Source organism: Podarcis erhardii (genome assembly GCF_964252035.2).
Source record: "Podarcis erhardii genome assembly, chromosome: 3".
Classification (NCBI taxonomy): Eukaryota; Metazoa; Chordata; class Lepidosauria; order Squamata; family Lacertidae; genus Podarcis; species Podarcis erhardii.
Window position 1 is genome coordinate 95720269 of NC_138507.1, and position 288358 is coordinate 96008626.

Consider the following 288358-nt stretch of genomic DNA (forward strand, 5'->3'; position numbering starts at 1 on the left):
GTATTGTAGGTAGCTGGGCTAGGAATATTACTATCTGCATTCATGCCAGGGTGACAATACTGGGCAAAATTGACCACTGTCTGATTTAGTTTTCATGCATTAAAAAACTCCCATGGCACTTTAAAGTTTAGCAAATTTATTTAGGGATAAGGCAGCATTTGCCAGTCTAGTGCTCCAGGTGTTTTGGACTACAAGTCACACCAGTCCAAGCATTTAAAAGCCACCAGGCAAGCTTTTGCAAACTAGGGTCCAGTTTGTCAGATGGACGAATTGTGTCAACAATGATTCTTCAAGCTTGTGAGAGTTGTTCTGGAATACATTTTATATCCTTGCAGGCATCCACATTATGCAAATTTTCTTACCTTGCCAGCATCTTGGTAAAGACTCAAAAGGTCACAAAGTTTCTCATTTACTTAGAATGGGAGAAGGCTGTTCTGCAATGGATGCGATTTTGCCATGACTTGTATTACCAGGAAATGTGTAAACGATGGGACCTTGAAACTGCCATGGTGCCATATATTGATTCATATATCAGTTGTCACCATAAACCATAATTATAACGAAAGGTAGAGGTTGAATAATGGGCAGGAAGAGTAGTTTTGTTTTATACCATGGTGCCCCAAAGATGCTTTTGCTGACATTTTAAAATGTTGTGTGTTTGTGACAATGACTTGGCTTGTCCCTCTATTGCTCAGGTGTCAGTCATAATATAATGTCCATCATAATTTTGTCCAGCTCACAGTTAAAACTGGTCTAGGGTGAACCTACCCTGGTTTGATTTGGGTAAACTGAGCTATTCCACAATCCCCAAATTGGAAAAGTTGTTTTTTTCTCCCCTGAACCTGTTTCCAAAATTCAGGCACTGTTGTTCTCCTGGTAGCATAATCAGTAGTGAGATGAGGGCCAAATAAGAGAATAAAAGCATTTTAAATAAATAACTGAATTGCCAGTGAAGAACTAATACTGCTCTTTAATCAGAAGGAAGTGGAAGTGACACTAAGGGCCCTTTTCCATTCTTCTTCTTTTAAGCTATTTAATTGCCTCAGTTGTGGTTTAACAACTCCTAGCTGAGCAGTTAGAGGAAGGATTCCAGCCTTCAACTTGCAAAGCGTTAGTTGTAGTAAGATATGCCTGGAGGTAGACATGGGCATGAATTTCTGAAATAAATAGCATCCATATCCATTGCTTTTAAGTGCACTCTTTCCTACAAAATTACATTAGTGAAAAATGGGTATAGTGTAGTCATCTCCTAAGTCTGTCTCATAAAAATCGCAGGCATATTTTTGCACATGGAAAGGATTATTAAAATTGCCCTGTTTGGGAGGAAGAAAAGAAAAGAGATTGAATAAAGGCTACACAATAGATGAGTGAGTGGATTAGAGTGAATTGGAAGTACTCTTTTTAACCTTAATATATGCAGAGTATCATCAGCAACTGAAAACTCCAGCAGCTTCAGTGATGGCTTGCTTGGCATAGGTTATGTTTATCTTGGGGTCAGAGATATTTAAAAGAAACCAAGAAAGAAAGATTAATCTGATAAAGGCATTGCCAGTTCTAATCGGACTGATGGGAAAATGTGGTAGAAAGATAAGTAACAACACAGGGTGAATTATCATGAAAAGATGAACTACCTTGAAGCTGGAGCAATCAAAGAGATAGCCCTCACATCTAAAAATTACTATGGTGTCCCTTATTCATCAACACCTTTGTGCGAGTGTCTTCTGTTCAGCCCCCTGAACAAAGAACAAAAGCACTCCGATTTATTTGGCAAAATTAACTTGCTTGGGTTGAGTCCCTCACTTACCAGAATTAAAGGACCTTTGCTTCCCGTTGCAGGACATAAATACAAAACTTTCAAAAGTTTGAATTTGATCAGCTACTCAAAGGTAGTAGCCAAATATGCTTGGGAAAAAAATGCCTGACATATTTGATTTGTACTGCTGTCATTTAGAATATGATGTATGTGTTGCACCTGCCCCTGAGAGCTTGATTTCTCTGTTCTTTGTGTCTGAGCTGATGTTATCTGATGTTGCCTGATAACTGTGGAAGTTTGTAAAATAATATGGCTGAGTCTACCCTAGCATTTAAGAATTTGCCTGTGTGTGGACAACTTCTGTGAGGGCTCTTCACCCCAGTTCTATGTACTAGGAATACCTAAGAAGCAGACCAGGGGAACAAGAAAATTCTATATTGACGCTAAACTGGTGACATAAACCCCGAATGCCCTCTGTACCCGTGATAAAAAAAAGACAAGGACCAGCAATAGAGAAAGAGAAAGAGTTACTATAGGAGTAACAACAGGAACTGAGAACCATGTGAGGAGCCGGGTGGACAACATGACTACTTCCCATGATAGCACTGACATTTTCATATATTTAGGAAAGGGGTGCATATATATTCACCTCATGGTGCTTTGCCAATGTGAGTATTACATCACATTATCAACTGATCATTTCAATCACAGGGAGATGATAATGCATTATTAACAGAGTAAGCATTTTTTATTCATTTATTTTCTCCACAGACAAAAGGGCTACATCTCTTACCTGAGTAAGTAAATTGATCTAATTCTTCAGATCGTTGAGCTTATTCCACCAGTTACTTTGATCTGCAATCTTGCTAACAAACGGACTAGAAATACCTACAATTAAGAATTTCTCAAGATGGAGATTTGTCTCTATGGATGTCCTTCACACACAAAATGTGGCATGATGTAACTTGCTGGTTGCTTAGAACCATTATTTCAGAATTCCAAAACTAGGTTGTATATGAGGATTGTCTGCAGATAGTACATGGCAATCATAAGTAATTGCTTTGCTTCACATTTTCAAAACAAAAAAAAACCCCCTTTATTTCAAGTGTTTAAAAATTCATAGACTGGGTTGGTAGAGAAATTACACTACTGCTCCGGCTCTGGAATAGGCTTGGCCAAACTTTGCAAACAGAGGAATCGATGGTAGCACGGTTAAGAAGTCCTAGAGAAAACAAAAAGAGAAAATTAAATTGGAGCATTTCATGTTATATTGACTGCAGCCCAGACTGAATGGAACTTTCTCCCTGATAATCTCCCAGTGCGTGACAGTGTAACAATACTACACTTTCTCATACCACTTGCTGGCTGCACCTGAACATCCTCACATGAATGCGTGCATAAAAAGTTAAACGTACACAGGTCTAAAAAGTGCAGTTGATTGACTCCAACAAGCCCCAAAGGCTGTGTAATATGAGCCTACATAGGTTGGATTTTTCACATGGGCATTCTATTCAAACTTATTATGACTGCATGTAAACATCTGGTGGAATAGACATGCTGGGTGGATGGAGCAGGAAGGCAGGATTCTGTTTCCACCTTGTTCGTGGGAAGAAGATGGGCAATCTAGTCTGGCTTTTTTTTATGGCGTGTGTTTGTGTTTTATATATCATGGTTGGTTTGTTTTTCACTTCAATTCAGTTTAAAGAGATCTACAGGACAAACACTGCATGAATAAATTGTCCATAGAATCATAGAATCACAGAGATGGAAGGGAACATGAGAGTCATCTAGTCCAACCCCCTGGAAAGCAGGAATCTTTTGCCCAATGTGGAGCTCAAACCCTGGGGGTCTCATGCTATGCCGACTGAGCGCTCTCTCTCTCTCTCTCTCTCTCTCTCTCTCTCTCTCTCTCACACACACACACACACACACACACAAACACACACACACATTTGAATTTTCCAGTATCTTAGTTTAACATGTAGATTATACAGTTATATATTATACACTTTATTTTTAAAAGGAAACACACATTCAGCTCATTATAACAGTCCGACACATACACATTGCAGATTGAAGAGAAAATGTAGAATGAACCAAAATAATGTTCCTCGTCACCTAACAGTTTCAGTGTTATCAATTACTTACGGTTGATTTAATTTGAATCTTTAATTGTCTGTATTTATCAAACAATATAGTTTCAGTTACATCTTGTAAATATTTATAGTATCCACATACTCTCTCTTTTTAACATTTCTTAATAAAAATCAGGATCCAATGATCTGTCACATTCCTGAGTACACCAGTGAGCACTTAAGGGAGGGAACCAAAACTCTTTCCTGGCTCTTTTACCTCAAATGTGATTAAAATTCCAGCTTTGAATCAGTCCGTAGACTTGGCAGTGCTTCAGACTAGAACTTCTGGCTCTTGCCCTCCGGCAAAATATTGAATTTTGGCTCTGATTCTGTATGGGCTATCTATGTTCATGTTATATCACACCCTCCCAGATTGTCTTGTATTTAATGTGCTGTTTTGCATATCAAGTGATGGGGGGTGGACAGGGGCTACGTGGGCGATAGCCAGAGAGGCAGAATAATGTCCATTCAATAAACAGATTAGCACCCCTTTGGCTTCTGATTCTTTACCATATATTTACCATGAGAGCTAGAAACTTCTTCTTTTTAAAATACAGATGTTCAGGGGACGGGAGGGGAGTTGTGCCAGATTACAATAATGTGACAGACCCAGAGAATATACACATTTCTCTTTATCCTGTACTCAATGAAAACAACACTTGTCAGCCGCTCTGTGTTCCTGATAAGAATCATGGGCTCTATTGAGGGTATGAGAGGAACATCCCATCATAATTAACTTATTAGGAAATCAGAATAAAATATGAGCAGGAAAACAGCTGTCAGCATTCCTCTCAGAGTGTACCTCTGCTCCTACCACTCTCGTCTGCATAAAACAAGGTCCAGTCATTTCTGATCCCCAAAATAAGCACTGATTGGAGAGAGCAGACGGCTTTTGCTATTAGGATGAGTTGCCAGACAATAACAACCGACTGCCAGAATTAGCTCCTCGGGACAATTTAGGTGCCTTTGAAGTGAATGGCTTTTTGAGCTGGAACTAAGCCCACGCCCGGCTTCAAATCCAAGTCAAAATGACAAAAAGGAAGTCCACTGTGCCATTCATTCCCTCAGCGTAAGATTACTTTATGTTGGCAGCTGTACTGCTTATCTTGTTTAAAGGCTATTGCGCTACACACTCACAGCCGAGTATTCAAACAACTGGATCTGATCATGGAGACAGAAGTTGCTGATTATATATTCCTACTGTTCTTCTGAATGGTGACATTGTTCTGTTCCTTTTGTTCTTTTTGGTAATTGTAGTGGCAGTAGTGATCAGTAGCAGGAAAAGAAGGAATTCTAACAGGGCTGGCCCTACCATTAGGTAGAGCAGAATGGGAAACCTGTGGTCCTCTAGATCAGGGTTTTCCAAATTTGGGTCTCCAGCTGTTTTTGGACTACAACTCCCATCATCCTAAGCTAGCAGCACCAGTGGTCAGGGATGATGGGAGTTGTAGTCCAAAAACAGCTGGAGACCCAAGTTTGGAAAACATTGGTCTAGATGTTGTTGGACTCCAGTTTTCATCAACCCTAGCCAGCAGAGTCAGTGGTTGGCTCCTCACCCCTAAGGCTGAGAGAGGTGGCCTTTTCTACCACTGGACTAGATTACCAACTCTACAATTTATGATTTTAGGTGTCATGAAAGGGAGGTAAATTGTTCTAATTTTATTATTATTTTTACTGCCATGAAGGGGGAGAGGTGCTTGTCGACTTTTCTGCCTCGTATGCCAAAATAATTTAATCAGCTTTGGATACTATGCACTTTGACTTGGAAAGGCACACCATTTATTCTCTTCCTCAAGAAGCAAAATATTTTGGTCAAGCCCTGAGGAAGAGTCAGTGCCAATAGAGCTAGCAATGTCAGCAGTAGTAGCTTTCACAACAGAATACTCAGGCCTAGGCCCACTTAATATTTCAGTTGGTGATATTAATTAAACAACATGCATAGTTTGTAACATGACATGAACCCACCATACTATTTTCCCATGGTTAGTAAGTATCTGCAGCGTTCTCCGCGGAAATGAAATGTAAAACCCTGGGGCATACAATGCAATCTGACAACAGTCACTCTGCGTACCTTTCTTGATTTATTCCAGGAAAAAAGTCATCCACTAGTCTAAAGCTCTAACCTTTTTCTTTTCTTTTTTTCAGTTTCACATTTTTTGGGGAAAAGATTAGAAAGTACATAAAAGGAAAATCATCAAAAGAAAAAAAACAAAAACAGAGTGGAGCCATTTCAAAATGTTACATTATTGCAAAACATTCATCGTATCATTTTTTTTTCAAGACAACCATATTTCTAAACATGGGGTGACAAGGAAGTTGGTATTTCTGAATCAGTAGCATATGAGATAAAGTCTCACCAGACTGTGCAAAAGCGTTCAGGATTTCCCACATCCTTGGACTCTCAAGCTTTTCCTTGAGGTAAGCCTAACAGCAAGAGACGACGAGAGAAAGTTTCCCCCTTATACTGTGGTGTACCTGTATTATATCCAGGAATGCACTTGCCTGTGCTATTTAAAATATTGCTATAATAGAAGGCCTAATAAATTACAGCCTGAATAAACATGCCCAAAGAAACCCAAAGCTGAATGATAAAATTCTGAATCCTTTTTTTGAGCATTTTCATTTTCTGATCCCATTATCTTCCAAGGGATTATAGTCTACTACAGTTATACTGACAAGATTTAACTAGACCTAGGGACCTTTTCAATGTATTGACAATTTGACTGCCATGTGGGCTAATTATCCCATACACACAATTCAACAGAATGCAGCAAAGAAAATGATGACAGGGAACAACAGTTTATAGACTATTGCCCCAATCCAACAAATACAATCTGATGCTCCAATCCAGGTAGGTGACCTCAATTCATGAAGGCAGGTTTATGATTGAATATTCCAATTTTGGATGGGGAATCATGAATGCAAACAAGTGCTGCATTAACAGTTCTCCCGCCTGATCCAGCAGCGAAAATTCACTTGCTTTGTAAGTAAGCTGTTCTCCCCCCAACTCTCTTTTTGGCATATTCTCCTCCCTGTTGCTCTCATACGCCTTCAGCTTGACGAAAGACAGTGTGTGTATATTCATTCAAGGAATGACAGTGGTCTATTCAACCTGGCATGTCTCCATGCCAAGACAAAAATGTGATGGCTTTTTTATTTGCAAGATGTTGTTTGCAGATGATGCAGCCTTGGCAGCACTCCCCAAGGAAGCTGTATAGTGACCCATCAACCATTCTGCCCAAGCCTGCCTGAGTTCAGCCTCACCATCAGCCTGGCAAACACCAACATCTTGGGTCAGGAGTCGCCAGCGCTCCACGTATCAGCACTGGTGACCAGGTAGACAATTTTGTCTACCTGGGCTCCACCATTACCAGCAACCTTTCCATTGAGACTGCTGTAACTCTCCAACAGTTCGACCTTATCCCCAATGATGCACTCTTGAGACAGATGGATGCCAATAGTCACACTCACTCACTCACAGTTTGGGAGGAGTAGGCGGAGGCTGGATTTAGCACCTCCCAAACTGCTCTCCTGTCTTCCTGTTAAAGAGATGATCAGTGCAATTAAGATTTAAGGCTATATATGTGCATAAAGGTAAAGGGTAAAGGGACCCCTGACTGTTAGGTCTAGTCGTGGCCGACTCTGGGGTTGGGGCGCTCATCTTGCTTTATTGGCTGAGGGAGCCGGCGTACAGCTTCCGGGTCATGTGGCCAGCATGACTAAGCCACTTCTGGCAAACCAGAGCAGCGCACGGAAACGCCGTTTACCTTCCCGCCGGAGCGGTACCTATTTATCTACTTGCACTTTGACGTGCTTTCGAACTGCTAGGTTGGTAGGAGCAGGGACCGATATCTTACCTATATCTTGATTTAAACTAGGGAGTTCAATATATAATATCTATTTCAATAATATCTGAGGTTTGCAATTGAGTGGATGCATGCATAGATGGGTTTAATAGCAGGACCCATGTTTTTGAAAAATGAACTTTTGTACATGCATTATTTCATTACATTTGTGTCAAAATTTAGCAAATGGTACACATATTGAATGAGCAGGTGATTTATACACACAAAAGCTGCATATACATGAACTGAAGACATTTAACATATTTAAAAAATAATAATATGGCATCATATTTGTGTGGGAACAGGGCTTAGCAATCTATTTAAAGAAAAACCAGTCAGTTACAATCAATTCATGTATCATTGTGAGAAACAGCATAAAAATGTAAGTGCCATATACTTTAGAGAAAAAAGAAGCAAAACATTAGATAGAAGGCAATACCTCCTAACTAAAGGGCCACTTGTAACAATATATAGTTATTTAGTCTATGGGGGGTTTTTTTGGAAAGTGCTTTGGGGTTTTATTACAATCAAGCGGTATATAAATCTTGTGAGATAAATAATGATTTCATAAAGTGGTTAAGGAGAGTTTGTATAAATTGTACAGACCAGTTTCTTAGTGATGAATTTTGTCATAATGTCACCTTGCCATACTCCTTTTAGTGAGGAACAGTAGCAAGCTTTCTTGCTAACCCAGCAAGATAGCAGACTGGTAAAGAAAAAGCGATTTATACGTGTTGTATGTGTGATATTATGCCACCAGACATTATACCACCTGATGGCGATGTGGAGTCCTGTTTTTCTCTTACCTGTTTTCCCGGTTTAAATTTACAATTTAAACTGAAACACTTCTTTGACGTGCCTAGATCCAGCCTTAGATAGGATTCTCAGTTTTAATAAATAATAATAATAATAATAATTTTTTACCCCGCCCTTCCCAATTCAGAAAACCGGGCTCAGGGCAGCTAACAATAAATTTAAAACACTTAATTGTAATACAACATAGAAGCAGCATAAAATACAGTATAAAAGCATGAATAACAATAAAGTTCAAAGTTCAAAAATCAATTTGGGGGAAATCCATCCAATAAACATTAGATAGTCACCAGGGCTAGCTGGCTGAATTAGCTCCGTCTTACAGGAAAGGAGGTTAAATCCTGCAAGTCTAAAATAACAAACCTTCAAGCTTGCGGGGGGTGGGGAAATGATGCATGTCACTTCAAATAAAAGTTTGTACAATCCTTATTTTATTCGTGAAATAATTATAGATCATTTCTACATTTATCATTGGGACGCTGTTATTTAAAACCATGCAATTGGTAGACTTTGTTTTCTACTCGCCTGCCATATTCTTAGATGCTAATAGGAAGATGTGTATTCTTTTAAGAGACGATCCTTTGCTATCCTAACAACGTTTTTATTTTGAATAAACCACCCGGGAGCACTTCATGGCACAGATATTTGAGAAAGACACAGTAGGAAGTTCTGTTTACAAATCAATGGTACAAATATGGCTCCCTCCATTTAACTCTAGGGGTCCTCGCCCAAGTTTTCCCTGCAATCCTAATGCCTGTAATGGCAAAATTAGAGCTTTGAACTGAGAAGCCGCAAGACATTCTGTGACCTTTTAATGGCCATGCAGTGCTATTTAACAGAGAGAGGGAGAGAAGCAAACACGGCAATCTGCTATTAGGGCAAAATGTTGATCTAGCAAAGAGGGGCTTCCCGCCTAAATATATTAGTACTGGTTAACACTTTCAACTAGTACAAGGGCTTCTGACATGACAAAATGAGTATAACAGCCCCTTCTGTCAATACAACACAAATGTCATTTCAAGTGCTCAAAACCACTAAGCTACCCTAAAAAGATTGATTTATCTGCTCCAATGTTTCTTTGGGGCAAACTTTCCTCACAACTGAAACCAATTAGTGGGCCTGGCACTTGTAGTGCAGAATGTAGGTCAGCGTCAAGTAATAAAAAAGTATTGACTTTTCTCTGTCTGTAAGCAGCATGAAAGGGGTGCCATGGCCTTGTCGTATATGAAAAGAGCTCCATTAATTTCACTTATTTCAACAAGGGCTGTCAAATACTAATGCTTCTATTGCACTTTTCACACAAAATACATTGACACCACTCCTGGCCTCAGTGAAATAAGGTTTAAAATATTTCAGCTAGTGAAAGAGGCTACACTATAATTTTCAATTCCCACTAGTACATTTAGACACCTTAAGTAGCATTGCTCACAAAAACTATTGAGAGAGATTAGATGGGATATTAATCATGACTAACAATTACTTCCTGTGGCCAAAGGAATCTAATTCTTATGTATAACCCTATTAAAATAATAATCCAGAATGTTGGGTGTTTATTTTTTACAGAGCAGGCAAACACTGTCAGTTGTGGGTTTTGTGTCAACAAACACCCACAAATCACAGGTAAACCACCTGCAATGTCGCACTACAATCCTGCTAGCCACTTGGTTTCCTTGCTTGGAATTTTCACGGTGCATTTTGTTCCCTGAAAAGTAGCCTTGTTTTTATGAAGACTATAGTTAGATTCACAATTACTTATAGCCATATAAACTCTGATGCGAGCTGAAAAACTCTCTGCTTGCAAATGCTCCCTCACTGAAGAGACTGTGATCTGCACACATAAAGGAATTAATTTCCTCTATCATATATGAGCAAGATATCTATGTGCACACCTGAGAACAAATGGGCATGTGGATTGAGGTAACAGTATCTGATACCATATGAGACAGAACCACTCAAGTGCCAGATTACCAAACAGGCAGAATAGGTAAAGGTCTATGACCCTGAAGCCTTTTAGGGGCCCCACAATAAAATATAAAAGTAATATTGATTTGATCTTAAAAGAAAATTACAATCAAGTTTTCTTAGTTCAACGTTATCCCACTAAAATAAAAAACATATTAGGGGATAATTTGCAAGAGGACCCCTGAGATTTCAACTACCTAGGGGCACTTTAACCACTTTCCATTTGTTAACACAAATTGCTAATTCCACGATCTTTTTGGGGGGAGGGGGGAGATTTCTTAACATGCTATCTTGGAAATATACCACTTCCTTGCTGTTTTGACCTTTACTCCATATATTTAGAATGTTTGGATAAGGATTTCCTTATATTGGACAGTGATTTTAGTAATTTAGTGATTTTTAGCAGCAAGACTGAGATTTATTTTAGCCTCACTGAAGTCAATGAGAATACACTATTTTAATTCAAGTAGTTCAACTTAATTGCTTTATAGATGGGAATCTGTGTAACCTAAGAATTTGGAGGTGGTAAAAGGCCTCCCATTGTTATTAACAGAGTATGGATTTGATATCCCGCTTTATCACTACCCGAAGGAGTCTCAAAGCGGCTAACATTCTCCTTTCCCTTCCTCCCCCACAACAAACACTCTGTGAGGTGAGTGGGGCTGAGAGACTTCAGAGAAGTGTGACTGGCCCAAGGTCACCCAGCAGCTGCATGTGGAGGAGCAGAGACGCGAACCCGGTTCACCAGACTACGAGTCCACCGCTCTTAACCACTACACCACACTGGCTCTAGTAGAAATCACCAAGTGAAGTCCTTACCAACCAACCAACCAACCAACCAAAGAAAGGATTGTTCTTATCATTCTGCAAACTGCCAAATAGAACATAGATTCATGAATGAAAACACCCACTAGTTACCAATGTCTTGTCCAGTTATAACAAACACATAGTTATAACATAGTCTACCAATTCATTTGCACCTTAGCTAAATGAAATCTTGGGAAAAGTTTTTTCTGCATAGGGATTTAATGTATTTCATTTGACCTTGAGGGTTGCCTCTGAACAGTCTGTACATGACGCTATGCCAAACCATATGAAATAAACCATGGCTAAGTGTGAACTGTAAAACAAAAAGAAACTTTGGCTGCAGTTTATGATGTAGCAGGGCAAACTATGAGCATGTGTTCAGATGTGGCATTAAGCCAAGCCATGGCTTAACTCTAGGTAGCACGGCAGCAGCAAGATCTAGAGAAGAGTGAAGCTCCTGTGATTTTATTGTGTGTGTCCATACTTGGCCATGGTTTGACTTAGCATTACATGGTAACCAGGCCAATATGTCAAACCCAATGGCTAATTGCCTCCTTAAAATGCAAGCAAAGCTGATTTTTAAAAAAACCCCTCTGACTTAAAAAGGCTAGCTGACTAAAATGGAGGGCAATTTTCAACTTGCTTTAATGACTTTATAAGTATGCTTTGAATCAACTTATCATTCATTTTTAAAATACAAAATGATACTGGCTAGTCATCATGAAACAATGTTATGTCCTTCTGCATGATACTTTCATCATACTATTTTCTCTGTTTGATAGTCTATTTGGTTATTGACAGAGAGCATATGATAATATGCTGTACAAATATCAGGAAATTATTCGCACAGTGGGAAGCCTGCTAACAACATTATTTTAATATCTTATCTTTCAGACAGAGGCAGAAAACATATTAATTGCAGCTTAATATATGCAACAAACATTTCATTATAATTTTACTTAAATTTTGACCAAGCCTCTTAAGAAATAGTATATTATACATACTTCTCTCAGTGTTGTAAATCGAGGCACTAGAATCAAACAGTCTTGTGAGAAATTATAAAAGACTTGTAATTACTGCTTCTGAGTTTGAATAATTACTTATCTGATTGTCTCTTTACAAGTGGCCCAAATTAAGACTCTTAGAGCATTGTTAGTCTGTCCCTTGAGATGTCCCAAAGAGAAACAGTAAAGTTTACCTTGGAGCTTACCTCCACAAGCATTTTTGGGAGAAGGGGTTGGTTCGGCTTCAGATACACATCAAACCCACACAATGCAAATGAAAACCATCCCCTGCTGCATTGGTCATATGCACACTTGCAATGCAGAATGGGATGAGATCCATATTTTAAAATAGAGTGATGTTGGCATAAAATTCTCCCCAGGATAACTGTTGTTGCAGCTTTTACAAGTACTAGTTCTGATGGCACTTGCTTCTGATGCTCACAGGATGACCAGGGAGGTAAGGAGAAGCACATCCAAATAATTGCCTGCCATACATATATGAACCAGAAGCTGCCACAACAAGCACGGCAGAGGTGGAACAATCAAAATAGCAGCCATGATGGGCTTAATTCCTCACTTTTAAAGAGCCACCACTTTCTGTCCTCTTTAAAAGGAAGCATTCATTTATCACTACATTTATATGCCTCCCTTTTCTTCCAAGGAGCTCAAGGTGGTTCTCCTCCCGCAAATGTCATCCTCACAACAACCCTGTGAGGTAGGGCAGGCTAAGGGATGGTGACTGACCCAAGGTAAGTAAGCTTCATGGCTGAGTGGGGATTCAAACCCTGGCCTCCCAGGTCATAATCCAACCCTAACACTATAGTACACACCTGCACACAACTGGGACAGCTTGAAACAGGCAGTCAATAGGAGGTCCACTGGGGGTTAGAGGTTGTGAAGTACAGAACAGTTGAGCAGAGAACTGATCCCAGGTGAGTCAAATGAAAGCAAGCAGCGTGTTATTTATTACATGATATCAGAGAGGCTCAACACGCAGAAGTCAAACCTTGCAGCTTTCTCCATCATGAATTTGTGACAAGTCTGGAAACTAACGGGGGAAAGTCCACTTCTACCATATAACAGTCATTTTGGGGCATACCATATTTTTCGCCCTATAGGACGCACCGTCCCATAAGGCGCACCTAGTTTTTTGGGGGGGAAATAAAGGGAAAAAAATTATTTCCCCCCAGGCGCAGGGCTGGGGCGGGGGAGGCCCAAGCTTCCCCCAACCCCAGTCCCCAAACAGGCAGCTCTCTGCAAGCCGTGGGAGCCCAGCGCTGGCTCCCGCTGCTTGCTGAGAGGTCCGCGAAGCCTGGATGCGCTGAGCTCAGCAAGGGCAGGCTTCAGCATGCAGGCAACTCTCCGCAAGCAGCGGGAGCGCTCCTGCTGCTTGCGGAGAGGTCCTCGAAGCCTGGACGTGCTGATCTCAGCGCGCGCAGGCTTCGGCATGCAGGCAACTCTCCGCAAGCAGCGGGAGCGCTCCTGCTGCTTGCGGAGAGGTCCGCGAAGCCTGGAGAGCAAGAGGGGTCGGTGCGCACCGACCCCTCTCGCTCTCCAGGCTTCAGCGAAAGCCTGCATTCGTCCCATAGGACGCACACACATTTCCCCTTCATTTTTGGAGGGGAAAAAGTGCATCCTATAGGGTGAAAAATACGGTAACTCCAAGTGGAATCCTGGAGGCTTGCTTCTACGCGCGCGCACACACACACACACACACACACACACACACACAATATCAAGATTAATAATCTAAGAGCCTTCTGCTGGATCAATGCCCATCCAGTCCAACTTCTCACAGCGGCCAACCAGATGCCTATGGGAAGCATGCAAGCAGGAGCTTAGCATGGCAGTACTCTCTCCTGCTGTGGTTTCCAGCAACTGTTATTCAGAAGTGTGCACCCCAAAGAGTGGAGACAGAAGATGCTCACCATAGTTAATAATCCATGATAGTCTTATCCATGAATTTGTCTAATCCTCTTTTAAAGCCACCCTAGTTGGTGGCCATCACTACTTTTGGAAGCAGCAAATTCCATAGTTTAACAAGAAGTGCTTTCTTTTGTCTGTCCTGAGTCTTCCAGCATTCAGCTTCGCTGGATGTCCAAGAATTCCAGTGTTGGGAGAGAGGGAGAAAAACTTTCCCCTACCCACTTCCTCAACCCCATGCATAATTTTATTGTTTCTTACTTGCCTTTTCCTTAATTAAGCTTAAAAGGCCTAAATGTTATGGGCCTTTTAAGCTATGCCCTTTCCTCCATAGTTGCTCCACCCCCTTGATCAATGTGGTTACATTTCCAACTGTAAAACATATTTTTGGAGGTGAGGCAACCAGAACTATACATATTACTCCAACTGCACCACCACCTCAGATTTGTATATTTGGCAGTTTTATCTTCAATTCCTTTCCTAATTATCTCTAGTGTGAAATTTATCTTTTTCACAGCTGCTGCACAATATGAAATATCGACTTGTTACTGTTTGGGAAGATTGTGATGCGCAAGGTAAAGCATTCAAAAGTAAAGCTCTACTGAATTCAATGGGATGTATTCCTATGCAAGTGTGTATGGGATTGCAACCCAAATCTACGCTGCTCCTCCCCAAAAAATTCTGGAGCAATTTCTGGCATTGCCAATTTTTTATATCATACAGTTGCTTGATTAAAAAAGAGTAAGATAGATTGCACTCAGGTTTATTCAGTAATAGTGGAAAGTGTCCAACACAGTAAATGTAGAGCTGGTTCACACATGCATCACTTGATTTATCACTGCTTGGCTACCCAACTCTGACTGATGGCTATATGTGTGAACTGTCTTATCTGAATAATGGACCAATATTCCTATGTATCCATCTTCTAATTTGCATCGGTCCAACGTACCTTAGAAACAGCCACCCCTCCCCATTATGTGATCAACCCAGGGCACTTCCTAAACCATGAAATCTACTTTTGAATCAGCTGCCAAGGATGTAGAGAGAGCCATTCTTGGTCACAGTCAGTGCTTTTTTCTGGGGGGATGCAGGGGTACACATACCCCTAAACATTTTGTGAATCTAAGTTTAGCCTCACCGAGGGGCAGTATTTCAATATGAGTAGGAAAATGAGAGTACCCCTAGAAAAAAAGCATTGGTCATAGTTATACAACACCTCTTCCTTAGTGATTCTTCCATTCTAACCTAAGCACGTTGTTGTTGTTGTTGTTTAGTCATGTCCAACTCTTTGTGACCCCATGGACCAGAGCATGCCAGGCACTCCTGTCTTCCACAACCTAAGAACAAGCCTACATATTTATGTTAGATTTGGCAGGGCAAGAGTTAAGGTTATAGTGGATGAAGAGATGTCTGAATGAATTTTGTTTTGCGTTGGTAGGATATTATAATATGTTTTCACATTCTCTTTTATATTTAGTGTTACTTTCCAAGAGCCTGTAAAATAGGGTGGGGTATACATTTCCGTGAAAATGTGGCCATAAGTTTCAAAACATTGCATTTCACCCATTTCTCTTATATCATACACCAGAGGAAATGGCACTAGCTGCCTTATTTTGTTTTGGACATATCTAATATCTATATTTGAACCAAAATTGCCAAAGATAATATTCTATTTTTGGAACTAATGCAGTCTTTATTACAGCTAAATTAAATTAAGACAGTGATGTGAATTTCCTCACAAGCTATTTCATACTTGGATACCCTTGAACTTTACTGAATCAGAGCTAAAAAACAAACGTGCAGATGAAATTGTTGGATTGGTATTTGGAACTTATTGGCTATTGTAATTCAAGCCTTAGTTTAGTGCAGGGCAATTTCCAAAAGTATTCCTTATAAAGGGAATAGATGGTCAAAAGCTTCATCTTCATCCATTCACGATTAATAAATGTCATTTGTCAAATATGAACATTTGCAAATGACTAATAAATATTTTTATGAAAAAACAAGTCTACCTGAAGTGGGATTATGCTTAATATATTCTGTGCACAAATAAAATATATATCATTTAAACTATTTCCTCAAAAGTGAAGAAATGCAATATAAATATGCAGGTACATGTATTTTTAAATCCTTCAATCATGCACATTCCACTATCATACAACTAGCAGAACTAAACAAAGGGTGTATAACAAGCAATACACTTTGTTATTAGTTCAAATCGTTAGTTGAATCCCACGAAGCTCTCTGTGATGTCACCAATGCAGTATAATCATTGACAAAATCAAGGGGGTACTACAGCGAACAGGAAAATAAGGGCATGGGAAAATAAGGGCAAAGGAGGAGGGGGGAAGTGGAATTTAGAATAACAGGATCAAAATACTGCAAATGTGCTAACACGTCCTGAAATCCATGAAACAGGAGATAGTTCTTGACATGTAAAGTAACAAGCAGAGAAATGAGGGAAATATATTTAGTTTCAGCCCTGTGTTATTTAAGTAATACTTTGAAGGAATGAATTTGACAGTGTATTTGTCAATACTCATGCAGAACTTCTAAAGAATCATCATATAGCAGAATACCATTAGAGCCTGTAAATTAGCAAGAACTTGGGATTTTAACAATTGTGCACCTTTCTACCTTAAGGAAATAAGAGGCACCGTGAAAATTCCCAACGTGATCCCAAGGGCTTGGGATTCAAGCTGAAATGTTTCTATTCTTGGGCTACTAATATATTTTGAACTTCCATTGCCAGGAGGTTTGACATTTGCAGAAACAACAAATTACACCCAATTTTGCTGAATGATATACAGAGGAATACAATCCGAATCATTCATTTAATTTAAAACCTCTAGTGAGATTTAAGACATCCATCCGCACACACTGTATCTCATGTGATTATGCCAGTATACATCAAACCCCAGTAATAACGATTCATATCCATATATGTGTATATGCTTTATTGCTACCTTTAGCGGGATTAAAAGCAGTATATCAAATTTTACAGTTGTGCTCCTTTTATTAGCTTCTTACCACTTGATCAGCTGATAGAAGCAATAATGAACACGCACACACACACACAAACACACATATCCACACAGACTGGAGTCTGCATTTGCGTGTTCTATCTTAAGAATGTAATATTTCAAAAAACAGCCTAAGCTTTGGGGAAAAAACCAATTACAGAAACAGCATTAAAAATGCCAAGCACCGGGCAGAAGCAATTCTGGATCAGTTTAAAAAAGTGATTGATGAAACTCTAATCTGAGCTGAAGGAACAGTTTCACGACAAGCTGTGACCATTCCACACACTTCATTAGCTGCCATAATTAGCCTGGTGTTTCAATTTGTTAGAACTGGTGGGGACAATTTTACTCAGAATACAAACATCAAAAAGCAGGGTCTCTCCGACTTCAGAAGTGGCTGATGAGAGGCTTTCTAGTCTTTCTGTTAACGAAAAGATTAATTACAGCTGATGGGAGGCTGTACTCTGATTGTCACTCTGTCTATGTACATTACTTTTAGCATTAGAAGAAAGACATGGTTGACACTGCGCTGCTCAATCAAGCAGCTTCACATCAGGGCACCAAGTCTGTTTTAATATGCATGGTCTTGTATTGTTTGATTGACTTGTTCTCTACTTCTCCAAGTCCTGAGCTCTGTCACCAACTAGATTGTACCAACAGAACAGCAGGTTATACAGTGGCTTGCAGGGCAGGTATAATACTCAGGACATCATTATTCCATTACAGTACACACACACACACACACACACACACACACACACACCCCGTTCCTTATTAATATATCACAAAGCTTCACTTTACTTGTCCTGCTCTGCGTAAAATGACAAAAATATAATCTCCCGTCCTGGAAAAATATAGTATTTTTTACAGAGCGGGGCAAGCAAATTATGCTAGGATAATCCTTTCTCACGTAGCACAAAGCCATCTTCACAGATACAAACGTTCATTAACTGACTCGATTTTGCACGCCTTTGCATTCTGGAAAGTCACAAAGACTCGACAGAAATTTGGGTACTTTATTCTGACCGTTCCAATTTGATCGCTTGTCTGGCTTTTTGTGGAGCCTGAACCTAAAAGGTACCATCTAAGTTGAAGTCTGGAGCTAGTATTAACTCAGCCTTGGTGATGAGCTACCCTTTCTGCATAGCTTGGAAGCACCAGCCACTTCAGTGAACCTGCCTTTAACCAGCAGGGTTAAAGAATATATGCAATTGCAATTTTCTACCTATTATTTAGAGCAAACAATAGTAGTAACTGCTACTAGCCCTGCAATCCAGACCACAACACACCCAGTCATGTCTCCCTTCTCTGTTGCTGGGCCCAGAATGTGGACCTTCTTCGAGGGTTCATCTTGTCCCTTCTTGCTGGCCTTCTGACTTAGCATTAAAACTTTCCTGTTTAGGATGACATTGGTCTCCAGCAGATAGATGTTAGTGCTTGCCAGCCATAATTATTTATGATCTCCCTCTTTGTCTTTTTACTTTGTTTTTATTCTGCCTTTTGTTTTTATTATAGTTCATGGTGCCTCTTACTGTGGTTATTTTTAAAATGTTTTATCGCTGGTCTTTGTTGGCGCCTGTTCTTTTTGTATATCGCTTTTATATTGCATCTTGCTACTTCTGTAAGCTGTAAATTACAAATCCTTCATTCATTGACAATCACATATTTGAAGCTATTAGATCAAATTAATTTTAGCACAGTGCACTTTTTGTAGCATTCAAAGAAATAGTGATGGATATCTTTCTACCTACAACAAGCACAACTGCATAGTAGTTCATGGGCAGCTACCTTGGGGCAAAACTGGCTGGAGACCATAGCTAGAAGGATGGGCCAAAGTTTTGCTGGCTAAAACCGCATTTCCCCCCTAAGCCACTATAGGTTTTCCTCTTTCTGGTTAACTTGTATCCTGATTGTTCACAGATGACAACAAGCTTTAGCACATTTTGGTGAAACCAGCAGCACCCAAAGAACAAATCTGAATAACTTTGGGAAGAGGTGAGAAAGAGTTTGCAGTCTCTCTTTTGGGAGGTCTCCCAAAAATTTCTTGTTTGTTAACAGAGCATCAGTCTTGTTCACTATACATAAATTCTGCTATCCTGTAATCTCAGTAAAGAATTGTGTGGAAAATCTGCAGACTCTTTGACTTAACTTAGCAGTTATTAAAAGGTAGATTTTCTTCCCCTGCCGAAACAAGCTATTTGCCTGATTAAACATAGAAGATAGGTAACACAAGACATTTATCATGCAACAGATGAACGACACAGGATTGCTAGTTAGACAGTTTAATAAGACAGTTTAATAATTTTTCTCTTCAGACTATATTTATTCTTCAAAGTCCAATAACATTATTAAAGCATGGCATTTTCCCACTGAGAAATTATAGAACTAAAAATAAGGTTTTACAAAATAGAGAACTGGTTGCTTGACAATCCCTATTCAAATACATTAGAAAGTGCTGACAGTGCCTTTTCTCATGTAAATAACTTCACTGAATGGCTCAAAAGAATTTTAGTCACTACTAGAAATCATTCCTTCTGAATTATTTTCTCTGAGCCACCTTCAAAGGAGTATTGTTACAAGGATCTTGTTGCCCGTTCACACAGACAGGAATCCAAAGGTGCCACTGCACATGTGAAAGGCACTTCTGCTTTTATCGGCATGTGTGTACTTATTTTATTTCAGAATGAATTAATTGCCCTATGTTCAAGGTTTCTCCAAGCAGTGTAATAAAATGTGTATGATGTTTGTTGATTCTTACTTGCAGCTTTATAACTCCACTGTGCCACATCCCATTCCAATACAAAGGGTCTCCCAACCCTCTTGAAATGCTTTTCAGTGGCTCAGGGAACAATAATTGTAGAGTTTTAGAGTTGGAAGAGGGGACGCGGGTGGCGCTGTGGGTTAAACCACAGAGCCTAGGACTTGCCGATCAGAAGGTCGGCGGTTCGAATCCCTGCGACGGGGTGAGCTCCCGTTGCTCGGTCCCTGCTCCTGCCCACCTAGCAGTTCAAAAGCACAAAGTGCAAGTAGATAAATAGGTACCGCTCCAGCGGGAAGGTAAATGGCGTTTCCGTGCGCTGCTCTGGTTCGCCAGAAGCGGCTTAGTCATGCTGGCCACATGACCCGGAAGCTGTACGCCGGCTCCCTCGGCCAATAAAGCGAGATGAGCGCCGCAACCCCAGAGTCAGTCACGACTGGACCTAATGATCAGGGGTCCCTTTACCTTTTTAGAGTTGGAAGAGATCCTGAGTATCATCTAGTCCAATCCCCTGCAATGCAGGCATATGCAGCTCTCCCATACGAGGATTTAACCTACAACCACCTGTTTCTGTGATTTTTCCAACTCTACAGTATCTTTTCCAAAGTGAGGTGACAAAAACTGTACACAGTATTCCAAATGCAGTTGCACCACAGATTTGTATAACAGCATTATGATACTGGCAGTTTGATTTTCCATTTCTTTCTTAATGATCCCTACCATGGAAGCTGCAGTCTTCACAGCTGATGCACACTGAGTCTGCAACTTTATCAGACTAGCCACTATGACCCCTAGGTCTTGTTCCTTCTAAGTGACCACCAGTTTAGACCCCATGAGCATATGTGTGAAATTGAGATTCCACCCTGCCAACATGCATCACTTTATACTTGTTTATACTGAATTGCATCTGCCATTTTACCACCCAATGACTCAGTTTGGAGAAGTCCCTTTGGACCGCTTCACAATCCCTTTTTAACAACCCTGAACAGTTAAGGATCATCTGCAAACTTGGCCACGTCACTCCTTACTCTAAATTGCTTATGAACAAGTTGAAACACACAGGTCCCAATACCGATCCTTGGGGAACTTCCATTTCTGCAGCCCTCCATTGGGAGAATTGTCCATTTATCTCTGCTCTCTATTTCCCGTTACTTAACCAGTTCCTGATCCACAAGAGGATCATTAAAAACAACTAAACACTGATAGAAATAAAATATCTATCTATCTATCTATCTATCTATCTATCTATCTATCTATCTATCTGCATAAACAATCTACTAAAACCATCCAAATAATTACAATTAAAAACAGCATGGCATCAGTCCTTTCTTTAAAAGCAGTTAGTTCCCAAAGCCTATTGAGACAGGACTTACCCTCGCAGAAGCCATGCTGGTTCTGCTTCACCCAGGCTTGTTCTTCTATATGCTTGGCGGTTTTATCTTTATAATATTTTCCGCCAGTTTTCCCAAGACATTACGAAAACAGATAAATGTTATTTTAGTTTGGCGCTGACAATACCAAGGTAAAACCAGTTGTGCATAGCTAAATATTTTTCTTTTCAGCCTATGCAAGGAACTTGGTATCTGATTAATGCAACTGGCAACTCAGAAGAGGTTTCCCCTTTCTTGATACCTAATTAATTGCCAATGTTAATGAAATGAAACCATTTTAAACAAACAGCTAGACTGGCTGTTTTGCAGCATGCTTGGATCATCAATTCACATATACAGACTTCTTCCTGAAATTGCAGTAGGATGGACTGTTGAGCTTGAAAAGCATATTTTATCCCAATCAGTGTGCAAAAGTAAAATTATCCATAACTAAGCCATGTTTCTCTGCCGTACAGTTTAGCTGTAATGATCCCCACACACTGCACTCACACATCAATTATGATAATCATAATCACGGTCGTTAAGCTGAATGTTCATTATTATCAGGATGCTGGTGACAGCAGATTCAATCATCGGGTGCAATGGGCAGGCAGTCACAGTCCCACCCAAGTTTCTGCAGACAGCGTTGTGCCACATTAAGCCTATGATGTGTTCCACATCCCACTCCATTTCAAAAGCTGCAGACGGTAAAGGTCAACTTTATGTTCTATGCAATATGCTTAGGTTCTCTAAATCAATTCTTTGGAGTACTGGCTATTTTTATGCTTTGTAGATAATAAAATTCTATTTAGGGCCAAATATGCATGCGCAAATAAGGAAAGAGGCACGTATCTGTGTTGTAAGTCACCTATAATAAGGCAAACAGCAGAAAGCTCTACAAAGAATGCCACTTCCTTGTTTGCAAAACAAGGACATACCAAAAATTACTGCCATTAAAAGCCAGATGTCTTAAAACGCATACGAAAACTAATTCCACTTCAGATTAAAGGCTGTAGGCTATAATTTCTGCTTCAGTGAATATTGAGAGAGTGCAAGTGTTCTGACAACTGAAAGATTAGTTAGTATATCTGATCGCTTGTCTGTCCAGTTTCATAGGATCTATCAGTGTTGATTAAATTCATGGCATCTAGTGGTTTCTGAATCCTGAAACTTCGCAGTTGTAAAGGCAGTATTAGTCATTTGAACCAAGCTTTGACCCAAGGAAAATACTTTCGTCAAGCGTAATGTCTGAACAAAGCACATTATTTTACCTTAAATCTTTCAGATATATAGATATATAAAGTTGTTGGTTCATCTAAGTTTTAAGTTGATTTATGGTGATTTTTGTAATCTACCATGTAATAATTCTGCTAGTGCCTTGGAAATATGAATATATGACCTTTGCCAGTGGTCTGCTATCAACTTTGCTGCATGGACACAGCAATACTATCCCCTCCATCTGAACTATGCCAAAATAGGCAACAAATACTGAACCTAGAACTGCCACCACCTTAGCAGCAACCACTAGTATGGTCGTACCGCTAGTTGCTCTCTGCATGTGCACCAGGTACTCAACTGGTGATAGAGAAATAAAAGCCTCCATTGCCTCCATTTTTAAAGACATTGTGGCTCTATGTTCATTTTGGTTCAATAGACAAAGTTGCGAACATGGATTTGGTAGATCATTTCTATCCTAAATCAGACCTGTGACTAAGGCTCACGTCCTACTTTAAAATTTCTGCTGGGGTTCACAAAGAAGCTCACAATGCTATATTTAAAAAATTGAAAAAGAAATATAAGGCTATAGCTTTTAACTTAATCACAATTTCCCATTATGTCAGAACCACAGGCGTGGGGAATTTTTGGCCTATCAGATGTTGCCCATCATCCCTAGCCATTTACCATGCTTGCTGGAGCTGATGGGAGTTGTAGTTCAGCAACATCCAGAGGGCCAAAGGTTCCCTGCTCCTTGTTTAAACAAACAACAGTTCTCCAAGTCTGGACAAAATGGGGAACCACGGCTAGCTTAAGCACAAAAGTGGCTTTCAATTTTCTCATTGTAGGTGGAAATAAGGGAGAGGAGGAAGTACAATTCTCAGCATGGCAGGAAACCATGGTATCTGTTACATCTGAACTGAACCAAAGTGTGCTTAATCTCTTCTTAGGCTACAATTATTATTTATTTATTTTTTTCAAATTTTTTAATTAATTTTTAAAAAAATTTTTTAAACAAACAAACAAATACACAAACAAACATAAATCTCAGCCTATTTAAACTAATCTTAGTAACATTGTTAAGTGACTTCCCCGTATCCCCCTGGTTGAATTTCAATGTACCGTATTTTTCGCGCCATAGGGCGCACCCGCCCATAAGGCGCACCTAGGTTTTTTTTGGGGGGGGGGAATAAAGAAAAAAAATATTCCCCCCCCCAAAGGCATGAGGCTGGGGCGGGGGAAACCTGAGCTTCCCCCGACCCCAGCCCCCAGAACAGGCTGCTCTCCGCAAGCCGTGGGAGCCCTCCCGCGGCTTGCGCAGAGCTACCCGAAGCCCCGGCACGACTGCTGAGCGCACTGGGGCTTTGGGATAAGAAGCAGCGCTGCGCAAGCCGGGGGAGCCCTCCCGCGGCTTGCGCAGAGCTACCCGAAGCCCCGGCGCGACTGCTCAGCGCGCTGAGACTTCGGGATAAGAGGCAGCGCTGCACAAGCCGGGGGAGCCCGGGGGGAACTCCCGCAGGCTCCCACGGCTTGCAGATAGTTTCCTGAAGCCTGGAGAGGGAGAGGGGTCGGTGCACACCGACCCCTCTCGCTCTCCAGGCTTCAGCAAAAGCCTGCATTCGCCCCATAGGACGCACACACATTTCCCCTTCATTTTTGGAGGGGAAAAAGTGCGTCCTATAGGGCGAAAAATACGGTATATCATTTTAACAGTTTTCCAAAACCAATGTTCTTATAAAATTAACTTAATCCTTTGGCTACAATTATTATTGTGTTGGTTCTCAAATTATGGTTTGACACTGTAGGAATGAGTCCTGTGTCTGTGTGTGTGTGCATGCCCCTTTCCTCTCTCCTGGTCCCACAAGCTCCTCTTCAATTAGTTATTTCCTAATATGATCAAGCATAGTTTGCTTTTATGTCAAACTGACAAAACATGGGTTACACATGCCCTCCAAACCAAGACTGCAAAACAGCTTCAGCTTCAAACCATGTTTTGCAATGTTAGTTTGGAGGGCAAGTACAAAACAGTTTTACCAGTGAAACATCAAAATATGGTTTGTTCAAGCCAAATTACAACTGAAGTACAGCATATGCATGGTGGGGAGGGAGCGCGTAACCGCTGCTCTTTCCTACAGCATCAAACCATGATTTAGCATGGCATCTGAATGAAGCCACTATCAATTAGGTAACAAAAGCTGCAGTTCAGTTCACATTAAGGTTGCTTAAGTCACATTGATTTCTATGGGATTTGAGCTGCAGAACTGCAGCCCAAATACGTGTTTTGCTGCTATAGATTAATGCAGCTATGAACTAGAGTGGGTCAAAAGGTCAGTATCTTGGGCAGCAATTATTTGAATTTTATCATCTGACACTGTAAACTGTTAGCGTATCTAGTAGGCTGTAATCCCCACCTCAGGATGCTACAGACAAAATCATGTGCCAAGGTAGCAGAACCCAAGTGTGCAGAGCAATTTCTATGTAGTCTCTTTTAACTTGAGTCTACAGGGAGCTTACATAAAATCAGAATTTTTTTGCTTCCCCAAACTGACAAGAACTCAGAAAAGCAGCCGAGAAGCAATTGTTCAATTGTTTTCTTTCCATTTCATGCTTTGTGACTGATGATCTATATTAGTTCCGTTTTTAAACTTTTGACATCCTATCCCATATTGAATTCCTTCCACTGAACAGCTATTTATACAATGTTAAAAGTTTTGAGAAACATCGAGGCCTTTAGCAAGAAATCCTGAAATGAGATTTTAGCAAATCAGACAATTCTGGAAATGACTGAAAACAGCAATACATTTCCAGTCATATTTAGTCATGAAAAGAGAAAGTAACAGAAAAACTATTTTCTTCTCTTGTTGTTATTGAAAGATTCCACCATTATTTTCTCCTTCTTTGCAATACAAACAGGGGGGGGGGAGGTCACCCTTATTTTATGTGATCCTCACAGGGAAAGGAAGCAAATTTAGGTCCCCAAACAGAGGTGTGAGTTCGCCATTTTTTCAGTTGTGTGTGTTGAACTTTGCTGCCATTTGAGGAGGTGGGTTCTTCTAACCCTGAATATAATCACGAACAACACACAAAAAAACCCTAATATCTCCACCTCTTCTTCCTTGCTCACCTAGGCCAGAAAGAAACACAACCATAATTCTCCTCTTCATCTGACCCCCAACTTCTTGTCGACTTAATCACACTGATCCTTTATATAATAGTATGGCAATGTTATCAACAACTGTGATTGTCCTATGCCTGTTTTCTTTAATGTATTAACAAAATATGTTTGAAACTCTTAATAGAAATACAAAAACACACAACAAAAACCAGGGTAACGTTGTTGCATATAATTTGGGGAACTGGACTTTTATCCAATAATCACTTATGCTGTGTGTGCACGCATTGAGTCCCTTCTCTTGCTAGACTTCCCTGTTCATTTCAATGCAGTGAAATGTTAATCCTTTTGGTACAATCTCAAGAACTGGCATAAAGCGTTGGAGCACCCTCATCTTTGAATGTTCTTCAGTGCAGAAAACGGAAACTACCTGTCTCACAAAATGCAGCCCTAAGAATAATACTTTTTAAAATACATTATTGGTAAGTGAAAGTTTTAATTTCATTATGCCAAACCACCGTGTGTGTGTGTGTGTGTGTGTGTGTGTGTGTGTTGTGATGTTCTTAATTATTGTGTACAATTCCTGCACTTATTATGTTCCTTATTGCCTTGAGGAGGAGGAGGAAGAGTAATTTTTAAGCATCAGATTTCAATAATTAGGGCAATATTTCTATAGCTTCATATTTACCTGATTTTTAAAAAAGTAAAAGCTTATTCTTTTTAACAATTTCCATTTTTTCCTTTTTCTTTGATATACAGCAGAGGAGTTTCGGTTCATATTTTATTCTCATGAAAGCACTGTATAGTTTCCCAATTCAGTGAGCTTTTATGTCATTTCAGTAGAAATTGATTTAGTGGAGTGGATCTGATTGATTTTGATATTTTTAAGAAGTCTACAAAGCTGTAACTTTGCTTTGGTTTCCCAACATAACTCACCTTATTTGTTATCCATTTCTCTGGGTGTTCTTCCCGGAAGTGTTTGAGCCCGTAACTCGATTGACCATATTTACTAGCTGTTTGGATTGATGGGACATACTTATCAACTCTGTGGCCTGAAAATGGCAAAAACCTGAAAGGTGAAACACATATATGTTTATTTAATATATTTTTTCATTCTACTAGTACAGGTCATATAAATCACAAGGGAACTGTACAATGTGGAAAGCATTTGTTTCAGTGCACAACCATTTTATACAGCCATAGTCTATCATTGCTGTTACATAGTTAATGAATGCCCCCCTTTACCTCTCCCCTATGCCTTTCATTTTGCATAGTACAGCTGAAAGTAAATTACACAGGAGCTGCTTTATAAAAACTTCACCATCTCAACAGAAATGATGGCAGTACAGGCAATGACCGATTTGTGCAGGGATTACACTCCTGACTCCCACGTGTGCCAGTAGAGTGCGCATAAGCCTGCTCTGCCCCACCCCCATTCTGCTCCCTTTTATGGCCGCTTCCGGGTCACCACGATGTGTATAAATCAGTCATTGCCTGTACAGCCTATTCTGGGGCCAAATAATTCTTCAACAACCAAAAGAGAGACCGGGATTAAAATATCACCCTTTGCAAACTTAGGGACAGCTTCAGGTATTTCGTTTTCTAAAGCTTCAGATCAATCACTAGAGAGAGCTGATTTGGCTATGCGCCATGTGCTTCAGTTACTTCTGGTTTGGGCTACTGCACTATGCTGGTCATGAGCCAGCCCTTGGAAAGTGTTCCCAACTTCAGCTGGTTCAAAATGCTGCTGCCGAAATTCTGATGATGATGATGACTACAGTGGTACCTTGGGCTCTTCAACTCCCGAAACCATTCAAAAACCAAGGCACGGCTTCCGATTGGCTGCAGGAGCTTCCTGCACTCAATCAGAAGCTGTAGAAGTCGCAGAAGACATTTGGCTTCCAAATAATGTTCGCAGAATGGACACATACTTCCAGGTTTGTGGCGTTTGGGAGCTGATTTGTTTGACAACTAAGCCGTTTGGGAACCAAGGTGCCATTGTATTATGAATCCTGCACACTGTTCCTGAGTGCATCAGAGGCAGAATGGAGGTGGGGAGGGTGAGCTGGCTGAGAAGGGATGCAACGCAGTGGCTTAGGATGCAGAAGGTCACAGGTTCAATCCCTGGCACTGCTGGATAGGACTCCTGCCTGAAACCTTGGAAAGCCAGTCAGTGTAGACAATACTGATCCAAAGCAACAGGCCCCCACGCATCTCCCCATTTCCTTCACTAGGAACTAGGTCCTGGTGGGGATTTCTCCTGTACCTCATCTACGGGTTCTGGAGACATGAACAGAATTCATTTTGTATCAAACTCCAATAAAGCAACAGTGGTAAGCAATGTAACTACCCCTTGTCTTCAGGTGCGGAGGTGCAGGAAAGCAATTTGACATCAAGAGAAGTTCTTGCTAAGGGGAAAAAGTTGGTTGTTTGCTCATTAGGTGAGGCATCAAATAGGATACCATAATACTGTAGTGAGAATAGAAGCCAACTCCCAGGGGCTGTGGGGGCTTTGGCCCCCACAATAAAATATTTGAGGGGGAAGGGGCCCCACAAAGTTGATGGGCATTTCCATTCAAATAGTATATGTGGGATTGTGTCATGTGATCAATTACGCATTGTGTCATGTGATCGGTTATGCGGGGCAGGGCTTACCTGGGCCTCCAAAATAATTTATTTAAGTTGGCACCCCTGGTAGTAAGAAAGGGTAATTACGGTGCTCCCTGAGAGTAAAGTCATTTATGAAAAAAACTCTGTGGATCATACCCTAAATTATTAGATCACTGTCTATACTACGAGGCAAAATGTTATTGTGCCCAGATATCAGAAGGCTAAATCAAGTTTTCATTTCCCCCAGATGTTATACTGAACAGTGTAAAATGAAAAAAGAAGAGGCCCTTTAAAAAAGATAGGAAACATTTATTTTCTTTTTCTTTTTGAAAAGCTTCCAATAGAAAGTTTTTAATGGTTGCATACTACTTTTTGTGATGCCATCTGAAAAAAACCCTGATTTTCTTATTTTAACTGCTGAATTCTATTTTTAAATCCTTTACTGAAAGGATTTAATATTTCATCAACAGTAAATTATATCAATAAACCTTCCTTGTGGGGAAACAAATTGGTCTTTATTAGCATCTGGCCAGTCAAATTGCCCATAAAGAATTCAAAACCAAGGGCTCTTGAAAATTAACAAAACAAAAGCACAGAAGTAGCAGAGCTTTAAATTATACAAAGCTACAGAAGCATGTATATACTCATGGGGCAGGTGGCTTTCATATAAGACAGATTATAGCACTTCTAGGGCTAATTTGCACATGGGATGGGCATCACACACAAAAAAAATTAATGTGGCCCCAATGTCCCTGAGTATACATAGGAGTTGCTGGAAGCCGGCTGCTCCACTTACAGTTTTTATCACTTCTGAATTGCATTTTAATAGTACATTTTTCTTTTGTTCAGACATGAAAGAAAATTGGCTCTCTCCAGGGATTGGATGATGACTGAAAGACAAGGCTAGTAGCAAAGGAATTTGCCCACGAATGCATGGAATTTAGGGTGGTCTTAATGCTCAGAACAAGGTGTATGTAAAAATAACTTTCTATAATAAGGAATACATTGTTAAGTGCTGTAAAACATCAAAGACAATATGCCTGGTTTATAATAGAAATATATGCAGATTCCTTTGTTTATAGGATTCTTTCATTTGGCATTTATTAGTAGAAATTCTTAATTTTATAACCCAGGAAAGCCTTGCATCTTGATAATAAAAGACATTGCGAATAACCCCAATTCAAAACACAAATGTTTACAGAAAGTGAAGGATTTCATGATCTAATTATATATTGTGACTTGCATTAAAATATGTAATGAAATGGCTTGCATCTTGGCAGATGTACTAGTGTCTTAATATTGGATTGCCAGAGCAAAATAGCACAGGAACTGTATTTAAACCTTGAGATAAAGTCATTAACCCAAACTAGGCTTTAGACGACCATAAAGAATTCAGACCTTCCTGTAGAGGATTTGTGACTAACCTCAAGTTCTCAAGGTAGGACACAGTGAGCTCCTGTCATTTTAGAAACAAAACGGCTTGAAAATTGCAACACAAGAGAAATCAAATATAAACAATTCTGGTGATGGTGTACAGCGTCTGGTGATGGTGTACAGCAGTGTGTTTTGTGGTCATAATAAGATGGACCTCAAGGAAACAAGCTAAGATGGAAGGTTTTAGGGTTTACTTAGTGGCCCTCAAAGAGAGAAGTTCAGTTTTGTGTGAGAGAGCAAGTGAGACTCCAGCATTATACCTCCTGCTCCACCAGTGCTCTCTTTCCAGTGCAAGACTGGAAGACTGAACTTGGTGGATGTACAAGCCAAGGCCTGAGTACCACCAGCTGATCCAAAAAGTCAATCCTTGTCCATCGGGCCCTATAAAGCCAGAGTCACAAAGCTTGCTGGTTAGTTTGACAACTTGTCTCATTGTGTGAGGATTCTGCCTAACGGTCAGTCCCCTAGTTTGGCCCATGAACCACCACCTGCTTTGGACTGCCTCTCTGCTTCTGACCCACTTGGATTGACAGCCAAATTCTCCTGGGTCCCAGAACCCAACTGTTTGGAACAGCCCTTCTCAACCTTCGGTCTCCAACATGTTGTTGGGCTATAACTCCCATCATTCCTAGCCAGCATGGCCAGTGGTCAGGGATGATGGGAGTTGTAGTCCAATGACAGCTGGAGACCCAAGTTAAGAAAGGCTGGTTTAGAAGCTAAGACCTAGCATTCTGATAAATAATTTCTTTGTCTGGATTAATGGCACTCATTTACTGATGGGACCATTGTCCTCACCTGAAGGATGTTCCTTAGGGGGCATGAGGACAACACCAAGGCCCACCCACTACTGGCCAATATATACATATGTACAATGAATGAGCACATTAACAGTCCAGAGTGAAGCATGCACTGTGCAATGTTATGTGTTTCCTCTGCTACTTGGCTTGTATGCCTGTTAGGTTTATTACATGCAGTCATTTGAGTATCAGGTATTCTTCGACACTTGGCCAGAAGGCAAACTGTCACCCCAAGGGGTAGAAGAATCAAATGTTCTTGCTGAGCACCCTGGTAGGCTGCTAAGTATGGCCCATGGACCTGTATTCATTCCATGGGTTGAAAGTTTTGCAACCAATGCTAGAAGGAACTGTGTTGAGCCCTGCAAATCTTTTAAGAAGAGCACAAGATAAGAGCACATTAATGAAATGGTACTGCATGAGCTGCAGCAACACATGCACTAAACTATAAAAAGTGTCTGATTTATGAAAGCATGTATTAAACGTTATTTAATTCCCATCCCTTCCAAGACAACAGGTCTAAGTCAATAGTTGTTTTCAGTCAACTCCCCTGTGCTAGATATAATTTTATGTGTAACAACTGAAGGCTAAAAAAAGAAAAGAGAACATGAGTTAGGTTGTGCTTAAAGTGCCTCTCAAGAAGTCATATCTTTAAGAATTATTATTTAAAAACTTTACATAGTCTTACACTGGCTATATTTCCGTTACAAGGGTTGTTTTTTGCGCTGCCTGCATTATGTTTTCTGATATAACACGAATAATCATTGGGCTGTTTTGGTTTTAATCCCAGTCTGCAGTAGAAGTAAAAGCAGCAGACAAATGCTAGCCCACTTCTCGTATAAAGCAAAAGTAATGAGACCTCTTCTTTGCGGACACATTCTAGAACTTCTTAATTATATACAGACTTATTATCTATATCCCCAGTGTTATAAAGTACCAGAACTTCATTAGAAAAATTAAGCTGGAAAAATGAAGGCACCACTTTGTAAATTTCCACTGGAAATTAGCTAGAAGAGGCAGAGGAATACTGGATCAAAAGAGGGTAATCATGCTTAACTGTGCCCTAGAGCACCCGCATGTATAATACGATTTGCACAGTAACTACCTCTCCTATTACTGCTTGTTTGGAGTATTCTGTGTTAATGGGGTTAGCTAATTTAGTATTTTAACTTAAAAAGGCTCTGCTGATTAATAAATGTTGCACACTGTGCTAGTAATTAAAATAAATGGAAGAGTTACAAATAGAAGTTGAATTGTTAAGAAAACATTATCTGAAAATATATGATAATCCCTGTTTATCATAATACAATAATAGTCCAGAAAATATGCAAATTGCTAAAGTTGCAAAGCATCTGACAAACTAGACATAACTTGAAAAAAGTTTTAGATGTGTTAGATTTGCAAGGAATAACATTCAGTGCCTGTTTTAATAACTGCCCGTGCTCTTCAAACTTGTAAATGAACATTCCAAACCTCAGACACCCTGATTAAGTGAGGGCAACACATAACCAGAAGCTAGTTTCCATAAATGCATCTTTTGCTATATTGGGCACAGTGCAGGTAAAGGGGTTCAGTGCATATGATTCCCAGAACTGGATGTATATAGTTCCCTACACTGGGTTAGAAGTCACTGGCACAGTGATTTGACAACACTGATCTCCTGTTCTGGAGGGCTGGTGGATGAAATCCAGGTCAAGAAAGCCCCATGGGTAGATTTAGGTTTCCTACACCTTGAGATCGACCGTATTATCAAAAGTAACAGTGTCAATAATATTTTGAGTTGCTGAGCACACACATGAATCTGTATGTGGGTAGGTCACCTATCAAGCAATTTGGGCGCTGTAAAACCTTACAATTCTTCCATTACCATATAGTCATAAAAGAGAGAATGATGCAAAGTTAAATTCCCGCACTTCCAAGCCTGGTACTTTGCCTGCACAGCTCCTGTTTAAGTTTATGTTTATTTCAGTTTAGTAAATGAAACTTGCATCTGTGCTTGCAAAACTGTTGTTGGAAGTCTTGGCCATCCATGCTGACGTGAGTATATGAAGGGTCTATTAAACGCCCTCAGCCCAATCTTATCAGATAATCTTTACATTCAGAGTTTAGTCTGTTAAAGGAAAACATTCCAGTTTTCAAGTACTTTTCAAATAGGCAAGTTGTCTTGGCCTACAAGCATACCAAGTTTCACTGTTCCAGGTGGTGTGGAATTACCTTAATTATTTCTCAGATGCAGCCACAGTAAGGAAGCTATTATTGAACTATGCTGGAGTGGGGTTGGGCAGGTACTGCCTGCTGTGAAAGCTTGCACGTATTTGGTGAAGAAGTACGAAGCAGTGGAGTTCTCTTCTGGCCAGGAGTGTCTGATTTGCTTGACTAAGATCAGGGCTGTTCAGTGGCTTGTCATCTGAAGCGGCTAACCTAACTACTTAAGTGGGATTATTACAGAATAATAGCCCAATCCACAAATCAATCAAGATGAAATGGACTTGGTTTTAAACCGATTTAGCCCCATTGACCTCAACTCAGCTAAACAAGCTTAAATCCAAGTATTTCAGCTTTCCTGGGTGAATAGATCAGGGCCTAAGACATTTGAAAATCTTGGTCCACGAAATATGATGCTTAGATAGACTTATGCTTAAAGGTTGCTTTTCAACTTTTCAGAATCAACAGCTTTTTTGAGTCTATCGAGCAACGGTAAAAGATATAAAAAAAAGAGGCACAGTGAAGCGAGAACAGGAGGGGAAAGCAAGCAACTTACACTTCATCATGTACACGGTTTCTCCACTCTTCTTGTTTAATTTTTTCTCTGGCAAGCTCCAGTGAAACGTTTGAAGCTGCCACCTGCACAGACGGTTCCAAAGGCTTATAGCGTTGCTGCAACACTTCAACAGGATCACGAAATGGGCCCTGAAAGGTACAGGAGAAGACATGCGTTCTGCACTGGGGCTGTTCCTCTTTGCTTTGATTTTTATTAGCAGCCTAGCACTGATGTCTCTGCATCTAAGAGTAGGCTTGTTTCTTTCTCGAATCTTGGTGAAAAGCTAAATTTAATAGTTTTGGGTCCTTACCTAATCTTGTGATAATTTTCTATAGATTAATAAGTGAGCTTTTATCAGGCTGTAATTATATGAATATAATTACACATTTGCTGAGTTATCACAAACAGTGGAAGAAGTGATGAATCATTTCTGAACTATACCATTCTAGACTTAGCAGGGGCTTGTATGATTGAATATGCCTCCAAATTATAGCAAACACACACAATCATGTGAGGGAGAAGAGCCTTTTCTATGTTAGTTTCCTATGTGGATAAATAAATTGGGTGCTGTGTGGGCAGAATTTGCTATATGATCTGCCATCAACAGCTTGAAGTGCTCCAGACATAGAAATGTTGACAAGCTAACCCTATGTTTGTGGGAACCCAGACCATAGATATTTGGCAAAGGAAAAATCTATCCAGTGTTTTTTAAAAGGGTTACCCCACCTCTTGCCTTTAGGTAGTAAGTATGAACATACCGTAAATATCATTAGCACTGTAACTCAATACAATTTACAGGCAGCTGACTATTGCTGAGTTGCCAATTACAGCTTGTTTTCCTTTTTACCACTGTTGTTCTAACACTGAAGTAGTGAAACAATCTCACCCAAGAAAAGGAGGTGGGTGCAACAATCCTAATCATGCCTCTTGTTCTGAAGGATCTCTTTCTTTAAATAGGTTATCACTAACAAGCCACAGCTGGAGTTACTGCAAGAACTGAGTGAAGACTGCAGGGCTAATAAAAAGAAATGATTCACGCCTCATTTATGTTCACTTATGTTTTACATTAATAGAAACCAATAATAGGAACCAGTTACCATAAAAGTCACGGACCGTAAATAACACAAATGGCAAATAAGTATCATCTAGTACTTTTCACAGCTGGACAGAAGGATTGCTATATTTGAAAGTTGTTAATGGATTTTTATTGGAACTTTACTTTTTAAAGGCACAGCGCCCCAATTGCCAGGTCTCCTGAAAAGAAGGAAGCAAGTGATCGTAGCAGTTATTCATTGTGCCAGAACCCCCCTCCTTCACTTCCAGAAGGGTTACGCCAATAATAAATTTATTTTATTGGGACCACTACAGAGCTTTTAAAGGTGTGAAAAAGAAATTAAAAAGTTTATTAGGTTTCACAGGAGCAATGAGTGCAATCAAGTAATTGACTCAAAATAATGCACATTATTTGCTTATGTTATCTAGAAATTTGCAGTTAAAAACATAAAATGGGGAAAAGAATTAACCATGATCTTATCTAGGTGACGATAGTCCTTAAAGCACAGAATGGGGATTCAGTGTAAACAGGAAAATAGAAGACCTATGTTGTTTTCCATTTCAAAGTTCTCACTTAATTCCTACCATCTTGCACCCCTGCTATGTTTTGCTGTTGTGGGCACAAGCCAACATAGATAAGACCATGCTTTACTGCAGAGGCATTTAAGTGCATGCGGAATTGCATTCTGTCATCAAAATACAGCCATCTCCTTATGAGTCAGGGATCTGATGTGCACAAACCTGTAAGTTCTTTCCCCTTAATATTATGAAAAAGGGAAGCTCTATACACAGAAAAAGAATGCAGGGTGGTCTCCACTGGAATGAATGGGGAAGTCCATGCTTACAGTAGGTTTTGATGTGTAAATGCTGCATACAATTTACATGATGTAAAAGTTGCATACAGTGGCATTCCACTTTAAAGCAATTTGCCCCTACACATGCATTGGATGGAAAGGATGGGACTTTGGGATCATAGCTGATAGCATGATGATGTCAACCCTACAGCTGTGAAATCTCACTTTGGGGGTCATTAAAAAAAACCAACAGCTAATATCATAATGCCATTACTCCAAGCTATGATATAACCATATGTGGAGTGCTGTGTACAGTTGTGGTTGCCTCACCTCAAAACAGATAAGGTAAAGTTTCAGAAAAGAGTAACCAAAATTATCAATAAAGTTCTAAATGATTTTTCATGATGTGGAGAAAGTAGGTAGAGAAAGGTTTTTCTCCACCTCTCATAAAACTACCAATTGGGAACCATTGACCTAGAGGATAAGACAATCAATGGCTACTTGCTATTGGTCACTGTATGAACAAGATTTTGGAATATGGTTTCATCCAGAAAGGCTCCAATTATGGTTTGAAGGGCCAATTTAGGTAACTCAACCTGAGGTCTAACAACAGTATCTGATTCATACAACTTCTTGCACACCAGATGAGTGCACTATCCTGAATGGTTCACTGCATTTATGGATGATAACTCAAATGAGGCAAGAACCTTAGCATCTGATCCTATCCTGTTTGCCTTGTATAGCAGGCTATAAGGGGGAAAGGAGAGAAAAAATAAAGCAATGTAGATGTTCTTAATTTCCTTTGTGACAACTAATTTCACTTTTCTTTGTTTCCAGCGTTCTGTAATTCTAGTTAATTCTGACAGAATATATATCAGAGATCTGACAGAATATATATCAACAGTATGAATATATGTGTGTGTGTGTTACACACACACAATATTTTCCCATATACTGCCTGAGAAAGCCAACAGATAGTTAAATGTTTAGTCTGAAAATTTGACATGAATACAAACTCTTGTTTTAACACTCTCCTTGAGCACATTTTGGTATCTTAACACTCACATGGGGCCTAATGTGTAAGGTACACAAGTTTAATGTCAAATGCTGCTGTCACTGAGTACTAAGTCACAAGGATGGCTAGCAATTATAAATCCCTCATTGTTACACCACCAGACCACTTTAAGAACAGTGCATTCTGTTGGATTTTCATTCCAGCTGTTTCATCAGCTCAGACCAATGTCCTTTCCCAAACATACACCTCTAAATTGTGTTGTCCAGGGATTTAGCCGTGTGACTCCCATTAACATCAATGAGAGTCGCACAGTTAAATCCATGCACTGTACTTTGAAAATTTACTCCACAGTGTACATCCCAGGGCACTGAAAGGATTAAAGTATTATACAGTAAATTCCCTCTTCAATGTGCAGGGAAATAAGTAGAAGTCTTCTCTTTGTTCTGAAAGGCTTTCTTGTGTAAGTTTCTTTGTCTGTGTCTAAACTGGGGGGGAAATGCTCCAAAGTAGCCTAAACAAGAGAAACTTAGCAAATCAACACGTAGTATAACTGTATTTTGGCAAATTGGAGGCTAGTGGAGATACTCCATCTACTCTAGGGAAGAGACTAATTGATTTTAAATGGCCATTAACTGTTATAACCAATTTCAGTGAGTTCAAGTTTGCAGCAGGAAGTAGTTACAGAAACAGTAAGATTTCCACTTTGATTTTAAAATATTAAGGAGATCTTTACACAATATAGGGAAATATGTACGCCTTAGAAATGTATGTTGCCTGTTCATTCTTCTACCCCTGGTAAATTGATCTTTTAGTCAGTGGAAATTCACACTGCAACTCAGTTGGATCAGCAGCAAATGACATTCTAAGTGAACATTGGGTGAGTGGGAGGAAAAAAGGAAAGATGAAATTGTCATCACTTCTGTTATTTTGATTCGGAGATTGAAAATGGTACTGGGCAAAAACAATTTGAAACACTGATGGGACTCCTTCTAGGTACTGGAGATAACTCAACGTTTTGTGAAACCTTCACAGGGCATGCAGAGCTCAGGGTATGAAGGGACTGTCTTATTCTCTTCTGTGCTATGGAATGCCCCACCGAAGAATGTACAGTGGTACCTTGGTTTCCGAATGGCTTGGCTCCTGAACAAATCGGCTCCCGCAAACCCAGAAGTGAGTGTTCCAGTTTGCAAACGTTTTTCAGAAGCCGAACGTCCGATGTGAGTGCAGGAAGCTCCTGCAGCCAATCGGAAGCTGTGCCTTGGTTTTTGAACAGTTTCAGGAGTCGAACGGACTCCTGGAACAGATTAAGTTCAAGAACCAAGATTCCACTGTACTCACAGCGATCTCTGTGAGCAGGGACAGGGATAGTCCATTCTCTTCAATGCTTGGGAAAGTTCTGTGGTTTAAGTATGTGGAACTTTCTCCCACAATGAAATGAATGTAAAGTTCCATTCCCATTAAGGGTGATTAAACCAGATCTCCTGAATAAAACAACAATTGCAGCCTGAGAGCTATTATATACAGTGGTACCTCAGGTTAAGAACTTAATTCGTTCTGGAGGTCCGTTCTTTACCTGAAACTGTTCTTAACCTGAGGTAGCGCTTTAGCTAATGGGGCCTCCCGCTGCCGTGCCACCGCTGCGCCATTTTCTGTTCTCAGGTTAGTGGAGCCTGTGACCTGAAGTGTCTGTAACCTGAAGTGTCTGTAACCCGAGATACCACTGTACAGGGTATGGCTAACATCTTTCATTTTATGTGGCCATTTAAAACACATGGTCTCTCATAAAGATGGAAACAACCTTTCAGTCATTTCATGAATGTTTGTCCTAGAATAATGGTCAAGAACAATGAAATCAATGAGATTAAACATACTTAACACTCTGTAGCTGTGGCTGTTATTGGGAGTTATTGATACACAATACCTGAGGTTTTTGTCTCCCAATAGGAGGAAGAGCTGGCTCTCGTTGGAAGCCAAACAAATCAGAATAAGCATTCCAGTGGAGATCAACAGCATCCTTTTTGACCTTTTTCTTCTTGGGCCTCAAAGGTTTTGCTTTCCTTAATTCCAATTCCATTGGATCTGGTGATTTCCTGTAGGGCGAGTTGTATATTCCTGCAATCTAAAGACATACCACCATTTATGTGCATTGCTTCAAAATTTCTCTAGTTTAGATAGCAAATCAAACAATGTATCATTTATTTATATTATTATAAGTTAGTTATTACATCCTTCAGAAGACAAGCTCACCAAGAAATCTGAAGATGATGGAAGTATAATACATATTATACATACTTCTTTTAATATTTCTTTTATTGTTCATCTATTGTACACTGCACTCATATTTTACATGATGGTGGTATATAATTACTGTTATAAATAAATAAATCACTTGGGGGTTTTATGTATGTGTATGTAGAGTTTTGTTTGATTTTCACATTTCTTCCTGCAGAGAACCTTTCCCATGTTATTTGCCATAGAACACCTGTAAAGCTCATCGAAATGCGTTGTAGATTCAAACAAGACATTCTTGGGTGATATCCAATGTTAGAATAGACCCTCTGAAATCGATGGACATAATTGACTCAGGTTTCATTGAGTAAGAGTACTAGCCTGAATTTGACTTAGTTGGATATCACTCATTGGTACACAAACTGTTGTATGCTCTGAATTATTGACACAGAACCACAAATATATCCTGAATGCTGGATGCCGTCCCAGGAACTGCATGCACAGCACTGCTTCTGTACATTCAGTTTTCAATACAGTGGGGGATGCTGCTTCCATGTGGTTCTTCATATGGCACTACAAGCACACCCAAAAACCTGCATCTACACATGCCACCTCAATGGGTTGGGAGAGCTGTGGGATGTGTAAGTCATCTAATCAGCGCAAAGAAAATTTTTTAAAAGGATTATTGATATGTTGTTCCAAAAGAGCCATTTTAGAACAAGCGTATCGGCCTGTTGAAACAAGATTTATGCAGGTAGCATAATTATCTTTTTAACTGTTAAGCACTGTTGAATAAGAGAAATGAAGAAAGCGTTAGAACTGAGCTGAAGCAGATGTAGAGTCAATGTTTATATTGTTGCATCTGCTGCGATTTCTGGCTCCTAGGGAAACTTAAGAGTCCAGCTTCTCATAATGTATTAACCTCTTGGGAGTGAGAGGATTGAGTGCTCCTCAATTAGCAGTAATGCATTTTTCATTAGTGTGTCCCACAGGAAAATCCAAACTCTTAGTGTCAAAAAGTTAAGCAAGCTTTTATTTATCTATATCTATATATTGCTGTTCAAATGTATAGAAGACTCCTATATGCAGAGAGATAATTGGCCCGGAAGATTGGCTGTTTATTGAATGGTAAGGACATAAATTTGTTAGCTTTTAATTAAGGGGGAAATGCTCCAACTTTTGGATCATTTTGTCCTTTCCTGCCTCTTTTTGAGTCCTATGATATCCTTTTTGCGATTGGCTGACCAGAACTCTATGCTACATTCTAAAAATAGTTGTAGATTTGTATATAGTCACTATAATTCTGGCCATTTTATTTTCAATCTATTTCCTAATAACCTAGATATAGCAAGGAATTTGCCTTCTTTACCGCTGCCACAAACTGCACTGATGCTTTCATTGAACTGTCTATAATGACATAAAGTACTTTCTTCTTGGATTAGTCATTACCAGTTGACACACCATCAATGTATATACTAAATCAGGAGTATTTTGTCTCAATGTGCATCGGTTTGCTTACACTCAACCTAATTTCCCATTTTATTGTCCATTCATGAAGTTTAGAGAAGTCCTTTTGGAGCCCTTCTTGGGTTTCCACCATCATTTGGCAGTTGTGGATATCTCATTGTTCACACTTGACTCCAGATAATGAACTAATAATTTAAACAGTGCCAGTCCCACTACAGATTCTTCTGTTTACATGGCACCACTGTGAAAAACTGTCTATTTAATCCTAGTCTGTCTATTTAATCTATTTTCTGTTCTTTAACTAACTGCCAATCCTTCAAAGTGCCAATCCTCATATATAATGACTGTTAACGTTGCTCAGCAGACTCTGGTTAGTGGCATTGTCAAAAGGTATTTAGAAGACTGAGTAAAAGTGTCAATCGGACAATTTCTATCACTAAATGCTAAGTGAAATTCTCAAAGAACTCCAGAAGGCTTATGAGGCAGGGATTTCCTTTGCAAAAGCCATGCTCATTCTTCATCAGCAAAGCTTGTTCTTCTATATTTAAGAAACCTAGCTTTATATTTCTATTTCTGTACATTCATTTCCAAGTTCTATCCTGTCACCACCTGAATATCATGAAACACTTAGGTCATCATCCCTGAGAAATCCCTGGGAAAAATCACCCCAAACAAGTTACTTCCCTACTCATATCTTCTACCTGTGCAAAACTGATTAAATAATTGTTTAGCGGTGATCTTATTGTGCAGTTCATATTCTGCCCAGAAAAGTTGGGGTTTGGGTTAAAAATAAGTATATTTTTTAAAAAGCAACAAGAATACAGGATGATAATAGGCAAACTGGTTTCTTCTAAGTGATCCTTGGCTTTAATCTGTATTTACTTTCACCTCCCACACAGCTACAAAGGTATATACAGTAGTAGTGGTATGGTGTCTTGCCAACACTGGTGTTAATGTTTTGAGACATGACCAGCCAAAATATGGCAGCCTTTGCTCACGTTTAATTCAATGGGAGAGTTATTCTGCTGAAACCAGTAAGACTTAAAAGTACTCAACAGTAGCTGAATGTTACCCTTGTTTATACTGCATTAGCAGAGCAATCATCATGCTCCATCCTCAGCTCCTATTCTGCAGAACAGTAAACTGAATAGTTTTATCTGAACATATAAAAACATGTATAAATGAACAGACCTATGAGTTCCTCTGTAAATATCCCCCCTTTGGTTTAACCTATGGTGACAATACATAACCAGTTTCCTTGCCATCCGCCCATCTCTGCTCCACAACCCCATCCATCCATATAGAAAAAGAGTTGGGCATAAACTGACTGGCGTTTATGCTCTCAAAAACCCCAGGGTCATTCCCAACATCCTGTTCGTTCATTTTCATCACCCAGTATAACCAGTTAGAAAGTCATCAGTGTTACTTTAGCAGGGTATCCAACGCTAAAGTGTGCTTTCCAGCTTTATTTCTAAATAGTACTATAGGTTATTCCCAACCCCAACCCCCTTTCAAATCACATCTAGTCTATGGAGAGCATGACACATTTTTCTGTATCCATGTTCTTCGCAAGCGTTTCTCGCAAGGGCCTCTGTCAAAGCTGGCTTTCTGGGACTTCATTTTCAGGAACAATTTTCTGAAGTGACAAACACTATAGGGAAATCTGTGCTAACTGTTAAAAAACCTACAACTGAGTTATTTGCAGTACTGTCATGCTAACTTCCAACTCAATAAGACCAAAGAAACCTCTGGGGGAGACTCTGCTAATAGCTTCTTACTGACCTCCTTGCAATACGCCCTTCTGCTGAATAGTGGCCCAGTGGTGAATATGGCAAATGAGGTGTGAAAGCTCTGTGTGTGTGTGTGTGTGTGTGTGTGTGTGTGTGTGTGTGTGTGTGTGTGTTTTAAGGCTATGATTCTGACTCGCTGTAAAAAGGAAAACTGAGCTCCACAAACTCTCTCTGCTCTCTTGCCCAGGAATTCTTTTCTTCATCAGGCCTTCCACCAGGGAAACCCATGCATGACCCAGAAGTATTATTAATTTTGCCAGATCCCAAGCATAGGAGTGCATGTGCCATTTGTTACCCAGCCACCCTTAGCATTACATTAATATTTTGAATCATTTTCATTTCTAACAATGTATCATTTTGCTTTCTTCATATAATTTTTAATCTTGGTAATTGAGAATGGCATGCAGAGGGCAAAGAGAAAGGTTTTGCTAGGAAGGATCAAGCTCGTGAATTATATAAATCACATTATTATTATTTTTTTAAAAAAACCTGGTATTTTTTTCTACATTGAGCAGTCACCCACAATTTTCTTTTGATAATAATCCAGTGTCATCACTTAAGGTGAATTGCTACTGTTGCATTTTTTTTTACAGATTCCTGCTGTCAGATACACCATCTACAAATGGTATCAGGCACCCACCTAAAACAGTTTTCCAAACTACAAGTAATCCCTTTCCAATGCTTTTCAAATCAATCCCCAAATTAAAATGCTCCCTGTAGATTAACTCCTGCCAATAGCTCTGCAGTTGCATTCTGGACCCTTATTTTCTCAACTATGTTCAAGCGTAGTTGCACATTGCTGTTGTTGTTTAGTCGTGTCTGACTCTTCGTGACCCCATGGACCAGAGCACGCCAGGCAGTCCTGTCTTCAACTGCCTCCCGCAGTTTGGTCAGACTCATGTTTGTAGTTGCACATACAATGCACTGATAAAATCTAGTTGAGAACTTACCAAGGCATGTATAATGGTGGTTAGACCTCACAAATCCAGGAAGGGTGCAGTTGGTATATATAGTGAATTTGGAAGAAAGCATTCCAAGACAGAGTTCAACCTGAGATTCAAGATCAGTGTTGGGCACACAGGTAGCCCCCAAAGGCAAACAATATTACTCTGTCCAAAATGGGTAAGTCGTCAACGACATTGCATGACAGCCTGATCCCTAGATCCTTCCCTTGCAAAGCACTAGCGTGTTCCTTAAAACTTTTTGTGTGCATGTAATGTATTCTACTTTCATTGTTAAACACACAGAGAGACGGAGAAACAGAGAGCGCATTTCTTGAAAAAAGAAACCATAAATGTAGAAGCATGAAGGAGAGGTGTGAAAGAAATATTTGCTGGAAACGGAATTGCTGAATCAACACTGACCAATGCACTTCATCATAATTATCAGGGCATACTATTGCCAGGGGATTTATAAAAATCCCACTCAGCAAATAATTGCCCTGCTGTTAGGAGATAGTCAAGAGTGTTAACACACTGTCACAGTCCAGCATTTAGTAAGATATTCAACATTCAATTACTCTTGTGGGGAACTGAAAAGAAACATGATATTTTTCCAGGTACTGCAGTTAATGCTTCCTTAAGAATTCCAGTGAACATTCCTGGTAATGTCCAGACGGAGGGGAGAGCTCTGGTGGCCTCTCTCTCTGTCAAGAATGATTTGGAAATTTAAATACGCATACACATACTTTGAAAATATTGCAAAAATAAAGAAGTGAATGATTCCATACAGTGTAATCTCTTTGTTAAAAATAATACCAATTTCTTTTAACTACAATCAGATGTATATATGCATTTTGAAACGGCATAACCAAAGATCTATTATAGATTAGCCTCAAAGAAAAAAGTTCATACTTCACTGTAGAATTTCTAAATATTATTCAAAGATTTAAAGAACCCACAAAGGAGAGCCTTTTGTTAAGATTTTGCCTTCTAGAACTTCAGTGTAGCTGTGAGTTGCAAGGAAGGCTGACACCTGCATCAGATTTCTAAATCACACACTCAATTCACGTACTTGGACCTAAGTCCCAAGTGAGTTGTCTTAGAATTGTGGTGTGTCAACATCTTAAATTCAAAAGGTTTGGCTTAACTGGATTGGGGTGTAGATGGAAAACGGATTTCTTATGTGCAAGAATCTTGCAGTGTGAAAAGTCCTCTTGAATTTAATAATAATTTTGCTTGAACAAGAGGCAGGAAACGCTAACCTACAGTATCAGTTATGTTTTACTTATCCATTGATGAAATTCTGTAACTGAGGTCCAGCATTATTCCTAAAGTACCTCCATTTTAGCTAGGCCATTTATATATCTCCATTTGTTTAATAACTAATTTAGCAGTGTTCATTTTAAATCATTAAACTAAGCCTTTAATATGACTCATTCACTGGAACTCCTTACTCTGGGATTTCCCCTTACTTTATGGACTCACCACTTGTTCTTTCTCCCAAAAGAGAATGACAGTGCTTTCAAGACACCAAGTTTTATGGGAGCTTGATGCTAACAGGACAATCGGGTAGTATTCAATCAAAGCAGATTGGACCAGGCCTTTGGACAGCTCTAAGAGTTGTCAAGACAACTGCAGAAGTTGTTGTCTCTAAAGGGACTTATAGCCAACTGAAGCCTCATGTAGGCTAACTAGAGTCGGTTTGTGGTAGGTGCCATCTCTCTGAAAGAGCTGGCTGGGTGGTCCTCTTATTTTGCAGATAGTGGTGTTCCACGGAGCTCAGCCATTAATATCTTAGGACCAAGTTATCTCAAGGAGTACCCCTCTGTGTATTGTTGGTCCTTTGATTTAAGAATCCTGCAAAGATCAGGCTTTCTCAATGATGGCACCCCAACTGTGGAAATATCCTTCCCCCATAATGTGGCTGGTGCTGACATTTACAGTTTTTAGTGCCAGCTGGAAACCTATTTTTTTCACCAAGACTTTGGGGATAGTGTGTGATGCATGCAGGCATCCAGAGAGACCTGGATTGTCTAAAATGGGACAGATGACGTGAGCTGCCTATTGTCATGCTAGTGTTAATAGGGAATTTTAAAATCTGACTTTATGCTGTATTTATGGTATATTTTTATTATTGTGATCCACCCGGGAATTGTTTGGGGATGAGAGGTAGGAAATAAATTTTACAAACAAAATAAATAAATCATCTGAAAAAGACTTATGGCGGCAGGGTTGTGTCATCTGGCCAGGTAAAGGTAAAGGGACCCCTGACCATTAGGTCTAGTCGTGGATGACTCTGGGGTTGCGGTGCTCATCTCGCTTTACTGGCTGAGGGAGCCGGCGTACAGCTTCCGGGTCATGAGGCCAGCGAAGCTGCTTCTGGCGAACCAGAGCTGCTTCTGGCGAACCAGAGCAGCACACAGAAATGCCGTTTACCTTCCGCCACAGCGGTCCCTATTTATCTACTTGCACTTTGACATGCTTTCGAACTGCTAGGTTGTCAGGAGCAGGGACCGAACAATGGGAGCTCACCCCTGCGCAGGGATTCAAACCGCCGACCTTCTGATCGGCAAGCCCTAGGATCTGTGGTTTAGCCCACAGTGCTAGCCATGTCCCCCCCCCCCCAAAGCAAGTGTTTCTTCCCTGGAAGACATTGCCCGAAAACTGCACTTCAACATACTCTGATCATGACACAAAATCAAGATTTTGAGCAATCTTTAATGTAAAGTATTATGTTTTAAATGGATCTTCTCCATGCAGTAGACTTCTTTCCTTTATCTTATATCTGACTATGATGAAAGTATTTTTTTTTTCTACGTTCTGTTTGGCTATTATTAAAAACTAACTCACTGCACACAATATGGACAGCTAAAGCCAGATCAGGGACCGCTACTCGCCATTTTCTCTCAAATCCTCCAGCGAATTTATTTATCTGAAGGAAATATGCTATAGCACAAGATTTACAGCTATCTTCAAAATTGGTAAGATTTTGCTTCATACCATAAAACTGTACCACCAAGTTGCATTTCAAGGACAATGTCATCATTATTTTTATTGAGTTGTTTAAAAAGCAGAAAACAGTGTGGGCACATCATCTTTGTCTGCAGATCCCGAAAAGCCACAGCAGCCAACACTTCTACAACGGACTACTTAGCTCTTTTTGAATCAATAATATAAGCCTGAGGCATTACATGCCGAGCCAAAATAGAAATAAACACATGCAAATTAATAATACTGCAAATATCATTGCTTTACAAACCAAAACACCAGAGACAGCAGGTCAAGCTGCAATAGAAGCCATTTACCATGGCATACTAACTAAAAAAATTAATTTTATAATTCCACTACTGATTTTAATGCTGCTACCATTTGTTGTTTTAGCCAAATTACTGATGAATGCAAGCTCTGTCATAGCAAGTCGCTTTTAAGAGGAGGAAGAGGATGTTAGTAGCTATTTTGGTGCAATAATATGAGAGGCAGAAAACAGGTATATTTATAGTTCTTGTCACTTGAAGATTCAAAATCTTCCAAAACACAGGAACAATATATATAATAATTTGGTTGGCTTTCACTGTTTCGGCACATTCTTCTTTTTCTTGCTGAAGTTGAGCAACAAAATTACATTTTAAAAATACATACACAAGGAGACACACATTGCTTATGTTCATATTTTAAGCCACTCTGGGAAGGGTTACAACGTAGAATTGTTATTATAAAAATTAACCACTGTCAATTGTAGTGTGTCTTACAAATATTAAATGATGATAAAAGTTTCCTGCTCTGCTCTTATTGATTTGTCTTACAGATAGAAAAGATGTTCAGCCCAAAAAACTAAAATGATGTTGTTCAGTCTTTGTAAAAGCTTTGTGCTGGCACTACAAACCTGAGAAAGAATAACACGAAGAAAAGCAGGCACCATTTAAAGAAATAAAATAAGGATTCCATGGCTTTCTCTGAAAAACAAACTCAAAATTCCCTCTTTAAAATCTCAGTCTCAACAGAAATGTTATGAATACGAAAATTGGATAGATCTTAACACTATCTCAGTGTATTTCTAACTGTAGTACGCAGTTGGATCTCTTCCACAAGGCAACCAGTAGGTGGAGCAGATAACATAATTTATGACTTGAAAACACTGGCATAGATTCTATGGCAAGTTTCTTCATAATTATAGGGATGATGAAGAAAGAATTTTCTTCAAACAAAGGAAGGCTTAGATGTGTTAGGTGTTACTTGACTAGTTATTGAAACCACCAATAAACGAAGAACGTTGATTAAAAGCTCAATATTTCATAAGGATAAAGTTTTAGAGCTTGTCATTTATTTCTCCAGGCATTGTCTTCTAGCAACCTCAGTTTTAATCAAAATACAATTCCAATTCTATTTTTAACTTCTTTGTATGCTAAGTTTATACCAGCATTAGACACCGTGAGAAGGTAATATATAAGGATGCAACAAATCTGTATATTTTAATGTGTGTGTGTGTGTATAATTTGCATATTTGCATTAACCTGCTGCATATCAAATCACAGGGAATGTAAGATATACCGCAATTCTGCAATGACATTGGCGCATTTTGGGGCTGGGACCTGAAGTGCTAGTTCTTAAATTGTTAAGCAATATTTCAATAAGTGCATTACACTTCAGAGACAAGTGTGATTTTCACATGTTGCTACATATTGCACCATTTGATTAGCATGTTTGTAGATTGTCTTGAAATTATGAGGATGAGAAATCTTAAATTTCCAAATTAACCATAAATACCCCATAAATCTTCATTGAGATGCGGTTTGTCCACTCTTTGAAATATTTGGATGTATTTATATATCTAAATTAAAGTTTTAAACAATGAAAAGTCCTTTCCCAGAGAGATTTTTTTCTTTCAAGGAGCAGATGAATAATTCATTTTTAATAATATTGATTTACTAATTAGTCCTTTCTTCTGTTTCTTCACAAACAAGCCTTGATTTCACTAAATTTACAATTAAAATAACTAATTTCCACTAATCAGTTCACTTTCCCATAATTAATTGCTATGCAGCTTAGGTAAACAAACTCCAACATTGCTTATTCATGATTGATGTGACACAAAAGAAGGGAGCTAAATTTTCTATGGCAAAATCTTATGCTGTTGTCTTCGATCCCTCATTGGAAGAATGACACTTGTTAAGCAAAAAGTGAGCATGACTAAATAAAAAGTCTAATCATCAATAACAGATACCCATTTAAGACTGAAACAATTGTGCTTGCATTTCCAGTATGGATGTTCATATAAATAAGCACTTATCGCAGGCAGGAAAAGACTTATTTGCACTGATGAACTTAAGCAGGGATTAAAGAGGGGAACATCTGTCATACCAAATAGCTCTTCAGAATTCCAGCAAATCTTCTAAGAAGAGTAAATAGATCTGCTGGAATATATTCAAGAGTACTGTCTACAAGAAGGTAATCAAGGTAAATTTGCTGACCCAAGAAGATCACTCTGGAAAGTTGTTGGTTTTTTTTTTAAACAGATAATCTATTCTTAATCACCTATTTTGAAACATAGTGGAGTAATGTAATTCTGATCAAAGCATTAGCTCAATTAAAACAGGAAAAATATGAAACCCCTCCTCAGCTTAATAACTGGTTAGTCCTTGACAAGTGAAACAACCACAACAATAAGCCAGTCAAAATGAGTTTTTAAAGTGAGGTTATGCCCTTTGTGTTGTGTTATCACAATGGCAGATCAAACTGCTGACTTGGACTCTTTCTGCCAGCCGCGCTGATGCCGCCTCTATGAAGCTGCTGTCGTGTCATGCAGCAGTCATGGTACCTGCTCTCGCCTATAGAAATGCACTAAATTGAACTCGAAGTAGTGTCTTTGTGATATCTTTTCAACAAGTCATGTCCCATTCAGCCTGCTAGTTTATCTCTGTCAAGCTAGGGGCCTCAGTGGTTTGCATGAGCTGTCAGGGACAGGTACACCAACCTGCACAGTGCTAAGGAGGTAATGCATCTTTTGGGCGAGGTAATCCTTTTTCCTTTTTTCTATTTCGAGGGCTTTTTTCTGTTCCTCTTTCTCCTTCATCTCTGCAAACTCTTCCAGTTCTTTCCTGCATGAAAACATTTAAATGATTACTGGGCCAATGTAAAAAGGCATCAGTGCTTTAAAAAGTCTTTCCCAGCCCACCTTCCCTAGTGATATGCTGGCATCGTCCACTGTTTACTGAAATCGACAACATCAGGATTGGCTACATTCAGCAATGCCTGGCTAGTACTGTTAGAACAAAGGAATTCAAGAGACATTCAGCCAATGCACTAAGATTCTCACCCATTCTGGGAGATCCAGCTTCATATAAACAAGATTTAAAGATTCATAGGTAAACTATTATGTATCCTTGTATCTATGTTTTTAGAACAAAATCAGCTTACAAATTGTTTAGAAATGACTGGTTTTAGTTTTAATAATAACATTAAAATAATTATTTGTACCCCATCCATCTGACTGGGTTGCCCCAGCCACTTTGGGAGGCTTCCAACAGAATATAAAAACAACCAAGATACATCAGACATCAAAAGCTTCCCAATACAGAGCTGTGAAACTTAAGCTTCCCTAAACACGGCATGATATTTTAATGTTGGGGCAGGAGTTAAAGATAAAGGAATAAACTTCTCCATATAGTACCGGAGCATGAAGGAAACGTGTAGTTGGTTATGCGAGTTAGATGCCACATGAAAATTTGTAGCCTCCCTAGAATAGATACTTATGGATGACTGTGTAGTGCCATGCTTAGTTAGACCAATGGTCTTTCTAAGTTCAACATTCTGCTTACTAACAGAGCTCAGTAAGCATGGGGAGGTTGTAAATAAGGAACTATCCTGTGTTTTTGCTGTTGAATAAGCATTTGTCTACCTTTCTGAGTCACAAGGTTACAGGTATAAAGAGACTGACAGAGAGGGTCCTATAGAGATTGCTCATTACTGGATATTTATTGGGAGAGGGGCCATGCACCAGTGGTATATCTCAGGTGACAGAAGTGGAAACCCCTCCCCAATGGACCTGGGACCAGGAGTGTACTAGCAAATTCAGAAATGCAGGGTCCCTGCATAATAGTCACAGCTATACCCCCTCACAACCAGACCTCCTCACAGTCATGTCCCTTTCCAAGTTTATACAACCTTGTAAGATTATACAGCAATAATAATTAGGGAGGCATTGCAACAATTAGTGCAGTTCTCTATGTGTTGCCTTTCAGCTAGATCTACTATTTTCTGTGCATGTACATGGGTATATGATTTGGAGTGCTCCAATATATTATTTTGGAGTGAATTGAGTTGTGTTTTCCCTGAAGTTCCATTGTCTGTAGCAGAACTTTAACATCAGTTTTTTGAAACTGAAGCAGCTTGTGTTTTTATATGGAATACACAGAACAACTCATCGATGTTGTTCTTGCGCATCTGACTCCAGAGTGTCCCTACAAGTCAATCCTCAGTGGTTGACTCACCTCCTTCAACTCGGATTGGCTCAAATCAACAGAAAGGGTGAAAATACTTTTTGGCTAAAATCTCCCCTTTTATGCTGACTGGTTGGCTCCAGGATGCTGGAGGCAAGGACACTGGGGGGACCCTGCTTCAGAAATAGTAATGTGTATTTGACCTCCACACAACCCCAGACCATTATCCTTCTGCCTTGGACTTCTGCTTCTAGTCTGAGTAGATAGTGTTGGGTTACATGAACAAATGGTCTGATTCAGTATTAAGACACAGAAGATTAAGTAATTAGTTAAGAGAACTCTTGCAGGAATTTTCTACCCTGTGAATTTGTTTCTACGGGACCGCCTCTCCTGGTATGCCCCACAGAGGAACTTACGGTCTTCAAATAAAAACACCTTGAAGGTCCCAAGCCACAGAGAGGTTAGGCTGGCCTCAACCAGAGCCAGGGCTTTTTCGGCTGCGGCTCCAACCTGGTGGAACGCTCTGTCACAAGAGACAAGGGCCCTGCAGGACTTGACATCTTTCCGCAGGGCCTGCAAGACAGAGCTGTTCCACCTGGCCTTTTGTTAGGGCGCAGCCTGACTCCCTCCTTTGGCAATCTTTTCAAGACTTTAGCTTATGGTTGCCATTAATTTTGTTTTTAACTCATTTTTATAATGTTTTATAATGTTGTATTGTTTTAGTGTTGTTAGCCGCCCTGAGCCCGGCTTCGGCTGGGGAGGGCGGGATATAAATAAAATTTATTATTATTATTATTATTATTCTAATAAATTACTAATCCTATTGCCAATTATTGAACCCTTAAAACATTTCATAGATAAAATGTGATTGCATAATATATTTATAACAACGCATTACAGTATCACCCTCACTAACATATACCCAGAGTAGAAGTTAGCTTGATTAACATTTGTTGTTATTGGTATTAAGAAACACTAATTCAAATTAACCTTGTGTGTGAAAGACATAAATTTTGTTCAGCGATGTATGTAGATTTAATAAATGTTAATTAGGTAAGTTCTGACCTTTTTCTGGGCATCTTATGTAAAATACAGCATTGAAAATAATTCAGTTCCTGTAGGGTAAATATTTATAATACTTCAACATATTCCATATCAATTAAATATCAGGGAGTGCAATCCACAGCACAGTAAAGTTAATAGCAAAACTCCCATTGATTTTAATGGCACTGGTTTGGATGCATGTAATTAAATATTACAATTAATTCAAAGAGCCCCGTGTAGATACAAAGGGCACATGCAGGGCACTTTTGCATGCATTCAAGGGGTACACCGGTTGCCTACCCTATAAATGGAAAGCTTCAATACATATGAAAAAATCCCCAATACATATGTGAAGGACCGTGCACGTGTTCTCAAAGAGGAGCTGGTTGCACTTAGACACACCCAGGCAATGTCCTGACCCAGGATGTTGGTCTTTGTCAGGCTGATGGCAAAGCCGAATCCCATACAGGTTTGGGCAAATTGGTTGGTGAGACTCTAGAGCTTCCTTGGAGTGCACAATCAAGGCTGCCTCATCTGCAAAGAACCTCTCTCAGATATGGACCCACCACACTTTTGTCTTGGTGTGCAGACGTCTCAGGTTAAATAGTCCCCCACCACTCCTTGAATGGATGTAGACACCGTCTTCAGTCGAGCTGAAGACATAGGAGAGCAACAAGGAGAAGAATATGCCAAAGAGGCTCCATGTTCTTAATGCCAGGCTCAGTCAGGGATCTGCTGCTCTCTTTTGCCAAACACATAACTGTGTTGTAGGTAGTTCCACTTTGCTTTGATGCTGTCTCTGGGGCAGTTCAGTAGAGCTTCTTTGACAGAATCGGAGAAGGATCTTGCTCATCACTAGTGAGTGATCTGTGTCACAGTTGGCACTGTGGTAGCTCCATGTGACATGATCACAGTTCAGTGCCAATCACCTGGTGACAATCAAGTGCAGCCAGTGCCCGTGCCAGTGCCCCAATCTTGGACATCTCCATGACACTTGCTGTTTTGCCTTGGTAGAGAAGAACCTGTTCATGGTTCAGAGGCTGTGATATGAACACAGATCTAGCAGCTGTTGTCCATTCTTGTTCATGCTGCCAATACTAAAGGGGCCTATGAAGTTGCCCCACGTGTGATGATCATCTCCAACTCTAGCATTGAAATCTCCCAGGTGTTCGCAGGCTGGGACCCTCCCGAGAGCCTGGTCTAGTGGGAGTGTAGACATTCAATATGTTAACTGGACTGGAGGTGGTTGAAAGGTGAGGGAAAGCAAGCATTCTGAGCCCTTGGTCAGCGGTTCTATTGCGGACAGAAGAGGGTTCCACACTGTGAAGCCTATACCGTGAGTATGTGGTTCTTCTGGATGCCCTCCTTGCCAGAAAAAGGTGTCATTCATCTCTTGGAGGCTGTCATTTGAAGTTTGGTCTCCTGTAGAGCAGCAAGGTCAATGCTGATCATTTTTAGCCCATAGTCAATGATGGCCCACAAGACACCATTCAACTACCTTAGAGACTCCACTCCAGATTTGTGTAGGGTTCATTCCTTAGCTTTTTCTTCTCCTGAAGATGTCCATGTGGTGTGGAACCACTTTTATCAGCAGTTTCCTTATCCAAAATTGGAGTTTCATCTAATTTGCTATGGGCCCTCAAGCTTCCCAGCTAGGACATGAACTGAAAACTAGGTTTCTTCAGGCTTCCTACCCCTAGAATTCACCTCCAGAGTTATAAGTTCTTACAAGTTCTCTCTTTTACATCATCAGTTACTTACTACAGTACTGTGGTCTTGGCACAGTGGGAGTCTCCTGAAATAAAGGCTAAACGCAAGAAGCACTTTAAAGGTTTGCTTTGAAAAATAATCAGAGTTAAACCTGTGTGAAGTGTAGGACTGTGAATTTCATTGCATTACAGAGCTATTCAGAAAACTATGATGATCATGCAACAATCAGTTGACTCTGTCCATCACAAAACCAGAGCATTTTCACTCCATTACAATTATAGATATTTTCAGTTTCTCGCTATCTATAAATATGTAGATATGGAACATTTTGATGTTGTTTGTAATGCTACTGCATTTTATTACAATGGATGTATTTCCCCCCTTTTTTATGATGTAACCCATGCTGAGATTGCTTGTTGATGAATGACAGGATACAAAACAAATAAATAATATTTTCAGTATAATGGGTCATAACTTTTTAAAACATGCAATCTGGCAATATTTTTACCATAGATATAGAAAACTCTGTTACAAAAATCTATATGCTATGTCATTTTTTACTTTTCCATCAAAATATTAATCCATAACATGTAGAGTAAAATATTAAGTAAATCACACATGTTTTTCTTTCAAATGTACAAGGCAAAAGTAGAACAAAACAGAAATAAATTAAAGATAGGAGAAGATGTATTATTCTGTTTCAATCCCTGGAATGTTTTCTTTTTTCTTTTTGTTGCCTTTTACTGTTAAAGGCTTCTAATACAATATTTCATACAAGGTTACTTATGAAACATACTGACGTTTAAAAATCACCATGCTATGCTTTTGCAGCAGTGTAATTTTTTTCCAACATAAGATTAAATTGCAAAATAAATGAATTACTTAGAGTGGCATGGCCCCCATTTTGCCACACTTCTCTTGAAAATTGCTTATTAATATGAAAAAAGAAGTTGGAAAATAGCCTGTTTTACTTTATGCATAGTGTTTGGAGGCCTCCAAGCCTGGAGACCTGGACTTGCTGTACATTTTAGATTGTATTGGCAAGCGGGTACACTGACCTTTTTGACCTGCATCTCAAGGCTATTATTAATCGCTAAGTAACCTGGTAAAGCCAAACAAATTTGTTTCCATTGAAAGGATCTCTATCTGTGTCTGAGAATTTGTGCCGTACCAAACCAACCTCATTAACTGTGTCCACTTTTGACAAAGAACTAGGACTTGGAGAGACTGGTGACCTTTCTTTGTCCTCAAGGAACAGATCTCAGAGCCGAGAAATGTGAGTAAATAAGCATTTTTACAATAACATTAATAAAAATATATAAACATACATTCTCAGATTTTTAAAAGCAATTACACCTGTCAACATTGGTACATATGTTTCCTATTTAGTAATTACACTTTTTTTGTTGCAGATTTGTCTGGTCAGCCTCAGTATCTATGAACCACAGAGAATAAAATGCCTACGAATGAATATTTACAAGTTCTTCATTTCCATCCAACTTCTTGTCAACAATGGTAAAAGCTAGAATTGTCCAAAAACGAGTAAGTGCTGGACAACACAGAAGAAAAGCATTTATATACAAATATATATTCAATTTAATTAATTGAAACAATTTTGTTTCATCAATGAAACATCAATGAAACAATGAAACAATAAAACAATTTTGTTTCATCAATGAAAGTTGACTATTATTATTTTGAATGGATGATTCACTATTCACTATAGTAATTTGGTAAAATTAAATTACATTTGTCAAAAAATGCAGAACTTGGCAGCAAATAATTTTCTTATGAACAATCACTGCAGCATAAAGGCTATATCAGTAACAAGTATTTCCTTTCTTCTTTAATCTCCAATGCTAGTCCAATAACCGCCCTGGGAGTTATAGGATGGTATTCAACTATATTTTACTCAGACTAGACCCACTGCAATTAATGGACCTAGTTTAGTCATTTTCAATCATTTCAATAGGTCTACTCTAAGTAAAACTTAGTTGAATATTACTCACAGAATTGAAGAGCAGATATAATTCTTTTTTACGTGAACAGGCAGCCTACATTTTTAGAGCTCATTTTCTTCACAATATATATCAATGCTAAACTGGCAACACAGAAAAAGCTAAGATGGTATCTTTTGTTGAACTTGTAAGATGGTATTTTTTGTTGAACTTGTATCTTATATAATATTTAAGGGAAACACTATAATTTATGTATATGAATGAATTATACGTATAAAAACATGATGTGGTTGTTAGACCCTAGTTCAACACTAGGTGGCTAGTGATCTAGAACAATGAATAGGTGGAAAGAGAGAGTTCTAAGCTCTCTAGCATACACCTATAGAAGGAAAAACAGGGTTTGAGTTGGGATGAGTGCAGGAATGTGATGAATGAGCACATTTTTAAGAACAATAGTTACAACAACAGGATTTCTTCCTCAAATGGGTTCACACAGAGTCCTACGTATAAGTAAGCAGTGATTCAAAGAGGCATATAAGTAGGAATCTAAGACTGAATAGGGAACCTAAAAACAAGGAACTATTTTAACAAAGAATTATATGTTATTTATGCCCTACTATAACAGTGCTTCTAGAGTGGTACCAATTCCCAAGCAGAAGGCACCCCAACTGTCTGCAGATTCTTAAGGGAAGTCCAATGATATCAGAAAATAAATGTATGTTCCCAGGTAGCAAGATTTGATAGGAATTAAGCATCATCCTGAACTGGTGCAAGCAAATTAGACGGCAGTGAATATTCTAATTCAGTGCATCTAGTACAGTGGTACGTACCTTGGGTTAAGTACTTAATTCATTCTGGAGATCCGTTCTTAACCTGAAACTGTACTTAACCTGAAGCACCACTTTAGCTAATGGGGCCTCCCGCTGCCACCACCACATGATTTCTGTTCTCATCCTGAAGCAAAGTTCTTAACCCGAGGTACTATTTCTGGGTTAGTGGAGTCTGTAACCTGAAGCGTCTGTAACCTGAAGCGTTTGTAACCCGAGGTACCACTGTATATGTTTCTGCAGTGGGTCTCTCATGGGCAGACATGCTTGGGAATCAAAGGTGAGGGAAGGAAAAAAAGGGAGACAGTCTCTACCAAAGGTTAGGCCCTGAAGGAAAATACTGAAGGAACAAAATGATCACTCCAGGTGAAAGCACATGCACATTTTCCTTTACTTTTCCTGAAAACTTTTAAATTAAATTGTTAAAAAAATACAAAAAAATTAATAAGAACCCCAAACCACTTAAAAATATAGCCATTAACATGCCCTGCATAATAAAAACAATAAAGGGAACCCTTTGAAAGAGAAACAATTACAAAGAAAATTAAACATAATGCTGATGAAATCATACAACATTAGCCCCACTGAGCAAGAAGTCCTTGTGTGGGCTTCCATTAGTGGGACCCTTTAACTGAATCTTTCCCCTAGACTTCAGTACAGTGGTACCTCTGGTTACAAATGTTTCTGGTTACAAACACTTCAGGTTACAAGCTCTGCTAACCCGGAAGTAGCTGCTCCCGGTTGCGAACTTTGCTCCAGGGTGCGAACGGAAATCGCGCGCCAAAGACACGCGCACAGCGGGAGGCCCCATTAGCGAAAGCGCGCCTCAGGATAAGAACGGTTTCAGCTTAAGAACGGACCTCCGGAACGAATTAAGTTCATAACCAGAGGTACCAGTGTATCATCCTCTTGAAATCACAATGCAGCAAAAATCAGTTGAATCTGAAGGGGGAATCAGGGCCCCATAATTTGACCATTCAGATTAAGGATGTTACATATTTTTTTGTCAACCCAAATAAACGAATATTCCTTTATCCTATGAGTTATCATTCATAATTGCTAAATTAATTGATTGAATTATGTAAATCTACATATGAATAAAAATTGGTTAGAAGAACGTGGCATACATTTTGGTTTCAGATGGCACCATCTTAGAAAAGCCCTTCAGCATGAGGATGAACTAGGAATTCCTCTTCTAAAATGTTGTCTGTCATGTAATCCTATATAAACTTGGCTTGGCTCTTCTTATGTTCCTACCCTATGCATAGGATATTAGTGAAGTTACAAAGAAAAATGAATATGTGAACCTGTGCCTGACATTCTGCCCCCAAATGCCCTACAAAATGGTAAAAGTCAGCAAAAGCGAGAATGAAGGCCTAATAAAGCTTTGGGAAAGTTGGAGAAAAAGGAATAGAATCTTTTTATGGTAAAATGCCACAATAATTTAAATCCTTTCACTAGTTAAATGCATTCATATTTTAGAAGTAATGCACTTAGGAACACTTGTCATCATGATTCAACTAAGATTATATGCAACAAATGTCTGAGACTGTGAATTTTTCACTTTTGGTTAGGTATTAAAAATAAAACTCATTCATGTGCCAAGGTAACTTATTGTTATTCTGAGTTTTCATTTATGCAGTGTGCAGTGGTGTTGGTTCCAGCTATGAGATGCAAATTTGGTTGACAGTGCTCCTTCTGTTTCTATAAATGTTAAAAATACATATATAATGTTTTCCTAGCACTTTAGTAGATGTCTTTAAATGATGATTACAGCCGTATTCAGACCGTAATGGTGATGCACTCAACACTAAGATCTTGCAGATTTATACTGACATACTTTCATTGAACTTTATCAAACTATTGCATTTTGTTTTGCATTTTAATAAGAAGTTTGTGATCTTGTGACTGTATAACTATAAATATGTAGCATTAAGGAAAGGAAAGGGCATTTCAGACAAATCAAAATAGTGTATAATTTGTATAGGAAAGGGTAGAGAGAACAGTCAAGATAGGGCATATTCACAGTAAAACATTAATAAAAACAAAATAAAACTGTGGTTTACTCTGATGGAGTCATCATATCAGGAGGGATACAGTATCAGACTAGTCTGTTGATCTCATGACCACATTTCCAACTCTCTATTCCAGGCATAGGAAAACTCCGGCCCTCCAGATATTTGGGACTACAATTCCCACCATCCCTGACCACTGGTCCTGTTAGCTAGGGATGATGGGAATTGTAGTCCCAAACATCTGGAGGGCTGGCGTTTCCCTATGCCTGCTCTATTCTTTAGATCTACTAGAAAGGTAAAAATGATAGAGGTTTACATATTTCATGCCAAGATAATCTATTGCTGGTCTTTATGATTTGGGATCTAAGTCATTGCTTCTTCCTTTCCTATAAAATTATTGCTGCGTTCAAATGAAGTATCCTAGCTTGTAGGCAAATCTAAGCTTTGTTCTGGGTTTAGCAATCCTGGTTTCACCAAAACGAATCACAATCCCCAACGCAGCCATGATGTTAAGCCAAGTATTGCACTTTGTTTTTCCCAAGCAGTGGTAGGGAAGCGTGAAATGGACACAACACACTCTTGCATGGTAAACTATGGTTTATGATTACCATGATTTCTCCACGTGGCCAGTGAAGTGTAAAATTTGTTTCTGGCTATCAATTGGTTATTTGATTGTACCAATAATCTTCAGTAAAAGTTTTTTTACAACACATGTAGTAAGCATTTATTTATGTAAAAGTATTTTTATTTTATTTTTTATATATAAATATTTATTAAAATTTTTGAATACAAATGCACAAATAATAAGCAACCTTGCTTATATCATAACGTGGTTTCATCGCTTCTTTGGACTCCCTCACGTCTCCCGCTCCCATTTACATCGTAAAAAGGTTTTTCCAAGCAAATTATCAACTTGTTTACGATCTTATATCCACTCATTTAAATATAATCTAGCAATTCTCCAAAAAATTTATGTTTTCTTTAATCTCACTTATCATCAAATTCAAATCTAATTTAGTGGTGGCCAATTTTTTATAATCTAGCATCTATGTAAAAGTATTTTTAAAAAGATACCAATACACTTACATCAGCTCTCTGAGCCTCAAAGTCGATAAAAGAGCTTTCAACATGAATTGGCACTACATCAATTTCTGGGGATCACAGTCAGTAGTGCATCAGCAATGATTCCTCTGATTACTGCCTTCCTGCCCCAATATTTACTTTCACTAGCAGAGCTAAGCTAAGTAGAGAGGAGATGAGACACAGGAGTCTACGAAAAACCACCAAGAAGTTATATGTACATTTAAGATGAGGGAGGGAGTTGAGTTACAATTAAATGAGGCTTCAGGAGTTTTACTGCAGAAAGATACAGTAGTTTTCTACTTACTCACTCTGAGAACCTCCCAAAATGTAACAAGGAGAGCGTGTATAAGCTTTGTGAGAAATAACACTATAGTAGGGTTGCCATGTTTCAAAATATGGGCCAGAATTGTTGAGCTTGTTTGGCAAAATTGCCAAAAGGACCACACACACAAAAATTGAGCTATTTTTAAGGAAAATCGCCAAAAACAACACTACCAACATAGGTTGCCACATGTCCGGATTTTTCTGGACATTTCAGCAATTTCCGTCAGACACTGCTTCCAACTGCAGTATTCCAGCTATGCCTGGGAATTTCTGGATGTATGGCAACACTATACTATGGCCATATTCTTTTTAAGTCAGGTGTGAAGAACCCTTGGCCCTCAGGATGTTGCTGAACTACAACTCCCATCAGCCCCCATAAAAAGTTAGAATTACTTAACCCAGTGTGTGTAACTTTACACTTGATTGCACTGAATCACATTTAATGCCCATTCACCCAGTTTAGAGAGCTAGCTCCTTGCAAACTGTTCCTATTCTTACACTTTCCCTTCTTCACTTAATGCCTTTTCCCTTTTAGAAGGGTCCAGTGAAGTCTCATAGTCCAAACCCTATAAAAAAACTAAAGCCAAGCCAGAAAAAAACAGATAACATGTCCTGGGGACAAACAAAAATGTGTGGGTACAACTAGCCACAGAACTGAAAGTGTGGGGTCCTCCAGATGTTTTGGACTACAATTCCCAACACCCCTGACTACTGACCATGCTGTCTGGGGCTGCTGGCAATTGTAGATCACAACATCGGGAGGGCACCACATTGGCTATCCCTGTTAACCATATCAGTCAATTAGTCACCAGTAAATTCAGTTTGTCTCTAGAAAGAATAATTATAACACAATGATTAAAAAGCAAGATAAGGTACTGTTTTAATGGCCCACTACATTCCCCCCATCTAAAATCCCACCTAACATTTCATGCGTATGAAAGAAGAGTTACAAGTCTCTTAACATGAACAGAGCAAACACCCCTCTCCTCTGGTGTTTCTCTCCCAGATAATTTTACTTCCAATCTTGGTGCCTGGCCCTTTATCCTGAACCGCAGATACCCTGTCAGATGCCTACAACTGCATAGAGCAGGAGTGATATAATTTAATCAGTTACAACCCAAGAATTGTGTTTTCAAAAATCTCATTTATTAATATATCATCTTTAGGTAATCATATTTACCCTCCTAATTTATGGAATATTTATAATGCTATATGTGTCCTTGAAATAGGGACAGTATACTATGAAAAAGTGGCCCAGCTACTGGAGTTCATAAATTTTGTTCAGCTTTCGATGAGTTCAAAGAATTGCCATGTAAGAAAAGCCTTACAGAGGGAATTTATCTGATTATGGCAGTAATAATTACCCAGCTGTTTATTGCAGATAGAGAAATAATTCATGTAGGCAATAGGCCGTGGTGGCAATGACACTCCACATTTAGTAAATATGCAAACTGTTCACTTCTAATTAACCAAGCTAGAGGATGCCCTTATTAAATGTATAAACTAAAAGTGCCTTCCTGACAAGTGATGAATTGTTACATTGCACAAACTCTTGCCACAGAATTATTGGAGTGAACTTGGGGCTTAACTTCATTAAGAGATCTTGTGGGATAGTTAAATGAGGATGGACAGCATAACAAGGCCAGCCTGACAGCCAATGATATGTTAGAGCTTAATGAAATTGCACCTTTCCCTTCTTTTCTACTTACTTTACAGTTAAGATCCCACTTTAGATAAAATAGGAGACTGTGAAATCTGTTGCAGTTGAGACTATATAAAAGTGTGTGATACACACTGCGGCTCAGGTTTTAACAGCAGAATCAATCTACAGAAGATACTAAAGTCCATAAGTAACCTTAATAAAGGTAGTTCAGCAGCCAAAATGTCCCATAATTACTTTATCACTGCTCTGGAACAGCTTTAAGTTTCATCCCGGCTCTACAGTGAATTGTTCAATTAAAAAAAGGGGTACAATGAAATTAGTTGCCAAGTTTTTGAAGAAACAGATTCAAATTTCGCCAACACTTTAATTTTTGCCTGGAAGGTAATGGGCAGCCATATCAATGTAATATGCTGCCATTTTCCTAATCCTGTTAAGAGGTAGGACACCATCTTCTCCCCAAAGGAAATCTCCAAACAGTGCTCAAAAGTAGTCACAGAGAGTTTGCACAATTAACTGATGTTCATGTTAAGAAAGACTAATTATGGTATCAGATCTTGATCAGATACAGAGAATTCCCATGTGTATTTTGGACTTGGTAACTGTCAAGGAAAAGCTAGATTCTGCTAGCGGCAGACCTTGGTGTCTCAACTTTCAGTGGTGCCCTGTTTGACACCAAAATCTGGTGGGTGGGTGGGTGTCCCCTCAACCTCTCGCCTTCCGTTGGATGTCATAGTTGCGGTGCCTCAGAAGCTCCGTGTCCAGTGCAGCTGCACCAGTTGTGTTCCCCTAGATCCGCCTTTGATCCTACTCAGCAAATTGTTTCCCTATTATACATGGGAATTCACCCATCCTATGAATCACACACACACAGTTTCAAATTACTTGCTTTCAGCAGAACATTTTTCTGTTCCAACTCCTCTTGCTCCATTAAAACTGCCTAGTCCTAAGAGCCGACAGGTTTCCTTTGGGTAGTCTAGTGAACTACTCATACTGTTTGTGCTCAGTTTCCAGAGTCCTCTTGAGGAACAGAATAGGGTGTGGAGACTTTTTGGCTCCACGGGACAGATCCTTATTAGGATCTGCATCAAGGGGCCAAATCTGGCAGATGGGCAGGACCCCCGCCTGTCAATCACATGATATCATTATGTCCTATGAAGGGGGGGGGGACAGGCTTTTGCAATAACTTTCTTGTGAGTTACCCTGAATTTACTTACTAATAAAGATAGGATATAAATGGTCAAAATAAAATAAAGACATCTACAAGGACATTGGGCAATATTTGTTTACAATGCTGCGATATGCTGGTCAGACCTACTGAAACACTCGGTTTTGTTCCCAAGCTGGACAAACCAACTGTCCTTACTGGAGGCATTATTAAACATTTGGTGGAATACTAAATCTGAGTAGTTAAGTTCCCGTTTGGATTTGAAATGAACATTTAACCCAGGCTCTTGGGTTTAAAAATGGGCTATTTTTATACCGATTATAGCTCTACAACATCTCCTAAATTTGAGACGGGACAGTGATCTGTCTCTGTCCAAACCTGTCCAAACTACTTCCTTTAGGATCAGAAAACTGAAGAACAATGCATTTATTACACAGGCAAACACAGGTTCCCAACACCATCTTTGCCAGATTCCTATAAAGGCTGGGGCTGCGTTTGTAGCACAGAAACAGCTGGTGGGATTAAGATGCTTGGCTCCCCCTATTCCATTGATTCTCCCCTGAAGATGTACCCTCCAGCTCTTTATCCCCCAATTGTGCTTATTCGAATCTCAGAGCTTGGCTGAGAAATGTAGGGTTAAAATGGCCAGGGTGGATTTGGAAGGAATAATGGCTTAGGCGCCCTATCCTGCCTAACTCTTTCTTACTTTAGTGTTACAAGGCAAACACGGGGATCCCACATTTGTCTCATAGCTTGCAGTTCAAGCCAAAGGGTCGCCAGTTAAACCTATTTCAAATGAAGCTTAAAGCCATAAGCAATAGCAAAGGGCTTGTGGATAACAGTTCTAATGAATTCAATCTATTCCTGAAATTAGCTCATTTTCTCAGTTGATTGCATCCCACCTTTAATGCTGCAAAACATTAAGTAACAGATAAAGTCAATGTATATCTGAAACTAAAATTAGAAGAGAAACTTGGTGTATTGTAAGTTTCACCATTAACAGCATTATGATTTTTATTAACGCTGCCAATCTGTATCCCTGAGGCTAGTTTTTAATTTCATGATATCATTTTCTTGTTCATAACCTAGGGCAGTTTTTGCATATGGGGCTATAGGTTATAAGTGGACACATCTAGAAAATGCATACTCAGTCTTTAAATTAATCAAACCAATTTATCTTTGTAAGAGGAAGGCTGTGAAAACATAATCTTACATATGTGTTATATAAACATAATGACAAAAGGGGCTATCCAGACACATATGGTGGTATTCAGCTAAGCTTTACTCCATGTAGATTCACTAACATTAATAAGCACAACTAGGGTAGATATATTAATTTCAATGGGTTGCCTCTGAGTAAAGCTTAGCTGAATACCACTCATAGAAGATTTTTGTTTCCAAGTACTGCTTGATGGGGTGTTGTTGTTTTGTTTTTATGTTATGTACTTTGTTTTTATACTATAAACCACCCTGTAATCTTTGTATGAAGGGTAATATACAAATTAAATTTTTAAAAAATTCTGCTGCATTTTTACTACAGTATTTGTGTTTACAAGAATAACAAAAATGTGCACAAATGCCTTTTTTTTTGTAAATTTACAAGATCTAAGGATTGATGCATCTTCACTGGAGCTGTAACACAAATTATTTCTCCCACAGAAGATTATGATTTCCCTTTCTGAGTTGCTAAAAATGAAATAATCTGTCAAACAGGGCTGAAGCGATGGGAGAAGACCCATGATGGCAAAAATCACATCAAGTGAAATTGTCGTTTGTGAGCAATTCTCAGACTAGGGAACCTGCGGCCTTGAGGATGTTTGTGGATACCAACTCCCATCAGCCCCATTTAGAATGCCCAATGGTCAGGCATGATGGAAGCTGTTGTTGCTGGCATCAGTCTGTCTCTGGGACAAGTTGTATTCCAGCCACATCTGGAGGATCCCAGGTTCCCCACACCTATTTTAAAGGGATAGTGACACTCTCTTGGTGTCTTTTTTTAAAAAAATAATATTTATTAAAGTTTTGAAAGTTACAGAAAGAAAAAAGAAAAAGAATTAAACATAACAAAACCATACAATACAGAAACAAAAATATTACATATACATAACAAAAATAAAACAAAAACAATTTAAAAAAGAAAAAAGAAACACAACCAATACTTTCAATGTTATTAACTTTCTTTTACTTGTTTCAGCGACCTCCTCACACCTCCCTTTTTTTGTATTCCACTTCGATTAATTGTTTCAGCAAATCCTTTCCATCTTCCTCAAATTTCTGTCCTATCATTTAACTTAACAAATTCTAACATTATTTTTTTCCCCTTTAATCCAATTACAATCTATTATACTTAATTCTTTATAACATTTCTGCTAAAGCCATGTAACTTCATTCCAACATCTTTCTAACATTCCTTAATTTTACAATATTTCTGTAGATAATCTTTAAATTTCTTCCAATCTTCTTCCACCAACTCTTCTCCCTCACTCTCTTGGTGTCTTGACCTACAGACCGTAAGGAAGCAGTGAGGTCCAAGGGACAGAATGTTCACTGCACCACTGAGTGATGGAGTTGAGTCTAACTCAAGGCTGGATGACTCTATAAACACGCTCAGTGCACATGGTGGACAGTGGACAGGTGGATATTCTCTTCTTAACCATCTCCAGCTCCTTGACCCCTGAGAGCCATTATCTGGTGCAGGCACTGGAAAACTATCATGGCCTAGCAGCATGTGCCTTGTCTCAGCACCCATCCACCAGAATTAGGGCCCACATACATGTTGCAACTGCAGTCTTAAGCCTCTAGCACTACTTCATTATTATACAGACTTGTTAATATAGAAAGTCCAGAGTATTTTTCTCCTGAGCAGATGGAAAGAGATACATTCTGTGTTGTATGCATTTCAGCTTTGGGCTCACTCCAGTGGATTCAGTAGAATCATAGCTGCATGCATACTGGTATAAACAAGATCATAATTTGCACCACATGCTTAGGTAAGAGAAAGAAGAAGACTACTTTATATATTGGATAATGGAGGCAATTCTTTCCATGAAGAAATAATTTAATTAGCACCATAAACTATTTAGAAATATATAAAAAAAGAAATTTAAAGTTTCACTACTCAGTATTTTTATCTTTACCTGACCAGCTCATTATTCAAAGCAATAGCTTCCAGGTACTTCTTCAGCGCATAATAATTATGGATATACTTTCGCACGTAATAGCCTCGCCATCTTTTCTGAATCTAGTGGAGAAAAAGCACATATATTTGCTTCAATACTTTTTTTGCAAGAGAGATCACGTTGTCAATTTATATTAAAAATCTAGTTTTATGAGAGATGATATTGCTTTAGCATCAAGCATGCATGTATACATAATTACAGGTATGAGGAAAAAGTAATATATTGAAATAGTACTTATTGATCAAGGAATGCTAAAGTGAACATGAGCTTACAATGGTTGTGCAAGATATTTTGCATATACCAACGAATTTTGAGGCTATTTAGAATGAAATCCATTCACCTGTTTTTCAAAGCAGTACCAAAAGAAATAAGTATTATATTCAAGTCAAAGCAGTTAGCCATGTTTAAGTTAATTACAGAGTATCATATAAATTAACATCTAGATTCTCTACATTTCAAATTTCACTAAAGCTATTACCTTAAGAATTGGTCTGTATTTTATCACATAGAAGGCTATCTGTCTCTGTCTGTTTAGAACTTTAAAGGCTCTTTCCCTACAACTAAGGAATGCTAGGTGGAGATGCTTGGCCACAAAACACGTGATTCTGAATGCCGAGGGAAGTGATTGCTGAGCCATATTCACAAGGAAGGAGGTGCTGCTGTATTATCTCCCAGAGGGTTAAACTTTCCTGCCTGGTGGGATGGGGCAATGCAGGAAAGATAAGCTGTGGCTATTTCAAAAGACAGCTCTGATGGATCAAACAAAAGATCCATTTCATCCAGCATACCGTTTCCACAATGGCCAGCCAAGGAGAAGCCCACGAGCAAAACATGAGGGCAACAGACATCTTCCACTCAGTTGCCCAGCATCAGGTATTCAGAGGCACACTGACTCCAATACGGGAAGTAGTACACAGCCATCATGACTCCTAGCCACTGATGGCATATCATTCATAAATTTGTCTAGACTCTTTTATCGCCTGAGGTCTTGCGAAGAGTTCCAGAGCCTGTGTACAGCCTTCCCACAGCCCAGCAAGCAAAGCAGAGGGCTTAAAAACACTTTCCAGGGTGGGAAAACGCTTTGCGGAAAGAGCTTTTAAGTCCTCCACCCTTCTCTTCAGCTCTGGGTTGGCCATGTGAGGGCTGTGGAGGCTCCCATGAGATCTCAGACAGCCCTGCAAAATCTTGCAATAGCCTCCAAAGCCTGGTAAAAAACTGTCTCTTGCCCGCTTTCTATTTATTTATTTATTTGTTGGCAATCCACCTGAAGTAAAATCAGTGTATTGTGACTGGCACTCTTAAACATAAACTATACAGAGGGGTGAAAAACTTTGCACAGCAGTGGGTTTGATGTATCAAAGTGAACTCTGAAGCATTCTAGGAGGTTGTAAAAGTATTCTAGAAGGCTGACTCCAAACTGGGTGGTAGGCCAAGAAAGAAGCGGCTAACATTCGTAGTGGTGTCAGATAAGACTTAAAATACACATACAGTAATGGCTCTGAATTGCCTTTAGCTATGCAGAAAACATTTTGAATTATGGTGCTGGAGAAGACTCTTGAGAGTCCCATGGACTGCAAGAAGATCAAACCTCTCTATTCTTAAGGAAATCAGCCCTGAGTGCTCACTGGAAGGACAGATCGTGAAGCTGAGACTCCAATACTTTGGCCACCTCATGAGAAGAGAAGACTCCCTGGAAAAGACCCTGATGTTGGGGAAAGATGGAGGGCACAAGGAGAAGGGGATGACAGAGGATGAGATGGTTGGACAGTGTTGTCGAAGCTACCAGCATGAGTTTGACCAAACTGCGGGAGGCAGTGGAAGACAGAAGTGCCTGACATGCTCTGGTCCATGGGGTCACAAAGAGTCGGACACGACTAAACAACTAAACAACATGCAGAAAACAAGCAGATAGCTCTTTATTACACAGCAGTAAAAAAATGAAATATTATTATAAAATCAGGTGATTTTATGCTTTATGTGCCAATCATACTCTGGCTGGACTCCTGCTGTGCTTCACTGGTCCTCCCTTTCAGGTCTAAGTCTTGAACAGGACATAGAGCAGGCCTGAACAAATAGTGATCCACAAAGATGGATGTGTCATCAGAAGTGCTTGACAAACCCTCTGTTCTGGCAGCCCCAGGCAGGAAGCAAACTCGGGAGGTTAACTGAACTTATTATGGAATGCTATACAGCACAAGACTCGCAAACCACATTTAGCTTTATGGGTCAACTGTTGTTGAAATCTTAAGCGGTCAGCATGCATCTTTTGAGACACCTGTGTATGCAACACCCTAAACATTTTTAATCCTTACATCTCATTGGATGTTTTCCAGTACTAGTACTATCCCAAATGGCACACCCATTGTCATTAATAGCTTTTCCAGTACAGCCATAGTTTTATATACTCTGCATTCCCTATTATCTATTGTCTGAGTCCTAGCCATTTTAGTCTCTCCATATGCCAGAACTTTTTTCTGGTGTTTCCCAACATAGTGCAGGACACACAACTACCTACCTGACTTTGCTGAATTGGTTTAAAAATGTAATACTTCCACCACCGTATCTTACAATTCCAAGGTGAATATTTACACACTCCTACAAAAGGCGAGTGTGTATGCCCTTCAAAGTAATTAGCAAGTTTCAATGGTGATTGGTACCAAACAATTATTGTCATTGATCAGTACCAAACAGATAATTTTAAACAAAGTCATTGTGTGCTCAGCAGATTACAGCTTGTTAACGGGCAAGTTCTAAATGACCTCTTAAGCTAGTCAAATCAATGATGCATATTCCTCATTAAGTAACATCAAAATGTAAGTGGTCTTATAAATAATGTTTATTTTAAGCACTAAAACAAATGGCAAAACCTTGATATATCAAAAGCCATCTGCTCACACAAAGATTGTTCCTTTAAAAAACATGGATTACTTTTGTTGTTGAAAATTCACAGCAACCCTTAAATCTTCCAAATGAAAAGGATGAATATATAACAACCCACTATACTAAAAGTAAATCTGATTCATGGAAAATTATGCATTATAATAATTGCTTTCTTTGTGCTTTTTCTTGTTCTAAAGGTGAGAGTTTGACAGTAGTGGGTTAGATATAATTAAGGGACAGCTTTAAAGAATGCACAGTGACACAAAAGCCATTACACCAACCAGGTGTTTTGCCTTTCTGCCCGAATCTAATTTTAAAACTGTTTTTCAAAACGGAAGATATGCTGCACTGGTACAATGAAGCCATATCAGGCTACCCAAGGCTTTTATTTTTTTATTTTTTTACTTACACACACACACACACACAGCATTTTTTCCCTCCCCTTTCACCTGAAGGCATTAGCCTATGGGCAAGATTCAGCAATTTAGCAGCATGGGGCTGCATAAGGAAAAGGAAAACACTGATAGGCTGGATACAGCGTACAACTTTTTATTTCCTGTCTTTACACCAGCAGATTAATTTTCAGGTATTATGCTCCAGTTTTATGCCAATATTTATGCCAATGATTTTACAGGGCTTATGGTGATATAAATGCAAGCATCACGACAATTATGGTGGCCCTCCTCTGCTGAAAACCAAGCACAATCACACTTAAATTAAAGAAACATTGCTAAATGCATTAAAATTGGGAGGTTTAATGGTTGAATCAAGATACGTTGTTATGAAAACGGAAGACTGCCTCCCATTTGTAGAAGTGAGTCAAATGCAGAAGAGGCTTCCATTCAGCAAACGGGATGTTGCCACATCAGGAAGGAGGGAAGGCAATTTCCACAGATCTCCTCTCCCTTCTGCAACCTCCAGTGCCATCTCCCATTCTGTTCCAAAGGGTCTCTCAACTCCCTGAAACATATTTCAACCACGGGGGTATGGGGAATCGGCAAAAATTGCCTAGCCTCTTCTGCAGGTGAGAGCATCCAGTTTGCGGAGTTCCACTCCATGCAACTTTAGATCCAATCCTATGGATTTCAGAGTCTGGAATGTTGAGACCTAGGTATCCCCCACCCCTTAGCTTGACACTAGGCTTCCTACAGAGTATCTATACCGTCACTGATCTAGATTACCCAGAATGTCATCTCAGGTAATCCAGATACATGGTTTCTAAGGGATGGGCAGAAGAAGTCATACTTTGATTTTCATCCTTAGTACTCTGCACAAGTAAGCTGAGGCTGACAGAAGGCGTGCATGTGAAATACAGGAAGAATGTCTGCAAAAGAGGGACTGGGTGCATGTGTGTACTTCCACATGGTCAGGGCCAGTGTGGTTATGGTGTGATACAAGACAGACATGGGTTCAAATCCAGTCATGACTCTGAACCAGTCATTCTCACTTAATCTAACCTACCTCATAGGACTGTTGTGAAGATAAAGGGGAAATGAAAAGAATCATCTAGACCGCCCTAAGAGGAAAGGTGGAGAAAATGCACTCAATCATAGACTTCAACACAACAATGCAGGGCTGCACATGCACTTCCTCGGAAACAGCACTGGTCGGTATTGGGGGGGGGGGGCTGCACCAGTTATCTGTCCCCACCTCTTGAACAATGATCAGTGTGATATCGAATAATATTATTCAATTTTTTAAAAACAACCACAGATTTTTTAAATCTTGTAAGGGCAATGCACATACACCCAAGCTGCGGGAAGACACTTTGCACAACTGAAAATTATACATGCATCAACCATTACCATGGATGAAAACTGCCTGTGTACATGTTTGATCCTAGCAGAACTAGGGCAGAAATTAAACAGGTTTCACTTCTGGTCTGAGTCACATGATACAGCAATGTAAGCTGAAGGTAAGCAGGTCTGGGTCTGAGTAGTCTGAATGGAATGTTACCAGTGAACTCTGTGTAAGCTGCTTTGAGTCCATGACAGAAGAAAATTGGTGGGTGGGTGTACACATATATAAATGAATAATATTTTAATAGCTACGACAAAGCGCCCCAACATTTGGAATAGAGAAGAATTCACACATCCATATCTTAAATCAAACAGAAATTTTCAAAAATGCAACTTAGATTACTTAGTGTAACTTTAAATTTGTAACTATGTACCATTTCCTCACTTTACCATCAGCATATCAATCAAGTGTATATTATTCTGGGTTGCTCATTTTATTAAAAGCAAATTCAGAGCACAATTGACTTTTCATTTGTTTAACAAGTGAAGAAATATTTACCCTGACAGCCATTTCATTGTAGAAATTCATCTTCATAATAAAATATGCTGTCTGTGAATCAAGGAGGGGTGGGGGGAAAGATGGCATACATTTCAGTTACACAAAGACAGTACTCCTATTTTTACATATAAAAGATAAGAATCTTTATACATAATACATAATAAGAGTTCTAGGCTTAGAGAGAATAAAATCAAACTTTGTATTGAAGAGATAGGCTTCCTAATACATAATGCAGGCTTAACCAGAAAAATCTATGGTAGTCAAACTAGCAGCTAATGGAGATATATGATCATAAAATGCTCTCCGCTGAGTTTGATAATCAATGGTGCTCTACTGAGAGTAGAATAACAAAGCAGAAATATTCACAAGTGCTGGTGACACGTAGTATTGTATGATTTATTCACTGGGGTTCTTTTAACCAAAACTCACAGAAACATAAAAGGAATTCATATTTCAAGACGTCTGGTTTAATGAAAAATTCAAAGAAATGCTGTCTTCAGTCGAAATCGTTCAAGGATATGGATGCAGTGATGGAGCAAAATTGTGCCTTCCAACCATCTGTACTAAATGTTATGTACTTAGTTGCCTCCTGAGTAATTCTTGGGAATTTTGTTTCATTTAATATTCATTCCAACATCATAAAATCATAAATACAATGATAACATGTTACAGTGAATCCCCTGATATAGAAAACATTTCCTGGTTCCCTTCCAATAAAGGCGAATCCCACTCTGAGTGAAAGAATCCCCTGTTATAGCAAACACTCACTTGGCAGGATAGGTTATTTTAATGGATACATCACTTTACACTAAGCTTTCACATCTGTTCCGCCCTCTAATTACAAATGCAAAATGAACATAATTCACAACTGCATCATAAAAAGTAAAATAAGTACTTTCAAGGCAGAAGATGTCCTTTATTCAGCATAAGTTGCAGACTTGGAGGGGAGGGGGACTACAAATCAGAGGGAAAAGTGATATGTAGTTTCCTTTTCTCTCACTACTCCCCTCACCCTCCCTGGCAAAGAAGAATTCACCGTAAAAGGGTTTCACTGTAATTAGTGTTATTTGAATTGCCTAGTCTGATCCAAAGCAAATTGTCTGTGGAGAGCAGCAGGACCGGATTATTTATCAACAGTCTGGGCAATTAAGAAACAGTTGGCTGCAATATGTTATTTACAAATGAACACAATGATGCTACTTCATTTTAAAATTCGCTTTCTTCATTACATTAGGCCAGGCATAATTCCTTTCATTTAATTAAAGGAGGTCTTAAAATGCTGGCTTTAATATTATATTACTTCCTTTCTAATATAGCAAAAAATTATCACAGGGAAGGGAGAGCTTTTTAAAAACCAAAAAAACTGAAAATCTGTTGTTTTAAAGCCTTGGAACAGCTTATTAGGTCACTCTCCTTTTGAGAACTCCTGAGTAGGACTACTCTCAATGAGGCTTGCGTTAAGCACCAAATTTAAAAGGCACTGAATGCAAGCTCTGCTTGCAGAGGAACAACTGGAAAGGTGTGTGCGCACCAAGGCTCCCAGTTGTCCCTTCCTAACTGTGGCTTTATCTGCCCCACACTTGATGTCTCAGATGTGGGGCAGGTGGCCAGTTGTGGGGAAATGTCTTTGCAAGTCAAATTAGGCCCCTTGGCAGGCCTAATCTGGCTTGCAAATCAGAGGTTCCCCATGCCAACTTTAGTAGGAGTGCAGCCCCATCTGGTAGAGATAAGGCCAATGAAGCCAAGGATATTCCCTCTCTTCCCTTGAATTCAGATATTTAATACTCTATTCTTTTTTCTAAGAGCAACAGAACCTGTGAGTCTACAACCAGCCTAGAAAAGTTAACAAGACCTGCCGGTAATTTATTTCCCCCTCTTTAATCCTGAAACATTTATACCCGATCAACAGCATGTGAATTTAAAAGCTTGCAAGTACTTGGCGCCAAACTGAAGAGATTTCACCTACTTTGTATTTGTGTACAGTCTTATGGAAAGCTTACAATAATTTTTAATTACAAATTTAGTTTTTACCTCCACCATTTCTCTGAATTTTTGTCTTCCTTGATAACCCCGCCACCATTTCTGAATAAAAACCATCATTTTGTTCAGATACCTGAAATAAAATACCTTGGTAAGATTTTTTCCCCCTGGAAATAGTGAAAAGTTGAACCATTTTTTAAAAATCCAGTGCATGCAGCAGTCTAGCTTGACAATTAAAATTTGGAGACTTTTTATATCAATATGCATCCTAAATTTGCGGTGGCAGCTTAAATCTTGATTCTTTCATCCAAATTTTTGGAATACATGGTATCAATTTGAAATTAAAAGCACTAAAGTCTTGCCTGAATCATGGACCCTTTCCAATGTAACTTCTTATGGAGCCACAAAAGGAATAGGGAAGAGGATGTGAAGCGTTAACAGTTTTAAGTCAGTGTCAGCTTCTGACAAGGATAAGCTGGCAAAAATATAATCATCTCTGGCTGCTTTCCACTTTTGGCTTGTCTGAACTTTGAGCCTTAGAAGAATAGTACCAAATGTCACTAGGCTGGTTTGGACATAACATTGTTGGCTTAATAAACCATAGTTTATCCAAGTGGGAGCAAGCGATGGGCCCACACTCTTCCTCTTCCTTCCTCTCCATCCTTCTTCCACTTGTACACCAGCTTCTGCACCAGATCCCTGTTACATCCAAAACAAAGAACTGCTTGGTCTGTTTTCAGATCTTGGTTAACAGCCACATTAAGCCACAGTTTCCTGTTCCAGACATAATGGTAATCTTTGGTTTGACTGAAGCTGGCATGCAGGAAGAGAACGGGGGGGGGGGGTGGATGACAGTGGAAAGCACCACCCCAGTGGTTGTTCTTGACTTAATAATTTACTGTCTATAAAGTCAGGAACTTTATAGTCTGTACTAGACCATTTCATATGCTCCTCTGCAAGGTGGAAACATTCAAATAATGAAAAAAATGGCACAGTTCTCTACACATATTCCTCAATCCACAAGCCTGCTGCACAGGGTATAAAAAGGCTTGCAAACCCACATGCTTCTCTACACAAAGCCCCAACTATTAGTGATTGCCAGATTGTAACCTGGAAAACTTCTTAGCTTTTAAGTCTGCAGCTACATTTGGAGATGGTGGTTTCTACCATCTCTTACGAGCTGTTTCTAATATCTTCACCCAGCCTGCTATAATGAGAAGTATGTCCTCACAACAATCAGGGAGGAGCAGATTAGAGGAAACAAGAAGGCAGGAGAAACTGCAGCTGCCAGATTCAGCAACAGATTTTTAAGTAAAGGGGACATTTCCAGGATGCAGTCTGGTACTACCATGAGCTCCACACTGCATCCCACAGATACAACAGAGATGATCACAGAATTGTAGAGTTGGATGGGATTACAAGGGTCAACTAGTCCAACTTCTGCAATGCAGGAATCTTTTGCCCAATGTGAGGCTTGAACTCATGACTCTGAGATTAAGGGTCTCTACCAACTGAACTATATGTGCAGTCTTTTGTTAATTTAGATACTTTGCAAACGTCTAGAGAAGCCAAGTTTAAAAAACTTATCTCTTGAGAGACATCTTGTCAAGTGAATGCCACATGACTGACATTCACAAATAAATGACTAAAGGGATTTAAATTATTTCCTCCAGCTTATTTAGCCTAGCAATTTTAAATAAAATAAACAAGAAAATAAGAAGAAAATTTCAAAATAGCCGAAAGCTATTAATTTTTCTCATTTGAAAAACAAGGGGGTTCCATGTGCAAAACAAGTTCTTAACTTCAGCGAGACTTGGCAAAGTGGTAAATAACATGCAGATTTAGGGTGTAACCTAAAGTCATTTTGCCAATAAATAAACACTTATGTTATCAGTTGGGGTGACTTCCAAGTATGCATGTCTACAATTTGGATGCAGATCAAATTACCGGATATACGCTCGGACTTTGCATCCTCGAAACCAACTCTGAATTTTCACAGCAGCATAATATTCTGTTTTTCTATATTCATCTACGCATCTGAAAACACAAGAAATTGTTTTTCACAATTTGCATTTTGGTCAGCCATACAATTAAGTGACATATAAATAAGCAAATGATTCAAGAACAGAATAAACAAACAATATATTATCTGAGTAAGAGCACATTCTTTTATTAAACCTAGTAAAACAATTTTGTCTTATAACTGATAGGAAGTAAATAAAGAGTGGTGTCCAACAACCTTGCAGTCTTTCCTGATGGAGAAATGATTGCTGCCTCACAGAAAACAATGTTAGTGTAGCTGTAATTATGGTGTATTATGTTAACTCAAAAACAAAAAAAGCAGAAAAGACAGGAATTGGGGTAGGGTTATTCCCTGAAATCATAAATATTTTTAAAATTACTCTAATGCCAATCATGATTGAATCCATATTGGACAAGATGGGGTGGGTGGGACTGTGTGTGTGTATGTTATGTTAGCCCTGCAAAGTAGCATGGTGTTGCTGTAACTTTTTTTGCTGGGAAAGGAAAGAGTTTGAATAGCATATGACAACCTAGGAAAGTTATCAACCTGGTGGATTGCTTTGGGTTTTGTTTTGTTTTTGAGGGAAATGCAGTGGAGTGGTAGACTCTGAAGTTGACTGTGGTAGCAGTGCAATTAATTAAGAGGGAAAGAAAACAGTGTGGGAACAGAGAGTTTCAGTGGTGAGTGGAAAGATGTCTGGATGCCACATCTACAACTCATAATCAACCCAAGGGTAGTCCTGGATTACAAGTTTCTGAGATGCCAGGTCTACCTGGGGCTTGTCTATTTATTTCTTTGAGAGATACCCATGCCTCTTGATATCCTGGGTAGGGGGGAACATTTTATTTATTTGTTTGTTTTTTAAACATTTATATCCCACTTTTCTCCCATCATTGAAATCAAGGCACAACATAGATGTGGTTCCAAGGAAGTCGCTCACTGGAGGCACTGACCAGCCCTGGACCTGCTTAGTTTTGCCAGGATGGCCACTTATTACCTTCAAACCATAACTTGGCATCTTTCTAGGACCAGGAAGCCTCAAGCACTGTAAGAGTATTCCACTAGCGTAGTGGCGTGAGCCCCCTTGACTGGACTTAACCATCCAGGGGTCCTTTACCTTCACCTTTTTTACCATGCTAGTTTGGATAGCCAGGTGCAATGTGGATAGGTCTCCCACACCTTTAACAATAGGGAGAGATTTCAACAAGCCTGAGCTGCCCCTCCCAAAATCTTGGAAGCAGTTGCTAAAGGTGCAGCAGCAAACCAAACCCCTCACTTTTCTTTTGCCCACCCCATGCCCCCGCTCCCCCTCCCAGAAATGAAGGGGGGGAGGTCTCCCCTTTCGATTTTTTTTTTGCGCAATCCACTTGTTCACCTGTGGATTTTATGCTACTGGGGGCAGAGGAAGAGAGGGAAAGAGCAGCTTCTGCTGCTGCTCCGAGGTCAAAACAAAAGAAGAAATTATCTCTTTTCCCCCCCTTCCCCCCCCCCCCGCAGCAAACCTGGGAACTTTCCGGGGGGGGAGGGGGTGGCTGCTCCGTGGGCAGGCTGGGGAGTGCGGCGCGAGCGTGAGGGCGAGAGGAAGCTTTACCTGTTCCTAGAGTAATACTCCCCCTTGAAGAGCGGCAGCCTCTCTTGCAGCCTGGCCAGAGTGGCCATCTTCTCCCCTCCCCACCAGCTCCCATTGATGGTGTACAAGGAGTCGGCATGGCAACCGGGACGTACCACCCGAGACAGAGCGGGGGGTGGGGGTGGGGGAAAGGGACCAGAGGGTAGGCGCGTTAAGCCTGACGGCGGGGAGGGCGTAGAGGAAGGCAGGACGAAGCGGGTCAAGCGGTGGTCGCGGCGAGGACGAAGACGCCCCGCTGCTGCTGCTGCTGCTGCTGCCGCCGCCGCTCCTACAGCTGCTGCTGCTTCGGCGACCCCCGCCAAGGGAGGAATGGTCGGGCCCGGTTTCCTCCCAGCGCCGCGGCTGCTTCCGGGATTCCATCATGGGGGACTGAGGAAGCGCAGCAGCCCCAGAGCTGGCCCGGTGGACGGCCACCTTCCCCCGAGTCTCTGCGAAGCGGCACCCGCCTCCCCAGGGAGCGGCCGACGGCGGGCGCCGGGTACATGTTCCGGGGGGCTGAGCCCAACCCGAGCAGACCTCCGGCCGCCAGGAAGAGCTGGTGAGGGGCAGGGCTGGGGCAGGAGGAAGGGGTGGAGGGTGAGGCCTGGCTCTAGGGTGGGGGCGGCTTGTGGGCGGGGGGCAGGCGGCCCTGTCAGCTGAACGGGGGTGGCTGACTGGGGGGCTGCTCCGCTCCGCTGCTGGCCTTTGAGCAGCATCTCCGCGTTCAGAAACAGGCAGGTGAAGAAGCTGCAGCATGGACGCCCCCGTAGTGACCTGCTGGCTGCAGGGGGTGTTCGCTGAAGGTTAGCAACCCCTGGCTGTGAAACGTGTGCTAACGGGGTGCAGGGTTTGGATTGGAAAAGAAATGGAGCGGCTCCCAAACTTTCCTCCCCACGAACCACTTGAACATTGCTGAGGGTCTGGATGGAGGACGTAATGCACACACAACACACCCACAGTTTCCTACTTGCTGTAATAATTGTTAATGCCTTGTGCTGGGCGCTATATGATTTTTAATTGTGTTTTTATTGCTTCCTTTATGGCTTGTGTGTTGCATTTTGTTTCAGGACACAGTAGAATTCAAACTGAAATAAATAAATTGGCATATGACAATGGCAAATGCAATTGAAGAACTCTAAAGAGGCAATAAAATCAAATCAGTATGTTTAACGCAATGGATGTGCTATCTCCAGTCTTCAACAGCAAAGCAACAGGCACACAACGTGGGCTATCCAGATGAAGCTCGCAGATCGCTGGTGGTCTGCAGGCTACAGTTGGGAAAGTGATGCTCTAGCACACAGTCTCCATAAAGTGCAATGGTAGTGAGAATAAGGAGGCAAGCCATCTAGAGCAGACTGGGGTATTGACACTTAGGCTATCAAGAAGATATTAATGGAGCTACAGAGTGACTTTTTCATTTTCCTATATAGCTGAGTTGGCCAGAATGTTGTCCACAACTGGGATGATGATTCCCAGGATGATACTTGTAAAGATGTAACTTCTGAGAACTGCACTGCGAACTGAGAATTACTGCTTTTGTATTAATTTCCTGAAGGGTACAAAAATAAAGTTTAAAAAGTAGTATGAAGTAATAATATACATACAATCACTATAAAAATATGAAACAGCACAGAAATTCATGTCATATTTGTCAATAGCTGAGAATGCTTGTAAGCCACTGAAAGAAAGCTTGCTTTCATGTAGTCCATGGTAAATAGAACCAAGGAGTGAGAGCTTATGGCCTAGTATTGTGGAGGCAGAAATATGCAAAAGGGGGGAGGGAGGGAAGCAGCAGGTACAGTATATGGAGCCAACAATGACAGTATGATGTTTACATGAAGAAGCACTTGCTTCTGGAATGAAGTGGCTAATAAATATTGGTCATTGCCATATGCCAATTTAACCTTAGCCCCCTCCCGTCTAAACAGCTAATATGAAAATGAATGGACATTTGTACCTGTTGGAAGAGGATAAAGCCACCTCCATCCTCTAGCAAGCTGTCTCTCACATCAGTGATATAGGAAATAATAGTGCTTCCTTTTCTCATGGCTATAAGGGTTGAGGGCACAGATGTTAAGGACAGGGACACATTTTAAACAGCTTAAATGGTGAGTAAAGTTTATAAAACATGCATGGCGTAGAGAAAATGAATACAGTTGTCTTCCTCTCTCATAACACTTGAACTAGTAGACATGCAGTGAAGCTTACTGTTGAAAGATTCAGGACAGATAAAATAGAGTACCTCTTCATTCAGCACATAGTTAACTATGGAACTTACTCGCACAGGAGGAGGTATTCACTACCAATTTGAAGTTTTAAAATAGGAAGCAATAGAGGACAAAGCTATCAATGGCTACTAGCCACAATGGCAATGTTTTACCTCCACTGTCAGAGGTATCATGCCACAAGCACTTGCCAATAAAGAAGAGAGAGCTTTCTGTTTGGCTCTCAATAAACATACAAGCAACATCACTTGATGACTAAGAATGCCCATGCACACATTTTGAAAGTCAAGTTCATTTGACCAAAGTGAGATTGGCTTCTCATTGTTATGATCAAGTTGTGTAAACATGCACAGGATTGAACTTTCCATAAACAAAGGCTTGTGATAATGGGCAAAATAGTATTGAGATATGTAAAGTAAAGTAACTGTCTATTATGTTTTGAGTAGTGGAGTAATACATATTTGTAACTTGAGAACTAAACATGTTCTAGAGAGGGGTTGGCAAGGTTTACCTTGCCTGGGCCAGTTCACTCCAGTGGAGATCCCTCTGTGGGCTGGATTGTGTGCACGTGTGAGCGCCCGTGATTTCCAGCTTTGGCGTCTGCTTAGATGCGATTTCCGGCGTCGGCATCTGCACAGACGCGATTTTCAGCTTCGGCGCAGACGTGATTTCCAGAGCTGTGGAAGCAAGTCCCCACGCTGCGTTGCACTGGTTTAGTGCAGTGCGCGGGGACTCACAGAGCAGGCAGCTCGGTTCGGGGGGTGACTCGTGGGCCGGTTAAACGACCCCTGGGGACTACAGCTTGTCTACCCCTGTTCTAGAGATCAGGTAGCTGAAGGAGTAAAATAGGACAAGTTTAGCCATAGACCCGGTGGATAATCCTAGTGAAACACAGGATAACATCTCCTGGATCCCAGCACCTTTTATGAGTTACTAGTTATTGGATCAAGTAGGAAAGCTCATGAAAATAAACTCAATATGTATTCTGTCATTTATAATGCTTAAACCCATATCTCCCCTCTGGTACTTTTAGACACATTTAGGAGGTGGTCACAATTTAGCTACGTTGTTAACATGTCTATTTTTTGCATTTCATTTGCATCTGATCTCTGTTTATAATCCCACCATGGGTATGTATACTTGCAACCGAGAATTATATTTCATGCATCTGATGAAATTGACTATGCCATAATAAATATGTTAGTCCTTAAGATGCTACAAACTCATTTTAAACAGGGTTATCTTAAAAAAAAGACACTAATTGATATTAAAACATAATTACAGTAAGCAAATCTACCATTTTTTTCCATGTATAAGATGCCCCAATGTATAAGACGACCCCTAATTTTTTTGATCCAAAATTAAGATACACTATCTGTGTATAAGACGAACCCTTATTTTAAACTTTACAAATTTAGAAACAAATATAGTCTTATACACACAAAAATACAGTATTTACTTTTAAAAAAATCTCTGGCTGTTATTTGTCCTGGATTGCCAGTCTTCAGTTCTATGCACAGTAACCCCACCAGATTCAGGAAGATATAAGCGTACGTACTGTATTGGCCTGAATATAAGCTGACTCGAATATAAGCCACACCTTTAAAATTGGAGGAGAAAAAAAGAAAAAATACCTGAATATAAGCCGTTCCATTCCTCTTCTCTTGGCTGCATAGGGGGGAGGGACACATTGCATTACCAGCGGCCTTTCCCCTTCCAGCTCTCTCCCTTCTTGGCCTGGGGGAAGAGGATGGGGACTACAGGTGGGGCAGACGCCCGCTTTGCTGTGCTCCTGTTTGCCCCGCGCTTCTGGCTGCATACTGTAAGGTCGCAAATATAAGCCACACTTAAACTTTTCACATTCGGAATTTGGGGGGAAAGTGAGGCTTTTACTCCGGCCAATACGGTAACTGGGTTTAAGATTACAACCTTAAACAGCGTTACAGTGTGATTGCTTCAAACTATATTGCTTCTAGTAGTGCGTAGAGAGGTCAGCATTTAGTAAACTTTATTGTTATAGCTGAATGTAAAGGTCACTGCAGGCAAACTACAATTTCTTTAGCTTAATGTCTTCTTTGAAACAAGAAGTAGATTTTATCACTAGCTGAGGGGCGTTGCTGTAATTGTCTTTGCTATGCGATGTAAAACACTGAATGTGAGATATTAAATGCTTGAGAGAAGTTCAGTAGGTACAACTCATACTGTCATAAGACTTAAATATTTGTTTTGCTAATATTACAAGTTGCAATTTTTGAATGCTGCTTGCATGGGTTTAATTTTCTGTTTAAATATATTATAATTTCTGAAATAAGGCGAATAGATACCTACTTAAGGTGGCTTAGTGGGAAAATACAGTAGAGATTAACTTGCTTTGTTCTACATTTTAGGAAAAGAGCAAGTAAAGGAACTGAAAACTTAGTCTCTGGTGAATGTTTACACGTATCTTCATAACTACTTTCAGTAACAGTTTCTTCAAATATCACCCTCCTTTTCAAAACTGCATCCTTATGATGTTTTTCTTTTGACTGCACAATGCTAGTGTGGTATATGTTTCTCCTTCTTGAACAGAGGGTGAAGGCAATCTAAGTGGTTCCTGTACCTACAATAAAATGTTTTCAGGGGGGCACCTTAAAATACTTTCTTCAGAGATAGACTGGAAAGAACAATATGGGATGGAATAATTTGCTTCTTGTCCTATCTTTAAGATCCATGTGCCTCACTTTAAAATAAAATGCTGCAATTACATTCAGATTCTTGGAGGTATATACAGTGGTACCTCGGGTTAAGTACTTAATTCGTTCCGGAGGTCCGTTCTTAACCTGAAACTGTTCTTAACCTGAAGCACCACTTTAGCTAATGGGGCCTCCTGCTGCCGCCGCACTGCCGGAGCACGATTTCTGTTCTCATCCTGAAGCAAAGTTCTTAACCCGAGGTACTATTTCTGGGTTAGCGGAGTCTGTAACCTGAAGCATATGTAACCCGAGGTACCACTGTATTAGAACTGATGAATAAGGCTATACTTCAGGTATTGCATTACCTGAAAATATTTTTCAATTTTCAATTAATACAGATTTTCCATCATAAATAACTAAATTCAGTACGCTGATATTTCTAAATTGTAACCCAACCATACTGCTCTTCAGTTTTTCTTGGTTACACCACTCAGATACTGAGCAGTAATTCTGAGAAACATTAGACTATTGGCTTAGATGTTAGCCACTGTTTCTTGATGCCAAAAAAGCTTTTCCTCAATTGGGCAACTTGTGCAGCAGACAGTATCCTGAATCTCTTCCCACCTAACTTACTAAAGTTTCTATGGGGGTTGAAATGCTGGTAATTTGTCCAGTCCTCAAATTTTAGGTTGCTTTTGCAGGTTCATTGTGAATAAATATTGTGCTAATTCATGTTGCCTGATTTCTCCCTCTTTCAATTCTCCCCTTGTGTGAGTAGGACAAACAAACCAGGGGAAGCCACCATTGAGATTGGCTTCTTGTGCTTTCTGAACCTGGGATCCTGATTAGTTGCTCCCTATTATACCAGGTCCTGCCAACCTAGCAGTTCGAAAGCACGTCAAAGTGCAAGCAGATAAATAGGTACCGCTCCGGCGGGAAGGTAAACGGTGTTTCCGTGCGCTGTTCTGGTTTCGTAAGAAGGGGCTTAGTCATGCTGGCCACATGACGCGGAAGCTGTACGCTGGCTCCCTCAGCCAATAAAGCGAGATGAGCGCCGCAACCCCAGAGTCGGCCACGACTGGACCTAATGGTCAGGGCTCGCTTTACCTTTATTATACCAGGATTGCAGGTTCAGACAGCACAGGAAGCCAACCTTAATTGTGGCTTCCCTGTGATTTACTGTGAATAAACAATGTACTGATGCATATTGCTTGATTGTTTCTCCTGCTTGCACCAGGGGAGGATTAAAGCAGAAATAAATGGACCACATGTATCAACATACTGTTTATTGTGAATGTATGTATCAACATACATTCACAATAAACCAGCAAGGAAGCTGCATTTAAGCTTGACTTCCTCTGCTTTTTACTATGTTTTTAACATTCATGTTTTGTAATGTGTTTCTAATGTACATTGCCTTGAGATATTTTGATAAAGGGTGGTATATAATTTGAATTATTATTATTATTATTATTATTATTATTATTATTATTATTATTATCCTATCTATCCTGCAACAAACTAGGATCCTGGCTTCCAACATCATGGGAAGTCAAGCTTCATTGTGGGTAACCAGGTCGTTTCTTATTCACACCAGGGAAGGAGCCAAGAAGGTATCATTGGGATGTGCACATGAGCTTTGTTTTCATAACAAACCACAATAATGCAGTCATTGAAAAAGTGGGAAAATCAGCATAGCTTTGATTTCCAAGCTCTTTAGGTCAAAATAGGTGCAGCTGTCTCCTTCCAGATGTGTCACTTCAGAATTTCAGTCATTCTCATAGTGAGTCATGAAGTAGAAAGTTTTCCTCCTTAGATTCCAATTAGTCAGTAAGCAAATTTAATCAATATATTGGCAGTATAGGTGGCACTTATGTGTGCTTGTTTAAATGATTGTACCTGCATACCACAGTCAGTGAGCCCACGTTGAAGGAAAACTAGAATAAGGATATTCCCTTTATTTAGAACAGCACACACAGGACTTAAAAATCCTGTTTCATGGATCAACTGCATGGGAAATGGCAGCAATTACAGACAGAAATTAAATGTTTAACTGTCCCTAGGCACTAGGACGGGTGAAATGAAAGATGGCACAACAAGATAATTTCCACATCTTGGTTTTGGATCCTGTTTCTCTATGTAAGTTTGATAAGTGGCACTTGAATGTGAAATGAAAGCTATGCCTTTTAGGTGGTAGTGGTTCTAGTAGAATTAATTTGAATTGTTTTTTCAGGCAGTTCAGCAAGACTATGGAGGAACTAGTTCATGATCTGGTCTCGGCACTGGAGGAGAGTTCGGAGCAAGCAAGAGGAGGCTTCGCGGATACAGGAGACCATTCTCGCAGTGTCTCTTGTCTTCTAAAACGCCAGGCCCGAAAGCGAAGGGGGAGGAAAAGACGTTCATATAACACCCATCACCCCTGGGAGACAGGCCACTGTTTAAGTGAAGGCTCTGATTCCAGCCTTGAGGAACCAAACAAGGATTATAGAGAAAACCATGCCAATAACAAGAAAGACCATAGCGACTCTGATGACCAGTTGTTACTTGCAAAACGCAGGCCGACGTCAAATTTAAATAACCTCAGGGGCAAAAGGCCTCTATGGCATGAACCTGATTTAGCAGTTGACAATCTAGGAAATAGGACTCTGCGTAGGAGGCGAAAGGTGAAGCGAATGGCAGTGGATCTACCTTCAGAAGTAACAAACACGCTGACCTTACCGCAGCAGCAGGATAACATTAAGGATCAGGAAATGGACAATGACAACAGATCTTGCCAACATCAAGAACTAACCAAGAGCAAAGTTAAAAAAAGGAAACTAGCAGCAAGTCGGCAAGGACCAGACATTTTGGATGAAGGAGTGGTCATTGAGAATGATGAAATCAACCAGACAAGCAAGGATAAGATGGAATACGAGGAGCAAAAGGGCTCAGATGAAAACATGAGTGACAGGTTACTTTTAACATTTCATTCAATTGCAAGTTTTTTATTTTCAATTTGGCATTTGATACATGTTTATCGCTTAGTATTTTTTCTGTGTTTCATGATGAAAACATAATGTAGCATACTACGAAAGTGTGTACAGTTTAAAATAGTTTCAAGACTTCCTGCTACTGTACTATATTAGAGCTCTTATTGTCAGAATTCTAATTATGGAATAGTTTTACTGTCTTCCAAGTGTTTTTATTCATACCGCCATATGCATAACTGTTGCATTTCATCTAAAAATATATGGGTGCTCTGAAGGTCAAGGGCAGTGCAGACTCATAAGTAAATCAGAGTTCAGGGACAGTTGCTCTCAAACAAGTGTGTGCATAGGGTTGCTAGCCTTACTAACTTCAGTCATTATGATATTTTTTTTACTGTGTTTCATGAGTTGTGAACACTCATATTTTCAGTAGTTAGAATGAGCAAATAATAATTACAGGAAAAATATGCAAATTTAGATAAGTAATGTACATTGTAAAAATTGTACACGGGTAAAAAATAATTTTTTCCTTTTGCAGAACACTTTTTTGCACAATTTTGATTTTGTTAGTTTTAAACACAACGTCAAATAGGACGTTTTGCGAAATCAGATAAACATTTAGAATCTAGGGTAGTATTTTAAAACTAATTTTATCCCTTGGTGCCACAAGGTCTGGGGAAACATGTTGAAATGTTCTTCCCTACTAATTTCCACTTACACAACATTGGATGGCAAGTTCTAGGTCTTGTGTTTTGTTTTTGTGGTGGTTTATTTTGCACTCCTACTCTGTCCCCTTTGTAAGCACTAACTCCATTTTGTATTCATGGTTACGCTTGGTTAAGACAAAATGAGTAATCTTAGTACCCATCCATACAGGTAGCCACTCTGCTCCTAGGTGAAGATACTGTAGGGTGCTGTTTTTCCCTTTCTTCTAGGAGGCCATAAGTAGTCCAAGAAGCCTACATTTTCAGGAGCTTTTGTATTTGCTGAAATTTCAGTAAACCAATTGTTTGGTGATGAGGCAGGGAATGGGGTTTAGTACATTATTGGTGCTCAATAAATATGAATTACAGTCTGGAGAACAGAGAGTCATGCAATGGTCAAATATTGTCAAGGAAGTAGGTTTATAATTTGTCTACACTTAATGGTAGCTGACCTCCCTTAGGGACAAGGCGCTGGGTGGCATGATAAAATCTAAATATTATAATTTACCATTTGTATTTTACATTTTCGTTTCATATTTCTTGTTAACCTGCCTATTGCCTCCAGCATCAGTATCAGTACCAGTTGTTGAAGAACACAAGCAGGAAAGTGCCTTTGCCCTTAAATCCTGCTAGTGGGCTTCCCATAGGCCCACCATATGACCACTGTGAGAATGAACGAACAAGGACTAGATGGGTCTAGGTCTCAACCTGCAGGACTCTCTATATGTTCTCAGTATATTAGCACTTGATATACATTATAGCCCCCTTCCCTTCAACTGCTAGTTTGCCCTGCTTAATGTTTATACAGAGAGCACAGACCTCTCCGATTCAATGTATTTAATGGAGAAAGTATTACCAAATTCTGCTAGATGTTGCAGTGTTAACTGAATGTTTTTGAAGCAGGGCTTTCTCATTGAGTAGCTGGTTTTATTTATTTGTTAAGAGATTTCTATACTCTTAGAGTGGTTTACATAAAAATAATATAAAACACAATAAGCAACAATGTTAAATTAATAAATAACATAAATAGCAGTATCATAAATATAACTTAGCCCATCAGCTTCTAAAAGCTTGACAAAAAAGGTGCGTTTTTGCCTGGCATCTAAAAGACTAAAAAGTTGGGACAAGCCTCACTTCATTGGAGAGGTTATTCCACAGACACAGAGCCACCACCTAAAAGACTTTTCCTCAGCACCCCCCCCCCCACTATTCACCCCCCACTATTCGCCAGAAGAACCTCTTTGATCTTAGTGTACACCCATGTTAATATGGCAGAAGGTGTGCCGCCTTCTGTCTGGGTCCCAGACCATTCATGGTTCTAAATGTCAGCATAAGAACTTTGAATTGGGCCTCGAAGATGACTGTCAAACCAATGCAGCTGTTTTAGAATAGGAGTTATATGCAATCAGCATGCTGCCTCCATTAATTCCCTGGCTACCACATTCTTCATTACTTCTGCATCATCTTTAAAGGCAGCCCCATGCAAAGCACATTACAGTAGCCTATCCTGGAAGTTACCAGAGCATGGATAACTGTAGCTAGTCTAACCCTGTTTAGAAAAATGTCAGCATTCCTAGCCACTGAGTACACCTGGGTCTAAAATGACAGTGATGGTTATAAGAGCACCACCAACTCTTTAAAAACAAAACAAAAACCAGAAAAACCCTACAAACCTGCTTTTTCAAGGAGAGGGCAGCCCCATCCAGATCTGGATGATCGCCAAATTCCATATCTGGGATCCATTCAACTACAGTATCTTTGTCTTATCTAGATTCGGCTATAGGTTAACATCTGCTGCCTCAATTACACACAGAAAGCAGACAGTCAGTTCCACTGTTACAACATGGGTCATGTGATCCCATCGCCCTATGCTTAACAAGGAAAACTGTTGTATTTGCCTCCATGAAGCTTTTAAATGCTCAAGGACAACCACAAATAGGGAACATTGCAATGGTCAGTCCTCGAGGATTATGAAAGTGGCGTGGGGTTAGTCCTTTTCTGCATATGAGTGAAGTCATTAGACTGGAAGAAACCACGATTCATAGCTGCCACCTAATTGCAAGTTGGAAATGTTTGAAAACTGCCTTCACAGCAAATTTTTACATGGCTTCTTCCATGATGCTCATACACATCTGTGCATAAACATTTTTTAACATGGATAGACAAGACGTTTGAATGACGCATATGAAACAGCTGTCAGCTGGAAGTTAACGGGAAGTTAACATTTCTTTTTGCCATTAGAATCCCATTGATCCCGGGGGTGGGGGTGGGGTCTTCAGAGTGACATTTACTTTATTTTAATAGGTTGTTGTAGTGTAAACGTTTGTTCTCCCTCTAAATAATAGAATTCTGGTGAATCTCTTTATGCAGTGCATCTTTCAGAATATTTGTAAATGTTGAAAAAAGTCTTGCCCCTTGTGTTTCATGTGTTGAAGAACAAATCAGAATGGTTTTGCCTGAGATCCCACCACCACCGCTTTTATTTTATTTTTTAACTGAGCAGCGGTATTTGGGATCAAGCTGAATTGCACAGCATAAGAAAGGAGCAGTGAGCATTTGATGGAAACAGATAATAAAATGCATCAATTGTGTCAGCACCTCATTGCAGTCACATCTGGCTTACTGTCAGGGTCCCATTAGATTCCTGTGGTTTTATGTGCCAAAAATAATGTTCTGTAGTTAATGGAACTGGGATATTTGCAGTTTGATTTTTTTTTTTATTAAAAAAAACCATCTTATTTTCTTTTAGATTTTGTGAAGGCTTAAGTTTCATCTGAGTGCAATCTTGTCTCTTTAAAATTTTATGACTGAGATATCAATTGCACTTTTGATCTGTTTCTTTCTCTCTGTTATTACAGTGAATCCAGCAGCCTGAGCAGTAGTGATGCTGGTTTGTTTACCAATGATGAGGGAAGACAAGGTACTGAAACAGTGCAATTTTTTTGTTTTTGAAATTGGATCAGATTCAGTTCTGTAAAACACTGAATGTTATTTCACAATTGGTTGGTTTATATTCCAGTATTTTTAATCTTCATGTAGGAAGTTTGGGGTTTAGTTCTTGCAGATTTTAAAAACGTAAAACTATTTATCAATTTAATAGTGCAATCTCTCTAATTTTAGACATTAATCTTGTGAATGAACTGTGACTTTCTTAACACATTTTGTGGAAACGTGACTTTTTTGAGGCATCTTATAACAATTGTTATGTACTGCTTTCTTATTCTCTTAGGCTTTCTTATTCTTGCTACGGCAGCATACACAGTTCAGGATAAGGGTTATTTCCTCTTAACCCTTAATCATTAGAAAATGGAGTGTATCAGTTCAATTTTGGGGTCAGATGCTGGAAAGCTATGCAAATAAAGTAACTGGTGAAAACCATGACACCACTTGCAAGCAAAAAATAAATAAATCATGCCTTGATTGAGAACTTTCCTTTTCCAGCAAAACAATACAGTTGCACATAAGTCAGCTCTAAGTTGCTTGGATGTAAAGTGTTTTTGGGTTATTCTCATCAGCACATTCAGCAAATACCTTTCTGTGAAAAGGAAAAAGTGATCATCTGAAGGTCCTGGATTGAAAATTGCTATTATGTCTTGCCACCTGTTGATTAGGATTCAGGCTGTTTGCTAATATTTGCATATGCAGTAGGGACCCATAGTTTTGTGTTGTACTCAAAGTAGACCCATTGAAATCAATTGGCTTAAGTTAGTTAGTCCATTGATTTCAAATGACTTGGTTGGATGCAACCTTTGGTGACCCCAAACGTTGAATTAGTAGTGTATACTGCATTAAGTGATAGCTATAGTTGTTTATTTAAATAAAAAAACAGATTTAGAAAACTCAGGTTTGTAAAGGCCTTCTATAAAATTCTAATATACAGGAAAGTGAGTAGTTTATTATGAACATAGTTAAATACTACATAATAAGTTTTGCTCAGAGTAGACCCATTGAAATCAATGAACATAGATAAGTTGCATACCACTCAGTTTGTTTTGTTGTTTGTGCTCCTTTTTTCACAATAAATGGAAGGAGCAAGTTGTTGGCTAAACATCTATAGAACATGAAGAGTAATTAAAGAATTTAAACACCATTTTGTGGGGTACTACAGTCTGTAGCTTGTTATGTGTATGGCTTTCCAGTTTTCTGAATCAACCCAATAGAGAGAATTGCCTACCCACAGAGCAGTAGAAAGGAAAACATAATTTTGTTGCTATATGTAGTGCAGAATGGGGCTGAAACACCACATGGAAATTCATGCCTGTTCAAGGTTGAGGAATACCTAAAGCATAGTGGTGGAAGACAAAGGTTCTGTATTTCTACAGTGTTGTTGGGGTACATTTGATCCTACCCCCCCCCCCCCCGTTTACAGATGCTTAAACAGGGTTTGAATATCCCTAATGGGGAAACTTCCTGCTCTGCTCTTCTGTTACATATCTGGTTGACCAAGTGTACCCTTCTATCAGTAATTCACTGTTTAACCTTCAATAGTACATGGAGGGGCAACGGATTTGGAGTGCTCCAAATCACACTGTTTCAGCCAGCCATTCCCTATGTTTTCCATTTCCCCACTTCTCTGTTTTTCTTGTGTCCCCCTCCCCCAACAGCAAGCAGGATACGATCACAATAGCTCTTTCCCCTATTGTGGTTTCTAGACTGCTTTGGACCCCTCCTCCTTTTAAAATCTTTTTTTATCTAAATGGTTTTCTTTCTTTTTGGTACTTCCACACCAGCTGATACCTCCCTCTCGTGTGTAAGGTGCTGTTTGTTCTACATAAGAAACAACACTTGGAGAATGAGTTTGCTGTTGGTGTATAGACTGTTGTACACTACTGTTCTCTCTTCTGGTGATTTGTTAAAGGCTAGGGTCATGGGCATCTTTACCTAGAATTAAGTCTGGAGGACTAAGTCTTGGAATCACTGCAGACAATCTCAAGGGCAAGGCTGGGTCAGACTAAGGTAAATACTACAGTTTAATTCTGACCTTTGCTCAGAATAGGATTGGGGCTTTGGGTTGCCATTGCTAGCATGTATTAGTCTTAGTCTAAACATTACAGTATTCATTAGTATACTCTGTTGCTCTGGATTATCTACCTAACCGTCAAATTATTTGGATTACACTCCTTATTTGAAAGGCAGCGTGAACAATTTTCAAGCATGAGAATATTTCCAACTTATGAAACAATGCTATCAGCGGATTTCTGCTAATCATTCTTAAAAGTTTGTGTAATAAATACCTAGTTCAGCCTCCATCAAAATGGTGCCCTCCAGGTGTTTTGGACTACAGCCCCCATGAGGCCCAGCTGGTACCAGCTGAAGCAAATGGGAATTGTAGTCCAACACATCTGGAGAGCACCAGATGGGAAGGCTAGTCTAGTACCAACAATTTGCTGATTGCTGTGCCATCTCCTTTATTTGGTGCCTAAGTATTTAACAGTTCAAAACTGTTCATAATGCAGGACAATTCATCCTCAGCTTGCTTGACTTCCTTGAGATATCAAATGCAAGCACTGATATCTTTATCTATGTGAAACCTACCTTACACCATGGCTTAGATTTAAAGGAAGAGGATCAGAGTGCACCTGAATTACTGTTCTCTTCTCTTGGTGTGCTTGAGCAAAGCTTGTGGAGGTATCTTGCCTGGGCAGCTGCGTCCCTCCTCTTGTATGCATCCTTCTCACGTGTTGTTTGCATGTTTCCTTCCATCACCTAAGTTCACAGTCACAGTCACATATATATTTGTTTCCATTTGATTGATTTTCTCAAACGTTAATAAACATTTTTTTTAAAAAAAGAGCATCACAAGACTTTCAAGTTCTATAGGACATCCCTTTAATCACAATAGACAGGCTTACACTCCTTTCTATCACAGTGACCTGAGGAAAACCTGTTGCCATCATCCAGGTAACTTAGCCACTCTACAGTAGGCTGCAGATCCATAATGTCTTTTCTGACATCACAAACGAGTTGTGCTTCAGCAGCCATCATTCCTATACAGAAAGTAAAGCATGACTCTGGATAAAATCAAAGTGACATGAGCATAGATGCATACAAGAGTTTCAGATGTTGATTTAGCAAAGTGCATAATTTTGTTTTACTTTTGATTTTTTTAGTTTCTAAGAGTCATTAAAATATCCCTGGACTCTTGATGTTTCCTGTGGTACTGTCATCTTTCATTTAAAAACAACTTTTTCAAAACTTATTTCTTAATGAACTTAATCAGATTAATTTGATTTGGTCACATCTGTTCATGATTGTTTCCCCCATTTATATACTATACAAATCATGAAATTAAGCTAATTATATACCATTATCAACTGCAAAGAACTGTTTTCACAGTTTTATTCTCTTTAATTCCCTGCAGGAGATTAAGGCTTGTTTTTGTTAGTGTTGGGAATGCAGTAACTTAAATGGATTTCCCTGCCGTTATCACCAAAAGATTAGCTAGTTTATTATTTTTCACATTTCTGAATTGGTTCTAAAACATTGCATTTTATACCCTTTTATTGGTGTCAGTACTTGTCATGCTAGTAAATGCCATGTTCTAAGCACTACAGTAACAACTATAGCAGGCTTCCTCAACCTCGGCCCTCCAGATGTTTTGAGACTACAATTCCCATCATCCCTGACCACTGAGGAAGCCTGAACTATAGCATAGCAATAAAGGAGATCCTGATTCTCATTAGGATTGGGCTTCTTTGGATAATAAACCTCAATCTCTTTTTTCTTAATGTAAGGTGTTTGTTATCACAGGTGACGATGAGCAGAGTGACTGGTTCCATGAAAGTGAACCTGGAGGTGCCTGTGGGATCACTGGGATCATTCCCTGGTGGGAAAAAGAAGACTCTGCAGAACTGGAAAAAGAGTTGCCTGATCCAGTCTTTGAAAGTATCTTAACAGGCAGTTTCCCTCTGATGTCCCACTCAGGCAAGAGAGGTCAGCAACGTTTTAAGTGATCAAATTATACATTTTGAAATTGTTACCCTTAAGAGATGACACTGGATCGTTAAGGGCACTAGGGGTTGTGTCAGAATGTCTTACCTGTGTGTTTGTTTTTATGCACCCTAAAGCTTTAAAGATTAATTTCTAGCTGGAGAATTGTAATTGCTGGAAAAGTGGCCATTCCCGCTGAGTAGCTTCTTTGTAATTCTCAGGATAACTCACAAATGTATCGTTTTAAAGGCATTTTGGTGATCATAAAAATTATCTATGGCTTTATGCATGCTAGCTTTTCCAAGATTCGTAGGTGGTGCGAACTACATTGCTCATGTTCTGTCTCTATTTTTCCTCATCATGGTGTTCCATGATAGTTTTGCAGATTTTGATGCTCTCCGTAATGGGGGAAAACTAAAAACACTCCAAACAATACAATTAAGAGTATGATCTTTTCATATTTTGGAGTTACTTTTCTGTGTGTATCTGTTGGATGCCATCATTTGCATCCTGCCCTTTACCTGCAAAATACATACATTTTAATAAAATAAAAAATTGTAGTGACTTATTCAGTACTCTGTGAGTGTAAAGGATAGCAGGTGTAATACCAACAAACAGCCATTAAAATATCTCAGACAAGAAGAGAGGATCTTCATTTCTTGGATTCTCCCTTAACAATTGCAAATGTATTAGTGTTGTGCACGTTTAAGCTGAGCTGAAATTTTGTTTTGTAGATTTCCAGACAAGGTTTAGTCACCTTCATGGAATGCCAGCAAGGAACATCAAAAAGGCTGCTGGGAATCTGACCACAATGGTAGGCTGGTTCCCATCATTTACAATGAACTGCATTTCCTCAATAAATTGCAACATTTTAAAAATAACTACTGGTTGTGCATATGTGAAAATCATTTTCTTACAGGGTGCAAATCAAGGGGTGAGACTTCGTTCTTCTGCCATTTTTAATAGTTGGGCTCTCCTTTCAGAACGGTATCAGTTTGTTGAACACAACTTGAAGGTCAAACTGACAGCATTAAGTATAGTCTAGAGAAGCTCTCTGTGTTAAACTGATCTGCTTATCTTTTAATTCTGGAAACACTTCCTTAAATATTTTACCTCAAAGTCATTATTGATATAATATGTAGAAATTGGTTTAAGAAGTTTATACAGTGCCTGGATTACTAGATCAATAGATAAATTTAGAGCAACTTGATATCCTGTAGTGCCATTGTTAATAAAATAACTCTGTTGTACTGGGATCTGAGAATCCTTCTCAGAAGGTGGTAATGTAAGCCAGAAACAGAATACATGACATTTAACCTTACCACATTCATTTGAAATTTTAGGATATAACTAATACCTGATAATCCTGGATCTCTACCTGCTTGCTTGCTTAATAAATGTACAAATGTGTAAAAAAAGAAAAGAAGGGAACTATGGAGACCATTGTGGATAGCAAAGAGAAATCTTAAAATTCTTTGTTCAGAAATAGCAGTTCTAAGCTGAATAATCTGCTTTAAAACCTTGGCCTGTGAACTTTGCCTTTAGAGGTAATGAATCAGATGAATGGTATCTAGTTGCTGGTTTCAGATCTCCCAATTTTTGTTTTTGGTTCACTGCTTGCTTGAGCATATCTGGGATTTGTAGCCCATTTTCTAGGCTTATTGCAATCTCACTCTGGTATTTTATAGAAGCTATTACAACTGATAGGTTAACTTCATGGTATTGATGATACATGGCTTAACCATGCTAAAAACCGCCTTCCCCCTCTAAATTGTAAAAAGATGATTAAGTTTCAATTGATGGAGATATACTGTATCTCTGTGTGTACATATAATGAGAGTTGTTTTCTGGCGCAATATCTCAGTTGTTAGAAACCCCTGTGGATGTTATAAAATTGTGCTTTAGAGAGAGAAATATTTTGGTGTTAAACAATTCCCAGAAAGCTGGGTATGTTTGTGTTGCGAAATGCTTGTCGAAGACACCAGCCATGGTGTCTTTTTGTTTTTTGCTTTTACTGCTGATTCGGTTTGTGAATGTAAATATTTTTGTGTTGGTGTTGTGCTTTTATTATTCTCTCTGAAAAATTTGTAGAGAAAAGATTTACTTGTCAATTATCTTCATATCAAATACAGACTTTACAGAGGAAAGCCAATCACATAGAATACTCTTCTTGGTGTGTGTGCGTGTAAATGTATTTGTTGCTTGATGTTACAAGTGTTTGGATTGCTGCAAATACAATAATTACCCTACTTTTCTGTGTATAAGACTAGGTTTTTTTACTTTAAAATAAGGTTAAAAATCTGGGGGCGTCTTATACACGGATAGTGCATATGCCCATTTTCTAAATTTGGGGTCCCCAAAAGTAGGAGGCATCTTATACACGGAAAAATATGGCATATAGGAAAGATGAAATGGATACACCTATATTATTGGGCAATAATACACAACAGTATTGGGTACCATATTCCTGATTCACGTGCAGCCTGACAGTCCATTCCCTCACCCACCTCCTTGCATTCACACATTTGCCTTGGCCTGTCAAGAGAGAACACATATGCTTATTTGTTATCAATGAGGAATTTTCAAAAGCAATCTCTAAATTGCTGAAATCCAATGACAAAAAAAGGAAGGGAAAAAATGGAATACCTATGACATCTGGTAATGCAGAACAAGAAGTAATTACTACTATTAGAATGTTACACTGAAAGCAAAAGTGCTTTTAGAGAGATTAATTTCCAGAGCAAAGGAGAATACTGCAAAAGCAACTCATTGAACAGAATTGGGATGATGACCTAATTCTTTCACTTTTAACGTAGATGAGTTTGTGATGTCTGTACAGGAACACTTGCTCAATACCTATGAAGGGAATAAAGGAGGGAAAGGACACACTTTCTGGTGAGGCATAATCTGAGTGCCATGCCAGGTTGCAAGATGTATATGGATTGCACATGCATACCTGATTGTACAGTTCTGCCCAGCTTATGGTATCCATATTGCTTAATAAAATTGTACTCTCAGAGATATTTTAAACTATGTACAATAGGCTAGCTGCAAGAAACTGTGAAAGCTGTGGCTGAATAATGATCATTTTGGTTTCTGATAGAATTGGATGATTTGAATTGTAACAAAGCTGTTAGACATAAAATTATTGTTGTTGTTGTTGTTGTTTTGGTTTCTGATAGAATTGGATGATTTGAATTGTAACAAAGCTGTTAGACATAAAATTGTTGTTGTTGTTGTTGTTGTTGTTGTTGTTGTTGTTGTTGTTATTGCTGCTGCTGCTACTACTAAGCAATACAGGGTAACTTGCAAAAATATCCACACAAATAAAACAAGATAAAATCTAGCATAAAAAAATATTTCACCGTAACTTTCTGACAGGAGTAGAAAATTTTAAATTGCAAGGCAATCCTGTGCCTGCTTACTCAAAACTAAGTCTCATTGATTTCAAGGGAACTTGCTCCTAGATGAGGTGATACAGGATGGCAGCCTGGTACACTCACTTGCACATCCTGAAAAGCCACTTCTGTGGGTTGGGAAATGGCATGGTAAGTATTGTGGAGGGGTGCAGCTGGAGGAGATTCCATGGCAATCAGATCTCCTACCTAGTATGAGGAAAAGTTAGACTGGTTCCTGTCAGGGGTACTTGAGAGCTGTAGTCCAAAAACCTTGGGCCTCCAGCTGCTTTGGACTACAACCTACAACTTCCATCATCCCTAGCTAGCAGGGCCAGTGGTCAGGGATGATGGGAATTGTAGCCCAGAAACAGCTGAAGACCCAAGGTTGGGAAACCCTGCTGTAGATAACCTATTTCTGTCAATTCTGACTGCAGAACACCTAAAAATCTAAAGATCTGCTTTGGTTTGGCATCAAGACCCTTTCCTTAACTAAGCCACTGCTTTGGCTCTTGGTTTTCCTAGATGTATTATTTCCCAGGTTCTATCATTTATTTAAATGACTGTTATTCAACCTTTAGAGATACCAGATCCTTTGAAGGAGGCTTATAAGTAAAATTGAAATCAGAATAAGACAATATCAATGGAACAATTTATCAGAATCTTCCCCACTGAGTAGTTAGTTCCAGTTACCCCTGGGCAGAGGCGGATTTAGGGCAACATGACTGGTTCCACCACACTGGGCACTGAGCCTAGGGGAAGCTGCAGGCGTCGCAACCATGATGTTATGAATTGAGCAGAATGGAAGGCAAGAGGTGAGGAGATATTTTGGTCTTACACAGGGCACTGCTGAAATCTGAAAGACTAAAGCCTGCCCCTGCCCCAGCAGTGGTCTAACTGGAGCCATTTTTCACCTTCTCACCCCTTGCTTTTTCCTGTTAGACCTATTGCAGTCGTTAAGAGTCGTCAACAGGCTCATCGCAGCTATCTGCCAATCACCCATTCCCACCACCCTTCTGAGTAATACCCCTCCCCACCTTCTCACTATATAGAAAGGTCCGGTGACTTCTGTTTCAGTGTATCTGAAGAAGTGTGCATGCACACGAAAGCTCATACCTAGAACTAACTCAGTTGGTCTTTAAGGTGCTACTGGAAGGAATTTTTTTATTTTGTTTTGACCATGGCAGACCAACACGGCTACCTATCTGTAACTCTAACTGGAGCAGACACTGATGAGGGTGTTCTTTACATTTCTCTTTCACCCCTTGTTCTTTCTCCATAGAACAATTTGGGAGAGTCCAACTGAAGCAGGCATCTGGTATTATATTTGCGACATTTCTCCACTGTCCCTGATGCCCTTTCCATATAATAATAATACCATTCAACTGTGGCATTAGTCTCATACATCAAGTAAAGGGGAAAATGTTAACAGTTATGCCCTGTTACGGCCTGTTAAGGCCTCCTTTCTGACCACTTCTCGGTTGCGGCGATGTGTGCAGGTACACATTGAATGTGCATAAAATTATTGTTGCCTATATCTATCTTCCAGAAAGTGGTAGAAAACCGACTGTAATATTTCTGGTCAAGCCGGTGTGATAAAGTCTGTTGTTGTTGTTGTTATATAGTTCACAACATATAAATACAATATAAAGGTAAAAGGTAAAGGACTCCTAGATGGTTAAGTCGAGTCAAATTCAACTATGGGGTGCGGTGCTCATCTCAGCTTTCAGACTGAGGGAACCGGTGTTTGTCTGCAGACAACTTTTTTGGGTCATGTTGCCAGCATGAACACCGTTGCAGAAGCCAGAGAACATGGAAACCCTGTTTACCTTCCCGCCGCAGCGGTACCTATTTATTTACTTGCACTGGTATGCTTTCGAACTGCTAGGTTGGCAGGAGCTGGGACAGAGCAATGGGAGCTAACCCTGTTGCACAGATTCGAACCTCCGACCTTACGATCAGCAAGCCCAAAAGGCTTGGTGGTTTAGACCACACACCACCCGTGTCCCTTAAATACATAATACATAATAAAAACAAGGACTTTAAAAAAAACCAATAAACGGCCCGTCTCCTTCAACAAACATTTAGAAGGGGTGTAAGATATTAATCAGCTAAAGGCCTGGTTGAAGAGGAATGTTTTCGCCTGGCACCTAGAGGTATATAATGAACCTCCCTGGGGAGAGCATTCCACAAACACAGAGCCACAGTAGGAAAGGCCTGTTCTCCTGTTGCCAGAAGCGAAGGACACCCTAAGAAGGGCCTCAGATGGTTATCTCAGGATCTGGGTAGACTCGTATGGAAAGAGGTATGGAAAAAGGTATGGTCCTTGAGGTATTGCAGTTCTGAGGTGTTTCAGGGTTTATAAGTCAAAATCAGCACTTTGAATTGGGCCTGGAAACTAATTAGCAGCCACTGCAGTCAGGCCAGGATTCGTGTAATATGCTCAAACCATCTTGTCCCAGTGAGCATCCTGGCCACCAAATTGTGCTCTAGCTGAAGTTTCCCAGCCATCTTCAGAAACAGCCCTAGGTATAACACATCACAGTAATCTAAGCTAGAGGTTACCAGAGCATCTGGTTAGGCTAACCCTATCCAGATAGGGGCACAGCTGAGCCCACCAGCTCAGCTGATGGAATGTACTCCATGCCACTGAGACCACCTGAGCCTCAAGTTACAACAAAGGATCCAGAAGTACCTCCAAGCTGCATACTCTTTCTTTTAAAGGGAGTGTAACCCCATCAAGAGCAGGCCACCTCCCACCCATCTGGTCTAGGGATCCGCCCACTAACTCTGCATTATCTGGACCGGGCATTAGTTTGTTGGCTTTCATCCAGTCCATTTCCAAGGCAAAGCAATGGTCCTGCACATCCACTGCCACACCTTGAGATGTAAAGGGAAAGTAGAGCTGTGTGTCGTCAGCACAGGGGATAAAATTGAACTCTGAGGAACTTCACACTGCACAGGTTCATTAGGAAGGACCTTTTTTGTAAATTTGGATTTCTGTTTCAAAAACGCCTCGTTCAGCCAAAGAAAAAGTGTATGAAGAGTGGTTTGGATGGTGTATTGATCTATTTTTGAAGGGAGAAGTGGGGGGATTTCAGGAAATAAAGGTATCCCAACAGTAACTTCCTGTTTAAGAGATTATCAAGACTAGGACCAGACATTTCTGTTAGGAAGCCTCAGCTGCATGCTGTTGTATTCACTGATCCATATGTTTACTTGCTGAACAGAGGATAGTTATCTCCTACTGCTCCAGTAAACTTCTGGGAGCAAGGAAAGTAACTCCAAAGTAAGTTAGAAATGTTTTCAAGGCTGATCATGCATGAACCTAGTACAGCAAGTCCATATGTGTATCTCTAAGTGAAATATGAAGTTTTTCACTCCACTGTTTTGCCCATGAAGTGCATCTAGCAAGGTGTTCTTTATACAGAAGCCTGTTCCAGTAGCACAGGTAGTTGCTTCTCATTCACGATGTCTTTCTAATGTGAACTACTTGTGTCAGCTACACATTTTTAAAATTATACAATATTTTAATATTTACATTTTTATTCAACTTCATACATTTCTGGCCTATCGAGCTGCCAGTTCATAGATAACAGAACTGAATAGTTTGATTTTTGATCTATGCATTCTTTACTGTACAGATTTTACTGTACCTGAATTCGACTATTGCTGAAACAGTACAATTTCTTTCTTTTCTTCCTTTCTTCTTTTCCTGTTTTTTTTTTTTTAAAGAAAACCCTTTGGGTTTGATGGATTTGTACTCTTCAAAGGGAAACAAAACACTAAATATTTCTAATCCTGCATTATTTACCGCATGGGTGGTTAAAATGCTACTTTAAGTCTCATAAAATTTAGAGGAAGAAATCGGCCAACTGCAGCAGGAATTAGATTTAGGAAGAGAGGTACAGAGTCAAAATATTGCTACAGAATTAAATGTCAAAAATCTTCTTTAATAGTAGATATATAGTTCACAGTGTCTGGTTATGATTAATACATTTAATCTAAATCACTGAAAGTTGCTCTCTCCTTTTCCATAAAATACAATAGGACACAAATCAGTTTTACTGTAGATGGATAACAATTGGAAAATAATGCATCTTCCCGCCCAATAAATTGTCAGTTATACCTTTTAACTAAAATCAATTTATCTTTTGAAAATTTATTGCAATTTCTAATAATAAATCTTCTCAAATGTTTATTCATTTGCTGCTTGATACATTTGCGCCACTTTTGCTATGGTCTAATGTTTTTTTTCTTTTGATTCATTGTAAATTAGAAAATCTATTTTGAGTCAATTTTCTAGTTAAGAAGTCAAAATCTATAACCCAACCTTTTTCCTTTTTATGACCTTTACACATTTTAATACCCTTGAACTTTGTTGCAGTCCTATAAAATTTTGATCATAAACTGATTAAAAGACTTGTAACTTGTTGAAAAGGGATTAGCTAGTGAAGCAACTAGTTGAGAAACTTGTATCATAGATTTTGATTGCATAAGACTAATGAAAGAATTAAAGCAGGTGAATAAGTATAGTACTGAGTACACTTTAGTTTAATTGAACATATGCAAGAAGAAATATCCTATTTGCATTTGTACTCAATCAGTGAAAAAACAAGCATCCCTTTGTCATCTTTTAAAACTTTGGTAGTGTTCAGACAGTCTTATAGCCCCTTTGCTCCTTCCTCTGTACAACCTGGCAAACAAACCAGTTTCCCCTTTTGTCCAAACTAGAAAACTGGTTAACTGCTTCAGAACAAGCCAGGATATTAAATTGTTATTTGAAGTTGGCTTAATATCGAAATTGGCTTGATAGTTCTGTGCATAGCCAAAGGCTTATCCAGACATAGCCAATAATTATTTCAAAGCATTTACAAATAACGTCGCGTGCATGCATTGATATGCTCAGATACATTTTTCTATTATCATTTTAAAAATTCATGCTTAATTTTCCAAGATGTCAATTATTTCCAGTATGACAAAACTGTTTCAAAAGTAGCAATGTAACCATTGCTTGTATAAAAATAATGAATCCTTCAGTAGTTGATCATATAATTGCTCAGATAATTTTTCTCTTTTCCCTTCTGATAAACTTTTCTGGAAAAATAAATGGGGGGAGCTCTATCTTTTTAATAATAAAAAAGCAAGGAAAACTGGCTATAAACCAAAAGACACCCTGATTTTCTGCAAAACGGTATTTCCTTTCAGTACACCTCACCTTTCATACCTAGGACCTATAGGACTCCGTATACAATTCAGTGCTTGTCTGTACACACAAAGGAATGTTTATTCTATGGGCAGGCAAACTAGGGCCCGGGGGCCAGATCCGGCCCAATCGCCTTCTAAATCTGGCCCGCGGACAGTCCATGAATCAGCGTGTTTTTACATGAGTAGAATGTGTCCTTTTATTTAAAATGCATCTCTGGGTTATTTGTGGGGCCTGCCTGGTGTTTTCACATGAGTAGAATGTGTGCTTTTATTTAAAATGCATCTCTGGGTTATTTGTGGGGCATAGGAATTTGTTCATTTTCTCTCTCTTCAAAATATAGTCCAGCCCCCCACAAGGTCTGAGGGACAGTGGACCGGCCCCCTGCTGAAAAAGTTTGCTGACCCCACCATATTCAGATCTACTCTCACCACTGAAATGAGTCTTGGAAGTCTTGCTCATGTTAGTATATGCTAGGTTGTGGGGATAGACTGTTATTCATTATAGTACTTAATTGGTGCAAATCACAGTGTGCAGTCCTCAAAATAACCTTGGTATCATTGCATCTACATAAACAACTGAGTCTGAAAGTAGGGGATTGCACATAGCCATCCAGTGTATCTATAGCTTGGTTTTAGGAATTCAGAGGAATTAAATGACCAAGTGATTGTACAACATCAGACTACAGGTGGGAGATGCCTTACAAATAAGGTAGCATATCAGCAAGAGAGGTTTTTTTTCATCCCCTCTTCCTGCATACTTGTTTTCTCCTTACAGGTTTGTGTCTGAAGTGGAGCATAGATTTGAAATCTCTTGTCAACTTCAACTCTTTGCACACATTGGCAGATCAGATCAGTATATACTGTACAGCAGAATTATGTAGCTACATCCTAAGGTAACGACATGGGCCATATCACTTCAGAATAACTGATTTGCTATACTCTTTTTATTATTGCTAGATGTTGCAAAACAAACAAAAAACACCCCCTGCATACCTTTCCTCCAAATAGAAACCTAGCAGTTATCACTCAGTTCTCCCTTTGTTTTCAGTGTGGGTCAGCATTCAAAAATGTGATTACTCTCCCCCCAGTTGTCATCCAAAGTAGTATAATCCAGTGTGCCATCTCAGAACTCTGACCACCAAATTCTACTGCAGGTGATAGTTCTGATAAGACTTGTAGATTCAGTGATTGGCATTCTGTATAATTATGGCCCATTATACAAATGTCATAATACCTAATCATGTTTTGTTTACACCATAGACGCCAGAATGTTGACAGACTTGGAGAATGTTAGAAAACACTTCAAAGACAACTGGGAAGAAAATAATGACTTAATAAATACAGTAGATCAAGACATGGCACATTAGTGAATCTGTTAAGTTGATAACATCTTGAGTGTTGAAATGATTGATTTCTGAGGTAAATAAATCATTTGCATGGAAGCATTAGAATTCATTAATTTCACTAATTACATAGTGAAGAAAGCATCTGTTTTCTTCACTAAAGAGCAGGCATTAATTACAGGTCTTACCTGTTCATCTAAAAATAGTGTCAATATGTTCAGTTTTCTCTCTTTAAATTGTTGATTTTTGTAGAAAGGCTTATGCCATTATGAAGTTGCCAAGACCTCATTAATAAAGCAATTTTAAATAAAATTATGTTCACCAAAAGAAAAAGAGAACATAGTAGTCTTTTGGTAGTGTCTCAAAAGATTTTTAGATTTAGAATACCCATCTTTTAATCCACAAAATCAGTCTCTTCATTGTTTTACAATTGTGTGTGGAAGAAATCTTAAATCCAGCAAGAAATATAAGGAAAGGTTCTGTTCTACAAAGCCTCTTCCAGATTAATAGACCCAAAGGAGAATGTTAAAAGTATAACCCATGTAAGATAATGGAATGTTCATATTTTCAATTTGTGGCTGAATGTAAATTCCGTATTGTAGGCTTAGAAACCAAGAGTACTATTGGCAATCCCTTACTAGGTATTTTCAGTGAAAAATCAGAAGTGAGTTTGGGGGTAAAATTTCCAGCTTCTTAGTATTCCTGGGTAGTGCTTACAGATTCTGGTATATGAGTCAAATATGCTAGCAGCAAGGTGTGCTTATTGAGTTTTTGTGTCATGACAGGTTGGATGTATCACATCGTTAGTTTACCAGCCATGTCACATGCTATTAGTTAGAATAAGTTGCTTAAAGCTGGTAAAGGCAAAAAGATTTAGTTAGAATTACATTGAATTTTCAAAACTACAGTCTTTCAGTGTGAAGAACTTTTTAAAAAATAATATTGTTTTATTAAGTTTTCAATTTTACATTTCAAAATAGATATTCTACAAACTTTAAAGGAAGCATGAATAACTTTAGACCACCTTCAGGACTTTTTGCATGAACTTCCCTAAGGTGGTGGTATTTTCTTGCCTACGAGGATTCATGAAAGTACATATGAACCATTCGCATGTCCAGCTAGAACAGGCTTCCTCAGACTCGGCCCTCCAGATGTTTTTGGCCTACAACTCTCATGATCCCTAGCTAGCAGGACCAGTGGTCAAGGATGATGGAATTGTAGTTTCAAAACATCTGGAGGGCCGAGTTTGAGGAAGCCTGAGCTAGAGCATGTTAGTTATCCTGTTTTATACTGGGAGCTGATACAGTGCTTTGGCTGAGTGTCAGGTATGAGCTCAGTTCAAATTTAATCTCAGCCACAAAGTCTCAGGGCTGGTTTTCCCTGCACTGCATGGGTGAAAAGCACCCATCAAAGCAGAGCTTTTTTTCAGCAGTATTCTGCCACATTCATTTACAAGATGAAAACATCATGTGCAAGTCAGGTATCCTTACAACCAACAATGGTTAGTTAAACATGGTTTGCTTTCCACTTACTCCAGAAATTTATAGCTACTGGAAATGAGTATTTGCTGTCTTGAAATGAATAGGTAAACTCTTGATCTTCGCAGAAATGTAAAAATAATAGTTGAGGATGAGGTATTTCTGTGCCTTGCTTTATTCTGCTTTGCTGGAGGAACTGGAAGTGGCCAACTCTTCTGTAGATCTGCATGTAGCCCAGAGGTGTCAAACGGCCTTGACTTTCACAAAACAGATTACTCTAGTAGAGTGCCAGAACCAGTTTGTTGTTCAGCTAAGTTAATCAAGTCAGACAAAAGCCCAAGCACAGTACCAGCTCAGAGAAACTCTGTTGGCACCAGCCTAATTAAAGATAAACTCCTAAAGCATTCATTTATTTCCCTAGCAAAATGTTCAAACCGGTAAAGTACCCACAGCTGGGGAGAGGAGGGACTTCATGACCTCACTTAACCTCCCTAGTATATCTGAGAGGATTCGTCTTGGCAGGTCCATCTCGGAGGAAGAGATCATCGAAGCCTTTATGGTCTGTCTCTTGGCAAAACGCCTGGCACAGATTCACTTGGAGCCGATTCTTTAAAGCTTTTTTATGCACCCCTTAGCACAGAGGTCTTTTAAGTAACTAATTTTCAGGAAATGATATGTTTCTTGTCTGGGTTATCTGATCTTTATCCTTTTTGAGAACTGTGAGGATCCACTGCTCGGTGTAGGCTTACCATCCTTAACTTTACCTGAATAGTTAAAAAAAAAATCAAACTTTAAATAACACACTGGCAGTGTTCACACACAGGGGTGCCAACTTGAATAAGAAATTGTATGGGCCCAAGTCAGTCCCTCCCTGCATAATCAATCACATGACACAGTGCACACAAACACATACACACCATTTGAATGGCAATGCCTATCAACTTTGCGGGAAGTGGCCCCCTCAAATATTTTATTGTGGGGGCCGAAATCCCCACAGTCCCTAGGAGTTGGTTCCTATGTTCACACATAGTTAACCCTTGGCTTAACTAAACCACAGTGTGCCTGAGCTGTTTACCTGCTTGTGCAATGGTAGGATCAAAGTAGGAATTCTCAGACACAGTTTGTGCATGATAAGGTACGATAAGCTGAAGTTTATGGCTATGCATTACATGGGAATGCAGCCTTTAAATGCTTTCACAGTGAAAGTTTGCCAGCTAGTAGATGTCGATCAGTTGGCTCTTGAATGCTTCTACTTGTTCCTGGTACAGAGTCACATGGTGGATGGCTTCCAGTTATCTTGGGATACTTTCTTGTGGCTGTTCATGCCTTCCTGTCCTCTCCCCCAATGATCAATGCCAGTAAGATACCACTAAATGAGATCATTCTGAGCTTCAGTATGTTGGTGGCATTTCACTCTGCTCTACTTCTTTTGACATTGGCAGTTTCTACCCCAAATATTGTGCTGTGTGCCAAGTCGAAATTAAATCCAGAAAAGATTAAGGTACCTGTGTGTGATGCTGTGATAATGTCTCCCATGATTGCCTGATCTGGCAGACTCTTCTTACTTACTTAGGGAGGTGCTGCTTGTTCTGCATCTATAAAAATCACTTCTCCTGGAAGTTCACAAGGAATTGGACAAAGTTAGGATACTGTAGTGCCTCTTCTGTGTTTTGACACGCCTTTGATGGGTGGCACTGACACTGTGAGCCATTAGCAGGGATCATAGAATCACAGAATTGTAGAGTTGGGAGGGAGTTGTTTGTTAATTTGTACAGCACTTCATACACTTTGTTGTTGTTGTTTAGTCATTTAGTTGTGTCCGACTCTTCGTGACCCCATGGACCAGAGCTCCCCAGGCACTCCTGTCTTCCACTGCCTCCCGCAGCTTGGTCAAACTCATGCTGGTAGCTTCGAGAACACTGTCCAACCATCTCATCCTCTGTTGTCCCCTTCTCCTTGTGCCCTCAATCTTTCCCAACATCAGGGTCTTTTCCAGGGAGTCTTCTCTTCTCATGAGGTGGCCAAAGTATTGGAGCCTCAGCTTCAGGATCTGTCCTTCCAGTGAGCACTGAGGGCTGATTTCATTAAGAATGGATAGGTTTGGTCTTCTTGCAGTCCATGGGACTCTCAAGAGTCTCCTCCAGCACCATAATTCAAAAGCATCAATTCTTCAGCGATCAGCCTTCTTTATGGTCCAGCTCTCACTTCCATACATCACTACTGGGAAAACCATAGCTTTAACAATATGGATCTTTGTCGGCAAGGTGATGTCTCTGCTTTTTAAGATGCTGTCACACACTTTAGTAGCTTATTAAATAGTTATTGCTTACAAATTATTTTAAAAAGCGGTATTAGGAGGGGGCATAGTTTCACATATAGATCCATATAGGTTCTAGGTTCAGCCTCTGGCATCTCAGTTAAAATAGATCAGGTAGGAGATAATAGGAAATACTTTTTCTTTAAATCCTGGGGAGCCATTGCTAGTCAGAATATACAGTACTGGACATCAGACTTGCTACAAAAGGTAGCTTCCTGTGTACACAGACACTGTGACTTTAATTGTTGCTTATTCCAAGCAGCTTTCATTGGGTGGGTTATATAATTTTAAATAAATATATTGGGAAGAGGTAGAGTAATTAATGTCTCTTAGTCATGCTTGGAAAAGTCCCATTGATTTCAGTGGGTTCTGCTCTTGAGTCTGATATTGCCTTGTTCAGTCAGGCTTTCCTGCTTAAATTTCTTCATTTTCATTTTACTAGATTTTTTTTATACTAAATCGAAAAAATATTCTGAACATATACAATAAGTTGATTTGGCAGAAGTTGCAAAATGCCATACAAAAGTTAAAGAATTACAAAGTATACATAGGTAAAATAACCTTGGTATACCAGTTCAACCCAAGCTGTAGTCTTGGGCCATTAACCTCTGGGGTTTAAGCATCCTAACTCCCTGCAGAAGTGCACCTTCCCTCTCTTTACAGCAGCTACACAATGCAACCCACTTATAGCTGTGTTCAGGGGGAGTAGGGAGGGTTTAAATTCGCAGTGTGAGGTACGCATCCCAGACTTCTGTGGTATCTTGATATTAAATCCCAAGAAGCATACAGTTTGGATGATTTGTATGTGCTAAGTGAATAGATTTACTGCTATAGTTTGAGCATTTTTAAATTAAAATATATCACTCATTCTGAATGTATTGATTTACACATCTTTGTGTCAATATTAAGTCGAGTGACTTTCCCAATAAGTTAAAAAGATCTGGCAAGGCAGGTTACATTGAGTGGATTGCTTTAAATTTATATTTGTGTCTGTACTAAACATTTTCACTTTTCTGCCCTTTATTCTTAATCAGTGTTAGAGTTTTGAAATGTCTGCTAATCCAAACCCAGATGAAGGCCTTTTCAGTAATGAAAATATTGCCTTGTCAAGTAACTGATTGTAGATCTTAGCCAGTTTAAATATTCATAATTCCAGTTGAGAAATGTAAGGGAGCTTACTGGGTCACAGTTTTTTTCTGACCTAGATGGAATTATAATCTTTGAAGAGTAGATAAATTACTCAAGTGAATTGTGCAGATTGCACATTGCTTTTAAATTTTGAATTCTTCAGTTAAAACTCAGAACCTGCTTTTTTGTGCAATTCACTATCAATTTAACCACTTTTTAAAAAACAACTTTTTCTCTCCTTCCTTCCTTCTCTATACACCAGTGGACTTTTTAAATTTTATGGATGATAAGCTTTTTAGCTTGTTATCCTTTTTATTTTGTCAACGATATAAAAAACACAATTTTCATGTGGAGAAAAAACACACACTGAATGGGATTGCAACCTGGCTATAAGCGGAAGCCAAATCCCAAGACACCAGGAACAGACAGGTTATTCTGCTGCATTTCTGTATTGGATACAGCCTGGAGGTGGTAATGGATCGGATTTGGGCAAACAAACGGAAACTTAATCCATAGAAGACACAGGTGCTCCTGGACAGTAGAGGTGATTTTGGAGATGGGTTTACACTCTCTTTGAAAATTTGAATTTCTTTGGACATAGCCTTGACCTTTATTACCCCATGGCTGCTGTAACCAGGAGTGACTTTGGAACGTTGAGGGTGGTACACCAACGACACCCATTTCTGGAGACAGCACATTTGGCCAAGGTGACACCACTGAGAAGGCCTTTTCATTGGTCATGCCCAGGCCTTGGAACTTCTGAGGAACAGCCTCTTGCCGCCTTCTTTAATGGCCTCCCATAAGGTGGCAAAAGCATTCTTCTTAGGAAAGCTTTTAGGATATGCATGGTTTTAACCTCTTGCACTCCTTGTGATTGTGCCTTAACCAACATTGGTTCCAAATTGTTTTAATAGTGCTTGGCTTTCATTCCACTGTTGTTGTTTTTAGATTTTTGAAATTTTAATTGTCGTTAGCCCCCTTGAGGGGTTTTTTTTAACACCTTGGGTTTTTTCCTCTATTAAAGGAAAGGCAAGTGAACATGACTATGTCATTTAATGTGTTTGCATACAGAAGGCCCATCCATGATGGTAACTCAGGCATAAACAGGTGGTGGACTTATTTGAGGATGGGAGGTTCTTACTCTTGTTTTGCATTCTGCTTCTACTGTGTTTTTACTGTTCTGTTTTAATACCATATAACAATATTGTAAGGCCTCCTGGAACCGATAGCAAGAAGCATGTGCTATAAATTCCAAAATTTATGAATACATATCGGAGGACCACCATATGTGTGTGTGTGTGTGTGTGCACGCATTTAGTGTTATAACTAAACTATTATGACTTCTACCACTCTCAGCGTACAGAGTGCTTTGTAGTCTCTGTACAACAAGTTTTGTTCATGGGAAAATTAATCTCAAAATACAATTGTATCAAATGTTTAAGTTGTAGTTGCCTGCAGTTTCCCTTGGCTAATCAAGAGTGTGTGTAGTATGAAGCAAACATTGTTGCTGTTCTCTCACCCTTAAAAGTCACAAGGCAGCACTCTTGGTTAGCCAAGTGAGGCCAGTGAGTGTCTATTAATACATAAAGTAAATATGAAATTTGCCTAGGTTCTCAAGATAAAAAATAGGTTCTATAACACACTAGATAATGTTAATCAGAGTAGGCTATAATAAGTCATGAGAACATAAGATCTCTTTTAGTCCTGTAATGCTTCAATATATCAAACCAATGCAAGGAAAAAATATGGGTGAGGGGTAGGGAAATGTATTGAGCAAGTTTCAGTTTGCATTTTGAATACCTTTGAAAGGAAGCGCTGAAACATGATTGGCTCTGGAATAAATTTCTTTTTTGGCAGTGCTTACCAGTGCAGTAGCTCATCTGAGGATTCATTAAGCTTTTAATTGTGCTAGTAGTTCATTATAGAAAACATTGTGAGAATGAGTATAAAGTTTGTAGAAGTCTCTCATCACTTTCTCCGTCGTAATCCTGTTTCAACCAATGGGAACACCTCTGGCTAAGTGGCATGCTACAATCCTAATAACTCCCCTTCCCAAAATTACATTGTGTTTTATTACTTTACTAAAGTGCCAAAAGAGAGACTTTATACTAGGGACAGCAAGCTGTATTTCTGAAAGTTTTCTCTTCCCACTTCAGGATCTTGAATAGAACATTAATTTCCATTAATGAGGATCATAAAATTGATCCTCTATTTTTGTCCCTTACATGTCAGTCGGGTTTTAATAACAGTAGCTATCTCTAGAAGAGTGTATGTCATTATTATGTTTCTTAATTCCCAAAGTCTTCTATTCAACTTACTGAAATTTCTGTGAAGATGTGACCAGAAGTTAACAGTGGCTTGGTTTGGATTCTCAGCTTCCAGTGGTGCCACATACCCTCCACTCAGGCACACCTGTTTCACTGTACACACAGTGCACAGGATAATGACACCGTGCTCCCACTGCTTGCGGTCCAGTGGCACAAACAGCAGCAACCAGGAGTACTGCCAGTCTCTGGGAACCCTACAGGGTCATCCTGGAAAAAAGGGACAAGTGGGGTGCCGCAGGGTTCTGTCCTGGGCTTGTTGTTTAACATCTTTATAAATGTCTTGGATGAAGGAATTGAGGGAATGCTTCAAGTTGCAAGAAAAGATATGGGTGCTTTAGCTGAGATTTCTGCATTGAAGGGGGTTGGACTGGATGACCCTTGGGATCCCTTCCAACTCTAAGATTCTGTGATTTTATATACATCTTAATTACACTAGTCTCTAAGGCACATACAATAAACTCAATACAATGTGAATAAGAATCAGTTAACATGATAAAGTTGGGGGGGGGGTATGATTGAGAAGAAAGAGTTTGAGCTCCATCACAGGGAAGGAAGAAACATACCCCCACTAGCCTTTTGCATACCAGGGGGAGGGGGAAGTCATGTCAGTGCACAATACAGGGGAGCTTTCCACACAGTAAACATACCACGGAACAACCCCCTTAGCTCTAGTCACAGCAGCAGCCACCAGCCATCAGGCACATCATGAGTCATTTGTCTGCCTCCACTCTGAGGACCATTGGGACACGGGTGGTGCTGTGGGTTAAACCACAGAGCCTAGGGTTTGCCGATCAGAAGGTCGGCGGTTCGAATCCCTGCAATAGGGTGAGCTCCCGTTGTTCGGTCCCAGCTGCTGCCAACCTAGCAGTTCGAAAGCACTTCAAAGTGCAAGTAGATAAATAGGTACCACTCCGGCGGGAAAGTAAATGGCGTTTCTGTGTGCTTCTCTGGTTCTCCAGAAGCGGCTTAGTCATGCTGGCCACATGACCCGGAAGCTGTCTGCAGACAAACGCTGGCTCCCTCGGCCAGTAAAGCGAGATGAGTGCCGCAACCCCAGAGTCATCTGTGACTGGACTTAACGGTCAGGGGTCCCTTTACCTTTTACTCTGAGGACCCAGTAGATGCCACGAGCGCAGGGTCTGCAGGAGGACCTCCAGTCTGGAGAACCATGTATGTTTGAACAGTTGGAGGTCCCCTGGTTCAATGCAACACACACTGGGAAAGGGTAAAGGGAATCCCCGCACTCAGGAACACTTCAGCCATTTGGGAGGAAGAGTGATGGGGTTTCCAGAAAATCTTCTCTTGCCCTAGAGTGATCTAATTTAGCTTAGGTTTAAGCTTGGCTAAACACCCAGAAATTATCGCATCTTCCTAGTGTTTCTTCAATGCCCTTGTGGAAGTTCACAGCACATGGGGAAGTTCTGCTGGCACATGGGGTTCTACCTCCTCTACTTCTGTGCCATCATCTTGGCGATGGAGTGTCAGGAGAACCCCCAGAACAGTGCATGGAGGAAGGAGATAGGAGCTGTTCTGTCTGGCAAGCTGAAATGGAAAGCTGTCTGTGGAAAAATGAACACTGGAAAATTTTCTGCCCGACGTTGCTGAGAGAGGCATTGGATTGACCAATAGCCCAGCTCCTGCATGAGACGCACAGCCCTCCTGGTTCACTCCCTCTCCTTGGCATCATATCTGACCACCACCCAAACTGTGTGGCCTGGTAGGCCAGCCCTACTGAGTGGCTTCCCAGTAAGCATAAATGCCCCTTCCACTCCCGACTACTTGTAACCACATCCTACATATTTATATCACTGTATTTAAAGTGGGAAAAGCAAAGTGGAGGTTTGTCATTGACTATGTGATGAACCTACTCTTGGCCTTGTTGTAGGACATCATCTGATGTTTGTGGCAGATTTGGTACGTTGTGAAACAAATGAGATTTGGGGCAGACAGATCCAGTTGAGGGAGCTGGGTATGTTTGGCCTGGAGAGGAGAAGACTGAAAGGTAACAGGGCAGCCATCTCCAAATACCCAAAGGGCTGTCACATGAAAGATGGAGCAAGCTTGTTTTCTGCAGCTCCAGAGGGCACTACCCGAATCAATGGATTCAAACGACAAGAAATGAGATTTCAGCTAAACATCAGGGATAACTTTCTGGCAGTAAGAGCTGTTTGGCTGTGGAACAGACTCCCTCAGAAGGTGGTGGACTCTCCTTCTTTGGAGGTTTTTAAGCAGAGGGCTGATGGCCACCTGTCAGGAATAATGCTGGTTGTTTACTTAGTTAATATATCCAACAAACATACCACATTATTCTCTGTGTGTCTTTATATTGCAGTCCATCCTCTCTATTACAAACTCCATTCACCACTATCAGGTTCATGTCCCCAAGACATCTGTTAACTCAATTGAAAGAAATCCCTTGATTATTATTTTTTTTATAAAAAGGTAATTATTTAAAATTATTCAGAGTCCCCCATGGCATTGAGATAATCGTGGTTGAACTGTGTTGCCAAGTTAATAGCATAATAATATTCTGTTAGTGCACTCCAGTTGAGTGCTGTTATTTAGTGCCTCGGCCAGAGGGAAATTTTTGTGACCAGCTGAAATATTTAATCTAAATACCTGTTTCCCTTCCGATATATTTTTTCAGAGTCATAATATTATATGACAATTATTTTCCTTTCCCAGACTGTTTTTCTTTGAAACTTTAAGCAGCAAAATGCACAGCAACATTGCTGTATACTCAGTCATCTGTTTAATCCTTATCCCCTTCGCATTGTCAATACCCATCTAATTCCACTTTAACAACAGTAATTGGCTGATGGAGTAGCAGATATAGATTTGTTTTCCTGATGACTCCTTGACTTTTTTCCTCTGGTAATACTAATAGAATTCCAAATCCTTACTGGTGTGATCATGTCATGAGTAGGTCAACAGTCATGTCAAGGTCCTATTGGAAACTTCATAGCCAACATCTTAATTTAGACTTAGCTATCTTGCCCCCCCCCCTTCTATGTGCATTTGTAAGCAATTCTTTCAAGTCTTTCAGTCATTCCATTATAATAGAATTCATTTAATTCAAAAGGAATTAGTTCATGATGTGAATGTATTTGGATCACTGCAGTTCAATAAAAATAAACCTGGGAACATCCATTCTGAATTCTTGATATCTTTCAGCCTGAATGGCAGAACTCTTTATTTACATATTTGTTCCAATATACATTGTTTGTGCCTTTTGGATTTTCTGAACTTTGCCTAGTAGGTTGACTACTTACCACTTGCCATCAAATTCTTTGTCAGGGGATCCCCTGGTACCTGCTTAAGTGCTGATTGAGCTCTCATCAAACCATTGCCAATCAATGCAGAAATTCACTCACCTGAGCTTTCTGTACTAGGTGCCTAATCCACCAATCACTTCTGTGCTGTCCTGTTAATTTCATTGTTGCTGGCTCAGGAACAGCAAAAGCAGCCAATCTGAATGTTTACTCAGAAAGAGGTCCCATGGATTTCCATGAGATTCACCTGTAAGTAAGAATTGCAGCCTTAGTGCTTTGCACTGTACATTACATTTTTGTTGCAATTATAAACTTTGGTAACTAAATTCAGCTTCCCTAGTCCACTTCTAACCATGGTTTCAGGGTTAAATAAGACATGACATTGAAGAAACACGAAAAATTCCACCCCTCCTAAAGCTGCTATTTCACTTGCCTGTGTTACTCCAGGAGAGAAATAGCATTCATGCAGGTGCTTTCCTTTAGGAAAATGGCACAGAGGGAAAGGGTTAAGATTCCCCACCCCCCAAGCATCATGGGCACACATATACAGTACACACACTATTAAACTGTTAAAAAAAGCAGCAAGAGTAATGTGCTATTGCTCTTTTCTGGGAGTACATTGCCATTTTTGATGTGATTGCCATGGCCACTAATACGTGTAGACACAGGCATTGCTGTCTATATTTTATTGGGATCTATGCCCTAATGTGGTCACAGTGTTAGGCATAATGTGTTGCTTTCGGACATCATCGGTTGCTTAGCTGCAGCAAAATAAAATGTAGCACTCCTCTTACAAGTATGTCTCCTAACATTTGTTTCAAAATTTGAATGTGATGTGATGCATCTCTTTTATCTTGTTTACACTGCCGATCTGACTGTATTAGCACTGAACATTCTCGTCATCGCTTCTTACAGCGATTGAGCACATGTCGTTTTTAATCTCGGCGCTACCCTGAATCGAAACCCTTATGTGTGAACAGTCGTACAACATTTCCTTTACATGCAAGTGTTTGTTCTTTAATTATTTGCTGTATCTGCTTGTTAGTTTAGGGGAAATGCAACTTAGGGCTTCTTCACACTCGGAAGCACTTCATGCAATTTTTTGTCACTTGTAGACTTAGCATTTTGTTATGACACATGCTGTGAATATGTGAGCCTCCTCAAATTCAGTACTTTCCAGCTGAGGTGATACAAAACTGGCATTGAGAGCCAGTATGGTGTAGTGGTTAAAGCACTGACTAGGACCTGGGAAATCCGGGTTCAAATCCCTACTCAGCCATGATATTCACTGGGTGACCTTGAGCCAATCACAGTCTCAACCTTCCTCACAGGGTCATTGTGAGGATACAATGGGGAGGCAGAGAAGCATGTGTGCCACCTTGAGCTGCTTTGAGGGAAAGTGAGAAACAAATGCAATAAACAAATAATGATTAGCATGCACCCCAAACAGGGGATATGCTAGGATTCTTTAAAATATGTCAAAGGGAAAGTGAATTAGAAGATAGCTAATCTGATTAAGTAGGCTTTGGATATAAGAGGTAATGGCATCAAGTGGATGTTTAAAATTTACCACAGAACTTGGATGAAGGTTTCTGACATTCTAGAACACTCTTGCTAGGACAGTATTCTGGGAACAAAGAAGAGTCAAATTGAGACAAAAGACATTTTCCCCTCATGAGATTGCTTGGGGAACTCTTCCCTTCCCCTCCTGTCTCTGCACATAAATAGATGTTGGGAAGCATAAACATGGGTTTTTAAGGCAGAACGACCATCAGATCACAGGCTGAATCCTCATTCTAACCTTGGGCCTATTCTTTGTGTATTATCATGTTTGATGACTAGGCTTCCTATAAGTAGTAACTGAAAGTTTTATCCCAATTTTCTTATTTTATTTTATTTTTTATTATTTTTCACAATCAAACATTTTCTTCACATACCTTAATAAACCAATACAATTAAAACAAAAACAGAAAATAAAACATTTTCATACCATATTAAATTCATACTTTGGGATTCCCCAATCCCTTGACTTCTCTCCATTCCCTCCTCCAGTTCTTTTGTATTATTTTATGTTGTACATGTCTATAATTTCCTTATACTTAAATATTTCCAATTTCAGACATTATCCTTAATATTGCAAGTGGTTTTTTTAAACCCTGCTATTGTGTTAATTTCTTTACAATGCTTTTGTAAATAGGCAGTAAACATTTTCCATTATTTTTAATATTTGCTTTCTAGCCATTTCAGCATATTCCATTAGTTTATCCCAATTTTCTTAACAGGGGTAATCAATAAATGTTGGTGAAATGCTTTAAGCATATAGATTGATGTAACATTGTGCTGGAAAGTAAGCACATACTCTTTGCTTTGAGAAGCAGTTTTGTGGCCTGCTTTCTCTCACACATCAATAAATGTGATATTTCCTACCAAATTTTCATGTCATATATGGCCCATCTAGTACATAAGGGTCTAGCTCAAAAGACTGTTCTGATTGGTATTATTCAAATGCTTACTTTAAGAATAGTATTAGAAGTACCATCCTGGTCGTTCATCTGATAAGTTGTAGACATTTGATTTCGCCATGTGTTGTCACAGTATTGAAATGTATGCTAGTAAAATTGCAGAATTTCAACAATATTGGTTTGGCCTGCTTTGAAAAAACAAATAGTTAAGGAATACATATTATCAATAATTTTGCCTAAGCTTTACTGTACTTTTTTCATGTTTTCTGTATGTCAGGCCACTAATAATGTTAAATCATACTTTGTTTTTGTTTGTAGTCAAAAGCCACAGTAGGTTGTTACTAAAAGAACATCTACCAGTGTTGACACTGAGAATTAATTATGAAATAAAAGACAGATTTTTGCTCAGGCTAGAATTAGCCTAGCAGTTCAAAATATAAGCAGTCACCTTGGAATCACATAACAGAAAGTGACACCCTTTCTTTGACTATAGGGTAGATAGATCTCACGAAGTTGAGTTTAGACAGATCAGCTGTTTGTCTGTTGCATTTGTTGTTCTTTTTAATTAATCCAGGAAGTTGTTGCTTTCCTTTGACACACACTCAAAGTGCATGTGTGTTAAATAATGCAAGGATATTAGGTTTATTTTTCCTCTCTTTTAAAGAGGGTCAGATGATTATCAGAGGTTATTCATTCTAAGTAGAAAAGGGTGACATTCAACATAACGTTTAAATATAGAAAAGCTTCAAAAGACTGCCCCTAATGTTTTCGGTTCCTTTAATTAGCTGTTGCATGAGCTTCTGTCATAAAGTGCTGGCTCTGTAGTTTGTTGTAGCAGCTTTGCAGGTGACCACAATTATGTGAATTCTTCTAATGCAACTAGTCTTACTTTATAGTAAAGACCTTTCCATATAGATCATACTGGTTAATACAGAGATGCCTTGTGTTAGTAGGCTAATGCTGAGAGCACAAAGAGCTGTCAGAGGGTAAGAAGAGGGCATCTCTTGGATAAGCTTTCTGTTTAATGTGAGCAATGATAGAGCTGCCAGTGGTACAAAAGGCAGCCACTAGCCTACAGTTTGTTTGTTTCTAAAAGCACACATTTATTTATTTAAAAAGTTAGGCATTTGTGAGTAGAAACCCATGTGAACCACCCTGAGACCTCCGGGTATAGGGCGGTATATAAATTCAGTTAACAACAACAACAACAGAACGTACCTGTTGTATAACTATATCAAGGAAAGGTGTCGGAATTCATATGACAACATGTAGCAGTTTTAGTTCCCAGGCACCGTTTGTGTGGATGCTTCTGTTTGTGGCACACCTTTGTTGTCGTAAACTCCTTACTATCTCCTAGTATAAATCGTCCATCAGCTGATAGCTTTAAAAGGTATTATTATAATTATAATTATATTGAATTTATATACCACCCTATACCCAGAGGTCTCTTTTCATTGAGCTTGAAGAGGGAGATGTTACATTAACAAATCACCTATGTCACCTGCTGATTGGAGTGATGAGTACAAAAATAGGACGAAAGGCGTGAGATCTTGCAGTGATGTTGCCTGCTTAGGCAGCAGCAGATTCTCTCCCTGTCCACACTGAAACAAACTTTCCCGTTACCATGTATTAGCTATATTAAGGGAGCTGAGACGGTCTGACTTGCTCCAGTGCTTTGTTACAACTCCACCGAAAGCTGTATTTCTTGATGACATCATCTAGCTGCAACAAAGTTTACTGTGTCTACTACATCCCCATATCTCCGGAAATGGGTAATTTTCTTAAAATTTTGCTTAACTTTTTCTTTCTCCACTTTCTCAGGATTGAGTCTTTAATAACTAGGTTTTCTATAAAACTTGTTGTGGAATTGAGTATTCCCTAATTTCTTACAGATGTGTGAAGATTTTCCACTAGTCTGGACAATTCCTTGAACTCTGGAATTCAAAGTATCTAGAATTCAAAGTTCCTGTGATATGTAAGGAGTTGGGACATTTCTGCTTGCAGGTCTGATATTAAAATGGTGTCTCTGGCTGATTTTTATCAATTTTGCTTTCTGATGGAAGTCTTGATGCTCCTGCAGTGGTTAGTAGAGCTGTACACAGTTGTCTACTCATGAACAGTTCTGCCTGCTCTAAATCAGAAGAGCTGTATATGTATCCTCTCATTTTTTAAGAGCAGGTTTTCCAGTGTCCAAACAACCTGTTCCTTTACCCCACTGCTATGAAGACAGTGTGGTCCACTGAAGATATGCTGAAAATTGCTGAGTCTACTGCAAAGCATTTGAAAGCAATGCCAGATAATTGAAGCCTATTATCTGTCCTCAAAATGGAGGCATGCCATGGTGAGCAAATACACTCTTTAGTACACTGATCACTCTTCCCATGTCTGTGCCGTGTAGATTTGCTATCTCCAAGTATTAGGAATAGCAATCAGTGACAACAAGATTAATCAAGCCTTTCCTGGTAAGCAGATTAGTTACCAATATTTGTTATGGAAGCTCCAGTAATTCCATTGTGATACAGGGCTCTACTGGAACCAGCCGGTGCTAAGCACAAATTTGTAAGATCTCTGTGTCTTCATTTTGTAGTGCCCCAGTGAACTTGGTGAATATTTTCTAAAATGTCCTGCTGTCGTATTGGTGGAATCATTACTCTGGTTTTGATTCATTCATAAATTCTTGACCACACGAAGACTTCTAGAAATTCAGTTTCTTCTATGACTGATGTTTGTTCTGTAACTAAAATAGGATCTGGGAGACAAGAGTTCTGATCCCTTCTTAGCTTAGAGTTGTTGTAAGAAGTAAGAATAAAATAGATGTGGGAGGAGGTAAGAACAACATACGCTGCATTGAACTCCCTGCAGGAAGTGCAGGACATAAATGTTGTGAGCCACACCTACAGGTGAACACATTGGAACATAATGGTCCATCATGTCGCATGTTTGGTGTGTTGCTTGGTGTGTGTGTTTTTTATTGTATTTCCTGACCCCTATTGTCTGTATTTTCTGCATTTTGTTAAAATAAATTCTGTGGAAACTGTTCGTTGTGCTGGCTATATCACCTGTTGACTTTTGTTGCCTTTGTTTCCTGCTTGGCAGGGGGTTGGACTCGATGGCCCTTGTGGTCTCTTCCAACTCTATGATTCTATGATTCTATATGTCGGTTCTGTTAAGTAGCTAGTGGCAGGATTCAGCAATTTCTCACACCTTACTATTAATATAAATGCTTTGGTGTGCTCCAAGTGTTTTATTGACATGTTCCAAGTGTTTGTTCATGCTAAGCAGAATTCCATTCTTAAGCCACATTCATGTGTCATGCTAAGCCAAACCATGGCTTAGTGCAAACACTCTGGCTCCCAAGGCGGAGATTGCAGCCATTCTACTTCTCTCCAGCTTGTCTAGGTCAGTGCAGCACAGCAGCTAAGTCAAGGTTTGGGTAAGTGTGTCATCCAAACCCAGAGTCATGGTTAAGGTTTCTCCATTTTAACTGCAATCTGTAGCCAAAGCTTGTCCTATGGTTGCAGATCATGGTTAGGGAGGAGATACTTTAACCCTAAGCCTGGATTTGGATAATATACTGAACCAAACCATGGTTTAGCTGCCATCCCACACTGACCTAAAAGGTTCAGGGGGGAGCAAAGTGGGTACCCACTCATCAATAGGAGCCATCATGTTCACACAGTCATACCCTGGCTTACCCTGACAGGTGAACCACTAAAAACAGAGTTTGAAGAGTGTTTGCAAATCTTAATTAAGAGGGAACCAGGGCGATTTTTAACCATGTTTAGTGTGGTTGTACATGTGAAACATACAGGTAAAGGAAGGAAGCAGGAGTTTGATCTGGGTAGGGGAGCGAGGAGGAGTATACTTTTGTGACGCCGTCTCCTGACTTGAAAAGTGGTTTGCAGTGAGTGAGCATTGCGTCATTCATATGCCCTGTAGTACTAAATTTAAGGATTTGTTGGTTTTACTGGCAATTTAATCTAGTACATGCCTTTCGTCATTATTAATAAAATGACAATTTGGGCTCCCAGTGAAATGGAATGAATGCAAAGTGAAACAAATTTCTGTATCCATTAAATTCAAAAGCACTTGTTCCACTTTTATTTGGCTGTAAACCAAAATGCAAAGATTTTAGTTAAAATTGCAGAAAAAGGGCCTTAAATCAGATTTATATTGGCTTACTTAAAGTTACTGGAACAGATACATAGTGATTTGGTGACGTAATGTTGAAATCAAAACAAGGAATATTTTTGCTTTGCTGAAGAAAACTAATGGAAACATTCACTGGAGTAAGACAAATGGTGTTAAATGAGAAAACACACCATGAATTGCAAATGGAGCTGAGTTAATTTGTTGCTACAGTAGTGTTGCCCTACTGTTAAATGAAGGCTGTGTAATTATCTTGCTGGCAGAGATAATGTCAAAACCTCATTTCTCCTTACATGCCTCGTTTTTACATGAGGGCTAATTGAGCTGCAAGGTGACAACTGATTATATATGGCTATCATTGGGGTCCTCTTGCTCAATTTGCAAATAATGTTATCTTTCTTAAGAGATTATTTTTATATCACTTGTCAAATTAGAGGTGGTAAACTTTTGGTTCTCTCTTTAGTATGTTTACTGCAGTTTCATAGCCATCAGTATATTAACTCTGAAGACGCAGAAAATTAATCAGTTGTTAATTATTCAGATATTTAGGATTCATCTGTTTCATTCATTTGTCCTGCCTTTCATAAAATACATAAATAAGCCAATAATGGCACCTATTTTGTATTTGTAACTATCCAAATACAGCTGTTTAGAACTGGTATTCTATTAAAGTCACTGCAAGGAATAGGATTGCAACAATAGGTATGGGTGCAATACTTTTAGCATATTTGAATAATCTATGCTTGAAAAACTAACATTTAAAAAAATGTAAATGAGCTTAAAAGGGTTTCTCTACTCACATCTCACCTATTATGGTCTCTACGTTTATAACCAAAGACACTGTCAGCTCAAATCAGTTTTAGAGGAGACTTTTTGATATGTTGTTTATGCTAATACCTTACAATAAAAGTTTGAATGATTGTTTGACAGGCAACATGTTAGAATCTGGCACTATTCAAGATCCCCTCTCATTGCTGCAGTGCAGTGAGCATTTGACCTGTGAAAAGGATTGGCAGAGAAAAGGAATGAACAGCAATGGCATGAGCGACTGTTACCAACTGCCCAGGCAGTTTACTTGAGATCAGGGATGAGGATTTTGTGGCCCTCCAGGTATTGTTGCACTCAAACTCCCATCAGGATGTGCAGCAACACCTGGAGAGCTACATAATCCTCATTGTGTGAATGCTAGAACATGGCTGGGGAAGCCCTGTGATGTCAAGGAGATATTTCAATTGATTAACCCATGAAGGGAGCTTTAGAGTCTTTTGCTTCCAGGAAAGCATGGAACTTTATGTACCACTAAGATATGCAATATCCCCCTTTTTTATATATTAATACAGTGGTACCTCAGGTTACATACGCTTCAGGTTACAGACTCCGCTAACCCAGAAATAGTACTTCAGGTTAAGAACTTTGCTTCAGGATGAGAACAGAAATCGTGCTCCAGCAGCGCAGCGGGAGGCCCCATTAGCTAAAGTGGTTACTTCAGGTTAAGAACCGTTTCAGGTTAAGAACAGATCTCCGGAACGAATTAAGTACTTCACCCGAGGTACCACTGTATAGTTTTCTTTGACTATACATATGTGAGCACCAAATGTCATATATGCAACTTCAGAGTTGGGAGTGAAGTAGGGGCCAACCATAGCCTGCTAACCCAGAGACTATCCTGACTTTGATCCAGCCAAGGTGGGTCTGCTACTGTTTTATACAGCCTTCTCAGCTTGTAAGCAGTGTGTGCTGCCTCATTATTTGACTCCCCACTATCAAAATGTATGAAAAACATAAGGCTTCTTGCTACTGCTAACTTCTACCTGAGTAACAGAACCACCACCTTCAGTGTTTATGTAGATTGTGAAAATAAAGCTGTGATCCTTTGCACCCTTAGAAGGAAGCCCCTTTAAACACAGTGGAAATTACTTCCAAGCTAGCCATGCACAGGATCTGGTTGAATGAATGCTGTTTTCCTTCTGCTTGTGTCAATGCTTTCTTATATTAGAAAATATTTTAAAGTCTGAACTATGTGAAGGTTTCACTTGAGGGGCCAAGAGGTCAGAATTTAATTGGACAGAGTAGATTAGTTAGTAAATAAATATATTTTACACTTTCTTTTTCACCTCTGGACACCTGACATACATTCCCTGATGTAGTTTACAACCTATTGTTATTTACATGTTAACATTACTTGCCTCCCAGCCTTAATCTAAAGACTTGAAGGCAGCTGACTACAAAATATGATAGAACAACAATTTAAGCTATGAAAATACAAAAAAGAAAGCAGAATACATCCCAGTTCTACCGTATTGGCCAGTTCCACCATTAGGCTAAGGGAGGCAACCGCCTCAGGCGGCATATGCTGGGAGGCGGCAGGGAGACTCCAGGAAGCAGCCCTCTCCTCCCATGGCAAGGAAGCTTCAAAGCTCACTCTGCTACCTTCCCCTAGAGGAGGAGAAGGAGGCAAAGAAAGCATTACTTCCCATTGAGCTCCTTGTGCTTGTGTGGAGCTCTTGCCCAGCCAGACCAAGAAAGATGCAGGGATTGGTGGCCGTCGCCATTTTATGGTTTGGTATTAATATTTTTATACCACCTTGAAATTCTTTCAAATGAAGAGCAGTATGAAAATATTTTGAATTATCATTAGCGTGTTGGTTATAAAGCACACTGCAACCTGCTACTGAATACTGATTTCCGATTCTGTCGTCTAGTATGTAAAATAATGAAGATGTTTTTGCCTCTGAGCATACACAGAGTGCATTTCTTATTAACTGGGGTAACAGCTAGCCTCACATGCACCCAGGAGCATTAGAGAGAAGGAATTACATCATGCTTAGGCAGGCTAAAGTGTCACGTTGCTTATTTTAGAAAATTTTAAACTGCATAGAAGAATACATAATTATTTTTAAATAGGATTATTTTGAACAGATTTAATATAATTGCTAGGAAGAAAACCAACAAACAGCAGCAGCTCTAAAGTTTCAGAAGAGGGGTGTTTTTTTAACCTTTCGGAAATCTCCGGTCTTTCAAGACCGTGCATAGATTTGCTTGGCGTAAACTAAAAATGCAACGCAGAATTTCCACAAGGTTGGCACCACCTTTTTATGTAGAGATGAGCAGCCCTGGTATTTTACAGCAGACGTTTCTCCTGACGTGTAGAGAGCTCTGTGAACAGTGGGCTGCCCTAGCTGCTGACCTCATAATTTCAAGAAGCAGGTGGAGGTGGCAATTATAGCTATGGCCACTATCTTGAACCTTCTGTACTAGGTGATGAATTGCAAATGGCTAGACCCAGTGCACAACAATAAACTCAAATAAATCTTCAATGTGTAATAATGACAAGACCGAAAGACTGGCAGCTATAACAAGGCTGCTTTTGTCACCCACTTTACTGTAGCCTTGATATCCATCATTATCAGCTGGAGCTGGCTCTAGAGCTGGACAAGAAGGTTTGAAGAAGGATGAGTTGTTTGCGCTGAAGCGTCCAGTAGGTCCCATCTGGCAGAGAGTAAATGGGTTTTTCTCTTTTTTTGCCTGTTCAATGGGCCAGAGCTGTCCATCATTTTGGGCAGATATCTGATCACTTCATGCTGTGGGACAATATGGCTTTGTTGTTTGATACTGCACTGGTAATTAAAATAACTAAATATTTTGCTCACTTCTGGTTTTTGTTTTTTTTACTCCAGGCAAAACATGTAGGCATTTGCACATAAATATTTAATAAATGAATTTAACTCAAAACATTGTAATGACATAATATTTTAGGCTGCGGTCTAAATCTTGCCTATTTTATTACCATTATTAACATTATTGAAACATTTCACGAGGAAGACATTTTCCTCAAGACTGCTTTGGATCATCTGGAGATTTCCGTAAACGCAACAGACATCAGAAATGCCACTTTTAAGTTGATTAGGCCTCTAGCAATCATGTAATGTTTTTGGTTCCAACACTGCACACTATTAGGCTACTTTAATTTTATTAACCTGATATTGGATCTAATCAGCCAAAATGTGTGCAGGATTAAGGAGTGTGCGTTCCAATTGTTTTAGTGCATTGGAGCTGTGTGCCAGAAAGCAGTTATGTTGGGTTTACATTGTGCAGGTAGCTGTAATATATGTTTATCAGTTGCACCTTTCAGAATAACTGAGAATTGTGTAGTTTTAACATGGCAATTAATACAATATTCTATTTGATCTTAGGCATTTTGGCGAGATCATAGGATTAATTAGCAAAAACATTTATCAGATTGGTTCTCCTCTGTCTCCCTCTCCACTTTGGAAGTGTAGTAGTTTCTTTACCATTGAGAAAAATATGTTTATTGAATGTTAAGTTGCAAAAACAGTGTAATTAGGCTCCAGACCACTTCTGTAGTATACCTTGCAGAAGTGGTTTCATCAGGTATATAAAATGTTGTTGCTAAAAGTTGACATTTTCTTGGTATTGAAATGTTAAGTCTAAGTTAAAATTATGTGAACAACTATTTTATAGGCAGTTAAGTTAGAGCCTAATTTGTCCCCCCCCCCAAAAAGTGTATTTTATATTTAGTGGATGGCATGCTCCTTTAAGGACATACTACACTGTGGGGTAATTCTCCTATTAATTTGTGGCTTTCTTAACACTTTCCATTTTTGGACATTTGGCTTCATCTGCAATAATTGGTTTACAAACATATTTTAATGTGTTGGATGATTAAAAGGAAAATCATTTGAGATTTCTGTCCTTCCAAATGCTGGTTCATAGCTGGGGTCCAAGCCAGCTGACATATCATCATTCATTTTTCCTTTATTTCCTAATAAATCTTTGAGCCCAGAGGCACTGGACCCATGCAGATTTCTCTGCATTTTTGTGTCTAGATGGAATAATAATTTCCAAATTTAAAACTGCAGCATATTGTATTTCATCTCTGCAGACCTAGCTTCAAACTGCAGTGGCCACAAGAAAATATATGTCAAGATCACTGTTTTCTTCATATTGGAATTTAGGCAATTTGTTTTCAGTCAAAGAGCTGTTTCCAGCCTATTTTTGGAGTCCCTCTTGGCCTGACCGAATGTTCCAACATAATTTATGATGGCATTGGAACATATGGACTTTTCATCATTGTCCAGCTGAAATCCGCTTGGATGTGGACATTGCCCCTTCCCCCTCCACTGCCACATGTTCCCTAAGAAGACACATTTGAGTAGTTTATATGGAAGTAGTATTTGTGAATGTGTTCAACATGGAATGAGAGCTCTTAAAATACATAAGGGGAGGTTGCTTTCACTTGTTAAATCGGATCACATTGTCAGTTAAAATTGCTGGCTTGTTCTTTTGAATATGTGGCACAGTAAAATATATTAAGAGTACAATACTTACTTTAGGACTTTGCAACATTGGACTAAAACTGCTGCACAAACATTATAATTTATAGTACTGAGCTGAACTGTTCAATGTAACAGTTCGTATTGCATATTTATTTGTTACCTACCTCACGTCTAGTAGTACTAACAGAGGCCCTAATCTAGAGTTGCCTAAAACAAAAGGGCTTTTTGCAGGCCGTTACAATTCTAAGTGGGAAATGCACATTTACATCAGCATCAGTAAGTGGATGCTTGTCCATCCTATGCATCACTGCTCAAGGTCTCATTTGCGGAGGCTTTCACCTCTGGGGCAGTACATTTGCTTCTTCTACCCACCAATGAATGACCTGTGCTCATAGATCATGTATACAGTTGTTCTACATGGGCATCATAAGTCTTTGAAACTGTGTGAAACAAAGCACAATTCTAAATGGATGGTGAACTGAATTTTGTGGTGTTCAGGTTTTTATAAATCTCTTTTGGGGGTGAAGAGTGGACTAAGAAGAGTCTCCAAATACTGTGGTACCTCTGGTTACAAACTTAATTAGTTCTGGAGGTCCATTCTTAACCTGAAACCTGTCTTAACCTGAGGTACCACTTTAGCTAATGGGGCCTCCCACTGCCACTGCGCCCCCGTCGTGCGATTTCTGTTCTCTTCCTGAGGTAAAGTTCTTAATCCGAGGTACTACTTCTGGGTTAGCAGAGTCTATAACCCGAAGTGTTTGTAACCCGAGGTGTTTGTAACCCGAAGTGTTTGTAACCCGAAGTACCACAGTACATCCACAGCTCTACCTATCTGTGTACATTTCTTCACACAAATTCACAGTTGTTTCTCCAGTATACTTCTGTTTTTCATTTAAAATCATGTTATTACTTAAAAGACCTTTCTCTTCAGTGCACAGTTATCTGTGTGATGTGACTATGTGTATGTGAACCCTACCCCTGCCACTCCGTTGCTTTGACAAGTGTTTTCTTCCTTTTTTTGTTCCTCTGCCAGTGCTGGTTGGCAAGTCATCCCATCCCCATTGATCCAATTGTCCATAGATTCTTATGAGTAATTGAGGAAGGATGTGAAAGGGAATATGCATTTGGATGCATGTGTACATGCAGACCTCCGGCTCATGGGTTTGAGCCCCACGCTGGGCAAAAGATCCCTGCATCGCCAGGGGTTGGGCTAGATGACCCTTGGGTCCCTTCCACTCTACTGTTCTAGGATTTTATGTCATCCATTCACAAATTTCATTTTCAGTAGTGTGTAATTATATGTGAACCCAAATGCACATATCCCTTTGCAACTAGTTAACTGCAGAAAGAGATGAGTGAAATAATATTGGCGCAGTTGCCCTGACAATTGTTTACTTCCCTTTTCCTAGCACCTACCCTCATCATTAACAGAAGGGAACAAATTTTGCAAAGATTGAAATGCTTGTAAAATCTGAGTTTCACCACTTAAATGGAAATATTTCCTAACAACAACAACAAGCTTGTGAACATAGGACACAATCTGGAGGGAGTTTCTTGCTTGCAAGCATGGAATGCATGTGAACTTAGGAGGAGCAAATTGCTCTGACCATAGCTCATTAGTAAAGAAAGCTTAACTTTTAACGCAAGTGGTGTCCTGTGTCCTGTAGGTCTAAAACTAATTTTGTTAAACAGCAAGCATTTGTTTAAAAAATAATGCCATACATTACAGCACATATAAACACTGTAGATTTTAAAATAATGCCTACTTCTCTGCTAAAGTTGAGAGAAAGTTTTGCTTTCTAAAATGAATATGATCTTGAATGCCCTCCATGCTTTTTATCAAGAGTTTCCAAGTAAATAAACATGACTAAGACACCATTTCTAGCCACACTTACTTACCTTGCATTCAGCTTCTTTGAGCATAGTGGGGCTTACTTCTCGGAAAACATACATAGGATTGTGTTGTAAGGTTACAGACTGCCCAGTGAGCAAAGAACCAAGCAGTGTTAATTCATCAGCAGATGTGTGATTTAATTTGTTTATAGTTCATATGAGCACATACTGTATAAACCACAAACAATCAAGCAATCATGTCTTTCTGTGTTATCTATTGCCATCTTTCCCCATGCATTGAGGTTCTCACTATAGCTATTACTATAAAATGTTCCCTAAGTACATAAAGGCTCTAATCGTTAAGATTTTTATTACCAGCCACCCATACAGAGCTGCAAATTGCCTTGTTTCAGATTTATTATGTATTACTCCAGAAATTCTATAAAGATCAAAAGAACTGATTACAATGTTGACCTTTGCATTAACTCATCTGAATTTAAATTCAAGTGTTTGATTTGGGAAAATAAGTCCATTTATCATAGGTCTGCTACTGAGGGGATTGTGCAGTCCTGATTGGGAGTGCGGAGACCAAATTTATTTATTGAGCGTTGGCTTGAAAATTGTTTGTAGGACAAGAGGAACAAAAGTTTGACCTGCCATTCTGGTGTGCCAAGGGAACAATGTGGCAGTTGCCCTTTTCAAAACATCTAGTGGTCAATCTGTTTCAATGTTGCAGATGGAGACAGAAGATATTAATAGTTACACACACACCGTTTTCAACATGTAAACCATTATTAGTTTTAAAATCAATGAGTCTCTTTCAGTGTGAAATGAAGCAATATGAAGGTTACAGCTCAAAAACATGAGGAAAAGATAACCAGTGCTGCAAAGTGTTAGGAGCAATAATACTTGTTTCAGGCAAATGTCTCTTATCATAAGCACGCTGCATAAACTGGCCTTTTGGCTAAGTTCAATTGACATATTTTTGGTATGTTCTGTTTTTTTTTATGCCTCTTTATACTGCCCTAATGTTGGTGAAGGGCGGTTTAAAATATTTTAAGCAAATACCGGTAATATGCATACTACATATTTCATCATTTAATATAAGCAGAATTGATGGATTGGTCCTAATATCGCAGTGTGCATGCTGCTTGCACCCTCCTTTTAAAAATAGCTTTATTTCTATAAGGTGTTGCCATCCAACATCCATAGTGGGCTATGTATAACATGTAAATTATAGAGATTATAAATTTTTACACATTTAATTGTTAATTACGTATTTATTCAATTTATTACCTACTCCACCATTAGATCCCAGGACAGGTTATAGCAATTTAAAATTCAACATTAAAAAGAGTAAAAACAAATTACAGTCATGGGAATAGAGTGGAACGTGTATCTCAGGTGTCAAAGGTGCATCTTCAGTATACAGCAGAAACTATTTAATGAAGAGGCCAGATACACCTGTTTGGAGTGGGAATTCCTCAACCAAGGAGCTGCCACAGAGGTTACCATTTCCTGGGCCACCAACCCCCAAACTTGGGAGGAAGTGCTAAGAGCTCCCCCTCGCCTTGTAAGTCCTCTTGAATATTTGGGGCCTAAGTTGTTTATGACTTAAAACACTCACGTGAGCATCTTAGATTGGATCCAGAAAACAGCTAGTAGCCAACTAACCATTTTGTAGAAACTGGGTTGAAATTTTGATGCCTGTAAAATTACCACAGTTGAGATTACTGTAGGCATAGGCAAACTCCGGCCCTCCAGATGTTTGGGACTACAATTCCCATCATCCCTGACCACTGGTCCTGTTAGCTAGGGATGATGGGAGCTGTAGTCCCAAACATCTGGAGGGCCGGAGTTTGCCTATGCCTGGATTACTGCCTGCAAATGTTTCTGTTTTTATTGAATTGTGCATGGGCATATGTTTAAACTCCATGCTGATAATGTGGTCCTATAGTTTGTTCCCAGTAACTCAGATATAAATGCCGGTTCTATAAACTGGCCAAATACATGGACACTATCCCTCAGCTTCATGTATTTGTGCAGGGACTGATACTGATGCTGCCAGAACTGTGAATGAGACCTTCTTTTCCTTACTCCTTTCCTCCAAAAAGGAGAGGCATCTCTTTCTTCTTAGGATTTGGGAGATCTGAGGGTACAGTGGTAAAATCCAGCAAGTTAAGTGTATCTATCTGGAAAGGCGGAGAGTTTAATGATTTATTTCTTTTCAAAATTCTAAAGACAAACTTTATTTAAAGCTGCCTTTCTCAATGAGCAATAGTTCTTAACAGGTAATCTACATACTGATACTGATTTGAGTCTTCCTCTGCTCCTGCTTATAAACCCAAAGCTGCACCACCACCACATAAGGGAAAACTACCAGTTGACTCACAGTAACCCTAAGTTACACACAAGTACAAAAAAAATCCGAGGGTAGGGGGTGTTAAGGGTGGGGAAAATCTCTCAAACAACCCCCCAACAACTCAACTATGCAGAAACCAAAACTGGTTTTCCTAGGATCTGGTTTCCTATTCTGCATTTGCTCTTCTTCTCCAACTCCAATTTGCGTGAAATGGAAAGGCTTTGAATAAAACATCACACACACACACACACACACACTTCTAGATGTTTGTAGATGTGTCAGGTCAGATGTCTGTCAACAGTGAGGTACTAGCACTTGGCATGACAACATGTTTGCTGGGTATTCTGTCATGCTGCTCTGTCCATAAGCAATTTAATGAAAAGGAGAGGCAGGTGGAATCCGAATCTGATTTCTGGTGTGAAATAAGCTTGCCTTGTCGCATGGTTTACAGTGATTTGGAACTGTCAAGCCACTTTCAACAGCTGGCAAGATGGACAGGTTTTTGTAGCAAAGCTGAGCCTGCACTCCACCCCAAGGACCTGCAAAGAGATTTAGAATGCGACAGTGGTTACTTATTTTGGGAACTGAATAGTGCTCACTGAAGTATTTTATTGTTGTTGACTCACAAAGTTAAGCACAAAGTGTTTCTGACTGAGTAATGGTGTAAATTAACACAGATATAAGGTTTTATTTCATTTTTGTAAGGCATCAAAATACGGATATCGTGGATATCAATATTTGAAAACATGTTGGTTGCACTCTTGCTCCCTGTTCCTTGGTGTTAAAATATCAGTACCTATGGTCTTTCCCCAAGAGTATATAGACCACAAATGAAAAAATAACTGGGGACTAAATTGTATGAATAAATTAAATATATTGCTGCTGCTTTCTATTGAAAGGGGCTTTTGTGTGCCACTTGGTAAAATATCTAAGGTTCCGATAACAAACTTATTTTGAAGTCTATTCCATTCAAACCACTGGGCCTTGCTTCCCAGTAAAAATGGTAAGGATCAGGGTTTAAATATGTAATATTATTTCATGTTTTAAAATTCTCTGATAAATCAAATACAGTATATCTTACATTGTTGGGGTTTTTTGTATAAAAAAACAACTACGATAGAATTTTTGTTCAGCTATTCTTTAGCTAGAGCTCCCTTTTTGTGTGGTATATATTTCAGGCTAATAATCAAGGCTTACTGTGGGTCAGCATGTCATATCCCAGTGGTGTCTAGTGAGATGGAGGGTTATCTTATATGTCAGCTAGATAACCCTGTGAACAATTTTGAGCAGTCAAGATAATGGGACTGAATTCTGAAGCAAAGTAGAATTCTGAAATAAGGCTAGAAATATCCCAGAGTACCAAGCTATGTGTCGGCAAAATAATATTTCTTACAACTGCAGTCACCTTTTGGCATCATTAGTCATTTAGGTCTGACAACATTCTCCTTAATAAGGTGCAATTAAATGAATAATAGAATCAAGTGCATAATCCCATACTGAACAAGAGAGCAAGCCAACAATTTTAAGGGTGCTTTACTTTAAAATAATTTTCATTGAAAGCAAAGGAACTTATTTGAGAGTAAATGTATTTTGGATCAGTATTTGCAGTAGTATTGTAATACAAGTACATCATGCCAGGTGACTGTTCATAAACTTAAAACGCCACAGTGTAATTCACTGATAGCTTACAGTTATATATTCCCAGTGAAACCAGTGAGACCACATCTATATAATTGTTCAGTGTGTGACCCCCTAGATAACCATCTATTTGGTAAATTACTTTGCATTAAAATAGATTAATTTAGTCCTCTAATAACTATTAAATATATAAATTGGTAAGTTACTGATTACCTTCTTTTACCACGTTGTAAATGGTATCGTGGCCTTTTACAAGTCTGGCTTAGATATTAAATGCATTTTTTGCTGCTGCTTGTAACAAGCTCAGCTCAAATGTAACAATCTCTGTCCAACAGGCCACAGTTTATTGGAATGTGAATGAGCCTTCCTTCTTGCCCTCATGTGCCAAGCTTTGAGGGACATAATTGGGTTTGGTACAGTTGTTTTCTGTGACATGTAAATAGTGAAACTTGTTTTGAGTGCAGCTTTCAAAGCAGGATATCGTACCAAAATCAGAACCACTAGGTGACTTTCTGTACACATAACCAGCCGCAAACAACGCTCAGTCAGATTTAGTGCAAGTTTACCAGCCTTTGTTCTGTAAACCAGGAAGAGTTGTGATGCTGAGAGGAAAGAAAGGCTACTAAGGAACAGTATTTTTATCCCCAAGGCCTGCTCCTGTTTCCAAAGTCAGCAGGCGATCCATGTAGAAATTGTTGGGGTCTATGAGAGCCCTCCTAGAGGGTTCTGAAAACAATAACAGCCTTCAATTTTAAGGAGCTGACTGATTTCATGCCATTATATAGCATCAGAATTGGTTCTACCTGCTTTTTAGGCATTTCTGGGATGCGGGTGGCGCTGTGGGTAAAACCTCAGTGCCTAGGACTTGCCAATCGCATGGTCGGCGGTTCGAATCCCCGCGGTGGGGTGAGCTCCCGTCTTTCGGTCCCAGCTCCTGCCCACCTAGCAGTTCGAAAGCACCCCTAAGTGCAAGTAGATAAATAGGTACCGCTTTATAGCGGGAAGGTAAACGGAGTTTCCGTGTGCTGCGCCGGTGCTGGCTTGCCAGAGCAGCTTCGTCACGCTGGCCATGTGACCCGGAAGTGTCTCCGGACAGCGCTGGCCCCCGGCCTCTTAAGTGAAATGGGCGCACAACCCTAGAGTCAAACACGACTGGCCCGTACGGGCAGGGGTACCTTTACCTTTACCTTTTTATGAGAGCCCTCCTAGAGGGTTCTGAAAACAATAACAGCCTTCAATTTTAAGGAGCTGACTGATTTCATGCCATTATCTAGCATCAGAATTGGTTCTACCTGCTTTTTAGGCATTTCTGGAACCACGTCTCGCCACACAAAAGTCAACAATAGTAAAGGGGTGGAGGACACACACACACATACGGAGATATCTATGTGTAGATATGATTTAATGGCATCACAGGATTCAATTTTTCTTGGTAATTTTTCTGTTTTCTAAACAGAGTAGGTTCAGCACTATCCCCAACCACTAAAACAAACTGTTGGTGTCAGTGGCGTCTGGGTAGAAGCTTTTTAAAATTTCTTTGGTTAGCTTCTTGAAATTAATAATAGATTAGAAAGAGGAGTTTTAGGAGAAGTTGAATTTTTATTGTAATTGCAAGTGAATATTTAGGAAAGTAAAACTTGAATACTTTACTCACTGCTACCTTACTCATTCACCCTCATTTGAATGTGTCTGTTTTGATAACTTGCATGTCCTCCTTATTTCTATTTAATTAACCTTGCTCATTTCTTAGAATTACAAAAATGGATTACAGTTGCTGCATGAGTTATCTCTTTTGGAACGTGTAAACTTTGTATGTTGATAAGCGAAAAGCTTTGTATAAAGGTTCAGCCATTGTGAAAATACCATCATAATAATAGATGACAAGGTGACTTATGTAGCCCTTGGTCAGCCAGTAGAGGCCACTCACAGCGTGCTACATAAAGCTGGACACTAATTTGACAAAGTCTTTTTCCTTCTTTAGGTTTGTATGTACCCTAAACACTGCACAATTATCTGGTCTAGCCCTGCCAACAGTTGTTTTTTAACTCCCCATTTTCTCTGTACTTCAGCGCATATGTTTCTTTTTACCCTGACTGAACCTTAAAACGGAGGTGGATGAAACAAATGTGTTTAATGACAACTCTCACGTCCTCTCTTTCCCTGGAGGCCCTTTTTAGGAATGTTTAGAAATTTCTTAAGTAAATTTCATTTAGAAAATACACATTTTGTCTTGCATTTTTCCAAATTATAAGAATAGTTGGTTGAATGTCTGAAAGTAAACCTGCTGTACAGATTTTAAAGTCGTGTGTGTGTGTGTGTGTGTGTGTGTGTGTGTGTTAATCAAAAGTACATCCATGTCACAACGTTTTCCTGCGTCACATCCCCGCCCCCCGCCACTTCCAAGTGGACATTTTAACTTTTTAACTAAGAGTTATATATTTATATATTTAGCCTACTCTGTATGTAAATTGTTTTCTTGATGGTTGTCGTATAATTTCCTCTCCTAGTAATTTGAATATGCTGAGGTGCTTTCACAGAGACCAGACACATTTCAAACTATTTACTTCCCCCCACATAAGTAAATCCCTCAGCCGCCGCCACCCTCCCAAGCATCTTGACCAGCAGAGGTTGTGCAGGCACCTTCACTGAGCTAGAGGGGGACTATTAGGAGTTAGCTTAACCATAGGAAGTGTTTCAACTTGATTCTCTACCTCTCTAAGGTTTTCTTACCTTCATCACTCATAGGATGCTAAGAGGTGGCTTACATGAGCAAATTACATTGATGACACCCCCCCCCCCCGGTATGTAGAAGAAATCTAAGCTCTAGTCACTTGTTGACTAGATAAAACATGCTCATATTTATGTGCAAATTACCTACAAATTGTATTTCGTTCAGTGGTCGTACTTCCTTTATCCCTTCCGATGTATCTCAGTGACTTTCCATGGGATGCCTGCATTTATTAAATTATGGATTATGCATTTTGCACAGACTGGAAGACTTTAAAACATTTTTCCATAAGTATGGCTGGAGGTAAACAACCAATTTTAGCCCAGAAAATAGCTTCTGCTTCTGTCAACACGTTGTTTATTTTCTCCCTGAGATAAAAAGTTCAGTTTTCTGATATTTGTACCAAGATAAAGTCAGTAAACAAGATTAATATAGTGTGGAAAAGGTTGTCAGCAGCCCTGGCAAAGGAAATAAGTTGCCTGTACACAGAACATACTGTAAACTGAATAAAAGTGTCAGGTCCACCATGAGATAATGTGATCATGAACCTCTAACAAAGCATGACATAGGCACAGTCGGCTTTTCTTATAGCCACAGTGTAGAAAATGGATTACTATATTCCAGGGATACCCACTGGAATGGCATGAAAACCTCATTTTGAGATTAATACAGGATGCAACTGGAGAGCTGAGCCAAATGTTTACCTCCAGCATTAAAGTAACTATTGAGTTGTTAATGTTATAATCAGTAGGTCAGACAAGTATTTTTATTTTCAAAATCCTTAGAATTTCAAAGCCCACGCACCTGTTTAGAGAGAGGGTGCTTGTTTTCCAACTTGCAAGTCAAGTCAGCTATGAAAATAAAAGTTTTATTTGTCTTCTATGTTTAGGCTAATGAAGAAAATCCTGTAATTTCACCTCCTATCCAGTGAAACTTAATGCAGGTGTATTTCAGAGAGTAACAGCAATTTTTAACGCCCACTGTGTGAACACGCCCTTACATTATGTAAGGATGCCTGTGCTCAAAACCACCAGGCCATATAAATGCTTTGGCTGTCCTAAAACCAATTATGGTGACATTTCCGTAAGCATCCTTGACAGATACATTTGTATTACAAAGACTGGCTGTGACATGTTTGTAATAAATAAATACTTTCTTTTTTTCCAAAGTGCTGTAGTGTATCAACGTGATCCTGTAGATTGAAAAGGTCAAAGACTGCTGTTGCACATGCATGGCTTAAATCCACTCCTAGTCCAGTTTTCTGAAAAGATTAGGTGGCAAACACTACAGTAAGCAGGCTACATGTGGTCCATATATAGTCTGTGGCAGAAATCATAGGTATATGTAGATTTCTAAGTAAAAGCTGTTTAGAGGATTAAACATTGCAGTAGTATCTACAGATCATCCAGTGTTCATTCTGGTCATAGGTTGCCCTGTCTTGATGATGTGCATTTCAACACTTTAGGAGTGATGACTGCTGTGCTGTGTGCTACTCTTCCCATAATTAGGCATGAAAGTGATGCAGTTACCAATTGCACCACTATGAACACCTTTTTCAAACTCGCTATCTTAAGTGATTTAAACTTTGGTAGCAATTAGAAACTTCCAGAGTTGGGTAGGGGAGAGGCATGGCTGGGGTAATATTATGAACTGGGTGCCTACACTATGAATAAAAGAGGTAAAGACACACACACTTGCCTACCTGCGTATTCCTGGGGGGTTGGACTAGATGATCCTCAGGGTCCCTTTCAGTTCTGTGATTCCAAAGTAACAGTGTGTCTTGAGGCGCTTTCCAATACCTCTTTAGGATCATTGCTCCCCAAAACCCTGATGACCAGCATTGAAAAAAATGGAAAACGTCACTCAAAGCTTTTTGCATTAATATAATATGGGAATCAACTGATAATTGACTTGTTCATCACATGCATCTTATTAATGATATTGGTGGCTGACTTTTGTTTTCTTCCATTTATTTCCTGCATGCAGTGAGTACTGTGTGTTCTTAAATTCCTGCATGCAACTTATAAAACTTATTTATGCCTCCTTTAGAATACTACTCCAGGCTCATGCGTCAACAAGAAAGCTGCACATTTGTCCCAGGAGTCTCATCACCATGAGTAAGTATCCATGTCAGGTTTATCATTATTTCAACTGCTTACTTTAGATTTGTCCCTGTTTTAATTACATCTTGAATTTTACCCTAATTGTCCAGTCTATCAAGACTGTTTAAAATTCTGATCATGCTCTTGAGAACATGTGCAGTTCCCAGTACTGTTGTCTGGAAAGATGTTTGTGGATTAACACCCCCCCCCCCGCCTCCACAGTTCTTGCTATACTGTTCCTGTGTGTGCATGACCTCTCTTGCATTCTCGCTTGCAAAACCAGAGGTGTGACTAGAAGAAAAAGAAGCACGATATCTTTCTTGGGTCTTCTATAGCTTCCTTTCCAGTAGAGCTGTGGCAGATGGATACAGTCCAGGATTTTCATCAGAACTACTTGTTTTGATTGGCCTTCTCTGTGGATATTGTCCCACTTGCTGGATGGAACCTGGAATATTATATTTATGGAAGTTTTGAATCTGTTTTATATTTTTCTGTAACATTGCTTTTTTACTATTAGAGTCATACCTCGGGTTACATATGCTTCAGGTTACATGTTTTCGGGTTGTGCACCGCACCAAACCCGGAAGTACCGGAACAGCTTACTTCCAGGTTTCGGCGCTCGCGCCTTCGCAGAAGTACTAAATTGCACTATGTGCAGAAGCGCCAAATTGCAACCCGTGTGTGCGCAGACTGCTGCGGGTTGCAAACGCCGCAGGTTGTGAGCATGCCTCCCGCATGGACCACGTTCACGACCCAAGCGCCCACTGTATTCTTATTTCCATTGTAATTGTTGTAAGGCACTTTGGGCTGGCTTTGCGCTGGAACAGCAGTGTATATGTATTTTAAAATAAAACAAAAACAGTTGCTTTTTGTCCCTGTGTTTCCACAGTAAGCATATGGGAGGGGGTGGGTAGGTTGGTACACGGGGAAGAGAGATTTGCACATGGCCCTTTAAATAGTCTTGTGGCAACCAAAAACTAAAAGAAAACACCCAGACAACTTATTTAGTGGACTAGAGCAACTTTTTATGTACGAAGTGCTATCCTAACTTGGCAAGTATTTATACACACATAGTTGGAGAGAGAACAGTCAGCAGTTAAGTAAGCAGTGAGGTCAGAGAAAAATGAAATGTACATAACACCAACTGCAATAATTGCATTACAAATGTGAATGTATGTAAAATTTTTGTGGTGATTATTCACAAAGCATTGTTGATGATAAAACAAACTTCTTGGTGTTGGTAAGCTAATAAACACTGGTAGTGAGAGAAAAAGGCTAAACGGTGATATTAACTCTACAATTGCCCCTTAGTGGTTGAATCCTGCTAGGGCAGCATAATCCGAAGTCTGGTGAACAGTTCAACTCACCCCATAAACTAAGAGGAAAAACTGTTCAGACACTTGGAGAGATACAGTGCTGTTCTATCAGTCCCTCCTACTTACTCAGATGGAAACAGAACACATAATTCCACACTGGGTTGCATTTTAGAGATATTAAGTCAGCAAACCTATGCACACCATGTGTGTGTGTTTGTGTAGCAACAGTAGTAGCAGTGCGTAGGCATTAAACCCAAACCCTCAAAATTAATAAGCATGCTTCCAATAGTTGTAAACCCTTTTTAAGATTTCCGTTACTCTAAGTAATAAGAGCATTAGATTTTAGCAGCACCCACACAGAGAAAATATTATTAAATGATGTAATATATAAAGAATTTCAGAATCTGTGGCATGAAACTCAATATGATTTAGTATATATCCACTTGCCCGAGCAGGATAAATCCACAGAATGAGATACATTCTTATATTCCTGTGAAAACTGCTATAGACCTTGAGAGTTCTGTAAAATATCCCATTTAAATAAATCATAGCCAAAGGCTACATTTTTCTGGTGGACAATAAAATACCCGAGAGCACGCAGAGGCTGGTCATATGACAGCTCGTGCTTCAGTTAGCTATGCTACTAAACCTTTTTTTTTTCTTCCCTCCCTCAGCCATTGGTTTAGCCCTGGGGCTAGGAAGGAACATAGCCAGGTAAGAACCACTTTGATCAAGAACAGTTTATTTCATATATTTGAAGGTTTTTAACTGTCGCTTGTCCGGAACAACAGGAGCACCAATTTCTGAAATAAGGAGCAAAATCATCACTTTTTTTTTTACTGAAAACATCTGAAAATACTTTAACAACAAATAGCTTACCACAAAAGGGTTGTGGGTGTAGGCCCGGTAATTATCAGCATTCCAATTCACTCTCGAGGATATTTCAGTGAATTAGGAGAGTCTTGTGTGCAGCAGCATGTGTGCACATCAGAGCCCCCATGTGTGCACAGCAGAGTCTTTAGAATTGGGCTGAGAACATTTCCAGGGGTCTTTGCTTTGTTAAATTGCCTTTCTGAACTACTGATAATCTTTTGAGGAGAGCAGAGTCTTCATAGAACCAGAACACTAGATCATGAAAATATAGATATTCTGCTAGCTGGTGTAAAAGAGGCCTTGATAATACTTCCATTTCACCTATTTTGGATGCATGAAAAACACCTGTATTACCAAATCACTGTAAAGATCTTTCAGGGCTATAACAAAAATGGAGCCCACAAAGTGGGCAGCAATGCCAGGGAAGAATAAGAGTGGAAAGTAACACCAGTTGTAGTTGACTGACCAACTCTAAAGGTATTATTTGTAAGCCAGCAAAAAAATTGGGCAGCACAGTTTTTGCTTTTTGGTTGTTTCTGAAAGGGACGGTCAAAGTCACAGTTATAGCAGGAAAACCACATTCATGAAAAACCCTTTACATTTCTATTCTGAGAAGCCTTGTCTGGGGCTCCATTGGATCTAGGCAAGGTCCTGCAGCTGCACTCACATTCAGCTTCTTAGGAACCCATTCTATTCCGCTATGGCCCACTGGCATCAAGAAGGTTGTTCTGCCCTTATATACCCTTTTGTGGTACTTATAGCTCTGCTTCCCCTTCTCTTAACCATGAAAGCTGCCACCTTTTGACATTAGAAAAGGGAGGAGGAGCCCACTATCTTGTGCACTTATCATTGCCCACCAAAACTCAGTGCTGTAAAACTCTAAAGAGGTTTAGAGTAGCACTTGGAGTTAATTGAAGTTATATTCTGCTTTTCCTTCGTGGATCTCTAGTTGCATATATAGACACACTGACCAGACCTAGCACCTATTTAAGTTCAGCATGTGTTTTTAGGCCATGCTCTAATTGCTGCTTGCTCCTTATAAGCAGATAAATTACAAGGCTTGCTAATAAGCATTATTGTTTATAGTTTAATGAAACAGGAATTCCAAGATAATGAATAAAGGAATCTCTGCCATAAAGATGTGATAGTTCAGCTATAAAGCAGAGATGTATGCAAAAATAAAGTCTCTGGCAAGCATTTTAAAATGAGTGATACTAGGAACTCACAATAGACAGTGGTACCTCGGGTTACATACACTTCAGGTTACAGATTCCGCTAACCCAGAAATAGTACCTCGGGTTAAGAACTTTGCTTCAGGATGAGAACAGAAATCGTGCAGTGGCGGCGCAGCGGCAGCAGGAGGCCCCATTAGCTAAAGTGGTGCTTCAGGTTAAGAACAGTTTCAGGCTAAGAACAGACCTCCAGAAGTTCTTAACCCAAGATACCACTGTATTCAGTTCCCAGGGCCATATTTAGGGGCAGAAAACTGACTTGGTCACCAGGCTTCCATCTGCCTGACTGTGCTCCACACCAAAATAGCACAAAAAGTTCACCTTCACGTCTAAAGCTGCCAATGCTGAACTGTGTGGCCAGGGTTCCATTGAAGTTAAGCATTTTGTATTCACTGGAAAATGAACATTGTCTTCATATGAAATGGATAAATCATGTGTGCAAATTGTACAGCAAAAACACAAAATGGGCTGCAAGCACAATAGAAGCAACGTATTCAACAGTTTAACAAATGGAGAGGGGCCCTGAAAAGGTTCCTCACCTGGAGCTCCATGTGATATTGGTGAGGTCCTGCAGGTACACCCGCATTCATCTTCTTAGAAATGCATTTGATACTGGAGTTGGGCAGTCTTCAAGCATAAGATTTAGGTTTTAAGCTCATTAGAGGGCTTTTTTCCCCCAGTCTAGCATCATTTTCTTGTAACTGAAGTGGCAAACTGAAATCCCTAGTTCCTCCAATGATTTGTTTACAAAAATCCATCACAAAGACCTCTCAAGTACAGGTACAATGATTTGCTTATCTCATTTGCTTATTGAATTTTATTCAACTTTATTTCCATTAAAGCAATAATCTTAAGTGCCCTTTTGAGGTTTGTTTTCGTGCTAGTGAGTACATACAGCTATTTTTGCTGTGCTCATTATTTACAAGTGTCAGTCTTCCAAACATAGGTTTTTAATAATAACTAATGATGTGGTTTAACCTTAGGGGGGGACTTCTTACTGTTGCATAAAATTGTGTTGTGAAGTTTGAACAATGAGGAAACAAACCTAATATCTTGGTGAGAGCAGCCAAAAGTCTGTTGGGTCCCGAATAGTGGGGAAATGGTGGGAGGATGTTGAAGGTTATCATAGAACCATAGAATTCTAAGGCCCCTCATTTGCTAAACACACCACCTAAAATAGCTCTGAGATGCTCCAGCCCTGGAACTAATTTATTAATTCCCCTCCCCCAGAATCAGTGGGAGGGGGGCATTCCAGGGAAGGCAGGATGGAATTTGACAGTAGATGTGTTGTGGAATCCTTCCTCCCCACCACCAAAAAAAGTAAGATTAGGATTGTTGTGTGAATTAGTTATGAAGCTTATACTAATTTCAAAAGCCCCTATTGAAATTACCGGTAATGTCAGAATGAAGATGGGTGGGAGAATGATTTTTGCTTTGCTTTCCTTTGCACCACATCAGCAAAGCTGAGAGGCAGAGGGTCTTGTTGTCTGGGCAGCCCAGGACCTCCATACACACCGCCCAGTCTTACGCCTTGGGGAGGTCACTTCGGTGCTGCTAACACAGCAGTTTGACTTCACCCCTGGAGGCGCACTCCATTGTTTCTAGAGACAGACGGGGATGCCAACCCAACCCATTACTAAAATCTTACTGAACTTCATTATAATTCTCAATCCAGAAATAATGGCAAAGCAGTGGGATTGATATGACAACAGTAATTATGAGGTGCTACTTTTATCTATTACTAATAATGTAGAATTTTAGCATCTATAATCATTATTCATTCTTACAACAGCTCTGTCAGGTCCTTATTAGTCTCATTTTTAGAGAGTTTATAAAACAGTAATTTCAGAGATTTGAATGTGAGCCTCTAAAATCGGTTCCTCTAAGTAGAAAGCTCTGTTGCTGCTCATTTCAAATTAAAGGAGATGGTGAAGTTACAATATTACTGTGATACATCTTAAAGCTAAACATATTGTAATGGCATAGTACGCTCTGAATTACTAATTAGGCATCTTGACATGAAACTTTACTATAATACAAGACTGCCTCTGTAGAAGAAGGCGTATAGGAATAAATGAGAGCGGATCTGAATTAAAATGTAGGTAATATCGTATTGCCATTTCAGTAGATGCACTTTGGATAAAGTATGTCAGGGCTGTCAGGCCCTTTGCTGAAACAACGTAGTACAAAAACATGACAAGGCTTAGTAGGACTTTTTTCTAAAAATGCAAGCATCATTGCATAGTTTTTATATGTCTTCTGAACTTTCTGTGCAGCTTCAACTCCTGCGGGACAACCGATCAGAAAGAGGACACAAGAAAAACAGTTCAGTGAAAACAGCTAGCAGGTGAGCTAAATATGCAATGCAGTTTACAGTTTAAGTGAGATCCCTAGTCAATATTTTTAGCTAGTACCCAAATTGCTGATATAGAGACAGAAAGAGAGATGATTTCTTTGTCTGGTCAGCTGCTATCTGTCTGCCACAGAAGCTCTTAAAAGGGGTCCGAAAAGTGTTAATCAATTGGACACAGATATCCGTGTATATAGTTGTGTTGGAAATACCTTGTATTGAAAGGGGGCTGGTATGTATGCTATACTGCTTAGATTCCATTTATCATGATGTGGATATGATTTTCCCACTTGGAGAAGTTGTCCTGTAATCTGTACGCATCATGAACTTGAGTTTAAAATGAAAACTTGCAGTCTCCCAAATTAAAAAAAAGCAATCTATCTGCTCGTCTCTTCTTCTTTCTCCCCACAAGCATTTCAAGTGTTCCCTTTTGTTTTGTTTTTCACAATATTAAAAAATGAGAGAGACTGATGGAAAAATTAAGAAATGGATCTCTTGGCTTCCAGTGCATCTACTTGCCAAAGTAACAGCATTGGGGTTTGTTTGTTTGTTTGTTTGTTTGTTTGTTTGTTTGTTTTTATAAAAAAAATGTTCTCTGAAGAATCTGAAAACTCTTACAAGGGGTAGGTTGAGTTAGTATTGAAGGAAATGAGGGATTAATTTGAAATGTAATCTTTTGCAGGGTTTTGTTTAAACACTTCTTGTGCCTTCTCATTTTCTTTTTAACACAGCTAGCTTAGTTGATCTTGGGACTATTGTGATGATATCTGGACTAAATTATAGATGTATATTTATGTTATCTTTAATTCTGGTATTAATAACTACAGGTTATGTAAAAAGGGGGTGGGTGGGTGGTTCAGGGACACCGGTGCGGGACCTGAGTACAAGAAGTTCCATTATGCCTCTATAGCAAGCCTTTTCCCATTAGGTTGGTGGGAAATCCCTTTCCATCTGAACAGAGCTTGTTCATTTTCTTCTGATGATACAGATGACTATATTTTGTTACACAGATGTGACAAATAGAATTACAGCTGCTCTTTATTTGATCTTCTAAAGAGGCAAAGATGTGCAAGTGTTATGCCTGCTCCCTTTCCCCCACCACGTCATCTGTTGTTTGGGAAGGAGTCCTAATTTGCAGTAGATAGAAAATTATTTGTTGTGTTGCAGGTTTGCCAAAAATAAATGAAACCATTAATTACCACATTTTTTGAGCAGCTGTTAATAGATTAGGGTAGGAAAACTGTACATTACACTTACTGGTTAATTACCAGAACTATAATTGTTTGATGTAGCTTTTGTGGGAAATAATGACAGCCCCCAAAAGGTGGAAACAGATTGTATACAAAGTGAGCATCATACCTTAATGGCAAAATGCGGGAATGTTTTTCTTGCTCTGTGTGTGTGTGTTTAAGGAAGAAACACAGCTATTTGTTCTTCCTGCTCACAGAAGGGTCAACCCAAAGGCAGGATAATTTCAGGTGACCTGAGCTCTCAACTGAAGGGGACTGGAATGCAGGGTAGAAGTAGGCAGGCAAGTTAGGAAGCAGGCAGACTGAGAGAGTGAAGGAAGCAAATGCCAAAGCCAGACTTGGAAGCGTGTGTGGAAACCAGTGGGTGGGATGGTGTGGAGAAGAGGATTGAGTCATCCTCAGCTGTCACCTGCTAGCAGACACTGCATCACCCTGTAGCAGAAGACGGAAGAGAAGGGATGTAGGGCCACCGCCAACTCTACTAAGAAGCCAGGCTTCTCCCTCTGCCACAGTCACCAGGCAGCAGCAGGTACAACCGGCTGCAATAGAGGAAGCCAGAGAAGAGGTACCAGGCCACTTCACTGGCACCACTGAGACACCAACAGTTTTTGACTCCTTCTTTCCTTCAACGTTTCTACCTCAGCGGCTAGTTAGAATAACTTGTAACCTGTGCATTTCTTCTAAAAAAAATCTTTAGGGGTACTCTCATTTTGACTCAAGAATTGTTGTTGTTTAGTCGTTTAGTCATGTCCGACTCTTCGTGACCCCATGGATCATAGCACGCCAGGCACTTCTGTCTTCTACTGCCTCCTGCAGTTTGGTCAAACTCATGCTGGTAGCTTCGAGAACACTATCCAACCATCTTGTCCTCTGTCGTCCCCTTCTCCTTGTGCCCTCCATCTTTCCCAACATCAGGGTCTTTTCCAGGGAGTCTTCTCTTCTCATGAGGTGGCCAAAGTATTGGAGCCCTCAGTGAGCACTCAGGGCTGATTTCCTTAAGAATGGACTCAAGAATACCACCATGTTATAGTTCAAATTGGGAAAAATAAATGCAGTAAATGGACAAAAGTACAAGAATTCACAAAATGTTTAGGGGAATTGCGTACCCCTGCGTACCCCAGGAAAAAGTGCAGCTTGTAATTAAGATCTTGCATCTGAGTTTCTTTATTTCTTCCTCCCAGTCCTTTTTCTTTTGTGTCATGCCCTTTTAGACTGTAAGCCTAAAAGCAGGCAATGTAATGTTTTGAAAGGAACTGTAAGCTGTTTTGACTGAAGAGCAGGAGATTAATAATTTCATTAAAGAAATAATGAATAATGCTGGGACAGTGCCGCCCTTTTCACCTTTCATTCTATAACCATGAGTAGCTCAACCACAAGAAACAGCAACATACAGGCTAGAAGGCTTCCTGTTCATTCCTGCCTTACTTGCATCAATTAAGTGCTTTGTTTTGTTTTTAAAAGCAGTAAAAATCGAAAGTTTCAGGATTCTAGCAGCAACTGGCACACTGAAAACTAAGTTCTTGGGAATCAATGGTTTGTGTCCAGTTTGGGGCAGGCAAAAGAGGAAGGCAGAAATTGATTTCCTCTCCCAGTTCTCCCCACATCAACCCCCTAAGCATTGGGGGGCTCCTGAATAGGGTGGGCTGAGGGAGGAGGGGATTGCAAAAAATCACACAGAGGCACCTTCTGTGAGCAAAAGCTCTCCTCACACAAGATGTCCCCACCTGATTTTCAGGAGTGCCTGCCCACCACCACCATGTCACAGCCCAAAGGGCCCAACCTGACCCTTTGAAATGGGTTTTGGGGAGGCTGCCAGAGAAGCAGGAAGTGGCTGGAAAAGTCACCTTCTACTGTCACTTATTCTCTGGATGTAATCTGATACGTTTCAAGTTCCTACCAAGCCTATTAACAGTCTTGGTATTCATGCTTAAGCTTCTGTGAGATAAGATCCACTGGTAACAATATTAACCCAAATGCTTCACGCAGGCTTACCACCTTAATTTTTTTTTTTTTAATAGTGGTGCATTTATTAAGTTAGGTTGCTTAAAACTGTTGAAAAGAGGAAAGGGTGATTGAGCAGGAAAGCACAGAGAATTATAGCACTCGGCCAATTAAGAACACGTGCAGAACTTTATCATAGTAGCATGTCACTGACAAGGATGTTTTTTCATTGAAAGGCAGGTTTTTTCACTGAGTTATGCAGCAGGCTTGATCAACATCCCACCCCTTGTAAAGTCAGTGTGAAGTTGAGCCTTTTGCACAAGTGGGCTGCAAAAGCTTTGCAGACTTTTCCTTTCCTATACGTTGCTGCCGTTAACTAAAAACACAACAATAACAGCTTGCTGCAAATCTGAAATGGTTTTTTTAAACAAAAAACAGCTTTCCAGAGAATGATGAATAGATATATTTTTGAATATTTTTAATTTTTTTTTAAAAAAAGATCAGCCTTAAATGCACATAGTTTAAAATACACCAACCAAGGTTGTTTCTCCTTCAAGGAGACTTTGCAAGCAGAAACAAAAATTCAGGCCGCCGTATAAGCATGCCTGCAAAAACAGCTAAGCATTTAGACATTTTAATTTAAGCACAGTTCCTTTTTCTGCATTGGGGTATACTCCAGTTCAGTTTGTACTCACAGAGCTGGTGCTTACATAATGTGTCTCACAAAAGGAAGCACAAGTTTTCCCACAGCCAAAAATAATTATTGATTCTCCCAAGTCTGGTGTGTTTTCCAGCTGCTCTTGCCTTTGTAGCCTGACCATATTCTGTGGTGAGATGGATAAAAAGCAACATGGTTAAAGAATGGCGCTGTGTGCACATGTAATACCAAGCCATAGTTAAAACCAATGTATTTTAGCAGTAAACAAATCATTGTTAAGCTGCTGGGTAGGGTTCACACAAAACGCAAAACCATGTTTTATTAAACTGTGGTTTATTACTCTGAGAACAACTGTTCTGAGTTGTTCCTTACCATAAAATAAAGCCTGTTCTTAATTGGTGTTTTGTAAGACAAGCTGTTTCTAAAAATGTGTATGAAATCCTAGGCCAAATCTAACAAAATATTAGTGATAGGAGATTATTTCTGCAATAATATTTTATATTTGATTCCTTTTACAATTGCCTTTTTGCGTTTTTTATATAATTTTTGGACCTGGGTGTCCTGAACATTGTGCTCTAATCATGTTGGTTTAGTAACAAACACAGTTTTGTTACCTTTGACTTGTTTGTGAAATGAAATATTGGTTTAGATTTGCCTTTGTCTAATTCACACACTTTTGATCAATTCCAACTCATGCCCAATTATATTACATTGCATTAACATAATTCAACAGATGTTGATATTTAAATGCTTTCTGGCATTCACATCCTGGACAGCTGTCTCAGAGCTTGGGGAAAAGGCAAACATTTAGAGTTAAATGCTGAACATATGCTTAAATTACTAATTAGAAGCAAGTAAAAACAATGCATTATCCTTTCTAAGGACAGTAAGACTCTAATACAGATATTTTAAAGTCTTTTTTGCTTGGCATAAAGTTCATGAGTCTCTGGAGGCGTGGTGGTGCAGAGCATTTAGAATAACAGTACAATTGGACTTTATTTCCTGCCAGGTTTTCTTTTAAAAATGCAACCTGCTTATTGCAGGTAAATCTATGACAGCCTCTGACTTTGAATAAGGTTTGGAACAGCTAGGAGGTGTTAGAGTACTGTGCATGGAGATGAGAATTTATTGGCAAGAGAATCCCCCCCCTCCATGTTTCATAGTCACATTATGTTACTATTCCATATAAAACAAATGTGTCACCATTAAAGCCCCAATCTCAGCATACTGGCATTGTATAAAAGGAGTTTGACAGAGCTGAATTGTTCCATCACATCTGTTTAACATTTAACCAAAAAAGAAAAAAGAAAGGAAAAAGGAATGGTCATAGCTCTTGTTGGTTAATACAATGGCATTCTTAGTAGTGTGAAAGCAGATGTTGCAATGGGTGTTGAGCTGGTGATGTCATTGTTATAGCTAAGCCTAAGGAAAGGCTTCAGAGCGAGGCAAGCCAATAGCTGGATTCGGTGTGAAATTCCAATTACACCTGCCCAGTGCAAAATAAGACTCAACTGCATCGGTTTTAGAAACTGCGTTTAAAAGATTTTACACCGCCTGTCACCCAGCATAGGTTATTCTGCATGTTCCTGGTGAGAGCTGTAAGCGGGGGGGAAGCAAGACTGAAAGCCTCTTTTTACATACAAACACAACTGAGAAATTGATCGGTGAGCCATTTATTGATAGAGTGTTTATATTTTTTAGCTCACAGTTCCACTTTGGAGCTCAGGGTAGCATTTTAATCTCTCAGCTGTCCAGTGGGGCAGGTTAGGCCTAGGGTGACCCAGTGAGCCTCATGGCAAGATGTGATTCCATCCTGGGTTGATCACTTATATACTATACTATACTTGCTCACTATATACTATACTGCGAACCAGTTTTTTTTCCTAGAAAAATAGGTGCTGGTACTCCCCGTGAAGTTGTTACAGTAAGTGCTACATTTAAAAAAAAAAAACAAAAGAGATGCTGGTACTGCGTACCCTTGAGTAAAGGTAAAGCTACCCCTGACCGTTAGGTCCAGTCGTGGACAACTCTGGGGTTGCGCACTCATCTCACTCTATAGGCCAAGGGAGTCGGCGTTTGTCCGCAGACAGCTTCCGGGTCATGTGGCCAGCATGACTAAGCCGCTTCTGGCAAACCAGAGCAGCACACAGAAATGCTGTTTACCTTCCCGCCGGAGTGGTACCTATTTATCTACTTGCACTTGGTGTGCTTTCAAACTGCTAGGTGGGCAGGAGTACCCTTGAGTACCCCCTTTTAAGAAAACCCCACTGCAAATACTATTTTAAACAGATTAAAAATGCTTTGCAAGTAGCCCAAGTGAGGACTGTTGGCATTCCTTTGTAACTGCTGGAAGTTTTAATAACATACAAATTGCATTGAATTTCCAGGAGCTTGTAGAAGGAAATCTTTAGATTATATGAAATTTACTGTTTTGTATGTCTTGCGGGCATGTCTGAGAGGCAGTTACAGAATGCTCAGGCCACTAAAATCAATTGTCCCATTGTATCCATTATTCTAATAACTGATAACTGTAATGAGTGTATTTCAGCATTTCCATCCACATCCCCTTCAGAGGTTACTTGAAGTCTCTTGGTATCAGCCTTTGTTGCTTCTATAAAAGTGTGAATGTAAGGCAACTCGCTGCTGTCATTCCTTGCTAAGTAGGTTTGGATGTATTTTTTTGCAGGGCAAAGCATTTGCTCCTAGAATGCAGCCTGAATAAGGAATTTCATGCTCCCTCCATTTTCCAGCCCCCAAAGTAGAAAATTATGTACAGTTTGCCAAGATAGCAGCTGTCAGAATTACATCTGTAGACATTAGAAATGAAACTAGCATTCTGTGTTGCCACTGACTGCTCAAACCACTGCCAGACAACAATTCCCCAAAACTTTGCTATGAAAGATACATAAGTTTTCTGACATTCAGCTTTGCTGAACAGCCAAGCAAATAATAGATGAAATTTCAACATTGGAGATTCTTATATTTTCCGATCTTTGAAAAGCAGCAGACATGTTCCCTTAATTTTTCTAAAAGTATAAAAATATAAAGATTTTGAAAGAAAAAAGGAGCCCAAGACTGCTTTAAAATGCCTTGTAGATTAGCCATCCTGAATATTGTTTTAGAGGAAAATTCTGCTGATAGCATAGCTGGTACAGTTGTGGGAATAAGCACAATTGGGAAAGGACCACACACGCAAGGAAAACCATAGGCCACAGTATGAAGGAACACAGGAGTGTCTTGGCCAAGATAGGACAAGGTACCTTTCCTCTTCTTGCAATGAAAAATAGGTTTGGCGCGTGAAGCAGAGAGCAGTAAGCATATCCTGGCAGCTCTCATTTTAGGAACAGTGTGTACTGCTTGGATCACTGCAGCCCAGTTGGTTTATATTGCTAGCAAGGAACTGATAAAGAAGCAGTGTGGACATCAGATCTGCACAGGGTTGGTTTCAAGTTACCATTTTAAGTATTATGGTGTCCCCTAGCTAAAAGTTATCTGTCATTCCGAAAATGCTTCCCCTAATCCTAGTTTTGTAATATAGCACCTAACAAGGAATGCAGAAAGCTGTGGTCTAGTTAGATCCTTAGAATAAATTGTGTATTTTCTACCTTTCAATTGGAGCAGTTGTGGTGGCTGCCTCCGAGTTATTCTGTGAACAGAAATCCATTATGTGAATGGCAGTAGAAGGGCACAGTATATCATCCTATGGGCTGCACACATATAACATGTGGAAGACTATTTTTGCATCAGTAATTTTAGAATTATAGGATAATATAACTAGCCAATGCTGCATTTCAAGGAACTTGTTCTATATCAACCATCTCCAGTTTTAACCATTTTAATTTCCTTTCCATGTTTTTGCACCTGTGAATAACAAATCTTCACTGCTGTCATGGTTTTATACCTTCTTTCCTTGATTCCTGCCCCCCCTTTTGTTTTGTGTTTTTCACATTATTCTTGATTCAGGTGACCTAAATAGGTGAAACTATAATGTGGCAGAAGGAAAAAGAGAAATACATATCTTGTGATCTATTACCACTCTTTCTTTTCAAGATAGTCGTCTGCTTTTAAATTGTGTGTTCAAACCTTCATAATGGGTTTTAAAACTCAATTTAAAAGTAGACTGCTATCTTGAAAAGAAAGAGTAATAGGTCACAAGATATGCATATATTTTATAGGATCTATATAAAATAGAGCAACGTGAAATTTCACGAAGAGGCTGTTTTTAACCATCAGTGAATGCTAAGACTTTTTTGAAGACCAAAGTTAAAGTTAGAAGTGTTTAGGTACCTAAGTATTGAGACTTCAGAAACATTATCCTGGGACAAGCTCGAGTAGTTATTTTTATATACATTTCTTCCAATTTTTAAAAATCAAAACATAGAAAAATACTCAGCCATACTTGAACCACTGCATTTTCTTTTTAAAATAGAAGTTGTGGAGGGAACTCCCACTTGGTAATAGGATCAACAGTCCTCTCCAGTCCCCTTTTCATTCTTCCACCATTTCCTAACAGGCAAAGCCATCTGGTGACTTCCTGAGAACAAATTCATGTTTAGCCATAGAACTAATAAAACCTTAGTTCTGAGCAGAAAGCAAATTCTAAGGAGCATTGTATTATGCAAAAATGGAAACAATTTCATTGCCAACGAGCCAAAATCAAATTTCATATGGCACATGTTTACCACACATACAGTGACATTTCAACCATGGTATCCTTCTGGGCTGCCTGCAAGGTTTGCAAAATGCTGTTCTACAATGGTTAGCCAGCCCCAGAAGACTGCTGGAAGATGGCTGTTCTGCCCCCACCCCTCTGGGGCCTTTTGTCTGTAGGATGCCACAAGCTTCCCCTGTATACATCATGTACATCAGGGATGGGGAACCTGTTTCCCTACAAGGTATTGTCAGTCTGCAGCTCCCATCAGCTGGGGCTCCCCCCCCCCCGGATCTATATGAAAGATCTGCAAAAGGTTTTCCAGTGATTTAGGCTATGGTTATAGCTGCAGGCCCCATGCACAGCTAATTTCTTTCCCCTCTTCCCCTTGTACACCCAGTAGGGAAGGGGGAACTCCTGAATAGTGGGGGCTGTGTTATATGAGGCTGTAATGGGAGAGGGAAATTGGTCTTAAGGAGCTTGCATCAGCAGGGGGAGGAAGGGAAGAGAGAGGTTGGTTGCATAAGCTAGCTTCCCTTGATGCAACCATTGGACACATCCCAATAAGCAGATGAAACACTTCTTGTGTCTGTTATCAAAACCCTGGAAGGCAATGGAAGTGATAGATCAGTGTCTTGTATCAGTTCAGCAGTGGATATAGGTGGGGGGCTGGGAGTGCTAAACAAAGTTAAACTTAACCTGTACCAGATTAAGTGCTGTTAGTTGGAAATTCTGGAGGTTTTGGAGACTAACTCGATACCTAACATGAATGGCATATGTAGCTTCAGGGTTCACCTGGATCTAATGCTGTCCCTGGATATCCAGATGACAGCAATTGCCAGGAGTGTCTTTTATCATTTCATCAGGAGTGTCTTTTATGATTTCCTGGTTGCCTGAAGACTGATTTCCCGAAAGAAAGAAGAGCTAGCATCAGTTTACCCTGGTTTAGTTACTTCCAGATTGGTTTTGCAGGGCTCTCTGTGAGCACTCTTTCTGTGACGGCTGCCTGTTAAAAAAAACAAAACAGAAACCTCAGAAATTTCAAGTAGCACTGACCAGACAGGTACTTTGTGTGCTAATCTTGTTTCAGCTGCATTGGTTAGCTATTCATTTGCAGTATCTATTTAAAGTGCTGGTTTGGCCCTTTAAAGTACTCATTATCTCAGGGATTATCCATTTCACATATCCTGTCCGAGGGTTACAATATATCAGAGGCACTGCTTGCTATGTTTTCATCTAGGGCAGAGCCTTCTCAGTGGTGGCACTGCAGGTGGAAATAGCTAGTTCCCTCATCTTTTAGACAAAATGAAAAGGCTTTTTTGCTTCAGCAGGCTTTCAGTGTTCAGTTCTGCTGCTGTTTTCAAATGGATTATATATTGGTTGCCGTGTTAGAATGTGGTTTGTTTGTTTTTTAATCTGTTGCTGTGTGCATGAAGTATGAATTGTCCCTGAATTTCCCCGGGTCATGGAAAGTTTCTCCCATAGCACTGAAGAGCAGTTGGAAGGGACCACAAGTTGGAAGGGACCACGAGGATCATCTAGTCCAACCCTCTGCAATGCAGGAAACTTTCACGCAACAAGAGACTTGAAACCATGACCGTGAGATGAAGAGTCTTCTGCTCTACTGACTGAGCTATCCCTCTTTTTCAAGAACATTTTTAAAAAGAAGATGAAACTTAGATTTTCTGAGGGCTTTCAGAATCTTATCTCATTTCATACCAGTAGCTACTGTCCAACCACAGATCCACATCACCCATGCTGATAGCAGCAACAGCAGCAGTTTTCATGAACATAAGGCCTGTGTCAACTCCTGAGACCTTAATTCCTTCATTTTAGTTCCTAGACAAAGCTAACATTTTGTATTGAGGCCTTAGAACCAACACATGATGGTCCCTGACCTTTCTTGTTCCCTAATTTGCAGAGGTGCAAATTAGAAGATGCACTGACGAAAACACTAGGGGCTGCTGCTGAGCTGTGTGAACCATAGACTTGAATGCTGGCAGAACAACAGCCATCAAGCTCAAACTAGAGCAGAGCCTGCTTGCACCACATTCAGACATGGCTGCTGATGAAATGTACAGCAGGGACTCCCAAACACTTACCCATCTTGGCTTCCTGGAGAACCCTCATTTAATAAAGGAGAGAGTCCTTTATTAACGGACTGTGGAGGAGGCGGAATTTCCACAGGTGCAGCACCTCAAAATCTTCACTTGCCAAAATTCCTAGAATTGCTTGTTGTTCACAAGCTATTTACCATAATAAGCAATATTACCACTATATTAACAGATCCTCGGAGCATGTGAGAGGAGATGACTCTTATCTTAATCTTCTGCTTGTGCATTTCCAGAGGTTTTCTGGTTGGTCGTTTAAAAACAGAAGGGTGAGCTAGGTTTATCTCCCTTCGCACGACTTAAGAAAGCACAAGTTGCTACACCTTCCTAATTTTACAGAGTGTCTTTTGTGAAAGTGTTAAAGGGGTAGCAATATAAGCACAATCTAAACACAGGGAAACAGTGGAGGTTTAGGGAAGAGAATGGAGAGCAAGGCAAGAATACACTCCACTGCTTAACCTGCCTTTGTGTTCTGTTAAGATTTAACGGCTTGGAATTAATGAAAATGAAACAGCATCTTTAGTAATGCAAACTGCTACTAAGATGTATTATACCGTTAGCAAGAGTTTCGCTTCCATTGTAAGGTACTTTGTATTGAATGCTATTATTTGAGTTTCATAATGTAGACATAATTATGTAATACCAAGGGCCTATTAACACATTGTCAAATCCCCCCCCCCAAAAAAAAACAAGTACAGTGGGCATGGAATTATGTGCCCCTCCCATGCTCAGTTATTATCAGTGGTGAATGTGGGTGCAAATTGTTATCCCCCATAAAGTTAGTATTAAATAGTGAGCATACATACTGATTTATGTAAGACATCTATACACCATGTATAAATTCTCCCATGGCAACTTTACAAAATTAGACACACCATCAGTCTGCGATTCCAAATGCAATTCTACATATTTTATGCCCCTTGCAGGGATTCGGGGAGGCTGCACATTTAGTATACTTGCAGTTCAGTCCTAGACTTGCCTGCGCCGAAGTTCCCTTCAGTTCAACGTAATTGCCCTTCATAAATGTTGCAACTTGTAGCCATCCTTTAAAATGCCTAAAGGGATTTTTGTGCTCTGAATTAGTAGCACTATAGCACCTTATAAAACGAAATAAATCCCTCACTTACCAAAATGCTCTTCTGTCATTCTTAAGATGAAAAGAACTTAACTCTAGCCACTTTACATTATCCTTCTGAGACCACCTCAGACTCGCTCTTTTCCAAGCCTATGTATGACCTAACGGCATCCAAAAGGCATAAACCAAAGGGTTCTACAGCCATCTGCAGGAGCTCACTGATACTGTGCCAGTATTCTGTGACTGTTTCTACAGAATTTCATGATTTTAATTGGGTTAAAGGCTTGTTAACAGCAGCCTAAAACTGAAGTACAGAATGAAATCAGCTCATGGCTTGAAAGAATGAAATAAAAGAGAGTGTTTAAACAGGTTTAGAAAGATGCAATGCAGTGAAAGCTTTCTGAATCAGTGGCACATGTATTCTTTTTCCACAGATGAGCTAACCATTGTTCCATTCAGAAATAGTTCCTTCTGAAATTCAGGTTATGTTAGGGAGTCTATATGCTGGAGGAAAAAGGCTTCTGAGGCTTTGAGTTCCAAACCAGGGCAGCGCTCTGCAGGTGTGGTTTTTCCCTATGATGAAAGAAGCTGCACCTGTGGAACTTCAGTGAAGTCATAAAGGGAACTAATCTTCCATTTGCCGTTTTTAATAAGCATATTCTACCTAGGTGAAGTGTAAAAGGAATAAACAACCTTAGGTATAAATTGTTCAAAAAGACGCTGTCTTTCTCAATGGATTTAAAAGAAACCTTGCATTGGCTTCAACTTGAAGTATTTAGTTACTAGAGAACATATAAATAGGGAAGTGGTTTTGTGCACTAAAGCTATCCAGCATTAAGATTTAATTCTTTTTCCACTGGTAGCTGCATGTCTAGTGATAGTGTATCACTGGAAATCCCAAGTGGAGCTACCCCTTGAGACATGGTTCAATAATATTTCGGATATCTAGTTCAGAACAACTAACTGGGTTTAGAAGAGTTGCAAATGCGGTTGTAAAGGAAAATACCATTGATGAAACCTGCTCTCCTTTTTTCATACGTAAGGGGGAAAGAAAGTAAAACAGAGAAGCTAGTAAAATATGGGCTGGACAAAGTTACTGTTAGGTGGATTTGTAACCGGTTGACTGACTGAACCCAAAGAGTGCTCACTAATAGTTCCTCGTCATCCTGGAAAAAAGTGATAAGTGGGGTGCCACAGGGTTCTGTCCTGTGCCTGTTGTTGTTCACTGTCTTTATAAACAACTTGGATGAAGGAATTGAGGAGATGCTCATCAGATTTAAAGATGACTCCAAGCTGGGAGGGCAGCTAATGCCACAAGGGACAGAATTCAGTATGACCTTAACAGATTGGAGAACAGGGCCAAATGTAAGGTTCTGCACTTAGGCAGGAAGAACCAGCTGCAGAAATATAAGAGGAGGGGCACCTGGCCTGACAGTAGCATATGTGAAGAGGATCTAGGGGTCTTAGTAGACTACAAGCTTAACATGGGTACACAGTGTGATTCATCAGCTAAACAGTTAATACTGTTAGTCTGCATCAACAGAAGTCTAGTGTCCAGATCAAGGGTAGTAATAGAACCACTCTATTCTGCCTTGGTCAGACCACACCTGGTATACTGTGTCCAGTTCTGGGCTCCACAATTTAAGATGAATATTGACAAGCTACAATGTGTGCAGAGGAGGGTGACCAACCCAAACCAATGGATTCAAGTTGCAAGAAAGGGGTTTGCGACTAAACACCATGAAGAACTTTCTGATGATAAGAGGTTTTTGACAGTGGAGCAGACTCCCATGAGATGGTTGACTCTCATTCCTTGGAGGTTTTTACACAGAGGTTGGGTGGCCATCTGCCATGGAAGTTTAGGTACCCCTGCCCGTACGGGCCAGTCTTGTCAGACTCTAGGGTTGTGCGCTCATCTCGCTTAAGAGGCCGGGGGCCGGCGCTGTCCGAAGACACTTCCGGGTCACGTGGCCAGCGTGACGAAGCTGCTCTGGCGAGCCTGCACCAGCGCAGTACACGGAAACGCTGTTTACCTTCCCGCTATAAAGCGGTACCTATTTATCTACTTGCACTTAAGGGTGCTTTCGAACTGCTAGGTGGGCAGGAGCTGGGACCGAACGACGGGAGCTCACCCCGCCGCGGGGATTTGAACCGCCGACCATACGATCGGCAAGTCCTAGGCACTGAGGTTTTACCCACAGTGCCACCCGCGTCCTGCACCCATGGAAGTTTAGGTTGAGATTATTTCATTGCAGGGGGTTGGACTTGATGTTCCTCAGGGTCCCTTCCAACTCTACAGCTCTATAATTTTTTGACCCTGAAAAGGACAGCAGTACCCTTATACTGTCTTTCACTTAACAGAGTATTTTCTTAATCTTTTAGGGCACAATGATGTCAACAGTTGTATGGTTAAGTTACAGGAAATATTAATTTGCCATGCAACATAATAAGGTGTGAAATTAAATTGTAAGGGACGGAGAACTTCAACAGAGGGAAGAAAGCAAGGGAAATGTTGCCATCAAATAGCAGCTGCTGTATATTGGTAAATCTGCTTTAAAAATTGCCTGATGACATGGTAATAGCTGTTAATGGCAATAATACATTTCCATTTATATCATCATCAAATTCTTTCCTGCAGCCCCCCGCTGCTGCCGCCTTCCCAGTGTCTCAAAATAGACTCTCTTATTCCTCCAGTTCTTGTAATTACTTGCATCGAGAAAAGACATGCTTAAATATTGTATACAAAAGAGAGAGAAAATTAAGAATTGGCCACAGTTTCCCCCGTCTTCTGTTGTTTGTTCTTTTAATGTCAGAAGGCATGACAATAACAAATATATATTTGGCCTACTAGTGTAAGTTCACACTAGTCTGGCTTTTCCAGCCCTTTTATTTCCTTTTGCCACAACTTTGCCGCTGCCGTGACACTTGCAGGCCCGCTCCACTGTTGTGCAGCTGATGCCCTGTCCAGGCTTATATCTTTCTTCGTGACAGTGAGTGTTCTTGCCAAATGCCAGGGACCATAGTCACATCTGTTTGTCTCCCGAGCTCGTCTGAGGCTGCTCGGGAACACTTTTTATCCAGGGGGCAGCTTTAACTAGGCCTAATACTCTGGAAAGCCCTGTTTGTAAATGCATACAATGAGGCGACAAGTTTCTGTTGTCTTTCCTTTAAAATTATTCCCTTTGACACGGCTTGCTCGAGTCCCTGTCACCAGCACGTCAGCAGCCAAGTTTTCAGGCAAGGTGGTCTTAACAATTCCTATCGCCCCTGCCATAGAGCATGCCTAGCTTCCTGCCAAAACGCTATTTATAAATGATAGCTCGCAGCAAGCTATGGATAAGTGGAGAAGAATCAGGGGAATTAGCTATTTGCAATCTTCCAAGTCTGCAGCTAAGGAACGTCCAAGGCAGGGCAGCTCAGTCTCTTCCGTTTTGCCATGTTCTTCTGCTTGAAAATTGAAACATTTATTAAATAAATCAAGAGAAACAGAAATACTTAATTTTGCTTAGCTTCTTTCCCAATATTTAAGTATTTTAAGCATTTACCTTGCTTTTCCACCAATAAGGGTCCCATAGCAGCTTTCTTGAGGACATCAGCATATCATTTAACTGGTAACAAATAAGTTTTTTAAAGAGGCAGCAGTGATGACCGCGTAGGAAGCAGCCTTATGCTTCATAGTCAGGCTATAGGCCTGTCTAGCCCAGTATTGTTGAAACTGACTGGTGGCAGATCTCCAGGATTTCAGGCAGGGACAGATGTAAAGTTCTACACTTAGGAATAATTAGATGCACAAATATAAGACATGTGGCTTGAGAGCTGTACATGTAAAAAGGCTCTAGGTGTTTTTAGTAGACCACATGCTTAACACAAGGTATAGCTCAGTTGGTAGAGCATGAGACTTTTCATCTCAGCGTCATGGGTTTGAGCCCCATGTTAGGTGAAAGATTTCTGCATGGCAGGGGGTTGGACTTAGAAGTCGATCCCCGTGGTCCCTTCCAATTCTACAATTCCATGATTCTATGAGTCAACAGTGTGATGCAGCAGCAAAAAGGTGAATACATTTCCAGGCCGCATCAACATCAAGTATAGTGTCCAGATCTATGCTGCCTTGGTCAGACCACACCAGGAGTACTGGGTGGGAATCACAGTTTGTGGGCACCAGGATATTGACAAGCCAAAACATGTGCAGAGGGAGGTGACCAAGGTGATATAGGGTCTGGAAACCAAGTCTTAAGAGGAACTGTTGAGGGAGTTGAGTATGTTTAGCATGGAGAAGGGAAAACTTAGAGGTGATACAATAGCCATCTTCAGATATTTTAAGGGTTGTCACATGGATGATGGAGCAAGCTTGTTTTCTTTTGCTCCGGAGGGTAGGACCCAAAGCAGTGGATGCAAATTGCAGGATCTTGACTAAATATTAGGGATAATTTGAGATGGTACAGGCTGTTTGATAGTAGAACAGACTGCCTTGGGGAGTGGTGCTCTCCGCCATTGGAGGTTTTTAAACAGATTGCATTGCCATCTATCAGGGATTCCTGAGAAATGTGATTCCTGCATTGCAGGGGGTTGTATTAGATTTCCCTTGGAGGTCTCTTCCAGCTCTACAGTTCTATGCTTCTATCATAATTTTAATGTTTTTATTTTATAGTTTAGTAGACTGCTTAGAGGCTTTTTACAATCAAGTGGTATACAAATTTTGTTAAATAAATAAAATAATGCAGCTTGAAAATGAAACAGTCTATGTCATAGAATTCATTAGACTCTGATCCACTGCATATGTGAATGGGCTCACCCTTCTGCTTTCCATCTCATGTTGAGATCTTCCAATTCAGAGGCACTGCCCCACAGTGTGCATAACAAGTTCGTTTTCCCACAATTTTTGCTATGCATGGAAAAAGTAGAACTGCTAATCTTTTTATTCATCCACTTTTCAAGATGTGTTAAATGCAGCTACAGTTAAATGCTAAAACTCTGAACTTGACCAAATCTGATTATCTTGTTTTGAGAGCATATGGGATATATTTTTTATAATAGTGATTGCTTTTTAATTCTTTATAATAATGCTTGTTTTCAGAATGTTGATAAAACTTAAGTTTTTTCCCTCAGAATAGTAGCAAGCAAACAAACAAACAAACAAACAAACCTCTCACCTTGGCTAGTGATCAAATTGTTGAGCTTTGCAAAGACAAATGATTCATTTATGCTGAAGAAACACAGCTGCCTTTCAGACATTCATTGATTTTAAATTAAAAAGTAACTGCTATGTTCTACACAAAGGGTGACAACAATAACAAAGTAGTCCTTACTTAGTGTTATTTGTTGCAACTCCATTGCGTGTGCCACAGAAGAAGCGGGAAGGGGGGGGGATCCAAGTTCCATAATCTAACTGATCAATAATCTAGATATCTCAATGCAGTGTAACAGATAATCAATGTGAGCAGAATTACTCAAGCACAGCTAGCTGTTATTCCTGGAGCTAGGGTCTCCAGGTTCAATTGGCTGACTTTATTAATTTTTATCTTTCATCCTGCTTGAATTCTTGTTTCCCTCCTTTCCATTGCTTCTCAGCCTCCCTTCATTATAACAGCCCTGACAAACACTGCAATCTATTATAGAACGAGCTGTGCCCCAAAGTCCCTTGCTGCCAGTGACCCTGCAATAATATTATGAACAGAGGAGAGGGAGGCTTAATGTTTCTTTGTGTAAGTTATATTAGATTTCATATATTCTTCATCTACTGGTCCACAGTCACTTTTGGACCAACTTGAGACATCTACAAGGTCCAATTTTTAAAGCTTGGCCTAATTTATATTTCAGTTTAGACATCTTCAGATTGTGACTTGTGATAGAAAACAGCTGGCTTGTTATTAACGAAACACTGTGGTCCCCAGTCCAAACAGTTGTATGGTGACTCTATGAGCAGACACGATACCCGACTCTCTTGTTCGGGAAACAGACACAAACACACAGTGGCCCCTCCCTTCTTGTTCATGTAGAGGAGAGGAAGAATCTTTCCACTGCCTTCACCTTCATGTGTACTATATCCTGTGTCTCCCTCCCTCCTCAGCCTGTTTAATGACAAATTAGCAAATTCATGCCCCCGCCCTGCACAAACCCAGTTCATAGCAAGTTGCAAGCATCATGAATTAGAGCAAGGCATGCATGCCTTTTACACATGTGTACACTTCAGGTACCTTTTTGTGTGTGCTAAATTTGAGAGGGGCTTTTCAGATGTTAGGCATTTCCATAGACCTCAGGTTTCCTCCAGGTTTGCTGATACCTTTCTCTTGTACTAGGCTTCATAAAGCAAACACACACACACTATAGATTGAATATAGAAGGCATGATACAACCAGTCATTGTAATTATCTTCAGCTTGGGAATCAGCAAAAGCTGCATTCCTGCACTTCCAAACTTCTGCCAAAGATTCAGAGAGAATGTAAGAAACAAACATCAGAAACTTCTCCTTCTTGCTATCTGTTAATGAAGTCAGGTGTAAACTGCCTGCCTAATGTTTGCTAGGGAAAGTGTTAATTTGGGGGGTATTTTGCTTTTGAGTTCTTTGGCTGCAACTTTTTTTTGTTTTTTGTCTCTGAACAAAAGGAAATAAAGAAATGAATCTCTTGGCTAAGTTCTGAACTGCGGTGATTCTCATAGCCTTGTCTTACCTGAAGTTAATGTCTTTGTCCTTTCAGCCAAATGACTGAGTACTATAACCCTAGGAGTCAGAAATAGAAGTGTACACTGTATCCCAGATAGATCTCTGAATTGGAACATAGTTGTTTAGTTTCCTTACCACCCAATAATCCAGTACGTGGCAGGACTACCTTGTTGTACTTTGTGATAGGGAGGATTTAGTCCCACTGGTAAAGCTGGAGTAATTAGACCCCCCTCTAATCAAGGTTTATCCATGATCTCTGGGGTGCCAAGGTAAGAAGAGGAGTCAAAACCTCTCAGAACGATGTCAGTCAGAAGAGGTTTATAAAGTTATGAACAATGTGGAAACCGGATTATGAAAAAATTCCCCCTCTCTTCTTCAGTTCCAGAACTCTGGATCATTCAATGAAATGGAAGTATTTTCAGGACAGGCAAATAAAAGTGCTCCACATAATGCATGATTAACACGGATTTTTTAATTAGAAGATGTGATAAGTTGTGATCAACAATTGTGTTTCTCATTTTAAATTTAAAAAGACATTAAAGAGAAGATTTTGCAATGTATATATGTTACACATTACAGGTTTTGTTGAATTTGATCAATGCCATTTTATTATAAAGCCAACAGAATGTTCTATTTAAAAATAATGTTTTGTTTCCCACTTGTTTATCACCTATGAAAAGATACTTGTTAACTGATTTTTTAAATATATATATATATATGTTATTCTGACGGCAGATATTAGTAGGCAACTGATAGTCAATAATATTGTGATCATTTAAGTATACTTACCTATTGCTTTGTCAGTAGCATCAGTATTCATTTTATGTTGACTCATAAAGATTGTCAGTTTTGAAAACCTGAAAGTATTTCTTTTAGAATGTATTTATTCCAGCAGTGATTTAGATTGTTTCTAAATACTGACTGCTTGTCAGTAAACATAATTCATTTTCAGGATGTGGAACCTGCAACAAAATATTGCAGTGTGGAGTATTTCTGATCTGAATTCTAGACATAACATTCCTTTCTCTATCCCAACCAGTTTTTAAATTTATTTTTATTTTTTTGCCCAGTAGTATTCTGTGCCAAGTGAGCATGCTCAGTCCTCACTCTTAGATTCCCCCCACCCCCCAAAAAATGTTTTGTATTTCTGCAATCTTTGGGCTTTCTCCAAGTCTTTTTGATGCCTCCCTCTAGTGTATGGCCAATGCCCTTTTGGCTACATAAGTAACATCACTCTAAGCACTAGAAATACAAATAGTATCTGAAAGATTCCAACGTGTAGCTCTATATTTATTTAAATTATTTTGACTAGGATGCAGATTCTGTGATACACATTCTTCTGTAGAGTTGTTGTTTTTCCTACCAGTTATTAATACATCTCTCTGGTAATTGCTTACAGACAGACAAGTGTGCATTTGGGATCCTTATGTATGGGTGATATCAAAAGAAGGAGAAAAGCCGCGCCACTGCCAGGACCCACCGGTAAGCAGATTCACCATGACGACACATCCAGATGTCTTAAGTCTGCAAAACAGCATGGAGGGCAGGAGAGAACCCAGAACCTGGTTGGGGCTTACCTGCACAAAACTGGGCTTGGGGTGGTTTGACAAAGGAGCATTTTCAGGCAGCAATCCTAAACCCACTTACTAGGGAGTAAGTGCCACTGGCTTCAGTTGATTTGCATCTGACTGCATGGGATTACAGCCCAAGAGCATTTGTAGAAAAGAGCTGTTGCAACTTGACACTTAAAAGAGCAAAGGGCTGGTGCAGCTCATCCCTTTCCTCTCATTGATTGGCCCTGATCTGTTTCTCACTGCCTGGTTTATTCATATGGGAAAAGACGACCTTACTGACATCAACAGAAGCGTCCCTCCCATTGCAAACAGCAAGCATGGGATGGCCCAGTTCAGAGAAGAACCACAGTCAAGGCAGCCCAATCAGAACCTAGCCTCACATTTACTGCAGTAGCCCTTCACTCTTCAGCAGTATATTGTCCGGATTAATTTAGATGACCAGTTTTTCTCTGACTACATGTATTGCCTTTTTCATTTACTATGTTGTTAGTGGAACTTGTTTGTTTAAATAAGTTCAGTGGAGAACAGACTCCACAGCTAATGCATGGGAGTGGTTTTCACAGAGCACTAACTGACCTCCTTTGTGCACTGAACCTTCTCTTTACCCCATTCCCTCTTGACAAACTAGTCTTGCACAATTACCAAAACAGCACATGGTGACTGGAAAAATCAGCACGTGTTGTGGAAAAGGTATCTAAATCCATCTTCTGTGTCGCTGAGATCGTAAGCCTTCTGTTGGAGCCCATGCCAAGTAGGAGTTCTGTATTCTGCTTTGTATTGTTTGCTAAGTGTTTAATATCAGTACTGAGCACACTATTTAAAATCCGCATGTTGTATACAAAAGAGGCTACATTTTCCTAAAACAATTATGAGACTATTTCAGAAGGCACCCTGTATCTACAGTGTACATGAGAAGTGATAAAATCAACTTGTGTTAATTGTCTTTTTCTGTATGTGCTTGAATGTCGCCGTACTGCACACTTGTCAGCAAGGAAATATAATTTATGGGTTGCCTCCTGCTAATGGAAGCACCCTTTGAGCATGGATCCACTCAGGTGATGCGCCCAGTAGCAGGAGGAAGCAATGCTTGCCAGTTACCCTCTACCTCTGCAGCCCCAGTGCCACTTCCCACACTATTTGGGCGGGTTGTAGGACCCCCTGAAACAATGTGGGAGATGGCTCTGGGATTGAATGGGGATCAAGGAATTGCCCAAATGCCTTTCATGGTCAGAAGAAGTCTTATGTTCCTAGAAGGTAAAGCCTGCTCCAATCCATTTTGCTGGCATATATAAAGTGTGCACACACAAACGTAGTTATTGCATTCTGAACTGGCCTGTGGAGCTCTTCCGTAAAGTTATCTAACTTTGGCATTTCAATGGAACGGCTTTTGATTTTCATGGTGTTTCAGACATCAGTGACAGACCAAGAGAAGAGTCTGAAAAATATTGCTAAAGCACCTTAGTGGCAGTAATATGGAAAAAGAGTGTGTCTAGGTCAAGTCCTAAGACTCTGAACATATGTGTAGTGAGTAGGAAAATGCTTAATGGCTGAGGAGAGGATAATATAATTATTTCTACAAGGTAATTTTATCTTCACAACTTGCAAGTGACAGAAGGAAGTCATTTTGTAAAGTATATGTACGTATAAAGCATCATAAAATTAACTTTAGTGTACCTTTTCATCCCAGGCTTCCAACCTATTCAGTATTTTATTCTGTTACTGAAATCTGGCACACTTGCTTAACTTTCTGGTGGTGGCAGTAGTGTAAAAAGCCCTCTGTTTTCTACAAAAACAATTTGATCCCCACCCCACCCCGCAAGCCATAATTTTACAATGTTTAAGTGACTGGATGTGGTTTTATTAGAAAAAAAAGAAAAGAAAAGAAAAGAAAGGCTGAGAAGGGATTTCAAGATTCTTACAGCGCTACTGCTCTATAAGGGCCAACTTATGGAATAAAAACAGAGAAAAGTGCCTCTCAATAACTACAGCGGAGGCTCCACACATTAGGGATTAGCAAAGCAGTTAAGAGGATAAACGGTGAGCCCTGGATGCCCCCCATTCAAATCTCAGCTCAGCCATGAACTCCAGCAAGCCTTGCTTCTCACCCCCCCCCCATTTCCCTGTAATATGGAGGCAGAAACAGTGGGCTAGCACTACTGCAGCTACCTCAGCATACTCCCCTTGCAGCGCACGCGATAGCCATCCGGCTTTGCCTCCTGCCAAAAAAATCCATCCTGTGAAAGGTGGCAGAAGTAGGAGATGCTTGTACCAAACTCTGTGGCCTGGGTGGGCCTAAAGGCCTGCAAATGGCCACATCCAGGGTGGGGTAAAGGCAAGGGCCCTGCTGTCCTGAGGGTCACAGTACAGGTGCTTTTATATGTTGCCTTTGCGCTGGTAGAAGGCAACTGCTAAAGCAACAGCACCATGGAACCATTCTCGAAGCGACAAGGCTGTCAAAAGTGCCAGGATCTATGGGCCTGATTTTGTTAAGTGCTCCAGTTTCTAGAAAATGAGGTGTTGTGGCTCAGGTCAGCCTGGAAACAATCACCCCTCTATGTGGAATTCCCTCCCAACAGCAGTGTATCTGGTACCTTGTGTAGCTTTTGTCATACACCGAAGACACACTTCTTTGACACCTAAGATACAGAGTTTAGGACCCACCCAATTCACTTAACTGTAATTTAACTTTTTAATATTGTATTTTTAAATGGCCATAACTCTCCTTTTCACCCTCATGGTGAAGGGCAGGTAAAAAATATAATTGATGTTTATGATAATAGAGGACTGAATTGATAAGGGGGGAAACACACTCTTCATCTGCTTAGGGAAACTTCCCTCTACGTTTGCTTTGAGGATGTTTGAGGATTGAGAGCTGGTACAGTCTTTGGGGCCCAAGTTCAGGGCTGCACACCTCAAGGACCCCCAAATGACCACCCAGAGAGCACTTGACTATGGAGACAGCGGCAAACAGGCCTTTCATCAGCACATGGGTGCACTGGGCCCACCAGGGCTGATGCCGGTCACTGCTTCCTTATTTCGAATAACACTCAATAGTCTAGTTAGGCTTTTCTACAACAAAATAGTGCTTGTTTTCTTAAATGTGTTTAATACCAGGGCAGTGAACGTTTACTCCATTTTATTCCTGCAGTTATGATGGTGTGGTGATCTAAGTGAGTTTAAAATGCAAAATGGTGCATTTCTTTCTTTCTTTTTTAATCAGAGTTGTCAAACTTGCTTTTGTCTTTGCTGTCACGTATCAGGAATGTAGAAGTAGCTGTAAATCATGGAATGGCAGTAGCAAGGGGAGAAGAGAAATGTTAATTGTGTGCTTCACAGCTGAAGTAATACACATGGCTGTAAGACCCCTGTCTACTACAGGACATAGAAGATTAAGATTAAACCTTACACTTAAATACCCTGGGAACTGAGCACTGCCCAGTAAGACTGGACCCGTTTTTGTTTCAAAAGAAGTATGAAATCAAATAAGATAATCAAATTGTTTGTATTGAGTTAATTTACAAAGCTCTGCTGGAATGTTGCATTCCACTAAGAGTTTAAAAGATCCACGAAATAAACTGTGAAAGTAAGGTACCTATGCAAACCTGCAACTAGTTAGTTGCTCCCCTTGACTTAAAATGCCTTAGCTTGTGTGTAACTGGATGAATTATATTCTTCACAGTGGTGTTTAAGTATAATTCAATTCTTCTGCCTTATTTATTCAATTATTTGGATATTTTTCCAACCTTACCCCAGAGGCTCAGATCTGGCAAAAAGGCCAGCCTCCCAGTAATAGACTTGCGAGCCTAGCAAGTGCATGAAGAAAAGATTTCCATTGCCACATTCATAAATGTCAGTCGGTGACAAATGGTTTTCCCTATCTTTGTATGCAGTATGTTGAACAGCCTTATTTATGCATGTATGGAGGATAGATAGCATGGTGGAGCTAACAAACAGTTGGAATGAGGTGTTTGTGTATTTGTGAATCCTGTTCAGCACCTGTGCCGCTACGTACTTCTAGATATGTTACAAGGCTGTAGACTACTGTAGCTAGAAGTGTTATTGGTTAAACATTTATTAATTGTGACAAGAACACCCAATTTATTTCAGCGCTCTGGCTTATTTACTGCTCTTTCACCTTTGTATTTTGTATTGAAAAAGTAAAATGAATATTGATAGAGTTAGCTATTGATTTCTAAATTTATAGCCTGTTCTCAGCCTTGAGACAAAGTCACATACCAATAGTGCCGTGTGTATTAGTAACAAAGGATGTAGATTTACTCTTACAGCAATGAAAAACTGTTGAAGCAAGAAACTTTTAGCAGTGGAGAGCATTTTATAGTTTGAAAAATGTCATCTGTAAAGGTGAACTAAAGCGGTGAAGAAAATAAGGTGAATTCTATCAGATAATTCCAGTCAACAGCTGAAGTAATAGGGTCCTAATCTGTATTTTTTTTTCTCGAAAGAGGAAACGTTTGACTTTATAGTCTATGCTAAAGCTCCTTTTTTAACATTGCAGCAGGAAACCAGGAAGGGTGTACCACCTGAAACAAAAGATGCTTCTCCTCATATATTGCCTACAGTTTACCTACAGCCTTTTAAAAATGACAAAGAATGGTTGGAATATGTTGTTCCTCTTAGGGCAGCCATGAATTTATTTCAGGAAATAAATACCTGAAGGAATTGATGACTAGTGAAGCAATATAATATCTGACATGGGAGCATGTCATTCTGAATGCCTTTGTCGGCTTGCTAAACACCTGAACTGTAATACTATTTCATATGAGTCCTTAAGAGGCTTTATGGCAAAAACAGAGTGCCCTTGAGTTTGTGTGGATATGCATGCACCTGGGCACACACTCACAAAACAAGTGCTTTCATTGTTTATTCCTGATCCCTTGGAACGTGACTAGGAAAGTAGGGCTCTAGCATTTCCAATTTCAGCATCCAGTAGAGTCATTTTTGCCCCCTGAGCAAATACAGTGGTAGCAATACAATGGGCAAGGGACACTCCACTCCTACTGCACTTAACTGGTTTTACGTACTATATAAACACATACTATCAAAGAGGCTACAGATATGTTGGAGAACAAAACTTAACTGCAGTACCCTCAGGTAATCCCGTGTCTCTGAGATCACAGAGTCACCCCGAAGGTTCTCCATTGAAGTCGGATTTCTGTAACTGTCTGTCTTCTGTGCTTCCCTGGAACTGAAACCAGTTGTGTCTTTCTCCTGGTTTGTTTCCCCTCTATGTCTCAGCAGAACACCAAAGGTTTAGCACTTTCTCATCACACATCCATCATCTTCTCCCTTCTCCACACCCCTGGCTTTCTGTACTTTCTTCTCTGTACTGTCCCCCACAGTTCGATTGTTAACTTGTGGAAACTTTGGGCAATATCTCCTCCTCTTCCTACCCCACATACAAAAATGTGAGGTTTACATAGAAGAGAATGCTCTGGCACTAAAAGTACAGGAAAGCTTTTCTTGGCCTTTTGCTTTTGGAGCTGCCTTTTTAAATTGCTGTATAACTTTAAGCCACTTCACACATTGCATGCATTCCAGGTAGCAAGTTCTTGTAATGAAACTCCACCAGTTTTCATGGTGATGTTCACACATGCGCATGTACAAAGTGAAATTAGAACAAGCAAAAACAGCAGAGGCTTGCTTTAAACATTTCACATGTAAAATGCAGCAAATGCTAGCATATAACGGTAGCTCAAGGTAGTAGATAATCTTTGATGAAAAATAAATGCTTCAATATTTTGTCTGGGTTAGTTGGCTACATGTTGTGTTTCAGGCTGATGCACTTTGGAATGACTTGAGTTATCAACTCTATTTTTTTATAAGAATGTGTTTTAATGAAAAATCTGACAGATTCTCTATTATGGTATGTAATATCAAGTACTGCTATAAGGTCATCATGACTCTGTTTAACAAGGTAATCAAAAGGCTAAATGTTTTCATTCCGCTTAAAAATTGCCAGCAAAACTATTTTGCTGACGTCTAATGCAGCAGTGATTAAAAATCAGACTTGAATATGAGCAGTGCCAAAATGATGATTTGAAACTACTGTGATTATACTATTCCAACAGAGGTTACCCAGGCCTGGCTTGTGGTGAAGGTCAACCTTCTGATCTGTTTATAGAAAAAGGACAGATTTGGGTTAGCTAGATAAGCTGGGGTAAATTTCCAATGCACTGAGCATAAGAGATTGCTTCCAGTTTTTCTACTGTATAACAAGCTTGCATATTGTCCCTGTTAACACCAAATGGTTCTGCTGGCATTGTATGACTGGTCCAATTAAAGATTCTATCAAAGAGAACAACCAGCAAAAATGCCTATAACCAGTACTTTTTCACACAGCCCATAGTTAAACTATGGACCACCAACTTGGAGGTTTTAACAGAGGATTAGACGAATTTGTGGAGGCTAGTAGTATTGTAATTTTATGTTGTGAACCGCCCCGAGATCGGCAGATGTATACACATTTAATAAATTATAATTATAATACCTTCACTGTCAGAGGCAATGTGCTTCCCAAAATCAACTGCTGGTAATCACACATGGGGAAAGGACTATTGTGCTTAGTTTCTGCTTGGAAGTTTCCCATGGGCATCTAGTCAGCCGCTGTGAGAACAGGCTGTTGGACTAGATGGGCCTTTGCTTTATCCAGGAGGCTCCTCCTATGTACTATGTATATGGTATCCTGAACAGGCTTAGCTGCTGTTTTTATCTGTAAGCCGCCTCTAGTCTTGTCAGGGGGAAAGGTGGGTTATAAATAAATAATCAAGAGCTCAGTAGCTAAAGCATGAGACTCTTAATCTCAGGGTTGTGGGTTCAAGCCTCATGTTGGGCAAAGAGATTCCTGCATTGCAGGGAGTTGGACTAGATGATCCTTGCGGTCCTTTCCAATTCCACAATTCTACGATAAGCCCCAGTACACAGTGCTGTATCATGAATACGCAGCACCAGCCTTGTAAACCCCACTCTTCCCCCCCACTCGTCTTAAAAGCTGCTCATGGGAGGAAGTCAAAAATGCTCTTTAGAGAGGATTGAGAAGATGCTAGCAGAAGATAAAGGGAGTGAATGCATGAAGGTGCCTTATAGCAAGTCAGGCCATTGTTTTATCTGGCCCAATGTTGACTGCGTCTCGAATATCTCAGGCAGAGGTTGTTTCCAGCTTTACTACCTGATCTTTGCCGGGGGGGGGGGGGTGTCTGCTTACGAAGTATGTGCTCTGCCACTTGAATTGTGGCCATACCCTGAGGGGAACAGGGTGCAAACCCTTGCTTGTGCTTAAAGGTGCTATTTAGGTCTTACCATTGACTTTGCATTGAAACATACAGATTAGCATTCAAACAAAAGGTCTCAGCATTCACTTTCTAGGAGTGCAGATGGCGAAGCAGAGCATACAGTGCATATAGCAGCGTTGGTGTGATTGCATGTTGCCCACTTCAAGCCTCATGGGCCTTACTCTCCCTCACTGAAGTTCCACTGAGCAAAAGGCTTCGCACCTGTGGAAACCATCCCAGCAGGCATGTGAGCGTCTTTGTATACCATTTGTGTCAACTCAAAAGCATTGAGCTGCATTATTCCTCAATACTGTGCAAGTTCAGCATAGTTAACTGGATTACTTTGGTTTGGTTTGGTTACTGGTAGTGATTTTTGTATCTATATAAACATTAGCTTTTTTTTTTTTTTTTAAAAGAATTCTTCTCACTGATTTATTTGCTCTAGGGGAACCGTTAGGAAAAAATCATGGATCATGACGGCTTGTGGTTTCGAGAGCAGCACTGTTACAGCACATTTTTCCTGCATCAAGCGGTTTCAGACCTTTACATTTTGCAGGCTGGTTTAGCAGCCACAAATAGAGAAGTAGAGAAGTGAAAGGAATACTCTGAATATTAAATGCCTTCAGAGAACAGGGGGAAAGGTGCACTGGGTTATAAAGCGAAGCAGCATGTATCTCCCTGTTTTCCATTGGCTGTTTATCCAACATCAATACAACACTTTAGGAGCCAAATTACTAAACAAGCTGCCAATTAGGCTTCCAGTCAGCTGGATAGATTAGTGGCTAAGAGAGGCAGATACAAGATTTTCATCTCTTGAGCCAATTACTCAAGTGAATTACCATCCACGGTGCTCCTTGGGAATTTAAGGTAGAAAAGACTCACTCTGCTGCGATAGTGAGATCCAGGATAGGGGGTCAGGGTTATCAGGCCACGTAGTGTAAAAATTGCCCAAGCAAAAAAGAGATCCTTCTTGGAAAGGACTTAAAGGATTTAGGGCTGCCAGGAGTGCTGGAAAAGAAAATAATAGTTGTGGGGTGTCCTGCTGCAGCAAACTTGTTAAATTCACATGTGTTAATCTTATAAAAGGGAAGACGGCCTCAGTTTTAGCAAAACAAAAAACAAAAAACCCTCAGTATGAAATAGTGCCTTCTTAGGAAATGATCAGACTGCTCCACTTTTACATGCAGATATTACTAAAAATGCAGGGTAAGGAATATTACATTGTGTTTAATCCAAAATCATTTAATTGGAACTATTTGGAGAGTCCTACACACATACATTTCCATGTCATGTTTTATTTCTAAACCACTTACGTTTCATACTTGGTGATTCCAGGCCCAAAATTTAGGCTGCAGCCCTATGCATACTGAATGGCACCACTGAGCAAAATGGGATTTACTTCTGAGTAGACATCCAAAGGATTGCTCTATGATGGTACAATCCTGTGCATATCTGCTCAGAAGTAAGTTTCACTGAGTTCAGTGAGACTGACTGTGAGGTAAGATTAAGAATAAACTGGTTTTTAAGAGACTGACTAAAAATGCTCCTAGTTAATTGGAAATAATTTATTTTAAAATGGTAATTTATTATTAATACTTTTAGTACTTAATATTTTTAAGTACTTCAAAAAGTGTAGATTTCAATTGTCATATGAGAACAGACACTCTTTTCTCTCTCAACACAGGAGGGAACACTTTTCTAATATGCCTGCTATGACACATACAAGCATCATCTAAAAAGAGAACATTTTTCTTCTACAACTAATTGTTTTATTCATGTATCATTTTATTCAGATTTAATGCATTCAGTGATTTAAAATAAATGAGTGTATGATATTAATCAAACAAGAGTTCGTACATCAATAGATAGACTTCCCCCATAAAAAATATAATGTTAAAAATAGAATGTACAGGTCAACCACAGATAAAGCTTTCACCACTAAGCATCTGCATAAATAAAGAGATCTGATTTCCCCCCCCTAAAAGATGCTCTAATCAGTATTTGTGCTCCATGAGAACGGCATTTTGCCCATGCCTATGTATCAAACGTATTCTGTGTGGCATTTTTTTCTAAGTAGTGCGCTTCTCGGTTTCTGTTAACAAAGCTGCTGTTTTTTGGTCTATCAAAAGCAGCTCATTCCAACAGAGTTCACTGGGACTTACATCTTGGTAAGTATACCTGGATTTGCAACATTAAACTCGTGTTAAAGGGGAAGTGACATCAGTTTTCTTATGAGCCTGAACAGGAAACAATGTGTTTCAGTCACAGTGCTAGCAATTAATGTTCACACAGATTAAGCAAGAAATTGTTTATTTAATCAAGGCCACTTCTGGTATTGTTTTTTGGTTTTTTTAAAAAAAAGTTCAAAAGGTACCAAAGCAAAAGCTGCAAGATGTGCATGTTTAAATATAGGCAAGGTTTCTGCGGTTCTTTTGTGTTTTGAGAGCCCTACTGAAATTCTTAAGCAAATGTAAAACCTGAACTTCGGCAAGCTGTTGTATCCCAAAATGATTAAACAGATGTGAAGCCTGCAGCAGCATTAGACCTCTGATCTGATTTTTAGCTTACAGATGGAATTAAATTAATTCATGGCAATCCCTGTAAAATCAAGGGTATGGCACTGAATGCTAGTGCTCTGCTTAACCAGAATGTACCTGTTCCAACAGCTGTTGAGAAAAATTACACGGCTTAATTTTCATAGAAATCTACCTTTAATGACATCATAAATATTATTTTGAAATAAAAATTTAATTGCAAGGTTTGTTTTTTCTCTCTTTTTTTTTTCAAAGGAGTGCCTTGATTTACTATATACAAACTTTATTGCCCTTTTTCTTTTATGGGCTTTATATTAAGTCTCTAAAACATTTACATGCATAAGGACTATCTCCAGGAATTGTGAAAATATGCACTGGTAGAACTACAAGACTGTACATTTTGGCTTACTGTGATTTCCCGGGAAATTCTGAAGCTTTTGCTCTACCAATGAAAGTCACTGGCCAAGCAAGTGTGTTCTGTTTACTGTGTTTGTGGCAACAACTGCAGTGAGCTGCCCACTGACACTGTTTGTTCTGGTAGCAATCAGACATTGCAGTCCTTAAACAGCAGAAAAGCTTTGTGCCACTGGTGCAGCAGCCTATTATTAATGAGCAGTATTAACTCTGGTCTTGCAGAGATTGTCACAAAGTCTTTCCTGCTGAAACAGTTGGAGATTCTCTGCCTTTCTCAGGCTGTTTGCATAGCTACTTTTCTTATAGATGGAGAAAAAACCCTGCTACTGTATTTATAATCCTCAACATGGTTAGAAAGTTGCCCCCAATTGTTTCTGGGGCCACTTGCTAGAAACAGCCCCTTGGGAAGTTAATTCTTTTAATTGTGATGTTCCAAGTAGTTGCTTTAATTAGTCGATAAATATAAAGTACAGTAAAAGTAGTTTTTAGTTCCTTGCCTTTCATCCAAAGAACACCAATAAATTTTGCATGTGGTTGTTCTTTCTCTGTTTTAGGTGACACAGGAAAAACGGCAAGAAATAAGGTTACAATAATTGTTGCCTCAAATAGAAGGCAGTGTTCAAAATAAGCCAATTAGAATGCCTGCAATTTGCTAAATCACTACAGAAAGTCATTCTCAAATTGAGGCTTCAGAGTTTTCCACAAACAATGAAATATTGCATACAGCTTGCCTTTTTTAAAAAAAGGCAAACTTTTAAAGGCCTAGTGCAGATGCAATTCTGTCCCATCACCAGAACATAGTCTGGTGATTAGGAACAACACACCAAGTACCAGGTGCTTCTCCAAGTCCCTTCTCTCACTTAAACATTTGTCTCCTTCCTTTTAAATGTTGACACAGCATTATGTCCAAACTGCACTGATATTTTTTGGTAACCATTGTGTCAAGTCATAGTTTGCCAACCTGTTTGTGACCATCAGTTACAAAATGATCTGGTGCTAACAATGATTTGGTGCCATCAGACATAGCACTGACCAAAACTGAAGGGGGAATGTCCACATGAGCGAAGTGGAGCACATGATCCCATGCGATGCTCCCAAACAGCGAATACCAAACAATAAGGCAGCATTCAATCTGCACTTGTGCTACAAGGGGTGGCAGTGGTTAAGTGTGGTGTAGTGGTTAAGAGCGGTGGACTCGTAATCTGGGGAACCGGGTTTGTGTCTCCACTCCTCCACATGCAGCTGCTGGGTGACCTTGGGCTAGTCACACTTCTCTGAAGTCTCTCAGCCTCACTCACCTCACAGAGTTTTTGTTGTGGGGGAGGAAGGGAAAGGAGAATGTTAGCCGCTTTGAGACTCCTTCGGGTAATGATAAAACGGGATAGCAAATCCAAAAGAAAGAAAGAAAGAAAGAAAGAAAGAAAGAAAGAAAGAAAGAAAGAACTAGTTTTCTTATCCTTTAGTAAGTATGCAATGACAGCAGACTTTGATCCACTGAAAAGTGCTTTTGAACTGTAGTTGGCCTCTGTCAGTCTCAAGAGACAATGGAAGAGTTTACCTTCGGGGTTAAAGTCAAAGTGTTGGAGAGTTGCAGCACCTGCCTTTAAACATGTTATCATTAAAAACATTGAATGATACCCAGTGTTGCACAAGTGGATTTCCTCTTCCTCTCCTGCCTTTGTCTCCACCCCTGCTCACAAATATGTCCCAACTCTCCAAAGCAGATGTAATGAGAGTGGGGGCTGCAGGAGGTAGGAGAGGAAGAGAAAAGCCTGTTGCCTGAGCAGAACTCGGCTCTCCCAGTGGAGGCACACAATTGGATACCTCCCACCAACCTGTTTTCTTTCTGTACCCTTTGCACTGTGACGTACGCTTTTATATCCCTAGCACATCTCATTTTGTGTTTAAAACAATCGTGTAAGGAAGGTTATGCTGCAAGGGTGGGTGGCTTGTTGAAAACCATTCAGTGAGCTCTAATAGCTGTGGCTAGGGTTAAAGCAAGTGCGAATCCACATAAAAATCCAGCACTTGATCAGGTGGGCTTGCAGTACGGTAGGAGCAACAGTAAGTAGTCTTGGCATGCAATTAGCAAAGCTGCTTTTTGGCTTGTATATTTATAGGTGCTGAATGGAACAAAATGCATGGAGTTTCAAATTCTGATAATTATATCCTATGTTGAGAAGGAAAATTTCATTATATTGTATATTAAAGTACTTAAGTATCAGTTAAAAACAAAACTCTTCCAATTACCTGTCAGTCACAGAAAATTGCGTACTTTCCACTGAGGGGCTGGCATCAAGAATAGTAACACCACTATATAAAGTTGCACATTTTGAAGAACAGGGTGTTCAGCTCTCTATTCCTTATAAAATGCTGGTTTCTGTTAATGTTAAAAAGAGCAATTATAAGACTTTAACTTTTCCAGTCCCTTGTCTTAACTCTCTTGTACTCATTGTTATACATTTGTATCCAGCTTTCAGCAAAGAGAGACCCACAACAGCTTTGTTAAGCTGAGCTTGTTAGGCTTCCTCACCTATTTCCATTCTGCCCAGGACAATTTGCTGCCTGAGGCACAGGACAAGATGCCAGCAACACACTTTTCTTATACAGGAGCCGAGCGGACTGGCATTTGCACCTAATTTCAAATCAGGCAAAAAGGACAGTGTCCTCAATTGCACCTGAGGTATCTTAGAATATTCAGGACAGGCCATGTGGCACATGCACAGCTCTGTCCTCCAACACCTCGGCACAACTCACAGAAAGTGGGAAAGGACAAAAAGAGAGAACCCTAATCCAAATATCTACATGGCAGCCTGACTCCAGTGCCACCATGAGCTGGGTTCTCTCATGTGCCCCCATAGCCACAGACGGGTGTGACACAGGCAGGAGTAGCTGGTAGTTAGCATAGATTAGATTTTTATGATGTTGGCCTCTCCAATAGTATCACCACATAATACTTAATATTATATAGACTGCAAAGATTTTAGTGACAAATGTGCAGTTTAAGGGAGCTGAGCAATACTTTAACATTGATTAATGCAACCAGGTTCCCCTGTTTTCATTTCTATGGTTCTTGCCACCTTTGAGTCATGTTGGAATGTAATTTCCAACACATGTTATTATGCATGGTGTTAAGCATTTATATAATTCTTTTTTTCTCTTTCAAATAAGGAAAATTAGCCTATAACATTCTCAGATCAGCATGCAACCTTGAGGTTGATGTGCACAAAGACATCCTGTTCTAGCAACCTATTAGATAAATTAGGAGAATAAGAAGGTTTAAGGCTTACGGGGAGATTATCCTGCTCTTCTGCATATGGCCATCCTGATTAATGCTGTGTATTTCTTTTAATCTCAGGGTTTGTAGGTGAAAATGCTCAACCGATCTCAGATAGCAACATTGGCAGTAGGATGCTCCAAAGTATGGGCTGGACACCTGGCACAGGCCTTGGACCAGAAGGCAAAGGGATAGCCGAACCAATCCGAGCAATCCAGAGGCCAAAAGGACTTGGACTTGGATTCAGCTAACCTAAAGGCACTCCAGCTGCTGTTCAGACAAGACGACGACCAACCTTTCAACTCTGAAATAACTAAAAACATTCAGCTGTTCTCAGAAACATCCAGTGATTCTTACCGTCACTTTTGAATACAGAAGCCTCAATGTTTTCTATTAAAAGCTGCAAGGGACCAGCCATTAGGGCAGTCCTGATGTTTGAACCCTAACTCTGTAATGGTGCTAATCTTTTTAATTGTACTTTTTTATTTTCTGTGGTCTTGACCATTTATATTGTCAAAATTTCCAAGAACTGATTGGATTCGTTCCCCCCACCCCTTTAAAGACTTGCCAACTGCACAAGTGCACCTGAGTTTTTCTTTCTCAACCCTTTCATAGAACAGGCCACTTTTGCTCGTTTCAATTATAATGGAAAGCTGCTGTGTTACTTAATAAGATGGTGCAGATGCAGTATAGTATTAGACATTGCTGCACATTTCCCTTCCATTCCAAAAAGGTCTTGGTAGATTGTTCATCAAGGCAGCATAGATGCGGAGCTGCTTTAACAGCACTCTAGTGAGGAAAGAAGGAGTGATAGAGTTCACCTTTCTAAAAGATTGCATCTCTGCCTCAGTGGCAGCCAGATACAGCCTTCATGGGCAGGGCTGCTCATGACTCTGCCTCATTTCAGGCCAGTTTAATTTTATATTTAATTTGATATACAATATTTGTAGATGAGCCAACATAAAGCACATTTTGCTTCCCAGCATGCAATTTTGCATGACAAACGCATGACAAACGGCAAGCTTTATTATTCCAGGAGTTGCCGTATGTAACTCCACCCTCCTCTCTCTCACCCTAATACACACACCTTTTGAGTACAATTTTAATTGGTTGTTGCATCTTAGGTGGTGTTATTTTAAAAGCAAGGTTTTTAAACCAATTGTACTGCTGTCATTTATCCAATCACTGTGAATGTGTATCCCAACCCGTTGTTAGCTAAGTGGATTTAAAATGGGACATTAGAGTCTCTGAATTATAGTTATAATTTGGGAGATATTTCTTAACTGGAAAGAAACAAAACATGGTGGTGACAAAGGTGGGCCAGGGTGGAGGCTTCTCAGGCACATATTCTTGAAAGAAGGTGAAAGGATTTGAAACAGTCTAACAGGAAGTGCTTTAATTTTATCAACACCCATAATTTCACACTTAATATCTTGGCTTGCTTTTGTGCTGACACCAATCTCATTAAAGAGTCCTTCTATCACTGGACTGGAGGTTTATTTCAATGACTGTGTTAGCTTGGCTTAATCATACCTGTACCCTAAAGTAATCACTTCAGAATTCATATACTGCTGCCAGCATAAGGCTGTATTCAGATGTCACACTTCCCACCACCTGCTATCATTGGCATAATAACATTCCCTACCAGACACAATGGGTGAAATCCAGAGAACTGAAAGCAGAGTTCCACTTACACCATTGGGCTTTCCTGCTCCTCGATTCCCAATGCCACCCACTTTGCCCTCAAAAAGCCACCCTTGAGTTTCAAAGGATCTTCCAGAATGGGATGTGCCGGGGGGGGGGGGGAGAAAATCAGCAGAGATAACACCAGCTTTTGTGACTGAAAAAAATAGGTACTCTTAAATAATAAAATCCAGTTTCTGAATTCTGCTTTTTTCCCCCTTTTCTTTTTTGCCATGCTCAAAACATAAGGAATAGGGGAATACTCAATTGTCAATGGCTTCAAGTTAGTAACAAACTGTAACCTGAAAACTGCCATTGCCTGGGCACTGTGGTATCAGTAATATATTAGTTGCTACTGCATTGCACCTGGTCATCATATGAATGGGCAATTAACTGGTTTTTAGTAGAAAGGAAGGAAAGGGAGGAAGCAGTTATGGCAAGGGTTACGATGAGGCAGTGGCCAAAGACAAAGGTCCCAAATAACTAAGAGGAAGAAGCAGGAGTTAAGGGAAAATATATAGGATTCAGGTGACAGTATTTGTTTGCTAAGATCGGAATTATCTATTCTGATTGGTTGCTCAGTGTCTCAGGCAAAGACTTTTGTCATCAACTGCTCTTTGATCGAATTCAGGTTGGGAACCCTGGGCATGAACCAAATTTCATCCAACTCCCTGGTCCCCTTCCGACGATCAGCTGCTCAGTGAAGTGAGAAAGGCTTTGATGTTCAGGTCCTTCCCCTTTTCTGTTCCTTGCAAATATGCAAAAGGTATGCAAAAATGCATATGATTTTAAGAGTGCAAATACATTTTGAAGCTTGAGACTTCAAATAGTTGAAAAGAAGGAATTATTGTTCAGCTATCTATTGAACCTTGTTTGCATTCTTCTGGTATTACTGAGTTTTGCCTTCTGCACAGGCAAAATAAAGAAAGGGAGTTGGAGAGCTTTTTATAAATATGTATATTTATTTTAAAAAGTTATGTGAATAAAATGGAAGGTAAATATGAGTGCAGTTATTAAGAAATAAATCGCTCTGAGTGGGTGTCTGGCTCTGTCTGCTACCGGAATATGGCCTTTGCCACAGTAATTCATAAAGTGAATTCTGTAACATGGTGATCCTACTATAAAAATGTCCCTAGAGTGTGCTACAATTTGTAGCTTCCCTCCCAAACAAATTGTGCTTCCTTTTGCAATGTGATTTTAGGTAAGTAGATCTAGGGATCAACCATTGCAGTGTAACTGAGGAAAGGAGGGTGGTTTAGAGATTTAGTCATAAAACTTCAAGAATTATGAGCTGGGTTGTAATTTAGATTTTAGAATAATTTATTGCAAGGCAAATACCTACCTTTGATTCAAAGCTGCAATGCTCAGTGTTAAAATGCTAGCATAGGTATTTTTGATGCTTCCACATGGAAGAGTTAAGCAGGCGTTTTCTCTTTGGTCGAGTAATAATAAATTGACATCCTCTGGAGCCCTGGTGGCTGATGGGTAATAATTTAGGCATATAGTAGACTTGATTAATTTGTTATCCAAGTAATACTAGACTACTGTACATACATGCAGCTTTAATGAAAGTACTGTATGTGCATTTAATATATAATCAACCTGACTTTTTTGTGTGCATGCAGCACTATATCTCCACTTTGTGATTAAAATGAAAAACTATAGGCATACAAATATGTTCTGCTGTAGAGGGATCATTGTGTAATAAGCTTGTTTTCTACCATTTGCCCTTCCATTTTGCCTTTTAAAATTCAGTATGTGTTTTTTATTTTAAAAAACCTGAAGTTGAATTAGCAGAAAGTGACTCGACATCCACACTGAAATTAAAGTTTCAAAACTGTGACCAGCCAGAACAGAACATTATAAATTCTACTGGGGGGGGGCCCACAAAACAAAATGCCTTAAATGTTAAAGGGTAAAGAGATATAGTCAACATATAGGGGTGGATTGCTATAAGTCACAAATCAAATCATAACAAAAGGGGGAAATCGCATAGAAAGGTTTTGTGCTCTATAGCACCATCTGGTGCTGCATGTTTGTAACACATTTAAAATGCTGTTTTTTGACTAATGTAGCTGAATCAGAAGTGGGTCTCCAGGTGGCTTAGAAAAAGTTAAAATACACACTATTACATTTTAGGGTTATAACCATCAGTAGCCAATGTTTTAGTTTATGCCAGCACTTCCCAAACTTGTTTTTCACGAATCACTTGAAAAGTGCTGAGGCTCATGGCGGGCCACTTAATAATTTCTCTACCTGTCATAGCAATTCTAATATGTTATGCTAGTTGCTGCATCATTTTAATTGCATTTTTATAGCTTCTTTTACTTCTATTGTACGTATTTACTGCATTGCAATTCGAATTCCATAGAATTAAAATTATAAATGTTCTTCACAGACATGCCACAGGCCACCAGTTTGGAAACCCCTGATTTATGTTATTCCTTTGAGAATTGTGGTGAAGACGGGTGTGCAACTAAAACCTTGGCTGCGCATTATTTTTACCCCATGAGAGAATGCTTGAAGCATCCTCTGTGTCACCATAATGTTCAGTACCACATGCTTCTTCTGTGTGGAAGGGGGAGTTTTCATGCCAGCAATATGACCTATTTCTGGTGATGGTTGTGCACCCTTCAATGACTGATTCAAGTGCATCCACATGATAATAAGGATGCATTGACTAGTCCCAAGAATCTCACTAGTTTTCTCACCTAGAGTTCCTGTCATTTAAAAATACCCCCATGCAGAGTTCCTACAATATGAAAAAGGTTGCAGCATTTGGCAATTGGTCATTCATTTCTTTATCCACTGACTTATTTAAACTAGATGAAATCTGACTATAGTTTTTGTTATTATATTAATCCATCCAATAACATTGATTGCATTCTAAGAAATTTTTGATCTGTTAGAATCACACAAGTTGCCTTAGGGGTAAGAATGAGTCTTTTTCAAAGAAAAAAACCCCAAGTCATTAGGTATTAAATACTCATTGATTTAACAGGTTTGCCGTAATATATATTCAATTGACGAGTGGACCATGAAGGCTCCTTCTGGAGGTCTCCTACTAAGCACAGACTCATTACTTTACACACCTGACATTTTAAGTAGATCCAGATTTCTCTCCAGCGAGTCAGTCCCATTAACTGTCAGTGTGATGATCTACTATGGCCACTTTTGGTTTTATCTGTACATTAGAGTTGTCTCCTGTCTTTGAATTGTCAGACAGCATAAATCATCCCCCTGATTCAGACATCGCTGCATTTGCAGCGGAACAATGAGACTCGATTCCTTGTCAACTTTTTCAGGGAAATGTTTGTGTTTCATTGTAGTTGGAACAAACGTAGGTGCATTTTTGCCTATGCATTCTGGTTAGAAAACTGTAGCTGTGGATATAAGAAGGATTCACACCGATCTCTTCCCTCCTACATTCAACCCTTGCCTAAATCAACAGGTGAGCCATTTCTAAACTGTTTTCCTGTTTCTCATCTTAGGCTATGTCGTAAGAGCAGCAACTCACCAAGAGGCTAATCATGAGCCACATTAATACATAGTAAATGAAAACTGGCAGGATCGCTGAAAGCATAAGTAATTCTTAATGAGTAATTCTGAGTAATTCTTAATGAGTGCTACAGTTGGCTTATAGGGCAAAGGCAACACAGAACCAATACACCAGCATTCTCCCCAGTGCTTTTTTTCTGGGGGGGACGCAGGGGTACACATACCCCTAAACATTTTGTGAATCTAAGTTTGGCCTCATTGAGGGGCAGTATTTCAATATGAGTAGGAAAATGAGAGTACCCCTAAACATTTTTAAAGAAAAAAAGCACTGATTCCCCCTGTTTCATTCTGGTTATTTACTACTAAGGCAGGCACCCCCAACCTGTGGCTCTCCAGATGCTTTGGTCTACAACTCCCATGATCCCTAGCTAAAAGGACCAGTGGTCAGGGATGATGGGAATTGTAGTCCAAAACATCTGGAGGGCCGAAGGTTAGGGATGCCTGTACTAAGGGATATTTCTCTATCATTCCCATCTTGGTTGAACTTGTTTGGCTTGGTTAACTTTCTATTATTAATCATGTGACTAACCAAGCTGAGCTCTGACTCGACAGATAGGCAGTGCTGCAATAGTACACAGGGTAGCTTACAAGAATAGAATTCAGTTCTTTATAATTTTGACAGGAGCTGGGCTGGTGCCAAAGGCTGATTGCTTTACTGTGGATTGCCATGGTGAACCATGAGTTGCTTGGTAGTAGTCTGTGGAGCCATATGCTCCAGCCCCTTACACCAGGAGCAGCCAATGTGGTGCCCTCTAGTTGTTGTCAGACTGCAACTCCCACAAGCCTCAAGCTAACATGGTCATTGGTCAAGGATGGTGTCATTCTACTCCAACAACATCTGGCTGCCCACCTTTGTCCAACACCCTTCCCTTAAAAGCAGGGGTGGGTAACTTGTAGCCCTCCAGTTTTCGCTTGAATCCATTTCCTCTCAGTTCCAGCCAGAGTGGCCAATGATTAGGGATGGCCAATGGGAGATGCAGTCCAACAACACTGGGGGGGACAGTTTTCCCATATCTGTGAAATACCCCCACTGTACCTAACTGATAACACATCGGCGGCGGCATTAGGCACTTTAACTTCCCACTTAACTCAGAATGAGAACCAGCGTGAAATTCTGATTTCAGTCCAAATGGAGCAAGACCTTTACAGCTGTGCTGGCTTTTGTCAGGCAGGGCTTTGCTTCCAGCTGCACAATGTTCTAATTTTTAATTGTAAAACGAACGTGCAGACATCACACATAGATGTTATACACCATTACATTTTTATCTTCCCTTTCTCCACTGAGAGCTCAGAGAAACATACAAAGTTATCCCTGTGAAGTTATCCCATAACCCTGTGAAGTAGGGGTTTTTTCGGGGGGGGGGGAGGCATTAGAACTGAGTGGTTATTTTAACTTGGGTGTCCCAGTCAGGATGCTTATAATAAAAGCTTCAATGAAACTCAGAGTGTGCATGATTTCTTTAGAGTGCTTTGCTTTGGCTTGCAATTGGAATGTTTTGACTCATTTCCCTACCAATGAATATAGCACATCTTTCCAGTGTTTCTGGCCTTTTAGCCCATTTCCTTGTGATTAACTTCGGGGACAGATCAGGAACAGGGGATTCTCCCCATCTCTTGGCACCATCAGTTCTTGCCCACCTTCCTTGCTGTTGAAATCAATGAACAACTGAATGGAAGATCCTCCAGTTATCCCACATTCAAATTGCCATATTATCTCCTATAAATTCATTTCTCCCATGAGTAAAGGACTATTCAAACCCTAATCTCTCCCCATTAGCTATGTGGGCGGGGTGGAGGAATAACATGGCTAGATTATTTACTACCCTGTTCAATTTTTAAATACCAACCTATTTTTAAGTACAATAAAAATATCTACTTATGTAATAAAGATTTAGCAGTTATCTCAAATTAAGGAGATTATTGACAAAATATGTCTTTTACAGTAAATACCCTCAGTCAATTGGAATTTCAAAGCTTTGTATGTGGAAGTGCCTTTCAAAAATTATACAGTTATTTTAAAAACCGCCAATAATGACTATTGCATGATGTGAATGTTTAGAGAGGGAAAGCTGAGGTTGATAACCCCAAACATTTTTAAACAGCTCTGTGACTATTGTTTAAAGCCTTGGTGTTGGGCTTTTACATATGTGGAATGTTCCAGAATACAGAAGCATTCAAAATGGAAAAAGCAACAACTGAGGAGAATTTTTTAAAAGGGAGGAGGGAAACCCTCTCTATGCCTCTCCTAAACCATTGTATTTCGCCATTATGTCAGTTAACAACTACACTAGAAACAAGCAGCAGATTTTTTCCCACTCTGTGAGTAATTGTCTGCATAGCAGTGACAGATGTGCAATATAGCAGCTTCTTCAGGAAAAAAAATTAACAGTTTGTCCAGCATGTCAGCTCGCTCTTTTTAGTGCTTCGGAGGTCCTGGCCCCATTATGGATGATTTAGAAATTGAGGCAAGCTAAGACCAGCTGCCTGAGTTGAAAGCCTTAGTTAGTAGGCCTCATCTGCATTCCAGTATTCACTTACATCTAGAAATTGGTAGGGCCCCTCCGGCCACAAGATGAGTGCGGGCTGACAATGCCTTGATTTGTCGAGAGAGAGAATAAATGGGTTTTTCAGAAGATGAGGAAATATCACCATTACTGGCCAATTTACAGCATTTTATCTGTTCTTCAAACATGTCACTTTTGTTATTGTCGCATGGTAATTACATAGTGAAACGGAAAGAAAACAAATTCCGGTTACATATTCAGATGGATTGCAAAATCATATAATCCTGATAAATGCCCATTTATGATACACATGGATGAAAGGTTCATTTTAATTTTGAATAGCTAGCACAGCCATAAATACGATATAGGATTAGATGCCACTGAATCCGATTACCAAAAGCAAATAGCATTTTTCCTCACTCTTTTTCATAACTAGCAAATTTGTAACAAGGAAGGTATTTAAAACAAAGGGGATGGGGGGGGAGTAGGGATTCCACCCACCCTCTCCCAGTTTCCTAAAATAATGTTTTAAGCAATAATGTTCCAGTGGCCCTCTTAAAAATATCGGGCTTACCATTGCTAAAAGTGCATTATTTCTGGAAGCAGCTCAACATTTGACATTAAAGGCTCACAGAAAGAGCCTCTGTCCCCTCCGCAAGTTGGGCACTTGAGATGCAGACAGAGCTGTTGTCATTAGATCTCCAATAACAAAGGCGGTGGTGATAAAAAAAATAATAGTGGTTCCATTATACCAGTTTTTATGCCCAGTCTTTTGAACAGAAGACTTAAGTCAGATGCTAAAACTCAGAAAATGTGTGAAAAGCATTAAAGACAACCCCAGACAGTGTTAAAGGCTTCTGGTTAAGAATGGTTCACTAAAGCCATAATAGCTCATCAGATGAAATATTGGGCTGTCTCTTCTGTTGGTGATAAATAAGGAGCACCATCCACCAGGAACATCTGCACATGCCCGCTTTAAAGGAATATAAATAGTTGGGCATGCAGTTGCTGAAACGAATCTCCAGTGGATGGTGACCATTGCATGTGGTTAAATAATACACATCGGCACTAACGTTACTCACAAGCCTTTTCAAATAAGTATTTTCTTAACTGACAAGCATCACTTTACAAACGTAGAATCTATCCTTCAGAGACCCAATGTTGCCAGCATTAATAGTTCTATTTCTTTAGAGTTGCGACTAGACCCACGTCTAAGTTTCTGTTTTATCACAAAGCTTACTGGATGATGGATGTCTCACAAATATTGTGTGAGAGTGAAATAATATAAAATAAGGGGTCACCGCAATGGGATTCAAAATAATTCTATGCTGGCTCTTAGTTGATTTGTCACGCACTAGATAGTCTTCATGGTCTGTCCTGGGACAACAGCTCCTATTGCTCCCAGACAGCATCCATGCTGGAGATGGTGGCTTTTCCCTCTATTGTTATTATTATGATTTTATTTTTTATGTATTACGTTTGTACAATATCACACTTCATCTGAAGATCACAGGGCGGTTCACAACATAAACATACAAAATGAAAACACTAAATACACAGTAAAAAACAAAAAAAACCCAAACCCAATAACCTCTCTCCCACAAACGCAAGTAAAAGGCCATAGAATGTTTGATCAGCCAAAGGCCTGATTATAGAGAAATGTTTTTGCCTGGCACTTAAAGATATGTAATGAAGGTGCCAGATTAGCCTCCCTGGGGAGAGCATTCCACAAACTGGGAGCCACCACTGAATAGGCCTTGAGTTCTCGAGTTGCCACCCTCCGAGCCTCAAGGAAGTGTCTCAGACAGTGGAAACTAATTGGCAGCCAGTATAGCCAGGCCAACCAGCAAACAGAAGATAAGCACAATAACAGTCTCTCCTCCTGTGTTCCAGCAACTGGTATTTGGCAGCCTGGCTGCCTCCAGCTGTGAAGGTAAAGCACAGCCAACATGGCTAGTGTTTTTGAGATACATGTTTTCTGACATACCAGACTCTCACAAAACGGCAGGTTTACATGTGTGTGTTTTTGTGGTGCCCAGCCCCACCAGAAGCCCATGGAGGAGCACCTTGTCAACGGAAGGAGGGGGAGTGGTGATAGATGGCACCAGCAAAAATGTCACCACACTTTAAAAAAAACAAATGAACACCTCACAAAGTATACTTCACTGAGAGTTGAAAGGAACCATAAAAGTCATTTAGTCCAACCCCCTGAAATGCAATAATATTTTGCCCACTGTGGGGCTCGAACCCATGACCCTGAGATTAAGAGTCACATACTTTACCACCTGAGCTATATTAGCCTAGGGATCTCTAAACCACATTGCACAATTGTTATTCTTCACAGCAGGAAAAACAGCTACTGTGCTCTCCAGTAAAATTTTGCATGCTTTGATCACTTTCCATTTAGACTACTGTAAGGCACTCTACATTGAGCTGCCCTTGAAGACAGTCTGGAAACGTTAGTACAGAATGCAGCCACAAGAGGACTGTCACTTCCGTGCATTGACAGGTAACACCTGTCCAGCGGAATCTGCACTACATTTCTCCACATCAGCCAGGTCATGCTCTGTGGCTGGGAGAGGGACTCTGCTCATTGTCTCACCAACATGTGGAGAGACTTGTAGGGCCTTATCTGTAGTGGCACCCCAGATGTGGCGCTCCCTATCATGTGCTTAAAGGGCACAAAATGCCACAACATTGATAGGATCCTGTCACATGCCTTTCTGGTTTTATCAGTCTTTTGGATTGTCAGAATTAGTCTCTATCTGCATCATATTAACTTTATCCTTTTAACTTTTGTTGTTGGCCTATTGCTGATGTTTTAACTGAATCTTATATTTTGCTAATATTTTTGAATTATTGTATAGAAACTGCTTTGGAGTCATTTTTAATGGAACGCATTAGAATCTTAACATATAAAATAGAAGAAATCTTAACAAATATAAGAATCTTCAATAAAATAAAATAAAGTAAAACCTTTCTTTTTTATTTATTATTAAATTTACATCCCACCCTTCCTCTCAAAGAAACCCAAGACAGCAACTGCAACGAGAAAAGTCATTTTCGTGAAATGTGGAACCAGAGGACAGGGTCAAGGTACTTCCTGCATTATTCTTTTTAGACCATCTGAATTAAGCATGGCCCCACATTTGGTTTATTTTAGAGCATGTTCAGCAAAATCCAGATCAGATTAAGTATGTTTTATTATTATTCTAAACTCTAGCGGCAACAAAATTCATCAGCATTCCTGCAGGTCTGCTCAGGGTCCAGGAGAGATGCAGAAGTACACCATGTTCTGGAACTGAGATCTAATAAAGACATTCTATTGTGATTCTGTCACGGATAAATACAATTAGGCAGTTGCTAAATGCTTACCTGCATCAAAGTCAAGTCTGATTCATTTTTTGGCTATTCTTATTTAAATGTGTCATAAATATGACTAGGTGCCAGCAGCCTAAGCAACCAGCCTACAGCTAAATCTGCTCTGAAATGATTAAATTATATCTGCCTGAACTTCTCTGACCATGTAATCACTTAAAGATTTACAGTTTTAGGTCAGGTATTACAGGTTAGATTATAGTTATAATAAGCCTGAGGTTGATGCAGGTGAATATTATAAATGACTGGTATCATTTTAAATCTTTTATCCAAAGCGGTGTGTAGCTAATGAGGTAACCTTGCTCCCCCTCCTGAATTGGACAACCAAATCAATACATGGCTTTACTTGAGGCCTGGCCTAGACTATACTGTCACATACAGGAAACAGTGCAGTGAGTTTAACACCTCCATGCTGTTGTCTAGGCTCATTTCCTCTTTCTGGGGAAAACTACCACATGGTGGCAAGTAGATTATTTGCATTATTATTCAGTGAAAGAAGGGCTGGTCCCAAAAAGCTTGCTGCCTGAGATTAAGGACAAAGTGATACACTTCTCCAATACCATGTACAGAAGCTGACGGGATTGGTAGATGAATCCTATTTCAACTGGCATTAGCTGGAGGCCCCGTAATCACAGTGGCTGGGTGATGGTGTGTGGGGACAGCTTGGAATAAGCTCAGTTCCCATCCGTTTAGTTGCCTACCTCCACTTCCCTGCTAGCTTGCCTAGGCACTGAGAAAGCGCCATGCACCCAGGCGCAAAGGCAGAGTGTAAATAAATTTAAGGAGGAAGAAGAATAGGAGAAGCCCTTCTCAGAGCAAGGTGTTTTGGGGGCTTCTAAATAAAAGCTTTGAACATTACGTGACAAATCTGTGTTTTTTTTTCTTTTTCCGACTCTTTTCCACACACATGTACAAACACACAGAGAGAATATTTAGTGAACACACAAACTGTGTCACTAAGTGGAAGAATGTTTGGCACAACTAATCAAAATTCATTGGAAAGGAATTCTCTGAGAAATTTCCTGTGAGTTTTGTTTTTCAACCATCTAAAAACTTTTGGAGAACTCTGCCCACATCCCACCAGAGAATATCTGGTGAATCTACCTAACTACCCAAATTTCACCTCCTGCAATTTGGAGAGAAGATTTTGGGAGGCCAGTTTTGTTCAGACCTTAGCCAATCCACCTGACCCAACAGAAGGACATCTATCTCGTTGTATGCCAGATGGTAGGTTACAAACCACAGGCTAGCCAGTACATGAAATGTACTAGAGGGATCCTTGAGATGATTCAGCAGGGCTGTTCCATTTTGAGAGAGAGAGAGAGAGAGAGAGAGAGAGAGAGAGAGAGAGTTTTACATGGTCTGAAAGCCAGATTGAGAAGCCAATGCAGTGTGCATGGGCATCCTAATGGAAGAGGGAATCCTTCCTCAGATGAACCATAATCCCCAGATTCCCAGCTTTCTTTCTTTTTTTAAAAAAAATAATTCTAGCATTTGTAAAACCTGACATTTGAGACACGATGTCCAGGCACTGTTCTCATTTTTGAGAAGTTAGCCTGCTCCCTGCTTCAGTTTTTTTCTTTCCTCCTGCACAAACACACACACATCCTGTCAATACCCATGCCAGTGTACGGGTTCAAACCCTGGCATTTTCAGATGTGGCTAGGAGACACCCGAGCCTGAAACCTTGTTGGGCCACTGCCCACCAGCGTAGACTGGGATAGTCAACATGGTGCTCTCCAGATGTTTAGGACTACAACTCCCATCAGCCCCAGCCAGACCTAACATGGAGAGTTCTGGATCCAACATATAAATCTGACTAGGGGCCCACATATGTGCAAGTCTATGCACATTCCAGCTCAGAGAAATGTGCACTAATCCCTGTTGGACACCCAACAATCCCACCCTCCATTTGGGGACACACATTGCTGTCTCTTGCACCAGGGGAAACGTGATTTGTCAGCAAGGCAAGTTGCTCTTAAGAGTGGGATTCTCAAAATGAGTGCTACTAGGTTTTTGGATATGGGCTAGAAAACAAATGTATGTTGTTGTTGTTTTATGAAAAACAACAGCAATGCTGAAACCCCACCAATCATTTGCTTAGTATAGAAGGGCAGGGGCAAGCAATGAATCCAATCCTGGCTAACTTAATTAGTAGATATTTAAAAAATGAACCCCTAAGCAGTGCACATAGCCCTACCTATTGGATTGGGTTGGCCAGTTGGGGAGTTGTACAGACAACACTCATTTACATGCATGAATGCGCATGCTAAGAATCCCACTAAGAATGTGTGTGCTCCAGGCATTGTTGCAGAAAGATGCACTAAAAGAAACAGCTAATTTTCCCAATGCCATTCCTTTCCTAATGGCTGGGTTTTGTGTGTTAATGTTTCTATTGTTTTAATATTTTTGCTTTTCTCATTCATATTCTAAGAGATTATTGTTAGTGCCAACTCATTTGATTTATCATTTAGCGAAAGCACTTGTTCAAAAAGTCAGCACTGGATATTAAACGATGATTGCCTGCAATGAATTTCTTCTCAACATCTGCAAAGACAATTTTGCCTTTTCTTCTGCCACTTAACTCTAAGTGAGAGATCTTAAGCATACTTAAATAGGATTCATAATATCAAGCTCACAGGAAATTATCTCTAAATCTGGGTTGCTGTAAAGCTATAAGTAAAATTATCTGCTTAAAAATAAAAAGGATTTCTGAGAAGAAAAACAGAAGAAAAAAATATTCCTATTTCTTATTATACTATTATCGGTCCAGCAAGTTGTTATTTAGTGAATCAGAGTTTCATCTGGTATAAATACCATTTCAGGAACAATTTTTTGCTTTTAATATTATATTTGTGTATTATGCTTTCTCCACTACAGTGTCGTGAAACCATTCAGTAACTAAGAGTACAATCCTATATATGTCTACTTAGAAATTTCATTGGGTTCAATGGGGCTTGCTTCCAAGTGGTTACACAGTTGTAGATTGCAATCCACTAAAATGGATAAGAATTCTGAACATACATTTTTTTTGGGGGGGAGGGGTAATACGCATGCTTTCCCCAACCCCGTACCCTCCAGAAGTTCTGAGTTCCATTTCCCAAAAATCCCAACCAGCATGGCCAATGGTCAGGAATAATGGAAGTTCTGGTCCAACAATGTTTTGAATGCATCAGGTCAGAGAGGAATGTTCTAGTCCACCACACACCAATATCTCGCTGGTAACAAGAGCTCCCATAATCATTTCAATGGAGGGAAAGCGCCACACGTAAAATTGCTTTCTATGTGCAGAGTTGCCCAACCATTTGGAAACTGCTATGCAAGAGGAGTACCATTTGCACACTGATGGGCTGCCACATGTACACCCATAACTGAAGCCTATTAGGATCTTCTTGACCTGAAGTGGGGAACCTGTAGCCTTCCATAAGTTGCCAGGCTCAGCTCCCAGCATCCCTAACTACTGGCCATGATGACTGGGGCTGATGGGAGTTGGATCCAACAGCATCTGAAAGCCTGCAGGTTCCCTATCCCTGTTCTTGACCCATCATGACAATTGCCAACTGGCCCATGCAATTGCTCTGTCGGGTCTGGCAGTGTTTATGTATGAAAACCCAGTAACCTTTTGGACCCTGTGCTTGGACCCTCCAGATTTTTATTCCTAGTCTCAGTGCCTCTCCTACCTAGAAGGCTGGAATTTTTAAAACAGAAAGATGCCTGTTCTACATGCTAGCAAGAACACTAGAAATGGCCTGGGAAAAGTGCCAGAAGTGGGTTTCTTGTGTTTCTCTTCCGTTACACTATTGGCTGTTCCACATATGCCTGCCTTACACAGCAAATACAGGGATAACTCAGTGGCAAGCTGTAGACTCAGAGACAGCTGTAGCAGCTCAGTAGATAAAACTTCCAAGCAACAAGAAAAGTAGCCAGCTGTTCAGAACTTTACATCAAAATGCTGAAGGAGGACAGAAGCCAGGAATTTCCAGAGTGGTGGTGGAGAGAAAGAAAAGGCTAAAAAGAAACAATTTGGAGGTCTAAATTGTACAAATTAAGTACAACACAAAATCAATTTTAATTCACATTGATTCTAAGGCAAACACCTAATTACAGTGAATGGCCAAATTATTCCCTACATCGAAACGTAAGTAAAGAGATGCTGCATCTCCAGCCTCATGCTCATTTTAGTTGTTCTCTTTCTGTGGAAAACTTCAACAGATTTTTTTTTATTGCAAAATATTGCATAGAAGCCTTATGAATTTCATTTGAGTAAATCACTTTGTTAACAAACAGAGCTTTGAAGGAAACTTTAAATACTGAATGTATTGTTGTAGTATCTGGGGCAAGGAAGAGTGTGAGTTACTTAAGTTCAGACTTTATAGTTGTTATTATTAATAGCAGCTGAAAATTTATTAGAAAAGAGAGGGCCATCTTTACCATTCAGCGAGAAAATCCAGCGAGAGCCAGTGTGGTGTAGTGGTTAAGAGTGGTAGTCTCGTAATCTGGGGAACCGGGTTCGAGTCTCCACTCCTCCACATGCAGCTGCTGGGTGACCTTGGGCCAGTCACACTTCTTTGAAGTCTCTCAGCCCTACTCACCTCACAGAGTGTTTGTTGTGGGGGAGAAAGGGAAAGGAGAATGTTAGCCGCTTTGAGACTCCTTAAAGGGAGTGAAAGGCGGGATATCAAATCCAAACTCCTCTTCTTCTTCTTCTTCTTCTTCTTCTTCTTCTTCTTCTTCTTTCTCCGATGCTACATTGCAGACTTCGAAAAATCTCTTGTAGCACAATAGAGTATTTTATAGTGTTCCAATGATGATGGAGATGCAAATCTGAAAGCTAAGCCATGCCCATCTAACTGAACACAGAGCTAATACCAGGATACCTGTTAACGCCGTGGTAAATCCTACAATCTACAGTGAACCTGAATGAAGACTGTGGTGATTATTAGTTCAATAGCTTTTAGTGGCTCCTCCTGAGCCAACAGGATCTGTTGTAAAAATGTGTACTTAGGGACTCTTAAATATATCTTATTTATGACTCAATGGACCATAACTGCTAAGAATGAGATGTTGCAATCTATGGTGTAAATCCTTCTTGGTTCTCCAATAATTGATCATTATGTCAAGGGCTGCTTTGTGGCTGCCTTTGACTGACATGCTACAGCCACGTATGGAGTTCTGCCACAATGGGTCTTGTCTAACAAATTTTAGTAGCATCTCACATTTTGAGACTGGTTTGTATACTTATATTTTCCCAATATATTGTGAGCATAGTTTCAGCAATGCTTCCATTCTGAATTTTAAAGGCATTTGAGGCCAAAGAGAGAGAACATTTTTTAAAAAGCTGCACTGGAGATTTTTGGATCAAAACTTGTTAAAGCATGGAATAGAAATCCCACTTTAATTGTGAAAGTACTGAATTTCCTGTAAAACTTTGCATGATCATTCCATTTTTGTTCCCTTTGAGTATTCATCAGTATTGATTTCTCCACTAGCTGCTGCTTGCCCACCAGATTTAGGGCAGCACAACTGATTCTGCTGCAGTGGGCACTAAGCCTAGGGGGCGCTGCAGGGCGTCGCAGCTATGAAATAGTGAATTGAGCAGATGAGAAGTGCTGGGGTGCCAAATTTTGGCCTCAGACAGGGCGCTGCTGAAATTCGAAATACCAAAGTCCACCCCCTTGTCCACACCCATTGATTTCCCTAAATTCAGCACAGGAGTGATCCCACCTAATCAGAGAACAAAAGAATGTTATATTGCTATGTCTGACATAATGACATCACTGGGCATTAGGAAATATGATCATGGCCAATCAGATTTGGCTTCAGACTGGCATCACTGAAGGCAAATGAGCAACACTGAAAGTGAAAGCAATTTCAAGAAATGAGCGAACATTTATGCAAGGATTGCCAAAAGGCATCAGAAAAAAGAAGTGCTTTATGTCATTGTAAAAAAAAATGTTCACAGAAAACAGCAAGTAATTTTGTGTCAACCCAAATTTAATGTAACTGCATGATCCACTTTGTATTTTACATTTTTTTCCAGTTTAAGCTTAGCATGCCACATTCCAGACTAGAACTAATTTTTATACACAATGATCATTTCACAAAGAATGCAATTTATCCTTTACTGACATTAGATATGGCTCTTTTCCCAATTCCAAATCAAACTGTACTTTCTCTCCTCGATTAGTTAAATCACTGATTTTAAATTCTCATGGTTGCCTTTCATTGATTCCATTTAGACTTGTCTTTGTTGTTTTGAAAAAAAAAAGTTTGAACTTCCAGTGCTGCTATGTGTTGCCTAAGGAGCACACAAAGGTTTAGATTGCATCTTTTCAATGCATTATGGCACTGCAGCCTAAAGCCATTACTTGTTTTTAACTGGCAACCTGCCTGTACGAATGGAGGAAGCAGATTGCCTCTTTGGTGAACACTTAGACAAGGTACTGATTTAACAACAGTGGACAAGCAGCTGGGAGCTGGGCTGTCAGCCTGTCACACACTGACAAATCTGTTGTTCATATTCAGGCAGGATGTTGCAGTTAGATTGCCATAAGTACCATCTATCTACTACAGGCATGCAAGGAGTAGCAACATCTCCTGCCTACCCAGGGACAACATGCTGTCTGTGGTACATCTTTATGAAGGAATCCAAAAAGGAAAATGTATTTGCTTTTATCAGTCCTGGTCTTAATACACATGAGCAATAAGACTGTTAGTTCTATATTTTCCCTGCTTTTTCCTGCTCTGGTAATAAGCCCATTCAGTGTTAGAAGCTGCATGTGTGTCTCACTGGGTTAACTCACTTCTTTTATTGCAAAGCTTTTGTAAAGGTAAATGTAATAGTCATCTAACTGTAAATACCTAAAGCTGCTGATATTTTCCCCTTTTGGCAAGGCTGCTATGCATGGCAGGCAGAAATTTAGCAAGAATGAAGATGAAAACAATCACCAGTTAATTTCTGCTATATATGCATTTAAATGCACTGGCAGTGAAGTGATTTTCCTGAAAAAATGTGTATCGGAAAATATTTGGGAAATTTTCCTATGCAATTTGCATAGAGTGGTATGCAACAGAAAATCTCTGATGTGGTCTAAAATAGCCTGTGTGTTTTAATTGTATTTAGTAAACAGCCAAAAGCTGAACACTTTGAACTGCCATGCTTGCCTAATATTTGTTTGCAGTTGGTATCTATTCATTGTTCCAATAAAAACAGAAAACATTACAACCCATATCACTGGGCATTGGAGCTTGTTTTACATGAATAAGCATGAATATAGGGGCAGCATTTATGGAATACACTCACACATTTGGATCTGATGATTTCTGTTCCCTGCCCTTTTCTGTTTTGTCCTTTACATGCACCCACCCTATGAGTTTACAGTCTGGGGCTTACATAGAGTCTGGGCCATCCTGTAGGCGGGAGACTGCTTGACTGAATGCTCTTGTGTTGGTGTGTATTCAGAACTCACCACATAGAAAAAAGTAGAATGTCAGAAAATGGCTAAGCAAGAACCCTTCTCTAATGACATGCCTCTTTGCTTCATGCAGGGATTTTGCTTGCCTAGAAGAACACCCAAGGATGTCCAAAGATAGGACCATCCCTCCCCACTTTTCTCCTTTAGACCAGAGTGCAACACAGTAGGAGAACAGATGCACTACTGGTGCCTACAAATCGATAGCTCCAGATTATCAAACAACAAACAAGCAGAGTCACAGCAGAAGGTATCTGACTTTTAGAAGATAACGGAAGGCAGCCCTGTATAGGGAAGTTTTTAATGTTTGGTGTATCACTGTGTTTCAATTTGTTGGAAGCCACTCACAGTAACCAGTCAGTTGGGCACCATATAAATAATAAAATTATTCCTTATTATTATTATCATTATCATTTCCTAGTATCACTAGTCAATCTGGTTTATAAGAAAATTCAAAAGTGGAAAGTCTCACATGAAATAAGTTTTGTTGTTTTTTTGAGCAGGGGGATTCACTGACATAAGTCTTTCATCAAGGCTGAGCCAGTGGAATTTAGGTTTGTGTAATTTACAGAGGATTAAGTCCCCCAAAGGGGTGTTCTGGGGGCAGGGTGGGGGTGGAAAGAGAGAGACTTATGTACACCTTGGTCATGTTACCTAGGGCCCAATCCTCAAAACCTAGGCCCTCACTCTCCTACCAGGTCAGCCAGCAGTAGCCCCTCCCAGAAAGTCCTGAATGAAGTCTGGAATAGGGGTACCTTCCACTGGAGTACGGTAAATTACGTTGGCCTAATTACTCTGGCTTTCTATAGTTAGAATTCGTCTGTTTGTGTACAAAGTAAAAACCAATTGAGAATCGGATGGATAAAATCTTGTGGAAGGTCAAATTAATACAAACAGAAAACAAATGTTCCTTTTCTCCTGATTCTAAAGGAGGAAAATCCTTTCTGAGCCTTTCATGCGATTTTGCACGCCCCAGCCCTCCACCGCTGCATGTGTCTCCGTTTTTGTATGCAACGAAAACATCATTTCCCCCATCTTCATAAAATCACTTGATGCTCTCTGCTCAGCACTGAGATCACACTGAATGTTGATTGACAGAAAGATTACCTAATAAACCTTCACCACAAACTAATTAATCACTTTGAATACAACGCTAAATTGGCAAGCATTAAAAAGCAAAGGAGCTGGGTGTTGAAGACCATTTCCAAATGACCTTAGTTAAAAGGCAAGTACAGCCTGGTGAAAACACCAGTACTGTAATGCCACACAGCAAATAAGCAGTACCAGATTTGCCTTGTTTAGATGAGGAAGGAATTAGAGGGAACTAAAAACAAACCCCCCACACACTGAATTCGCTTCAGCAAAGGGGAATGTTATAGAACTGGCCTATGAAGCAAGAGTGTGCAGCTCTTTAGCCAGTTTGGTGTAGTGGTTAGAGTGCCAGACTAGGACCTGGGAGACCTGGTCCAGGTTCAAACACCTACTCAGTCACGAAACTTACTGGGCGACCCTGGGCCAGTCACTATTTCAGTCTACCCTACCTTGCAGGGTTGCTGTGAGGGTGAAATGGAAAGTGGGAGTTGGGTGCACGCCACTTTGAGCACCTTGGAGAAAAGGTGAGGTGTAAATGTAATAATAAGCAATATAGACTCAGTGCTGGCGTTTATTTTTCTTACAATGTGAGAAAATGGCTAAAGGAAGGGAAAGCAGCTGGGAAAGGCACAAAGTGAGGGGGGGGGGAAACAGAGGGATGGGAGCATCCATAATTTTTTGTGCAATGAGGATTGCCAACTTCTCATCCAGTCATCCTAGCTCTTCTTTTAAGAGCAGTTTGATCTGAAGCTCTCGACATGTTTGCCTCCATGCTCTGAAAATCTTCACTTCCTAAGATCTGCTTATCAGGCTGCATAAGAGCAGGCCAATCTATTAGTTCCTGATTTGTAGAACCTGTTTGTAGCTCCCCGCACTTGTTTCAAGTATTTTTCCTTGCCAATTCTTTCAGGGTCTACTTAAATAGTGAACACATATTCAACGTTACATATCTGCTATCTGATCCTATGCGTCTTTAATTGGAAATAAGCTCCAGTGAGTTTAGTTGGATTTACTCTGAAGTAAATGAGCATATGATTGCAACTTTTTTTTTTAAGTAGTTAAAATGGTTAATCAATCACCACAATGTTAACTAGGGTCAACCTAGTTAAAACAAACAGGCATGACCTGTTCCTGTGCCTTAAAAGCAGTGATCAGCAGGTGACTTTTCCACAGGATAGAAAGGAGCATGATCACTCACTAATAACCAGCACAAGTGAACCGACACTACAGAGACCAGCTGGAAATCTGGCAATGCTAACATTCAAATGTATACATCTCTCTGCAAATCTTTTCCCTTGCATTATTTATTTACTTATTCCTAAAAATATAAACAACACCTTCATCTAAAAATGGATTTTAGGGTGGTAGACCTACAAATATCATATAGTCATTTCCCTTGCTCAAACCAATTACACCATGCATTGAAATTGTGGCTTCCCTGCAGTATTCCACTTGAGATGTGCAAGTACAAGGCACTGAGGGGAGGGAAATTTGGCTACTGTAAGCAGAGTCCAGATACATTCATAAAACAAACAACTTTCCAAAATATGTAGTAGATTACAGAGTGAATGCCGTTTAAGGGTGAGGGGTTGATGGGCTGGAACTTGGAGGAGTGGAAGGGAAACTAGATTCAAATTGCTACTTGGCCACCATGTTCACTGGAGAGTCTTGAACCAGCCATGTTTTCTCTGCCTAACCTCTGCCTCACAGAATTGTTTTAAGAATTATGTGAAGAGGGTGGATGGGAACAGCCTTGAATATAGTCTTCAGGGCGCTATGACGACTCTCATTTTAAATACCCCTCCTATATGTAGGCTATAGAAGCTGTGCTATATTGCTGAGGGGATGTCAGAAGAGAGGAGGAAAGCAAATATTCAACCACCAGTTATGCCTATGTCTCATCCTGATAGTATAGCCAGAGACATTTTGGCAAATTTAAAAAATCCACCTGGACAGAAATTTTACCCCAGAAAAAGACGACATGGCAACCCCAGTCACTGGACATGGAATACCCTCTAAACCATGGGTAGGCAAACTAAGGTCTGCGGGCTGGATCAGGCCCAATTGCCTTCTGGATCCGGCCTGCAGACGGTCCAGGAATCGCCTCATGGATCGCCAGCGTACGCATTCTTTCCCTCTCCCTCCCTCTCCCTCTCCCGGCGGCGGCGGCGGCAGCAGCAGCACCTCCTCCCTCCCTCTTCCTGGCTTGTCCCTGCCCTGCCTAGAGGAGGAAGGGGGCTGGGCTTTGTTGGGGTGCCAGCAGCAGCAGCGCTCGAGCAGCTGCCATTTTAAGCAGCCCGTATCCAGAGCCCTTTCGCACACCGCTCATCATCCCTCCACCGCCGCCTGTAGCCCCTGCCGCTTGCAAGACACAGGTAAGCAGCCACCTGGGCTCGTGGTGCTCTAGCATCACCCCCCCAAAAAAAAATATAGTCCAGCCCCCCACAAGGTCTAAGGGACAGTGGACCGGCCCTTGCTGAAAAAGTTTGTTGACCCCTGCTCTTAACTATCCAGTCATGCTTTGTGAACTGCCTGCACACTTGAATCTCAGACAGGCCACATCTCCAGCACTGCAACAACATTAAGGGTGGGGAGGAGTCCTCAATTAATGGATCACTGCTTTCCAGTGCACATATCTGGCCCCTCAGCTCCCAATCCCACTTTGTAACCTCTTTCCCTCCTTCCTTTAGCCTTGTTCCTCAGACTAGAGAGAAGGGGGAGAAATTATTTATTGTGTGCCTGTTGAAAATGAAAGACTTTTACATTTTAATGAGCACTAAATAGGAGTGAGGAAATATTGTTCATTAGCTGTAATCTGCGGAATTGCTTGAGTGAGCTTCCTTTGGAGGCCGCTTTAAACGGTTCACTCAAGTAAAGCAGTTGTATGGTAATTAAGGGAGCATTTTTCTGTCAACATCTGTGCTACTATTTATAACGCTGAAGGTATCTTATTACTCCACTAGAGAAGCATTAAGTGAGGGAGGTTTGGCCAAATGGAGTTTATATCACCCTCTCTCCCCCTCTATTATTATTACAGTTTTCTCATTGCATCACTCCTCCCTTTCCTGTCCCTTCTTCAAATCCGGGGGGGGGGGGGTAGCTGTCCGCTAGTTCCTGATAGAGCAGCGTTTTCATTCCAGTAGCTGTTCATTAATCACTGACTTTGCTCAGCAGCAGAGACACCCATGCCAGTTCAAGGCAGTTTGCTGCCTGAGGTTGAGCTGCAAATAATGTTATCACCACCCACAACAAGTCAAAGTTCTTAGTGCCCAAAGCCAGACAATGTATTTTGACACCTGAGGCAGAAAATCCCACAAGCAACTCTTCTCCCTTTTGACAACAATTAAAACATGAAATGCAGTAATAAATTAGGTAACTATCAATTTGTTGCCTTTTCATGATACCTCAAATTAGTTGTTTCCTCTGCCTAACAGTAGGACTGGCCCCAGAGAGCAAAATTGGAGATTTGTCCATTGGGCAATATTGGCCAGCTTCCAATTTTCATTCTCTAATCAATACACACAATGCCTACAGACAAGTGGCCAAATGTACCTAAGTCTCCCCTTTGTTTCCTATGGAATCACTTGTACTTAAACAATCCTTGTCTTCTGTAAGGTAAAGGTAAAGGGACCCCTGACCATTAGGTCCAGTCGTGGCCAACTCTGGGGTTGCGTCGCTCATCTCGCTTTATTGGCGAAGGGAGCTGGGGTACAGCTTCCAGGTCATGTGGCCAGCATGACTAAGCCGCTTCTGGCGAACCAGAGCAGCACACGGAAATGCCATTTACCTTCCCGCCGGAGTGGTACCTATTTATCTACTTGCACTTTGACATGCTTTCAAACTGCTAGATTGGCAGGAGCAGGGACCGAGCAACGGGAGCTCACCCCATCACGGGGATTCGAACCGCCAACCTTCTGATCGGCAAGTCCTAGGCTCTGTGGTTTAACCCACAGCGCCACCCATTCTGTAGCTGGATGCAATTGCACACACACTTTGATGGACTGGCCTGGAGGGGGCTAGTCAAAAACAGTGGCCTCTCTCAAAGGCGCAAGAGCAATTAATTACTAGCTGCATTTTCCTAACAATGGCATTATGAAAGCTAGCTTTGCAATTCTGCGAGCAAGATAGAACTTGGTTTAATTTTTTATGCATTTTATTTATTTGTTTTAAAGCGTTTATAGAGCACTTAACAACCAACAAAATTATCAAAAGTACAGCCTAAAGCCAAACCCCCAGAAATATAAAAACATATTTTTTAAAAAACAACAACAGAATTTAGGGGAATCAAATACATAAAACATTGTCCTATCTAATGAGTTACGTGTAAGTCTGGGAAAACATCTTTACAAGATGTCTGAAGAATCTTAGTGGTTGTTGCTTCACATATGGCAGATGGAAGGGCATTCCCTAATATAAGGGAAATTTTTACTCGTGAATGAGACAATGGGTCACAGAATAGACCTAATCTTCCAAGACCTGAGATAAAGGTCTCTTTTGTAAGTTAGAGTCAAGTAGCTAATGTGGTTCTTTCCTTCTAGATGTCTGGTGTTTCTGTTGTCCTGTAACTTTTTTTATTTATCAGAGTGGTTCACAAGATAAACATAGTGGATAAAATCACCCCCAAAAATAGTTAAAACAAAAACACAGCATTTTTTAATTATTTATAAAGTTTTTATATATGTTGTTATTTAGCACAATGGGGCAGTTTGGCATGTTCATGTTCTTATTACTGCCATTTTACAGATGGGAGTAACAGAGGCTGGGAGGTAGCTACTTCACCCTGGGTCTAGTCTGATCTAGAATAAGAATCTCGCCTCCTGTTTCTCCTGCCTGACTTCCACTCATTTCTCTTCCTCTCGGTTTTTCCGACATTTTGCCTATCTGTCGATAGTGCATTGACAGAAACCCTCAACAAGGCTTGAACTCCTTTGGGGTGGAATAGTTTGCAGCATGCTTGGGCATAACAGACAGAATAATAGTTTCCTGCCATTGGCTTATTTCTTTATTAAAGAGAGAGGACTTATTTCAATATCTGAGCAATCCACTTCACTCGCATGCGTATGCACAGAGACATAAAGGCAATTCATCAGGATTTCTTTAAAATCAGTGGCGTTTCGAAGAGTATTTTTAACTTACTTTTTATTCCTTACTGATAATGCAGCATTGCCACACAGCACCAGCACACGGCGGGGCATGTTTTAGTGGTTCATTAATACCCGTCGTGGATGTGCAGCCGCACACATTCAGCCGCCTGAGGTGTATATTAATGGACCATTAAAACATGCCCAGGAGTGTCTTAAAGCTGTTACAATATGTCTCTGCAATTTTAAATTCAATTTTTGTGTGTGTGTATTTTTTCTAAGGAAAAAAAACTTTGCAGAACCCTTGGTTTCTCTTCCTTGTTTCATTTCGTTCAACAGCAATGAATGACAATGAACCAGAGGTTTCAGACGCTTAACACACTATTCTGAATGTGCTCCCCCCCCCATTAGATTTGCCTAGTCTCAAAGGTTTTTCACAACACTCGTGAAATACGCTTCTTTAAAATATAAGCTACTGGAACCATGTGACTTTTTGAGACTTAAGGCCACTTTAGGTTCTATGTGTTGTTGACCAACGCATGTGCACTGCCCAAAATGCATACATGCAGCAGAGATCCACAACTATGGCTGATACTATGGCTTCATCTGTAGGATACACATCTGTAGGATACATGCAACCAGAAACATGTATTTGTTTCAAGAACGTGATACACACTTGTGTATGCACAGCCCTAACTTGCCATCAGACCAGTCAACTATTTCACAGGGAGAGGGCACTCAACCAAGCCTCCATTCTGAACACCTGATTTGCACAGATGCTGGTTAATTTTCAGGGTTACAAATGGTGAGCCCTGTTCCTTGATCAGGCTGGGGAACAATACACTCTGATAAAACAGGATACTGCAAAGGAGTTTCACATGGATGCAGTCAGAAAAGTAAGAAAAAGAGTACAATAGCCATGAAGTAACAAATCAACTGGCCAGATTAATGCTAAAACAACAGTATGTGGTTTTACAGTATAGTGGTGGCTTGTGGGGCATCATGACATGGTGCTTGGCTACCCCTGTGGAGTAGTGGCTGAGGATTAGCTACATCAGTGCCATCAGAGCATGTGATTGTTGAATGGCCAGTGGTGTCCAATGCACCACAGGCAGATGATGTCGACAACCTGTGCTGAGTACTGCTGACTTTTCAATAGTTATGTGGCTGAACAGTGCAGCCGTAGTGCTCGCTCCCTTTTTCTGGGCTTCCAATAATTTCTAGGAATGTCCACCTGTAAGGGTGCTGTGCCCCTTTCCCCCTCAGACTGCATTCAGCAGCAAGACTGTATTCCGACACACACACCTGTTCTGTGAGCCACCATTTTTCCTCCACTTTTTATTACAGCACATTATCCAGTGGGGCTTTATTTATGGCACAGTCAATAACTAAAGCTTATCGTAATGCTTGTAAAGAATTATTAAGTAAATCTAACCAACAAATCAGACAATGGTTTGGGACAACCGAAACTCTGCCCTTGGCTGCCCCGAGGTTTATATGCTATCTTATCTTTGTATGAAAGGAGAACAAAAACACTATAAAGGCAGTAATACTGGCTTTAAGCTTTTGGTGGATTTCCTGCACCAGGAGAAAATCTTCAGTAGTTCCATTTAAGCCTTCTTAACACAGAGCACTCCAGTGTGACTTATGAGAGCCAAGAGCTCTTCCTTGTGGTCCACGGCCACGTTATAATTAAGCAATGAGATAGGCAGTGGATCTTTTAGTGGTGTGTTAAAGCCCGTGGCCAAGGGATGAAATCTTTTGAAAGGAGGAGGAGTTCTGCTGTCTGTCTAAAAAAAGCAACTGTGGAAATTATTTCATAAAATTTATACACCGCTTGATTGTAAAAAGCCTAACTGTGGGAGTGTGTTTATATATATAATGAATGAGAGAATGATGGGGCAGGGATGGAGGAAAAGAAAGGATTGGGCATATATTCGCCATTACTGTCCACTCATAATTATAATAATCAGGAACTAATGGAATCATTTGCAAATGTTTATTCAACACATTACGGGGGGGGGGATGATGATGTGCTAAAGTACTTTATAGAAGCTAAGCATTATTTTTAGTATTAATGATAAATACGGGTATGACATCTGTCAGCAAGCTCTAATTATCTCTAAAGCTATTTCAGAAAATGATTGCATTGTATTTTTTTTTTTTTAAAGAACTTAAGGGAAAAAGTGTACTACTGTAAACGGCTCATGTTTTGTGGTAGGGGAGGAGGATAATTTCCCTGCTGGCATCTGCTAGAATCTGCTAATCAGGACTGTTGGTTAGGAAAACTACAAAAACCTGTGGACTCGCACAAATTGATTAATACCTTTGTTCTGTTTCTGTTAAATATCACATCCCCTCCTGGTTCCCACATTGCCTCACCACCTCATTCTCTTTCCTCCTTCTTATTTTCCTTGCTACATTTCTCATATTCTCAAATTTCTCTTGAAACCAGTTTTGGAAGATGTTGCTAAAACACCTGAGGCAGAAAAATCACATAAGCACCTCTTCTCTGGCAGTAAAAATACAATAAGAACAAATTAAATAACTAACTGTTTGCTGCCATTTTGTGAAACCCCAAAGCTGCTGGCTGAGGCAGATGCCTCACTCTACCAAATGGTAGGACTGGCCCGGCCCAGAGTCCATCTATTCAACATCCTGGTTTCCCCAGTAGTCAACCTGAAAGTTCCAAAAAGCCACTAAGCAGAACTTGAAGGCAAGAGCCTACTCTCTCCAACAACTGGTATTTCCTGGGTACTTCCAGACAACCTGTTTACTGAGCATTCACACAGGTAATTTAATGAGCAGCCACTCCAATTTGTTTGCGGGGAAGCAAGACAACATTGTATCAAAGCAAGTGTTACCCCACACTTCCCATTGCATCTCCACATTGCTTTCATTATCACAAAAAGTCCAGTCTTTTGGGAAAGCAGGTTTGTTTCTCCATTGATAATTTTGAATACAGGTGTGTTTTCATTGCCCAATCTCACTGCTGCATCCCCCCCCCCAAGTAAACCGCAATTGTGGGGATGGGAGGTCAGAGAAGTACCCTTGTCCTGCCCCACCTTGCCAATTGCTACTTTGTACACCCTTTGTTCAACATTTTTTGACCCCTGTTCATTCCTTCTATCACATTTCCATCTAGAATTGAGTAAATATCACTAGGATATACTTCCACACAGATTTTTCATATCACCTCACTACGTTTTGGAGTTCCAGTCCTCCAAATAAAAAATGTTAGCATCAGCAAACTACAGCAGTGCAATCTATTCAGAAAAAAGTTTTGCATTCAATGGTGCTTACTCCATATAACTGTTTATAGGACTATAGCCCTCATCTACCATAATCTGACAGACAACTGCCTTCCTTACAAACCCTCTCAAGTGTTAAAAACAGCAGAGATGATCCTCTTGGTAATTTCACCACCCTCAGAAGTTGGGTGAAGCAATCCGAGAGAGGTTGTTCTCTGCAGCAGCTCCTAGGCTGAAGAATTACCTCTCCCAAAAGATATGTCTGTCACCTTCATTATATATTTTCCGTTGTACTATAACTACCGGTAACTATACCTCTGTACCCTTGCTTTCAACACCTAAGATATGTGTTTTCACAGCTCACCTGATTGTGACTAATTTGCTTTAACTATTTTTAATATTAAGTTTTAAATTGTTGTAACCTGCCCTGGGACCTAATATTGAAGAGAGAACAACACATTGAGTTAACAACAACAATAATCCTAGTTTTGGTTATCAGATTTACTGAGCTAGAAATTTGATTCATCTATGTGTGTCTGTCTGTCTTTTTGTGTGTGCAGATATATTACATTTCTTGAGTCTTTGGTGGGCATGGCTTTGTACTACTGAAACTAATAATTTATATGTGGCAATACATCAGCTTTAGTAATTCTCCTCTATAACGTTTTATTGTACCAGTTAGACCAAAGCCCATAAGACAGGGATTATCAACAATAAGAAAAGAACGACATTCCTGCATTCCCATTAACGTCACGTTTCTCTGGGAGTACTCTACAAGACAGCAGAGGCAGGCAAGATGGAGAACTTTGAGTAATCATAGGTTATAATCCAACATGGGCTGCTTTGTAACAATGGTTAACTAACCTAACAATCCTTTCAGGTGGCTACAACCTACACAGGCACTGCCATTTTTGCAATGCAAATTAACAAAGACTAAAGCAAGATGTGGAAAGAGATACAAGCCAAAGTGGAAACAAGCATGAATGCTGACTGCCATCTGGCACAGATGTCATTTACTGCTGTTCATGATTCAGGCATTGGTAAGATTTATTTGAGATAGTTAACTTGACATATATTCTTATGAAAAGATAAGTAATAAAGATAAACATTCTTAAGGTGTTATAATGGTTGAACTACATGGCTGGTCTTTCTGTTTACTATAGGTACAAACTCTAGTATGTTATATTGAATTAATAATAATAATAATAATAATAATAATAATAATTTATTATTTATACCCCGCCCATCTGACTAGGTTTCCCCAGCCACTCTGGCAGCTTCCAACAAAATATTAAAATATAATAATCTGTCAAACATTAAAAGCTTCCCTAAACAGAGCTGCCTTCAGATGTCTTCTAAAAGTCTGGTAGTTGTTTTTCTCTTTGACATCTAGTGGGAGGGTGTTCCACAGGGTGGATGCCACTACCGAGAAGGCCCTCTGCCTGGTTCCCTGTAACTTGGCTTCTCGCAGTGAGGGAACTGCCGGAAGACCCTCGGCGCTGGACCTCAGTGTCTGGGCTGAATAATTATCAAGAGATTAAATCTGGTAGTCATAGGCTTGACTGTATTTGTTTCTTTCTTGTACTTATATCCTGTTCTTCAGAGAACCACAAGTTGCTTATGGAGGACTCTGAGGCATCTTCCATGTCTATACCCTCTGAACTTCAGCTATACTAGAGGACCCTGTCTTCCCCGGGCTTAAACTGAACTGTGGGCATCTGCGAAGGCTACAGAATGCAAACCATGGTTGAAATTATTTGTAGAATGAAAGCACCGATACTCACTTCTATTTTCAATTAACTGCACTTTGTTGTTTTGTCCAAACTGGGAATTGCAATGTTTTATGCACAGTGTCAGAAACCACAGTTGTTACTGGCCTTAAAAAAAATCTATCCCATGTTTGTCCCACTTTGGATGCCACAATAAACTGTAGTTAGCTGATAATTTAAATGAATACTTCCAATTTCCTCACAGCAGAAGGAAGTGGGAAGCGCATAAGCCCAAGGCTCATTCTCATAGTATTAAAATATGTTTTAGTGTTACATCCAAATCCAGCCAAGGCCAGTCAGTACTTGATGGATAATGAGGCATATTAAACCACAGTGAATTTAGGTTGTAGTTTTAGAGCAACACAGGGAAATCTAAAGAATGCTTTCCTTGTTGTGCTTTATAATAGTTAGCACTTGGATAGTTTAGGCTGAATGTTCTCTGTGCAGCCATTCCTTTATAATGGCACACAAATGTACCCTTGTTAAGAGTGACAGTGCGGTAACCTGCTTATTTTGTTCATATGCAAGACAATTTGAATTTCAAACATGCAAGACACCCTGGCTGGATGACAAAATATATTCATCTTATTAAAACCTGATTAATTTCCAACCTCAACCTTCTAAAAACTTACATAATCTGATCCTGTGGTGGAAATCTTTTTGGTACACACACATACACACACACACACACACACACACACACACACACAAATGGGGCAGGTATTTTAAATAGTCCAGCGGATTTGAGCAGACAGACACACATGCAAAGAAAAGGGAAAGAATGAGACTATATTGATCTAAAAATAAATAAATACCAGAAAATTCTTCTGTAAGCAAGGCTAGTGGCATACAAATGAGATAATGGTGTAAACCAGAAGCAGGAAAAAGGCATACAATCTGAAGGAAATGCAGTTGCCACACCAGTTATAAAGCCTTTTTTAAACATGGTTGCTTCTAAAATTATACTGTTAGCATTAACTACTTTGCTAAATGTAATTTCAGAGCAGCTTGGCTATGCTGGGACCAATAATGTTTCAGCAGATGTTAACAGTGAGGGAATTTAAAGATTACAGGGTTTCATGGGTGTAGTAAAGCTGCAGTGGGAACAGAAATATTGCCGTAGCTGTTAAGTTCTGAGTGCACCACATTTACTGACAAGTAATACATGAGTGATAGTGAGGACCAAGGGAACAGAACTTTATACTTACTGGTCAGCAGCATATAAATTCCATAAATTAAACAAAGTTTTATGCATTTTTCATTTCTTTTCAGAGCGATCCTCTCTAAGGACCTTGGCTTCACATTTATTCCGACCACAAAGCCTATCTCTGATATAGTGTGGGGCTTCCCCCTGCCAAAAAAAGGTATATCCCCAAATATATGACTCCATTCTCCTTTCTCTATATATTCTCCTGCTCCTCCTCCCTTCATATAGCTTTTATGAAGACCCATTTTATAGCAGTGAATTCTAGCATGCAATAAAGTAATAAAGGCTGATATTTCAGCAGTGTAATACCTGCAATTATATCAGTTCCTGTATTTTTCAGTGGAGTTAGAAACGCTGTTTTAGCAAACACGTGCACAAAAACACAGATTTGAAGAAGTTGTAGGACATTATCACAAGCGGCACATAGGGCATTTGATGGGGGATCTTTCTGATTTCACACGACTACGACACACCAACAGAATGTTCTAACAGGGGTCTATTCTTCCAGTTCAATGCTGGAAATGGAAGATAGTTTTCAGGGTTATTTGTACTGATTCCACTCAAGTCTCATCCTTTCCTTGTGCCAATTTTATACATCCTAACAGCTGGTTAGCAAGGAAGTTTGTGAACCTGCCTCTGCATGTACAAAAGTCTCCAGCTGACTATTACAGCTACCAATAGGTGCTACAGCTAGCCAGAAGGCCCCATACTGAGCCTCTCAATAGCACTGACCTTGCCAACACCCATCATCTAAGGAGGGTGGCACAATCTCAACCTCTTAAGTATGGGGCTTCAAGTAGCAGAGAAGAGAAACAAGAGCACTGTAGCAAAGACGCAGAAGACTTCAGCTGGCTGTAGTAAGTAGTAACAGCTGGCTGAAGGCTACCCTACACCAAGGAACTGGTTCAAATGAGTTTCCAGTGCAAACTGGTCCTAAGCTACAATTTTAATATCTGTCACCACTCCTTCTAATAGCAAATGCAGGTACTGAGTGCCAACAGTATTGGAGCCAACGTGGGGCTGTTGAGCAACAAGATGAACATCAAGAGAGGATTTACTTACACAGTTTCCAAATTCCAAAAGATATTATAGACGACAATTCTAAACTATTAAAGAAGGCGTATAATATACTGTTAGAATGGGAAATTAAAGATGAAGAAGTTAAATCTGTAATGATTAAGTGGGCACAGGACATAGGTCATAATATACAATTTGAGGATTGCATAAGGTTGTGGAGAGTCAATTTGAAACTCACAGACTGCATATTGTTGAAAGAGAAGTGTATGAAAATGATTTATAGGTGGTATACCACACCAGTAAAATTGGCAAAAATGTATAAAACAGAACAAAAGAACTGTTGGAGATATAAAGAAGGGGAAGGTACATTTTACCATATGTGGTGGGATTGCAAGATTATTATTTTTTAAAAAGGGAAATGATATACAATGAATTGAGAAAAATGTTTAAAATAACATTTGTTTAAAAACCAGAAGCTTTTCTGTTGGGTATTTTGGGACAAGAGCTGCCAAAAGAAAAACTGACATTATTTATGTATGCTACAACAGCAGCAAGAATGTTAATAGCACAAAACTGGAAGACCGGAGAAGTAGCATCCAAAGAACAGTGGCAAGAAAAGTTGAACTATGCAGAGTTAGCAAAATTAACGGACAAGTTGCGTGAAAAGGACAATAGTGTCTTTGAAAAAGAATGGGAACCCTTTACAACATATTTGCAGAAACAAACAAAAAAATGGACTCACTGGCAGGATTTAAATAAACATTTACAATTTTATTTACAGAGAACAAAGAAATATAACAATGGGAAAACATTATATCTTATATAAACAGTAGATTGTACCATTTGATGTAACAAAGCAGAAATGGAGGTTGAGGGAAGTCAACAGGGAGGGGGGAAATTGGAAAATGAAAGTTTAGTAATGATGATGGATATTTGTTGCAAGAAAGAAAATCAATAAAAATTATTTAAAACAACAAATAATAATAATAATAATAGTCTTAAGGGAACTACCCCCACCCCTGCAAGCCTACACACAGCCAAAGGAAGACTGAACATGCTTGGTAGCCACAGAACATTGAGAATCACTTGGAAAAGAAAACTGGAACACTAGAAGGAGGATGGATAGAATGGGGCACCTTAGAGGAAGGCTTGGCCGTTGACTGGCTGGCAGCAAGAATACACTGCAATGTTTTGTTGCCAGTCCCACATGTCTTCTAAAAATAAACAGCCTTGGTGAACCTGCTGTAAACAAAATTACTTTTTCAAGGGAATTAGGGCCATATAACTTTGCTTTCTGACCAAGCCATTAAATCAGTTGTCAGGAAATTTCATAATAAGTCGGTTTGTGGTCAGAATTCATTGACTTCACTGTTGTTCCCATAACGCAAGAACAAGTGACTTCATTCAACAAAGCAACACCCCAGGGGAGTGAATTTGATTATCAAGGTTAATAAATTCTGTGGCACAATAAGCCCAGAAATCGTTCTGCAGTCAGAGGCCAAGAATAATGCTGCAGCCCTGATTTAGGGTGAAAACTCTGCTGCTACACAGTTTTCATTCATTTTGGCAAAGCTTATTTGTGCCACTTGTAAAAAGCCTTATTGGAATGAATGTGAAAGTTGCATAGAGGAAGCACTTGTAAATTTTGTCCCTCTTGATTCAACATACATCCCGCAAAAAAAGAAAGAAGGATTAGGCTTGATTCATATGTCCAGCTGCATAGTGGGTGGCAACTGGAAACAAGAATGCTGATAAGCAGATCTTTGGGAGGAGTCCTGAGAATTTCAAGTCTCAGCAAGACAAACTATGAAAAAAACAGAGTGTTAGCCTTTTACTTTTTTATTTGCATCATATACCACTTTTTCCCCTACCAAAAAATGTTATCAAAGCAGCCAACAGTTTAAAACACACTTAATCTGTCAAAAAACCATAGTTAACCTATGGAATTCACTGCCACAAGATGTGGCGATGGTCACCAACTTTAAAAGGAGATTGAACTAAGAATGGATAGGCTTATTCATTGGTACTAGTCATGGTAGCTACTGTATATGCTACCTCCAAGACCTATGGCACTATGCCTCTAAATACAGTGGTACCTCGGGTTACAGACACTTCAGGTTACAGACTCTGCTAACCCAGAAATAATACCTCGGGTTAAGAACTTTGCTTCAGGATGAGAACAGAAATCGCACAGCAGCGGGCGGCCCCATTAGCCAAAGTGGTACCTCAGGTTAAGAACAGTTTCAGGTTAAGAAAGGACCTCCGGAACGAATTAAGTTCTTAACCTGAGGTACCACTGTATTCATTGTTTCAGAGTAGCTGTGGGAGGATTCCTGCTCTCATGTTTGATTTGTGGACATCAGGTTGGCTATAAAGGGGAACAAGATACTAGGCTAGACAGGTCACTGGTCTGATCCAGCAGGGCAATAATTACGTTTTTATTGGCCCCATCATCCATAGCACAAATAGCTACCATAGCAGGGTGGCTCCTGACACTTATAAACCAGGCCTTAAAACCATTCCCTCTAACTGCAAAGCAGTCACACTTGAGAGCAAAGCAGTCATGCAAAATAATCAGCCCCGTGTCTCTACTCACCTGATAACTTATAATAAAAGTAATTTTTCATATCTACCTGACCTGTCTATCTTTGTGCTTTTGCAAATGGTATTTGGTAGGGAGTCTCAAGCTCAGTGGTAGAGCATCTGCTTTGCCTGCAAAAAGGCCTCAGGTTCAATCTCCAGCACCTCCAGGTAGGGCTGTGAACATCCTCTCTCTGAAACCCTGGAGATCTGTTGCCAATATTGACAATATTGAGCTAGAGATGGAGCAGTGGCCTGACTTGCTATGTAGTTTCCTATGTTCCTAAGTGACACCTTTTTGGGTGGTGCTGACTTTATGACAAAGCACTTCTCCAAAAATTATGCTGACGTGCTCACATTCAATGTAAACACTCAGCTAGGAAAAAAAGAAAACAGCAAAATGGATAAGTTAGCATTGCCCTGTTTGTGGTATTAAGAACACAAAAATAAGAGCTCACTTATATTCTTTACACTGCCCCAGACCTTTAACCATATCACATCAGATGTCTTTATGAAAGAAAACAATACAATAAATAAGAAAACATCACCCGCATGATGCTGATTAAGAACGGAGGCACCCCATACAGCAAGCTACATGGTGGAATCCTTTTTATTTTGATGGCACTGTTTCACTGTCTATCATAAACTTAGCGAAGCAGGCTTTCTCTATCCAGCTCTCCTTTTATTGGGCATAAATCACTCCTGACAGGAAGTTTTATGCCTAAATCCGTTTACTGTCCTTGTTGGTAGTCTTTAAATTAATATTTATAAGCTGAGAGAGACCTAAAAGGATGCAGCACTAAAATACCTAAATGCTTCAGTTTGGCTTGAACTGATTTTCGCCCTTCTTGACCACTGACATTCCTTAATTACCAGTGACCCAAGCACACATTGTCTCTGCTCTCTCAAGCTCACAAATCACTGCCTTTGATGGTATTGTGTCTGACAAAAGGGGCGGATCAAGCAGAATCTGTTTGCCTGATATATTGGACAAACAGGCAGAGGTTCAAGGGAAAAAGGAGATACAAAAGGAAATCACCTAGATTATAAAAGAAGCAACTAAAACAGTGGATCAATTTGTCTTGGGTATGGAAAGCGATCCACACTGGAAAATCAGAGCATATTACATTTGTAAAATAACAGCAAGTTTCAGGCCACACTCCATCTTGATCAGCTGTATAAGCATAACTTGTTGGTTAGCATCTTAAAATGTATTTTAGTCAGACACTTCCTTCAAGAGGTTAGGATAGCATACATAGTTTTCCCCTCTCCATCTCAGAAAACCTGGGAAGAATCACATTTATGTGACTCTTATGATCAGAAGCAGTCCAAGACATTTTTCTGCCAGAGACAGAATAGGAAATGTCACCCCTGTCCCCAAATCAGGGTGCAGAATACCCCACAGAAAATCACACAGGTGCCTACTGTTGCCTACTGCAATAACAAGGATAATTAATCAACAAACTTGCTCTTTCCTGACATCTAAAATCAGCCATCTCACTCTTCCCAATGGTAGGGCCGGCCCGTTTTAAGATGTGCTGTTATTCTGTGTTGCAAACCTCAAGCAGCAGTGCTGCTGCTATGCAGCTTCAATCTATCCTAATACTGTGAATTCAAAACATTATTTCCCCTGTGTTTATCACCACTGTAAGGACATTTCTGTGCCCTGCACATAGGGTGAATAATATTTCCACCAGCCCACAAACTGTGATCATTAATATCTCTCTTTTAATCTTTGCAGATAGGATATTCTCATTACTCATAGGCTCATTATGTGTCCTGTGTGACATCCATGGAGCCATAGATCAGCATATCAGCAGTCCTCACATTATCTGAGCATTTTGCACGTTGCCCAAGCGGCTTAGATAACTATAGTTGGACTTGTGTCACTTGGATAAACACCCCAAATCAAATTCATATCATGTAAATACACAGAACTGATCAAATCCAAAGTTCACTCTAAATATTTGTTCCAGCATTAATTGTGTTAAATAAAACTGTTCCTTAAAGATGAATGAATTGGTTTATCATATTCAGGCTTATGTTGGTAGCTTCTCCACATTAACATTATTTCTCACTTTCAAAAAAAATTCTACAGTATTTGCTCAAAGCAATTTTTTCTTTTATTAAAAAAAGAACCCTGAGCCAGGTGTTTAGAAAGAGCTCCAGTGCACTTGGATAATGGGATGCTTTTCTGTACTACAGAAATGAGATGTTTTGGATTCCCCCGCCCCCAATACAGGTTTCTATATCACATTCAAAACAGAATAAAAAATAGCTTCTTTCCTGCCCTCTGCTCCTACCAATAGTTCTCATTTGAAGATATTACTTTCATGAAGTAACTTTACTTACAGCAACGTGAAAGAGCACATTTGGAAATATAAGAAATGCTAATAGAAATCACAAAATACGCTTTCCACAATGTTAGAAATGGTGATGCTCAGAACACCCCATGCCAACACCCCATGCAAAACACCTCTCCAAAACAAATAACCAGGCAAAAAAGGAGACACCCTCCCCATGCCCCATAATAAACAGGCACTTTTGGGGGGTCCCCAATATGACATCCCTCTAAGGGAACTTTTGTAGCACCTAGGATGTCATATTGGGGACCCCAGTTGAAGAACTTCACAAATTCTTAAATTCCATATTGTGTGAGATATGCCTTCCAAATCGATGGCTAGTCTTGTTGGTGCAGGAAAAAAATATATAAAGGAGAATTCCTGGATGCCAAGATCAAAGCTTGGGGCAAGTACTCCTTGGTGAGAGAAGCCCAGCAGAGATTTAAATTCATAAAATATACAGCAAAGGAAAGCATGGAGATACAGACCATTAGACCTTTAAAATAAGTCCCTTTAATTAAGTTCAAAAGTGTCCCCTTAAAAAGGTTTCCCCCCAAAGTTTCCCTTTTCCCCCAGCACAAGAACACACTTTTGGTTAAGTTAAAAAAATGGTTTGCTTACAAACCCTTCAAAGGTCAGGTTCAAGTGCTTCACAGAAGTTGCACAGGCAATAAAACTTAGGTTTGTTATAAAGTGGTAAAAGTTCCTAGATTGTTGGTATAGGAACCGAAGAGAGGTTAGATGGTGCACCTCAGAGCTCCCCACACACAGAAATTCACATATAGACTGCGGGTTGGAACAATAGGCTCCATAACCTAGTTCTCCCCAAGGTGAGGGGAAATGCACATAGCCTGGCAGGTCTGCTTAAGATATGGTCAAAAACTCACCACACATTAGACTTCTGGCACTGGCAGTTTTTACTGCGTCCTCATTTGGCTGCCCTCAAAATTTCAGGGCCGTCAAGGGTAGGCATTTCTGGTGAGCCCCACTTTCCTGCAAGGGGCCTACTCTCAAACCTTTGAGGCCTACTGCTGCTCTTCCTTGCTGCCTTCTCTGAGCCTTAGAGACTAAGCTGCTTCCTTCACACTTCTTGCACTTGTTTCTGGACACTTTGGGCTTAAAGGGAGAGGGCAGGAAAATGGACAGTGGGAACATTTGTTTGTAGTTTTTAGCTACTTTAGAAGTTCATTTCTCTAGGAAGATGTAAGAGTTGCAGCGTACCCATTCAGGGATTCTCAACTACTGCCTCCCAAAACGCTGGAGCCGAAGAAACATCTCACCCTCTTGTGGCACCAAGTTCAGAGTTGACCACAATACCTCAAGGACCACCTCTCTCCATATGAAACTACCTGGACCCTGAGATCAGGTAGGATGTGATACAAATGTGGTTCCCAAATCCAAATTGTCTTTCCTGTTGTTGTTTTTTTTAAAAATAACCCATCCTCCCTAAACCTTCATTTATTTTCCACTTCCTCATCTTCAGGCCCATCACAGCAATTGACTCTCCCCTCTGGCTAAAGTCAAAGGAATGCGATTCTTTCTTAACATGTTTTGAAGTAAATCAACGTTGGTCCCAGAAACAGGGGGCAGCTACACAGAGTGTCAAGACACACTTCTTTCTACCCAGGGGGGTGGGGAAGTACAGTATTTGCTGCCATCGGAAGAACCCCATATAGCGATTGATTGATGATTTATGAATTTCTATACTGCTTAATATTTTTTAAACACCTCTAAGTGGTATACAAAAAAACGGAAGTGCCAATGGACAACTTAAATGAAATATTACAAAGATACACAGCTACATATAAAAATGTTATATTAATGCAAAGTTACTAATATATGCAAATCAGTTTTAATTCATTTTCCTTCTGGTACTCCCTCCCTCTCAGCCTGCGGCTTCTCACCCAGGGTCCAAACAAACTCTCAACTCACCCACAAATATCTCACAAGAGGAGTTCCTGGAAAACAGCAGGCATCACCCTAATATCTCACTGTACAGACTTGCATTTTTATGGGCAGGCCCAAGGTGAATGGTACTTCCTCAGGCTGCACACAGCTGTGCCCCATTCAGCTGTACTCTCCACACCCTGATCCAGGTTTGTGGAGTTCTCCAGGGGGTCCAAAGGATGGGGAAAGGGCCACCCTCCACTCACAGTTCTTTCTTCACCCTCTGTCCTCTCCTCCTTCTCCAGCCGCCATCATGTAGGTCACTAACTGCCTGAACACACATACAAGGTATGTCTGTCCCTGGGTGTGCTTTGTTTAAAGTGATAATGGAGAAATGAAACAGCTGCCCAAGAAGCATAAATGTACCCTGTTTGTATTCCAGCTAAATACAAATTGAGTTTTGTTTGTGATCAGGAAGTCACATTATCCACTTCCCCTGAACTAGATCTGACTCATGGCCTACTCTGTCGTTGTGTCAATGTGGTGTTATGAATAGGCCTTGAGAAAGCAAAATAAATGGATAAAATTAAAATCACTAGCACCTGCTTGCAATGTTTCTCTCCCTATCTCTTTGCTTTTTTCCTTCTTGTATTCAAAATCTCATGTGTGGAAGAAGCTAAAAACACTTGCAGCCACATGCCTTTGTAAAGCCAGAAAGAGCATGTACAGTAAAAAGTCTGAGGCCCTAGTAGAGGATGATCTTTGCCACACACAATTTATAGGCTGTAATCCTATGCATGCTAATGCTGGAATAAGTCTCACTGAACTCAATAGGACTTACTTTTGAGTGCACAAGCTTAAGTTTACTCTGGCCATAACCATATTATTACACTTTTCAAGCATGTTTGGGGCACTTTTCCAACATATCTTAGCAGACTGCAAGTTGGAAAGTGACATGTGGGTCATTCCTAAGGATTCCTTGCAGACACTTTGATGGGTGGCAATCAGCTTCTCAGTTCCTTCTTCTAGCCCTGTAGGGAAAGCACAGTTTTTTCCTGGACTCTGCCAGAGTTTATGTCAGCAGCACTCTGGCAAAGAAGCTTCCAGATATTTGACAAGGATGACAGCATCAGGGTGGAAGCATTAAAAGTGTGCATGCCTGGCACTCTCTTAAAACACAAAGCTTGCTAAGAGCAGAATCAAGCCAGGAGATGAAATGTCAGAAGAAAGAAAGCGTAAAAGAAAGAAGGAATGTGAACAGTGGGGCTTCTCCAGACAACCTTTTTATTCAGCACATAGCCTGATTTATTTGTGAAAAGCTTATCTGGTGGTTTGGCTATATGTCTGTCTTTATTATTATTTTTATAAGTATTAAAATAATTTATATACCACCTTTCATTTCAAGAAGAAATGCCAAGGCAGTTCACATATAAGTAAAAGCCCATAGCAAAATAAAAAGGCTAAAGTATAAAACCAATTAAAAGATGTAGCTAATTTAAAAATACATGGTAATACCTTTTTGAGCATTGACTTTGATCTGTTTACATGATGGTTATTCTGCTATTTCCTTGTGAGTTGTTTACAAGTCTTCCTGTTACCGTAATCATTTGTTCATTCCTGTCACTTTCCTAACTGAAAAATTCTGCTTTTTTAAAAAAAGTACTAGGGTGACAGAGGCAGTCTTAGAAATATGCTAATTTGTTGACTACTTTGACCTGGATTCAGTCTCTAATGGAGATGCGCAAAACCCTCCTGAGAAATAACATTTCAACATCCTTCAGACCTTCCAAATTGACCTTGAATTTCACTTTAAGTAAAATGCTCTGGCACCTGCAATTCAAACAGTGATTATTTTGATTACCTTTGAGCCTTTGGCACAGTCCTCTAATCCCCATACCAAGCCTAAGCTCATGCAGCTGAAACAACCCTATTTCAGTGACCTGTCTTATACTCTGGCCTGGTTCACACATTACTTTCAACCAGCATTAAGCTTAAAGGTAAAGGGACCCCTGACCATTAGGTCCAGTCGTGACCGACTGGGGTTGCGGCGCTCATCTCGTTTTATTGGCCGAGGGAGCCGGCGTACAGCTTCCGGGTCATGTGGCCAGCATGACTAAGCCGCTTCTGGCAAACCAGAGCAGCGCACGGAAACGCCGTTTACCTTCCCGCCAGAGCAGTACCTATTTATCTACTTGCACTTTGATGTGCTTTCGAAGTGTTAGGTTGGCAGGAGCAGGGACCGAGCAACGGGAGCTCACCCCGTCGCGGGGATTCGAACCGCCAACCTTCTGATCGGCAAGTCCTAGGCTCTGTGGTTTAACCCACAGCGCCACCCACGTCCCTTCACATTAAGCTTAGCTTTGGTTTAAAGACGAACACACTGGTGCATGGGGCTAAAATCATGGGCACTTTGTTCCTCCCCAGTCCTGCTGCTGCCACACAGCCCATAGCTGAGACGTGCTTTGGCTTAGCATTATGTCTGAACCTGGGCTCCCACAATTTGTAACCAAGGTGTAGCTTTAGTGTTTTTAGACAACAAATGAGATCAAGGCAATGACTTGATATTTAGGAAAGCAGATTCACCCCTGAGAGAAAGATAGAATGATTCTTGGAGGTGGGTTACTGCTTTTGGTATAAACATTGAAGTGAGTACGGTATGTACATACCTAAGACTCAAATGCTTTTTGAGGAGAGAGAGAGAGATTGAGAGAGAGAGAGGGCTTGACTCCTGCTTGCTTGTTACACAGCTGGATTTTAAGCAATTCAAACTTGAATTTATCCAACCATGGGCATCTGAACCTAAATCGTTGTAAATCTTAAATGTCTTTTACCCCTGCCCCCCGCCATCTGAAATACCACGCTTGGTCTTGCAGTGAATGTCATACTGAGAACCAAAGATAAATTGATGATAGTCCTAACCCCCGTAATCTTGACCTCCTCCCTTTCAAAAATTTAAATTTACAGCTACTAGGCTTACTGCTAGGAATTGACAGATCTTTTAATGTAAGTTTCTCTCAGCTTTTCATTTTCCAAGCTTAAGTTTGGTTTGCCCTATTTCTGCATACATTTATGATTAAAAACAAAACAAAAAACCATGTGAAAATTTGTACTCATTGCTCCTAATACAGTGGTACCTTGGGTTAAGAACTTAATTCGTTCTGGAGATCCATTCTTAACCTGAAACTGTTCTTAACCTGAGGTACCACTTTAGCTAATGGGGCCGCCTCCTGCTGCCGCCACGCGATTTCTGTTCTCATCCTGAAACAAAGTTCTTAACCCAAGGTATTATTTCTGGGTTAGCGGGGTCTGTAACCTGAAGCTTCTGTAATCTGAAGTGTCTGTAACCTGAGGTACCACTGTACACTAATTTTTATATGGAATTTTACCTAGTACGTATATTAATTTTTGCAAGCAATTTCCCCCTAATGTAATTAATTTCTTATAGTTTTTACTGATTATGGTAAGAATGAACACGCTTTTCACTATACATGTGTTTGTATGCATTCTTTGGTTGGAGAACTGCATTGCAAATGCTGTGGGGAAGAGCAGAGAGCTACTTTGATTTTTGTGTTGGTACAGGAAATGTGAAACTGATAAGTTTGCATTAGATTACAAACTGAACAAATTCATCCTTATTTACAACTCAAGACACTTCAGTTCTTTGCATGATTAAGAGTTGTTATTGAGGGAAAACAGGAGTTGTGTGGCTGGCAAAAATACAACAGGGGAAGGCTAAATGGAAATACATGTACGGAGAAAGCTTCAATTGTTGACATTCTGTCTGTCAGACATCTTATTACTTGTGTGTGACCCTATATATTGAACTCTTTACTCCAGCTGCAAAAGAGGATACAAATTTGCATGTGGCACAAAGCGAAGGCAAATTTCATTCATATTTCTGTCCTCTTTTGCAACTGGAGGAAAGCGTCCAATGTATTGTATGCCAACCCATAAATCCTTTTGGCATCCCTCCTGTGTTTGGATACTCACAGTTAGCCATGCCCTTGTCATTGCAGTATTTATTTGTATATGTATCCCAAATATTTATATCCCACTCTTCAGTCTGGAAACTTTTTGAGCAGTTTACAGTGTAAAAGGGGACTAAAAGCTTAACTAATAATAATTTGTTGATGTGATTTCATTAAAGCAGATAAAAAAAATCTATCATAAAAACAAATCAAAAGGTTAAGTTAGAAGGCATGGGCATTTTTTAAAAGGTTATCAGCTGGCCCCAAAAATACATGAAAGGGAGTGGGATTCATTTCTGCTGGTGGGTGTTTTGTAAGGTTGCTCTGGAAAAATGATATTAAATACATAAAAGAAATGTGTACAGTTGGCAGCTTTTGTCTTTAGAAGATACCTAGAAAAATAGAGCATTTTCTAGGTTCTCTCTCTCTCTTTTCTTTAAAGAAAGTGTATTTTTTCGTAGTTAGGCAGCACTTTGCCATCCATGTGTCATTTATAAAGCAGATACTTTGAGAAGGAATTTGAGCGTGTATGTTTTGCAAGCAAAGATATCTGAATTGGATCCTTCGCTGGAATTTGACCTATGGATGTCTAGGGATTAGGGTGGTTCAGCAGACAAATAATTGCCTCTTCACCTCTGAGATCCATGCTGTAACACCACCATTGACTAAAACGCCCGACGATCATTCAGATAATCATTGTCCTTATTATTAAATGTGTACTGGTTAAACCTGCTCTTTCTACAATCCATGTTGAAAATCTGGCATTCTTTATGTAAAAACAAACATAAGGAGTTGACATTTAAACTATAGTGCAAACCATTATTATACCAGCCTATACGGCTGTGGTCCTAGATGTATTCTCATAATACGTATCTATTTCCTTTGACATAAGGGAGCATAGATGAAAAACATGAACTATATCATAATCGCCCATCTAGAATGTTGCATGTTTTTTTTAATTGCCCTGACTGTTGCCTCACCTTGGGCTGAATGGAATGATGAGGTCCAGCTTGTCAAGCCCTATTACTTATTCACCGCCCCATCATACCTTTGACACATCTGTCAGTTTTTATACAAGACCCGAATGAGCAAGGATGCTGAAGTTTCCTTTCATACCCTGGAGGGCAGGTCCTTTTTAACCACACCCCCAAGGCTGACATGTCAGGTTGCAGTTACAATGACAGGGCAGTGGGAGGAAGGTAGTATTTTGCCTGCCTCTGCCGTTCTTAGCTTCTGGACAGATTTGTGTTTTTCCCAGATCATTTTGTTGAGATCTTTCATTTTATTTCCATGACCAAAAAAAGAAAAAAAAGAGAGAAAAAGGACCGAAAGAATTAACATCAACATCTATTCTAGACTGTTGGCGGAAGTAAACTTGTGCTTTTAATTCCAGTACTATGAACAATGTTTTCTCTAAATTGCCAAGGAAATGGAAATGATTGGTTGGTTGTATGGAATTGATTATGAAATTGCTCTTTTGCCACTACAAGCAGAGTTTTGTACTAATTTTTTAAAATAGTAAATGTCGAGAAAGAAAGGATATCATGCCCAAATGTAATTGATTGGAGAAACTTGTTTGAAGATGAATCTGTAGTCATATTTCACCAAATATTAAACTTGATCACTATAATAATAATCCCAGAAAATTTGAATATGTCATCACCATGGGATCAATGTTTTATAGGTCCAACTGCTCAGTCCTATGTATATCTACTCAAAAGTCTCACCGAATTCAACAGGACTTACTCCCTGATGTGGTTGGGACTGCATCCTAAGAGTTACAAAGCGAAAAAGAGATCATAGGCTCATGGGGGCTATTTCATATCATCAATTATATGCCAGCTGCTTTTTTGAGTCTGGGTGGCATTTTTCTTTGGGAAGGCGAGACAAACTGAGTCTACAGATTTTGGAAAGGCATGTGGTTTTCTTGTAAACACATGCTTTGCACACAAAAGGTCCCAGGTTCAATTTCTGGGATAAGAAATGTAGATATAACTGAGTTAGACTTACCAGTGACCTGAGCCAGTATAAGGCAGCTACCTATCTTCCACAGATGCAGAACACAAAACAGCACATAGCTCATTACCCAGTACATGAATAAATAAATAAATAAATAAATAATTAAATCATAAATACCAACTTTGATTCAGGTTCAAATAGCTAATATTTGATATGTTGGTGATTTTAATTCTAGGTTGTTAATAGCCTCAGAAGCATTAAGATGCAAGAACTAGACCGACATCTCAACTTGCCTGGTCGTGACAGCAGCAATGGTTTCACTTACAGGACTTTTTAGGCAAAGCAAAAAAACATTCCTGGTGACGACAATACAAGTGAAAACAAGGTTTAGAGAGCAGCACTGCAGACTTGCATTGTTGCATCACCTCCCCCAGTTGCTCTTTTCCACCACAACTAGTGCTGCACTAAGGAACAGTGTGATAGCACGGGCTCCAGCTTCGGTGTGTCATGTCCATACAGTGCAGCTAGTCCAGATCTCCCTCTTGTCATGAGTGGTCAAAGTAATGAGCTTACACATAGGTTTAGATAAGTATTTACTAGGTAAATAGTTGCCTTGTACATCTATTGCTCCACCAATTTATAAAGCCAGGCAAAGTGATACAACCCACCTCAGGCATTAGATTTTGTGGAACCATTTAAAAAAACCCCAGCAAATTGTCAATTACATTTTAAACATGTGGCACGCTAGTTGCATTTTTGAAGCACTGAAATGTCTTGGGAGGTCACTACCAATAGAATACCACAAACTGCAGCAATATGAAAGTGGAGTTGTAGAATGGCAACTTTCAGGATTAGTGTCTAGGATGCTTAAATTTAAGAATGTAACATAAGCTTTGCTTGTTTGGGATGAGATCACACACACATAGCTAATGCATGCCACATATTTAAGTGCTTGGCAAAATCTAGGCCTGGCGTATTATAAACCATTAAACAATCACTTTCAGAAAAGAGGCAGGATGCTATTATGCAGCTTCGAGATGATTTAAGTTGCATCTCTGTTTCCCCTCCTCCTCCTCCTCCTCTCCTGCCTAGCTTTCTTTCTTGTTAGCTGTTTAAATCAGCAGTTTTAAAGCTCCAGTTCACCAAAAATGCTAATGTTCATTGCACCTCAATTGTAATTCAAATTGCTCCATGCAGCCTCTAGCTTGCATTCAACAGAAGAATCGAAGCTTGCCAATTGGAATGCTGGAGGTCACAGACGCTCCATAGTTTGACTTTTATTTTTTAAGCATTCATGTAAGGAAAAAGTTGCAGGAAAACCAGGGCTGGCTGTCCAGATTTTGGTGCTGATTCCCCCCCACCCACCCACCGCTTTTGGCTATGTGAATCCACATTGCTCTATGTCTGCAAGAGCTCTGTTTCCCCCGCCCCATTTCTGAACATGGTCAGAGAAGCAACGCTCCATCACCTGGAGTGAAGGCTGACAGGAATGAACACAGGCAGGAAGCAGCGTGACACACGCATTGCCATGCATGACTGACCAAGAGCCATCAACAGCAATTAAACATTGAGAGCTTGGGATCCTTTCGGACAGGTTCAAGTTTGCTGGCACTGCTGTGATTAGATGTTTTGCACTGTTTCCCTGTAGTCAGTATGTGACATATTCCTTCTCGCTTGCTCTTTTCTGGTGTGTGTGTGTGTGTGTGTGTGTGTGTGTGTGTGTGTTGTATTGTCCTAACGCTAACACGTCTGCGGTAGGAAACTTGGGATTTTAAAATAGGATCATGGTGAAAACAGATTAAAGAAAAGCCAGAATTAAAAACTCGCAGGCAGCCATGCCCGCTCTATGCATAATGTAAAGGCTAGACAAATCTTAGATCATTTTGTCAGTCAGCAGCCCTTAAAGGAGGTTAAAAAGAGCATTCTTTCACACAAGGCCTCTCTTATGCTGCTTGTACCATAGTTTTGTCAATGTTGCTAATGTGGAAGAAACCTGTATGCACATTTTCAGCAATGGAGGCTTAAAATTTGAATTACAGCTAATTTGAGGGAAAGCTGTTTTATGCTTCACATTTGAAACTCCCTCTCCTGAAAATGACATAGGAAGAAGCTGCCATGCTGGATTAGGCCATTAGTCCATCTGGGTTAGTATTGCCTATCCTGGAAGCAGAAGCAAGTAGAAACCTGGGGTTGTTGTAACTTTGATATGTTCTGCCTGAGAGCTCTCATCTCCCCAGTTTTTGACAGCCTGACCTTATGACAGGCTGGATAGCTCAGTTGGTTAGAGCGTGGTGCTGATAACGCCAAAGTCGCAGGTTCGATCCAGCTGCGTATTCCTGCATTGCAGGAGGTTGAACTAGATGATCCTCAGGGTCCCTTCCAACTCTGATTCTATTATCTGCCTTGGAGAAAATGCAGGGAGTCAAAGGGAGTTGTCCCAGATTAAAGGGAAAATGAAACAAAAAACCCAATATGGTGTATCAGTACAGCAGCTCAGCAAGTGCAGATATGTTTATTCGGAATAGGGGGAAGACAGGCAGACCCAGAAATTTAGGCTTTCAAGTCTGGGAGCTAATTTAAGTGTTTGGGAGTGACAAAAAGTAGTGACATAATACATGGTACACATGGGAGGGGAACGTTTATTCGACCCCCCTCACTAAAAAAAGTTTATTTGACCCCCCTCACTAAATTTTTTTACCCCCCTCACTAAAAATCCTTGGCTATAAAGAGCCTTTGTCTTTGTAGAGATGCTAGCTCCCCACATATAAGGAGACACTGGTGCGAGAAAACATTTCGATATGTTTTTAGCATTCACCAACAGCAGTACAGTAGAAGCACCTGCCTAATAACTATATTAAATTATTATACTACTTCTATAGAATCATAGTAAGGTAAAAGGTAAAGGACCCCTGGACGGTTGAGTCAAAGGTGACTACGGGGTGCCGCACTCATCTCATTTCAGGCCGAGGGTGCCGGTGTTTTTCCTCAGACAGCTTTCTGGGTCATATGGCCAGCATGACTACACCACCTCTGGTGCAATGGAACACCATGTTGGAAGCCAGAGCGCACAGAATGTTAAGGGTGACTAACACAAGGTCCTCTAGATGCTGCTGGATTCCACCTCACATCAATGGTCAGGGAATGGGAGATGCAATCCAACAACATCTGGAGGGCCACAGGTTAACTACTTCTGGTGTAAGCTATGACTTCTACAAAAAGCAACAAGTTTTTCTGAATTTGCAAAGCTTGAAAATGAAGTCGAGGAAGCAGGCCATTTTAGCAGCCCGCGTTACAATCAAGCCTTTTGTTGACACGAGCAGTTCCTTTTTATCACAGCAGCTCAGCTATATAATTCACTAATATATCCACTTGATGTCACTATCACTGCCCAGTAGAACAAAGAGTACGTCAACAGGGTCATTGCTTTTCATGCCAGTCAGTTCACCGGACAGCACACCACCTGCAACTAGGTTGGCATTTTGACATTATCTTACAACCAACCATTGTGTGCACTAGGCCACAGTAATAATAATAATAATAATAATAATAATAATTTATTATTTATACCCCGCCCATCTGGCTGGGCCTCCCCAGCCACTCTGGGCGGCTTCCATAAAAACCAAAAATACAGTAAAATATCACATGTTAAAAACTTCCCTGAACAGGGCTGCCTTAAGATGTCTTCTGAATGTCAGGTAGTTGTTTATTGCTTTGACATCTGCTGGAAGGGCGTTCCACAGGGCGGGGGCCACTACCGAGAAGGCCCTCTGCCTGGTTCCCTGTAGCTTTGCTTCTCGCAATGAGGGAACCGCCAGAAGGCCCTTGGAGCTGGACCTCAGTGTCCGGGCAGAATGATGGGGGTGGAGACGCTCCTTCAGGTATACTGGACCGAGGCCGTTTAGGGCTTTAAAGGTCAGCACCAACACTTTGAATTGTGCTCGGAAACATACTGGGAGCCAATGTAGGTCTTTCAAGACCGGTGTTATATGGTCTCGGCGGCCGCTCCCAGTCACCAGTCTAGCTGCCGCATTCTGGATTAGTTGTAGTTTCCGAGTCACCTTCAAAGGTAGCCCCACGTAGAGCGCATTGCAGTAGTCCAAGCGGGAGATAACCAGAGCATGCACCACTCTGGCGAGACAGTCCGCAGGCAGATAGGGTCTCAGCCTACGTACCAGATGGAGCTGGTAAACAGCTGCCCTGGACACAGATTTGACCTGTGCTTCCATGGACAGCTGTGAGTCCAAAATGACTCCCAGGCTGCGCACCTGGTCCTTCAGGGGTACAGTTACCCCATTCAGGACCAGGGAATCCTCCACACCTGCCCGCCTCCTGTCCCCCAAAAACAGTACTTCTGTCTTGTCAGGATTCAACCTCAATCCGTTAGCCGCCATCCATCCTCCAACCGCCTCCAGGCACTCACACAGGACCTTCACTGCCTTCACTGGTTCTGATTTAAAAGAGAGGTAGAGCTGGGTATCATCCGCATACTGATGATACTGTCTGATCTGCTGCTGCTGCTGTGTTACAGGAAAGAAAAATGCATTTCTTGGAAGATATAGTTTTAACAACTGTTCCTGAAAAAGGCCCGACTCCAGGCTTCCACTTCGTATAGAAACCCTGCATATATACATGAGAGAAAGAAAGGAACAAGGTAGCTATCCAGATATTGTGGATATTGCGGCCACAGCCATAAAGGCTGGAATAGCAAAAACTTAATGAACCAGTGCAGGTTCCTAGTCTACCCATTCACACCAGTTGCATTTGGGATGGAGGGGTGTACTGTGGAGTAAAGAGGTGAGAATCTTCTTCTCACTACTTTCCCACTGAAAGATGCTCTGCACTGAGATAAGAGAACACCATTTCAAATCATAGCTGTGTCATATTTCTACAATGTTCCCCCAGGAGTTTTTTTCCTTTAAGATTGTTTCTTTGCAGTAAACTAGCTCAGTGTTTCCCAACTGGTGTTCCGCGGCACACTAGTGTGCCGCGAGACGTTGCCTGGTGTGCCGTGGGAGGGCACACTCATTGAAATTAGAATTAGACTTTTGCCCCCCGCCCGCCTTCAGAAGAGGTCCAGGACCTCTTTGCTCCCCCCTGCCTGCCTTCCCGGGAGAGCGGAGAAACGCAGCGTGTTTCTCCGCTGTCCCGGACAGCTTTTGAAGGCAGGCAGAGGGGAGCAAAGACTTTCGCCCCCCGCCCGCCTTCAGAAGAGGTCCAGGGCCTCTTCTGAAGGCGGGCGGGGGGCAAAGGTCTTTGCTCCCCCGTGCCTGCCTTCCCGGGAGAGCGGAAAGTCTTTGCTCCCCCCCTTCAAAAGCCGTCCGGGACAGAGGAGAAACGTGCTGCGTTTCTACGCTCTCCCGGGAAGGCAGGCAGGGGGAGCAAAGACTTTTGCCCCCCGCCCGCCTTCAGAAGAGGTCCTGGACCTCTTCTGAAGGCGGGCGGGGGGCGAAAGTCTTTGCTCCCCTCTGCCTGCCTTCAAAAGCTGTCCGGGACAGCGGAGAAACACGCTGCGTTTCTCCGCTCTCCCGGGAAGGCAGGCAGGGGGGAGCAAAGACTTTCACCCCCCGCCAGCCTTCAGAAGAGGTCCTGGACCTCTTCTGAAGGCGGGCAGGGGAACAAAAGTCTTTGCTCCCCCCGCCTGCCTTCAAAAGCCGTCCAGGATAGCGGGAAGCGCTTCCCTGCTATCCCGGACTGCTTTTAAAATGCTGGCGGTGGGGAGCAAAGCCTTTCGGCCCCCGCCGGCCTTCCTGGACCTCTTCTGAAGGCCGGAGGGGGGGGAAGGCTTTGCTCCCCACCGCCAGCATTTAAAAGAGGTCCCTGGAGATTTCCCTATAGGCTTTCTTCTTGCGAAGCAAGCCCATAGGGAAATTCATCTTGCGAAGTGCCTCAAAAAACGGAAAACCCTTTCGTCTTGCGGGTTTTCAGTCTTGCGAGGCATTCGTCTTGCGGGGCACCACTGTATATATAGTCAATATAGGCACAGAGTTATTTTTTAAACATTTTCTAATGGTGGTGTGCCTCGAGATTTTTTTCATGAAACAAGTGTGCCTTTGCCCAAAAAAGGTTGGGAAACACTGAACTAGCTAATCAAGGAGCAGCCTGTGCTAAATATTTCTCCTTGATGTGCCAGTTTACCACAGTGCCAGTTTGGGTTTTGTCGGTTCTTATGCATAAGGTTTTTAATGTGTCGCAATTGTAATTTGGGGTTTTCATTTTTTTGTAATGAACAGAGGGCTAGTGATGTTTTAAATAAAAAATGAATGAATGAATGACATACGTAGAATAACTGCAAGTCAGACACATTCAGCAGCATTTATTACCTGGTTTTGCGGCTGTGAGGGAACTGAAAGCAAGAGTTCATGGGCATTTTGTGTCTGTCTATATGCATTTACACACATGTGCTAGAATCATGATGCACCCCTCTTTCTTGAGATGTTATTTTTAGAGACCTGAAGGAGGGCACTGAAGCCTGTAGAACTCTATTGCACACGTGCACACTCAAATTTGGAACGCTTTACCAGGAACAGGTATGAGAAAACAGGAACTGTGAGCAGGCTTCCCCTGTTGTTTCAGCCCCATGTCTGGTATTCAGAGCATCAGCACCTGGCTGCATTGGAAAGCTGCCAGGAGCCTACCAGCTCAGTCGGGCCCACAGCTGGATTCCAGACCCCCACAGACACACACTTACCCATTAAGTAGCAACAGTTATATTATATGTAACACTGACATGGGGAAGAGCTTCTCACGTTAACCTAGTTGGATAGGATGCAGCCTTTCTCAAACCTGGGTTCCGAGCTGTTGTTGGACTACAACTCCCATCATTCCTAGCTGGCATGGCCAGTGGTCAGGGATGATGGGATTTGTAGTCCAACAGCATCTGGGACCCAAGGTTGAGAAAGGCTGGCATAGAGCCACCAGCCTAGCATTGGAAGGTAGGTTAGTTTCCCATCTCATAGGAAAGATGGGCTAGATGAAATGAGTCCAGCCCTGCTGCCTGCTCCTTCTTTCTTTTTTTCTGAGGCTGCCACTCCTTTGGTACTTTGTGATCCACCTCACCTAGGGTGGCCATGAGTTCTGCTTTGCAGAGGACAGTTCTCCATTTCAAAAGCTGTCCAGTCCAAGCCTGGCTAAAGATAAAGGGTTGCATACTTGGAATAGACCCACACAAGTAAATTGATATAACTAACTTACATGTCAAGGAGTGTATTCTGATTATGAATTAGTTGGATGTAGCTTTTTGGAGGAAAGAAGAGCAGAGGCCTTGAAGTTGCCCATGAACAGCACCCGGTCAGCAGACTGACACAGGTCACCTAAGCCACAGTCTTCCTCACTACAGTGAGATGTATATCTTCGTTATGTGTTAATTTACATCTATACATATAAATCAGCATGTGTGAATGTATTCCTCCTTTTATCCTTTTTCTTTATTTTGGAAATGTGTAAAATGAGCAGGCACATGGGTCATACGGTCAAAGTTTTCTCTGCTATGGTGAGATGCATTGAATTTCTATTTAAATTACAGCAATTATTTCTAGATTCGCATCTTAATATATATATAGCAGCATGTGCAACTTCTATGCAAGTCTATATGATCTTTTGGCTTCTTTTCTGGTGATGCATTTCCTCTTCCGGGGGGGGGGGGGTTGATGTATGAGTATCCACTGTAACCTCACCACAGAATGGGTAAGTCGATCCTGGTAACTCTTTCTGCTGCCTACATTCTACATCATTCTTCTTCACTTAGGCAGAACCAGAATTTCCTACCTGCTTTTTCCTGTCTAGGTGGAAACAACCACCCCATTCTCACAAACTCCAGAGTCATTAGCAGCCACTGGGAAGCTGGTCTCTGCCATTTGTATTATGGTTTCATTTACAAACCCCACCCACCCAAAGGGCAGATCATGTAACTTATCTGTGTTTTATTCCTGATCCTGAGTTAATTACATTATTTCAGGCAAACAGTGTTTGCTCTTTTCAACAAGAGAACGCCATGTGGTGGAAGCAAATGAAGCTTGGGAAAGCTTATGGAGAATGGATTGTCGAAATTGGATAGGGGTGAAATAAAGGTTTTCTCTTTGTTTCCGTGCCCTCCCCCATCCTTCTGCCAAGGCTCCATCAAACTGAAGTGCCATCAGTAGCCAAAAGGGAGCGCTTAACTCCTTTAAGCCTGGATTTAAGCAATTATGCACAGTGAAACAAAGCTATCTAAGCAACCTGTTTTTCTGCCAAAGCCCATTGGCTGGGATTAAGTGCTTTGAGGACAGCTGTATCCTTCTTGAAGGGGCCTTGATCCTTTCACTGTTGTCTCCTTGTTACCTGGGTAATAAACACTTCATGTCACTTCATGCTTATCTCTTTAGTGCCACTGCAAAGATCAGATCTGACAAAGCAGAATACGTGTTCAGTAGTCTGTGGATTCTTCATTTCTGCTCCTGCCTTTTCCACCTAACACCAGTTTTTCTTCAGTCTTCTCCAGTCCTTCAAAGAAATCCAGGACTGGCACAGAAAGTAACTGCGGATTAGAAAGCTGTGCTCTGTTATTTGTGTGTTATGCATAGATTTGAGCAGAGGGGAGCTGTAAGTATCTCATAGGAGCCAAATCCCATGTTCAGAGCTGCCTTAATGTCAAATGCCCAGAAAGAATGGACAATATAGGATGCAGAGGCTGGGATTGCTGGAGAGCCCAGGGCTTGAGCCAGGTATAGCCTAGTGAAACTAGGAATGTATGTGCTCAGATTTCAGAGCTCTATTCAGGTATAGAAGAGAACAGAAGTAGTGTGTAACAGTGGCCCATGCAACTGTGAAGCATTATGGAGCCTCTGGGATGGCTATATCTGCTATAAGCAAGACTAGCTCCAAGTATGCCGGCACCTTCTGCAAAGCAGGCCCTCTCCTATGATGCCCTGGGGCATTGTGGGAAATTAAAAACCATAGTTTGTAGCTGCCTGCTGCCAGTGGGCTCTGCTTGAATCCTATTGTAGCATGTCCACAATAATTAATTCCTCTTCCACGATTACTGTATTTTAGTAAAAGGTGCATGACTGCCTCTTTCTGCGTAAAACGTTTGTTGACATAAACTTCTTGCGTTATATAAAGCACTTCTTTTTCTCCCTCACCCCCCCCCAATCTTGATGGACAGCAAAACGTGGGGTGTGACAAATGGCACCTGACACCCAGGAAGGAAAATATCCTTAAGAATAAATCCATATCTCCAAACTATCTCTAATTTTAAAGGACAGCCTTTCATTCTACGTTCATATTTGTCACACATCCATGAAGACCAGATCTTATTTGTTCAGCTCCTGTGAATTAGAGGCACTAATAAAAACTCCATCATGAAATTAGGGTTGCAATCTTCGTCACTTTTTCCAGGGTTGTCTTTCTTAAATTAAACCCTGTGCTTTTATTTTATGCTTTAGTGCCACAGTTACATTAGGTTTCCCCCTCCTTGAATCCTGTTTGTTTGCCTCTTGCCATAAAGATATTATTGAACTCTTTCCATAGAGATAGATTTTAGGGGCAGAGGACAAATAAACAAGTCGCTCACGCTATTCACTGGGCAATCTATATTATTGGGTGGCAATGAGATAAGTGGTGTCACTTTGCACAGCCAATATGATCAACAATAACAACAAAAGGAAGAGGAGGATAAAATGGTTAGAATAGAGGCATTATGACCTATTTCCTACTTATGGGTAAATATAATAAGCATATTGTTTGACTAAAATGTTTTAGCGACAGAAGGTATGAAGAACAATCTGGTGGCTACTAATTTAGCTTCTCTGGCACTCTTGTGAAAAGACATGGCTTTTGACATGGGGAAGGGCAGTAGCTTAGTGGTGGAGCATGTGCTTTGAATGCAAAAGGCCCCAGGCTCAACCCATGCCATCTTCAGATAGCACAAGGAGAGACCCCCACTTGAAACCATGGAGAGTGGCTGCCAGTCAGCATTGACAGCACTGAGCGAAATGGTCCAGTGCTCTGACTCAGCATAGGGCAGCTTCCTATGTCTGGCAGGTCGTAAGAAGTCACTGGTGGAATCTGATAGGTCAGTAAATAGAAGATGCTTTTTAAATGATTGTATTGTTGTAGTACTGCATTGTATTTTAAGGATAGGCTGCCTGTGCAGTCCCCTCCCCCTCCCCCACCACCCACCCTGCCCTGAAAGCAGCATAAAAATATTTTCAACAAACAAACAAAACTTTGCCAAGCCAAGCCTGAACTGTGCTGAATTTTCAGCCCCCCGAACAGCCATAATGTAATTGGGCCAGTTGGATGCGTAATAATAACCATTTTTAAAAAGACTGGCCAGCAACCCAAAGTAGAGACAGTATAATGTAGTGTAATTGCTTAGAGTATTGGACTTTGGACCAGAAAGAGCCAGGTTCAAAACCTTCTTGGACACAGCGTGCCCCGAGTGACCTTGGACCAGTCAGTGTTTCTCAACCTAATCATCCCCACAGGGATGTTGTAAAAATGGAGAGGAAGAACTGAACGTGCATGCCATTCTTTTTCTTCTTCTTCTTCTTCTTCTTCTTCTTCTTCTTCTTCTTCTTCTTCTTCTTCTTATACCCCACCCATCTGTCAGGGTTTCCCCAGCCACTCTGGGTAGCTTACAACTTATCTAAAAACATCATAAAAACAACAGTCCTAAAAAACTTCCCTAAACAGGGCTGCCTTCAGATGTATTCTAAAAGCCAGATGTTTATTTCCTTGACATCTGAAGAGGGCATTCCACAAGGAGGGTGCCTCTTTGAGATTCTTGAAGGACATCACAATACAGTATATTGACTCAAAATCTCTATATAGGTAGAGCACAGGCTTGGGACTCCTTATTAATTCCAATACTGGGGGCAAAGGAGGTGGTAGTTGCAAAGGAAATAGAAAACCATAGGACTTCAGGCATTGGAAAAGGCACTTAAGGTGGAGCTAACTGCTATGATGAACCTGGGTCTCCTGTTGAAAATGGCTACTCCATTTAGAATTTTCTTCCTCCATAATGAGTAGTATAACTTACCTGTAAACTGACTTCACCACTCTATGTGTTGCCTTGCTAGTGGGAGCTAATAAAGTGCAGGAAAGTAGATGAAGTACGTAGTATGATGGAGATGACTACATCATACTACGTACTTCATCTACTTTCCTGCACTTTCCTGCACTCATGCCACAGGTGAGTTTTACAGCAGATGATGAAGCGGCGCAGAAGAATTCAACACAAAGGTGCTGTTTTCAATGGAAGTTCCATGTCTATAGTAATGTGTAGTTGTGTGCTTTCTGTCAATCTAATCCATAAAATGAGAAGAATACATTCTAATCCACCTAGGAGATTTGGGACCAGGTGGGGAAGATAAATGAAATAAATGAACTTTTGCAAGGTTTTTTCCTAGTTTCTAATGTGTAGCTGAGGTTTTGTGCACTCTCTGTAAACAATGAAATTACATTTGTTTAAATTTTAACAAATAAATGTTTGCCTAGAATTTAGAAGTATCTGAGTGAGCGAGGGTATACCAGCAGCCATAGATTTTTGCTTGGAAGATATGTCAATGGTTTGCAAACATAAATGCATCAGACTGGTGTCTGAGAGGTGAGTCAGAAGTTAACAGGATTTTGCCCTACTATGAAAACTTAAGCTGCAGATCGGAAAGTGTTTATGTGATATCACAGTTTGAATGACAACTGTCAATAGGAGTTGGATGGAGGTGAGGTCAGTATAGATTTTCCCCCCAAAGGCTGTCGGTCTGCTATTGGCTGTCATGAGATAGTTGTCATTTTCAAATCACTCCATACATCCAGCAGATTTAATGTAGCAGCACTATGGGTGCCAAACTACAGAAGGAGCAAGTGTAGCTAATTTATCATTAAAAGATCCAGATATCCAGTTTGATTGTTGTGCTGTTCCAAGTCAAGTCAAGTCAAGTTTTATTGCGGCAAAAGCCAGTGACACAGAACACCACAAGATCATACAAAAGGGAATCAACAACAGCATCAAGAAGAAAAAAAGAAAAAAGAAAGAAAGAAAGAAAAGAAAAAAAGAAAATTATTACGCAAGGGAGCTTCGCAGTGTGCCGTTCAACAAAAGAGATTTACGCTTCCTGATTGCTAAAGTGCAAAATTTGGCCACCTCATATGATATTGAGCTTGAGGAATCTTCCAGAAGGTATTTTCGTAGAATTTCGGGGGAGGATTCCAAATAATGTTGAAGGGGTATAAATTTTGATAAAAGCGGCAAAATAAGTTGAGCTCGTTCTTCACTATAGAATTCGCAAAATAGAAGGATGTGAGTGACAGATTCTACCTTATTAGACATACAGGGGCAGAGACGCGCATGCATTGGTACCCGCGTAAATTTGCCGTACAGCACTGCTGAGGGCATTGTTGTGCTGTTCCAATGAGTAACAAACTCAAACAAAGGTTAGCTTTCATAAAAAGCCCCCTTTGCCATATTTTTTCAGTATTTTGTAAATTTATGAACTGGAAATTATTTCTTTCAGGAGTATGTTAATTAAGCACCACAATGTGTTTTATGTTTCCTTTAATGGACACAAAATGACTTTTGTTTAAAAGGACTTCATTGTACAGTATTATACATTTTTCATATGATGTGTGTGGGGGGGGAATCAATTATTTTAAGAGTTCTATTCTTCTGGCAGCTCATTTAAGTGAATTCTGGCTGTGTTAAATGATCATCAGTATTTTTTTTTCTCTTTAAATATCATCTCCACGGAAAGTAATGTAATGAACAAAAATAATGAAGTGTAATCTGCTGTAGTTTCAATACCATTGATTTCATTCTCCTTAAACAAGAGAAAGCAGCTCAAATGCAGCTGTAATATTTTAATTTCTATTTGGGTAAGATGTCCACAGTGGAAGTACAAATGACTTATTAAATGCAATATGGTTGCCTTCCAAAATCTGCCTGTGTTTTGCAGCCTCTTATGTATGCACAGAGTACACCAGGAAGCAAATTAACAATCGAGGCTAAGACAGGGACAATCCTGGCCACCAAACATCTGCCCTGTGACCCTCACCTCCCCAAAAAGGTCATTCTCATTCATCAAGTGTGTCATGCAGCCATTTAGGGAGGAAGAGAATGTGGCAAACCTGTGAGATGATACAAGGGAAACTATCTTGGCTGAATGTGTTCCTTATGCACTTTAATGTAACAGACGGAGAAAATGCAAAACAGGAATTTTGTTTGCTGCAAATTGTAACGAGAGCTGAATGAGAATTTTGTGTGTGCAAGATTTGTTCATTTATTTATTTATTTATTTATTTATTTATTGTTTTAGGAATTTATTAAATTTATATACCACCTTCATCCTAAGCTTTGAATGGTGACATTTAACCAGAGGCAAGTTAAAATTTCAGTTTTCAAGAAATAACTATGCAGCTGTGAACCAGCCCTCTGCTCTTTACTGTTGAAGTATTGAGGCCTAATTCTGACCAAAATTACAATCCTATACATGTTTACTCAGAAGTAAGACTCACTGAGTTCAATGGGACTTTCTCCATAGCTAAGTGTGCACAAGATTGCAGCCTAAAGTTTCAGTCCTAAACAATACATACCAAAGCACCAATGAACAAAGTAGAATTTACTTCGAAGCAAACACGCATAGGGTTGTGGTTCCTATGTTAACACTACATTTATAAAGAACTAATATCAGAAACAATCCCCTGTTCATCACCCTGTGACATAAATTTTGCACTGTAAAAATATAATATCCTCAAGTGCAGTTATGTTTCTCAGAAAATTAGGGAGGGTGAATATTTGTGTAGAGCTTTTTGACGTAAATAAGGGTTAGAGGAAGTAAAACTTTAATGTTAGTTGCGAAACTCTATCTTTCAACAAAAGTGTTTACAGTACTGAATACCTTCCTCTGTTATCAACAAACAACCAGATTGCTACAGATTAGAAATGGTTTCAAATAGTTGTGTGTGTGTGCGTGTGTGAAGGGTATATGACACAGACAATGTGAATCTTAAAACATTTCCATGGATATTAAACAGTGTTCACAAATGCAGTATGAGAGACATCAAATCCGAAATTACATGTTCTATATAACCTGCATTTCAGCCAGAACATAAGTTATAGCTTACACCTGGCTATGCTTGGAAGGAAAAGCTTTCTTCTCCCAAGAGGAATAAAATGTAGAAATGTCTCAACATTTATGAATTGCTTTTGGCTTAAAACAGAATTCCTATTTTGCACCTTCTCCCATTGAATTGTACAAGAATCAGTGCCTGTCTCTGTTATTTTATTAGCTTTTAATAAAGATCATATACAGTCTCCTGCAGCAAATGCACTTCTCAAATCTAAAACATATAAAGAAGACAAATGTTGCTAGGGCAGACTGACTTCAAGCCAGACATTTCAGAGCCATGGCTGATTAACTGGCTTCTAAGATGTGGGAGTTGCTACCAGCCACCAATCCGCAACTAAAATAATATGAAAATCTTTCATATCAAACGAATTATTCTATACCAGGTTGAAAATAAACACCCACTGAAACAACAGGATAATTGGTTTTAGAAAGTAATTTTTTATCATTATAGTGATGATCAATAAAACGAAATTCCACTCTAGTTATTAATGACCACTAACCCAAGACTTCTTTGTGTACATGGCTATTTAAAGATTAGTTTTCCAAAACTTAGTTACAAAGGACATAAGGGGAACTTTTCAGCCTGCTCCGAATCAGAGGTGGTGAGATGGCCTCTTTGTGCTTTGGTCCAGCAAGGATTATGCTACAATGTATTTGGTCATCTTTAAGGGACCATGGGAAAGAATGTTATTTTTGTGATGGAAAGCTTGTTGGAGTAAGCAGTATACAGTAGTACACCTCAGCTCCTTTCCATGTGTACTTTGCAATGCAAAAAAGAACTGTTTGAGCTCTGTTGCATGTGGCTGTATCATATCTTCCAACATTTCTCCAATAAAAATAGAGACATCTTATTCTTATTCTTATTCTTATTCTTATTCTTATTCTTATTCTTATTCTTATTCTTATTCTTATTCTTATTCTTATTCTTATACCCGGCTCATCTGACTGGGTTGCCCCAGCCACTCTGGCTGGCTTCCAACATATATAAAAACAGAGTAAAACATTAAACATTTAAAAACTTCCCTAGACAGGGCTGCCTTCAGATGTCTTCCAAAGGTTGCATAGTAACTTATCTCCCTGGCTCGGGGGTCACATAACTCCATACCCTCCAACATTTCTCTTGTGAAAATAAGAACATCCTAAGGGAAAGCAGGACATTCCAAGATCAAATCAGAAACTGGGACAGCTTCTCTAAGTCTGGGACTGTTCCTGAAAAATGAGGACACTTGCTGTATGTTGGTTCTGAATAGCACACGAAGGGGGGGACGACCCATGATGTGGGCAATGAGTGACTTTATTACTTGAAGCTACAGTTACCTACACTCTGGTAACCTCCCAGCTGGAATTCTGCAATGTGTTGATCTGCCTTCAAAAACATTCTGGGAACTTCATTTGGACCAAAAAAGGGTGATCAGGTTCCTGGTGGAGAATGGTAAATATTAACCTATCGTGCCAGCGCTTCACAGTTTGCATTGCCTTCAACTCTGTTCCAGGCCCAATTCAAAGTGCTGGCTTTAACATTTAAACACACACAGAGATAGGCACATATACCCGTGGTCACTGAGATTCTCATTGGAGGCCCTTCACAGCTTTCACCTGCCTAATGAAGTTAGGGGGGTAGTTACTAGGGAGGGAGCTCTTTAGGCACAGGGCAGTAAGTTGCTTACTGAATGCTGCTCTTAGAGATACTTGTCTGGCACACACACTATAGTCTTTTGGCTGCCAGGCCTTTTAAAGGGTATTGTCTTCTGGTGCTTTTATATTCCTGCAGCAAGATATTCCACTGCTGGTTTTAAATTGCTTTTAGCTGTCGTGTCTATGCTGATTTTTATATTTTTATTCTGTTATTGTTTATAATTGGTTTTATTGATTTTATTGTTAACATTTAGGGGTTTTTGTACAGGAAAATGGGTTTTCTGTGTGATCTACAAATGCAAAAGATAAATAAAATATATCACCTTTTCTATCTCATTTCTCAAACAACGCATGTAGTTTCTTTCCCAAGCTAAAGAAAAGAAAGCCTCCAGATTGTTTTTAAGCCGCTGGAACAGCAGCTCCATCTGGTCTCAAACTACTGCTGCTCATTCCTCCATTCTGGCTCAGTCACACCAGCTCACAGTTTCTCTCCAAAGAAACACAATCAAGCTTCTCTCTCTCACACACACATTCCACTTCCCTGAGCAATGTGGAGTTTCATGGGCAGCACTTTAACAGAATTTTTATTCCTTTTGTGAATAGATCACGGGAGACGTGTAGCATTTTGTAATATTTGATGGCATGAGAAGAGGCGGCTTCCAAACTGTGCCGGAACTTATCATGCCCGTCTCATAGCCATGCCCTCAAAGAGACTCCATTGCCCTCCTCCCTCCAAGGATGTACATGGCATAATGCCAAATTCATAAGGATCACCTGTCATAGAATAAAGGTGGCAACGGGTGGTGTAGCCATTAGCGTGGACTCTGGCTTGGGACAATCGAGTTCACATTCTTGGTTAGCCATAGAAGATCACCGGGTGACCTTTGGCCAGTCACTGTCTGAACCTACCTCACAAGGTTGTTGTTACTGTTGTGAGGATAGAGTGAGGTGCCCAATATCCGTATATTCCACCCAGTTTTCAGGCACTCTGGTAGTTGATACCATTGCTCCTGCTCTGAGAATAAAGTCCTGGAACTGAATTTATTTGCATCGCCCTCCATTACACTGCGGGACAAATTAGCAGCCAGCAGCAATTCTGTTGCAGCTTCTGGGAGCTTGTGACCCAAGACTTGTAAACAGGGGCGTTTGTGAGGGAGCTTAGCGGGGGAGTTTGAGGTGGAGTCCTGGAGTGCGGCCTCATGGTGTGTGTAGGACCAAGAGACATGGATGGCAAGGAAGCTGCTGCAGTGATCCGCAACACCTGTGCCATTTTCTCTTCCTGCCTGAGAACGTGCAAAGCTACACCTGCTGCAAGTGCAAGCTTGTCTGCCTCTGTGGAAGAGAAAATACAGCAACTTAATGGCCCACCTAGCCACACTTTGAGCATATAAAGGTAAAAAGCCTGTTGCATAAATCTAAATTATTTTAAAGCCCTATCACATGAAGTTATTGAGCGTTCCCAAAGTAGCCTCATCTGAATATAATCATTATGTTTATCTAAACTTCTTATTATCTTGATGTTTTGTTTTTTCTCTAGGCCTTTCAGAGAAAATGATTGTAGTTATATCACATGCACATAAATTGATCGGGGTTACCAATCTATTTTCATGAAAGGCTAGTTAAATCTTCTAAAGGATAAGATAGACAGGACTGGATGTATAACTCAAAGCTTCCAGTTTCTCCTGAGGAGGAAAATATGGGGTTTTGCACTCCTCTGTCATTTTTTTACTAGTGTGTACTGCATTTCTCACAGACCTCACTTTTTATTATTATTCTGCATTAAGCAATAGAGTAACCTTTTACAATAATGTGAGCATAGCTAAGAAACATTTGAGATATATATATATATATATATATATATATATATATATATGCACAATTGTATGTATGTTTGCGTGATCTTGGCCTTTCTTCAAAATGTCTGTCTGTTAAAATATTAGATCTGTCTGTTTGATGTTATGCTGTTTTTAAAGTTACGCTTGCAGATTTTTATCTGTGTTCCCTTAGCACAAATCTTCGGGCGTCAGCGCTTTGCTGTTCTCCCGTGAAAAGTGATGATCTCTTCCATTGGCTTAGGTCATATGATCTGCCTTGTGCTGTTTTACCCGGACACCAAGAGCTTGGGCATAAAGGCAAGTTCTATTTTGGCCACACTTCACTGAATTCCCCATGCAGATGCTTTGCATATTTCACAGCAGAATTAGTAACAGTTATCATTGTGGAAGATGTTCCAGCTTGTGGCTGCTCCTCGTACTGGGGGATGACAAACTTGTTCCATCCACTTGACACCACAAAAAGGCCACGTGTTGGAGCATGCTGGTTGCAAAGTGAGGAGGGGGGCGGAACGACCCACCGGGGGAATGAAGTGGCTTCAGTAACGGAGACTTTTCCCAGCTGGCATGTAAGACAGTCAGCAGGCTCTGTGAGACACATCCAGTCAATCTCTCGCCAACCCTCTGCCTTCTCTATATCAGCGCTCAGAAGAATTCTGTCTTTTTGGCAAATATAGGATGACTTAATCTCTGCCGGCACAGTAAAATAACCTGGTCCACATAAACGTGCAATTTGCACATTTAAGTAGCATTTTCAGAAATGTTGTAGGTAGAATCCAATGCAGAAAAGCTGTTTGATATGCTCTGAAATGGATTTGCAAGGTTTAATGAACAGCGTTTCCACAAACAGCATTTTTGTGAGGAACTGGGGGTGGGGTGAGGACCACCATAGAGGTAGGTCATGACAACTCTTTAAAAGTCTGGTTTTGTAATTAGAAGATTTGTAACAGTGCCATTTATGTCACTTCAGAGATTAATGTTCTTTATGTGTGTGTTTTTAAAAGAATATTCTTTCGAATTTCTAAAGTGCCTACAAATGGGGAGACTTATTCAGAAACGGGATATGGAATGCTTCTGTTGCTGATGTCTCATTACATATCTGAAAGCATTCTAACTCCCAGCACAAATCAATTGATACTTTATTGATGTGGCTTTCTTATAAGTACAAACTTTGTCTGAGTAACTTTTGCAAGTGGAATCAGCATACAGTAAATGCTGCTTTCAAATGGGCAGTTCAAAATATTTCTTGTCTTGATGAACAGGGTCACAGGGAGAGAGAGGAGCATGAGTGATGCTTTTAACATCTGTGTTCAAAATTATAATATGGGGGCTGTAAGGATGATTTATATATTTATTTAGGTATCCCTTAAAGGTGTCACATATCTGTAAACTGTAGATATCTGCTTCCACGCTTGTGGTTCATAGCGTTTACTGGCCAATGGGCTCATCCATACTTCCTTCTGCACTGCTCTTTCCAGGCACACATCCGTGCTTTAAAGCTCTGGGTTCAAATCAATGTTCGTTGTAAACAAGGGTTCCTGTTTTGCGCATATCACTAATCTGAGATTCCTTGAAACAAAAAGTAAAGTAAAAAAAAGTTTCCAAGGCCTCACAAAAGGAAGAGGGTAGGGATAGCATATGAACGTGGGACTTTGCTCAAGCTCACTGTGTTTCATGCACATTGTGTTAATCCATGCTTTAGTGTTACATGACAGTCAGATCACTGTTTGGCAACCCCTAATTAAAGCGCAAGGACATAATTATCACAAGCCACCCGTTACACATATGTTGACTGAAAGCAAATGCATAAAATTTACTGGGTATTGTACACCAGAACACAACTGTGAGTACAGCGGCAGTAGTAAAAAATATATATATTCACTGAAGACAAATGTTATTTGTAACTAAACTGTCTAAACAGCGCTCTACAATCATCTTCCCTACTCAAAAGAGCGCATTTTGAACTATGGCCATATACAAAGCCTAAATCTATCTAACTCACTTGGGGTGAGAACAAAAACACAATGTACTTAGTTTATTTACTCCTTTGATAAAACAGAAACCATGACACTGGTAGCTTGTGCTTTTGGTCTGTCTGCATTTGTAAGGATGTGAATACCATATGGCACAAATAGTGCTGAGTTCCCTGTTATCATGCAAGCAATTGCTAACTGTAGACCTCTGACTTTGTAATTTGTTCTTTATGGACTAGCCTGCAGCCAATAAGCAAAATCAATAGTCTTTGCAGAAAAGTAAGCAAGTGCCAGTGTGCTATGTGACAGGTGAAGATACATGTGCTTACCAGGGGTCAGAGGGCCACATCAAATTTCTCTCTGACTTCTTTTCAAAAAGCTAAATCCATTTAGGGAGCATTCGTCACTGGGAAAACCTTGCAGTGGGGAATTAAGCAGGCACCTGGTCTTCTTTTCTCATTTAACGATGTTTGTTTTCAACAGCCTGTTCAATAATGTCACTGAGAAGAAATTATGTGAGAAGAATAAAGTGCTTATGGTGTATTCATTCATTCATTCATTTCTGTAGAATAACACTAGCTTGTTGCACTTTCATGTTTATTAATATTGACCATGGTGGTTGTCCAAATGTTTGTTCCGCTGGCCCTATGGAAGAATGAAGGTGTGGTCCTTACCACAGTGCTCTGCATACTTGACCTTGCTGTGGTGTCCTTCCCTAGCCATGAGGTTAGAACATCTTCTGTGATCCCATCTGCTCACCCCATGGTCTCAGATGTGGAGAGAAAAAAGAGGGTCAAGTTCCACTCTTGCACTTTGGGGAAGGGCAACAATTAGCTCAGTGATACAATACTTGCTCTCCTTGCAAAAGGTCCAAGGTTCAGTTTGTGGTGTCTCTGCACAGGGCTGGAGAATACGACAGCCTGAAATCCCTCAGAGCTGCTGCCACTCATTGTCAGCAGGAACTTAGGGAGATGCCTTATACTGAGACCTGCCATGAGTGCCTTCAGGTGCAGACATGGGCTGGAAGACTCTGGAGGAAGGTGAAGAGGCAGATAAGGAGCAATGGAGATGGAAGACTGAGACACCAGAGCTTGTCTGAGGAAAGCTATGGAGGATGAAGCACTGCCACAGGCTAGGGAGAGCTTGGAACCATAGCTTGGAGTGACTGAGCAGGATTCAGAGGAGAAGGCGGGTCTGGCATTGTCTCCCAGGGTTATGTGACACCTCTGCTAATGAGAACAGATGCACCCTGCCCAGCAGAGCACCCACCCACAGGCTAGAGATTGTCACATGGCTAATTCTAATGAGTAAGGCATATGCCCTGTCTTGGCTATAAAGCTTGCTGGGTGGGTATAAAAACTTGTTGGGATAGCTTTGCTGCTCTCGTACTGTTTCGAAATGTGTGCCCTGATCTTGGACTTTGGAATTCTGGCCTGGCACCTCCATCTTGGACTGAGTTAGTGTTTGCCCGTTGCTGCACCTTTTTTGTAAAGGTAAAGGTAAAGGGACCCCTGACCATTAGGTCCAGTCGCGGACGACTCTGGGATTGCGGCGCTCATCTCTCTTTATTGGCCAAGGGAGCCAGCGTACAGCTTCCAGGTCATGTGGCCAGCATGACTAAGCCGCTTCTGGCGAACCAGAGCAGCACACGGAAACGCCATTTACCTTCCCACTGGAGCGGTACCTATTTATCTACTTGCACTTTGTGCTTTTGAACTGCTAGGTTGGCAGGAGCAGGGACCAAGCAACGGGAGTTCATCCTGTCGCGGGGATTTGAGCCTTCTGATCGGCAAGCCCTAGGCTCTGTGGTTTAACCCACAGCGCCACCTGTGTCCCTTTTTTGTACTCTGCTTTAATAAAACTCCTTCGCTCTCATGTCTACAGTATTTTCTGCTCTGATTGGAAGTGGCTCTCTGATGTTTCCAGTAGGAATCTGTCCCAGCCCTGGATATGCTGGGGATAGAATTTGGGGGGCCCTGCAGCCAAGTCACATGTCTGACTTGGTATACGGCAGTTTCCTATGTTCCTGCCAGTGATGGATCAAAGGTGAGAGCTGCTTCTCCATCAGCTTCCCACCTTCTCCCAAGCAGCACAGTAATGGGAAGCTCCTCCCTTTCTCTAGGATATTTCGATCTCCACTCCATTGCCTGGGTGATTGGTTTGTGCTTCCTACATCACCTCTTGGCTTTCGTCCTGCTTTTTGGGCTCTTGTGCCTGTCAGGCCTTCCCATGTCTGATGCATAATCCAGGCTACCCCAAGGGTATAAAATGGGCTGCAGGTCTGGACCCTCAAATAGGATGCAAATATATCTCCATTTTTTGCACTGGCAAGAGATTGGGAAACTTTTGAGGATTTGCAATGAACTGGCAATTTGCCGAGAGGAAGAACCAAATAAATAAACAATAGATGAAAGACTCAAAGAGCTGGAATAGTTTTAGGTGAGCCCAGCTAAAATGGCTCAGTTTAAGGGTTTTATCTTACATTGTTTTGAATGCTTGAAGCATCTGAACATTCAGGTTTTTAGGGTAAAAAGAAATCTACTGGAAAAAGAACAATTCAGCCTTTTAACACAATGTTGTTCTGCAGCTAAATGTAGTGGGAGGAAGCAGAGCTTCAGTGAGAAGTCAAAAGCAGAAAGAAGAGAAGAGGAATGTCAAGAGATGCACTTGAAACGGTTTATTAAGGTCTAATGCATTTTGAGTCAGATTCCTCTTCTTCAGGGACAACTGAATTAGTTTTTTCAAGTATTTTTGCACACTATGTGCCAAAACAGCTATTTATCAGTGCCACCCAGCTCCCATTAACCATCTATAGAAACTGGTACCATGCTGTTCCCTCAAAAGCAGGGTGTACAATTCCTATTTGAAGAGGACTTAAACGTGTGAAGAGGAGCACAGGGAACTCACATTATCAGGATTCAGTGTCAGTTACCTCAAGGTTTTCATAGTGAGATGGAACAGTCCATGTCTCCACAAACAAGGAGCTCCATGGAGTTTCAGAACTTTTATTGATTGTCTTGGGTCATTTTCATAACACCGAATTGCTCTCTGAACCTGATTACTCAATCCTGCTCTTCTTTTGCATGGCTACCTGTGCCAGGATAAAATGAAGGGAGTGGGATAAGAGCCACATTTCTTGACAGGGATTGGTGACCATGCTCCCTTTACAGTATGCAGTCCTGTGCATGGTTACTCTGAAGAAAAAGCAACTGAATAAAGTGAGAGTATATAGAATTACAGACCAAATTTCTGATATCACCCTTGAATGTGTTGAAACATCAGAGGCTAAAGTGAATTCAGGGATGTTTTCATGGTGGCCTTTTTACCTAGATTTGTCATCTTTTGTTCAATCACTTTATACCAAGCATTCAGATGATGATATTTCTGCATCACTTACTTGCTGTAGTTTCTGCATCTTCGGACCTGATTTCTCTTTCTATTTTGGTAATAAAACATAATTGCAGTTCCAGTCTGTCCAGAGAGGACAAAGAACTGTTAAGATTTTTTAAGTCTCTTTGCTGTTAAGTTAAACACTCTCTTTACAGCAGGGGGCTGTGAACCAACAGCCCGCAAGTAATGTGGAACAACTTTCAGTACCCGCCCCCCACAGCTGTCTCCCCAAACCATGCACCACTTCATCTTACTCCAACAGACTTGTAAGGACACTGCTTCTCCTCTGGTGCAGCAGCATTGCTAGAAGGTCTTAGAGTTTAGGAACAGGAAGGATCACTGTTTCCTGGGTGAGAACTGAGTCCTCTGTCATCCTCTAAGTCCGGATCACTGAGGTCAGGGGCTGAATCTAAAACCTGGAGTATAGAATGCAGAACGCACTGCTCTGTTGAGTAGATAAAGGGATCCTTTTCTTTACCAGGCCTGGAAAATCAAGAGAGCTCATGTGCACTGACAATCATAAGGACTGTACCCTTATGATTGCCCACCCCTGTACCCTTCTGCCTCCAGGAGCTCCAAGGTCTGAGGTCGCACCATTTTTGGTAGTTTACTAACTTAGGTCCCAGGATCAGCCCCATCCTGAGTTTCTGGTCTGAACCCTGGAGCTCCTGCTAGTCCTGATCTGGATTCGATCTTTTGCTGCAACAAGATGGTGGGGTTTTAATTCAATGCCCTGATTTGTAGCTATGGTTTGGAATCACAGTTTCTCACTCCCCCACTCTCAGGGATAATGAAGCCATTTGTCAGAAGCAAAGTTGTGTTGATTAAGTGACCCCCGTTGTATCTTTTGAAGGGATTTTTAAGAGCAGCTGCAGCGTCTTTGCTGTGGAAGTTCAAATGTTGCTTTTGACCATTAACATATCTGGAAAGTGATAATTGCATGCATTACTATATGATTTACTAATTGCTGCACACAAGTCATATTGCAAGTCCTTTTCCAATTAGGTAGTTGAAGAGACCTGTTTAATGTCCCTAGAAGTCTCTCACGCAACAGCTAGCAGCACCAAATTCTCAGTGATATTTGGGATAATTTTGTATTATAATGCCTGATACTAAAGCACATACCCAGCAAAAGGGTATGGAAATTCCTGAAGAAAAATTCCTGAAGTAGAAAATTGTAATGTTCTGAATATTTCATCTTTGTTGCCACCTACTGGCCCATAGGCAGAATAGCCATGAGCTTTGAATAGACTGAGCATGCTCCTGTTCTCTGTGGAACGACCCAAAATGGCGCATCAAATAGGCCAAGTCAGTGGTCCACATGCTCTCCGTCATCCGAAGGTCCTGAATGGCTTTCTAGAATTCACCATCCAGAAATAAAATCCAGTTGGGTTCTTTACATTTCTGGTTTGTGTCCCCCCCCCCCATTTTAAACAGAAATGAAGAAACAACTGAAATGTTTAAGAAAATAACATTGTTCTTATTTAGGCATGTTCAGAGCTGGAGCTCTAACTTTAGAGAAATTGCTAAGAGAAGACTTTTTCAAAAAAACCCCCATCTAAATCTTTATCATTCCATGGCTGCTTCTGACATGCAAAATGGGCAAACTCACTTACCTTTCTAAACTTTTCTTTTTCAGTCCAGTCTTTCCCTCCCCCTCTATTGCCTGCAAAGAAGTATTAGAATTTATGTTTTCTTTCAGTTGAGCTCAGCCTTTGAAGCAGCTGAATTAGTATACTTAGTCTTTCTGTCAAGCTGCAGTCTTTTCCTTTACAACTGGGTGCTGCTCGACTCTGTGCCCACGCTTATGCCAGGCTCTGGGATTTCACATGCTGCTTCTTTCGGAGCTCCACGCTGCTCTGGTGGCTATCCATGCTTGCAGCAGGATTGATGAGAAAATTCTCACAATACATCACAAGGTCTGAACAACAGCGACAAACACCCTGGAATGTAAAACTATCTCCACACATATATGCAACCAAACTCTCAGACCTTTTAAACTTGTATTAAAAATTATATAGGATTTTTATTGACTGGTAGCTCCAGGGGCCAGTTCACACTTAATGGCAAGCCACAGCATCAATGCCATGTGAGCATCCTGGGGCCATTCAAATACAAATTATAATTCACTGTCTGTTTCCTGGGAAATAGTTTTGGCTAGGGTGGCACTTACGCACTGCCAAAACACATCGACACAAAAAGGAGAAAGATTATATAGATTTGCATAAAATGTCCATATGCTGATTTATATGTGTAAATGCACATTTAGAAAGAATACATACATACAAGGCATTTCACCATAGTGGGGAGGACTATGACCAGGACACATGATCAGTGCTGATGGGCTACAGCTATAAGCTTAAAATTCAACAGCGATTCAAACGGAGAATTCCTTGAAATAGAGGACTGTTCTCTGTAAAGCAGGACACACAGCCGCCATTATTTTGGTACATATAATTTTATTAAGCAGTGTTTTCTTAGAGCTTCTAACCTATACAGACTAATATTTCAAAACAACAATGAGATCTAGAGCTTTGATCATAACCAAATTGGCTTCAGCAGTGGACAGCAGGGTGGGACAGCATCACTCACCTAACCTCCCATCACCCATGTTGCTCCTGTTTACACAATGCCAACCTTGCCGTCGCCCCCTCCTTTCCACTCTACCCTCCCAGAAAGCAGGTTAGGCGAGTGCCACTACTCATTGGCTTAAATAGTTATTTATTAATAAAAGCCATTTTATACTGCCTTTCAAGGTGGTTAACAGCTGTGATAAATCATAACATTATACGTGAAAACCGTTAAATAGCCAAGAACAGGCCAATAAAATGCCATAATACAATGCGAGAAGGAAACAGGAGTGAAATAGTTAACTGGGCAGAATACAGATTTTGGGTCAATGCAAGCCTGCAGATTGACTGTCAGTTTGCTTGGAAAGACTATCTACGTAACTGAAGCATTAAAGTAATACGTATTCTTGTTTGTTGGTAGAGTTATAAAAAATATATGGTGGCTGATGCATCCAGGCAGAGGGCCTTCTCAGTAGTGGCGCCCATCCTGTGGAATGCCCTCCCATCAGATGTCAAGGACATGAGTAATTATATATACTTTTAGGAGACATCTGAAGGCAACCCTGTATAGGGAAGCTTTTAAAGGTTTAATGTTTTTCTATATGCTGCTTCCCTTCCTCAGCATTGCTACCACTTGCTTGCTTGCCAAGCAGGGCGCCAATGGGCAAGCAGGCAGTGGCATCTACTACTCCCACCACTGTTTGGGTAAGAGGGAGAGGCAGGTGAAGAAGCAACTGCAATGCAGTGCTGAAGAGGAGAGACAGGTCCAGAGAGCCCTGCTGAAGAGTTGATCCTCAGCAGATGCTGGATCATGCTAACCCTTGATGCTGGGCCTGAATAAGGTGCATATACTCACTGGCCCTAACAGCAAAGCACATCACTATTTACGAGCCTAATGAATTGCTGGGAGTGGGGTGCTTGTGCTTGCAATGTGTGAAAGTGATGCAAAACAGTCTGGAAATTTCAAGGTACCACTGATATATCATCAAAGCATGCATGTTCTCAAACATGCATTGTGCCTATTTAGAGACATGGGTGGCGCTGTGGACTAAATCACTGACCCTCTTGGGCTTGCAGATTGGAAGGTTGGCGGTTTGAATCCGTGTGACGAGGTGAGTTCCTGTTGCTCTGCCCCAGCTTCTGCCAGCCTAGCAATTCAAAAGCACACCAGTGCAAGTAGATAAATAGGTACCACTGCGGTAGGCGGGTAAATGGCATTTCCGTGCACTCTGGCTTCCATCATGGTGTTCCATTGCACCAAAAGACCCAGAAAGCTGTCTGTGGACAAATGCCGGCTCCCTCGGCCTAAAGAGAGATGAGCACCAACTCCCATAGCCACCTTTGACTGGACTTAACCGTCCAGGGGTCCTTTACTTTTACCTGTGCCTGTTTATGCAAATGCACATTTTGTAATGAATCACTGCCCCTATTTTTGCTTTCTGGCAATATTTTGAGGATACCATTTCAAGAATATTTCTTAGCATATACACATGTGCACTAGTTTCCCCATCACTGCCCCCCTTCAGGATTGCAGAAGGCTTTTAATTGCAGTTATTTCATTCGAAATGCAGACAGTTCCAATGTGGAAATTAAGCATTCTGTTCAACACTCTTCCATTTTATCAAAAGGAAGCTATTATGGTCAATTTACTAACACACCCTAACTTCAGAAGCCAGTGCAGAACAAGCTTCTGCACAGTAATTGAAGGCAGCACATGGCCTTCAGCAATGTGTTATAGTGGAAGGGGGCCCCCTCAGGCAGTGTTCCTTTTCTAGTGTGAGACTAGGGATATTATAACTATAGTGACCCTATTTTCATCGGTGGGATACCAGAGGGAATAAACGTGTGAACAAAAGTATCCCAAAGGTATGATAAGCTACTGCGTGCAATGTTTAGGAAAGCAGAAATATCCCTATAGATAGACACTTCTTTTCCTAATTGCTCAAAACATTTCACACATATTTCCTTAGTGAGCCTAGATATTAATGAACCATTTGGCTGTGCACGGGATCCTTTCAGTCTTCCAGTTGTGGCAGGAGGCAAACAAAGCCCAAAGTCTACCATTAACTATGGTTTCCTGTTTCTGCTTTGGAACCAATCAGCTTTTAAAGCCAGCTTCAAACCATAGTTGAATCTCCTGTATTGTTCCTAAGCTACCAACCATAGTTTCAAGGTTTAGGCTATCTTACTGGAAGACTTCCTGATTGGTTGGTTTGATTGTTTGCACACTTGCAGAAAGTGAGGAAGGAAAGGTGTATTCAAAACAAAGATTTGCGGATGCTCCTTAAGCCGAGATATGATCGCTCAAACACAGTCATTGTCTCAGTAATCCTTTTCGTTTGGTAGATCAGTATCATTGGCCAGCTATGGCAGATAGGTAACAGCCTGCCTAAGGCCACCACGTGTGTTAATCGGATTATTCTTTCCCTGCCCCAGTTCTGCTGCACAATTCACTCTGTGAAACATTGATGCCTTCCAAACACATACTGGAAATGGGCACATTATCTGTGTGAGGTGATATAATTTAGGTTACCTATTATGTATATTTAATTTCTTGAGTCTGAAAGAATCAGAATCTGTAGGATTTAAAAACAAAAAAAGAAACCCTCCACTTTTCTCAAGAAGCTTTCGGTAAGAAAAGGAGTAGCAGTGAAGGAGATCTCAAAAGTCAGTGGTTTGATCAGTTCTTCTGAGAAGCTTAGATCAAAGGAGTAGACAGTCTTTTGCCCATTTCTTAGGTATGAGCTCTACACAGTCTAGCAGAGCCTTGTTCATTTCATTTTGAATCTCTGGAAGTCCTGAACAAAAGGTATCAGTGTTACTTAGTTGCAATGCAAATAAATATTCATTACAATGGTGCATGAATGGCTAATTGAACAGTTTTTGTTAATATTATACTAGATATTCATGGGCATGTGCCTTTCTCTATCATGAAAATACTGCCCTAGGCTAGCTTTGTTTTTCTTGTCAAGAACAATTTGTGTGCTTTCATTTAAATGAATATAAACTCCTATTCTCATGACAAAATAATTCGCCATTAATTTGGGTAAAGAATTTCTTTATTCCCTTTGTGGTATGCGTTATTGAAAAAGAAAAGCCTAAACGCATCTTGTAATTTCTCTTTACACATTATGCCTAATTTCTGCATGCATGTATATATATATATATATGTATAATGATTCAGGAGTTATTAGGTGTTGGTACATTGTTGTGATTGTGCACAGAAATGATTTTATTTAAAATTAATTTGCAAGGTAATAAAAGAGTAAGATTGCCTCATGGAAATTAGTGCAAGAATTTGGCTTTTCCCCCCCTTGGTCCCCTTGCTAATTTTGAAAGCCATTATCCTCTTCTTTCTTTTATCTCTTTATTTACTAGCTGCAAACAAGCATATAAAGACATGTGTGTCCAGTTTTCTCTGCTCCAAAGGAAAGTGACCCTCTAAAGCACTGTATGAATGATTCCAGTTTGATTTCTAAAGGGACCAAAATATTTGTTTTGTCCATAGCTATTGATGTTACAATCCTATACACATTTACAGTACTCAGGAGCAAGTCCTAATGAATTCAATGGGAGGCTTTGGGGGTCTACCTCTGCGTAGACATGCCTTGAATTGCAATGTAAATAGCATTACAGGCATTCTGTCGAGTAAGTGATATATGAATTATGTGATATGAATTGGGAGAAATAACTAAATTTAGTATTACTGCTTCTGCTATTATTGTTATATACTACCAGAATGCATGGTACTTTATCTCAGCCCTAAGAAGATTCAACCTAAAGTTTGGAGAGGAAGGAGAAGGAAATTGAGACATGAGTAAACAGCACCTGAAAGATCCGTCACATGGAGAAGCTGGTGGTCCAGTGGAGGTACCCACACATGGAACATACTCTCCAACATTTCTCCTATGAAAATAGGGATGTTCCATTCCATAATGATAATTTTACTATTTATACCCCACACATCTTACTGAGTTGCCCCAGCCACTCTGGGCAGCTTCCAACATATATAAAAGCGAAATAAAACATTAAACATTTAAAAAGCTTCCCTATACAGGATTGCCTTCAGGCGGCTTGGGGGTCAGATAACTCCACATCCCCCAACGTTTCTCCAGTCAAAATAGGGAAATCCTAAGGAAAAGTGGGACATTCCAGGATCAAATAAGAAACTGGGATGGTTTCTCTGAATCAGAGACATCCCTGGAGAATAGGGAGACTTGGAGGCTCTGATGGAAGGAGAAATATTTTTTCCATTAGCATGGGGGCCTGTGAGAAGAGCTCTCTAAGTCACAGATTTTTGTGGCTCCAACCCTATGCATTTCTTCTAGTTACACATAAATGCGGGAGTGGGAGGCAACCAGAATGGGCTGTATTTGACGCTCAGCGCCTCCTTCTCCGCCCCTCCCTTATTGCAATTAGGTTGCTGGATGGGACCTATTAACTCAGACAGAAGGCTTTTTCCAAGTCTCATTGTTGTGGCAGCAGGTAGGTGGGGGTGGGGGTTATTTCTTGAGATTGCAGCTGGGGAGAGAACACTTAACTGCATTCTCCAGGAAAATCAGCCCCTCTGGCAATTACCTGGAGTGGGAGAGAGTGGGTGTCTGTGAATGTGAGTGTGGATGTGTGTGAGGCATACATGTATGTGTTTACTGTAGTCTGTGATGTGTGTGTGTGTATGGTAGCCACACACCCTTTGGGCATGCCACTTTTGTCTTGGTCACTAGCATGCAGCCACCAGATGTTTGGATAAATGGGAATGTAGCCTTCAGACCAAAAAATGTTCCCCACCCTACTATCGGGCATAGAGATCATAGGGCATAGGTGGTGTAAGAGACTTCATTAAAGAGGCAGGATCTGAGGCATTTATAGAAAATTAGAGAGGTGGCATCATTTTTATTGGTTGAACCTTTTTTCCTAAGGCTTTACTTACGCATGCATAAAATATTTTTATTGTGTTTGTTCTTAGCTACTTCTTGGCGAATAGCATTAACTAAGTAGCCCACCAAACGGCCTATTAAACTACATTTTTATTTTATCAAGGTGGCAGATGCTTTTAAAACAATATTTCCATTGCTGGATTCACCTTCCAAATAGATGAATGGTTCCCAAGTTCGCTTCATCACCTTTTAGTACATGAAAGTGCCATACCACCATGCCATTTAATTATGTCTTTTATATTCACAATAAGATATTTATAATGGGAGACTTAAACTTTCATGTATCTTAATTAAAGAGATTTTCTAAACCAGTTGTAACCTGCATTTGGCCTTATGATGCCTCCTGGAATAACAATGATCTGCCGGTTAATACATAGAGGTTCACAACTGATTGTTGCTCCTCTTCTTCAGAATATTAAGTAGGGTTGATTAATTATTATTCAGCCTGCTTGCCTTTTGCACACAGGACATCATCTTTGCACTGGGCTCCCAGTAGACAAAAGAATAATAGTAGTTTAAATGAAAAGCTTTTGAAATCACTTTGAGTGAGGTTGAGATTATAACTGGGGGGGACGGGGACGACCCATGCACTAGATAGAAGCATTTAGGAGTTTTTATTGCAATCAGAGATGTGTTCCTGGTTGTTTTAGATATCTTTGGAGCAATATTGCCCTAGTTCCAATTATACTTACCTCTAATTTTTGCCAATTTGGCAAAAATACACTGTTTCTAGATCTAAAGAAGCCAGTCTGTGGGAATAGGCTTCCACAAACGAATCATCTCCATTACCAGTACAAAAGGCTGCTATAAAATGACGCTGTTCCAGTACCTTGGACTGCACAATGAGTCCTCTCGTATCATGTACACTGCCTAAGAGTGTTTTGTGCTATCACTTTAACCAGAGGTTTTCAGAGAACTTGACAATACTTTACACAAGGAAAGCTAAGTGTGAGTGGAATAATGAGCGCACAGTTTGGCATTCCTAGGTGCCAGGGCACCAGGTCCAAGAGGCAGGTTCATTCTCCCAACATCTCCAAATAGAGATGGGAGATATACAGGTAAAATTTCTTGAAACAAGTGCTTTTTCTGGAGGTACTCAAGGGTATGCAGTAGCAGCACCTTTTTTTTTCCTAGAAGAAAAGCACTGCTTCAAATCATATCAGAAATCACCAGCCAGAGGCCCACAAAGGCTTTCATGGGTTCTCCCGGATTTAAGCTTTCTTTCTTTTTTAAGGCAAGTCTCTAGCCCTCCTAGGAAAAAAGCTATGGGGCAAAAGGTGCAAGTGCCTTCCATGTGATTTACGTGAAATGAGAGTGAGTGTGGTTTGGCCACCTTGTATATTTTTGCTTTTACTGAGGAATGCTCCCTGTTGCTGTTGGACAGCTGTTGCTATTAATCACTTGGTCCGGATGGCATGCTTTTTCACACAGTGAAAAAGTTAAACTATGGAATTTGCTCTCACAAGAGGCAGTGGTGACCACCAACTTGTAAAACTTTAAAAGAGGATTAGACAAATGCGTGGAGGACAAGGCTTTCAGTGGCTTCTAACCATGATTGCTGTGTTCTACCTCCATTGTTGGAGACAGTATGCTTCTGAAGTTGCTGGAAACAGCAGGGGAGAGTGCTGTTGCTCTAAGGTCCTGTTTGCGTGCTTCTCATAGGCATCTATGAGAAGGGAAGTTTTTAATGTGTGACATTTTAATGTATTTTTAATCTTTGTTGGAAGCCGCCCAGAGTGGCTGGGGAAACCCAGCCAGCTGGGTGGGGTACAAATAAATCATCATCATCATCATCATCATCATCATCTAATTTGCCGCAGTGAGAAAGGATACTGGACTAGGTGGACCATAGAACTATCAGACTGGATTGCACATGTATTGCAGTTTGATACTGATTTATGGTTTTACACAGATTATTAGAGTTATTATCCATCTAGTGTTTTACAATTTTACACTGTACACTGCTTTAGATCATAGCTGTCAATTTACAGATTTGAAAATAAGGGACCAGCAGCCAAAATAAGGGATCTGCAGCCTCACCTGTTCCAGGCACTCCAGTCTTCCTGTCCTCCTGCAGTCTGGTCAAACTCATGCTGGTAGCTCCGAGAACATTGTCCAACCAACTTTGTAACCAGAGGTTCAACTGAATAGAATCTGAATCACATGCACCACAAGGCCTATGCAGCCTCAACTTAAGATGGCTCCCCGGCCTGGCTTTGCACTGCAAAGTTTGCAGCAGCACTTGCTACAAAATGGCGCCCAGCATTCAAAACCCCCCTCAGCTTGCATTAACTAGCCACACACAAGGCATGCAAGCTCCACCCCCCAGTCGTTCTTAGACTTCTTATTGGGTGAGCAACACAGCCAAGCAACACAGTTGGAGCCTCCCTCCTCCCTGGCAGGCAGGGAGGGAGGGAGAGGAGCTGCTTCCTTTGAAATTTAAGGGGAATCATTTAAGGGACATTTAAGGGACATCCATCAATAAGGGACAGCAGCGGGACATGGCCCTGGAATAAGGGACTGTCCCTTCAAATAAGAGACACTTGACAGCTATGCTTTAGATATTTTAAATAAAAAGGACTTCCGGGTTGACGCGATCGGATTAATGGCGGATTCCCTCCGAGCTCCGGAGGGAATCGGCTCCGCTGAGGACGGGTCTTGCCGCGCCGGCGACGCGGGGACCCTCAGAAACCACAGGTGCGGATACCTGTGGACTTGGTGACTCGGTGGGCACCTTAAGCGCCCTCCTCGACAGTCAAAGAGCCTTTTTAAAGGCTGCGGAGAAGGTACGAGGAGTGGCGTGGTGCTGAGAGTAGACCGCTACCTCAGTGGAGTGAAGCCGCAAGCCATTGCCGGAGAGCGTCAACTTTCTTCCCGACATTTGGACCGAAAGTAAACACCCCGTGAGTAAAGGAAATTCGGACTTTAAAAGAAACTTTATCCTTAATCTGGCGATCGGGAGGGATGTGCTAAAGGGAAGTCCGCACCCCCCCTTCATATAGACAATCTAAAGCAAGGAGCGAAAGCCTAAGATCAGAGAGAAATAATCTCGTGTCTTTTGGAGACTGACAGAGATTCCATCAATTTACGTGAACAAGTTGTTGTTGTTTTTTTCTAAGCTGTGCTGGAGGAAAGAGGAGAGTTTTAGAAAATTTCTGTGTACCCCCCCCCCCCCGAACCCGGGAGCACCCTGTATCAACCTAGCGCGAAAGAACAGGGTTTTGACAGCTGTCAATTGAGCTGTCAAACGGCAGGATTAAGAGAACTGTATTACTTTATATCTCTTGGATTTAAAAAGTGTTATATTCAACTAGAAGTGGTTGGAAACAAAGTAAACAATAAGGCAAAAAGACTGTTGGTATAGAACTTTAACAATGGCAATCCCTCTAGAGGGGACTGGAGACATTACAATGGCTGCAGAAGGAAAACTACTAGCAGAAATAGAAAGAGCCTTCTTTCTCGTGGGAACTTTACAAGAGCAAGCTATGATTATGGACAAACAGTTGATGACCTTGATTTCTAAGACAAGTAACCCTGCTGATGGAATGAAGGAATTGACTTTGAAAGATTCTGCAGCTGAACCAGAAAAGACATCTTTGGAGTTGGAGGAAAAACAGGTCGAAGGGGAGAAAGTACAGATATTAAATTTCTTACAGGACTCCTTGCAGCCAAGGAACAGAGAAGCTCTTTGGATTACAAGTCATGGAGGGAGAAAAGCAAGGGAGGAAGCCGCTGGACACAATGGAATATGGGAAGTTAAAAAAATAAAGAAATATAACTGGGGCTTCCTCCTCTTTTCTGGATTTGATGACTTGGGGCTTTGGGGACCTTTGGCAGAACCTTGGCAGAAAGTCTTTCTAACTAGGACTGACCTGAGAAAGGATGAAGAGACCCCCCGAGACTTGAAGACCAACAAAATGGATTACCAACAGAACAGGCAGAGAGAGACTGAAATAGATTTAAAGGCCTCCGATGTGAGAAATCCGGGCTAGGGATCTTAGAAGAGGACAGCTATTTGGGAAGGGATAGATACCTGGGCAGGGAGGGAAGGGGAAAAGTAGAATTTAAAATTTTATGATTTTTGGGTTTTTATAATGTTGATTCATATTTTAATACAAAAAAGGGGAAATTTTTGGTATAAGAATTTTGATTGATCTTAGAATAAGGATCTAAATGTATATAAGCAAAGGATTATTGAATTGGGCCTAATAAAAAGAATCAAATTTAAACATAATAAGAACAGGATTGGGGAAGGAAACAAGAACTTGCTGAATTTAATATGGAAATTGGGATGTATGGGGGGGTGGGGGGAAGTCAGGGAAAGAGGGTTATGAAAGCAAGGATATGAAAGCATTTATATGTGTGTTGTGTGTGTGTGTGTTGTTATAAAATGTGAAAATCCAATAATTTTTTTTTTAAAAAAAGATATTTTAAATAAAAAGTATATAAATATTTTAAATTAAATAAAAATGTCTTCATACACTTTCTTCTATGGTTGTAGACACAGCAGTGCCTCTTGCACAGCCTTTCACACAGGCTGCTATATGGAAACTGGGGACCTGTGGATGGGAAGGGAGAGGGGTCTATGTGCACAGTGCCTGCAGAAAAAGAGGCTCTGCATGAGGAGAAGGAGGAACTCCTCATTAGGACAGTACATTTTATTAGGCCAACCTAACGGTAACAGAATAAGTTGTAAACTTTCCATATGCCCAGTAGCTTGGGCTGCTGACTTGCATGCAAATGGCCCAAGGCTCAATCGTGCGCATCTCCAAGTAGGGCTGGGAAAGACCCTTCTAAGAACCCCTGAGAGTCACAGTAGAGAAGACAGAGCTACATGAGCAGATGATCCGACTCAGGATATGACAGACTCCTATAGCCCAATATTTTTTGAATAAGAAAGGATATTCTGAGCTATTACCCCATCGCTAGCTGTGAACTTTTGTCACCGTGGTCCTAATTAGCACAAAGATAAGTAGAGAAATCTTTTCTTCATGCTAGGACGACTAAAAGAAATACTTGGCAAAAAAAACACGAAAAAAAACCAACAACACCCAAAAGCCCAGTTGTGTGATCAACTATAACAAGTGAAATTATTTATATCAATAAAAAGGCTCTAAAATAATTTCTCTGTGAGAGATTGAGTCCTACTAAGGACTGGATCTGCATGTGATGATACTAATTTACAGATACAAATCTACGTTTGCGGTTTATGGCATTATAAAATGGCAAAAGGAGCATACAATGGCCAAGGAAAGGATGAGGTTGGGTAAACGTGGTGAATGAGACTATTGCCTCAATACTGATACAACTTCAGAAGTCTTTGTTCACCCAGAGAGGCTGAGAAAGAGGATTGAAATGAAGATGTTCATCAGTTTGGGCTTTGTTCACAGACCACACCATTTTTTTGCTAGTACAGATGCATTTTGTGCTGTTAAGTTTCCCTGCTATGGTGGGTTTCTGTTTATTGGTTGTTTGTTTGTCAAGTTATTGTTGTTTTTTAACAATAAGTCCCCCTCTGGGACATGTCACTTGGAGCTTGTGTTTGTCATGCTTATAGTGCAGGGAAAAACACACACTAAATTCAATCTTTAAATTAAGCTGTAACCAAGCTTGTATATTCATTAGAGGAGAAAAATTCTCTTCTGAGAAGTTCAAATTGTTTATTGATTTTCATTTCTGTGTTCAAGTGAAGCTTGAGTAAGTCTGTCTTACTGCAGTCCCTCTGGGGCAGCACAGCCAACAAGTGCATCGCATTTTAACCTAAGTGAGCAGTTACCAACAAAAATCTGAGAATTCCTTTAAAACTATATTAATAAATAGCTGGAGGGTGAGATTTCCACTTCAATAAAGTTGTTTCATTTGGCAAGTGAAATAGCTATCTTGAATTCCAGGCTATATAAATACTGCATTTTTAACCAGAAAGACGTAGGTAATGTAGTTTTATTTTGTAAATGTTATGATGTCATAATTATCTAAGGCAGAGATAGGCAGACTTCAGGCTTGCAAGATCTACTTTGCCTTTTACTGAAAACCTTGAGATCCACCAACTGGACTCTGCTGTTAAGAATTCTGAGCCCATTAATTTGTTTTTGAATATCAGAACAGAATGGAGCAAGCAGTCTTTCTACACAAAAATCCATTCCTGGTTACCCCAAACTTCCTTAATTTTAGCAGTGTAATTTGGGAGGAAGAGGTGTCTATGTTTTTGTTGCTGTTGTAAAAACAATCAGGAGTCAGAAATTCTTGACAGTCTAATGGAGATCACATAGAAATCTACCAGTATATTCAGATCTACCTTCTGCCCACTCTCATATAAGGAAATTAGATTATTCTTATTGTGTGAGTTTGCCGTTGGGAGGCATAACAATCCACATCACTTTCCACTTGTCTGTCAGTCAGTTAGTGTGTTTTGCTGACTATCTTCTGCATTTCAGTGAAGTGTTGAGTCTTGTGTACCTGCTTTGTGGTATTCTGACTTGCCTCTTTTAGTAAGGTTACAAGACGTCCCCGTTTCCTGGGGACAGTCCCCAGATTTACAAATCAGTCCCCTGACAAAATCCATTGAAGTTGAAGTGTCCCCGGATACATTGAAAAAAATTGGTAACCTTACCTTTTGGCTGCATTTCCTCTGCTACGTGCCTGAAATATTTGCAAGTGCTCTAATCCAATGGTTCACAAAATGTTTTGCCCACAGACCACTTGAAAATCACTGAGAATCTTCTCAGACCTCTTAAGATTTTTCTGCATGTTTTATCAGTTGTAACACACTGTGGTGCAAGGTGTATGATTATTAATTGAATCAAGATTAAACTTCTTCATTCTTGCCTCCACTTAAAATAAGTGAAGTGGATTAGCAGCGAAGTTAAGTGCCTCCTCCCCCTGTGACTTCCACTCTGTCCTGCTCACCTTCTGGTTGTACCACTGGGTTCCAAGAATGATGAAGCAGCCACTGCACCCGCCATTCACAGCTGTTGCTCCCACTGATCTTCACAGAGACATGCCATGGACCACTTGGATGAAAGTCACAAACCACTGGTGGTCCACAGACTACAGTTTGGTAACCCCAGCTATCTAAATTCTGTCTTTTGTTGAAATGCTGCATATTAACAGTTTTTTGTTTTCTGCCACTTTTTTAAAAGGATTTGAATAAATATATTATTCCATACAAAATGTGACAGATGCAGAGCAATACAACTGTGTGCATCAGATTTCATTGGGTAACTTTTGAACTACATCTTTGCATTGTTACCTACAACTATAATTATCACAAAGTAGCAGCCTCTTTTTCATAGTCAATAAAGATTTTGTTGAAGGAGGTACACCCAACTTTCTTGGCCCACAACCCACGGTACTTTTCCCGAGCATGTTTTATCACTCCCCTTTCCCTTCTCCCTCATAACTATGTGTCCACCTTCATTCAGACATAAAATAACAACAGATAAGCAATCACTGAATAAATTTCATTGTGGCTTCAGCATTTTAGCTGTTAGCAATAGACCAATTGGTCATCATCTATTGAGAAACTCAACTTCTTGTCATCCCTTTTTATGTAAGCATTTGAATTGCTGGTGTGTGTGTGTGCAATTGTGATTGGCGACTTGTGTTTTTTCTATCTTGCAAGTCACTTCAAGAGGTTTTCTTGAGAAGTTGGATCATAAATTAATAAATAAAATCAAGGACATAACTGTTCAACTGCATGTAGGCAATCCTTCCAGAAAAATGTAGACCAATTTCACAGTAGATGGTAGCCTTGTCTCCACCCTTCTCACTCCATCCGTCTCTCACTCTACCCTGAACCTGGACAACATCCTCCAGTAGCTGCAGAATGAGAAAGGAGAGGTCAGGTTAAGCAGAAAATCGATGAGCTTGGGCAAGAATATTGACCATTAACTAAGAAAATCAGTCAAGATGGCCTGAGCATCCCTCAAAGCAATTTGCCATCACTTGCTATCATATTTTGCAGCCATTCACTTGATTCAAATGTCTTTAGGATCACTGCTAATAATTAAAGATGTCTGCATGCAATGGCAGATTTTGCTGTCATTCACATGTTCCCCATCCCCATGACCCAAGAATACTAATTATTGACTGATGCCTGCAAGTTTTGTGGCCCAGAAAATTGCCTTCCATGGAATAGGTGTGCCAGTTACTGATGTACAACTTTGTACGCCATCACATTTTGCTAAAGCCGTTTATACCCTTAGTCCATAAGACACAGAAGAGGTGATAAGTAGTAAAATGTAATGGGATGCACAGGCATTTATTAGAAATTACTTCCCATTTATAGGTCATTGGAATAAAATGTGACTTTTATACTCCTACCATTAAAAAAAAAAAAGACTTTACTGGGAAGAAAGTTTCCTTGATTTTGATGGAACTATATCCAGGTAAATAGTCTTATGATCAAGTTTTTGAATCTTTCTTCCAAACGGCCAATCACACTAGTCCAAATTATTCTTTGAGCTATTTTAGGCACATCCAAGGGCTTGGGTATGCCAGCTGGACTTTACTCATTTCCACAGGCTGCTTTTGAAACTCCATTAAGTTTCAAAAGAGGTTTGTCATGCGACACTGGGAGCTGCTGATTGAGAACCACAAACTCAATACTCCATTGGCCAGACTGAACTAGTTGTGAGGCTCTTTGGCTACAGATCTGTTAACTGCATAGCTAGTTACAACTTTGAAAGAAACCTCAGCTCTGGGATTTTCAGTTTCCTCATTAACAATATAAAAATCAGAACTTTTGTGATAGACCCAGTAGCTTGTCTCTGCTGGAGGAAGAAGAAGAAGAAGAGTTTGGATTTGATATCCCGCTTTATCACTACCCTAAGGAGTCTCAAAGCAGCTAACAATCTCATTTCCCTTCCTCCCCCACACCAAACACTCTGTGAGGTGAGTGGGGCTGAGAGACTTCAGAGAAGTGTGACTAGTCCAAGGTCAACCAGCAGCTGCATGTGGAGGAGCAGGGAAGCGAACCCGGTTCACCTGATTACGAGTCCAACACTCTTAACCACCACACCATGCTGGCTGGGGGACTGTAGCTCAGTGATACAGCATCTGCCTTGCATGAAGAAGGTCCCAGGTTCAATCCTTGGCATCTCCCAGGGAGCAGCTGCTGGTCAGTGAAGACAGCACTGAGTTAGATGGGCCAGTGGTCTCACACAGCATAAAGCAGCCTACTGTCTTTCTGCCCTTCACCCACTTTGGCAACAGGTAAATTCTATGAACACCTTCAGCTTTTCTTCAGTCTACGTTTCTCAGAATTGTTGTTTCTGGAAACCACTAATCACAAATCAGCTACAGTTTTAATCTTGAGTTTCTCTATAGGAGATAGGTCCATAAATCCCCAATTGTCTCATAACTGAAGTGATAACCTTCCTAATACAGTGGTACCTCAGGTTACATATGCTTCAGGTTACATACGCTTCAGGTTACACACTCCGCTAACCCAAAAATAGTGCTTCAGGTTAAGAACTTTGCTTCAGGATGAGAACAGAAATCAGGCTCCAGCGGCGCGGTAGCAGCAGCAGGAGGCCCTATTAGCTAAAGTGGTGCTTCAGGTTAAGAACAGTTTCAGGTTAAGAACGGACCTCCGGAATGAATTAAGTACTTAACCTGAGGTACCACTGTACCTTATCTCAAAAGTTATAAAAGGTTTGAGTCAAAATTATCCGTGCAAATATTATGAGAGGTGTATAGCTGAATTATGTACTGAGCCCTATGTTTGAAGATCTGAAGGCTGCCTGTCTTAATCAGGGATCCTAGAACACATTCTACATGGATATCTCCTTACTTGAGGACAGAGGAAGAAGCTAGGAAGGCAGGAAACGCAGGTTTTTGGCTCATGAAGACCCATTGGTCTTCACCAAGGAAAACCATAGCACAGAATCGTTGGTAACTAAGCTGTATATAAATAGGCGAATAATATAGAAGGGAAATGACTGTGCACGTGGATATACATAGCTCTCAGCTGGAGCGGGACCCTAATGGGAGAATTCTAACCTTGTTCACCCATGGTCCTAAGAGGAAACATGATTACGAAATCAAAGGAGTGAGGGATGAACTTAACATCAAAAATGGATTTATTTTCACAGGAACTTTTTCATGATATGCGAAGCCTGAATGGTCGATACATTTTCATCCCAGGTCATGCTTGTCTCTTGTAATATTGATAGCTTTAGAAGTAAGCTGGGTGGTGCTGACTGTAGAAAATATTATGGGTTGAATCCAAAGTTGCCCTTTAGCCAGCAGAACACATCTTCCACTCACCAGAGGATTGCTAAGTAAAGTGCAAAAATGCATATACTAAGGTAAAGTGAGCATACAAAGGCATATACGAGAGAAAATAACTTTTAAAAATCCATTGTATTCGGGGAAATTGCTTTGCAAAAATCTGTATACGGTATTAGGCAAAATTTCACGCAAAAACAAATCTTATTAGGGTAAATTCTCATTAAAATGCTGGTGAATTTTCATGAGGACATTTTTTAAAAATGCCAACTGATGTGGAAATTTGGAGAAGTGTATTTAAGATTGGAAGAAGATTAATTCTTGCGCAACAAAAAAAACCTCGGCAAATCAACATATATAAATCTTTGTTACTAGCAAACCAATTTGATATACAGATATTGAGGGAGGAACGGAATAAAGAATTTGAGGTCTCAATTTCGACCACACAGTGGGAACTGTTTTAAGCGCTATAACAATGGTGTCTCTGGACCTTAAATTGAGATTCATACAACAAAAAATAATATTTAGAATATACTGGACCCCATTACGTTTGTTTTAAAAAAGAGCAATCTAATGCATCTAACTGTTGGAGATGCAATAGGGATAATGATTCTCTAGAACATATGTTTTTTCATTGTCCTATATTGAAAGATTTTTGGCAGAAAGTAACTGAAACTATCAACAGAACTGTACGGAACAACCTTACATTTACAGAGCAAATTATCCTTTTGAATTATATGCCCAGCACATGGAACCTTCCAAAAGGACAATATGAGTGGACTTTCCATGCACTTACCACAGCAAAAGACTTATACTGATGATTTGGGGGGGGGGTGCAGCTCCCTTCTATGATTGGATTGAAAACTTATGCAAACTTACAACATATGAACAACTTGCATATAAACGCAGACTTGCCATGGACAAATTCAATGATATTTGGAATCTGTTCTTTCAAATACTGTAATAGGACGAGATCTGGTGAGGTACAATAACAACTTTGTAAAGTATATATTTTTGGGGTCCCCCCCTTTACTTTCCCTTCTACATGGGTGCTGTTTCTGCTTTTCTTTTTCTCTCTTTTATTTACGTCTCACCATGATTAGTGCACATATGATTATGTACTTTTAAACTTTCAGTAAAGTATGTGTGTATCTCTTTCTCTTCTATTTGGCGATCACTCGTAACTGAGTAAGATTGTCTTCCATAAACACGGTTTTAACAATGAGCCCGTAAGTGACTGTGGAGGCCAATTCTGGATCCACAGTATGTGCATACAGACAGACAGACAGACATGAGTGCCTGGCGTGCTCTGCTTCATGGGGTCACAAAGAGTCGGACACGACTAAATGACTAAACAACAAATGTATGTATGTATGAATAAGAAAGAAAAAAGGTGGGGGGAGAGGTTATAAAAAATAGTAACCAAGAGAAACAAAAATTTGCCAGTTACTGTGAATCACAAGTTGGCAGAGTAATGTTGCCCTTAGGTTCTGCTTTCAGGCTTCCAATAGGCATCTGGTTGGCCATAATGAGAACAGGATGCTAAACTAGATGGGCCATTGCCCTAATGAACAAGCTCTTTTTATGTTAAAGGTAAAGGGACCCCTGACCATTAGGTCCAGTCGTGGCCGACTCTGGGGTTGCGGCGCTCATCTCTCTTTATTGGCCGAGGGAGCCGGCATACAGCTTCCGGGTCATGTGGCCAGCAGGACTAAGCTGCTTCTGGAGAACCAGAGCAGCGCACGGAAATGCCATTTACCTTCCTGCTGGAGTGGTACCTATTTATCTACTTGCACTTTGACATGCTTTTGAACTGCTAAGTTGGCAGGAGCTAAGACTGAGCAACGGGAGCTCACCCTGTCGCGGGGATTCGAACCACGACCTTCTGATCGGCAAGTCCTAGGCTCTGTGGTTTAACCCACAGCGCCACCCACGTCCCTTTCTTTTTATGTTATTGTTCCTTAAATGCTTCTAATGAAAGAACCCATTTGGGCTTGATGACAACTGACTCCTTTCTCAAAAAGTAAGAGGAAAGATTGCTGTTACTTTGATGGACTACCCAGAGCAACTCTGCAGGTAACAAGCAGCAAATCAAAGCCAAACATCAAGATCACCAGAATTAGCCCAGTTTCATTACACTTGAAAAATGCAATATGATATCTGAAAGCACCCCGGAGCAAGCCGTCCTGTGGAAGAAAATAAATAAAAACAAGACAACTGCATTGAACAAGATCACTCCATCACTTTCCTGAAATATCATAAAAAGGACAGAGGGGAAGCCAAACATTTATAGGGAGGAAGGTTCCCCCTGCCCTTTAATAGTCACTATAAATATGGTTGTTGACAATAAATAAATGTGAAGAACACAGAACATGAACACATGCTGAAGAAAAACCTGTTCACACTTAATACATTGTAGGAGCTGTTCAAGAGCTATTTATCCATATATTTTTTATTAAAAAAACCTCATCTTTCATACTGTGAGGGAGAATGAGAACACTGACGGTCAACAACTGAAGAGTGTAGCTGCTTGCTCAGAATGGCATGCGTGAAGAGCCTGAAGAACACTTATAATTTCCACATCCAGTGCTACACTTGCAATGCTAACGCAAGCCTCAAGGTAGGGACTTGCTGGGGAGAACTGATTGACAGGAGGAGGAACGTTTGACCTTCCCCACTCCCACACAGACAGGCAGATGAAAGTGCTGCTAGCAAGATCTCTGGCAGAAGCCAATGGGATGCCCCAAAATAGGGGAATAGTGAACAGGAGGAACTGGGCTCGGCTGGGATCTACTGGATTCTGAGCTGGTCTCACGGCTGTCATTTGCCAGCATGTGGTCTAGTCTGGGCTTGATCGCTGTGCCAATAAGGGGAGCCAAAATAATTATGGAAAGGAATTTTCCAGAAAAAGCAGCTTTTCTCCATTCTTCCAGGTCAGTGAGCATTTAAGTGGTGGCCTTCCTCCCCTGGGAGATCCACATGGCTCCTTCACTGCTTGTGTTTAGAAATGTACCTTTCTTTTACGCCTTCCTGTTTTATATTCTTTGTATTTTATTGTGTTTTACTACACACCACTCTTATCTCCCCAGGCAGGATAGCAAAGCTAGGATATAAATAATTTTAAATAAGTGAATTGTGAGGGCACAATTGCACCCTCATATTCTTGTTAAATTAATCTAACAGAGATATTAAAAAGAGCAGCCTAAAATATCTAATTTAGTTTTGAAGCAATTCCACTGACTACAATGTGCTACTCTAGAGGAAGTGGTGTCATGGCTGCAGAAGCTTCACTGCTTTTTTTCTTTTCTTTTTTTAGTATCACAGCAAAAAAAGTACTGCAACAAATCTAGTTAAATAACTGGAAAAATTTCCAGAGCCTGTGCAACAGTCTGTAATGGCAATAAAAGTTTCACATTATCTACCTTGTCCACATTTCCTCAAAGATCAATATGGCTAAGTACATCTTCTGCATACTTCTATAAAGAGACAAATATGAAACTTACTTGCATCAAACACAGTGTGACACCAGCTTTAGATGGACCCTTCCCCCACAGTCTAAAAAGCTGGGGAGAAATATCAATACTATGTTTGAATTACATTAGTTGGAACAAGGATGAATGTGATGGTGCAAAGTCAAAAGGATTTACTCAGCAACTTTCCATAAATGATAAATGGTCTTTGCAAAAGGATGGCTTCTTGCAGAGTATTTTACTAACATGTAAAATCTTTCACTTTGATATTATGGATTTGTCACAATGTTGAAATTTCCCAGCAGGCCCTATGGAGAGAAAATATTAACACTGAGAATGAGATTTTCGAACAAAATTTCATGACATGCACTTAAGTTGCAGATTTTGACTTATTTAAGTTTATTAACCAAAGGAGGATAACTTTGGGTGTATTATGTGGCACAAGGCAGAAAGGGCAATCTTCTTGAGCTCTGGGTGAGGTCCATAGATTTGTCTATGTGTCTTTATCTCACAGATACTTCCCCCTATCTGTGGCTTTACTGTCCTTAAAAACTATGGGCTGTATCCAGTGTTCTCTTGTCTACTAGTTCAAGGACTCTTGCACTAGCAGATGGGTGAGTCTTAATGTTGTGCAACAGGAGATCCAATGCAGCAGTTGCACTAATGGAAATGCAATGTGAAACAGACTACGCAATCTGTTGTGCAATGAAATTATAATCAAACTGCTTGTAACACAACAATGTTCCACTCGTGCAAATCATTTTACCCGCAGAACAAGTATTCTGCTAAGTGACTTTAACTTACCTACATTAGATACAACCTTGTATATGTATATATGATGGATCTTCAGTAACTGGGCTGACCTGCCATTAGACAGAGTGATGCAGCCACCTCAGGCAACTGATTTTGGTTGTCATGGGCTTTTAATTGAATTTTTAAAAATATTTTTACCACCAAAGCTCTAAAAAACTTTAAAGTTCTTCAAGGGGTTACAGTGAAAGCTCTATGAACCATTAGTTTTCATGGTCTTGCTCCAAAATATCAACACTCGTGTTGTTTAAGACACAATAAAATGCCCTGACCTTTTTGGTTATGACACAAAAGAAAGCCCATTGTGTTTTATCGTATATTTTAAATTTATAACTGCCAAGGGCAGGTGTAAAATACAAGTATTTTATATATTATGAGCTATACAAATTGCTGGAAAATTACAGGTGCAGATATCCCTGTTCTCTGAGCAATTTTGAAAACAAAGGCGGACTTATAATATTTATGGATAACCTATAGTTTGTTATTATGGGATTGCTCCTTAGAATATTGGGAAGTGGTAAATTAGCAGAAAGGAAATAACCTGCTAGCACAACAAATGCATAAATGTGTTTTATTCCAAAGCAGGGGTCGGGAGCCCTTTTCAGCACAAGGACCACCTCCCCTTCTGGGCAACCTTCCAGGAGCTACATGCCAGTGGTGGGAGGGGCCAGAGGTGAAAGTGGGTGGAACAACTATTGTACATTTTACCTTTGTATAGTCAGCTAGTTAATCCTGTCTTCCACCCAGAAAAGCAAGAGGCCTTGTCAGTGTTCAAAGAAGCATTCAGTCAGGCAAAGGCAGTCAGTGAAGGTGTGAAGCAGGGTCAGTAGTAGGTGAGGTGGCAAAGGTGATGCAACCTGGGATAGAGTCCCGAGGGCCAAACAGACAGGCTTGGAGGGCCGCATTTGCCCTCCCCACTTGCCTGAGGTTTCCCGTTCCTGTTATACGAGGTAAGAATTTGAAGGGTTTGTAAAAATGATTTTATGTTTCTTCAGCAAAAGAGATAACTAGACTTTAAAAAACAAATGTTAGCATTTAGAAACGGTAAGCGAGGCAGTAAAGGATTTATCTTCCATGTAATAGGGAGGTCTACTTCGGAATTAATTTTAGATGGAACATACTAATTATTCGCTCGTGCTGTCAGCTGCTGAGTTTAGACTTGTATAGAAACTGATAAAAGATTATTTAGGCTGGTGCAAACAATCCCAGTGTAAGCTCTTTATATTGTGTATTTTTATACTTTAATATGTATTTTTCATTTCTAATCATAGGTATCTAAAACCTTGGGCCTGTCTTCCATGGGGAAAGTATTGTTGAGCTCACTTTTAACAGGATAAGGCAAACCAAATGTTCTGAAATGCAGCTTTGTGTAGATGCCTTCTTTAAAATAAAAAACACACAGAAAACTGAAAAGCATTTTTTCAAAGTAATTTGCAGAAAGGATGCAAACCTCCACAGAGAAACCTTCATTTGGGTCATTTGGATTTTCTCTCTGCTACCATGCAAGAAGCTAGTCAGAACTGTCTGTATGCAACAGAAAGATAAAAATTTCAATTAGGTTGAGTGCTGTCATAAGCAGACTACATGAGAAGGCTAGAGATAATATGCATTACATATTGATGCCTATCAGCACTGAGAACATAGCCATGTTTTATTCCATGCCCCTTTTGTAGGTTTGGCAGCAGTGGCACCCAATAAAGGCCTAATCATATTAATTTATGCCCCTATCAATTATGCATTCAGATTCCCCTGATAGCTTGTCAGTTTTTATTCAGTATTTTCTGAAAAATACGCCTATTACAGTTACTGAGCAAATAGTAGGACTGTCAGAAAGTAAGATTTAAAGAATATTACTTAAAAGGGGTGGGTTTTTAATTTTATAAATCTTGTATTATATGGCATGCGTTTGTTAGCTTTAAAACAGGTGACAGTACAGGGACAGATGTCACATTAAGGACTTTTGGGAAATGAGAATAAAAGTCTTTTCTGTTCTTTTGTAGTGAGGGACCTCGTTACGTATTCAACTTTTAATAAAAAAAACACCAAAATGTTCTAGGATTTACAAATGCAGTAAAGCTGTATCAGATTAGTTAGTTTATTATCAATTTGCATGTTTCATATGACGGGCATTAACTGAGATTTTAAGAGATCTCTAAAGTTTGAAGAGTAATTTCACAACTGTATACTGACCCTGTGTAGCTGTGAAAAAAATGTTTGGGGTGAGGTGCCCAAAAGAGCTAGGCTGTTCCCTACAAAAAGTCATGTCACCACAAGCGAGTTAGGCCATGATCCAGAAGGAAACAGCTGCCACCACATACTATAAGCTATGTCTTTCCTCAAAGAGCTCTCACACCCAATCCCAAACTGCTTTTAAAATCAGAATTAGCATGATCTTTAAAGTGGTCTTTGTTGGCATCCATCTGTCTCGAGAGACCATAGAGTGCGCCTCTGGGGCTGAGGTCAAACCACAACACCAAAGTGCAACACCCCAAAGCGCAAGCCTGGGCAATGTGTATGGAGGTCCTGGGCTATGCTTGGCCTTGCAGAAGTGATGAATGACCCTGATGTACCTTCGGTTGAAGTAAGTATGTGTTTTTCCAGTTTTTGATATATCTCAATATGAGGGCCAGCACTAGCATTAGGCAAATGGAGCAGCCAACTGAGGAGGCAGATCCTAGGGAGCAAGCAGTGATAGTGAGGTGTTGGGGAACAAGAGATGTGCTTGGTCTGTACACTCTAAGTTAGCCTGCTGCCCTCAGGTATGGTGGCAGATGTCCCTTTGCCACTGTAGAGGTAATATTCAACTCTCAGCAGGATCAGCTTCTGATGTATTTTATGCTAGAAACTTCAATGAAGAACAATCAATAAATGAAATGAATAAATAATTCATTGACTTGGTTCCTTTGCAGCAGTTTTGTATATCATCAAGAACCTCACACAGATTAAGGACAGGTATGTAACACTAATACATTATCCTAACACCATCACCATTTAATATACTTCTGTGAATGATCCAGTGTCATTAAAAAATATTGAGATAATCAGATGTTTGAGTAAGAAAACATGGTTTGAGTAAGAAAAACACGTTTGATGAATGTATTGGGAAGAAACAAGCTACACAATTATCTGTGATATCTATGTCTAAACCTAACCGAGTTTAAGATAACAGGGCTTATTTACTACATATACGTAATTCTTATTAAATCAACATTGCATAACTTGACCAGTTCGAGTATTCTAAACTCTTTTACTTTGGACTGCTTGAAATGACCTGTGGAAGCATTCTCACTAACCACTCACTAGCCCTTTCATTTGTGGCTCCCCATCTGTGGAATTCTCTTCCCGGTAAGGTCCACCTGGCCCCTTCACTGACATGCTTTCAAGTCAAGGTATAGACTTACATTCCCCTCTCATGGTTTTCATGGATGGAGCTGATTTTGTTCTGCTGTTAGTGTGATGCCGAAGCTTCCTTTGGCTGTTGTTGCTTTTGTGTGTGTGTGTGTGTGTGTGTGTGTGTGTGTGAGAGAGAGAGAGAGAGAGAGAGAGAGAGAGAGAGAGAGAATTGTAGGTGTTGTATGAGAATGTTAATGTTTTATATAAATTGTTAGTGGTATACTGCATTTAAGTTTATGATTTTAAATATAAGTTGCTCTGAGATCTTGGTAAAAAGTGACTAATATATCTAATTAATAATGATAATAGTATCCTAGCCTAGATCTTTCCCTGACATGCTAGTTTTCCACATGCAGAAAATTTGTTTCAGCAGTGGAACACTAAAACATAGAATCCATTTGCAAGTTGAAGTGGGGAACATCACCATATGCCATTTTGGCCTGCTGTGCATCTACAGTAGAATCTTTCCACCCAAATGGAGGAATAGAACTAGCATGATTAAACCTCTTCTTTCTTTTCTTTTTACTAATTTGCTTCATGGGGCGGGGGGGACATAATGTGTACTTATGGCCTTCTTATCTTGTAAATATAACATATCAACAGAGCCATGGCTAACAGCAGCTTTCAATTCAGTATCAAAAGTTCCAGCTGTGTGTCACTCTAATCTTTTTCTGAACTCTATGACTTTGGTTTTGAGCATATTTTGACTTCCTGCAACATCCTTTTTTGATTGTCAGATGATGAGAAGCTATCACCATGTCAGTTTTTGCCATGCAAAATACTCTCATTCTTCCTCTGCAGGAGGAAGGCTTGCAACTGTGCTCCCCAATATTACTTTCAGAAATTGCCGGATGAAAAATCCATGCAGCTCCTTTATAAACTACACTTTTTGTTACCTACTTCCCTCTCCCCGCCAAGACAGGCCTCTATCTTTCTTTTTATTTATTCGTTTTAGATTTTGATGGAAGAGCAAGGGGTGTGTGCAAACATGCATATTGGGGTAGCAGATGTATAGTCCAATGAAAGTGATGGAGCAGTAAAACGGCATGTCTTGGCCAGAACAAATAAAAACTTTGACAACTTCTGGCAAGGAGAAAGGCACCAGTTAATGGTGCCTCCAGGTAGCTTTAGCTTATATGACTGGCAATTGTAACACAGTTTTTCTCAGTGCACTTGGCAGCATTACAAGGATCACAGTCTAACAAGGATGAACAGTTTATCCAATGTGTGGGTTTCTCTCTTACATTTGGCATGGATATCTTTCTGCTTCACCTTTTGTTTTCTGTCAGAAGGATATTTATTGTGGCAATGTGCAGTGCAATCCAGCTCTCCATTTATGTTTGAGTTCCCTTCTTATTGTATTTCATGGTATTAATGGAGTACACATTTCTCTTCTACACATCTGCCTTTTTAAAAGATCCCCATTCAAGAGTACAGTGCCCTTGGGCTACTTGGTAATGTTTAATAACTTTCTACACTGGTAGTTCTTTCTTTGTCATTACACCGAGCCTTTTCTTACCTTGGTATATAAAGATCTTAAGTGTTCCCCTTGACTAGTGGCCCACACATTATATAGCAGTACCAGCAAGATAATATAGAGGGGGGGAAACCCTCTACCTTTTTACTATTATAATGGAAGGCTTCCTAAGAGCCACCTGAGAAGACAGTGTTGGAAAAGTTTGGCTAGACCTCTTCCAATTTCAGCTGGATCAAAATTTGTATATAAAGGAAGAATGTTATGATTCTGTCATTTTCTGAAAAGTCATTATATCTGTCAAAAGTTCATTTCCAGTATTCAGTGTAATTTTTATGCTGGTAGCAACTAGAAATGCTGTAAATAACAAGGCAGGACACTAACAGAAATAATTGAACATATGCTTTCATGATCAACACTAAAAATTATTTATTTTGCGCACAGCTCAGAAAACTCCCGACCCTCAGGAGTTTTTTGGATGTGGGGTAGGTGAAAAAGAGCTCTATAGGAAGCAGGGGAAGCCTGAATGTGTGCATGGGACAGCATACATGGCTATTTGTATTCCATCTGTTACTTTTTCATGCTGCACCTCATTCTCCTTTCCAATAGATGGTATAAGGAAAAGGGGCTTATTAATGGGGAGCTGCTCGATATGTGTGTTTGTGTGTATACACGTATGTATTTGAAAGAGAGAGAAATGAATATTGGAATGAGGAAGAAAATGTATTTATCTTTAAATATTGTGCACAAATCTTTAAATATTGTTCCTCCAGTATTATAGGATGATTTTTAATAGGGTGCTGTAACCTCTCTCTGAAGGTGGTTGTAATCTAAATTATTGCACAAGTTTACTCTTAGGCTTTACTTCTGCTATGAAGGCCAAATATTGCAGGGGGGAGGTGTACAAAAAGCTTGAAACTGTTTACTATATTGAGTTGCTGAGCAGAAAAGAAATAAATGAATCATTCAAATACCTAAGGAAAAGCACATTCTTTGATCTACTTTACCCTATCTTTACATGTTGACCTTGTTTGTATTTTCTGAATTGGTGTACAGAGTTGTCGAGTTGGTCAATAATCTAATCCGACCATCAATAAAACACACCTTCTTGTTTATTAATATGTGATTAAAAATGTATATGATAAAAAGATATTGACTGCAAGCCGAGTTTGCGTGACAAGAACAATTATGCCTCCCAAACTTAATCACTACATGAGCTCTTTAACCCAGTGAAAGTCAATAGTCTATTTATGAACAACTATTGTGAGGTTTTATATATATATATATATACACACACACACACATACAGTATTAGGATTTTGTTCTTATTTCGTTTACTCTTTTAACTTGTATAAATCTCCAAGATACAATAGTCAGCAGATAAACCTCTCATTAAATTCTTGCTTTATATTTGTTGTATAACAAAGCTGAAGGCATTAAGATGGAAGGTATTTGCACTTCTTATTGTTCTCTATTTGCAATTAAGCAAAGGTGCTCATTTGGCGATTCCCATTTTTCTTCATAGTACTCATTACACATTTGTTAATCAGAAATTCAAACCTTTGTAACTTCCCTTAATCCGTTTAAACAATATTGTTTAAGTTTGGCTGTGCCGCTTCAGGATGGATTCTGATTTGATTTAAAAACCTGTGTCAGTTGGTGCTGGGGAAAAAATGAAGAAGTAAAAATTCAGTACATTACTACCATGATACAAATTGCCTTTTACTGGAAGATGCATTAAATGAAATATTTTTGTATGCTTAGAATGTATATTGTGCACATTGTTTCACAAATCTGGATTATGATGGTACATTTATGTATTAAAACCAGTTGTATGGGGAAATGGGATTGAAATTGGAGAGCTCCAAAAATGGAATCAGGGGGTTAGCAGATCTTTTGAACTGAGTGAAAGGAGTCCTTAGAAAGATGAAGCTACTGCTATTGGCAGATATTACAGTCAGTGCCAGCAGTGATCTGTGAGAGCTTCATCCCTGATGATTTTGCATCTAACTCCCAATAAGAATCTGCTGGGGCTGAATTCTACTGTGATTACCAAACCTAGGTCATTCAATTGTCAATTTTTCTAGTTGGAAGAGAAACGGGGGCTATTCAGTGAAGCTCAAGTTTGGAATACAGTAATATTCAAACGATTCCATACCTCACACTGGTATATAACAATAATAATGTCACTGATGAAAATATACTCCCAGGAATTAATCTCTCACCTAATGCAAAACTTATCAATCAGTCAATTTTTTTAAAAAAAATCGTGCAAAGAGGTAACATTTATTCAACAGCTAAATGAGCTAAACTTCCAAGGAAATGATCATACCCATATATCTGATATGTGATTTGCAAACTAGCATTTGTCTGCTTCTCTTCAGGCTGACTTTGAATAAGGGCACTGCTAACAGAACATTTTGTTCCAGTCCCTCACCTGATTCACTGACATGTTTTGAAATATTAGAGCATTTCATAATGTTTGATACATTTTATGAATCTGATTAGAGACCGGCACAGTAGTTCTTTGTTTTTTCTTATTAATGAAACAAGTTCTTAATTTATACGATGTTTTACCTTTCTCTGAGGTTTCTTCCTCATTTTTAAAGGAAAGCCTAATATTTGGCTGAAAAACACTACACTAACAATGACTGAGAACTGTAAGCAATAGCAAAACTTATATGAGGTCCTGAAGAAGTTTAAAAATGTACAATAAAGAAGGATCGAACATTTTTTATGTATGCAACAACGGCAGCAAGGATTCTCATTGCAAAAAACTGGAAAACTCAAGATCTACCCACACTGGAAGAGTGGCAGATGCAGCTGATGGACTATATGCAACTGGCCGAGATGACCGGCAGAATCCGTGATCTGGGAGAAGAGAAGATGGAGGAAGACTGGGAGAAATTCAAGATGTATCTACACAAACATTGTAATTTGGTTGAATGTTAAGAAGGATGCTAGATTATAAAAAACTGGCCACCACTAAACTAGATTTAAATTTGATGATAAGTGAGACTAAAGAAAATATAAAAAATTTTGGAAGACGTGCTAGATTATATTTGAATGAGTGGACATGAGATTGTAAACAAGTTGATAATTTGTTTGGAAAATTTTTTTCTAACGATGTAAATGGGAGCGGGAGACGTGAGGGAGTCCAAAGAAGTGATGAAATTGTTGTAATAGAAGTAAGATCATTTATTATGTGTGCATTTATATTTAAAAACCTTAATAAATATTTATTTTTTAAAAAAATGTACAATAAATACAGTTTGTTGCTTACTCTGTAGAAATCAATGGTATCAGAGAACTTTTTGGAATCTGGGAACAAAGCAGGTATTTTACTTAAGATATCTACATTACCTTATCAAATTGCTTGCCTGTTTTATAGGTTTAGGATGTGTCCTGATAGGATCAATGTATGCAAGTTTTGTGATCAATGTATGCAAGTTTATCACTGCTTCCACATGACAATGTTGGCATCAGAATAGAAGCCAATCTTCCCCCCACCCATTACTCTGGACTTACCCTTTCCACAGAAAATCTGGCATTAAAAAAAAAATAATGTTGCCAACAATCCATTTGTGATATCTAAAATATCCATTTGCAATATTAAGTACCCATCTGGAAACACTGTTATACAAATCCATTATTTTCACTGTATTCATATTTTTCCAATAGAAGAGAAAGAGCACACACATATTGCTAGAAATCAATATTAGAATCTATATTATTTAACGTGTCAATCTCTTTGCCCTTCTCAATTTGCTGCCTACTGCTGTTCATAATTTCTGCTTTCAAATTAAGATTTTGCAAATTTCCATTTACTTAAACAACCCTCTGCTGTTTCTGAACTTGAGCCAATATTATCCATCCCTTAATATTTATCTTCCCAGTTACCTATAGGGATGGGTGAATTTTTGTTTTTCCCAGTTTCTCATTTCTCCAATCCAGTTTGTCCCATTTCTTCATCAGTTTGCAGGATTCTTTTTTAAGTCTTCATGAAAATTCACAGCATTTTAGCACACATTTCCCTTAATACCATATTTATAGGCAATTTTGCCTCATATACACAGTTTTGCAAGCAAATTTCCCTAATATAATGCAGTGTGTATCCTGTGATCACTAATACATTCATTTTTATGCACATTTTTCCCTAATATATACATTTTCATAGAAATATTTTGGTTTGGAGACCAACATAACAAAATTCAGAGAAATGCAAATTTCAAAGGAGGGCTGCATTTTGGTTCATATATTGTTTTGGGATATGTGAATTAGGTTAGGTTCACATGTTTTTATTTCTATTAAATTTATACCCCACTCTTCGTCCAATAGGAGCTCAGGGGGTGGGACAACAAGAGATGAAACAATAAAAGCATATTTAAAACATATTAAAAGCAATTCCAGCACAGTTGCAGACTGGGAAAGCTATCTCTTAAAAGGCTTGTTGGAAGAGGAAGGTTTTCAGTAGGCAGCACCGTGGTGGGAAACTGTTGCTATCAAAGGGTTAAAAGGTAGCAGAAACGCTCTAATCACTGAGCAGCTGGAGGTCATTAGGCTTCCAGGAACATGAGTTTGTATAAATAGTCAGTCTCCCATGTGTTTGTTCCCCTTTTTCCCCTTCTCCCCTTTTGGGCGTGTTTGCTGATATGTGTGGTTCGTCGCCGGGGTTTTTTTTGTTTTTGTAAATAAACCTTATCTTTGAGTTCCAAACCGCTTGCTCCAAGACTCCTCTTTGAAAAGATACTGCCTCTCCTGCCCTTCTTAAACTGCTGCGCGAAATGCTCTGCTGTAGTGGGACTTGTGACGATGGAAGCGCACTGGGCATTTACATTAAACTAATTAAAGTTTAATGGGACAGGTTATGGTTGTTTGTACGTCAAGAAGGAGATAAGGAGTGCAGTTCAGAGTGATTTATGAAAGGACTGGAGCGAAGACAGAAGCGGTTGCCGACAACGAAAGCCTTCAAAGCAGCTTGAGTCCTGCAACGTGCCTAGAAAAGTTTTAAACAGGCACTGAGCAGTTTGTACTCGTTGGAAGACGTCTTATTCCACAAGGAGCCACCTCAGCAGCTGGGAGACGGTCTACAGGTGTGTGAGTATCGTTCCTAAGCCCCAGGGAGGATGGCAGAGTCCCAGGAAAGTTTTTCTGTCCCGTTTACGCGACTCAATGGGAAAAATTGGCAAGATTGGAAGGCTAGAGTAAGGGTTTGGTTGCAAGCAAAAGAACTGTGGAGTTGCACTGAAGCACCGCCTTTACAGGCAGCTGCAGACGCGTCTGCAGAAGACAAAGCAGCAGCAGCAGCTTCACAGAAACGCGACAGGAAAGCCCAAGGTCTACTAGTTTTGGCAGTGGGACCAGAGCAAATGCCTTATGTTTCTGAGTTAAAGAACACGCATGAGGTCTGGACGGTTCTGCAGCGGTTAAATTCCAGAAACACTGCGGGGGCCAAGATCCATGCTACAAGATGTTTGTTTGATTTACGTCTCCAACCGGGAGCGTGTGTGAAAGAACATATTGCCAAAATGGTGTCTGCCTTTAATCAACTAAGACAGCTGGGCATTCCTTTCTCTATGGAGCAGCAGTCATACATATTGTTGTCTTCTCTTGATAAAAGCTATGAGACTCTAGCTCTAACTTTGGAAGCTATGCCTTCAACTGAATTAACCCTTGAATACATTTCATCTCGGCTTGCAGATGAACAGGATAAAAGGCAAAGAGAAAGAGGTTTGTCTTTAAAGGGGAGTTATGCTGTGCCTAAGAGTGTTGATGCTGAGTTTGAGAACACAGTAAATGCTTTTACAGCTAGACACTGTTTTCGCTGTGGTTCCCCTTCCCATCTAATCAGGAATTGCGCACGTGAACCTGGTAAAGACAGCACCAAGGCCGTTACCCCTAGTTACCAGACAAGGAGTTCCAGGGGACGTCGAAGAAGAGGAGGAGGTCGTGGCTACTCCCACAGCACACAGCACATGGCTTCAGCAATGGCGTTGATGCAAGGGCGTGGCCAAGGCAGCAATCTACGCTGGTTGATCGACAGTGGTGCATCTCACCACCTGGTGGCGCCATCTAGTGTCCGTTTGCAGAATTGCAAACATTTGCAAATCCCTAAAGTTGTGACAATGGCAGATTCAACTAAACGTTCCTTAGAGACCGTAGGCACAGTGTTCCTGAATTGTTTGCAAACAGAAATTGATGCCTACGTACTAAAGGGATTGAAGGGGTGTATTTTGTCTGTGTCAGAACTTGATAGAGTTGGGTTTAAAACTGTGTTTGAAAATGGGGTTTGCACTATTTCAAAGAATAATGTATCTCTTTTGCAGGTGGAATGCAGAGATGGGTTATATTATTTTGAGACAAGTCCAGATGAAGTTGAACAGGTTCATGCTGGTTGTGTGAACACGCCTACCCATAATTCTTGTGTCCATTTATGGCACCGCCGTCTGGGACATATTAATTTTCAGTATGTTAAAAGGCAACCTGAATTATCAGAAGGGTGCAAAATGAACAAATGTGCTAAGTATTTGGATTGTACTGCATGCAAAAGGGCGAAGGTTCATAGATGCAGCTATCCCAGTTCAGATAGGAAATCTGACAAAGTATTCCAACTTGTGCATATGGACCTATGTGGCCCAATGCCTGTTGCTAGCATGGGAGGTTCGAGGTATGCACTGTGTCTCTCGGATGACAAAACAAAAGTCACATGGTTTTTTCCTCTCAAAACCAAAGCAGATACTGCAGAAACAGTTAAAAATTGGGTTCATGCAGTAGAACTTGAATTTGGTACTAGAGTACTTGCTTTTCAGACAGACAGAGGGTCAGAATTTACCGGGTCTGTGTTGCAGAATTTCTTTAAGAAAAAGGGAATTAAGCATCGTCTGTCTACACCTTATTCCCCCCAAGAAGGAGGCGTGGCCGAACGTAAAAACAGGGTTCTGCAAGAGTTGGCAAACTCTATGTTGTTTGATGCTAAACTCCCTCAAAGTTACTGGGCGGAAGCCTGGCAGGCAGCTACTCATATTCTGAACCGAGTATATAATTCTGTAATTGGCACTACCCCTTATTTTGCTTTATATGGGAAGAAGCCCAAAATTAATTACTTTCGGGTGTTTGGATGTCAAGCCTATGTACTTATCCCAAAAGCGTTAAGGAAAAAGGGAGGTCCAAGGGCTAGGAAACTCATCTTTTGTGGGTATGAACCACACGCCAAATCTTGGAGATTCGTGAACCCAAATGGGGATACTACAAGAGTGGTCCTCAGTAGGAGTGCTGAATTTTGTGAGCAGTCCGGATGGACTCACTTACATGCTAACCCTGACATTTTGAGAGATGATTTAGGCATTCATGCTGAGAATGAAAGTCCAGAGAGTAATGAGCCAGAAGGGGATGGTGCACATGGTTCAGATGCAGATTCTGACCAGGCACAAGGTTCTTCTCCTAAGGTAGAAAAACCAAAATCTAGGAGTGTTCCAACATCGCCACCCAGTAGGCCTAGCAGACAGCAAAAGCGAAGCAGGTCACCTGCAACACCAAGCCCAAGGGAGGTATCTAAACGGAGGTCTTTATCCCTAGAGGCACATCCAGATATAAAGTCTGAGACAGATTCTGACAGCCAACGGTCAGAGGGGGCACAAGAGGAACAATTGCGCAGGTCAAACCGTGCCACAAAGGGCAAGCCGCCAGAGCGGTTTAAGGTGACAAGTGTATACGTAAATATGGCACAGTGTGAGCCAGATAGCTATATGGAAGTACAACAGCTTCCAAGCTCAGAAGCCGCAAAGTGGCAGGAAGCAATGGAAAAAGAGATGGCTTCAATGAAGTCTCTCGGTGTGTTTACAAGTACGGAGCTTCCAAAAGGGCAACAAGCTGTAGGTTGTCGATGGGTATATCGTTTAAAGCCCACAACTACTGAAGAGTTGCAGTATAAAGCCCGACTAGTTGCAAAAGGGTTTTCACAGCGCAAAGGTGTTCACTATTCTCAAATCTATGCCCCTACTTCAAGATCGGAGTCACTAAGAATGCTTTTAGCCTCTTCAGCTAAGAAGGGAAATAAGCTGTTTCATTTTGATGTCAATGTGGCTTATTTAAATGCAGACTTACAGGAGGAAGTCTATATGACACCACCACCGGGTTTTGAAGGAGACAAGCCAAACCAGGTCTGGCGCCTACACAAATCCATTTATGGGTTGAAACAGTCCGCCCGTAATTGGAATTCCTGCTTAAACGATGCTCTAGAGAGCATGGGGTTCAGAAAGAGCGCAGCAGATGCGTGTCTTTATCTAAAAGGCTCGGGATGTGAACAAGAAGCAGTCTTGATATTTGTTGACGATTTATTATACAGTGGAAAGGATGATAAACTTGCACAACAATTTGCCACAAAGCTTGGAGAAAGGTTTCAGATAAAATCACTAGGCAATGTATCTGTTTATCTAGGAGTTAAAATTCAGCAAGATGAAAATGGGAACTATTGGCTCAGCCAAGAAGCTAAGATCCAGCAGTTGCTGGAAAGGTTTAAAATGGACAACTGTGCTGGTGTTAAAACCCCAATGGAGTTAAGTTACATAAAGGATGCTCAAGCCGAGCAACAGGCAGAGTTCTCTAATCCCGGGGTTTACCAGTCAGCGATAGGCAGTTTACTCCACATTGCACAGTGGACTCGGCCCGATATAACATATGCTGTCAACATGCTGTGTAGACAAGCTGAAAAACCATCAATGCATGCTTGGCAAGGAGTAAAAAGAGTTTTAAGGTATCTCCAAACTACCAAAAGGTTTCGCTTAAAACTATCAGCAGAGGGCAGCACACAACTTGAATGTTGGGCCGACAGTAGTTGGGCAGATGCTGGACCAGATAGAAAATCAGTGTCAGGAATGGCGATAAAATTTGGAAATGCACTAATTGGTTGGAGATCAAGAAAGCAGTCACTTATAGCTTTAAGTTCAACTGAATCTGAGTTTAATGCATTATCAGATGTATGTAGAGAACTAGAATTTTATAAGCAACTGGTACAAGAATTGTTTGGAGAATGTTCCCTACCTATCAGAGTGTGGGAAGACAATCAACCTTGTATTAAACTAGCTAAATCAGGTCAATTCAAGGCACACACAAAACACTTGGATATCCGTTATCAAAATGTATGCCAAAGTGTAAAACAAGGTTTAATTGAACTAAAGTATTGTCCAAGCCAAGAAAATCTCGCAGACGGTTTTACGAAAGCTTTGAGTCCACAATTTCATAAATGTTTCTGTTCAGGTTTAAATTTGAATTAAGGTTGGTACAGCTCAGTGTTACGAGCGAGAGGGGGTGTTGCTATCAAAGGGTTAAAAGGTAGCAGAAACGCTCTAATCACTGAGCAGCTGGAGGTCATTAGGCTTCCAGGAACATGAGTTTGTATAAATAGTCAGTCTCCCATGTGTTTGTTCCCCTTTTTCCCCTTCTCCCCTTTTGGGCGTGTTTGCTGATATGTGTGGTTCGTCGCCGGGGTTTTTTTTGTTTTTGTAAATAAACCTTATCTTTGAGTTCCAAACCGCTTGCTCCAAGACTCCTCTTTGAAAAGATACTGCCTCTCCTGCCCTTCTTAAACTGCTGCGCGAAATGCTCTGCTGTAGTGGGACTTGTGACGATGGAAGCGCACTGGGCATTTACATTAAACTAATTAAAGTTTAATGGGACAGAAACAGATGTTCAAGGGGAGGGAATTCCAAAGGTAGCTGTCACAACATTTAAGGCCTGATTCCTATATTGTGTGGAACAGACTGTCTGATAAAATGTTTACTGCAGGAGGCCCTCACCAGCAGAGCACAGTGATCAACTGGGTATACAAAGGGTGAGATGGTCTTTCAGGTATCCTGGTCCCAAGGTGTATAGAGCTTTATACACCAAAACTGGCACCTTGAACTGAGAGCCCAGTAGCTAATTAGAAGCCAGGGATTTAAATGTGAAGTGAACCAAATTTCTCTCCCTCTCTAGTTACATCTATATATATATATATATTTATCACTCCTCTGAGACAGATGCATTCAGTGAACACTGATCTCAATGCACTCAGCATAGTCCTAGGAATAGAAATGAAGGATCAAATTAAAGCAAAGATCCTGTAGGTTTTCTGACATGAAAAGGAAAATACGAGTCACCTGTTAGCTGTATGTAGGAGAGGCTCAACCTACTAGGCAATTGAAGCAGTCGCCTAGTGTCACAAAATTATAGGAACATGCATCAGGCAGGTGCAGTCTGCTTGTGAATCTGGATGCAGATGGTGGATTATGCCTACAAAAGAGAGTAGGATTTGAGTTTCCTTTCCCTCATCTCCTTTCTTGAAAGCTAGAATGGTGTGTTAGGGCAATAATGATATTGCAGCTTGAGCAATCCCAATAAGCCTCTTTACAAGGATTTTGACTCTTTCCTTACTTCTATTCTTCATTTGTCGAAGGTGAACTGTTCCCTTACTCAATTATTCACCACTAAGTGTACCTTAGACTTGCTAGGACTTCCTTACACTATTTTAAACTGATACTCTGAGGTCAGATCAGGCGAGAGCACTTTCAAAAGAAAGACTGCCACAGACAATCTAATAGGACAAGCTGTTTTAGTTTCTCAGTGGAATGTTTAGGATGATTCCTTGAGAGCTAATTTGATCACTGTGAAGAACTGCATTCTATTTACAGAGTCATGTCAGGTTCCCTGAGAGGTGGAGGGGGATTCTTGCAACTCCCTCACTTTCTTTTCCTCTCCTTTTTTCTTGTTTTTGGTTCTTTCTCTCGCTTTTCTTCACTGATGTGAAAAAAAAGCTGATTTGTAAGGTAGGATAAGGAAACAAGATAGCAAACCAGAATCTGCAAGATCTGAAAATCAGTCTCTTTGGAAATGAGAGAAGGAGAGAAGGCCAGAGTCAAAAACAAGTAGAGGAAAGGATGTGGCTCTTACCTTTATACAATAGACTACATTCCAGCAACACACAAGTCAGAGGTTTCTATGCACACATTCCACACGTATCTCTAGATCCATGAAAGCAAGAGGCATTATAGTTAAGAATAGGTTCCAACTAGGCAAAAGCATTCAAAGAGGGTGTGGAGCAGGGCTGGGGGGCATGGCCTGATGAGGGGAATGACCTGGGCAGAGTTATGAGGGCAGGAAAGAGAGGCCTGGAGAGCCAAATTAAGCCTCTGGTTCAAGACCCGAGGTTCCCAGACCTGTTTTAAAGCACAGCTTCCTTTTATGTCTGAGAAAGGCAAGTTTCAAAGTGGGTAGCCCTCAGTAGACACAAAGTGTAGGAGAGAGAACAATTACTGTAATTAGTTTTCAATACACACTTTAAAAAGAAAAAAGATTTATTCTGCCTCTTTTCTTGAGTGGGCACTAAACTGCAAAGTGTTGTCTGAGAGTTTTTTCCTTTATCCAGGTCTTATTTCAAAGCATTATACCTTTAGTTGAGGAAATTGGTGTGAGGATGGTAAAGTCTCATCATATTCCGCAACCAAAGACTGCCCATGAGTATTCCATAACATGTGCTGCTAAATTTAAAAAGAGAGGGGTACTGTGTCTCAAATTACTTTGGAGGAATTTTGGTTATTTGTTTTTAAAGGTATGTATCCCATCTTTAAAAGTAAAAATCAAGATGGGTTATAAAATAAAACACTCTCTCTCTCTCTCTCTCTCTCTCTCTCTCTCTCTCTCTCTGTGTGTGTGTGTGTGTGTGTGTGGTGTGTGTACACACAAACAGTTCCTAAAACAATTTAAAGGAATCAATGAAAATATAGCATACCTAGAAAATCAATAAAAACAATTTATAAGCACCAATCCTAAACGAAGTAATGTCATCTGCTCTAGCTTCTCCTTACTCCTAAGTTGTTGCGAATCTTTACTGAGGAGTGAAAGGCACTCTGTATATGGCCAGGAGGGCACATGTGTCTATATTATTACTTCTTCCACTATAGGACGCAGCAATGGCCAAATAAATTGCTGGTGTTCTGTGTAACAAGATTTTTCCCCTTTGTTATCACAAAGTTTAGGACCATATATAGTAAGGGAGGCAAACATACCCAATCAATGCTTCTTATTCTGTAATAACTACCACCCTTTGTTCCCTATTCAAGTATCCTCAAGTATGGTGCAAATAGAATGAGCTGTGAAGAACTAGGAAGCCTCGTCATAATTTAAAATGAATATTCAAAACAAGGCCCAGATGAGCATTTCAATCCCCAAGCATTCAGCATGCAGTAAGATGAGGCCGACAGGAACATTAATTTTCAGCTAGGGCAGCAGAATAGATTGCTCCAGCCATATCTACCCAGTATGCCAGGCCTTGTTAGGCATTGCCTGAGCTTCTGTAACATTAACTGAAGCCTTGGAGTCAAAGTGCTTGAGTTTTGGCTTTAGTGTATGGAAATGAACACCTTCCCAATCCTAATGTTGCCATTGTCTAAGCTGTTGTGATATGTTCTTAGCCAAAAGTCTAGGAGCTTTATGCTTCTAGTAGTAAGTGTCATTTGCATAATCTCCTGGTGGTTTGTATTGTTAAGAGAGAAAATGAACACAGCTCTGTTCAAGAGAGCGTCTCAGCATATGTGTCACTGATGGAAAGGAGTGCAGAGAAAGATTAGAATAGGAAGATACCTTCCCATGAACTTTCATGGATTGTACTGAAATTTAGTAAACAACTTAATAACAACAATAAAATCTCTAAGCAGTGTACATGAAACAGGAAAGTAGTTAGCAAAAATAAGTAGATAAAATTAGCAAGAATTTAAAAACAAGTTTATGTAACTGATAGCCTGGCTGAAATAAAAAAGTTTTTAGAATAGATAAAAGAGTATGAAGGTGCCTACTAAAGTAAATAGGCCGGGGGTTCCAAAGCGTAGGTGCTGTCGTACTGAAAAATAAACCCCTCAGGGATATAGAATGAACACTATATGGCACTTGGAATTATGAAAGTTCTGTGGATTGAATTGGTTATGTAGCCACTTGCAGAGCAAAGCAGTCCCTCAAGTACCATGGAACCTTGGTTCTCGAATGGCTTAGTTGATGACAAATTGGATCCTGAACGCTGAAAACCTGGAAGTAAGTGTTCCGGTTTTTGACCATTTTTCGGAAGGCCAACATCAGACGTCACTTCTGCTTGAGTGCAGGAAGCTCCTGCAACCAATCAGAAGCCGCACCTTGGTTTTCGAATGTTTCAGAAGTCAAACGGACTTCTGGAACAGATTACGTTCAAGATCCAAGGTACCACTGTAAATTGGTTCCAAGCTTCTAAGGGCTGTACAGCCATACCTCGGGTTACGGACGCACCGAACCTGGAAGTACCGGAATGGGTTGCTTCCAGGTTTCGGTGCTCGCTCATGCACAGAACCACTAAGTCGTGCTTTGCGCATGCACAGAAGCGCCGAATCGCATCACGCTACGGGTTGTGAACGCTGCAGGTTGTGAACGTGCCTCCCACATGGATCGTGTTCGCAACCCAAGGTGCCACTGTATATACTAACAGTAAAACCTTGAACTTGTTGCAAATTAGTAGCCAGTGCAAATTTTCAAGTAGAGGTTGATACTTGCAGGATCACAGCCCTGTCAGTGATCATGCTGCAGTATTCTGCACTAACTACAGAATGCAAAATGTACTGATTCAGACTCCAGCTCCTGCCTTCATTCCCCCACCCTTTCCATGAAGGTTGCTTCACTGTGGCACATGGTAGGACTGGACTGGCAAAAATCTGCTTCTGTTCTCCATCAAAATTTTCTTTGTTTATTTATCATAACTTAGAGTGAGAAAGGGTTTTTTTCTAGTTGCTATTGTTAAATAATTGGAAGTTGGAAACCCAGTGGCGTAGCGTGGGGGTGCAGGGGGGGCCGGCCGCACCAGGCGCAACATCTGGGGGTTAGGGTTAGGGGGCGCAAATCCACGGGTTAGGGGGCGCAAATTACTTGCCTTGCCCCGGGTGCTGACAACCCACGCTACGCCACTGTGGAAACCCTTGTTGATCTACTCAAGATCACCTATGGATCTACCAGTAGATCCATATCTACCTTCTTCCCAACTTTGCTCAATACTTATCCACACTTATCTTTTGCCTCACTCTTTCCAGACCTCTTTCCAGGTCTGTACTTTAAAGCTCCGTGTCTGAGTGGTATTTTATTTGCCCCAGAGCTTTCCCACAAAAAAACAATCTTTAATACTCAATCAGAGCAAATGGTTAGGGTTTTCTGCAGATTGCCATTTGCTCCAATTCAGCTTTAAAGAGTAGGTTTTTATGAGGAAAGCACGGGGGGGGGGGGATTTGAATGCTGATCTTCAAAGCATGGGCTGTGCTAGAAAGTGTCGAGGAAAGGTAAGTGTGGATAAGCCCTCTGTTTCATCCTTCATTATCACTGCTTTTCCTGCTTCACAGTGTTATTTGTACAATGTTTTGCAAACAGCTGTATTTTTGAAAGCTGTTTTTATTTCATTCAGGAATATGAGCTGCTGCTCAGTTCATACACGCAGAGTTCAACCAAGCAGAGGTGTTCTTTTTTTTAAAGGCCAGAATTCTTGACCCAGAGCAGATGGATAATCTTAAAATAAAGGTGAAGGCAAAACAGAAGACATAAAAGCAGGAATATAGGGAAACACAAGTTCATGACAACTTTGCTTATAAAAACGTTGTACAGTCCTATGCATGTCTACTTAGGAGGTAAATGGGTAAACGGCGTTTCCGTGAGCTCTGGCTTCCCTCATGGTGCTCCGTTGCGCCAGAAGCAGTTTAGTCATGCTGGCCACATGACCCGGAAAGCTGTCTGCAGACAAATGCTGGCTCCCTCGGCCTGAAAGCGGAGATGAGCGCCACACCCCATAACTGTCCAGGGGACCTTTATCTACTTAGGAGTAAATCCCATTGAGTCCACTGAGGCATACTCCCATTGCCTTTGAAAGTCTCCACATGGTTTGGACTCTCACATGTTGAAAGTCATAATAATAAGAAACAAGGATGAAAAGAGGGAGCCAGAGCTAACACTTGCAATTACAAAACATGACTAGTTAATTTTTAAGTCCACAAGCCCTCTCTCTCCTGGAGAGAGTCAGTTCTGGATACAGAGACACATGCTTCTGTTATATATGTTCCATCACCTGGGATTAATCAGCTTGCAGCCTTACTGAAACGTTAGACTCTTTACTAAGTGTGTACTCCTCTTTTATAAACTACCACTTCTTAAGGTGGATAGCTTTGGGACAGACTGGTTGTGGTCACACTGATTTACCACATCCACTTCTTGGAATGGGGACTTCTGGAATTTGTACACTCATAGAGATATTGTAGGAGGAGCAAGTGGCCCTGTATAGCAGTGATCAAGGGATCATGCCTCAGGGTGCCCATAAACAGAAAATAAAGGAAAGGAGCTTAATATGTTACAGGACAATAATGATTCCTTCTGTCCTGTTGCCTTTATCAGAAACTACTGATCTATTAAGAAAATGTTTAATTCTGCTATAAATAATGGAAGTTGTGTTATTATATTTTTTACAATCAATTTATAACTAGGTTCTTGATACTATTATCAAATTTGCAAGGCACTGTATAATGGGGAGGGGGCAGGAAATACAAAGACTTGCCATGATTTGCCCTAGTGAGTGGTAGTCAACTAAATCCTACTCTGAATATCCCCACTGGAATTAGTGAACCTAAATTAGTCATGTCTCTTCAGTTGCTTTACCTTGAATATGACTAGTGTTTCATATCACTCTATGACATCATAAACTTTTGCAGGATACATATGACATATTTATTGCATTTTCCAGTTATTTGAAATTGTGGTGTGGATTGTTTTGTGGGACAGAGACAGGTGGAGCAGAGTTAGGAATAAAGTTAATGAAGTTGAGCATAAAATAAGCTGCCTGCATTTAGGGCCATGGCTTGCATTAATGTCTGAATGTATTAACAATGAAATAAACATCCTTAGCCAAGACTGCTGCTGGAGGGCCTTACATAGGAAGAATGGCAGGGCCCTGATCTAACAGGAGATTTGCTGTGCAGCAGGACTCCAGGACTCTGCTGAAGACAGATGCTTCTCCTAGGTGACTAGTTTAATCAGAGCTTCTGACTTTATAGTTGTTTCAAAATCCTTTGCCAAAGATGAATTTCCTGGACTGGCACAACTGCAGGTGCTAAAGGCCTGGAGTGGACAGGCTGTCTAAAGAACTTCACACAACTGTCTCCAGGAAGAGCTAACTACTGACAATAATTGATGAGCTACAACAGTGCAGCAGAGGGTGGATCATGGAAACATCCACAATAACAACAAATGCCTTGGCTTTTAAAAGTGCAGCCGTTTTCAGCAACAAAAGGCTTTCCAAATCAAACTGCTGACTCCTATTTTCTTATCAAAACATTTCAGAATACATCTTAATAACCCAGAGTAAATCAAATGTGGGATCAGCTGGAGCTAGCCAGCCCTTGTGCCTTCCTGGATATCAGGTGTGTGCTCTGCTTCGGTGGCAGATTAATTTATGATCTTGTGTAACTCTGTGCCCCTAAAACTTGGGATGTTAGGAAAATCCTGGAGATTTCCTGAACAAAGCATTATGCAGTGCAAGGATGGAACCCTTCTACTTTGTTTCAGAGTGTGATTGTATTATAATAAAACTTATGTTTTAAATCAGAAAAATAAATAAACTGTTTGCAAGGGCTGCTTTTGCTTTGGGACTTTTTATACTGTCATGCAACTCACCAATGCAAACTGGGATGAGAGAGAGAAGATACTTTATTTCTGCATAAGAATAAGAAAGACGAAAAATAAATTTTAAAAAGAACAGAATGGTAGTTGAAATGTGCAGCCCATATTTACATAAGACTGTATAAAGAACCCTGCTGGATCAGACCTGCCCCACTGTATCCTCACAACAACCCTGTGAGGTGGGCTAGGCTGAGAACGAGTGACTGGCCCAAGGTCGCCCAGCAAGCTTCATGCCCAAGCAAGGATTTGAACCCTGGCCTCTCAGGTTCTCATATGAAACTCTAACTTTATACTGGGTGGTAGGGAGAATAAAGGGAGCACATCGCACATACACACTGTAACAGAAGCCCTTTATTACTTATTACCTCCAGCAGGAGTTACTCTTTAACTCCTGAGTTATACACTGGGGTGGCTAGTTGTGGTGTGGAATGCACTCCAGCTGCTTAAAGAGTAGGTATGAGCAATAAAAACTCAGTCCAGGAGCACAAGGGAGAGCTGTAGTACATGAGATAATTTTGCCTACAGTGTCCTTTGCTCAACAAAAGAAACCTGAGTGGACAGAAGTAAATAAGCATTTTTGTTTTTCAGATGGGAGAGCTCTCTCCCCCATCCCTTCCTCCTCTTATGGGATTCTGAAACCATAAGAAGGATGTTGAAAGGGAAAGGTGAGAAAATATTTCCTGGAGAGAAGCTAGTGCGTGACTGTGTGCTGCCTATGAACTGATCAACAAACTCCTAAGTCTACTTTCTGCTGCTTTCCCTCACGGAGGGGAACCAACTCTTGGCAAAACAAGAGGCTGCAGCAAAGGATAGCCGCATCCACTGGCTTTGCCCCGCCTTGCTTTGCTGTCGCTGGGCGGGCGGCCCGAAGTCTTTCTCCTCAGCCCCGTCTGTTTGCTGTTTTGGCGCGAAAAAGTGGCGGGAAACGTTAGCTCCGAGGCCGTTAAAACTTCTGAGGTAACCCTTGCCGACCTTTGTGTCAGCAAGTCACGCCACCACGGCTTATCTCTAACCCTGAAACAGTTTAGCATTTTCAGAGCGATCAGAACAGATACCTTTTCATGTGATCTGATCTTTTTAATCCACCTTTGATCAATGTGGTGAGTGAAACAGGGCAAAACAAAACAAAACCCTTTTCAATAACTGTCGTAAGAAAGAGTGTTGAGTGTACCACATACCAGCCCCTTTCAGTTAATATAGTTGTACTCCAAAAGAGGTGTAGCAGGTATTTTGTGTGTGTGTGTGTGTGTACGGTATGCGTGTGTGCAATATATATATATATATATATATATATATATATATATATTCAGATATTTCTCAGGTTGAGGTCTTAATTATATTAAAAAGTCACCCAAGGTCAGTCACTTTGCTGCTTTCCCTCACGGTGCTTAATTACTCAGCCCACACAGTTATTTAGTACCTGTAAATAATATATATATGTATTTAAAACCACTGCATCATGCAAGTCTCTATTAACACCCTCCCCCACTCCTTTTAAATGACTTGAGATGCAAAAAAAGGAGGTCATTATACAAAGTTTAAAACCTTATCTTTGAAGTGTACCTTATTTCATTACCCACCTTGGCCCCCAAATACATATGGACATTAAGTGGTAATTTGGATTCCTTTCTTTATGGCTCTAGCCCTTCGCTGTGGGTTTTCCTGCCATTTCCCACACCATGTATATTAAGCAGCTAGAGAACATTGGCCTGTTTCTTGAAAATGACCTGAGACTTCGCTCAAATAATTTTTTTGTTGCGTGCGCTGCCCAGATTGCTAAGTGTTGGTGGTGCCTCTTTTCTCCCACTGCCTTTCCTGATTTTAAACCTCCCCAACTGCTTTTTCCTGTGTCAGTGTGAATGTGGCTGCAGCCCATTGGGAAGCAAGGAGAAGAAGGAAAGGAGGCTCATTGCGCGGGGAGCCTCTCTTTTATTTTCTGGAAATTATTCTTCTTTCTTGCTCAGGTGATGCACTTCGAGGGGCCTGTGCGCGCGCTTTGAGGGCACACACATATCTGAGCCTTCTATTTCTATACATTTGCTAGGCGAGTGACCATTTCAAGAATAAAAGGAGACCAGTTGGACTGTGCTAGCTGAGACCAAAGCCCAGGATGTCCTCTGGGCTGAGCTTTCTGGCTGCCCTGCTCTGTTCCCCATCCCACTGCCCTCCATGTGTTCCCACAGCATTTCATTGTGTTTGCAAGTTTGCATGACCCAACTCTTCTCTTCTCACTTTTAGGGGGCACAGGCAACCCGATGGCTTCCTGGTGATGTTTCAGTCCGAATGCAAATCGGCGGGTAGCTTTGAAGTCTCTCGAAATTGCGTTGGTGACCCTCTCTTTGCCCCGAGGGCTCCTTCTCTGGGCTCCCTGGAAAACTATCCCATCAGTTGTCTGGAGGAATGACAGCAGCAGCAACATTTGCCTTTGTGTTCGGGCGCTTGCTGGGTCGATCAGATTCTTGCGAGGAGCAAAGTAACTTCCACACGTTCTTGACACACCTGGCACCTGCTTGGGCTTGCTCTGCGGTTCCTTATTCAGCTTTGCTAATGATTATTTTGGAAGTCTCCCCCGCCCGTTTCATGCACAATGTGAAACGCTCCTCTTCGACCCCCTACTTCAAGAAAAGGTTCCCTCTCTCCCCGCCACTTGATCTCTCCTGAACAATGAATGGCCTCTGCGCAAAGCAAATGTGCACAACCGTGTGGGGGAAAAAAGGAAAAGGAAGGGAAAAAAGAAAAGAGGAAAGGGACACAATTTCATCCGAAAAGCTAGATTGCTAGATAGATGGGCATACCTACAGAGGGGAAGGCTTACACGGACCCTGAAACTGCGGAGGCTTCGCTCTCCAGCTCGGCGTGATTTAAACCTAGCTCAGTTCTCATTGTTACCAGGAGTATATTTTACCCCTCTGTCTTTTGTAGGATACAGAAGGTGAATAATGAAATCCTTTTGCTAATAGTTTATGAGCCATGAGATTGGAAATGTATATGGATAGACCAGAGCGCCAGACTAAAAACCACTTGAGAGCATCTCGGAGCCTGCCAGAAGTAACGATTTAATATCCCCAGCCCAGCACAGAGGGGAGCAGCAGGGGACTGCGGACGGCTCTCTCCAGCCTGCTTCCTGAACCCTTTTGCACGGAAGAGCAGCGGGGTGACAGACTTCATTCCCAAGCAAAAAGCGCTCAGTGCACGAACATCTGAAAGACATAATCATCGCTTCTTAGCATGTGTGTTTATGGCATACAGTTTATTATCCAGAATCGGTATATATGATGCACATTAAATTAATATACACACGCTAGAGATTGAAAGCAATCTCTTCTCTACCTTTGATCATATCCGCACAGTGGCCATTGTGAAGATAAGCACTGCGTGTATCCATTGTGCGCAGCAGGAAGCGGCCGCGTTTGGAAGGGATGTCAAAGGTCTCCGGAGCAGGGGATGGGTCCTAGGTATGGACACTCAGTGCGCCACTGCTATACAGGCAGACGAAAACACGCGTTGCCTGCAGAAGCCAGAAGGGATGGGGACAGCTGGGAATAGGCT

At 40.3% G+C, this 288358-nt stretch overlaps 2 protein-coding genes and 3 long non-coding RNA genes across 10 annotated transcripts; 2 read left to right on the forward strand and 3 right to left on the reverse strand.

Moving 5' to 3' along the window:
- Positions 1-2479: 2479 nt before the first annotated feature.
- SPATA17 (spermatogenesis associated 17) lies at positions 2480-75917 on the reverse strand. Its single transcript, XM_081857827.1, is given in 11 exon segments — positions 2480-2975; positions 26657-26789; positions 33320-33468; positions 38103-38300; positions 48580-48703; positions 64971-65074; positions 70191-70241; positions 72222-72303; positions 74118-74207; positions 75785-75857; positions 75860-75917. Coding segments are annotated over 11 exon segments (1128 nt in total). The 5' UTR covers positions 75903-75917; the 3' UTR covers positions 2480-2894.
- Positions 75918-76170: 253 nt separating this feature from the next.
- On the forward strand, positions 76171-175032 carry GPATCH2 (G-patch domain containing 2). Of its 3 annotated transcripts, XM_081857810.1 has the most exons (11): positions 76226-76361; positions 80733-80787; positions 82933-83649; positions 87228-87289; positions 91120-91302; positions 92034-92113; positions 134286-134353; positions 136329-136368; positions 140036-140106; positions 159856-159938; positions 173626-175032. In XM_081857810.1, exons 2-11 carry the CDS (start codon positions 80759-80761, stop codon positions 173793-173795), a joined length of 1503 nt encoding a protein of 500 aa, XP_081713936.1. In that variant the 5' UTR covers positions 76226-76361; positions 80733-80758; the 3' UTR covers positions 173796-175032. The 3 variants fall into 3 exon arrangements, with proteins under 3 accessions (XP_081713934.1, XP_081713936.1, XP_081713935.1); XM_081857808.1 differs by lacking the exon at positions 80733-80787 and having other exon boundaries at positions 76171-76361; XM_081857809.1 differs by lacking the exons at positions 76226-76361; positions 80733-80787 and adding an exon at positions 77798-77910.
- LOC309339649 lies at positions 143815-211743 on the reverse strand. Its single transcript, XR_014155497.1, has 3 exons — positions 211366-211743; positions 172518-172647; positions 143815-144124 (listed from the first exon to the last, which is right to left on the reverse strand). It is a non-coding gene; the product is annotated as an uncharacterized lncRNA (long non-coding RNA).
- LOC309339650 lies at positions 180310-205376 on the forward strand. Of its 4 annotated transcripts, XR_014155498.1 has the most exons (6): positions 180310-181104; positions 183697-183798; positions 184316-184385; positions 192216-192389; positions 202444-202603; positions 204605-205376. It is a non-coding gene; the product is annotated as an uncharacterized lncRNA (long non-coding RNA). The 4 variants fall into 4 exon arrangements; XR_014155499.1 differs by lacking the exon at positions 183697-183798; XR_014155500.1 differs by lacking the exons at positions 183697-183798; positions 204605-205376 and adding an exon at positions 203167-203334.
- Positions 211744-261243: 49500 nt separating the features above from the next.
- LOC309338122 lies at positions 261244-285235 on the reverse strand. The gene is made up of 4 exons (XR_014154733.1): positions 285175-285235; positions 278245-278377; positions 264692-264765; positions 261244-262739 (listed from the first exon to the last, which is right to left on the reverse strand). It is a non-coding gene; the product is annotated as an uncharacterized lncRNA (long non-coding RNA).
- Positions 285236-288358: the final 3123 nt, after the last annotated feature.

Bases quoted from the DNA above. Each gene is read 5' to 3' on its own strand.
- GPATCH2 (XM_081857808.1), top strand. From the start codon at position 76,306: ATGTTCCGGGGGGCTGAGCCCAACCCGAGCAGACCTCCGGCCGCCAGG. The intron at 83,650-87,227 runs GTTACTTTTAAC...CTGTTATTACAG, and splicing joins GATGAAAACATGAGTGACAG to TGAATCCAGCAGCCTGAGCA. The intron at 136,369-140,035 runs GTAAGAACCACT...CTTTCTGTGCAG, and splicing joins CTAGGAAGGAACATAGCCAG to CTTCAACTCCTGCGGGACAA.